This window comes from Phalacrocorax aristotelis, chromosome 7 (assembly GCF_949628215.1).
Source record: "Phalacrocorax aristotelis chromosome 7, bGulAri2.1, whole genome shotgun sequence".
Classification (NCBI taxonomy): domain Eukaryota; kingdom Metazoa; phylum Chordata; class Aves; order Suliformes; family Phalacrocoracidae; genus Phalacrocorax; species Phalacrocorax aristotelis.
The window spans coordinates 54,748,650-55,032,696 of record NC_134282.1 but is presented as its reverse complement, the minus strand read 5'-3'; the positions used below and the strand labels follow the sequence as shown (position 1 = coordinate 55,032,696).

Below are 284,047 nucleotides of genomic sequence, written 5' to 3'. Positions count from 1 at the left end.
ACAGGAACTGTAGTTGCATAAATAAAGACGTACTGGTAAATTGTTCCAAATTAGACCTGAAGGGCTGTAATAACCGAAGCAGCAGCCGCAACCGTGCGACCTCTGCTGCCAGCGGTGCGTGGCACATCTGGCCGCTCTGCCCGGACCCTGCCCCGCCGCGGGCAGCCCCAGCCAGGCACCGCTGCTCGCGCTGCCGCAGCGTGGGCTCTCTCCTACTCGTGCTAATTGAGCTTTCGCACTCAGGAAAGTCTGTTACAGACAACAGTCCCGAAAAATGCCAGAGGAAGCCGCAGACGCGTGAACCTTTCTAGCTAGACGAGAACCGCAGAGGGGATGATTCTGCCACCCCCAGCATCACCCTCCTTGTCACCTCCCAAAGCCAGTGTTGCAGGGATTTGCTACAAGCTCTTCTCCCTTTCCCCACCCGTGGCCCAAATTAGCACAAACGTCTGCATAATGCTTTCCTCTGCAATTTTAGCACGGAGAAATCACAACAAAGGACAAATCAGACGCCCCCCCTCCCCAAGTCCAGTGGAAGACAGTGAAAGTGTAAAACTGCATCAGCATTACAGGGGGAAATGCTTTCTCTTTGATCTCCCTAACTTGAATTAAACATATTCTAAATTAATCATTATGAGTCTGTCTTTCAGGAAATTATCCGAACTGTCTTTACAAATGACAACTTGAAAGAGCTGTCTATTGCATAATACCAGCTTAAATATTCGATGTTTTGATCTTCATACGTTCTTATAAAGTAAAACTTTTATCTGTCTGAAGGTTTGCAAGTTTTTTGAGGTCAGCCTTTCAGGGTACAGCAGTCTAACAGAGAGACTTTTGCCAGCTGCACCACTAGCAATGCCAGCTCGCACACGCCGGGGCCGCCGCTCGCTCAGCTGATCGGCGCCATGCAGAGTTATCTGCCGCCGAATACCAACAGTTGCTCGTGACTTTTTTTCTGCCTTAAACTTCTGTTACATTTAAAAACTTGAGGGACTGCAGCTAAGTGCAGCCTCCTGTCCCAGACCCACCGGGATGCTGTAGCGCGGTGCGTTACTGCTGCCGCTTTCGACTGCGCGATCGAGCAGGACGATAAGGAGCGATCCCGGCGGAGGCTGGCGTGCAGAGGCAGAGCAGCGGCTGTGCCAGCAGCACGGGTTGCTAGTCACTCGTGACATACCACGCTGAATTGTTCTGATTCATAGCAGTCCCTAATTTTGCCTAGTCTTGTGTTAAATGAGAGGTGCCCCTGCTGGCACAAGGCTGCACTAGGGCATCGGTAGGCAGAAAATCTACAGACCTGGATTTTTTCCGTGCTGGTCCCTGCAGCCACGCCACGCGTCGCCCTGAAGCACGAGCGAAACCCGAATGGTTGCAGTGCTGCAGGGCAGCGCGGGGTGATGCTGCTGGGGGCCCCGAACCCCCTCAGCTCAGACCCGCACCCTCCCTCGTGCCTGATCTTGGCTGTGGGTGCTGGGGCCAGATCTCACAGCACTCCCCATTTCTCCGGAGCTCCGAGCACGTCCCAGTACCCCGACACACAGCCCCATGGGTTCTCTGCAGACCGGCCGAGCGCGTTAGGGCAGCGGGTGGGTTCTGGGGACAGACTCTGGGACAAGACCGATTTGGGGCTGGAAGGGCTCAGAGGGGCGTGCGCAGCTTTGGTCAGCCCGGCTCGCTGCCCTGCACCCCCCAGCCCCCCTGCGCCCGTGGGTGGCACGCGGGGAGCCCCCCAGGGACACGCCGTGGCCACCCAGCCCCACACACGCGTTGCCATTCATCTGTAGCTGCCGGCGCGGGCTGTGCTCGGCTCTGCTCCACCGGCCCCGCTCGCTGCCGGCCATGCCGCAGCGGCTGCCTACGTGCGCTCCCCTCCTGCCGCCCCGGCCAAAGCGGGGGGCTCCTTCCCGCGGAGGAGTGGAGCTGGCCGAGGGACAAACCCTGCGGAGGGGGCTGCTGCCACAGGAGAGAGGAGAGGTCCTGGCTCCAGGAGTCCATCGCTACCTGCGCCGCTCCTCTACAAAGCACTTCAGAGCCGTCCAGCCCCGCAGCATCTTTACGAGGTACCTGAGGAGCATTAACATGTCAGCAACAGCTTCAAACAGATTTATTGCTCTGTGCTCGGGGAGGAGATGGGTGGGCCTGTCAGTAGCCTTGTGAACAAGCCCTTCCAGGAAGTTTTACGACCCCTTTTTACAGGGTGACAGAAAGACGGCGCTGTGCCGACGGCAGGGAGATCCTGCCGGGATTTTCCAGTGGCGAACGCACCCTCCCACAGCTCGGCGACAGGAACCTCCCTGTGCCGAGGACTGCAGGGTCTGCTGCCCCACGGAGCTCAGCAAGCCCCAGCCGGGACCCATCTGGCCCTAGACCAGCAGCACGGCAGCAAGGATGCTGCCAGCCCAGCACCAGCTCCCCTTCCCGGCGCGGTGCAGAGGAGCCCCCGAGCGCCTTGCCGTGCTGAGCACCAGCATCGGTAAAGCTTCTGAAGATGAGAAGTGCAGAATGCTGAAACCTGCCACCCATCACTGCAAGAAGAATTTTGCATGATGTACAGCAAAACAGAAACAAGGTTTTTACAGGGAGATAAACGCCTCCAGCACTATCAAACAGAAGCATCCCAGATGATTTTTAAACTTTAAGAAGATTTATCTAACCTTGCATTCTTAGCTTTTCTAAGCTCCTCAGCCAAAATTAGGGTCATCCACAACTAAAGAAAAAATAGAGATATTTAAAAATAGCAGCTCAGCTGAAAAAGAATGGCGTGCCTCACGTCAGGCAGGAGTGTTCCCCATCCCACCGAGCACGACGGCTCCCCAGCAGCGCGTCCGCGTGCTCCAGCCATGCCGCAGAGGCGTGAACTTGTGGCTAGGGACAGGTTTGCATTGCAGGATGAGACACAGGTCTGTCCTAAAGTCTTGCTTGTTGAGGCAAATGGCACAGCCATTTTTTTAAACCATTTATCACATGCCGTGATGGTTTTGTTTCACTCCAGCTTCTTAATTGGGCATCACGTGGCACCAAACCCAAAGCCACATGAAGCTTCCTACATCAGCCCAAGCACCACTGCCACCCAAACCTGGCACCTCGCGGACCAGCGCCACCAGCAAGGCCGGTTTGCACGACGAGGCTGTGCACAACCAGCCCCTTCACCAGCGCCGACCAGCCGGTCCCTTCCTGCAGCCTGCCGACAGCCAGCCGGGTCCCGCCGATGGCCCTGCGCCACGGGGATGGCGCAACAGAGCGAGCAGATACGCCTGCTGGAAAGCCTCCATCATCCAACCTTACATGTGGCTCTTGCAAGGGGACGGCGAGGGTCGGGTACCGCATACTCACTCGAGCATCGCTACGCCCAGCGGTCTCGCGGCACGGGACATCCCAGAAATCCCCCAGCAGACAGGTTCTTCCCATCTCCTCAGTGAGCTCATGCTGCAAAACTCTGCTCCGAGATAAGAAAGAGCTTCTGACCCCGTGCCAAACCAGACCGGCTCACACGTTGTGGGCTCCTCGCGAAGGTCCTGCTCCAGCCAGGAGCCCAGAGCTGGCGGAGGGGCTGGTCCCAGGGAGGGCACGATGGCGGGGACGATGCAGAGAGCCGCTGATCCGCCCAGCTGCCGTGCTTGCTTCACAGCCAAGGCTTTGCAAGGCAGACGAGCACTAGCTGCGATCACGGGGAGACGCTAGAAGTGTACTCGCTCCAGATCAAAAGAAAAAGCAGAGGACACTTTGTATTATTCAAGCAGGCATGATGCATGCCTTGCGTGGTGAGGAAGCTCCTGGGGACCAATTCCTGTGGCCAGGGTCTGCAAGGGGGCCGGGAGCAAAACAAGGGGGCTGAGGACCTTCTACCTCCTGCCAGGGGAAAAAGGAAAATACATCAGCAGAAGCTGCAAGGCATCCTGCATCTCCCCGTGCACAGGGGGAGAGGAGCAGGTCAGATGCCCAGAGGCGCAGACGAGTTCAAAGCTGCTCGGTGCAAGCTGGGAGAAGCTGGGGAGTGGTGGTGATGGCTCTGCTGCACCTCGGCCCAATCAACCACCCCAGAGTCATCTGCGATGGCTCCAGACTGCGTAATAACAGATTCCCTCTTCCCTCCTGTGTAATAATTTTGAATTTCCTTCCACACAAACTGGCGGGCAGCTCTCCTCCGCCGCAGCCAGCTCCATGGCTCCGGCAGCGCCAGGTGGCTGCACTGAGCCAGGGCTCCAGCGGCTCAGGGCAAAAAGGGGGTTCAGAGCCCCAGGGAGCCCGTCCGACCGCACTCACAGCCCCAGTGCCTGGGGAGTCACAGATCTGCTCCATGGATGTGGCCGAAAAGGACTGGAGAGGAGCACCAGGGCTTTGCAACCTGCCGGGGTGAGCTCCCACATCAGCCGGCTCCGGTTCGGCCGTTCGCAGAGTGCCAGCCGCGTCCCAGCTCTCCTGCCAGGGCACAGCCGGCACCCCGGCGAGCTGCAGCACCCCGAGCCTGCGGGACAAGGGACCCCGACCGGCCCCCGGGGCTGCAGGAAAGCACTGCTCACCCCGAGCAGCACCAGCCACCGCCAGCCCCTGCCGGACCCCCAGCCCCACCGCAACGTTTGTGCTTCTGGAGCTGAAACGACAAATTACCCCACAGCCCTCTGTGGATTAAGCACAGGATTTACAGAAGAAATAGCAGCAGCTGAAAGCACCTCCTTTCTGCACTATTTGATTTGGAAATCTCATTGTGGGGCTGGCCATTCCTCCCTGCTTCCTGAGCTTAGAGTAAGATTATTTTTTAAAGCAAACTGTCAAAAAAGTCTATTTTACAAAGTGAAGTTTAAGCTTAAGTCTCTTTGGCAGCAACATCTGAGCTGGGAGAGATCAAAGACCCACCAGCTCCACTGCAAACATGAAGAGATTTTCACTAGCCATTTGATTGCAATATCGTGGTTTAAATGCTTCATTTTCAAAATTTCGCATTGTACTGTACGAGCCTGGGATTTACTATCCCTCGGACAAAGTTAATGTTCGCTTTGCAGGCAGGGTAAAGTCCTCCTAATGACAGCTCCCTCAGCCCTCAAAGTTAAGTCGGTGTCTCATCTGAGCTGTGGTACAAGGAGGAAATGGCCAAAAATATGCCCGAGAATATTTGTTTCCAGAGAGGGAACAGGCAGCTCAGAAATCTGTGACTACGCCCGGAGCAGAGCACTGCAACCTGCTCTACCTGCAGGGACCCCTCTCTCCCCACAGCCCCCCGAGAAGGGGCTGCATTGAGGGTCCCCCATCAACGTGGCCGGCTCGGGTGTCCCCGAGGGGGATGGCACGCTCCCCGCCAGGGCAGGAGGGCACGGCGCCGTGCAGCTCTCGCACCACCCGCTGCTCCCAGGCAGGTGCCGAGTCCTTCCTCCTGCAACTCCTGCAGTCCTGCCCTGTCCCCACAGTCCCCCTCACTGCCCCCTGCTCCATCGCCACAGAAAGAAGCGTTATTATTATTGTTGTTATTCTCCACTAATTTATCGGCTATTTTGCTGCTATTGCACCAGCTGACGCACTTGCTCTGTGTAAGCGGGGCACCGGGCGCCCGGCCGGGACGTGTTTGGCTGGTGCCAGACCCTGCCGCGGCGAGGAGGGAGCGGGACCACCCTTCTTGCCCGCGACACCTCCGGCCGAACCACACGGAGAACCCGGCCGGCAGCGAGAGCTCAGCAGAAGGTACTCGAGTGCCGTCCTCGAGCGTGCTCTGGCCACAGCTTAGACCCTATTCCAGACATGATTCAGTGTCATAAAAAGCCCCTGAGAAGATGCCCTCGGAGCCTCCGGTGAAGCTAGGACTTCAGGAGAGTGCCGAGGGACCACTCCCAGGAACGGTCCCTTGGTTTCTGAGAAGACCCAGGGGGGCCGAGCCCGAGCAGGCGCAGCAGGAAGGAGCGGGGCGAGCGCAGGCGCGTCTCCAGCCGGTGCCCAGCTGCCGCAGCGACGCCGACCCCACTGCACCGAGCGGGACGGGATGGAAGGGCGAGGGTGAAAGGGGAATGATTTTTCTTGGGGGGACGCCATGGATGGCTTCCACCAGCAGCCCCAGCATGGGGGAAAATGAGGATAAAAGGCCATGGAGAACCACGTGTCTGGGGAGGACCTGGAACGGGGGGATGCGGACCCCGAGGAGCACTGGCCCCCGACAGCAAGATGCCGGGGATATGCCGCTGACCCGAGCAACCCCACCCTGCCCTGGGCTACCAGGCGCTTTCACGTGTGCCAAACAGGTCTCCACAAAACGCACACAAAAAGCCCTTTCAGCAAAGGCGGTAACAGAAGCAGTGTCGCCCGACGAGCAAAGGGCAGCTGCGAGCAAGGAGTGAAGTGGGAAACGCAGAATAGTGCCCCGATAGCCCCGACTCCCACCTGCTCCGCCGCAGCCCACCGGGGATGTGCTGCCGAGCCCGCCGCTACCTTGCCCACCAGAAGAGGCTCAGAGTAAGGAAAAGGAGTTTTACATAACACTCAAATGTAATCCTGTTATATTTATAGTATATGCATTTCAGTATTAATTCCCTGTTATCTGTAATCCTTCTTCCTAGCTGAGACAGTAATTTCTGTCTTCAAGACTTAACGGGGAAGTTTGCTCCAGAAGTTTATAAAGCTTCTGAGAATGGAAGTTCCTAATGAAGTGACACTTGGAGCCTTAAACTCCAGATTATCGATTCCTTGTTTTAATCCACAAGCAGGTTTTTAAAACCCCTGACATGCTGGCGTATGTGAAAGGTCCTCCACGGCTCTCCACCACTGAATTTCAGCCACTGATGTTTCTGCTTATGTCCCCATTTAGGAAAAAGTCCGCTGTGGGACAGCAGCTTCGCACATTTTAAAATCCTTTAATAATCAGGGACTTACCCCGCCTAAAACACGCCAGCCTCCCAGCACGCAAACCGACGTGGCTGGAACCCCCTCCGTTCCTCACTGCTGCATCTGGTGAGGTTTTATCTCCTTGTTTGATGAGGAAGTTTTCCCGACAGCTCCGCACTCCCAAGGGCTTTGGAAAACTTACTCCGTACTTTCCTTACAAAGCCCGGTACTGACGCCTGCACCGCAGCTCTCCAGGCGCGGTCCCGACAGCCCCAGCATTTTCTCCGCAAGGAGCGGAGAATCAGAGCAGAGAACAGCAAAGCAACGCCGTCCTCCCCCAGGCTGCGTCCCTGGCCGGGGCGGCTCGTCCTCCCACCCGCTGCACCGCGGAGGCGCCCGCGGAGCCCAGCGGGACCGATGCTGCACGGCTGGCCCCCGTGCACCCCGGCGCTACCCGGCGGGCCGGGACAGAGCCCAGCCGGGCGAAAGGCACCTCTCTGCCAAGCCACATCTCTCCCAGGACGTCAGCCCCCTTTGTGCCTGCACACTCTACCTCCTCGAAGAAGCACGAACAGAGGCACCAGAGTGGGCTTTCAGCGCACACAAGACCCCGAGCAGGGGAACAGGGCTGCTAGCGACCACCGGCTACTGCATTTTACACCAAGCGGAATAAAGCTGAGCAGTTCCATCGGACACGCCTCCTGTTCAGGCTCCAATCCTGCTGCCCAGTGCCGGCAACAGGACCATCTGTTTGCTATTCTCGCAGCAAAAGATTCTTCAGTGAGTCACAGTTAGAGCAAGCACGACACAAGTTTCTGCCAGAATGGTGAGTTTCACACCATTCAAATATTTATCATGGATTAAGTACAGGGGATTTTAAAAAATTAAAGGGAAAAAAATTATAATTTTTAACAGTAATCCTACCAAGTGATGCCGTCACCCGCAGCTTCCAGGCGGGCCGTGGTACAGCAGGCAAGGTGAGCAGCACGGTGCCAGCAAGGCTGCATGAGGAAAGGACCGGCCAGCAGAGGGGACCCCCCGCATCGGGACCCCCGCATCGCCTCTCCCGACAATCCCACAACAAGGGGCTGTATTTCTGGCTGGGCCCTATTTCACAGCCAGTTTTAAAGACCAATGTCAAGAGGTAGTGGTGAATTTTTCAGAAGAAATCCAAGCTGTGCTTCAGATCTCGAGCAGCTTCATTTCTGCAAAGGAAACCTAGAGCCGGGAAAGGTTGTCTTTGCCAAAGCCCCAAGCTGGTAATATATGCAAGGGAAGTTAATACCAAGTAACGGCAATCTGTGTCCCCCGCGACATCTCTGAGTCTTGGAGCTGTATTTAATTTCTAAATGAAAACTCCGTTGCTGCTTTTACTTATTTTTAGCACAATCTGGACGCGTTCCATCAAAAGGATGGAGGATTCAGCCGGCTCACCCCAAAGCCTCCTTTGGGGTGCTGCTCCCTGGGCTCGGGGCTGCGGGAGCCGCCGCGCCCGATGCCTGCACGGTGCTTCTGCTGGAGATGGGGTGAGTAAGCGCTTCCCGCGCCTCCACGGCTCCCACCCGGCTCTGTTGGGTTTCGCAGCCGAAGGCGGCACAGGCAGCAAACTGCAGCGGTGCCCAACGAAAGCACCGGCTCCTCCGCAGCATCCCTGGGGCAGCCACACAGGACTCGAGTGGGTCCGTGTGTGAAGCCGTTACCGGCACCCACCGGGAAGCCCGATACACCGACACGGCCCGTCCGGGCTCGCCAGGAAGTGCTGGGTCAGAACCGAACCAAACTTCGGGCCCTCAGGTCCCTGCGAGCCGAAGCGGGAGCAGCTCCAGACTTCGCAGCCACTCGTCAGCTCATTGGGAAAGCAGGGAACAGCCCACTGGGAAGTCTTCGGTTTTGCCTGTGCACCTTCCTAAAGCCAGCTTTGGGTGCACCCCTTCCCCCACCTGGGGAGAAGGACACTATCTAATATAGAAAATTAAAGAATGAGGACAGGTTACTCACAGCTGGAGTGTGAAGGAGGCTCGACCCCAGGCCAGCGGCGAGGTTCAGCCCTCATCCCGGACGACACAGCCACCACCGGGCAGGGAGACCCATGGAGACGCGCGCCGTCCTCCTCCTCCCCAGGTCACAGAGGGGCTGGCGGGCAGGGAAAGCCTTGGCCAGGGCAGTGCCCACATGAACAAACCCTTCCATCCCCTTCCAGCACAGCAGGAGGCCTGAGCAGGGTAAAAGCTGGACACTAATGCGCTGGTTGGTCCGCCTGCCTCACTGGAGGGACTGTTTTGCATCAAAATACCGCAAAAATGGCAGTGGAGGAGTTCAGACTGTAATAGAAAATGCTCAGCCCATGGGACATCCTCACGGAGCTGTTTTGGCTTTCTGCTGGTCCACAGGCTCACTGGGGATTTAATCCAGGGACCCTGGAGCCACAGCCGCCTCTCATGGAAAGCTGTCACCAAAGCCAGGTGGAGTCGGGGCTCCCCCGCGCCCGCGGCCAGCACAGAGCCCGGTGACGCTGCCGCCGCGCTCCTCTGCAAGTGCTCCATCGCATCACGGCGTCAACGTGGCAGTGGGAAACCTGAACGGGCGGGTTTGGGGATGAGGAAAAAAGACACTGCTCTGCAAAGCCTGAGGTACCGGTATTTCATTTTGTGAAGAATCTACTACCCTGACTCATTTAAGGCAAGAAATATTTCCTTCTGTGTTTCCCCTGAATGCCCAGGGGTTACCTAGAGCTTTGAGTTCATGATTTCTTTCATCACCAGAAACACCACATCCTCCATCCACCCCGGTGTCAGGCGGCACATGGCAGGACGTCCCCATCTGCTGACCCTGGCCTGGAGTGACGAGACCCTCGCTGGCGGCAGCAGGGGCCCTGCCGCAGCGCCTCGGAGAGGATCGCAGAGCGTTCTTCAGCCCTGGGCACGGCTCTCGAGCAATCCGATCCGTACGTTAAGTGCCAGCGACTGATGACACGTCACCTTAATTTTGCTACTTAGTGTTACCGTATCGCTTCTATGAATTAAGTTTAGAATTTCTAGGTCTCTAATTCAGAGGTGCTGAAAACCCCTCTCCGTAAAACAAAACTGGTTTTTCCTATAACTCAAAGAAACTTTTTTCATTCATGCAAGCTTGGAGTGACTCCATGTGTGCTCGTTTAAACTGGCGCTCTTCTTCCATTAGCACGCAAAAGATTCTTGGTGCAACTAATTCCGGTACATACTATTTAGAGGCTAATAAACATGCTCATAGCAATCATCTGGTGATGAATATCGCCTTGTCAGAAAGTAAGCCCTAGTTGCTGCATACAAGACAGATGTTTTTCATGCAAGTCATGCTGCTTGTAGCACATAGGAACTAAAAACGCTTCAGCGACAGCTTCACTTGCAATGGCTGCACGACCCAGCAAACGGCAGAGGTGCCTTGTTTTGCTTCTGCAACCGGGACCGCTACACTTCCAAACTCAAACGAGGAGCAACCGAGGTCTCCGCGGCCGCCTGCAGGCTTCCTCTGACCTGCAAAGCAGTACTAGATGCCACAAGCTTGGTGTCAGGTAATGCTGGACCTCAACTCCTGGATTGGCACCTGGGAGTTACACGGGCTGCGGGGCAGCTCTGGCACCAGTGCGAACTGGTAACCGCTCCTCGGGCCTGCGCCCTGTATTCCCACGGGATCCCAGAGCTGCCAGCTCTGGCTCAGCATCCTCCGACTTCAAAGCTGGGTCAGACCCTGTGAAACCGAGAAGCCGCTCGCAGAAGCAAGGACAGCGATCGCATCGGCTGCACTAAGCAGCACCCTCTCACACCACTGCAACCTTCAGAGAGGCGCAGAGGTGCCGTGGGAGCCCCTCGGGGCGCTGGGCATAAGGCAGCCCCGAGCCGAGGGCAGAGCCAGGGCCCTGCCCGGCGGAGGGACCAGGATTTGCAAGGTTCCGTGGGGAATCTCCTTTCTGAAGCAGCATCCTCTTCCAGACACTGTGGGAACGAGCTCTGCGCTTTGTGGTCAATGCTATTGCACACACAGCTGATGAAAAATAAAACACACACCGCAAATAGAAGTCTGCGTGCACTACTCTGAGAACCAGGCACCTTCAGTTTTCTTGGCAACGCTCCACCGAGAAGCTGCCTTCTCCTCCAGCAACTGAATGCAGCAAAAAGCTCATGGGAGAAAAGAAAGAAAAGTATAAATGGTTCATAAAAAATTTACTTTTCATGAAAGCGAAGTGAGGTGCTGGAAAAACACAGGGGCGAGAGCTGCAATAACGCCTAGCGAAGCCACAGACCAGCCGAGCTCTTTCCTCTCCTTCCACCCCACCGTCCCGGCAGCGGCGGGACGCGGCAGGAGCTCCCTGAGCACACAGCCCCACGCCGGCCGCCCGAGGGTCTCTGTGCCGGACCAACCGCTCAAGCGCCGCATCCCGGGGACGGAGCTGCGGGCGAGCCCGAGCATTGCAGCGTGCCCAGGAAGATGGAACCAGCTGCATAATTTGCGCATTACAAACAAGTGTCAAGTGCCCCCAAACCCTTGCTATCGTGCTTTATAAGCCACTGGAATAATTTGGTGTGAGAATTTTGACTAACGTCCCGGGCCGGCAGCATCTCTCAGACCTTTGAGCAAGCAGCAGGAGCCAGACGTGAGCCCTCCTGTACCTCAGTCCTCCGCTGACACCAATGCCAAGGTTTACAGTTTCCCCCAGATTATTTCCCAGAGAAGAGGGTCATCTGCACAGTCTCCTGGGTGGAGGGGAGGGGGCAGAGCTCATGCTCGCAGAGGCTTAAAAACAGAACCAAAACAAAGCAACAGAAAATACGGGCAAATCCCAAATCCAAACACAAGGCAGAGGTTCAAAACCCCGATTCCGAATCAAAACTAAGAGCAGGCTCAAAAGCAATTTTTTTAGATCTCCCTGAATTGTAGCTCAATAATAAAGACCGTCAGGCAAGGAAGCGAGGAGTGCAAGCCTTGTGATTAAGGCAAAACAGATCTTATTTGTGCTACAGAAATGACCATATGTGGAATCCTTTTGGGAGACTGTAATCAGCCAGATTAACATGATAATGAACTCTGATTTACCCAGCGATGGGAAGATCTTTGTCCTCTGAGACATCGCATTGCTCACTGAATATTAACAAAGATGACTTTTTTTTTATAACCATGGATATCACTTGACTGCGAGATTGTTCACCCGCCCAAAAGGCGATTTCCTAGGGAGAGGGAGGAGAGCCATTTTAAGGTGTAGACGATCCATGCTAATAGAGGGACAGGCAGCAGAAACTTCCCAATAAATCTGATACTGCCTTCAGCAGAAAATGAGATATAAACACAAGCGCTGCGTGATGCAGATCTCCACAACGACAACGTTATTTTTCCAGTGACACCGTGGAGTAAACCTTAAATAACAGGCTGGGGACTGCACAACGAGTACCTGCAACCTCTTTTGGAGGGTCCATCCTTGGCGAGAGCAGCCTCCCATGGGACTGGAAGAGCATAAACTGGGGGACAACGCTGCTTGAGCCCTCTTCCCAAAAAGGGAGCCCAGGGACGGCTGTGCCAGCATCGGTCTGCCCTGGGACAGCCCCTCGCTGAGCGGGGATGCCACGGGCACTGGGGAAGCAGCACCAGGAGCTGCTCTCCTGCAGTAAGAGCCGTGCTACTGCCTGCTCCCCTCTCCCCTCCCCTGAGCGAGCTTTGCTCAGCGAGCACGATCTGGGGGGATTTGGATAGGCAGAAGCAAACATGCTCAGCCTGCGCCCCGCTGCCAGCATCCTCACCGCCACCACCAAGGATGGTTTGGCCGAGGGCAGCCAGGGGAGCTCACGCAGGCACTTGGGATAGAAAGAAGACCAAGCAGAGAGACCTGTGGAAGGGGAATCCACCCGCAGCATCACCTCTGTGGGACTGAGGCTGCGTCCCCGTCCCAGCAGGGACACGGCAGAGCAGCCTTGGTGGCACGTGGTGAGGCTGTGCGGCGCTGCCCGGCAGCACGAACAAAGCAAGACCTCTCCAAGGGAAGGGGCACCGGCACCATTTCCCTGAAGCCAGGGCTGAGAGAAGCAGGCAGGGGCTCCAGTGCAGGCAGCGGCGCAGGCAGCAGCGCAGGCAGCGCAGCATCCCCTCTGCCAGGCAGGGAGACGAGTCCTGCCAGCTGTCGGCCCCGCGCCGGGAAGCGCGCAAGCCGAGACAGCAGGCACGTTTGATCACAGATCTGCGCCTCGACTAAACGCTTTACAAGCTTGTCGAGCAGCTGGGTGTCGACTTCAGAGCGCAGCAAAGAGCCCTTGTTTTATTCATCAGAATTCAGAGAAACACACGTTCGGATGAGAACCTGTAACGGCGGCAGAGCCCCACAACTGTTCATTTTATGGTGCCCGTTCCCGTGAAGACCCGCTCTGGTTTGCGCAGGACCACTGCCCACGGCCTCTCCTTGCAAAGCCCAGCCAGCGGCCCCAGCAGCCCTTTGCCGTGCCGCCGTGGCGGACGCAGCCGGCGAACGCTGCAGCTCCTGCAGGGAGCAACACCACGGCGGCGGGTCAGCTCTCACCTCCCCGGCGCTCGCAGCGCTGCCTGACACCGCTCCAGCGCCGACCGGGGATCAGAAGCACCGGCTCGGTGCTGGAGATGCCGGCAGGGCTCTGCTGCCAGCAGCACGCGGCGTCAGGCCGAGGGCCGACGCTGCGCGAGCCCCGACAAGCAGCCGTCCTGGCCGTACCCCACGCACCCCAGCGCCGCTCGCCCCGCTGCGGGGTGCAAGGGCTGGGGCCCTGGGCTCAGCACCCAGCCTGCCCGCAGACAGGGCTTCGGGCTGCACCGAGGACTTAAAAAAACCCAACCAACAAAACGAAACAAACCCCCTGTCAAACCGACGGGCAAACAAAAAATAGCCCCACTTTTTTTTCCTGGGTCACCCAGAGCCAGCTGTTTGTTCCCCTCCCTCCCCCAGGCAAATTCTTCTCTGCTTATTAAGATTTTAGGATGAAAGAGAAGCTGACCTGTCAGTGCAGAACGGCTCCAAGATCATTCTCTGCACATCACAGGCAGACCCTGCAAATCCACCGACCCTTTTCAATTATCATTTAAAGTTTCGGTAGCTCACATTCACATAAAGTATTTACAGTAGGCTGTAGTATTCAGAAAAGAAAAGGAAGAAAAACTGCTTTAGCTGGCGTGGTTTTATTTCTAAAGGCTGGCTGGCATAATATCAGGAAAAAGCAGAAGCGATATATTTGTAGTCTCAGCAAGGCCTTTATTTTGCCTGGGGGTTTAATGTCTCAAAATACATATTCATTTAAATGCAAATTTATGTTTTCACCTGGGACCCGACAAAAGCTTTTGCCAAAATGAGTGCTGACCTTTCACATTTACTCTCCATCTCTCTTTATTTCTTCTGTAAATCAAAGCCTTTGAAGATGACCTGGACTTTCAGACCCCGCTTGGAAGAAAGCTGCGCTCCTCCTCGGTGAGCCGCAGCCATTCACTGCCGACCCCCCTCGCCGGCCCAGCGCAAGGCAGCCTCCTGGTGATGCGCACAGGAGAAAGGAGCTCCGGGATAAAGGCTTCTGCAGGCAAACGCTCCCAGGAAAACGCGCCTCGGCGGGTCAGAGCTGGCTCACGCTGGTGCCGCAGCACCGCGGTGCACAAACCACCGCAGGCTCTTAGAATCACAGAATCATTAAGGCTGGAAAAGACCTCTAGGATCATCAAGTCCAACCCTCTTGGAGGCCTAGGGCACAAACCCCACGGAGCTGCCAAGCACCAGCTCTCCAGCGGGCAGAGGATGCTGCAGTCCCCTCCCCAGGAGGGCTCGGGGACGCCCAGGCAGTCCCACAGCATCGCTTGGGCCACCCGTCAGGTACAGAGGAGCCGCCGGGGGGGTCTGCAGGGACGGCACAGCCCCTGCCACGCTCCTTCTGCTCCCCATCCCCGTGCTGGGGGGGCTGGTGGCTCTGCCCTGGGGACGCACTATAGGCACGGGGGTGTGCAAGACACCGTCCTGCTGAACGTGCTTGTTCCCCGCAACGCCCCGGGCCAGCGCGGCCGGCACCCTGCTAGAGCCCACAGATGGGCTCGGCACAAGGCTCTCGTGGTGCCGGTGGGACATTTCCAGCTGCAAGGGAACAGGGCTTCACTCAGCTGCTGCTGTTTCTAAAGAAGAGCCCCCAAAATGCCTCCATCCTCCCAGTCACGTGCCAGTGTCACACGCGACCTTTTCAGATTAACCCGAGAGGGCAAAAAACATTTTTTTGGTAACGTGATTTGGGGAATGGTTATGTGGGTTGACATCTCCCCCTGAAAACACCCACGGGACACAGCGCGTTGGTATTTTGCAGAAAACATGTCAGGGAACTTGAGGTCCTGCCGAGCTCAGAGCAGGCGCCTGGCAGGCGATGCTGCACCCGATGCCAGGCCCCCCCCCTTCACCAGCCCCCTCCTCCAGGGTCTCCCCCACCTCCCCTCCGCAGCCGGGATCGCGTGGGGGAGCTGGAGGGTACTCGAGCATCAAGAGGCCATCGCTGCAGGCAGCAAAACGCAGCCCGGCTTAAACCCCAGCTGGGGAACAAAATAATCAGTCCTCCACAGACTGCACACACAGATAAGGAGTTTGCTTGATATTTAAGGCTATGGATTTAGGCGGGATCTGCAGTTAACATCTGCAGGAAGGATGTGCCATCCTTCATGGAAAACTCTTGGGGCAGCAGAAAGAAAACTGTTGTTCCATCCCTTTCCCAAGTTCTCCGGCAGGATCCAATCATCCACGGTGAGCCATAAGCAGAATTACATTCTTTTTTTTTTTTTTTTTTAAACAGAAACAAGTAACCTTATTTCTCTGCTCTGTCCTGATCACTGCGGTATTTTACCCCCTCGGTCCCATCACATTCCCTAGCAGGGGAAAGCTGCGGAGAGCTGGGGGCTATTTCCCCCGCTGCCAGGCAGGAGGGCTACTCATGCTCCTGTACAAAGATGTTGTTCTAAGCCCAGATGGCTGGGTAAGCTCTACCGCAGCCGAGGTCAGGGGATGAGAATTGCACGACCTAATGGCTTGTCCCGCCAGCCCACCAAGCCGTGCAGGAGGTGCTCAGCAGCCCTGTGGGGCTGAGTCCGTCCACTGCCCACCAGGGCTTCTGAATGCCTGTCCAAGGCCCTTCCACCCACGCAATGAAACACCCCTGTAACTGCACAGGGAAAGGTATGGGGAAGTCTGGTAAAAAAAAAAAAAGAAAAAAAAAAAAGAGAGAGCCTCGTTGCAAATCTCCCAACCCCTTACTAGTAGGCAAATGGGGGGAGCAGGGGCTTGGGGTCATGCACGAGGAAGCACACAAAACCAGCCCGGATTTCTACAAGCAAAAGCATTTCCCATATTATATTCTGTAAAATAAGTGTTCTAACGCATGCTAACGCCATCGCAGGCAGCGCATCGCTTTCATCGCTCTTTGCAGCGATCTAATCCCCCACGTGCAGCAGCACCACGCACGCAGCACCCCCGAACGCCCAACACGTGCGCGGCTTCAGAGGACGGCAGAGGAGGAACCGCGGTCCAGCCTTGCTGCATACTAAAACCCAAACGCCCTTAGAAAGATGCCTTCGTGTTAACTTGTGTACTTTCCATATCAAAAAAGACAGAATAAAGGATTCTTGTCTCCACTCAACAAAAAAAATGTTTGACGAAGCATCACATCTAGAGATGCGAAGCAGTCAGACCTGGGGGCTGAGGCGTTACAGAATTGTTATTGCTGCATTTGCACAGGAGAAGAAACAGCAGCATCCCCAAGGGAGGGGGAACCGACCAGCCCCCCGAGAACCGCGTGCCCCAAACCCCCCCATTGCTAATGAGTAACTGCCCTTAAGGTGTAAGGCACGCGCCAAGCCCTCCTCGCTGAGCCCCTCCACACACGGCGCAGGCGGTGGGCGAGCAGCTCCCGGGGCAGTGGGGCAGCCTGGGTTCAGCTTCCCAATACCTGGGGACGCATCAGCTTTCTGTAAAATCATGAAACAAGCGACAAGGTCTCCAAACCCCGCGGCTGCTCGTGTGCGGAGGTACCCATCCGAGCCACCCCACAGGGTTGGGTCCCCTCACAGAGCCCCCCGGGCTCTTGGCCCCGCAGAGAAGTCAGCTCCAGCATCTCCCATCACACCCCAAAACCCAAGCGCCCAAACCCAGCAGGTGGTTGGAGAACTGCAGCGTGGAATGACTCTGCCAAGGTCGCGAACAGGCGCAGCCTCAGAAATGCCAGGTCCCAGGCTCCTGCCTGCCGCAGGCAGGGGCAGGCGCGCGGGGACCAGGACCCGCCAGCCGCGGCTCTGACATTTCCACATAACCTTTAGTCACTGAAATTACAGAAGTTCATATAATCCCCTCATTTTGTACCGTGCCAATGAGCAATATGCAAAATCCTGTCTCAGAAGCCACACAGGAGCCCCGTCCCACCACGCGTGCACCTGGAGCCACCCGGGGGTGCACCACCCTTCCCGTGGGCCCAAGGGGGTTCTGGCAGCGCAGGGCTCCCGTGCCGTTCCCTGCCCACCGAGGGGGAGGCTCCGGCAAGGACTGTTCCCCGCACAGCGTGGTCGGGCGGCTGCCTATCAATTTATATGCAAATTAAAGATGTCATCTTTGCACCACGGAGCCTGCAGGCTGGGCCCATCCCACAGGTGCCATATCCGTACTCATACAAACACATCCGAACCCACCCGCCACCAGGCACAGCTCGACCTCCGAAAAACCACCCCTCCTGCAGGCAGGGGGGCCTGGGGAGAGCCGGGGAAGGATGCTGGCAGCAGGCATGGACGGAGGGGTGAACAAAAGTGTTCTAAGTCACCGAGTTTTTAATTTTAAATTGAAATCCAAAGGCGTTCCCACACCCTGAATCCTTGCCGAATGGCAGGGGCAATCCCTGGGAGCACTCAAGAGAGGGGAGCCAAGCCCTGGAGAAACCAGGCAAAGCCCCTGGCCAACATGTGGGGGGATGTCAGTAAAACCAATGACACTGGTTTTAAATAATATTTAGAGAGAATTTCATATTTAGAGCACAGGCACTTGGAAAGTCCCCATGGTGCCAGGCAGGTGCTCTGCAAACGGGGCCGGTGGGAAACTGCAGTGCAGACACGTAGGGGCAGTAGGACCGGTGCCCGTCCAGCTCCCACCCCCCCCTTCACGGGGGGAAGCCGAGAGGCCCCCGGGCACGCAGGGGGGCTGCCCAGAGGATGGTACCCTGAGCTGAGTCATTAGACTAAGTAGGGTAAGGTCATGATTCTTAACTACTGCCATGCTTTATTGCCTGGCTAAAAACAAGACAGCAGATGACCACAGTGTCATTTGAACCTTCACTGCATAAGTTGGGGTGACTCTCGTGACACAAACCACAGGGCTGCAGCGTGGAGCCCATCTGCTGCCTGAGAGGACCAGTGTGAGCCAATTCTGGGGGGAAATAAGTGGGAAATAAGGCCCTGCCAGCATGAGGGAGGGCAGCATGAACCTGGCAGAGCATCACCCCTGCCTGCACCCAGGGCTCAGGGCAGCCACCACTCTCACAACCCTGCACACCCATCTTTGCTATTTTAAATAATGAAGCGGATTTTTAAAACCACCAATTAAATGTACCACCAAGACAAGCACGGCCAGGGGTCCCACGGCAAGCAGGTGGGCGCATCCCTGCTCCCTGGGCACGACTCACCATCCCCTCACAGAGAGACCGCAGCTCTGCGAGTCACCTGCCAATGAGTTACTGCCCAGGAGCGTTTGGAGATGGGCTTCATGCAGTCCCACCGGCAGGCTGAGGTCTCACAGGGACCCCTCCCCCAGCACTGAAATGCAGCCCCCCATGGGCAGGGGGTGCAGAGCTGCTCCGGAGCAGCCGGGGTGTTTCTGCTCACTGAAGGAGTGTGGGACTTGCAGGCGGGCAGAGAACGATCATCCCCTTCGGGCTTGGCCCGTTCCTCCCACAGACTCCAAATTCTAACAAATTACTTTATCGCTTTTAAAAATCAACTCTTGACGATACTAAAAATCATAGACACTAAAAGAAACTGTCTGAATTCTCTTGCCAGAAGCCACATTTTCCACGTTCATGTCGGTGTTCTGGGCAGCCACTACAGCCAGGGCAATGACACTGGTTTTAAATGCTGTGTAGAGAGAATTTCATATTTAGAGATAACAATAATCCACAGAAAGAACCCGCGGCTGTCCACAGGCTCAGAAGCAGCTGAGTTTGTACACAGCCTGAATTTTAGGGCAGACCTCCACGGAGAGCAGCAGTTTACAGGAGGGGCTGGCCCTGCTGCACCCTCTTTGGGCACAGGGGTCCCAGGGATACCCACCCTGAGCGCCTCCACCACACGGGGACCTCAGCACCCACTGCACGCGTGGCTCAGCACCTCCTGGTGCAGGGCAAGGCTCTCGCCACGGACCCTCGGCACCACAGACCCCCACACTCGGGCACGGGGCGCTTGCCCTTCGCAGCAGCAGCGGCTTTGGGAACCCAAACCCCACCTGCGGCCCGGTGCATTTACAACGCATTCAGACAAAATACTGATTAAATGATGTCAGGCAGGAGGATTACTCATGTTGACGTAGAAAGTCATTGTTTTAAGCCCAGATGTCTGTGTAAGCTTTACCACAGCCCAGATCAGCAGATGAAAATTGCACGGCTTAATGGAAGGAGACTTCCGATCCAGTGCCTGATTGAAGCTAATGCAAGCTGAATATCCAAACATGAAACATTAGATTACTCTGCTCGCAACAGCTCAACTAAATACAGAATTTTTCTTTTTTTTGTTCTGTGCCATGCAGAGCCGCTCTCCCTCTGTATTACACGGGCACACATTTACAGGAGCCAGTTTGGATGTCCACGAAATGACACCTCCTTCGGAAAGCCTTCGGCGTGAGGATGGGGGGCCCGGCAAGGGCAGGCGAGCCTCGGTGGTGGGTGAGCACGCGGAGAACCGGGACACGCACGAGCGGCAAGCGCAGCTGGAGAAGGCTGTGCGATGGGGTGGAAGCAGGCGGGAGCTTGCCAGTAGGTTTTATCTCATCAAGTGAAACCAGGAATAGGTCACAAGCCTAAGAGGTCCTACCTATGAGCACTGTCCATCCTTTCAAGGTCATGATGGAGTCCCAGCATCTGGTGGAACACTTGCCATCCCTCAGACCAAAGCCCGAGTTTAAAATCCTTGGTATAACCTTGTGTGGCAATACCTGAGCCCACTCCAATAATCTGGGAGGGGGGGGTGGGGGGGGAAGGCAAGCAAAGCTGGGTAAATGTGGCACTGAGGAACAGCCGAACATTCGGTCCCTTAAGTAAAATGAAGTAAAGGACATGAAGATGTAACTCAGTGCATTGGCTCCTGAGTTTATTTTAAAACACAGGCCTGCAGAAGAAATAAAAATTACAGAAATGAAGTCATTGTGCCTGCACTATCACATCCAATTATCTCAAGTTTGACAAAAGATTGGGCCCCGAGGAGAGCCTCCCTTTACGCAGCCAAGCCAGGAGTGCTGCCAGGACAGCCCCAGCATCGCCAGGGTTGGTACAGCTCCCCGCTGGCTTTGTTTGAAACACTCTTTTCCCTCCTCCGTGGCAAGCTGATGTAGCGCATCCCTGCCTATCGCCGTGGGCAGGGGCTCTGCTCAGCCGTGGGTGCTGGACCACTCTGCTCCCCATGCCACGATCTTCTCCCAGCACGGGTCTCCTGCCCCGCACGCTGCAGAATTGTGCTTTTTCCAGCCTCCCTGCTACTGCTGCCGGCTGATGCTTTATCTCAGCTGTCACCAGGTTCAAAAGCCCCGGCGTTATCTCCGAAAGGCACTTTGTAGGCTGCACCAGGACTCATTTAGGCCCAGGTCTCCTGTGACAGCATGGGGCAGTGCCTCCGCCCCCCCAGCCAGGCGTGTTTCCCCCTTCATCTGCTTTGCCAGAAATAAGGCAAAGCAAGACAGCGCACCCAACACCTCAGCAAGGCTGTGCCTCGGTTATTAGAGAGGAAAAATCCTTCCATCACAGGCTTCAACCACCCTTAACGTGTTCCATAAGATGGAACGACTCATGGGAAAGTTCGGTGTTGTCAGAGTTTCTCCAGAGCCAGGGGAGATGTGAAGGAGAGAAACCAGTAAATGGTGACTCAGCTCTGACAAAGTAGCTCCACAGTGACTATTTAAGAGAGACAAGAAAAAGTGAGAACAGAGGAATCCTAGCAAAGAGAGAAGACAAAAGAAAACCCTCTCCTTTAAGCACAGGCAAGCGCAAGCATTTCAGGAGCCTCCCAGCAGCTTCCCAGCATGGCTGTATTCTAGATGCCTCCACAAATGAGACATCTGATCTGTCCCAGAGGATGTTTTTCTGAATTAAACCCTCTCCTGGCTGGGATCTGCCGAGCAGAGGGCAACAGATGTACCAACAGTTGATAATGGATTTTCACCGAGCCGGAGCAGTCAATCTGGGGGCAGCAGGCAGCCGAAGCCGCTGCCAGCTTTCAAAGCACCATCCCCAACAGCTCCTTCTGGCGGGTACCAAGGCCCCAGTCCCTGAACGCTGCTCCCCGCCAGCCCCGCAGCACCCTCAGCCCCACGGCAGGGACACTCCAGGCCCACAGCCATGTGCTCATCTCCTTCCCCCGTTTGACATTCATACGGTGCCAGACACCACAGCCCTGAGAAACCTCCTCGAAGTAACAACCACAGCTCAATTGTTTCATTCTGAGCATCCCAGGGCATCCTCATTCCCCGGCTCTCGGGCACCGCCGAAACAGGGAGCTCGTGCCATACCCTCGTCCCCATGCTGCAGCCCAGCTGGGCGCAGAGGGGAGGGCGCAGGCTCTGAGGCGCTCCATCACGCCAAGGTCTGCACCGCTGCCAAGTCCCACCCTCGCCTCTGAACGTGGGGTCAGATCCCCTTGGAAAGGGCTGAGGCTTATTTCAGCGATTAACCCTTCAGCTCTAAAAAGCCTCTGTAATGGGCAGGTCGGAGAGACATCCAGCCACAAATTGCATCCTAGAGTTCTCATCGGCGCAGAGCAAAGGCATTGCAGTGATCAGATACCGCAGTGCGCGGAGAGCAGCGGTGAGCTCGCTGTCCCTCGGGGGCTGGAGGCAAGAACCACAAAATCCCAGGACGCCGGAGCAGTCGCAGGTCAGACCTGTGGGCGTCCTCTGCCTAAGGGCAAACCCCGGCACAGCAGTGCCACTGGGGCACGCTCACCCAGCTGCACAAGGAAACCCCCCTCCCCAATTATCAGCCCACATCAGGTTCCGCAGCGGGCTTGCACGTGACACTATGTGCCTGTGCAGGGCTGTCTGTCTGTCCAGCAGCAGCGTCGCGGATACGCTCAGCTCAGGGGGAGCCCCGCCGTACAGCTCTCCCAGCCACCAGCCAGGGCACGCCGTCACTGGGCACAGTCCCTGTTTAAACAGGAATAATTTTCCCAAAGGGGAACGGTGAGAGGATTCCCAAGTGCAAGGTTTGCCTTCACAGATGAAGCCTGCGGTGGTCTCGTACTAAAGTTTCAGCTGACCAGAGTCACCCGCTTCTTGCCCTTGTATATGCACGCAGCTGTACATCGAGAGAAATAGCGATGATCCTCAAGGAAGCAATAGCTGGTGGAAGCAGAGGTACATTATCTGTCAGCAGCCTTCAATCTTCCAAATTTTTAGCACGCTGTTATTGTTTGGGAACGCAGATTTTGCAACTGGTTTATTTAGGGAAAAAAAAAAAGTCAGCCTCCGTGAAAGCCCGCCAAACAGCGAGATTACACCAGAATTAAGTTCACTCTGCCTTCGCTGCGGTTCCTTATGGACAGACTGGGATCCTCGTTACCCTGGCGGTGAGCCCAAGGCCTGGGATTTTAGGATAAGGTTTGCAATATTTGAGGGTTCCCTATAGATTTCACCTTTATACCATGAAATAAAACCATGTACTTGAAGTATTACCCGAATATAAATTAACCTTATTTTCTCTACAACAAAAAAAACCCGCATGAATAACGAACACCAAAATATATTCCCGAAGCCATGCAATTATGAGCAAACCCGCAATTACACACTACTGCTCGCATGCAGAGCATCAAGTCAAACCCATTCATTTGAGGGGAAGTCTCCTAATGAAACGGGCTGCGGAGAGGTCTATACTGCAGCACAACATATCTGGATGCAGCGACCAATTGCCATTTCAGGTACAAAAAAAAAGAAAACGTGATGAAACTAATCTTCACAGTGGATATGACTGGAAGTACATTAGGTAGAGCTGATCTTATTTAAGCCTTCTCCGTATAACTGCTGCACAATACCAGTTTCCATTTCCTCTGGCAGTGCACTGCTCCTCACCTGCAGCCATTTGCCAAGGACAGCTTCAGGCAGCAAAAAGCTCCATCAGTGACAACGGGAACAACCGAAGCTGGCAGAGAGGGAGAAATAACAACAGGGAGAAATGACGCCGTGGCGAACCCCCAGCCGGGACTGCGTCGCCCCTGCCCTGAGCGCTGCCCCAGGCGCTGCATCACGGGCCATCACAGCATCACAGCATGGTTTGGGTGGGGAGGGACCTTCAGAGCCCATCCAGTCCCACCCCCCTGCAGTGAGCAGGGACATCTTCAACCAGATCAGGTTGCTTCTTCCCATCTGCAGAAGCGTTATCCAACAACAAGAAGGATTTCAGGAGCTATGTCGTGAGAAATGACCTACCAACACACTCCAGTGGATTGAGGGCTGGTTTCCCCTTTCTTTCCTCCCACTGTGGGTGCGGACATGGGACACAGAACCACATGGACTAAAACTCCAGAGGTTAGAAGAGAACAATACAGGGGAATTCACTAAAAAAATCCGGTTCCGACTCAGCCACTCGGACACCTCCGCGTTCCTCAGCTGGGACGAAGCAGCAGCGAGCAGGGCTGGGACGCGGCGCCAGACGAGCAGGGCAGCTCTCGGGCGCGTTTGCCAAAGCAGGGTTTGGAGGACAAGAGCAAAGCGCAGCTCAAGCTGCAAAACCTCCCCAGCCCCGCAGCTCTGCGCCTCCCGCCGAGCCGGCTCCAGCCTCGGCTGCAGCAAAGGCACTCGTCTGCGCTGCTGCTCCCGTCTCCAGCAACGCATTCCTGAGAAACAGCTCCCGGACTCAGCTCCCCTGCTTGATAAGAGAAACACATCTCCAGCAGAACCTCATTGATCATTTTAAAACATCACCAGATCCCGGGTGCAAAAACCCATTTCCCTGCCAAGCCGCCCTGCCCCATCGCGGGAGAGGCAGCAATAACGCCCAGGAGCTCCTTTACCTCTCCTGTTGCATCTTGTATTACTGACTGCATTTCAAATTATTCATGTTAAAAAGGCCCCTCAACTCACATCAGCAATATTTACTTCCCTTAATTAAAGATGGCAGTAATAAAAATGAAATACAGACAAAAAATATTTTAATAAATACTGCCTCGGGGAGCTTAGAGTCGAGCGGGAAATGCTTTACAATGCAACATCTGATATTATGAAATTAAAATAATATATTGCCGCATAAAAGTGATATTAAAAATAACTACCACAGATTAGGCTCGGGCAGGCTGGAACCCCCCGCCGGGAGGGAAAGCACCTTCCCACGGTTTTCCCAGGAAGACACGCGCCCGCCTGCAGCCCCGGCTCCGCTCCTACCACAGGACCGTCCGACGGGAGAACCAAACATCTGTCTGTCCTTCCAGGAGCCGTGGCCATAAACCCTTCCCCCGCCCCCCACAATCCCAGTCACGGATTTCAAGGTGACCAAACCCAAAATAATTAGTCAATGCCTAATTAGCTTTCCCCTGCCCTGCGGGGCCCGTGGGGCAAGGACCCAGCTCACGGCTTGCATTCGACGGCAGAATTCAAATATTTGCATTCAGAAAGAGAAAACTCTTGGAAGGCTCTGGGTTTAAGCACTTAAATTGCCATTTCTTTGGGATAGGGACTGTCGGTCACTTCAGGGTTTTGCAGATTCCCTTACAAGGGATTCACCTCATTTTATACCTCTGCATGAGAAAGCTCCAAAATTCTGGAGGAAGAGAGCATTCTGCCAGTAAATAGAAAGGATGGGTGTCAGCGTGGGCAAACGCCATCCCTCCAGCCCGACCCTGATCGTGGGAAAAATAAAGGAACCGCCAGTACAAGCCACGGAGAGCGGATGCCAAACACGGCTTGTGAAATGTGAACCCTGTCAAATCTATCTGATTTTTTGATTAGTTTAATAATCGGTTAATAAAGGCAAGGGCGTTGATTTAATATATTTAGATTTCCGTAAGACACTTAACCTGGTATTGCGTGACATTTTGATTAAAAATTGGGATGACACAACACTAACACGACACGTACTGAACAGATTAAAAGCTGTCTGCAACGCAGTTGGGAGGCTGAAACTGCTGGGTGTGTGTTTAACAGGGATCCTCGAGAAAACAGGTCCAGTTCCCAAGATTTTAACCAAAAATCTACAAGAAAACACAGCATCGCTGTGAAGTTGGCAGACAACACCGAGCAGCACGCAAGAAGATGCTAGACCACCAGTACAGAGGAGTCGGAATTGCTTGGTGAACTAAACACAAATTTAAAATCCACATTTTTCTGCCTCCCTCTGAAAAATGGCCATTTCTGCCTCTCTCCCGCTGTACCACAGTCACTAACTGCCCCCAACAGCCCTTCCATCCCCCCGGACAGCTTTAGCGAAAGCTCTTGCTGACAGCGAGGAAACCACAACGGGATCCAAATTAAAAATCACAGCTGGATTCAGGAGATGCTTCCCAGACTGTGGGAATTCCAGCCAAGGTGGCTCTGCAGCACATCACCAGGGAGGTGGGACACGCCAGCTCCTCGGCTGTCAAAACAGTGATTGAATTAAAGGCAAGGCGGATGGTGACGGCGAGGGTGGTAACTCGGGCGGTGTTTGGTGGAGCAGAGGCTGTGTGGACTGGGGAAGGAGGGATGCTGCGAGGGGACGTGCCCCTGCTCCTGCCCACTACAGAGAGGGAGGAAAAACGTTAAGAGCCTGCTTCTACAGACGGAGTTTCTCAAGTACGTCCCTATCAACTCCAGGGTTTAAATGTTTTTAAATCCACATCTGAGTTCTAATGCTCTCCAAGGAGTTGCCAACAGCTTTGGACTTCCAGGATATTTACATCCAAGTTCAACAACAAAACTGAAACGTATCATAGTTTATTTTGACTAAAAAGTATTTACTATGGCTTCTGGACCACAGTTTGAGAAGATTATTACAAATTATTCCTCTGGTCAGAGTCAAAGCAAAGATTTCAGCATCAGTAGAGGAAAAAGCACAGCCAAAGAAACCAGAGACCGAAGGCCTGCCGTTGTGCCTCGGCACCGTGCTGGCCAGGGCTCTGCAGATGCCCCGCGGGCAGGGGGCCCGCCCAGCCCGGGGACCAGGAGAGCCTTGCCCAGCTCCAGGGCACCTGCCGGCACCTGCTCGGCTTCTCCCGCCGCCTCTCGCGGGGCTGAAGCCATCCATCTTCCTCGCCAAGGGGGGCGGGAGCGGCGAGGGAACCCAAAGGCATGGGTGGAGGGGGAGCCCTGCTCGGAGCCCGCAGGGAAGCGGCGCTGCTGGCCACGAGAGCTATTTATAATCATACAGAAACCCAGACACTTGTGACTCGGCATCAGACACTGTCCTGCAGACAGAAAACCACTTGGTACAAGGTTTTGGAGTAGCTACTAGCAGCTCATGTACTTTATCTTCATTACAAAAAAAAACCCACCAAAGGGCATCGGTAGCAACAACCGCTGCAGCCAATGATGCTGGAGGACCGCAGGAGTGGGGGCTGAGGCACATCTGCATCCAGACCCCTCTGGATGCAACACCAGCCCAAATCCCTGCAGCCAGCCGGGTCCTAGTCAGGACCAGACATCCCCTTCCTTCCACCCAGGACCATTGCTTGTTTTTTAACTGGGGTGAAGAAAAACACCCCTCTGAGGTGCAAAATGGAACTTACCATGATTTGCAGCTGCTGCCTTTTTCTGGCTTTGTGTATTTTCCCCCTATAAGGTCCAGAAAACACACCAGCCCAGGGTTCTGGTTTGGTGCCTTTTCCCCAGCCTGCAGGTCATAGTTTATACCCAGGGCTGCTCCTCCCACTGTCTGCCCCAGGCTTCTCAGGAGAAGGCGTTGATTTTGTGCCATCTCTCAGAAATACGTTAACGCAGCACCTGCACCCCCAGGGGCTTCTTGGGGCTTCCCCACAGTACTGAGCAAAGCACCTGAGCTCCCAGATGAGTGAGACAAGGACTCTGGACAAACACCCTGCCCCTGCAGTAACAAGTGCTGTTCTTTTTTCCTGCCACTTCAGCCTCTGAAAGCTCAGCTCTTTTGCAAAACCTTTGCACTAGCCACAGCCTCACCCTGCCCAGGGAGCCCAGGGCATCTCCCACAGCAGCTCCCAGCACACAGCCCCCGCCCCAGAGGCAAGTGTGGAGGGTCAAAAACACCCTCCAATCTCCTGCAGAGCCAAAGAGCGCCCCCACCCCACTAAGCTCAGCACAACCAGAGCACTTTGAGCATGGCTTTGTACTCACCATACGAGCATCCTGGAAGAGCGCACAGCTCTCTGCTACCAGCAGCCCCCAAGGGCTCCTTGCCCCACAGCTGCTCCCTATAAATAAAGGCTGGTCGCACCGCAGGGGGGTGGAGCCCAGGCGGGTGCACTTGGGACTCATTAACACCAGGGAGGAGCCCCTGCCCAGCCCTTGCCAGGATCCCCAGGCAGAGAACGGGGCTGGGTGTCTGCTGCAGGGCAGGGAGGCACCCCCTGTGGGGACAGGCTGCCGGGACAGACCGCCAGCTTGTCCTGGGCAGGGATGCCCCTTTCCCAGGGTGCGCAGCACCGTGCCCAACGCCCTGCAGGCTCCAATCTTTCCCCTTGGTTTCAGGCACAGCATCATTTCTCCGTGACACTCATAGAAGGAAGAACCATCTCACCACATACAAGCCCCAAAGATATTTTCCCACATTCCCAGGTAACACTGGATTATTTACCACCATCAAAGGGACCTCCCAGCAGACAGCGGCTCTCGTCTCCAGATTTTCCTTCCCTTGCTTTTGCATTTCACCTCCAGTTCTGAACTGCTGCAAGAGCTGCCTTCCCAGGCCTCACCGATGAGCAGTCTGACACCGTAAATGTTCAGCAAAGGTTCATCTGTTCTTTCCACGGGAGTCCAGGGACAGTCACTGAGCTGCGAGGCCGCTTCGCAACTCATCTCGATATATTGTGGTAAGGAAAAGCATGTGCAGACAAGTGGCAGTCTTCTTGGGGGTAAACCAGAATTTTTCAGCACCATTAATGCCAGGAGGGCAAAGCAGCTGATTTTGCAGTTGTGCATCTCCATGTCCTGCATCCTCATGGTGGCATCGAAGTCCCCATCCTTGTCCCCTGCAGCTGCCATCTCGGACTTCACGTGATGTCTTTTCAGGTGTGAACATTTGTGAGCATTTGTCCCAAAGATGAATGGGATATTTTCGTTGCCTGACACTCAGCTGAATAAAACCTCACACCTCAATAACGCCAGTGCCAATGAAGATAGCCGCATGGCACGTGGGGTTCCCCATCCCGAAACCCCAAGCCGGTTAGAGCCACGCAGTTGACATGGAGACAGTGCGTGCCACCCCGAAATCTTCCAAAGAATCTTCACCGTTAAACTGGCAGAAGCACTTCACTGTTCTTACTGCCCAGCTTAAACCAGGCATGAAATGAGTCCGGGAGTCCACGAGTCGGGGATGTCCGGGGCTGCGAGGGGCCCACGACCGCCCCCAAGGTGGGCTGGGAAGGGCTCTCTGCTGTCGGCGCCTGCGCTTAACAGAGCTCCAGTGTCCGTGCCTTTCCCAAGACGGAGCTATGATGCCAGAGGTGCCAAATTGCAGCACTCCAGCAGCTGAGGCAACGGTGTCTGCCCGTTATTTATACACAGAACAACATATGGCCACTGGCCATAACTGCGTATTAAGCAGAACGTTAAAACAGTTCTACTCCATCCTTAGCAAACCTTCACCATCCATCAGCAGCACAGATTATTATTAATCACTTTTTCTGCCCCACCACAGAAGTCATTCAAATGGGAACGCCGCAAAATACTGTTCTGTGATGAACGTGTTTTCTAGTGACTGGTGAGATCCATCATTATTTTAATATCACTGATACTTAATATTGCTGCGTTATACAGAAGCTGAGCCCGCTGTATCTCATGCGTGTGTAGATAAAAAAGCAGGCCTTGACAGGCCTTTTCTGTTGCAGCCTGGCTCAGTGCAGGAGAGCAGCGAGGGTTTGTGCTGGCAGAGCATCCAGTCTGAGCACCAGAAGGTCACATTGCGAAAGCACGTTTGCAGGACCGGCCATGTACGTGTTCTGCTCCTCATCTTCACTTGTATGGGAATATGGAGTGATGTAAGGCTGGACTCGCCCCCCCTTCTGTAGATGAAATTAAAGTGCAAAATGGGGCTGTCACATGGAAATATTACCATTTGCAGGGGCTGATGGCTGCACCTCTGAAGCTGCAGATGCTCAGCTGGAGGCTGAGCCCCGGCAGCAGAGGGGGAAGCGCAGGAGGTACCCGCAGGGGATGGGGCGGCATCACACGGCCCCACTGCAAGGAGCACCGGCCCCGCGCGGATTCGCATGTGTGTTTTGAATAACGAGGAAAGATCCGTCTCCCAGAAGGTATTTTCTCTGACATCATGAGTGACATCATCCACCCCTCTGCAGTTCTAGGGGAAAGAAGACAAGTGCCTCTTTTTCGGCTTGGTTCTGCCGCTGGCGAGGAAGAGGAGCAGCAGGCAGCATCCCCCGGCGCCCGGCACGCGCAGGTTGAACCAACGCGCTGCTGCTGCGCGCCACCGGCACCGAACTCCCGAAATACAGAGTCACAGCTCCGTGAAAAGCATTACCTTGACTGCAGTAAGATGGATTAATTCCATCCTGGCTTTCTTAAAAAAGTCACAGACGACTCAAATTCCACTCAGGCTCACCTATTTTGAAGTCACCAGATAACTCTGACTTTCTAATCTTATCTTTTGAACAAAATAAGCCAAAACCCTCCCACAAAATGACACGCGTGCATTAACAACAGCGTCTGATAAAACTTGGCCCTTGGCTTTTAGGTAACTTGAATTAGACAAAGACAAAATCTCCATCATTTCCCTTGGTAAATTCTTTCCACAAATCAGTACATTTTCTGTTAAAGTAACGCACAATCCTGCCAACGCGACGCTGGTGCCAGCCCCCAGTGACTGGATCTTGTAGAATTTTGGGGACTAACTGGGATGAAAACCACATTTAATGTCTGGTTTCTTCCCCAAGCCCCTCTACCTCCCTCCACCTAGACGAAACATTTTAAATTAAAGTTTCTAGTCTTCAACTTCTGTGTTTTTCTTTTTTGCTCCTTTGTGTAGCAATCGCTTCTGGGCCCGACTGAACAGCCCGGCTCCAACAGATGTCACAGCATCCCACCGGGCACCTTACAATGGAAGTGCAACTTTTAGGTAGAGAAAAAGGTCACATTTTTGCCCTCTGGAGGAAATGTTTTAGCATTTGAGTCCAATACCCTCATTACGCTGACGTTATTGCCATTAAAATCGGCAGAGGTGTCCTTCCTGAGCCATGCAGTATGACCTGCAGCTATCAAACAGGAATCCCAGGGCAGCTTTGCCTAACAATCATCACGGCAATACTTTTTGACTAATTACTGCTATAAAAAGAAAAAAGCTGTCAGAGAGAATTATTCAAATTTTGCAACACCGAAACAGAGACATTTGTGATAGGAAACGGTGCCCCTTCAGACTCTGGTTGTGCCTGCAATAATGAAGTCAACCCTCGCAGCACCTACTAATGACATTTTTTACCACATCCATCTTAAAATGCTCAAAATGCATGGAAAATTTGGCGTAAGGCAGCTCGGGGCAGCAGGAGGGGCGAGGATAGCAGGAAACCCAGACGCAGGGATTTGACTCCAAGACTTTTGCTCTTGCTACTATAATCCAAATCTTACCCATTACATCAGCAGAGAAACCCAAGGGGCTCAAGCCGTGGCTCCGTGGCGCAGTAAATCCCATTTCTGTGCCGGGATGTGCCCCGCCGTGGGACGGGGCGACCCAGCCCTCGACTCAGGTCTGCCCAGAAAAAAGCTGGTGGTGGCGGACGTGGGGGCACGTCACTTCTGCCACGCTTCCCCCCTCTGACTGTAACACAGAGATTCCGACTTGCCAAGTAATAAGCAGCTTTTAAAGTTTTAAACTCAGCATTTCATGCCCGTACGGAGCAAACGAAGCCTGCCTCCTCCTCAGACACCCTGCAGCGAAGCTATTTGTGACGAGTAAGACTTAAACCCCAAACCTCCGGCACCAAAAAAGAGTGCATTTTCTGTCATAATCTCAGAAACAGATTATGTAGCAAACCTCCTCGGCTGATGCCCTCAATACCTCCACGAGCAGCTCCCATGCAGGCATCGAAGCAGGAGAGAAAATGAACATCTCAGCTAAGCCCCAGCGCGGAGGACGACCCTGTCAGGAGGTTGGTGGGGTATTTAAAAATTCCACATTCCAGACCAGAGGGTCTCCTGAAAATGTCATGTGGGGAGGACACCTGGAACTGCCTTTCTACCAGGTGAAATACCCACACCCTTTCCTGTTAAAAACACAGTTTTCTTGCAGCTGCCTCGTAATTTGAGAAGAACGAGCAATTTCAGATTTCAGATTGATTCCAAGCAATAATTACACAAGTGACTAACGGGTTTATCAGCATCACGGTCAGACTTCACAGGTCATTTGTGCTGTCTCCAGGTCCTCTGGTGTGATCCTGTCCATGGAAGCTCCCAGTGTCTGAGCCAGGCCAGACCCGAGCATCCCTAAATCTCAAGCCTCAACCCCAAACCTCCACCCCTGGGGCCTCATTCTCTGTACCCCCGAAAATCGGGGTTTCTGCAGCACTAAAGATTAAAGGCAAGGGTGATCTGGTCTATAGCAGACCACAGCAAAGCACTGGGGACCAACACATCCGGGATGTCGAAGGGTGCTTGCTCTCCCACTGCCCTCGGCCAGGTGACGCTGGACCCCCGTGGAAAAGCTCCAATCCTTGGACGGCCTCCGTTGTCTCAGCGAGAACCAAGGCAGATGCTTGGCCTGACCGGGGGGTTTGCTCTGGAGGCTTCCCAAGCGCACACCAGCCAGGGATGGGACACCACCATGTCCTCTTCGGCTCTTCCAGCCTGCTGACCATGGGAAAACGGGGATTTTCCATTAGCTCTGGCAGCAGCCGAGCAGGAGGAAGAGCTAAACCTGTTTGAGAACCGAAATCCTAGAGAATTTGCTGTTTGGATTTTGTCACGACTCCCAGGCAATGCGTCAAACCCAGCAACATGCAGGTCCGTTTATCACAGCTTCTCTTCCCTGCCGTGGTAGAGGCTGCTGCTTTTCCTGCTGCTCCCGTGATTAAATAAACCCAGAAATCAACCCAGACCCTCGGCCACTGTTTGGGCACGGGGACAGGAGCCGAAGGAGACGACGTGGGGCTACTGCCCCACGTGCTGACCGTCGGGACAGTGGGGTGGTGGCTCGCGAAGACGGAGCTTGGGACAACGGGCAGATGTCCACAGACACCACCAGAGAGAGGCGGAGGTGAGCAGGGAGTAACGGAGGGACAGGAAGGAGACCGGGGAGCCGGAGCGATGGGGAAAGCTGGGGCTCTGCTGGGGGGCTCCTCTGCCATCACAGAGGCAGCGGCTCCACGGGCTGCTCCCCTTGCTCTGCCGCGGGGGAGCTGCAGGGCGCGGGCTGGGGGCTGCCCCACCGCTGCTCTCCAGGCAGCACAGTGTTGAGAGGAGGCAGTTTGTTTTCCGAGGGTTTATTTTTCTTGCTGTGCAAACATGGTGACTCAGAGGCTCCCTTGGGGGAAGGCTGGCTGCCATCCTCGGCCCGACATCCGACGTGCTGAGCAGCTCTGAACGAGAGGATCTTCAAACACCTACCACTGTCATGCTACAACTTATTTTGGTTTGGCTTTGGGGCGGAGCAGTGCATAAGATGAATAAGAGGAGAACAAGCAGAAGTTAAGGCATCTGGGAATGGGCCCATATTATCAGGAACATCTCAGCCGAACAAAGCCGTGCTTCGGTGTCCTGCCCCGTGCAGGTGCCGCAGTGCCCTGAACCCACAACCGCTGCTCCTTCGCCTCTGCAGGGGGAAGACAGGGAGGGGAGGGCAGAGCGGAGGAGGGCGTTTCTAAACGCTACCTTCAGGTATCGCCCTAAAAGTTCATTTATTACAAGTCAAGTCATCTAGAAACAGCAGCAGCTTCGTTCCCCGCATATTGTCTCAGTCAGAAAAGCCTATCCTTCAGCAGCAAACTTATTTAAAATATTTCCCTGTAACTCTAAATATTGCCACCTGCTCTTTCTGCAAGTACCACTCCCTGCGTGCAATTAATCCTTGTCTCTCCATCCTTTCTGCCAAGCACAAGCTATAAATCGTCCCGTCCCCTTCCTCCATGCCCCGGCAGCGACGAGCTCCTGCACCATCCGCTGCACCATCCACCGCCCTGCCCGAGCCCGGCCACCAGCCCCGCACCCCTCCGCTCCCCTTCTCACTGCGCTGCCTCCTCCTCCTCCTCCTCCTCATTTACACCAGGGCAGCCGAGTCCCTGCCTCATGAATTAGCAACGTGCCTTGGCACAAAACGTCCCCATGCTGCAACGCTTATGGAGTGACCCTTGTAATAGCCTGGCGTCTGGATGAGCCTTCAAGATTATTTCAGTGCCTTACGCTGAAGTGCTGATGTCCTTTGTCACATAAGGTGCCCTTACAAAGGATTCCCGAGGCCCATATATATATACTCTTTGTGTGTGTGTGTGATACACACACATCCCCAGGCAGCGCAGTCCCACCCGGGCGTGCAGCAGGAGGGGCAGGGAGGCCAGGGTGCCCACGGGGAGAGCTCAGACAAGTCTTTAGAGGAAGACCGGGATTTGGAAGAGGCATCTCTGCTAAGAGAGACCGTAGCCATCCCACGACACGTGGCCACATCACAGCTCTGCTTCCCCACAGCGAAGGGGCACACGTGCTGTCCGGCATTGAATTCCTTCTCTGGCACCGCAGAGCAGGAGGCCACGTCTCCCCAAGGCACACAGAGCTCTGCTCGCCACAGGCCAGCCCCGAAGGGCTTGTTTGCAAACGCAAATGTTGGGGAGAGAAGAAAAGGGACAAAAAGGGCATTTGCACCACCTTGACAACTCACCCACCTTGACACTCCTCTCCTCGCGCATAGCTACCACGGGTGCTGCCACCCCAGTGCCCACCACAAGCAAGCGACAATCATTTTGTTCCCCAAACCGTCGGACGTCCTTCCCATCGCAACCAAGCCGTGGCTGCAACTGCCCGCTACCTCCCTGCTAATGACTGACAAAGATCAGATCTGGCAGCGTTAGAGCCTCTTTTGGCTACCTCGCGCTCCTGGGGGAGGCGGGCTCGGGAGGAATAAAATTATTAACTGCACACGACAATATGGAAATTCGCTGCCGTGGGCACCACGGACGCAGATGCCCCAGATTCGGCTGCTGCCGGCGGCAGCTGTACGAAGATCTCAGCGGACAGCCACGAGTATTTTCGTATGAGTGTGACATCACGTGCAAAAAGTGTCACATCGTTTTATGTCACGCAGGCACCCACGAACAAGCCCGCACGCCTGCCGAGGGAAGCAGCAACCTGCTCTGCAGCCCGACCAGAAGGCAGTATCATAAAGAAGCCCACGCAGCTGCAAAGACCCCCCTGGAGCTGAGGGGCAGATTTTTTTTCCATAAATCTCTGTGCCCCTCTCTTTTCCAGCAGATGCCCTGGGGTCTGGGGACCCTCTGGGTGAGGCAGACACTGGCCTGTGCTGTGCCCTGAGAGCTCTGCACCGGGCCTGCAGCTGCTCTGCTCCCTCCATCCTCCTCCTCACCCGGCGCGGGAACAGCCCAGAGCTGCCAAGGCAGCCCCTCATTAAAATCAAAACCTCAGAACCAGTTCCAGACCCTCATTAAAATCAGAGCCACCCGGGCCGAGCAACCCAGAAAGCCCCTCAAGAATATAGTAACTAACCTTCCATTAATTGTCTTGGGGGAAAAAAAAATGCAACTAGCTCATTTTTGGCTGAGCGCTATTTCTAACCACGCAATTTCTTGTGTGTCATGGGCCTTTTCTTCCTGTTCCACTGAGTTTGTTTTCCAATTTGTTTGCTCTAAAGTCTCTCTTTGTGTTTTCATTGAAATTTTCACCTTCACTGCTTTCCCGAGCAAAAAGGTGTCGGATGAGAAAGGAGCTGAGAAATCCTGCCCAGGCACACGGGGACGCGGCCGCCGTGCCCACAGCTGGATTAAGCAGCTACCATCAAAGTGCTGCTCGCAGCTCTGAAATCAGATTCCTGACTGGAGGAGCATCCCCGTGTCCAGGGCATCCCCGCGTCCGGGGCATCCCCTTCCCCGCAGCCAGCTCTGGATGCAACGAAGGGCAGCGTCCCTGCCCCAAAGCTCGCTCCCCAGCAAAGGCAGGACGGTGGCCTCCGCAGCGGGATGGGCTGATGGTGGGCGTGCAGGGGCTCATTCCTGGCACGGGGGATGCCCAGAGCCCTGGCCCGCCGGCACCTAAACCGCTGCGCAGGCAGGCGCAGCTTCGAACACCAGAAATGGCTGGGTTTCCTATGCACTTGTTCAAGGCTCGATGATCTAAAATGTGTGCCAGGCACACTCCGGATTCTGAAAAATAATGTGATTTGTGCAAACAGCGCCGGAGGGCTTGCCAAGAAGCTGCGGTCCTTTCCACGTGATTTCCCTGGCGCTGGGGCTGTGCGCCGTACAATCCCCAGGGACGGCGACCTCTTGGGCCACCAAGACGTCCGGTCTTAGCCGACACCAGAGCAGAGCCCCCCGCCAGCACGCCAGCGCTCCCGAGCAGGCAGAGCTGTGCGGTGCGGTGCGCTGTGCGGTGCGCTCACCGGCAGAGCTTCGGCAGGACGGCGTGTCATCAGCTCCCGGCTCGCAGACGTGAGCCGCCCGAGCATCCCCTGCCTGCCTCGCTGGGAGCCATCCCCGCTCCCGTCCCCTCCGCCGCGAAAACACCCACAGTAACAACGATGCTTCTAACCTTTGCTGTTTTCACTTCTCATCTATTCAATTTAGCCCGTCTATATTTTTTCCTTCGTGGTTTGGAAGTAAATTATAGGCGTACTTTGCTGAAGGAACCAGTTATACGAGCTTCTGTCTGTTCTCCAGCACAGAAAAAATATTGCCACAAGATTCTGTTTTATGCTGAGCTCTTCTGTTCAGCCAAATGAAGTGGGCTGGTTTCAAGGATCGAGGCAGGCTGGAGGCAGGCTCCCCCAGACTGCAGGGGATGTTGGCACCAAACAACAGGATTCAGACAGGCAGGAATTTGTATAAACGGGCATTAATGCAAAATGGCAGCAGATCCATAGGAAGATGCTGTCAAACTTGGTAATTGGAAAAACACAAACCCCGGTGCGTAGGATGTACGGAAATATATCCTTCTGACTACAGTTTTCCTTTTGAGCAAGATCTTTCGTTACCAAAATACAGCAGATTTTTATTATTTACCCATTATCGGCGCAAGACTGTCTGCCTCTGACCCACAAGACCTTCTGAGGACGGTAAGCACAGTCCTGCTGGCAGGGCACAGCTTCACCCAGGGAAAACAGCCTGGCTGCCCCTGCACCTCCGCAGCCAGGGCTGGCGGGGCGGGCAGAGCCAACACCGTACCCCACGGCAGGGAAAGGCACAGGAGCCTGACGCACAGGAGCACTTCACCCTTTGTGTGAAAAATAAGAAAAAAGAGGTGGAGGAAAATGCAAATTATGAAGTGCAAAAGACGGTGGAGCTCACCCCCACGAGTCAGCGGGTTTGGCACCGGCAGCGCCGCGCAGACGCCGGCAGGCCAAGAGGGGAAGGGAGGGTGATGGCAGCCAGGAGCGGGCAGGGGGTGGAAGGGGCTGCTCCCTCGGGGGGTGCTGCAGGCAGGGGAAGGGGAGCTGGGGAGCAAAACGTTGCAGAGGGGCTGGGCAGGGAAGGTCGGAGTGAGCGCAGTGCCAGGACCAGAGGAGGGTCACACTGCTGCGCCCCTGCCTCCCTTCAGCAGCGTCATACGCTGTGTTCGCTCCTGCGCAGGGGCTTCCTGCTGTGTGCCACGTCCCCCAGCAGGGGCAAGGCCAGTGCCCTGCTGAACTCGGATGGGATCTGCCGGCAGTCGTTCTGATGCCACCTCTGTGCTGGCGTCAGCTTTGGGTACCAGGTTCCCACAGGGGTCCTGACTTTGCAAAATCAGGACACGCACAGGCGACGGGACCAACACGTGCTGTTTGTCAAACAGCGTAACTTCGCTTCTCTGAAACCCCAAGTACACGCCTGTCTGCGAGGCAGTCATCATCGTTACAGGCTGCTTGTGAAATCTGAGCGTTGCTGCTCACAAGTTTGCTCTCGAGGAGGTCTAGAAGGGCCCGCATGTGCCTCCCAGCGATGCCACCAGCACGGCCCCAGCAGCTGGGACCAGAGGTCCCCCAGTCCCTCCCCGGTGTCTGGCAGGGGCTGCTGGGGATGGACGCAGGAGCGGATGGGACCTGCTGTGCTGCATGCCTACACAAGTGGTTTCTATAAAAGAAAAGACAATTACATAAAGGGTGCAACAAGTCGGCAGCCCCGGTGCTACCTGGCTGCGTTCGCAGAGCTGGGAGGGGAGTGGGAGCGGGGACACGGCACGGTGAGGGGAGCCGCCCGGGCCCGGGCACCACGCAGCAGCACGGTAGCTGGAGGTGTGAACAGGGGGCTTGAAGTCAGCTCTGGGGAGAGGCTTTTGCCTCTGCAGAGCCTTCCTGGGCAGGATGCTGGAAGGCTCTGCCCGGCCTTGGTAGCTGCAGTGCAAAGGGGGAGGTGAAAATACTGGGGAGGTTGCAAAAAGAGACAGAAATTGTTTGGAAGCCTGAGAAGCCGCCTTGCAGTGGGCGTGCTGAAGAGCTCAGCCTCTCTAATATATCAAAACGAAGAGTGAGAGGTGACATGATTATCATTGGTAAGTGCCTTCACAGAGAGAAAATACCACCTACTAAAGGGCTCTTCAATCAAGTGAAGAAAAGCAGCACAAGGACCAGCCTCTGCGAGCTGGAAGCAGATGAATTTGGATTAGAAACAAGACGCAGTTTTTAAAAATAAGGGGGATTAAGTAGACGAATAAACTGCCCCGGGAGGTGGGGGATCCTGCAGCTCGTGGCGCTCCAAAATCAAGACTAGCGCTGCTCTGAAGGCAGGCTCCAGAAAACATCCCTGGCTGCCCGCTGCCTCCGCTTGCACCCGCAGCCCCCAGCGAGGCGGCACAGGTCTGGGCACGCAGCCTCCGGCAGGCGAGGCGGGGGGACGCACGCCACCGGGACGCTCCACCGACCCCTCCCCCCAGGTCATCCATGGTTTTAAATAATCTGATTTGCACCGTGTCTCTATAAGAACTTCCAGCGTGACCACGGCCGGCACGGGGCACGCTTGACTTCTGTGCAAAGGAAACACGAGGCGGGTGTGGAGGAAGGAATCGGTGGGACGGGGGCACCTGCCAGACCCCGCGACCGGTGCCAGAGCCACCCTCGCCCCTGCCGCAGTGGCCGGTGAAGAGGTGGCCTTCTGGTACCCAACCCATTCTCTGCCATCAACTTCCACGTACACAGATTTTTTAAACAAAGGCAAACGATGCAATTCCCTGTAAATTTTCCCTTTGGGGACAGCCCTCCTTGCCCGGCGGGGCGGTGGCACGCGACGCCCGCAAGCCTTGCCTTGAGGAAGGGTACTCTGCTCACATTGACCACAGTATTTGGGAAAGGAGGCAGGGATACATGGGAACACTTTGCAAAATGGATGTGAATCCAGCAGCTAGTGCGAAGGCATTCCTGACGGGTTAAAATGCAAATACCCCAGCCCGAGAGGCTACAGATCTGAGAAAGCGTTAGCTCCGAGGCAGCAGCTGGGAGCATCACTGGAGGATGCCGTAGCCATGGCAACGGGAGGGAACACGCTACCACACAAATCAAGGACACAATTTTATTGTCCAAGCGCCGAGTTTTTTAGACCAGTTTCTAGGGACCATGTGTTAATAATGGTTGCATCCTATTTATCATGGGCCTTTATTGTCTCTGTAATGAGCTCTCCAGGAAAACCTGGAGAGCGTTTCCTCAGAGGCTGAACGCCAGAAACGCAACTCCAAGCTAAGTGGTTCGCTTCGCTGGCAATTCCCTCCCATGCCCACACGCTTTGAAATACAGAGCAGACTGATTAACTATTAATAACAGGACAGTTACATGCAACACATTATGCCCCATTTTGTGCCACTTTGCTCCGAACGCACCCGGAGCTTTCCCTTCCGCAGGAGGGCGAGCAGTGGCAGCGAGGCTCCTCGCCCCGCGGTGGGCCAGAGGGACGGGGATTCCCCCACGTTCAGCTGCGCCCTGTCGTGCACTCCCGGCCGTGGCACGTCCAGAGGTTTGCAAACTCTGTGGCCATCGCACTTCGGCTGGTTCCCAGAGCCGCCTCCGGTGTTTGCCGATTGAGCCGTGCTGGAGCAGCCCAGGGGTGGCACCGCCTGATGCCCGGGAGCTGCACACGCCAGCAGTTTGGGCAAGAATCAGCTCAGGTGGGTAATGATGATGATGATGATGATGAACAACGGGATTTGGCTGTGCAAACAAATCTACCCAGCGCACCTCAAGGATAACGCCATAACCACGAGTAAAGCCTGGAATTACTTTCCTACTTCCAAATACAGCAACAACTATTGCTGTGCTGTTAAATTATTTCCTGTATAGAAGGAAATCTTGGCTGGCTCCAGTAAGGACTGCCTCCAATGAACAAAACCCCCTATCCCTTCTGCATCCAGTGTATCACTGCATACCACAGAAGCCTGCCTTGGGACCAGGGACCTCCAACGTGACCATCTCCTGCGAGCCCTGACACAATCCCACGCAGGGCAAAGACACATATTCACCAGCACTTAGGAGCACCACACAAAAGAAACATTCATGCTACCGTTGAACATGATTTATTTCAGCACACTGATTCTAGGAGTAATTTTGTTGGTTGAACATCACCAGACCATTGGCTTTTTAGTCTTTGAGCAGGAGTACAAATGTCACCCTGAAGCACTGAACGTTGCCCAGGTGGGGCTGGAGGAGGGAAGCCAGTGGCTGCCGGGGTTACCAGTTTCCCCCCCAGACCCACCGCTCCCGGGAGCTCGGGCGGGAGGGAGGGTGAGATGAACACAGCTGTGCTGCTGCTGAGCTGGAGGGGCTTTTGCCCCATGCTGTTAGTTTAAATCCCAGCAGTCATTGCAGCGCTGAGGAAGAGGGATCAGCTGAGCAAACCTGCTGGCAGCAGGCACTGCCAAGCCCAGCTTTGCAGCAGATTTACCTCCGTGCAGCCTGGCTGCTCCCAAAGACCCGGGATTTACCACCTCTGCCCGCGGCAGAGCCGCCCTGTCCAAGCCCATGCCAACAGCCCAGGAGCTGCCAGCACGGAAATCCCCATCATACCACGCCAGAGACCCAGGCCGCAGCCACGGGCAGGTGCCAAAGGTTTGTCCCGCAGCCTCGGCCAGCTCAGGCATCCCCTGAGCGCCCCGTGCTGGCCCCTGCCTGGTGCTCCGCAGCCAGTGGCCAGCTCGGAGCGGAGCTCGGCAGAGCCCCGGCACTGTGTGCTGTCACTGAGAGCAGCCACCGGGCTGAGAAGAGCTGCAGGCTTACCAAGGCGCAGCTCAGAGGGCAGGCTCAGCTTAAACTTGCTCACCTCGCCCTGCTGCGGCAGGAGGTGGCTGCTGTGGAGCCTGAAACCATCACCCTCGGGAAGGCTCTGGAGAAATAGCACCTAAAGACATCTTTAAGAGGTATTTAATCTCAGGTGCATACTCGGATTCTGCGCAGCTCTTCATCCCCGCAGTCGCCACGTTTCTGCGCAGCTCTCGCCAGCCACGGGAACCGGGCACCAGGTTTGGTCGTGCATTCAGCATCTGCCATGAGCTGTCATCCCTCCGCAGTGCTGCCAGCTTTCCGCTCCGTGACTAGCCCCAGCCAGCCGTGGTAAACAACTCGGCTGTTCAAACGCACGGAGAAGTTTTCTTTTCTTTTTTAACCAGCAATCGCAGTCACTAAACCCCCCTTTCTGCTTAATGCAGTTTTGCATCAAAACACCTACAAGGCAATTCATTTATACCAGGCAAACTTCTAAGGCTTGAATTTTCCCCGATGGCACTGCTGGAAGGCTACAATACCCCAGCAGGTCCACAAGTTGAAAGCAGTATTTCATCTGGCAATTTATTCAAATAAATCTTTCAAAAACATGAAATACACCATAAAGATGGAGACTGTCAAATCGACTGCACTAGCTGAGCTCCTGAGCAGAACGACCAAGCACAGAAAGCAGCAGCATCAACCTGCAGGGCATCAAACGCCACGGCCCAGCTGCCCACGCTTCTCCGGTAAGCTCGGCGGGGGCAGGAGGATCAACCAGCCGACGTGTGCGGAGCGCTCAGCGAGGTAAAAGCAATAGGTTGAAAGATGAAAAAGTGTTTTCATTAATTACTATCATTATTGACATCGTAGCACTGATGTTGTTCCTCCTATTAACACCCAATGCCATGGTCAGAAAAATGCAAAGCTGAGTCCTTCGCCTTGGGAAGATCTTCCATCATCTGTCCCTCGACGGCCCTTTGGGGTGGTGGCCCCTGCCCGCCGATGCTGCGCCTCCCCTTCCCAGCTGCTTCGCGCGTACCCGCCACCGTCCCGCAACACGTTAGTGTAATTTGCACCGTGTGTTGCCCTAAAATGATACCCTTGCTGTATTTTTCACGTGGGTGAGATCGGACAGACCTGTGGGGTCTAGATCAGGGTGGGTTGGGGACCTCCCGCGGGGTTTTGGGGGTCAGGATGGAGCCCCGCTCCCACCTCCAGGCACAGTTCATGTAATGGGGCAAACCCATGGGTTTTCTTTCTGTTTGCCCAGGACAGAAAGGGGCACGAGCTGACCATGCCACCACCTGCAATGCATGCTTGGGGCTGAGCCCCTGGGGTCTTGGGGAGTGGCGCTGGGGGCTGCGAGGCGATGCATGGGACGAGGACTCGCTCTGCCCCGGCTCACGCCGCGGGGACGGGCACCACCTGGATGCCCAAATGACAAACTGACCAACTTGTGCGGAAAGTCACCAACCACCACCAGCTGCCCCTTGGCATGGCAGGGGTTTAAGGAGGCTACAAAGCCCCCAGGTCTGAGCTGAGCCAAGACCGTGCAGCCCCTGGCCTGGGAGACAATGAGAGCAACCCAGGGGAACTCCAGCGCAAATAAAGGTTTTCCTGCCATTGTTTGTGGGGGGAAAGAGGAGCTGGAGCAAGTGGCCGTGTGTGCTTTGGGTGAAGAAAAGCCCCTTTGTGCCGCGTACATCGTGGGCATTGTTCGCTGGCCGCTCGCCCTCGCACCAGGGCTGCCCTGCTCGGCTGCCAAGGTTAGCGGGAGCCTGAGTCATCGGTCACGTAAGAGCTGCCTCCTTTTGTGTCATGTACTTCTCTTTTCTAACATTCTGCAATTAGGCTCCGCTCCCTGCCTAATTCCTCCTTCCTCTTCACTATCTTACTTTGAGGAATAGAAGAAATGATGGAGACTTACTAATAGTGGCCATCAAATCATTAGTACTTATGTTGGATCCATCGTGTCCTCCAAAAATCTCAGCCTCATCCAGATATGGCAGATGGAAACAGTTTTGCTAAAACCAGCAAAGGCTGACCCAGACTGGGCTCCTGCTTAATCAGAAACCCTGAGATGTGGAAGAAAAGAGAGCCGGTAGTTGTATGTTTCTGCTTGCGATGCCTCTCCGCCCGAGCACAAGTAACTACACCAAAAGGCGAATGAATGCTCGGGGCCCTCCCTGGTCACAGGAGCTCCATGGCCCACAGTGCCACAGAGCAAATGGGCTGCTCAGAGAAGACCCAAAACCAAAGGTTAATCTGATGCACTGACGGCTGTTGTGAAGATTAAAGACCTGGCAGGGTCTGTGGTCTTTGCTCTTCCTTCATGGATCCCATAAAATTAAAAGCTGTTTAGAAAATCCTAGATTTATTGTGCCTTAACCCTGGATCTCCGTGTGCACCTGACGGCACCGACCCATTTCTGCAGTACCTGGTTCAGCCCCACTCTCCAGTCTGAAAAGGAGCTTTAGGACCTGCCTCCCAGTTCCCCCCAGTAGGGAGATGGGGTCTCTCCTCCATCGCCCATCACAGGGCGGGAATCAGCCCCTGCCTGCCCGTGGAGGGTCCCTGCCACGCCACCCCTAGTCCTGCTCCCCCCACTGCTCCTGTGGCACGGCACGGCACGGCTTCACCGCGCTGGGCCAGCCGCTCTGGTGATGCCCGTTAGCTCTAATGGGAAGCTACACTGCCATTACTTCCCATTAGGGCTAAATGGGCGCAGCGCAGATAACGCGGTTACCTCTGCAGACACAGCAACTTCCCCCTCAGCTAAACAGACCATCAGGGTCACGAGCCACGACTTAATTCTCTTTGATACAGGAACCAAATTAGTCCGTGCTGTGGACTGGCAAAGAAGTTCATTAAAGCAGGACAATGCCAGATGAGTGCTGAGCATCGCCCTTCGTCCCGCAGCCGCCCACCGCCCTGAAGCAGAGACACGTCCCGAGCCAAAGCAGGGAGAGGCCTGGGGCAGCCCAGCAAAAGCCTCATGCCCGTCACTCCAGCACGGGAGGACGCTGCAGGGTTCAACACCTCTGGGCTTGGAAGAACCCTCTGGTCAGCTAGAGGGAGGGGTGCAGGTGGGGGCAGACACGTAGGGAGCGCTCCTCCAGCTCCAGCATCCTGCTCCGCTGGACCAGCTACTCCCCGCTGTCCAGGCAGAAGATACGAGGAGTCCTTGTTCATTTATTTCACACATTATTCACCTTCACTTCAAGTTAATTCAGCATGCCTACTGGGTCACGAAAGGATTTCCACATTTATCTCCCCTTACAAACTCAGGATAAGCCACAACTTTCTGTGAGGCTGCAGGGGGAGGGAGCTGCTCTTCGCCCGGCCCGGCCCCAGCCCAACCTGCTCTCTGGAGCAGTTTGCAAGGCTGAACTCTTGATCCTCCCAAACACCTTGGGTCCTGAACAGAAACTTGACTGTTTCTGGGTGTATTTTGATGTCATGTTTTCATAATGAAGCCATTTGCAGCATGAGAATTAGGATTGTGTAATGATTTATACTGGAGACAACGGCTTTGCAGGAGCTGCTAGCTGAGAGCGCCGGCACTCAGTGGAACTCGCAACAGAGGATCCCACCCAGGAGAATTATTTTTCTTCTAAGTGTTGGTATTTACTAAAAAAGATTTTCATTTCTAATTCCAGAAAAATAAAGTAGAAGAGATTTGCCGGTCTGATTTGGGATTGCAACAGCACGACATGGCCCCGAGGCTGGCACTGCTGCTTGGCAGGCTGATTCAGCAGTCTGCTCACATCCAGCATCTCGTGGGCGATGGGAAACCATCCAGCATGCAAATCCAGGGAATGTTTAATTCCTCCCCTCCACAAACTTACTACCGTCATCCCCAGGAATGGCATACACAGAAACAGGCCCATGCAGAAGATAAGGCTCCCGACTGTCTGGGGACGTGTCGGGCACTCACCGGCTGTCTCCAGCACTGACATCTTATTGCGATAGTGCTGGAAACCCCCGCCCGGTGCTGCTGAGGACAGGGCAGGCGAGGAAGAACGCCCAGGTGAGACCCACCTCGGCACAGCACAGCCGCTCCAGCTCCTCTGCCATCGCTAACGAAGTATTTTCACAACAGGTTGGTGGGGAAAGCGATGCGTGTGCCCGTCCCGCTGCTGCCTGCCTGCCGCTCCTCGGGTGTCACCGTGTGCTCAGCTGCTCGGAGCAGCCGGCCCAGGTGCTGCAGCAGCTGCTGCCTGAAAACCAACAGCACGCACTGGAAAGCCGTGCCCGCGCTCTCGCTCATGCCCGTGAGCCCCGCACAGCCCAGCCCCGCGGGCTCTCTGTGCGAGCCGGGTCAAGGCACCGCTCCGAGCACCCACCGCCTCCTCTGAGCAAAGGCAGAGGGGAACCAAACCCCCAAAGCCACGGCACTGGCGACCCGAGATGCAGCCAAGGGCACGGCCGTGCCAGCGTGGCTGCAACTCCTCCTGCTCCTCACCTTCCCCCCCAACCTGGGGAGCCCCAGCATGGAAACCAGTGCTGCTCCGCCACTGGGATATTTCAATAAGCCGGGAGGAGAAGCCTCTTCTCCTCCTGATCAATAGGGATCAGGCTGATCGCTGCCAGCTCTGCCTGGGCCAGGGGAGGCGGCGGTGTCGGCGTGTGATGTGAGTGGGAAACAAAGAGCAGAGGCGCATCACATCCAGCACGCATCACGGCCCCAAAATGCATCTCTGACACTGGGGGTTTGCAGCTTGCTTTAACAGAAAACATAATATTAAGAGGCTTGGGCACCTACGCAATAGCAGCGCCTCAAAGTCACCGTGCTGATGGCAGATGCAAGAGCTCGCTGCTGGTCTGCAACAGCTTATTAACCTCAGGGTGGCTTCAGAGGCAGCTCCTGCATTGAGGAGTGCCTTGGTCTTCCCCGGAGCACCCAACAGCCACCACCCCCAGCAGGGATATTTAGCTAAAACCATGCAGTACAGACAGGGAGGGACCTCACGAAAGGGCAGCACGAGGAACTTCAGCTCGACCCCTGCAAAGGCGGCAGCCCCCACGGCCCTGGTGCCGGAGAGGGGCTCGGGGTGACACGGCTGAGACAGGGCAGGGCTGTGTCTGCGTGAGGACACGTGCGTGCACCAGCGCTCCTGCCATCCTGCCGGGGCACGCGAGGGCCAACCAAACCTACCTCGGAAACCACGCTGAGACTCTGGCTGGATGAAACTCATAATCATGAATAAAAATAGGCCTGGAGTTTCTGGGTTGCATAACGAGAAACCGTGACAGAACAAGCCTGGGGGACCGAGCCTGGGGGATGCTCGGGTTCGTTCAAACCACTCTTACAGCTCCAGCGTGGTTAGCGCTTTGTTTTGCTGCAGGAGCTGCGACCGCAGCTGGGCTGGCAGTTGAACCCAAAAAAAAAAGAGGACAAAAAAGCTGCCACAGTCCAGAAAGTTGCAGATGGCCTGGAGCAGAGAGATGCTGGAGCGATGAGCTTATCTCTGCTCAAGGTCAGCTGCAGAGAGCGCACGGCTGATTAGCCCCGCTCCGAGCCGGGAGCTCGTCCCACCGCGGGGGCCGGGGCACAGGCGGGAGCCCCTGGGAGGGTGGCACAAACCTGCATTTAAGGCACAGCAGAAAGGGATGCTTATGCAGGAGTCAGGAAAGAGAATAAAAAGGAGCTTTGCAAGCAAGGGCAGGACAGTAAAATAATATGGGGAAGGGACACTGGGGTCCTGGTTTGCTTCTGAAACGGGCAGGGTGGAAGAAAAGGGGTGGGTTGTGCAGCCAGCGGCACTGGCTCTGCCCGCGCTGGAGAGGAGTGTAGCTCAGCTTTTATCTGATAATAAATATTATTTATTTTATCTGGGGAGGAATTAGCCCGAATTGTGGCTGCCAGCCAGAAGCATCAGAAACCCTCATTGCTGCAGCAGGAAGGATGATCCTGACACAGCCGCCCCCGAGGGGCTCCAAGGCAGAGGGGGCTCAGTAGAGGAGCAGGACTTGACCCTGGGGAACGGCCTCGTGTCCTTGTTCCTGCAGAGGAGCAGCCTGGCTCCCGCGGGCGAGCTCTGCCCAGGAGTCACGGCTGGGAGAGCCCCGGGAGCCCCTGGCCCCCTGGAGGGCACGTGCCCCTCCGGGGACGTCTGCCTGCAGGCAGCGCTGCCCTCTTTTTTGTTGGAGCAGAATAAACTCTGCATTCGTTTAACATCGCACCAGCGGTGCGACGCCGCGGCACGCACGCTCACAGCACGCAACGCACAATTAAATATTGAAGCGCCTTGTTAAACATTCAAATTGAGGGTGACCCAATGACGTCACCAGCATCTGTCAGGGCAAGAAAACAATGAATGTCAGCAACAAAATTTCAGCTATAAAACCTGCATGCGAAATTGTCCTCGGTTTCAGTGCCAGGTGATCAGAGGTTACCCAACACCCACCGGGCTGGAGGACGGAGCGCCGCAGCCGGAGCCCGGCGCACCCAGACTCGGGTCCGCTCCGTGCTGGCGCTGCCACCCTCACGTGAGCTGCCCGGTGCCGATTCCCTGCAAGGGGCAGAGGCGGCGCGTGAGCGCTGGGGCTCACCGTGACCAACGGCACCAGTTTGCTCCCCCCATGTGTTTGCCCATCCATCGCCCTCCACGTCCCCTGACTCCTCCGCGAAGGGCAGCCCTTGCCCGTGGTCCGGGGCTCGCCGCGTCTCGGAGGCAGCAGCAGCGTCTCGGAGGCAGCCGCAGCGCCGGCAGGTTGGGCAGGCGAGTGCAGGTGTGGTGGCTTTTCCTCGAAAGCCGCTCGCCAGGCGCCCACGGAGAGGGACCGAGGCCAAGGGCAGGGCTGGGGCTGGCGCCGGCACCCTGCACAGCCCGGGACCGTGTCCCTGGCCGCTCTGCCAGCCAGCTTCCAGACTGCTCTGCCTGCCAGCGTGCCCTTCCCTGCCCTTGCTGAGCTCTCCTTCAGCCCCTTTTCCCCACAATCCCCCTGCTTCCTCCCACTCCCTGCCATCGCGCTTTACTCCCAGACCGCAATGCTCACCGCACGGGGTCCTGAGCACCCGAGGTTTTAACCTTCCTGGGGCTCCGGCCGTGCCTTTCCCTGTGCTTGTATTATGGCAGTACACGAACTCCGTCTGACTGCAGCAAGGCAGAGGACCACTGTGCAAATACCACGAGCTGTTTGTACACCAGAGTCCTCCTCAAATACAGTTAAATCTCCGGTGTTCTCTGGGACTTTTCTGTGTACATTTTAAAGCATCCCCTGGTTGTTCCTGTGCTGGGAAGCAAACCATTTACAGCCCCATCACGACCATGATCAGAAGAATCCCCCTGTCCCATTTTAACCCCGCTAACAAGCTGCAGCACCCTCCCCAGTCGGGGCTGCGCCGATAGCAGCTTTCGCCATGACAGGTTTCCCACCAGGTGCTCCGTGAGCTGCAGCTTAGCACAAGAAATATCATCCTGCCATTCCCAAATCAGTGCATTTGTAACGGTACCGCAGTAAATACCCCGCGGCTGTGCCGAGCCCCGCGCTCTGGCAGAGCCGTTACCTGGCGCTGCTGAATCAGCGCTAACATTTTGTGCTTGGTTTATACCCTGTCGATTCGCAAGGCAACAGGAAAAATAAGATAGGGGCTCTCAATGTAATTTCAGCTTTTAATTCCCTTCACTGCTTATCAGCAGGGATGCAGACACCTGAACAAGAGCCGACTCCCATTCAAACCACAGCGTCTGCCACAGGCCCTTCAGAAAAGCAATAAATCCCCTCCGTGGGCAGCCACCGGCTGGCTGCCGCGGCCCACGCACACGCGTGCCCGGACACCGTGCCACGAGGGCAGCCGGTGGACACGCACCACCGTTTCCAACCGCAGCCCCGCCATTAAACTGGAGGCACAAAATGGGGAGCTTATTGCGATGATCAGACCTAAGGAGCCACCAAACCCCAAACCGAAGCCGATGTGCAGCTGCAATACCGGGGGGTCTTCCCTGGCGCCCGGCTCTCCTTAGCCAAGGGACACAGGAGGAAGACCTGCAGCGCACCCAGCTGCAAATATTCTTAGGCCTGTCTAATGTTTACTTTTTACCCCACCTTTCTGTGCAGTCATCGCACTGAATCATCCCTCTTTGAGTAATGCCTAATTCATTTTAAGAAGTCCACGCGCTCTAAAGACACATTAACTGGAAATGCCTGTCTGCATGGGGGAGGGTTACTGGTCTGCCATTCGTTTGCAAAGACAAATGCCTTGGTTTTAATTGGGACAAGAAAAATGATTAATTGGAATTTTATCTTTTCTGCACACACCTAACCCATCCCAGCAGAGCTGCAGGTACGTCACCCCCACAGAACATCATCTTTGTCCCGTGTGAACCGGGTGTCGAGAGGCTGCCTTGCAATAAACTGGAGAATTTTTTTCAAGAACTTAACAACTTAGAGCTTTTCAAGGGGTGTTTATCCACTCCAAAGGAAACTAAATATTTATCTCTCAATCTTTAAGCCCAGCTTGGTACTGAAAGTAGATGCAGTAACTTATGACCCAAAGGCACTCCCAAGCCAAGCAGGGACTCTCCTGTGCTCAGATGGTTGGCACGATATTGGAGAAAGTAGTCCAGCTCCACAATAGCACCAAAAAATCTCTTGTGAATTCTGGATCCAATTAAAATTATTTCAGGCTTAATGATTTGAGGTGCTGCTGGTGATGGAGCGCTCCAAAGCTTATTGCAGTGCGTAACTCCTAATTTTATGCTGTCCCTCAGAAGCACACCAGGAAGGGAAGGCTCCCTGCAGCAACTCTGGGTCTCCTGGACCCTGGGCAAAAGCTTCAAACATGCCTGTGGCAGTAAGAGACCCCGAGCCAGGGGACCCTCGTGTCCATCCCAGGGGCGTGGGAAGGTGCCCAGCCAGTCCCACGCCTTTCAGTGGGGTGCAGGTTACCAGCTCCCCACCTACAGCATGGATTACTAAAATGGGGAAAATGCGATGCTTTTCCTCAGTAAAACATAAGAAAAGCAAATTCTTACTCTTGGCACCTGGGTCTGGGCCCTCATTTTCAGTGCATGCCACGGAATGGGTGAGAAGAGCCGCCCCGCAGAGCGGAAGGCAGCACAGACGCACGGGGCCTTGCTGTGTGCGAGCCTTCCCGCACCCCTAACATATCGCCAGACCCCGGAGCACTTCTCCAACGGAGGAGGACAGTATTTAACGCATGAGCATGCCAGGAGCTCCTCCGACCCACAGCAAAACGCTCCCGCCCCTGGCGAGGCAGCCGTGACTTCAGCCGGGTACAGGGAGAGCAGCAGCACCTCCGGGGGCAAGGGGAGACCCTGCCCCGAGCGCTTGACTGCTGGGTGCATCCCGGGTGAACCGCTCTTCGTCAGCCTCCCCGGCGCAGCCCAGCATCTCCCCGCTGGCCGCTGGTCTTCCCAGCAACCCTGTGGAGGTGGGAAGCAGGGGGGAGAACAGCCGCCAACCCGCCGGACCACGAGTTGCTCCGACATTTCACTGCGCTCGGATGCCTCGGGACATGGGGAGGGTTTTCTTTGTTTGAGCTCAATCAGATCTGAACGCACGGCTCTCGGGCACTGTCCCGAGGGCTCCAGAAATTGCAGCAGTCTTCTCCTCTCACTTGGTCTTCCTTCACATTCTTGCTTCTCCTTCCCCTCTTTGCTGTTCTAATATTTATCCAGGCTGACAGCCTTTTACCCTCTAGGAGCTCCTGCAAACACTTTGCCCAGAGCTCTTAAACCTTAAAGATACCACCGAGCCTGCAGGAGCAAGCGTTAAACCACGACCCGCAGCCTTCCCCTCCCAGTATCAGCTCCACCAGGACCTCAAAGGATAATTGCAGACCAAACATCAGCGGTGAAGATAACTTGGTTGGGTTTGCTGCCGTTGTTTTCATCAGTCAAGGTTTTGTTCCCAGTAAAGCTGCCACTACAGGTTTGTCGGCAAAGCCAGGACCGTGCGTCCTCAGCGGCGCCGCCGGCTCTGCTGGCTCACCCGCAGCAAAGGGGGCCAAGGGACGCCGAGCTGGGAGCCCTGACGGCTGGGGCAAAGGTCCAGCGCCTGAAATGAGCTGCGTTTGTCTTCGCTGTGAATTCCCCAAGTGAAAAAATACATGAAATTCCAAGTCAAATGTTGTTTTATTTCACCTTTGTTTGGAAGGAGAGCGGGGCAAAGCTACCTTCTCTTGCACAGACTGACGGGAATAGCTCTCCGGGTAGGCACTGAGCCGGGAAGGATCACTGCTCCCACTTCCCCCAGGCTTTGCCCCGGGCTTGGCAGTGCTGGGGACCCCACACGGGGGGCCCTGCAGCCTGACCACCCTCCCACCCCATGTGGGTCTGCCCACGGGAGGGATGGGGCGGACACGGCCGTGGGGACGCGGAGCTGAGCGAGGCAGTGCCCCGTCCCGCCAGGATGGCAGCGATGCCGCAAGGGGTCCCCTCCTGCCCCCTGAGCCCCGCTGAAGCCCACCGGTCCTGGGCACCCCCGTGGCACCCCCCTGCCCAACATCCAGCTTCCCCACGTCTCTAACCTATGCCTCCCCCATTGCATCTCTAGCCTGCAGCGTCCCACCCTGCCCACCGGCACACACCGAGTGCGGCCCACCTCCCCCTCCTCAGCAGCAATGCCACCGCAGCTGCCAGCGACCGAGGGCAGAAGCCCCCTTTGCTTTGCTCCCGCTCATCTTTTCCCCGACGCTTGCACGGAGCAACACCTCTGCGGCCCATCTCAGGGGCTGTTTTCTGCCCTTGCTCACCCCGGCTCTCTACCGCGGGTGTATGTTCTGTCTTAAAGGTCGCAACAAACCCCTCTTCGTTATTCTTACCCCAAGCTAAAGCACGCGGGTGATTCAGGAAGGGAGAGCACGGACACAGCGACTGCTCAGCTGCCCTGCCCAGCCTTCCCCGCTCCGCAAAGTCCGGCCGCAGCCCCACGGGGACCCCCCGAGATGTGTCAGCACTACGACAGGTCAACTCCTGGACTTAACTGCCCTGGACACGCCCTGAAAAAGAGCCACCCAAATGATCTGCGCTTCAAGCAGAGAGTGATCAGATGGGAACCGAAACCCACACTGGACAAAGGGGTGAATTTTGGTCTTGTGGCCGCAGCAAAGCAAAACGAGGGAAGCTCTCCCAGCAGTTCAACCTCATCGTTTTCAGAAGGCGACTGAGCTGTGCTCTTTCAGAAGCGCAGCCGCGTATCCTGCGAGCGCGTAAAGCCACGGTATCGTGGCTGCAGATAACACTCATCCAGCACAGTGGGTGCAGAAGGCTCTGCGCCTCAAGTTTAATGTAAAAAACGTTCTGCCTGTCTGTTTCAGTTACTCACATCAGAGCAGGTTTCACATAGGGTTAGAGAGTGCCTCTGCTAAAGGGAAGCAGTGTTTTGTGAAACCTGCGGGAAGAAAAATGAAAATACACCTAAGCAACACTCGCATGGGTCAGAGAAATCAATGCCAGTTGCACTAATTTGATAAAGAATAAACATTCCGATTACACTTTCCATCTCTGATGTATTATTTGTGCTACAAGAACCACTGAAGGGTCTCAGAGCAGGGTGCATTTACATGCACGCACACATAAGGGACAGAGAAATAAAGGTAAGAAGGTTCCTCATCCCTGAGTTCAGAGAGGGGCCGTGCAATGCGCCCGCACCCCACGGGCCATCCCAGTCCCACGGCAGCACTCGGAAAAACAGCCTTTGGTCCCGCCAGCTCCTGGCGTGGGGGTGTCCATCCCGTTACGAGCCCACCGCGGTCACGGAGGAGCTCATCCTGCGTGCACTGCCCTGCCTGCCCGAGGATGCTGCTGAAGGTGGCACCTTCCCTCCTTCAGCCCCTGACCTGAGCCCAAGGCCCGTGCGAGGGGTGGCCCCCCCCTCCCCATCCCACTGCTACAGGCACACCACGCAGACGGTGGGTTTGGTGGGTTTTTTTTTTGGAAACGCCAATATTAGAAAATTCCTGGGAGCTGTGGTTCTTCAAAATGAGGTGGTATTGCTGACAACAGAAGTGAAAAAATGCAGCCAACTGCTGCTATGTGTGGTCCTACAGAGAACAAGATGCATTGCAGCATGGATGCACTTCCCACCCACTGAAACTCTACAAGTAGAATTTGGGCTTAAATAGCTGGGAGAGGGGGAGTTGAGAGGGCCCTTTCACCGCAGGGAGTGGAGGCAAAGGCGGTGTGCCCAAATTCCCCCACTGCAGAGTGGGGACCTCGATTCGGGAAATAGCTGGTCAAGCAATTCCTCCAACTCAAACTGAGTTACCCTGGAGCGATGAGAGAAGAATTAAAGTCACAAGGACACAGGGGTCCCTAATTCATTAGCAGGAGGAAAGACATCGTGCAGAGAGCACCGGCACCCCGACTCTGCTGCCTGTCTGCATAAAACTGACCTTACCCTTCAGCGGGGAGACCCAGCTCAGTTCCCGCGCACACCTTCTCCTGTGAGAGTCACAAACGCCGCTTTACTACAGCATATTCTGCAAACCCTGGCCTTGCAGGCAGCTGCCGCCTCGTGCACACACAGCGCTGCTGAATCCCACCCACCCAAATTCAGACCTGCCCCCCCCACCTCCTCAGCAGCTCTGGGCGCGGGGGCCTCGCTCGGGAATCCCGCACAGAGCTCCCAGGAAGATCCCCAGCAGAGCTCGGCAGGCGAGGATGGCCGGCGGCTGCCCCGCATCCGTCTGTCCGTCCCGCACAGTCGTCGCTGCACGCCGGTGCCGGGGGCTGCTGCCGTCGCTGCTGCCACCGCACCCTGCGGGCACGGCCTTGCCGCTGCCATTCTCATCAATATCGTTCTCTAAGTCACAAAGACGCGTGAAGCGGCCAGCCCAAGACACGGGAGTCTGCCTTAAAGCTGCTCTGCCGCGACAGTGAAGTAACGGTGGCAACGGAGCAGCAAATGACCTGCCAGAAGTCCTGGGCAGGGCTGCGTCCACAGCATCCCCAACGCCGCTTAAAACTGGAGAGCATGTTTAGGAAGGCTGAGTCAAGCCTACTTATGCGACGGGTGCTCAAGTATCTAAATCTGGGCAGTTTCTGCCCCGGCAGTGACGAGCCCTCGTGCTGATGCTGCTCCGGAGGGGGAGGCAGGTGGGCTCCATCCGGCACCATTCCTGCCCCGCTGCCAGCCGCCGTCCCCTGCCCGCAGCCCTTCCTCCAGCACCGCTCCGGGCGCCTGCAGAGGGGTTTTGCTGTATTAAGGGGAAACAGGGACGAGACCTTCCCAGCTGCAGCCTGGCCTGGTGCCAGAGCTCGGTATTCGTGTGTGCGCAAAATACAGCTGCTGCTGCTGCGGCACATCATCGCCAGCCCAGCGTGGACGTGGGAAGTGCCGGCCTCTCCCTCACCTGGCAGCTGCTCATTTCAATGGCCCAGAATCACTGCGAGGTGCTCGGTGGGGCATATTGCAGATCCCGTCTGCCCAGATTCTCCTCGTAACCTCACGGAGCAGCGACACCAGCCTTCAGGATACAGATCCGTTCTCAGCTGTTGCTTTTCATGGAGAAACAGGAAAGGTAAAAAGCAGAAACGAAGCAAACCATCTTGCGGCTTCAGCAAAGGCCGGCTTAGCACGAGACTCACGCTGGGCTGGTTACGTATTGCACATTATTGACCTTTGAAAACCCTCAAGGACTTTTCAAATTGTGCCAGTCACTTGCCTGATTAGACAACACAATCATATTTCACTTAGCTACGCAGGGGGGGTTCTGTTTGGAGATTTCGCTTTTCTGGGTGCAGGAGCTGATGTTTGCACAGCAAAAACCAAACCACGTTACAAGTGGGACCGCTCCCTCTGGGTCAGCACTCAGGGAAAGCAGGTTTCCAATGGTTTGCTAAGGACTGGGCTTTGCTCATGTCTGGAAGCGGGTGCCGGCTTCGCTCAGCATCTCCCCAGGGCCTGAGAGGCCACGTGAGGTCCGAGGCACCAGCGCCGAGCTGGGATCCCACCGAGGAGCCACTCTGACCCAGCGAGCTCCCGGATCCCATCTCCCCTTTCCGAGGGAACAGGGATATTTGCACCGGGGACTTTTCCTGGGCTTGCATGGATGTGCCAGGGACTGATCCTGCAATCCATGGGGCCAAAGCAGACCTCCTCCAGGACCCCGTCCCCACGGTACAACCAGTGTGCAGTAACCCCCGCGGCGGGCACTGGGGACCCCTGGGGACCAGGTCCACAGCGAGACGTGTGACCCACGCTCGCCCCGAGCAAGGACCGGGGGCCATCCATCAGTGACCGAGCGCCCTGCGTGGGCACACCGCAAATGGCTCAGGATAAACAGCTTTCCCCAAAATATAAAGTGCTGCACAATGGCTTTCCAGAGCCATCAGCTCATACATTATTCGCTCAATTAGGCCCTTACTCTGCAGAAATAGATGGGTAAATAGACAGAGGAGTACAATCCCGTCATTCTGAGCTACTAAAAAATTAAGGCAGCTGCATGGTCAGTGCTGATCGCGTGTCAGAAATACACAGGGGGGAGAGAGAGAGAAAGGCGAGCTTTGCCTGGCAGTTACCAGAACTGTGATTTCCCCTCGCAGTCAAGGCAGCGCCCTCCCCCACGCGCAAGTCTTCGTATCAGGCCTGAATCAGAAACGCAATTTCAATCCACTCGCTATCTCTAAGATCCGCTGCTCCCTGTCTATCACTCAAAGTTCCTGGAGTTTAGCAAAGGAAATAGAGGCCCTGGGCCATCGAGGTTTAATTCAAAGCCCCTGTGAAGATGCACATATCTAAACCACCTTCAGAAACACGCCCAGATTTTAGCAGGGTGCCAAGGCAGACCCTTTCGGCGCACCCAGGGCCACCTTTGCTCAGCCAGTTGTGGACAAAAACACGTCCTTCGCAGCATCCTTCGGTGAACACGGAGATTGTAAATGCAAACAAAAGGTGGCAGAGGACAGGGGGAACCCACCAAGGGAAGAAGCGGTCGCCTGTCCCTCCCAGCGCTCCCAGCTTCGCACGGGGCGGAGGGCAGACTGGGAGCAGCCAGACCGTGCCCAGCAGGGCATTGCCCACGCAACCTGGGGACGTTTGAGGGGGGAGGCACCGGAGAGGGGGAGCAGCCTGGAAGCGGCAGCGCTCCAGAGGGAAGCTGATCGTGGCACGTGGAGGAAGAGCGAGTGTCTTTGCAACAAACATAAATATTCTCACCACCTCCTCCCAACCCAGTCCAAATCACAAACCCATTGGTCAAGAGCTGCCAAAGGGTGACCTTCTGCCAGCAGGGTACCCGGCCAGCATCAGGAGCCCTTAACTTGGCCCTCGAAGCTTGGATGATAACATGCACCTCCATTCTCAGCTGCTTTTCAGGATTCAGCCTGGTTTTGCAACACCACATAAATCCCATTTGAATCACCACCGGTATGGAACTGCGATCGCCTGACCACCTCCGGTAGCTCTGCTGCTCCACTTCACAAACCTCATGCTACCAGAAGCATTTTGCACTCAAGCAGCCTAATAACGCCGCAGCATCTGCCCCGGCAGCACAGAGCCTGTGCCCAGCACAGGCGCACGGCACATCCCAGAGGGGCTGCTTCCCTGCGCGGATGGAGCGGAGCATCACCTCGAGGCAAGGCTGCGAGGCACGGCGGACCTCGAGGGCTGTCATTCCTGGGGAGCACCTGCGGCATGGCAGGGTCCGGGAGCCAGCCCAGCATCGGGGCACGGCACCCACAGCCCCTGGGGACCTCTCTGGTCCCAACAGTGCTCAGCAGCCAAATACTCAGAGCAAGATGCCTGGGGCTCGGTGTCAAGCAAGCCAGCAGAAAGCCACTTTAGATAAGGTGGGAAGGAAAAAAGCAATCTCCTTTGTTGAGCAGCCCCTGGTTGTAATTTCCTAAGCTGGCAGCAGGTCCTGCCCTCCCCAGGACGCACAGGGGCTCTCGGCCAGCGCAGACAGCCCAAGCGAGCTCCTGCAGTATATACAGCAGTAGTAAGGGAAGAAAAGTACACAGGATGAAGGGCATCCCTCAGCATCCTCCAACAGACATGTTCATTAGTATTAATTACTGTGAATGTCCTGCACCAGCCAAGGTGATGAAACACAGCATTAACCAATTAAAAGATAAAGATTTCATGCCTTGGCCTGTAACCCCATGCTTCGAAACACGTATACGTCACTGCCACGTCCTTTTAACAGCGAGGACAGTGATTATTGTTAACATAAAGCTTTGCTTATGTTGCTATCATGCTGTAGTCGTTATCTGCGAGCAACAGATCACCCTGGTTTTATTAAAGCGACGATATTTATAATGCAAAGGAGTTGCTCTAATTGCACGAAGGCATCGCGGCCTCCTCTCACAGCCACAGCAATTCATACCCCGCACAGTGCCTTCCCTTGAGGGGCTGCAGCAGCTCCGGGAGGGCGCCTCGCGCCCCCGCCCCGCGGCAGCAGACCCCCGCGCCGGGGGGGCAGGCCCGGGGGCACCCGCACACCGAGCCGGGCAAAGGCATCCAGGCACGTCCCAGCCTCCTGCCAGGAGGATCTCATTAAACACCGCCCATCACCGCTGTTCTGCCTGTCAGCACCGGCTGTCAGTCCGTCCTAGAGCGCCCGTCACTCTGCTGAGTGCATCGGGAGCCGCTTCGGAGGGCGGCGGGGGAAGAGCTGGGGTCCTTCCCCCCTCCGCGGGGATTGCATAAGCAGCCGGCTTTTGTCCTCGGAGCCGCGCAGCCGGCAAAGGCACGTCAAGCAAACCGCGCTCGATCCTCTCCGACAGCTTCTTCCCGAAGAGCAGCGGTCACGACGAGGCGATTCAGCCTGGTTTCTAATACGGGCCTTGATTTTAAGAAGGGTCGTGCAAAATAATACGCAGTGCTGACGGGCCAGGACTTCAAAACCCCATCGCTCGCATTAGCCCTGGGCGGAAACACGAGCGGAGCACGAGATGCCGTGTGAAGGAGCGCGTTCCCAAATCGCCCTCCTGTTCAGATTCTCTGATGTCTGATAGAAAGCTTTAACCCGCAGCCACCGACCTCACTGATGCCAGCAGGAGGGGGTGGGTTTATACGAGCACTTTATTGGCTATCGCCATGCTTGGAAAAAACAGAAATATGAGGAAATTCTGTCTCCATAAAACACAAGTTATGGCTTTACAAGATTTTCCCCTTGTAGCAACGCGCTCACACACCCGGGGCGGCTGCAGAAACCCGAAGCTGGAGAGGTTATATCCCAGCATCGCCGCACGGGAATGAAACTGCAGACAGATAAATCTGGCTGTAATTGTGGAAATACATTGGAGACTGCGATAAAGAAAAGGCGCAGGACTGGGAAGCGCATTGTACTGTAAGATCAGCACCTCTGCCTTACAAAAGGAAAATTGATTCAGACAAAAACGCTTTAAGTGGTTTATAGTCTTAATATGTTACCTAATTAGTTACAAAGATGTAACGGTGGTAGATGTAATTTACCTATTTCATGCAAGCACCAGATACTCTACAACACGGTAAATTGATTTACAAAGCTGGGAGGCAAAGCAGTACTACAAGAGATTATTTACTGACCCAGGGACGGCAAACCATCAGCAGGGGAAAGGTGGGTCCACCCATTCCCTGCCCAGGGCAGCCTCGAGAGCCGATGGTGGAGAGAGGCTTCGGAGGATGTACAGGGGGAGCAGTGGCTTTTAGGGTAACATCCTGTAGGGCAAAGCTCGATAGAGTGGGTGGCATGCCATGCTTTCTCAGTCTATATCAGAATTCCTGTTAAGATAACCCTAGCTACAGAAAAGCATTTTTAAATACTGGTTTGAAGAAATTAAATACATTAAAACATTCTTTTACAGGTGGGAAGCTGATTCCTGCCATCTCCCCAGACGACATTCACCCTTCACGTACTCTGGATAACAAGCCCGGCAACAATGCTACTGCTTATTCGGGGAGTTCCTTAGCAGCGGCGCAGGCTAGGGCGATGTGTGATGGAGGCCGCCCTTCCCCAGCGCTCGTGGAGAAATCAGGGAGGGACCCATGTGCCACCACTGCCTGCCTATCTCCACCTCTGCCCTTCAGTGTGAGCGCAGAATCCATTAGGCTTCTTGAAAACCCTCTCTGTGTCAGCCAAACACACCCTATCTTCAGCTCTTCCCCACCAAAAGGTAATTACCTTAAGAGCTCATTACGACTACAGGATGTGCAATTACTGCCTGGAAATAATGCATTATTTTTAGCACATCAGAGTAGAAAGTGGCAGATTGACAAGAATTATCCCTCAAGCAGTAAGGCAACTGCCTTGTTAAAACTGACTCTTTTTTTGGCTAGAAAACAAGTCCTTGTCCCTTCAGAGGAGTGGGGCACCTCCAGCAGACCAGGTGCAGGGTCCACCGCTGCCGACTGTCCCCTCATGCACCCTGCCCCAGCTCCCCGGCTGGTGGACACGCCTGGGCCGGGGATCTACTGCTCTGCCCCTGGCTCTTCTGCCAAGTCTTCACGCGTGGGTAGGTCACAGCAACCCCTTCGTGGTCCCAGGGCCGCCCCGGCCGGGCGTCACACCCCCCTCCCAGAGCTGGCTGGAGCCACGTGTCCCGTCTGCAGTGACCCAGAGTCACCTGTGCTGTTGGAGCAACCCTGCCTCCTGCAGGGATCCATGCAGAGATCGTGGGTGTCCTCAAGACCTGGGGAGGGAAACGGTCCAGTCTTGCCTTCCTGGCAGCCACCAAAACGCAAAGACCAACGGCCACGTGTCCGAGGAGGCGAGGACAGAGGATGACCCCAGGAACAGAGTCTGGTGCCCAAGAAAAGGAAGATGCTCGACTGGACACTCAAAATGACAATACCCTAAAGATGCCGCTCAGGTCTCTGGAACTGCCCCCTGTGTCTGAAGAGGCCCTTTTGAACATCCTGCTGCTCCCACTGCCTGTTATGGACGTCGTCCCGATGACAAGCGCCAGGGTATCATCCTGCACCAGCCCGGGGACATGCACATGAGCTGAACACGCTGGCAGCCGTGGTGGCCGCCCCACCGCAGACCCCGATGCAGCAGATGAGGCTGCCCGGGGTTTGCCGTGGCCCAGGAAGGGGCCACGGGGATGGCCTTCCCAAAAGAGAAAAAAACCCTCCTGCCCCATTCCCACGGAGACTGTCACGAGCACAAAAAACCTCTTGTGCTCCTCAACCTCGGCGCACAACAGCCCGTGGTCACCACGGACAACTGCAGGCAGGCAGAAATATTTCTGGGTCAAGAAAAAGCCCAGGAGGTGAAACGCTTGGAGATTTCAGCCGCCAAGAGAGAAAAAGGTAAAAGAAAAGGCCAATGCACATGCAAATAACTGTGTCCCTGGCTGGAAGCAGCCAACCTCCCCAGTCCCTGCCGAGAATTCCCCATTCCCATCGCCAGGCCATGGGAACAGGTAATGGTCTCACAGCACCTTCCCTCCTGTGGCTCCAAGCAGAGGAGCACGCCCACGGCACACGCATGTCCCCGCAGCCCTGCGGAGGTCCGGGGCCGTTGCCGCACCGGCACAGCCCGGAACGGTGGCACTCCTGCTCCCAGGCCTCGGTTTTCAGCAGGGAGATGGCACCACGTAACATGCTCCATGGAGGTGAACCTACGCTATGGACACAACAGAACGGCCTCCCAGCACATTGTCCCGGGATGTGAGATACCCAGCAGCCACCAGCCACCCCGGGCACCGCCGCCACCCAGCCCACGTCTGCCTCTCCTCCAGCAGGTCCTCAAGCCTTGCAGGAGCTTCCTAAAAACAACGAACACCCAGCGAGGAGAGCACTGCGCCCACACCCACGGACTCGATAGGGACCGAGCTGCAGCTCTGCCACGTCCACCGGCCACCCTGTCCCTCCCGTCGCTGCTCCCACCGGCTGAAGTGGCTTCAGGAGAGGCTCCATCCCCTGCAGCCGCCCAGCCCTGCCCTTCCCCTCCACCCCAGATGCGCTCAGCACGTGAATCCCAAGACCAAAGCTATTCAGCAGGCAGCAGCTTCAGGCATGATGGAAGGGGCAGAAGTGAGGAGCGCGGTGGAGGAGATAGTGTGCGGAGGAAAGGGGAAGATGCTTGAGCACATCTGATGGAACCCGAGATAAGAGGGTTTTTTCTGGGCTATCCTTTAAAAAAAATTGCTTTACAATAAGAGAAAAAAAACCCAGACAGTTTTTTAATTAAAAAATGCACCCCTGTGCCATGGCAGAGAAGAAGGAGGCATTAACATCTCCAGTTCTGATGATTTTTTAAACCTCCTGCGCAACAATCTTAGCCCAATTTCCAAGGAAGCAGCACTCAGCGGGGCCTCACGGACCAACTGCAGGTGCTGGTGCCGTCCCCCACCACGCACCGGCGCTGCCCCGGGGGAACCCGCAGCCCAGCGCCTGCAGGATGCCCAGCCTGCCCCATCACACCAGCACCGCGTGTCCCGGCCCTCGGCAGCATTTCCCCACCATGGGAGGAGGCGGCGGCTGCTCTCTTGGCCGCGCAGGACGTGACTGAAAACCAGCAAGGGAGGATGGAAGGATAGAGGGAGGAAGGATAGAGGGAGGAAGGCGGGAGGGAGGAGGGAGGATGGAGGGCTGCCTTGCAGCCGTGCAGAAAAATCACCCAGCTGAAGAGACGATCCGTCCCCTTTGGTTGGGTTTTGATAGCTGCAAAGGAACCCAAAGCCCTCGCAGCTGTGCCGAGAGCTGCACAGCTTCCCCAAACCCAGCTGCTGCGATGTGGCCGCCGCGAGGCCCCGCTGCTCGTCCTCCAGCACCCCTGGGCAGGGGATGGTGCTTCGGGAACGCAGCAACCGATGGGGTGACTTTGAGTCACCGAAGAAACATCTGAGACATCTTCTCCTCCTCCTCAGGCTGCTTCGCTTCCCCGCGGGCGACAGAGAGCCAGGGGCAGCGCGTGGGGCGGCTGGGCGTGCAGGGCGGGGACGAGCCCCACAGCCAAAACCCCCCCTCGCCCCACCGGCATGTATCCTGCATCCCAATCCCATCCACCGCACGAGCAGTCAGTCACCATTGCGAGGGCCGTGCAAAGCCTCTCCCTGCACTACAAGGAGCTCTCTAGGAACAGACTTTATGAGTCCTTTCTAAATCTCAGCTATAAAAACACACATGCAATGCATGGCTATCTGCAGCTCCCTCCTACCAGCCGTGCAGTGATGCTCTCTGGAGTCTCTCCATAAGCAACGACAGATACAAGAGCGGTGTAGGATGATGCCAAATATGCTTAAAATGTGTATGGATTACAACACCATAAATATTTTAAGGGCTTGAGTGAATCTGTTGCTAACCTTGTACCAAGCTCCACTGGCCCTCTCAGCCCTTCCCTTGGCAGTGGATGCAATCTAGGCAAAAGCATCGTATTTTTACCCTGGTGCTATCACTGTGCCTAACTGGCACTCTAAATAGAGGCCAGAATAATTGCAGCACTTACAGAATAATCAAGTGTATTCAGAACAGTCTCTTTTGGCTTCTGTAGTTTATCAAATGATTTTATTTTTCCAAACACACCTAAAAGACAGCACGCCATAAGCACTCACCCTCTTCGTGCTCGCTCTGCCCAAGTGTTTCTTCATGCCGGCTTGCTCCCTTGGAAGAATACAACAGCAAAATGGCACCATATTTCCTTTGCCCAACCACAGAGAAAATACCAGGAAAGGGAACTGCCCAGCGCCTTCACCAACATCGGCGTGCCAGCGCCGCCACCACGCAGCACGGCGTGCACCAGCGCAAGCTTGCCCAGGAAGCTGTCACAGATCTTTACTAACCCTGTCATCTGCAGACAAGCTGTTATGGTCATCAGGGACAATTTGGGTCAAGTCTGGCCAACGTTGAAGAGAAACTCATCCCTTTGGAGGGGCACAGTGGAGCATCTAACAGGCACAGGACTTGCAAATCCGCACTCGGACAAGCACAGAGCATCAGTCCCTTGCTCAGGTTCCACAGAGGTGGGGAGTTTGGTCCCAGCCTGCTGCCAGGTGAAGGAATATATGTCCACCCACCCCTGCCCTGCAGCTTTCACCCAGGTACGATCAGAGGGACACCTCGTTTTGCCAAAACAACCTTTGCCACGCGGTACGGCACGTCGCGGCCCGTCCTGCTGCGGTCTGTGCACGCGAGAGACTGGCCAAAGAGACCTGGACCTTCCACAACCGTTGTAGGATGCCAAAAGAAATAAAGATCGTAGCCACAGGTATGAAAACCAGCCAACAACACCAGCCCCAAGAACGCCACCAGCCAGCAGAGCCAGCGCTTGGAAAACCATGAACAGAAATAAGACAGCCTTTTAAATCATCAGCTTTCATATGCTGCGCGTGCAGCTGCCTCCCCACAACATATGGCAGCATCACTAGTATCTACGTAGCCAGAAAAAGGCCTCTCGTGCCTGCCTCCAAGCAAAGATCAACCTTACCTTGGCTGGCACCGAGGTACCTGCTCAGGCATGCGGGGAACCGGCAGGGAGGCGGTAAGGAAGATGCAATCGTTATGCGCAGCGCTGCAGAACAAGGGAACGTTGCAAACACTGCTGCTCCCCTTCAGCCCTTGGATGCACCAGTGCGATCATGAACTTCCCTCCCCGCTCCCTAATTTAACAAATCCAAGAGAATCCTTCAAGTATGCGTTTTATTTATTATTTTTGCAGCACAAAAAACTATCCAAGTGTGGATACTGTTATAAAAGCATAAAGAAAAGGAAGGAACAGCACCGGCAGATGCTTGCAGAGCCCCACCATACAGCACCGAGTAGGGGAGCGTTTCAGCAAGGCAAGCATGAAAAGATTTACAAAAACGACTAACACTAACTGACAGGTGGCCGTAACTCAAAACGGGCTGCAAGGGCCCTGCAGAAACGTCACACGCTGCAGTCCACGGGCCAGATCTGATGTGCCCTCCTGCCTACGGCCTCGGCGCCTACCGCCAGCAAGTTCAAACTCAGGGAGACCGCGGAGCAAAGCGTGCGTCGCATCGCGAAGCTCTCCCAGCACCACGGCGGTGACCAGTTTAGAGCTGCATGGTGAGTTATTCCGAAAGTAAGCGCAAAGGGGCTTCTTATTTCCATGTTTACTTTAGCCTGCCTCATTTGTTATTGCAACACAAGCTGGATCCTTCCCCGCTTGACTTAAGGATGCTGCCGATCAGCTGCGTTTCTGAAGGCAGCCTTTGCGGGGACACTGGGACGCTCACCCTGCGCACCCCCAGCAGAAGCAGTCCTGCTGCTCGCCGAGACACGTCCTGCAAGGGACTAAGGTCAAACACACCCAGACGTGCCCCCCCATGGCGCTGGACTCCCGTCGAGCCGTGAGCCTCTGCCTTGCGGAGACCAGACCCACGTGCCCTGGCACAGCACCGGGGCAGGCAGTGCAGCCTTCAGCGCCGCAGAGGTTTGCAGTCCCAAAGCAGAATTGCTTCCGCTGGTCTGCTGACGGTGTTTTAAAAACCCAACCATGCCAGGACAGTGAAGTTTCAAGTAGCAACTAATTTAAGGAGAGGTTTATCTGCAGCACTGGTTAATCTGACTGCATCAATGAAAGAAGTGCTATTTCAGCACAACTGATTTGCGTAAATGGTGCTTTAAACCCAGGCAACCTTCTCAAGATGCTCCCAAGGCAAGGTTCATCAGACTCCGCGTCTAACTTCAGTGCTTCCCCACTTCAGCCGGCACCACAACTATCAGCCTGCAGGAGCAGAGCTCTCAGCCGCCCCCCAGGAACCCCCTCCCCCAGGCAGGGACACTTCCCACGCGCAGGCGGCAGCTCCACACTTCAGTCTCCGTGATCTAAGTGCCCCACAAACTGCAGGTTTTGCAGATGAAATGAATAAGGAACAAAGCAGAGAGACAAGAGCCCATCCATCAGCGGTCCTAATCCCCTGCACTAGGAGTGGGCACCCCAGGGCATCGCCCAGGGTGAGGTCCATGGAGGAGCTCAGCCCCCTTCTCCCCGCATCGCCGGTGCTGAGGACCTGACCGATGCCGGGGGCCACGCTGGCACAGACCCAGGGAGCCCCGTGGAGGAGCCCCGGCAGCCCAGCGGCTGGACAAGGCTGGGTCTGGACTAACACCAGTGTTACGGCACCTCATTGTCACTTCCAGGGGCAGGGCATGAATTCCAGCATGTTGTCCCCGAAGCAGCAGTGGGGCACCAGGACAAGGGCATCTCCGGGCGATGGTGGTGTCCCCTGCTCACCATCATCCCCGTTCCTCCGTTCCCATGGCAATCCCTGGCCCCGCCAGCTGCACGGCGACATTGACTTTTCCCCTCTCTCCACAGAGATCCGTGGAACAAAGCAAAATAAAACAATTAGGCAGTGTCTGCGGGGGTCAACGTGCAGTCACTCCTTTCAGGCTGATTTACCGTTTCCCAAGTCCCATGCAGAAGCCAACGTGGGAGCCATTCTTGGCTGCTTTTTACTCTTATCCCCGTCTCATGGAAACTTCACACAGTGTAAAACTGCGGCTCCACTCACCCCCTAATACTCGCATTTATCCTACAGGCACCACGACCATCGAGCCACGGCCGACACCTCTGCCAAGACCCCGGGGCCGGCCCCGAGGCCATGCCTGCTGAAGGTGGCACTCCTCCGCAGGGGTGAGGAATAAGCAGACAAACAAATAGAAGGAAAGGGAAAACTTGTGTTAACAGGACTGGTGAAAACAACAGCCCATCATTCCAGTCAAGGTCCAGCACTGGTGCTGGCTCAGTGGGGCAACACCAGCACCCTTGCACTTGGGGAAGCTTTTCGGATGCTGCACCTGAGCTCTGGGAAGAGCAGCCCATTTTCTAGACCTGGGGTACACCATTCACGCCCAGCCTGGGGAATTCGAATTTTGACTCGGAATTTAAGTCAAGGAGAGCTCGGTTAGCTGTAACAGAAAAAAGTCACGGAAGGAAGACGGTGGCCTGGCAGAGGGTACCTGGCTGCCTCCCCAGCCCAGGCAGGCTGAGGCACCCAGAATCTCTCCTGGTCTCAGGGAACGATTTAACCTGCCAGCGACAACCTCACGAAGGACACCAAAAAGGGCTGCAGAAGGCCAGGGCCACCAGCTGCCACCCAGCAGCCTGCTGGCTTCCCAGCAGGCCCTCCCGGCCCCCCACAGAAGACCCCGCTCAGGGCTAAGCCCTGCTGCCAGCTCACAGCATCGGCTTGCCCTGGGCCTGGGATGGGTACCGGGTCTGCGGGATGCAGGAGCCCCAGCCACTGCGGGCAGCTGGCCCCAGGCGCCCGTCCCTGCTCGAGCCGCGGTGCCTTCCCGCACCCAAGGGCCACACAGGCTCGTTAGGAAACAATAACGCAGCACGTGAGTCTCAGAAATTACATCTTCTCCCTGATCACTTCCAGGGGGCGAACAGAGAGCCAGAGGGATCTGGCAATTTCTGTCTTGAGCGCATGAGGTTTAATTGCTTACGTTCCCCGTTACTAACGCTCCCCCATGGCAAAACCCGCGCCCGCCCCCTCTTCGCCCGGCAACGCGGGAACCATAACGGAGTTGCAGCCTGGCCGTGACAAGCTCTCCCACGGCGAGGCTCCCCGGGGACGAGCCCTGCCCCAGGCGGGAGCTGCCCCTCCGCCAGCCCCTGCGCTGTCACCGATGCCAGCGGTGCTTTGGCACTGCTGTCCCCATTGCGGTTATCCCTGACGGGGGACCTGCTCGCCGCTGGGACCCCATCGTTGCTGGGTTTTGTGCTGCTTTGTACCCGAGAATGGATCACCTCCTCCTCAAAAATACTGCAGTTACATTTCAGGCTCAGAAGCGTATTTCTTGGGGGGTTGCAGGTCTCAGGCTGGTTCTGGAGGAGGAGCTGTGACCACAGCACTGTGCTTGCTGCTCAACCCTCAGCTGCTGGAGTTGCCCCTCCCGGGGTCCCGAACCCTGCAAAGGGCCGTGGGGCAGGGGGTGGGCACGGCAGGAGCCGGGGGCTTCAGCCTCCTCACTGGGGCGAGACACAAAGGGTCGGATGTACCCTGTGCTGGGACAAGCAAAAAGCTCGGCTGCAGCTTTTCCTTCACTTGCAACCCTGCACTGCAAAGCAACGTCAGCGCTGTAGAGTGAGATCCAGGCAAGTCCAGGAGCCCGAGCACCATGCCAGGCAAACGCCGCGTCCCTCGTCACGTACCCCCTGCGCCCAGTCTCCCACCAATGTGTCCTCAGAGGAACGCTGATGGAACAAGGACGGGCTACTAGCCCAGTTCTGCAGCGGAGGGAGGCCGCCATCGGGGAGGAGCGCGGAGGATCCCGGGTGGCACCCGCAGAGCACCCAGAGCGGCGCCCTGCCAAAGCCGGGGCGCAGGGGCTCTGCTGCCACTGCCCCAGCACGTCTCCCCTCCCCCGGCAGCCCCGGGACACCGGCATGACATGGCACGGCTCATCAGCATCAGCTCGCGGATACAGAGATTAACCGCGTCCAAAAAACATGTCTCCGGAAAAGCCCAGCAGAGCTGACTGAGAATTACACACCGCCCGCAGAAGTTTAAAACCACATCAGCCTCACATGTTGCTCCCTGTTACACCCAATGACATCCTCGTAACAAAACGCCACGTGTTAGTTAAAAGCCCTATAGAAATAGGAACGCTCTCCGCTCGGTGGTACGGGGGGTTACTGAGGAAAGCATCAACCTTATTTCTTTCCTCTGAGCCCTGTTAGTTGCGTTCTTATTTAATTCTGGGGGTCTTTGCCAAGGGGCCAATGTGTTAACGCTGGCAGTGGGAAGCACCCCATAAGGGCAGAGAGAAATCACTGTCGTTATTTAAGGCGTGCTACGTTGCGATTAATTTTGTGCTAGCGCCTTATTTACGTCTATAGAAGAAACCCCAGACGTTAAGCTGGGGGACACGGTACCCCACCAACACCAAAGCACTGCGCAGGAGACAGGCACGCTCCCACTCACGCCTGGGGAAGCAAGGCACGGCAGGCTGCCAGCCGCCGCTGATCCCCGCGTGCAGCACCTGCCCCGAGGGCCCTCGGCTTTATTCCAAAACCCCAGGTGAAGAATTCGGGCATCGGAAAGCAGAAGTCACAACCGCTTAAAGCTGTGTTGGTGGGCTTAAGGAGTTGCTTGCAAGAAGCCATGACAGGCTGGGGAATCGTTCCCTGCAGGTTTTTGGGTTTTTACATCGACGTGCAAACGAGAATGAGGCAAAACTGCAAACACGTGGGTAATGAATGCAGGTGGAAGAAAGGAAGGGCGGTAGTAACACGGACCCGGACCAGAGGACGGAAAACAGCATTTGGGACGGGGAGAAGAACTTTATTGTTGAGGAACAGCCCGGGAACACCCAGCCGTAGGCAGGAGTGCGGTCCAGGAGAGCTACCTCCAGAGGGAGGCCGGGCAGCACCACGGCAAGGGCAGGAGCCGAGGCATGGCTCGGGCAGCAGCCCCGACGGCGTGGCGCTCACGGGGGTCCCCGTACAGGTGGCGGAGGACGGCCTGGCACGGCCGGGGACGCTCCCAACATCTCTCGCAGCCCTGTCGCCCTGATCCTGCCTCACCGTCATCACCAGCCCCAGCCCTCTCCTCTGCAGCCGTGTTTTCTGTTGCCCTCCCACCTTCCCTTCCTCACATCCATCAGCCCCAGGGGCTCCTGGATTTCGGATCCCAAAGACATTCTGTTCTCATTACACATTTCCTTTGGAAAGCTATTGTTGTTTGCAAGCCAGAAATATTAGTCAGCATGCTATATAGCGCAATGCTAATGAGAATTAAATCGATTAACGAAAAGTACCTGCTCAGCATGTTCATTATCTATTTTTCAAGCATAACTATATTGGACTCCAGCTTTTTTCTTCAGTCCCAATATACTGTCCATTCTATGAGTTCAGTATATAGATAACCTACAGTTACAATCGCTACAAACTACCTAATCTATATATTCCTAAAGTCTCTCTCTGGCTCCAGAATGGCTTCATCAATTCTTGAAATTTTTTTATTAAAGAAAAATTTCCTATTGGCAGCTAGATGGATATTTCCTTTGGGATCCAGCTTGCGTGCCAAGCTAAAAGACAATACGATCTGAAACAGCCCTGCTATAAACCCCTGAAAAATAGAAAAACCTCACCGATATGACAGATATGCCACTATAATTAAGGTCTTTGGTAACAGACATTATGCAGCCAAAATATTCTATTTCCAGCTGCAGCATTGATCAAATTTTGACATCCAACATTATCTAGCTGAGGTCTCTCAACGCACAACGCCAAAAAGCTTTTGTTAACTATCATTTATAAAAACGGCTCATCTATCTGGCGAGACGCCGGTACCCGGCACGTACCGACCCACCTCGTTTCACTCCTTCCCGCAGCATCCTGAACCAGACTAAGATTCTTCTCCATCCTCAGGAGTCCAGTGCTTATATTCTCTACTGCCAGATATGAAAGATCAAAATACTTGCCAACCTTGCCCTTCCAACGAGATGTCAATGCAAAATCTGGCTCTCCCAGGGAAAGGAAATGGGTCTCGGCATACGCTCAGCTCCGGCGGGACCATGACCCAGCTGGGAGCAGAGGGAGGCTCCCGGCTCCTAATTCTAAAGAAAATATGTTAAAGTTATTGTGTTAAAATTATTAGGGTGCAGCTGGCCCACAGCTCTGAGCTCGCGCCCCTTCAGGAGGGATTTCCCAACCTTTGCACTTGCTCAGCACGAAGCACATCCTACAAACCCAGACAGGTTTTTCAGTCTGTTCCCTTGGCTGCAGAAGAGCAGTTTCCATTTACATCAACTTTCCTGGTCAGGACCAAAGAACGAACAATTCTAGAGAACAGACCGCCTGGTTTCCGTACAGAGAACTGGGATCACCCACTAACGGAGGGACAAAGTTGATCCTCGGAGCAGCTAAAAGATCCCATGGCTTAAGACACGGCTCCGCTCTACAAACGGATTATGTAAAAATGGCACCATCTTGCTCAGCAGCACAGCTCCTGATGCGTATCTGGAGAGACAGCTGCTGACTTTATTGAGTAAAATAAGATTTTACTGTATTTTAGCCCTGCTGTCCCCTGCAGATAACAAGCCAGAGGAAGCACGACGGCATCTTGCATTTTCTGTGTGCGTAGAATAAACTACATTCCTCGTGAAATTTCAGCTGCCGAGTCGCTTTTGCAAATGAAGACAATGGTTAGCAGTGAAGGTAATCGCCGAAGTGTAATTAAGGGCAAAGTATGGTCTGCATCTTTATAAGGACGATGCAGGAGGAACAAAGCACCCAGCTGCTCCCCACGACCACGCCAATTTGGTCCAAAGGCAGTTACAAAAATCCTATTTTTGCTTAGAAAAAAGAGCCGTTCTCCACAGGCAGCCTGAAGCGCAGTTCACACAACTTCCCTCTGCGCTGGCCTTTTTCAGAAAAAAACAAAATCAGACTCTAAGGACCAGGCATTTCTTGCAGATACTCAGTTCAGCCTCGGCCATAATTACACACCAGACGTGACAACCTCTGCGCCGTGCGCAGGAAAACCGCCCGGCCAGCCCCAAATCCCACAGGTCACTTTACAGACAACCGTATCCTGGTACATCTCACCCGGTAAATTCCTGGAAAATCAGCTCGTCGCGAAATCCGTGCCACAGAGCAGCAGGACAGGAAGATTGCACGCGACTGTCACGCATCCCCCGCCGACCGCGGACCCGGGGGACAAGGCTGCAGCGACTTCAGACCTCACCGCTCTTCCTCTCATTTCCAAACGCTACTGAATGCAAGAGGCAGCAGTTACGCTTCTGTCTAGAAATGAAAACAGTAATGGATGTTTAATAGCTACCTTCTATTGCAAGAACTCCTTGTGTCAGTGTCCCACGATACACAAAACAAAAGACAGACTTGTTTGAATAGGAGGCGGGTGGTGGCAGCGGGGGGAGACACATAGAATTTGAATGGGAAGCTTAAAAATATGTTTTCATTTAAGACAGTCAAGTCGGCACATGCCCGCCAGCCCGGGGATGGTTTACGGGCAGCAATTTCACACACGCACAAACCCCCGAACGACAATGTCCCGTGGAGACAGTGGAGAAGACCCATCTCCCAACCAGCTGGGGCGACCGGTGCCCCGACCCCGCTGCCGGCACAGACGGGCGCAGAAACGCGGAAAGAAAGGCGCTTCCGAACGCTTCCTTTTCTGGAGACGAAGGAGCTCGTCTCTGGGATTTGTGCAGAAGAGCCGGTGCATCTCCTGTCCCGCTCCTGCCTCCGCCCGCTCCACCACGCTTCTGCCCCACCACCCCTGAACACAAACGGGCAAATACGCCTCTGGGGTGACCTATTCCATGACATTTCACTTCTGTTTTATATGTATATTTTTTTTACACGTGTAATATTGTAAACATAGATAAAACTGTCCAACACCCACATTTTCGTTGTCTGGGCACGGCCCAGCCTGCAGGAACACAGTCACATCGACCCGCAAGCTTTGGAGCTGGTTTGACAGACCATCACCTCCTGGCTGGGTCTGCGACTGGTCAGCCAGTTCCCTAAGGAGCATAATAAAACCCGGCTGCACCAGTTAACAGCAACCCATGCAAAATCAGCGTTGGTTAAGACACTGCCATGCTTAGGTGGAAGCTCTGACAAACGCTCAAAGCATTCATTCCTTTCTGTCGTGACCAAAGGCGGCGGGTTTGCCTTCCTCCTGGGCTCCGCCGACACGGTGAGGGGGCACGAGCAAAAACATCTGCCAGGGTGATGAAGGTGCCACATAAATTTGAGTCGATTTTAGAAAGTCACCAAGAGCCCCGCCAGCTGTAACTCCGTTGGGAATACATGGGGGGAATCCACAAGAGGGGTCCGATGAAGAAAGGAATTAGGATATATTCTCCTGAGTTCTGCAGCTTCTAAGAGGCCAACAGGAACAACGACCAAAAATAACTAACTGCAAATCCTGCCACAAGAGGGGATTTAGCCCCATCCTCTCAAATCATCCCCCAGCCCTGGCAGGACAAACCCAGGCCCACGCACACGCGCACGTTAGCTGCGGTGTCGCCGCACCGTCAGAACCTGCTCCCCACCCTCCTCTAGCCACGCAGGAGTCGCAGCCGCTGCGGATCCATCGGCCTTGCAGGCAATTCCAGGTCATCGATATGAAATTGCTCTCATACCGCTGTGATAATTTACTCTGGAAAACTTTCAAAGAAAAGAATTTAACCTGAAACCTTCTTATTTGCAGAAGCAACTCCAAAGCTTTCTGTAACCAAATGATAATTGGGTTTTTTTGACCACAAACAAGTTGCTGATGACAGAAGCACCATTCAGCTCTCTCTGCAACAGCACCGACGTCTGACCCCTGCCCTAATGAGGTATTGTCTGGTCTTGACAAAATTGATAGCAAATAAAACACAGCACTTCTCGCATGGCAACTCCCTGCCTGTTCCCCAGCCTTCTGCGGTAACGCGCTGTCACTCCTAACAAGCGACAGCAGGGCCACGCTTCCTCTGCCCTTTGGAAACCAGGAGCGCGGCGATTTCGGAGGGTTTGCTCTACGATGGCACCCCTACTCAGAGGCACAGGCACCCCGCAGACGGCACAGCGGCCGCTCCTGCTTCGGCAGGAGCACACGCATGCTCCGCTCTGCGCGTCGGGGCGGGATTCCCACCGCTCCTGCGCAAGCTGTGCTCGCCGCGGGGTACGTGGAAGTGTTGAGGGTACCATAGGGTTTGGTTTTTCCCACTGGCAAACTCCCACCTCGCATAGCGTGAGATGAAGATAAGCAGACATCATCCTTGAACATGTAGGACCAAGTGCCTATCGCAGAATCATAGAACCATTAAGGTCGGAAAGCACCTCTAGGGTCATCAAGTCCAACCGCCAACCCAACACCCCCAGGCCTCCTAAACCACATCCCCAAGTGCCACATCTGCACGTTTTGTGAACCCCCCCAGGGACGGTGACTCCCCCACCTCCCTGGGCAGTTCCAGTGCCTGACCTCTCTTGCAGTGAAGACATTTTTCCTACTATCCAATCTAAACCTCCCCTGACGCGGCCTGAGGCCATCGAGTAGCTGCCCCCCAAGCCAACAAGGACTCCATTTCCCACTGACACCCAGATCCACCCGCTGCTGCGCAGGCAGAGCCATTCCCAGCACCCCGGCCTGTGCGTAGGAACCCACGATGCCGCGCACCCCAGAGAGGACACCCACCCCGACACGAGCTGCTGAGGAGCTTCTGCGGGGTGATGGCATCCCCGTGAGGACCTTGCCCACTACCACTGACGGCATCTTGGTGAGGTCTTGCTCGCTGCATCGTCTCGCTCATCTTCATACACGGCTTCCAACCTGCAAGGCTTCAGCTGGAAAACAGACCTGTACCAGCAGAGAGGGACCACAGGCACTTTCGGCGCCTCTAGTCTTGCACGGGGCAAACCAAAGCATTGTGCGAGTCTCAGCTTTGCTGCAGTGTGGCCACAGACGCTGTTCCCATACACGCGACCCCTTTGAGCTCCTGAAGAGTGAGTCAAAAATTAAAAATAAGTGGGCTGCTCAAGGCACTTTTAGCATTCCCCAGAGACCTTAAAAAAAGCCTCCTACTGTGCATTACCTAATTTTTACATGACAGAAGCAGAAAATTTCTTCTTTTGTGATGTGACTGTAGGTATATTTCTCCAATGGTATTACTCTGTGTGTGCTTGTGTGTGTGCATATAGTGTGTATGTCTGTATTTGTCTTCAACGTCTTATATGGGAAAGTGATAAGCAAAGTAGTTCTTTCAGGAAACTGGCTCTGAAGAGGGGGATAACTGGCAGTTTCACAGCAGGTAACATTGTAAAACAGGTATGAAAAGTTAACAGAAAATAGACATTTCAGCTGGTGAAGAAATAGCAGCGCTAGAAACATTTTCAATGGGTCTCCATAACAACTTGCGTTTCTGCCTCCCATTGAAATGAGAGTAAATATGTCACAAGTTTTTCAGTGGACATTTAGTGGATGCTTTCCTCAGCTGCCTTTTGTATCCTTTGTGTTTAAAATTATACAGTTGGAAATAAATTTGAAAGGAAAAAGGAGATGAAACCCAAGAAACTCTCAGCTTTGATTGTTAGTTTGTCTTCAATCTTATTGTGCCTTTCAGGCAGTTTTTTCTTCCGAGCCCACAAACCATATGTGTGTAAATGGAGGAGGGAACGAAGAATGCTGCCCTGCCAGCGCGCAGCTCTACCCAGATACAGCTGGGCAACAATGATAGGTTTCTGTTGCAAATATACTTTCAATGCTGTAAATGAAAACATTTCTTGGGATGGAGCCAACAGCAAACCAGCCAGAGAAGCCTGCCGGTACCGCTGGCCCATCCCTGGGACCTGCAGGCGGGGAGGGGAACGATCCTGCACCCGCTGCCGCCCGGAGGCTTTGCTGAGAGGCCTCTCCTCGCTGCCACAGTGTGCCAGTGGTGCTGAGGTGGCTTTGCTGGAGCCTCGCCGGTGCCAGACCGTGAGACCGGATGATGCTCGGGGAGCCCAACCCGCAGCCTTGGACCCAAAGTCCGTCTTACTCCAGTTTCTGACTACAGCCTGGGCATCAGTCCCTCTTGCTGCACCCAGGGCGCAGGCTGCGGGGGAGAAGGGAAGGCTCTGGGAGCAGGCGAAAACTTCTCGGCACGCAGCCTCACGGTTTCTGGCGCTCTCGGCAGCAGGGAGCAACCGCCGGTGCGGAACACATCACCTGCGCTCAGGACTTCAGACGAGAGACCCCACTGCGTAAGCAGCGGTCTGCTAACCTATTTCCCGGCAAAAGCAATTGGAAAGTCTCAGAAGATAAAAAGATAATGAACAAATAACCTTCACAGTAGCCAGCGCTGCAAAAACCCAAGGTTCCCCTTTGTGTTGACTGCCTGTTATTAATGATCCTGTCAGGTCTCCTAATGAACTTTGTGCCTCATGTGGAAAACGCGGGGTTTGTCCAGGAGCATAGTCGAGAGCTCGTTTTCATTTATTTCCAGTCTTACGCAAGGAAGTTCTTACATCCTGAATCGAAGGAACCGCATTTTTATATTTATTTTCTCACGTCTCCATGTTCTTGTAGTACTACTGAGGTTTGAAACAAAACACCACTGTCTTTTCAGGAAAATGCTTGATGCATCGAGCAATGGCAAATCATTAATTATTTCAAGCCTTTTATACCACCACTGACACCACAGTGAAGAATCTAAAACATTTCCTCAAACAAGCAGCTCACTCACGGCAAAACCGCAGCACAAGAGCCTCACTTCATTTTTTCAAAGCTGGCTTTATTCTAACAAGGGCGGCAAGGCTGCCTCGCCGGCAGACTGCTTCGTGTTTGTGCTCGGGGACACGGAGCACAAGGTGGTAAATATAAATTAAATACACTGCTAGACCAGACCCTTGCCATGGAGATGAACGAAAAGCCTTCGGGAACGGCCGCCCCTCTCCGCCAGCCATGCTGCTCCCTGGGGACGCGTCTCGGGGTAGCGATGCCTGCGGGGTCCCCAGCACCCGTGGCCAGCACCACGCCAAGGGACGGAGCATTAATGGGCGTTGCACCTGATGGTCCCCGCGCTGCAAACCACCGCCCTTATTGCTTCAAAAGGTGCCTCTGTGGTGTGTAATGTTATTAAAATATCAGCTTTTCTGAGCCAAGAAAGCCCAGCACCTTCATCAGGCAGCTGCTGGGAGCCCCCAGGTCCCAGCAAGTGGCTGAGACCCGCAGCCCTGCTCGCCAGCACATGGACCATCCCCCGGAACCCAGCGGAGACAGGTGCTGGGACAATGTCCTCCCCGAAACGGCAGACTACTGGAATAGACACAAAATCTCCAAAACCAAAACTGCTTATAGAGGGGTGACCCAGCGCCCCAACCCACCACACATAATCCCTCTGCCTGCAGCAGCTCTGTCATCCCAACACCGTCCCTGAGCCCGCCCAGGCCAGGGACCCGGGAACGAGCTCTCCGGGCTCCTCTGCCTGCTCGGATGGGCTGTTTGGGAGTGAAAATTAGGGTAAGAGAGAGGAAGGATTCATCCAAGCTCCGACAACGAGCCGTTCGTTCAACATGGGAATATTACAAAGTAAACTCTGGATAATCAAATAAAAAGGGCTTTCTTTAGAAACAGACTATCCAGGTATTATCTAGCAGCACCGAACCCCTCCTCACGCGCCTTTAACAAGCACAGCCAGAGGTTAATTTTGTCGGCAGGTTTAACCGGTGCCATTAGCTCGAACGTAAATAAGACCTCTCACAGTCAGCCCTGCCGCCAGGTGCTTCATTCCCGTCCCCAGCAATGGAGAAGCCAGGTGACACGTCAGAGGGGCCACACGTCAGGGAGGGAGCAAAGCCCGTCCACGTCACCCCCCCACCCCCCGCTGCCAGGGTGCGCGGCACAAACACACGGGTACAGCAGCAAAAATACACGTTACAAACTTCCAGCGAGCAGCTTCGCTCCCCAGACGCGCGCCGCGATTAGCAGCACCGCGTACAAAAATGATGACTTGTGCTTTGGACGGTTTCTCCATGTTTAAGTAAAAATAGAAATACATAAATTAGAAACAACAGGCGTGGAAACAGCCTGGGTGAGGAAACACTACGGATCTCGGCAAGACGCGAAATATCTGCGCTCGCGGGGGAATGACCTTCAAAACTCATTCACCGCGCGCAGCCTGTACGGCGACGGGTTCTCACTTGCGAGACATTATACATTCTTACTATGTACGCTTTAATTTTGCACGGACTATAAATACTCGGCTTTAGGCAGCATGAAAGCAATAGAAAACAAATATTTAACTGGGGTAACCTTCATTGTGAGGGTAATACCAGCTAATTCTTTATACCTTAGGTCATGCATGCTAAATACCAGGATTCACTATTTACTATGCTAAACATAAAATAAGCCACTGAAATATGTGATCGAGTAGTATTTTGTCTTAAAAAAAGAGACATGTAAAATGACAACACCTTGTTAAATTATCTTAAGGACAGAAAATCCAGATTTTTCTAAACTGCATTGCCTACACTTTCTCTCCCCAACGACAATTTTCCATTTAACTTGTATTAAAAACAACCTCTGAGAGATGAATTAGTTTAGCTTATGCAAAACACACCGGGTTGCCATTTCAGCTGTTTACTGGGTCACACTTTACAGTCCAGGTGGGGGAGGCGAGGGAGGACCGCGCGGCGTTAGCATAGCTCCGCCGTTATTTGCACAAAACACCGTATTTATCTATTTTAGACTGTTTAAGCTAAAATGACGGTGCCCCCCGGAGCCCGCAGCACCCCTCGGTAACCATGCCGTAGCCCTCTCATTTAAGGCACGCTTCCACCTGCAGACGCAGGGCTGCTCGCTCCTCCTCGGAGTCGCGGGACAGGGAGAACCGGGGCGACCCCGCGAAGGCTGCGAGGTGGGAGCTTCGCTATTGAGTCACCCCTACTCAAAACTCGGCCCCGGATTTTCCGCTGCCGACGGACTGGGCACCGGCCAGCCGACACCGGCAGAACGGTGGCGAGTGCCACAGCGCACGGTTTTTCGCCGTGCCAGCGGCCGCCGGCGAGCTCCCTCGCGGAGATGGTGATGATGGTCAGTGTAGGGAGGAAGAGTACGAGCAGCCGGAGCCGGGGACGCTCCTCTCGGCCCCCCAGTAACAAGGTCCCGTTACCTAACTCGTGAGCGGAGCCCGTGAGCGCGTTTTGCTAGTTTTTAGAAATACGACATCCCACGGTCTCCGCGCGCCGAGCGGTGGCCCCGCGCAGCCCCCGGCGGCGGCTCCGGGCGGGGGGCGATGGCTCCGGCTCCGGGGCCTGATTCTGCTCCGGGTCCGGGTCCGGGTCCTGCCCGGCCCGCGGGGCGCAGCAGACGCGCACCCGGCTCCCAACTATGGCAGAAGCAAAGCCCTCCTTAGGCAGAGCTGGGCGCTGATGGGGGGGGTGGGGGGTGGGGCAGACCGGGGCACCCTGGGGTGCGGCGGGGGGGCCCATCTCAGAGCACCCCCAGTACTTCGCTCGGCACCGAGGCAGTGGTGCCAGCCACCCACCGGAGCCCCGCAGCCGGCCGAGGAGGGCGAGCAGCGCCTGGCTCCGGGGAGGGGGGGGGGCACGGCCGAGGCTCCCCCCGGCCCCGGGCTGCCCCGCTCCGGCTGCGCCCGGAGGGCTGCGGGCACCCCCGCACGGCGGGGGGCGGCGGAGGGGGGTGGGGGTCTCCGAGAGCCGGGGGGAGCGGAGCGGGGTGGGGAGCGCCTTTGTTCGCTCCGCTCCTTTTGTCCGCCGGTGCGGGCGGCAGCGCGTGCCCCGGGGGGGCTGTCCCGGCCCCGCCGCCCCCCGCCCGCGGCGGGCTGACCTGGATGGTGCAGGTGTACTCGCTGTCGTCCAGCAGCCGCACGGTGCAGTTGTACTCGCGGTCCAGGTTCCTGCTGCTGCCGCTCATCCACCTGCTCAGCATCTTCCCGAGCCGGGCGCTGCGGGGCGCGGAGCAGGCGCGGAGCGGCGGGGCGCTGCCGGCGGAGCCTCCGCTCACATCCCCGGCGCGGGGCGGTGCGGGGCGGCGCGGGGCGGCGCCGCGTGCGGGGCGGTGCGGGGCGGCGGGCGCGCCCCCGGCCCGGCCCTGCCGCCGCTGCGGGCGGAGGGGAGCGGAGCGGAGCGCGGTGCCCGTCCCCGGGGCCGCGGCGCTCGGCGGGCGGGGTGGAGGCAGGCCCGGGGGGCGGAGGGGGGGGGGCTCCCGGCGCCGGCTGCGGGGGCCAATCTCGGCGCCGCCGCGGTGATGGGCTCCGCCGCAAACCAATGCGGCAGGGGCGGCGCGGCCCCGCCGCCTCCGCGGGGGGGGGGGGGGGGGGCTGTGCGGGGAGGGGGGGCCGTGCTGGGGGGGGGCTGTGCGGGGGCGGGGGGCTGCACGGCCCGGCAGGGTGGGGGGCGGGTTGTGGGGCTCCCCTGGGGACATCGGGGCACGCTGCGGGTTGCGGGGGCTCCGCTGCAGGTGTCCGCACCTCCCACCTGCAACTTCTGGCCCCGCAGCCTGATGCCCACGGAGGGGTTCCCCCGCACCCCTCGCGGGGTGGGGGGCGGCCCCCGTTTTGCGGCTGTTTGCGTTTGCACCGCTGTTGCGGTGAGCCGAGCGTGTCGCCGGCGATGGTGAGCAGGCTCGGGTGCCTGCGGCTGGGCGCAGACCACCTGAGCGGAGAGGTGGGGGGCTGCTGTCCCCCCATCCCGTGAAAGGCAAGGCTGCGCCCCTGGGGACCCTCAGGCCCGCGAATCACTGCTGAAGCACCGGCCTGAGCCCGGCTCTCTACCCGGAGACAGATTCGGTTGGTATTCCCTCGGAGGGGTCAGCTATCGCGGCCCTCCGAGCAGAGCCGTACGCCAGCCCGAAGGCTGAGGTGGTTCCCAGGGCATGAGCTTCTCTCTTTGCGTTCGTTCGCTAACAAAGGAAACTTTCCAATCCCTGGTTATTGGAAAAAATGGACTCTCAAAGTGACCACTGTTTGCCCAGATGCAGTTGGTGCTACTCGGGGGAAGTGAAACACCTGCCGCACAGGGGCAGGAGCCCAGCTGGCAGCGCTGCAGATCGCTTCCTCCGGCCCTGGCCATTCCCCAGCTGGGTGTCACAGTCCATCCACAGCCATCCCTGCACAGAGGAAGGCCCCATCGAGGGGTTCAGCATCGCTCCCACCACTGCCCCCGGTCCCAGACATGCTGACAAAAGCCTGAACCAAACAGGCCACTGCAGGAGTCCGGGTTAAGCTGCCTCTGGTCTACCCCACTGCCCTGTCCCCGCTGCGCCTTCCTAGCTCAGCTTGTCTTTGCCTGGAGACTCGTGTTCACCCCCTCCAGCTGCATCCACAGGCTGCAGTGCAGCTCCCGTCCTCCCTCCACGATCCCCCACCTTAGGCTCCAGCTGTGCAGCTGTCTAACTGGCCCCCATATTATCTCTGCTCCAACTTTGCTCATTCCCTGCCTTCCCAGCCAGAAGGATGGTTTACAGAACCACGTTCCTCACCTTTCCCCAGGCAGCGCAGGCTCCCTGCCCACCAACGCTTCCAGACTTCTCCCAGCTGCCGGGCAGCACCCCTTCCTGCCCCGCGCCGCCCAGCCAAGCTCTTCCCAGCTCCGCTAGAAAGGAGAACTGCTCCAAGGTGCCGGCGGCTCTCCAGGCTCTTGTATCCCTGGCACACCGTCCTCGCTGGGGGAAGCCCACACTCCGGCGTGTGGGGCTGGGCCCCAGCACTTTCCTTTGGGGCCGCACGGCTCAGGAGTTGTCCCCGTGATGAGTAACGAGAGAGGAGCCTTTCCCAGCCTGCCTCCCCATCCCCAGGCAGGCCGGCTGCACGGGGCCTGCCGTCAGGCTGCACGCAGCCCTGCGATGGGTGCGCTCGTGGAGGGACCGCAGGGGAGGACCAGGCTTGGTTGTCTCAATATCCAATGGGCAATTAATCTAAATGTCCGATTAATGTAAATGACAGCGGGAAGGAGATGTCGCAGGCAGTGGTGCTGCAGCAGCGAGGCATGGGCAGTGGGCAAGGTCTTGAAGATTACATTATTCTGCTGGAAAAAATGATGGCAAAACCCAGACACTTGGCCTGTGCGGGATGTCTATCGCGAGACTGGATTCTGCAGCTCCCCAGGAAGATGGGTTGTGCCCGGCGCGTTGTTGGGAGGCGTGATGCAGAGCTCAGAACAACAACGGCGCTTTTCACAAAGAATGGCACTCGCTCCTGAACCATCTGGGCACTTTTACAAAGATGCTTGTATTCACTAAAGTAGCTGCTACTTTGTCATGTATCCCACTCTGCATAAATTGTTCATCTGCCTCAGAGCTCCCCTTCTGAACCAGCTGAACTGTTAATGAAGAATGGGATCCTCAGCATTAGCAGGTGCTGCTTTCATCAAGAACAGAAGCTTCTGAGCCAGCTGAGCAGCTTAATGAGGAGAGCATTCATGCCACAGCAGCCGTGGCTTTGTCAGAGAGCCTCTCGCCCATGCCACGGCTCGGATATTAACTTTGTTCCTCGACCAAGGGAACGGTTTTGCTGAGGTTCCTGTTTTCGACAGAGAAACTGCATGTTTTTATGAGGACCCTCGCTGAGGCAATGCAGGAGCCCCTTGACCGAGTTCATCCCCCTCCGCTGCCTCAGACTCATCCTCAGAACAGGGAACGTTGCCGGAGCCGGACATCTGAGGGCAGCTCTACACTCCTCTCTCCAACTACCTGAAAAGGTTTCCACTGAGCCTGTCAAAGGCTGGGAGATGCCTTTATAAAAATACTCTCTGTTCCCCAGCTTTGAGCGACAGAATGCAGTAAATCCTACAAATTCTCCATATTTGGATTCTCTGTTACTTGCAGTTTTGAGCTCAAAAATCCAAAATGCAGCTCTCCATATGTATATTTAAAGTGATATCTTAGATGCACTTTTTTTCCAGCAGGTTAAGTTTCACTATGAGATTGTGTCTTAAAACCCCAGGGGGACAGAGCGGGGTGGCCTCTGCTGCTCAGGGGAGCAGAACGCTCCCCACCGGGCTGTGTGAACCCCCGCCCTGAGGACGGCACTTGCATTACCAACCACTGCAAAGCATCCAGCACAGAGCAGGAGAGGCGTTTGCAGAGCCGCGCGTGGGGAACTGTGCCTCAGAGGCGCGTTTTGCCTCTGCTGCAGGGCAGGAACTGAGCTCCGGCGGTTTCATGCTAAGGACCAAGGCTGCACCAGCAGCCCCGTCCTGTCGCCAGCCCTGCTGCAGCTCCCAGGTTTGGGAGGCTGCCTCAGGCTCTGGGTCAAACATGCCTGTTGAACCGGCATGGTCAGGCCTAAGTACCTCTGCTGTATTTCACAGGATGAAGGGCCGATGGCGAGTATTACTTTGCATTTATTTGGTGCAGTAATACGTGGTGCAGTGACAAAGTTGATGCCAACCCAGCCTAGTGTGTTCGGGTGATATTTGAAGAGTACTCAGCTGTCTGAACAGTTAACGTTAACAGAAGCAAAGGTGCAATAACTGCCTTGAATTCAAAAGCAATACATTTCCCTTCACCTGTCTTAAGCATTTCAATAGAAAATGTCACGCATTATCTATTTATCATCCACTAACCCTCTATTCATCGTCCATTACAATTTCTCATCCACAACTTGTACCGCTGAGAGCGGGTGCGCTTGTGCACAGGGTGTGGAGAGCAAAGCCGGGGTGTTTCCAAAGGGAAGGCTGGCAGCAGATACCTGCCTGCTGGGGATGCCCGGGCGCCGGGGGTTCGGCTGGAGGCCTCTGCTGAACCAGCAGCCCCACTCTGACTAGGCTCAGCGTTAAAGGGTGACTGTTGACCCTTAAGTTATGCTAATGTTTGTAAGTAACGACTACTCCTTGTGCACAAGATGACCAAAATACGGACCTCTGCTTTAACTGGCATTTCTTGTTTAACTGCAGCCTGTTCTGTTTAGATACTTTCTGCATTTTCTTCATCTGGAGCCGGGAAACGAGGCTGTCAGCTTTGCTTTGCATTTCAGCAGGCACCTGAATCTGAAATTACAGAAAAAACAACCATTCTTATCATCTGAGCTCCAACACGAGCCCAGCGCCATCCAGATGAGATGTCAAAACGTGGCCCAGCTCACGGGGTTTGCCCATAATTTAAGTGGCCAGCAGTACTGTCAGCGCTATCATTATACTTCCAAATCAGCTGATTTCACAGCCCCTGGGCTGCTCTCCCAGGCTATGTGCAGCGTGAAGCACACATCGATTCACCAGCTCACACTTGCTCTCAGTTTTCTGTAGACAGAGAAGAGACAGAAACTCTCTGTTATCCCTTAATTACTTTTTGTTGATGAGAAGTTTTGGCAAAGACTTAACCTCTTCTAGAAAGAGGCTCACCTAGCTATTGTGACCAGCCCACTGAGTGTCTGAGTTCCCTTACATTTACCTGGTCTAAATCTGGAATAAATGCTGATGTGTTCTTCATACAGTATTTTTCTACGCTAATGAATAATTATAAACACTCTGGTAAACAACGAGGGACCCATCACTGGCTTTAGGCCAGTATTTTAGGACTGCGTGCTGACTACAGACAGGAGATTTTTCCAGGGGATGCAGACGAGGGAGTGTTCTGCCACCAATTAATCTTTGTGAAGTGTGGAAGCCCTTTAGCTAGCGTTTGTACACGCTTCATCCTCAGCTGAGCGCTCATGGCCACAGGAAACATTTGGACCAGCAACTGAATTATCTCCTCCAGCAAAATTAGGCCTGTAAGTTCTAGTTTTTTAGGCTTAGCTGGTGTCCCTCAGACACGTCTCCTGCAGCGGTGGTAGTGGGGCTGGCTGCGGAAGAGACATGCTGTACCAACAAGAAACCCTCCGAGTCTTATTTCTCCCATGATTTCTCCCAGCACAGGGGGAAGGAGGATGACGTGCACCATACGTATTTGTATTTGTGTCTTTGGTCCCATTATTATTTCTCTATATCGAATATTATTTCTAGCAGCACCATCTGATAGGAAGGGGCTGTTCTTCCCAGAGGTGGCTTCGTGTGCCACAAGAGATGCTCACCTCCCACCGTGCTCCTGGTGGGTGTTCCATGCTGAGCTGAAGAGAAAAGGAGGAGGCAAAGAATGGTGAGGAAAGGAGGAGACTCAGAATGAGAAAGGGAAGAAAAGGGGAAGAGGGAGGAGAAAAGGGTGGTGAGGAGGAAAGTCAGCTGTAAGAGGGCCAGGAGTGAAAGAAGGGGCTGGAACTGCCCCAGCAACCGCCCCGCATTTACCCATGGGGTACCAGGCTGTAGCATCCAGCTTCCTGACTCCCAGGCATTTAAAATTTTAACCATAATTTGCAATTATAACCAGAGGATAAAATTTCAGCCTGTTAGGAGGAGGTGGGAACCTGCAGGGTGATGCACATTAATTACTGCTGACATAGAGGGACAGGCTCATTAGATAGAGGTCTCCTTCAGTTCTAGCAGTTTTTGTCTCGAGGCAGGCATTTCAGGGAGTAATTATAGAGCCTGTGCTGCTAGGGAGGTCACAGCAGTCAGCCACATAGACCTTTCCGCTCCTCATTGAGCTGCAGGGATGCAGGAGCAGCTCTTGGGGTGGGGAAGGTGCTGGGAAGAGCCTGGCGAGGAGCAGCGGCAGAGCTTCGGCCTCCTCTCTGCAGCCCATGGACGGTGGGCTCGGTGCAGGTCGTCAGTGTGGGTCTCCGGTGGCAATGATGATGGAGAAAGAAGGGGAAAGGGGGTCCTGTGCTCAGAGACCACTGTCCTGTGGACAGTCCAGGGAAAACCTTGCTCGGTCTCAGCTCTGAGCAGCACGATTTGTTACCAAGCAGCCCCTGCTCGGCAGGACCAGCAGCGAGCTCCATAATCAACCCGGGTTACAGCAAGGTAATTTCCACGCTAGCAATGCTTGCAAGTCTCTGTCTGATGTCACACCCTATAACATGCTGCTTCTCCGGCACAATCTGTCACCCAGGGAGGGAGCATCTCTCCAGAGGGTGTTTGCTGCCACACGCCCCAGCGAGCAACGGGACAAGGCAGAACCCCTTCCAGGGGCATTCCTCCCAGCTGCAGGATGCCTGCCGGGGCTGGAGCCCTCCTGCAGCAGACGCGGTCCGTCCTGCTGCGTCGCTCCGGAGTTCGTGTTCATTCTCCTCTGTCAGCGTTGCTGCGGGCCGGCGCCTCGCCGCGGGAGCCCCCCACCAAGCCCTCCTGCGATGCCTTAAGCCATGGGCAGTGTCAGACATGTCTCCCCACCTTCACTTCTGGTTGCATCCAGCGGGGCTTGGGTCTTCTGGGAGAACGGTTTCCTCCCTTCATGAGGCAGAGCCTGTACCTTTAGGAGGTTCCCTGTGGGCTCAAAGTTGCCAGCCTTTTTTTGGTCCTAAAGATCCTTTTTAGGGTCTTCACCACTGGATTTCTTCGTTTTCCTTAGGGAGCTCTTTCTGGCCGAGCTCCTCGTGGTGGGGAGCTCACTCCCTGCTCCCAGCATCGTGTGACGGCACCACCTCGTCTCCTGTTGCAGAGGAAGGCACTTGTGAAGGAGAGAGACAGCACCAAGTGTGACTATTCATGTCGGCAGTTCACAGCAAACAATTGCTTTGACTTTTCCCCTGCTTGCAAGGAAAAGCTGATCATAAGCATGTCAGTAAAAGCTTTGTTCCGTGCGCTTGTGGCAGAGACTCCAGATTGGAGGCATTGCACTTGTGCCTGGCTAGATGGGGCAGGCAGAATTTTATCCTCTTTCTGAGTCACTGGTTTGGCAGACATTTACATCACCAGTCATTAAAAGTGCAAATACAACTTTCAGTCTCCTTGGGTACTCACGGAGGTAACACTGAGAAACGCTCTCGGCAGTTTTTTGCTAGCAAGATACGCTCTGGTTTATATTTAGGGAATACAAATAAGGAATAGTTCTGAATCCAGCCCAGAAATCCATCTAAAATATTCCTGTAATTCTATTTACAGACAGCTTCTGCAAATGTTGTAACAGGCAGAGAGAACGGTCTGCAGACTGGGGACTCTGTACTGTGAACTGGGGGGGCCGTACAAACGCTTTACTGGGGTCCCGTGTCCCCACCAGCACCCCAGCGTTGTGCATCACAGCCAGCACTTGTGACTTCTTTTATGATTCTTGTGATATTTAGCCGTGGTTTTCTGAAAGTCCCACTTCTTGCCCTCCATGACAAAGAAGTAATTACAGTTTCTGTCAAAAAAACCCACAAAACTATCCCTCCTGATTGCAAAAGCAGGCTCGAGAATGTGAGGCATATGGATGCGAGGGTGCTCCGCGGGGGTCAGGAATAAGCAGGAAAAGCAGCCCTGGGGTTTTTTGCTTTCCATCTCAGACTTTGCACCCCTGGCTCCTGACTTTCAGGCTTGAGGTCATGGTTTTGCTAATGCTGCCCCTGATATGCAAGCAAGAATTTAAGTGTGAGTAAACACTTACTTTTCAAGGGTGCTTGGTGGACTCGGGCACATAATCCTACAAGGTTTGGGCACCATAACTCTGTTCAGCTCTGCTGAAGCCCTGTCCTTTAAGGACTGGGATCCCCGGGCGTGAGCAGGCACCGAGAGGCAGCAGAAAAGCCCTCACAACACTAGAGCCAGCGTTTAAACAGCCAAAACGAGTGGGAGGGTACCCAGTATGGGAGGACCCAGGCACTGCAGGAATCTGGGTGGCATTTCATTGCAGGGGAAGATGGTGATAACTTAGAGCAGCTGCCAAGGGCAGGCATGTGGGGACCGTCCAGCGCTGGTTTTGGGAGCTGCGGGTCTGGGTCCGGAGCAAAGATGAGCAGAAGCCGAGCATGCGGTTCCGGGTCCTGCTGCACGTGGTGTGACGGGTGGGATGTCAGCAAGTGAGGATGGCACCAGGGAATGGGGGCAGGGTTCGGGGGGGCAGGTATCGGGTATGACTCCTCTCACCTTAACCAGACAGGCCACCCTATGGCGAGACACTTGATGAGCCCTTGCAAAAAAAAAACCCAAACCACAATTGCCTGAACTACGTGTTTTTCCAAAGCGCAGAAGAGCAGCCGCTGCTGCCGCTGTGGACCCCATCTGCCTGCGGGCTGCCAGCCATGTCTGAGCTGACCCAGGCTCCGAGCTGTGCACAGAGTGCAGCCAAGCTGGCGTTATTTCCCACAGAAAAAAACACAGCTCATCCTCCGGTGTTAATTCAAGCTTGCTCCCCAGCCTCTGCGAGGTAATGGCAGGACACAAGCCTTAGGAAACCCTCCTAAAATATCACTTTCCTGGAGGAAGGCAGGGAGGTGTGCTGCCCCGAGGTAGAGCGGGTCTGCTCAGCAGCAGCCTGACCCTATTAATAGCAAATAGCCAAGCACTCTGCTCCAGCCACTCCTCGTAATAGCACAAGGTTTGACAAGCTTTGGATTTAATTTGGATTTAATCTAAACTACTCGTGGCATTTCTGCTTTGAACTCTGCCTCGTTCTGCCAGCAGCAGGCGGAGGGGCTGTCACCTCGGCTCTCGTACAGCCTCCCCGTGCGGGCAAAACACCCTCCGAGCTTCTCGCACACGAGCTGCCCCGCGGGCAGGGCAGGACAGACGCAGAGCCTGCGGCAGGTAGAGCAGGAGCCCGTCGAGAGGACAGGGCTGTCCGGCCGACGTTGCCACACCACCTTGGCCGCAGGAGTCTTTCTATGGCTCTTGCACGAAAAACAGCTGTGAGTCCTCCTTTCTGTGCGTAAAATGTCCTCATAGCCTCGGTGGGAGGAGGGCGTCTGCTCCTGCGGCCCCCGCGCGCTGCTGGAGGTGATGGCTCCGCAGATAAACGCGGAATGACAACTCCCTGCCCTGGCGCGCTCCCAGCCTGGGGGTCTCACCCTGCGTCCTTGGCCAGGCCGAGACGTGCCCCGATGCCGCGGCGCGACGCCGACGGGCTGTCTGCAGGGGACGGCACTATCCCAACGACGTGCAGGAGAATCAAATGCTCAGTTAGTATTTCTCCAAAGGAAGGAGGAACCGGCGAAGCTCCCTAATTGAAACACACATTGTGCAGATCCGAGAGACTGTGAAACCATGTTTGCCAGGGGAAGAGAGGGGAGGAAGCTCGCCAGCCTCAGACATCTTGCTAAAATGACCAGTGCTTGGGCACCGTGTGAAGAGAGCGCATTGACGAGTGTTTCAGGCAATGGGCATTGCTTTTCCTAACTGGCTTTTATTTTTCTCTTAAAAATGTTTAAAATTACTTCCTTCAAAATATTTCTAGTAGAACCCTGTTGTCTGAAGAAAATGGACCCCTGGGGTGCTTCTACATCTAAAAATTCAACAGCCTGGGTTGAATATTTACTGCTTATTATCTCCATTTTATATACGGATTTTTTGGCAACTGTAGCTGCAAGAGAACTGCAAAGACAATTTGTGCGTTTGCAGACACGCCATTAGGCTGTCAGCAGGGAGCGGATAATCCCGTGCATTTCAGAGGCTCGTGCATTTACTGCGCATTCCAGGTAGAAAGAGATCAAGAGATTTGCGATAGCTGCTCAGGGCCCACCTGGAAAGGCAGCGAATGCACTCCCTGAGACGCTGCTGCCCCTATAAACTGTCTCCAAAAATTGTGGCGTTTGGATGGCACAAACGTACCGGACCATTTCAGAGGGCGCAGCGAGCCAGGATAAGGAGCCTCGGGCTGGGCGGGCTGGGCGAGCGGGCGGAGGCTGTGGGCGATGCATCCAGCCAGCTCTGCCAGCATTCTGATTTTCTTCATTCTGCCCTTCTGGAAACACCCTGTCGGGGGAGCTGCCTTTCGTTAGAGCCCCGCGAGGGGAATCCGGTGTGTTACCCCACAGCCTCCAGTCTGCCCGAGTTACTTAATGCTGCTTCTATTGATAAGACCCTGGAAAAATCAATGCAGCGATGATGCCCACTTGTTATTCAGTAAATAGCCTCTTCTCCACAAAACAGATCCTTTTTACGGGTTAATGAATTATAAAGAAAAAGATGCATTTCAAAGTATTTTACTCACAGGAGAGGACGGGGGGAGGTTGAAAGCTCTGGCAGCCTCATGGCGCTGCAGCAGGGCTGTTCTCTGGGCACTACAGCAGTGGCGCTGGGTAGCAAATTAAACCTTCCTTTCCACTTTAGGAAACCCTGGGGGTTTTTGCTTCTGCTTTGCTTGGATTGTTTTTTCTATGTGTAAAGTTACCCTTTTATTTAGAGTCAATATGAAATCCTCTCGTCCATGCCGGTTTCTGAACGCCGCCTGGGAGCCAGAGATCGTGTCGAGCTGCGGAAAAGAAATTAAAAAGTAGGTATTGTACATAGGAACCGTAAGTAGTTCCCGTAAGAAAAAATGCCCTAGTGGAAGCACCTTTAGGAAAGCAACTGGAATCTGTATTAACTGGTCTCCAAAATGCAAGAAGCCCATTTATCTGGGCTGGTATCACAGCATTGCCCCCGCGTTTAGGTTCCCCATACAGAGAGCTTTCCCCCTCCCCTCTGGCCTGCTTCGTTACTGCCTCGTCCTAACCCAGCCAGGAAGGGCCGCGTCCCGGCTCCAGCAGCTCGGTGCTGGCCGAGGGGGGTTGACCCCAAAGGCTTCAGCTCTTTTCTGGACTTTATTAGGAGGAACAGAGAGGCACAGGGGAAGCGCGCCGCTGCCCGGGGAGCAGCGGCCACCACGACTGCATTTCACCTGCGCAGACGAGGACGGTCCAGCCCAGAACGTATATATGGATGTGTCGACAGAGCTACCTAATGCTTTGAAGAAGTTACTTTATGTGTAATTGTAATAAGAATGTCCCTCTGTACTAAGCCAAACCTTTAAAAAAATGGAAGCGTGTTACATTTACACAGTTGTATTTAATATGGTACTAAATACACCTAAATAAACACATTTATTAAACGAGCACGTGCATTAGCTGTGGTAATACTTTTATATACTTGATGCTTTTAACGAGTTGAATTAGGAACAAAGAGGTTGAGAAGAAAGCAGAGAGAGAAAAATATGACTGAGAGCTAGCACTCGTTGAGGGGAGCTCACCAGGCAGTCGATAACCGCCACTCTGCAACCAAGAGCAAAGTATTTCTGAGAAAAAATGTGTCCTTGTTGTGAATCTGAGCTTAGAAATTAGAACCCGATACCTGGCAAATGAGAAACAGGGAAGCAGACCTGAGCTGGTCAATTAAAACTCATAAAATGTACAAAACTGATGAAGAGGAAAAAGCCGTTGGACGGGAAGGATCAGAGACAGCCAGAAGACCTGTGTGTTTATGGGGAGCAATCAGATAATGCCGTGTCGGACCACAGCTCCCCCAAAGCAGTGGGGCAGCTGATTTTTGTGCACCAAAAGCAGACGGGGCGGTGAGCGTTGTCTTCTGCACGGGGCAAAAAGCAGAGGGCAGTGCCTGAACCACAACAGAACAACAAGCACGCTTCCAGTCTACTGGCAACCAGGGAAGACAATAAAATAGCCACAACCAGGAACACCTGGATCTGAAAAGAGACGGCTGACCCAACACTGTTGATTTTGAATACACTTTTGGACACCGGGGAAAATCCAAAAGAAAGCAAAGTGCTGGTGCTCTACTGATACTCGAGCAGACTCGCAGGAAAGCTAATGGAAAATTTGAGACAGAATTAAGGGACAAAAATATGATTATGGGCAATACAGCTTTATAGACAGTGGATTCTGTCAAATAAACGTGTTTCTGTTCCTTGGTAAGATTCCAGTTAAGCGAAGTTGTGCAGATGTGCTGCAACATGGGGTTTGTAAAGATGAGCATCACCTCGAGGGCCAGGCTGAGGCGGCGCTGGCCGGCTGGCAGGTCTGTGCCGCGACCGCGGTGCAGCACCGTCGCTGCACGGCACTGCTTCCAGGGGGGCTCGCAAGCGACTGGTGGTAATTCTTTTCCATCAGCAAATTGTTAGCAAATGCAGGATCGCTGCTGATAAAACATATGGATGATTAACAGCCTGGCAGGACAGTCACTAACGAGGAAGTGCAGCTGAGGCACACAGTGCTCTGAAACGCTCCGCTCATCCAAACGGAGAGTGTTTTAATATGTCTGAGAATAAGATTGGACATGTGAGTGCAAGACCCGCTGGCCGTGCCCAGGTGGTGGGGCACGGTGAGGATGCTGGAGGTTGCTCCTGGAAAGCCCTGGGAGTGCCCAGGGTGCTCCGCAGCGAGCAAAGCCAACTGCACCAAGGGCAGGGCAGTGGATTTTCCCATGGAAAATTCAGTTACCTGCTGTTTAGACCAACACTGGCAATCAGCATTCAGGTTTGGTGTTTTGGTTCTTAACAGAGAGGAGCAGACAGCACAGAGAGAATGAATAAAATCACTGAGAGGCTGGCAAAAATACCCTACGAGCTCCATCTGTCTAACTTATAAAGAATACTGAGAGTTGACTTTATTAGAGTATATAAATATCTTTATGGTAAGGAAAACACCTCATGGTTAAAGGTTCTTCTATTTAACACAGAAAGGCAGAGGTGGCACTGATGGCTGGGGGTCAAAGCAGAGAAGCTGAGACGAGAGATGAAGCACCTGGGGTTCTCCGTGGGGCCAGGCCACCCCTGGGAGCTGGGCTCAATGACTCCCCACACCCTTGAAACCCGTTTCTACAAAATCTGTCTTACTGGAACGCAGGTTCCTGCACATGGGACACATGGGACCACCGCAGCCCTGAGATGGGTCTCCTCCATTTATTCTCACTGGTCCTGAACCTGCGACTGGTTTGGACCCTGAAAAACAGATTTCTAAATGCTGCTCTTCAAAAAGCAGACAGGGAAGATGAAAGAGAGAGGAGTTATAAAACGAGATGAAGACTTTGAAAGCAAATGGCAATTAACCTTTCTGTTCTGAAAATCTGGCTTCCCAGAGCTCAGCCACACCACACCAGGGAGGGAGGGCTGTGTGCCTCTGCTGCGGCACAGCCCGGCTGGGGATGCGGCGCCGGCTGAGCACCGCGGCTGGCACAGCTTGGCCTTTGCACTGGCTCTGCAGTGACCGTGGGCGCTGCGGCGTGCGTAGCGGGAGCAGGGAGGGACATCACCTCCATGCCCAGGTGGCACTGAGTGCAAGGCACAGGGGTCGCGGCCCAGCTCCGTGAAGCTGGGGCAAAGGAGGGGACTCGGCGCTGGCCCGGCTGCTGCCACGGCCATGGGCGGCCAGGGGTTTTAATGGCCATATGCATTTCTCAGCAGAACAGGAAGGCTGCGTTGTGCCATGCTGCATTTTATTAGCCAGCTGAAACGACCATATTACACCTAATAAATCCATTGCTGTGCCACTGAAGAAGCCCTACACAACACGAAGCATCAGATACACTTCAGCAGGGAACACCATGGCAGAGCAGAAATCGCCCGTGTCTGCAGCCACAACTACTGGCCAGATCCAAGAGTGAAGACCCGTGGCCATAGGGTCAGAAGGAGCCCAGGGCGCGGGACGGTGACAGCAGGGACTCGGCACGGCCAGCCTGGCACAGGGCAGGCATGTCCACGAGGACCAGGGCATGCAGCCTCGCGGAGCTCTTCCCTTTGGCACCAGGGGCAATGACCGAGGCGGTCTCTGGATCTCAGCTCCAACACGGCAGCTGACAAGCTGTGATTGTATTTTTGCACCTGCCAAGCATTTAGCAAAAGAACGCCCCACTAGAGAGTCATGATGCAGGGCCTGGCGCAGCCAGGGGCACCTTGCTGGTGCACAGCACCTCTGATCCGGGGCTGAGGTGGCACGGCTTGACCATTGGAAAGGCGTCGTGCAAAACAAAGTGAGACAAACAGAAAAAGGTGAAGACTCCCCAGCACGTGTCGTGAGCGAGGGCAGCTTGCAGGGCAGGGCTCTGGGCAGCAGGCTGGGCATGGCGTCAGCTGGAAGCAGCGGGGTGCGAGCGCTATCTCAGCGCATCCGCGGTGGGACCCTGATCTTAGCGTCACTTCTCAGGCTGGCACCTCAGCACGGCGCGTCCCCGGCTCCCACCGTCCACGACCTGCGTGCTGGGTGCAGGCAGACCCGCAGGCAGGCTCCCGCTGCCCAGCAGAAACAGAGGTACAGGCTGCACGCCCCCAGCCCGAGAAATCAGCAATATCTGGAGGAGCTGTCAGCATCCTTCAGGAGAGGAAATACTCATAAATATGGAGTGAAAAATAGTTCAGTCAATAGGAGCAGCAGCTCCGAAGAGTGGCACAGCTTCTCGCAGAGCCCATTGCCATGGTACCTGTCAGCAGTTCGCAGCATTGTTTCACACGTCCCACTGCTCTGAAAGGATCTTTTTAAAGAAGCAGCATTTTAAAATTGAGCAATGAAGATAACTATCTTGCCACCCCTCCTTGGCACCCATAAACCCAGTGACCTCAGGGTGCATTTGGTGAACTACATGAACTCAACGTATTCCAGAATATAAACCCCTCAAAGTACTGACCGGCTGAACCTCACCAAGTCTGTTACTGATACTTAATCACATTACAGATGACTTCAGTAGCAAATGGATCCTCCTAACCTGGTTGCAGGCAAGCTGGGAGATCTGTAACAATAGCAAAATCAGGTTTTTCCTCTAAGAACGTGAGTTTCGTCATCAGAAAGGAAATCCGCCGCGGTGCTTACATATCCATCACTCTTCCCTCTGTTCTGGGAAGATCCTGTACTCTCCCATGAGGTCACTGGGAACTGTGAAGAGAGTTCCCAGTCAGGCCCATGACTGTATTCTCTTAGCTCCTGACCCCTGCTCCCAGTTACGCCTTTTGCTGAGGCTGCCCCTGCAAACCCAGAGCCGCTGGGCTCGGCCCCGCTCAGGGCGGCTGGGGGAGCAGGACACCGGCAAGGGCTGGAGCTGCCACATCCAGCCCTCTCTGCCGAGCCGGGAGCCAGGAACAGCCGCACACGCTTCCAGAAAGACCACAGCCCCTCCAGTCCCAGCATCTTTGAATGCGACAGAGTGCCAATGGAAAAGACAGGGTTCCCATGGGAACGGAACGTGCTGACACTTCTAAACTAAAAAAGGAAAGAATCAGCAAAGTAGGTGCTCAGCGGGACTTCGTGGACACGGACGTGTGGGTATATTGCCTTTTTCCCTCTTCTGCACTTGAAGGTAAGATGCTTTTAAAATAATTCCCATCAGGGCACTGGCACAGTTCATAGCCACGATGCAAGCAAAGTTTCTGTTTAGCTGGTTTGGGTGTTTTAATTCAGGCCAATTGCCTGCAAGATTAATTTTTATGCAGGGATGTATTGTGCAGCCTCTACCTGTAACCACATTAAAGGAGACGGAGCATCCACACGAAATCGTGCTGAGGCATTTATCTCTCTCATGGAAAATGATTGAGATAAATAAGGCAAATTAAACTGCCATATTGTTGCAGCTAAATTATTTGTAATGGCAATATAAAATGTACTTGCAGCATGGAAATTAAGTGTCCTAGAGTTTCAGATGGGAAGATCTTTAGCTCAGAGAGATGTTTCTCCTCCTGTCAGATCAAAGTGACATTAGAAGTGGATGGTGATCCACTGGCGATGGACACCCATTTCCCCAGCAAACGGGCACGGTGCTGCCCCAGAGATGCAGCTGGCCCCTCACGGGCTGGAAGAGCTGCTGCAACCCTGGCTCTCCTCTACAGCACAAACAGCTTCACCGTTTAAAAACCAACAACGATTTTTGCAAAGCGAAGAAGAGAAGCTGATGAAGTTCGTTGTTAGCTTCTGCTCACTCTAATCCATAACCACGGAAAGGATAAACTCCTTTATCCTTCCTGGAGGGCAGAGAGGATGCATCCAGCCAAGGAAAAGAGGGGGCTGAAAGTCCCTGGAAAGCAGCCTGAAGAAGGGAAGAGAAACAAAAAGGAATCACCAAATGTTTCTGACAGAGTGAATAAAAATAGCAAATGATTAATGTCATCATTTAGGAATCTCAAAAAGTGCCAGTTCGTGTGATCAGGGACCGATTTTGGAGGGAAGGTTGTGCTGCTGCCAGCTGGAAGGGTTACCTGCAGGACCCAAAGGCCTCCACAGCGAACACCCAGTTTCCCCATTTGAAAATCCGTACATTGGAAAAAGCCGCACTAAATTCCCCGGTGACCAGAGGGGGATCTCCCAGCAAAAGGCAAAGAAAAAATTGACTAAACTGACTAATTATTTTTCTTTAGGACTCACAGCACGGTTAAAGCAAAGACACTGCCTCCTCTCTGGAGACAGAGAGCCAAGAGCATCCTCAAGCTCATATGGATAAAAGAATGGATAAAATCACAGGTTTGCTGGAACATAAACCCCCAAACCCTCCAAGCAAGCTGTAGCTACTGCCCGCAGAGCACAAGGGCTACCGGTACATGCAGACAGGTGCAGCCCGGTACAGCTCCCCAGTGCCAGCCCAGCAGGCTCGGCCGTCCCCTGAAGGGCAGCACCGGGGCAGATTCAGTCCCGTGCACACCCAGGGACTCTCCACCTCCCCCTGGCCCCAAGCCTGGTGCTGTGGGCCAGGGGGAGCAGCCCCTCCATCCCCACCCCTGCAGCCCCTCCAGGATGGGATCCCGCTGCAGGGGCCTGGGGAGGAGAGCGGCCGGCAGTGCTCAGCGAAGCTTCGCTGGAGCGTGCGGACGGCCAGACTCCCACCCACCATCCAAATGCTAAACCGCTTCATGACAAGCTCCTTTCGAACGCTACTGTCTCTCCTGTTGGCAGCAAGAAGAAACGCATCACTCTGGGAGCAGCTCCTAAGGGAAGTCCAGATGAATCACACACAGACCATCTCACCATGTCCATTGAGAGAGGCGTCTAAACTTTCTACATGCTTATTAAGAGGAAATCATGAATTTTTAAGGAAGTGCTTGAATTTCTCTCCTGGTAGAGCGGGTTTCTCTAATCACGAGCAGAGTCGCACAGGCTGCCCAGCTCTGCTACAGCAGGAGAGAGCCTTTCATGGGGAGATACAAGTCCAACATCCTGCTGCCAAAGGAGACGCTCCGGCAGGCTGCACGCGTGCTCCCGCCCCAGCGCTGCAGAAGAGGGCAGCTCTCCTCGCCCCGCTCCGCTGCACACACATCGGAGCCAGGGAGTCCCCCGTGTCCCCAGCCTTTCCACATCCCCCCAGCACATGGCACTGACCTCTCTTCACCTTAGCCAGAGACCTGTCCTCACAAATATATTGGTTAAAATCTCCCTGCTATAAACGTGCCTGAGAGATCCTTATGGGAGCAGAGGGAAGGTGAGGGGCAGAGCCTGGCTGAGCCCTTCCAGTGCTCCTCCTGGTCCCCGGCAAACCCCTGGCCCTGGGAGGTCAGTGGAATTTTGTCACTTATTTCTGTGGGGCCAAAATTTCATCTCCCAAGCGCAGGAGGCTACAGCCTGGAGCACATCTCCACACAATTACAAGTCCGTTTCTCTGATGCTGCATGTGAAAACACAAATATTTTGAAGTACTCGTTCTCACAAACCATTCAGGAATATTTCCATCCCTCTTCCATGCTTTTTCTTACACCTGTGCTGGTTTTTCCCCCCCTAAAGATGCCCCATCACAATATTGCCTTTTTGGAAGGCAGAACCATTGGAGCGAGCAGGCGGATGCAGAGGGAGAGGTTTCCCAAGCAACAGTAACCCGGTGAGAGCAGTGCCCGGCCCCCTTGGCCCCCTCGGCGGTGGGGCGCAGACGGAGGCTGGGCGGCCAGGACCCTCTACAGCTGCCAGCGCCCCCACTGAAGCGGGAGAGAGGGTGGGGGTGCTCATTACTCATCTCTCTCACCAGCCCGTGGGTGGCATTTGACAACTTGCTGCTGTCACGCAGGTCAGTACACCTCTAATTATAACAGGGCCACTTACAATAGCTGTGCATTATTCAGCTCAAAGGAGAGACAGGCAGCTTCGTGCATGCACACTCCTAAATGCTGCGGAGCCTGTTTTCTAAATCAGCTCATGCCTTGCTCCCACCCTCCTCCCAGAGCCTGCTTTCCCCAGTCTGTCTCACTTCGTGACTGCTAAATGATGGCAGCAAGTTATCGATGCTGTGCAAAGCTGCTCCTAAAGCAAGCATCGGAGACGGGTGTGGGCATCCCCTGCCTCCCGTGGCCACACTCCCCACGAGGCAGGAGGGCCCTCGGTGGGTGCAGAGGCATCCCTGCTCCCGATGGCAGCGATGAACCCCAGGACCGGCCTGGGGGCTCTGCAGATCCCAGCAGACCAAGATCCTTACGACCACCCCCTTCAGCAACCTCCTCCCCAGGAGGGACCGAAAAGGAAAGACTTCCCAGCCGCGGAGCACCAGCTGGACACCTGGTTTCCCTGCAGCATTTGCATCGACGCAGCACCAAGAGAGGCACGGTGAGTCATGGACTGGGCAGCATCCCTCAGTTGGAGAGACTGACTCATCACAGAGTACCACGCATTCCTGTCCATCCACCAGAGACAGCTGGCCTGCCTCTGCCTAATGAAGGGAGCAAGCAGGGCAGGAAACGTTGTACTTCCAGTATTTCAGGGTTTTCAGAATAATAAAGAGTAAGGGTAAAGCCTCTCCTGTCCATTGCAAGTACTTTGCTGATAGCACTTAATGAATCCCAGAGCCAGGAGCTACAGAACTGCCCTGTACATTTTGAGATAATATCTGCTCAGCTGGCCATGACTAAGAGGCTCCGTGCAGAACCACCGGGCATTTGTACAGGCAGAGGCACTGAGCAGCATCCCCGCCTCCCCGGATCCTCACAGCGACCACTGACCAGCCCACCCACAGCAAAGCAATTTGTTGCTGCCTTCAGGAAGAATTAGTGACAGTCCTGACACGAGATACCATCAGGTGAGGTAGCTTACATCCCACTCCTACACGTTTCAGAGATGGGAGGACATGAGACATCCTGCAGTTCCTGCAGGGCCTCCCTAATTGCCCACAGTGCTGCTGAGCTTGCTTTGGGTGCAGCCAGGGCAGGCAGCTGCCTGGAGCACCACATCTCCAGGCTGGCCAAAGGAAATGGTTGTCGTGGACTTGCTGTTTATTTTGCTTGTGCTGGAGGAGACTGGATGAGTTCTTTTGTCTTCATCCTTCGGATGCCAACATTGATCCTGGCCTGTGCTGCTGAGGAGCAGCGGCTCCTGCCTGCACCTGGCAGCGAGTGATGGATGCCCTGCAGAGACCGTTCCTGGAGGGAGAGTCCCCTGGCTGCTTCACTGGGCCACTCTCGTTAAACTACAAAGTGGTCTTATTTGTTTGGCTGGCTTAGGCTATAATCCTCTTTTATTTCCAGAATAATACAGGGAGCTGTTTTCTGCCGTTGCTTTCATGGCTCAGGGGCAGAGTTTCCAATGTGGAGTTAGAGAAGCAAATCCAGTCCTCCTTCGGGACGTGGATGTGTTGAAGGAAGACAATCTGTTCTTACCAAGGATGGCTTTCCAACGACAGGACTGTGAAGACGTGCTGACAGACTCTGCTTGTCACTGATGGTGTTTGCTCTGCGACTGCTTGTTCGGGGAGTGAAGACGCAGGAATCTGTAGTAGGGGACAGTAGTGTCGTAACAGCTTTTTGTTTTGGCCCGAATTCTGATCTGGGCTGTCCTGGGACAACCCTGGTGGAGCCTCACAGCAGTCTGTGGGGATAGCTCAGGGTTACTCCATCCTAACGTGGGTGTGAACTCAGCTTGAAATCTTGATTTGTCCCATTTCAAATCGCTTTTGCAGAGAGTGAGAGCGCGCCCGTCAGTGTCACCTCCCGAGGTAGCAGGGGAAGGAAGGAGGCAGCTCGCCTGGATTCATGAGGCTACATCAGTAGCCGCATGAAGCTTAAAATGGCAGTGCCAGCCCTCAGAAAAACAATATGCTCTCACATATGGTCTCACACTCATAATGTGCTGCGGCAATAACATGAACACAGTGAAAATGAGAGGAGTCCTTTCAGCTGAGAGGTCAGTTTGCTGCAGCAGATACAACTAAAGGGGAGGGAGAAAATGAGGATCCAGGCTAAGGATCAGAGCAATCTTCCTGCACAGGAATTGGGTATGGGACAAAGCAAGGCAAACCCGTTCAGTAGCACACGAGCATGCGAGGCAGAGAACAGTTCTACCCTAGTGGAGGTCTCTTCCACCGCTCCTTTCTTCCCAAACTCAAGCCACCATTAGACTGATTCCTTTCCTTGGGAGCCACCTTTTGTCTCAAGGTACCTGTCTCAGCCTGTTTCCACCTCAGTAGCTGCTAAAACAGATTTAAAGACTTGGCGTTGTCTCTGTACAGGGTAGGAAGTGACAGAAACCTTGTCAAAAGGGAATAAGCACTCATGAAACAGCAGCTATTGTATGGAGGTTTTTATAACTCCAGAATACCCCAGTGGAAATTCTGGAGTTACACAAATCTCCGTACCACCTCTCCTTGAAGTGTCATGCCTGGCAATATACTCAGCTGAAGTTTCTGATGGCAAAGATGAGGCGACTTGGGCAGCCTCTGAGCCCGCATTTCTGCCACTCCTCCTGCAGGAGATCGCGCTGACGGCAGCTGATGCACCCACCGGGGTCTGAAAACAGAACGAAACATCTCATTTGTAGCAGGAGGGGTTTGCTCTTGGCCAAACTTTTTTTGAACATAAAAGGGAGCTGTTAGAGTAAGTCATATCTGTAACAGCTCATCTTCCCACTCGGACCGAACTGCATCAACAAGCAATAAAGTGACAAACGGAGCCTGCCCGAGCACACGGCATTCTGCTGGAGACTTACTGTTCAAGCAGTTGCTTCTGCTTAATGGTCAGAGCCACGTGCTTACATGAAGGACACCAGACAACCATGGCTGTTAGCATATATACCAGACGCACCTTTCCTGCTGTCCGAAGGGTAGTTGACACTCTAAAGTCAATGATTATGACCATCAGCATGGCTGGGATTGGTATAGCCACACTTTTCACTCATTCTGATGCACATCTCCCGGTGGGGCTCCCCACAGATCTGTGATAATACGCAGGGGGCTGAAAGCAACTCTGTTAAAATACTAATTTAAAATAAAAAATCCCAGGAGAATGGGTTTGTCATCTCAACAGTCTTTTTTTTTTGGAACTTGTAGAATTCAAAATGGCTGAAAAAAGGAAAAAAGTTTAGGTTCCAGTGCAGTCTAACTGCTTTGGTATCTTAGAAAATGTTTGTTAAGATATGTCTTATGATGATTTCTATGGTGTACCCATTTGTCCACATGTGTAATTCTGTGACAGACCACAAAAGCATTTTCAGCATCAATATGGTCTCCTAGGGAAGGAAGTTTCCCTCTTTTTTAAATTGCCTAATCCCACCCGTGAGGGGGCCGCCCGAGCATGGTGAGGCTGCACGCACACGTCGGTGGCAGACGCTCAGAGACCCAACAGCAACGTAAGGCTATCCCGCTCGCTGGTGGCCAAACTCGAGTGGGGTGGTCACGTAGGGATCGCAAATGGGGTCTGGCCCTCTGCCTACGTACTGGGAAAGAGAGGAGTACAGGAATGTGGACAGGGCATGGTCATATGTCATGTCAGTCGCAGAAGCAGGCTCAGAAGTCCTGGCTTCAGTTCCCTTGAACTACAGCATAAATATTTTATAACAAGGCAAAAAAAGGCCTGCAAAACTACCTGCGTTTCAAATTGCTCCACATAAATTGGGCCACGAAGCTCAAAGGGGGTTATAGAAGCAATCCCACCCTTAATTCCAAACATTCTGCTCGTCAGAGTTTAAATCTAATGAATTGTGCTATTTTAATGCACTTTTAAAGTATGTCATCTGTACGCTAACCACTGACCTTCTCCCAGTGCCCTTCAGGCAGCCAACAAATAGGTTACATCTGTTACACTGAAAGCAAGACAAGATGTGGAGGCCAACATCTCCTGGGGTTTTGAGCAAAGCAACCTTATGTTTGTGCTTTAACATAACCTGGCATGTGTGAATGTGAGCACCCAGGCTCCAGAGTCTGTAAGGACTCAAAAAGGGGTCCACGTAGCATGCCAGGCCGGGCCCCTTCCAGGACGTTTTCAAGATCATTTTACCCTGAGCAACCCACCACAAAGCACCAAGTTATATTTTTGCCTATTTTTATTATTTGTAATCTTCAGGGTTCAACTGTCTTTCATTCTCTAGCATCACCTTCTACTCACAAAGTGAAATATTCGAGGTGACGACAGCTGCCGTGAATAACCACCCAAGTGACCTGCTAGGTGTGACGACGTCTGCAGCGTACAGCAGAGGCAGAAGCTTTTCATCCAAATGGGATCTACCCACGCGCACTCTGCTGAGAGCCAGCAGCCTGCAAAGCCAACTCACGCCTCTGTCAGCTTCTTCTCATTGCACTGCTGTGCACTAGCACTGCCCCACCACTGAAGAGGTCCGTATCTGCTCCGGAGCAGACGCAATTCACGCGTTCACTAAAATGCTGGACAAGATCATCTTCTGCCCAGTGCAGAAACAGGCTGTGCTGCAACAGCTCAGGGGTACAGAGGTAGATGGGCTCTCTCACAGCCTGCCAGGCTGACTGTGTCACGCCATGCCCTCGGTAAATCCACCTCTAGCCACCACACTAATTCCTCCCTGAGCCACAGAGAAAACCCTTACATCAAGTAAGATGTTCTGCTATCTATAACGAGATCCCGCCATGCCCAACAAAAGGTGACCCTCTGTTGGTAGCAGGGCCCTAGAGGTGGTCATAACGCATTGTCACCACCAGCTATGGCCTTTACCTCGCGCTGCGCGTGCTGGGGATGAGATCTGATGAGGTGGGAACCCATGTGATGACCCACAAGAGGGCTTGAGGAATTCCCACTGAAAACAGTTTCCCAAGACTCCACAAGCTGCTGTATTTAACTTCAACAAGGAGAAAAACCTTTCTTAATCCAGTTTTATGATTAAAAGCCCCTTAAAGGCTGCCTCCTATGACATGAGATGTAACTAAACTCCGACGTGTCACTGTTCATCACTCACCATATGCTTTGATGGCTGGAAGTGCGCATGGCCAGGAAAAAACCTCAGATGCCCCCTTTCTCTTGCACGGCTTTTTTTTAAATGAGAAAGCTCTTTGTAAAGGGTTATAATTATTTTTCCCCACTTTAAGAGAGTTAGCAGAGTTAGAGTTAGAGAGTTAGAGTTGACATACAGCAGAGCAATAAAGCACTCCTGATGTCTTCTCATGGACTAACTTGCTGTTGCAGAAGATGGCTTGCGCCGCTGAGCGTCATCCTGCCCAGAGGGACTGACGCCGGAGGAGGATGCATGGGACACCGCAGCACCCTCCCCCACGGCTCAGGACAGCGCCGTAGCCTTAGAGCGCATCCACAGAGAACTCAGGCATCAAACCACTAACAATAATCTAACAGAAGCAGTCAATGAGGGACGCCTGGTGCCCATCATCTGAAAGAATGAAAGCATTTACCAGACCTGGTTTAATTCATGCCTGTTTTTTTTCTAACATAATTTGCCAGCATTAAAAGGCCATGAAAAAATGTCAAATAGTTGCAAAGTGGGAAGTATTTTTGTTCTCATTTTTCACTGGAGGTTGGACAACCTAGCTGCCTTCCCATTGGAGAGCTAATGGTAGAGCAGACAATTCTGCTTTTGCAATAGGTCTGTGTGGACAAGTAACTTCACAGCCAATGTTTAGATCCCCACCAGCGGCCCCAGATCCCATGGGAGTGGGTCTCTGGAACGGGTAAAGTCCATCTGACCAGACCTGAACCTCCCTGGGCGTGGGGATGGTGAAGCACAGGGAAGCTCCTGCGGGCCACCCAGAGCTGAAGGTGATGCTACTCTACCAGCAGCAGCTCTCTGCTGGATCTTGCTGAAGCCCAGGAGGAGTTTTGTATTTCTGTGGACTTCCAAGTGGCTGGCTGAGGAGATGCTGGCTGCTAAATACCCTTGTCTGTGTGTCTGGGAGCCTTCAAATGCCTTGACTCTGTTTCCATAACTAAGCCATCAGAATAAAACTCAGGCTCAGTGTTTAAGCCCTGGCTTTGTCTCATCACCACCCAGAGTTGTTTACTGTGGTCCTGAAATATGAAAGTACCCAAAGCCCAAGAGGCTGGCACAAACCAGGTCTGCAGGTCAGAGATGGGTGCACGGCTGTACCATCACGCACACAAAACCCACACGTCATGCAATACCCCCAAATTTCATAAATGTACCGTGACACAATGGTTACATCTGGAAGCTATTTCTGTAAAAAGCACGCAGATGACGCGACCCTGTCTACTCGAGAAACACACTGGTTTGATGCATACAGCATTCCACAGTCCACCCTGAGATATAATCTTTAAAAAGCAGCCAGGATTTCAACTTAAATGTTACCATATCTGTAGGTTTCCTATTTAGGCACGGGAAGGGCTTCTGGCTCTGGTTATAGATGGGGGTAGGTGAGGCACTGAGACGTTCAGTTCATCAACTTTGGCAGTGGTCCAGTGCGCGAGGCAGACCCAGGACCCAGGGAAAAAGAGAATCTACGTATGCAGGTAAAGAAGCCAACGGGTCAATCACATACCGGGTAGGAGTTGGTCTTAGTTACTCTGATAGATTTGATTTACCCTTGTGTGTTTCGTGCAGCGTAGGCTTGTTCCTGCAAGGCATGGCGAATTCTGACCCAAATCAGCCAACTACTGAATAAGGTGCTTAACTCTGAGCACGCTGTTAAGCACTTTTCTAGATCTCAGCTGAAGAGCTCAGCACTTGAAGGACAGGTCTCTAAGAATCCAACCCTTAATAAATACAATGCAATGAGATGCTGGAGGCACGTCTTTCTGAACCAGCAGTTTCTAGCATGTCCTCTACCAGGCAAAGAATTTAACTCTTCTGATTCTGTGCTCAGTGAGGTGTAGAAGGAAAATGAGCGGATCGACTTCCAGTAGATTCACTAGGGGCTAGATATAAAACTGCTTTCAGAATATTTACATAAACTATGTATGAGACAAGATGGCCTGGAAGAAAGGCAGGAGTTGTTCTTTATAACACTGCATGCGAGTGTAAACAATCTTAATGCTTCTCTTTGTCTCCACGGCTGCTTCTCCAGGGCAAGGGTATTATGCTCCCAGGCTGCGGCCACAAAACCCTGGGCATAAAAAAGGCACTGAAAAGGACATGAAATAGTCTAGACAGAGGGAAGCATTTCAATACTGCTGGAAGGAAACGCGGACTGTGGCTCAGAGCCATGGCTTAAATGGCATTTGAAGTTCTTGCTGCCTGGCAATCCAGGCTTGCAGCAGAGTCTCAAGCCAAGGAACGCTTTCAACTTCTCTGCATTTTGACCCTCTTCAGTGGCGGCATGGTGGATGGACAGAGCCCTCTCCAAGTGCCTCCCTTCACCTTAGTCTGAACCAGGACAAAATGGCCAAGGCGGCAAAAAGCCCAGTCCCACGGATCCCTGCGGGCCATGGTCAGGTATCCTCACAAATCTTTGCACTTAGTAATTACAAAGCTTTAGCTATCCCGTGGGTGGAAAGTGAAGGTGACGATCAGCCGTTAGATGAAGATAACTATATTGTGACTACAACAAAATGTACATAAAAGTCCCCACTGAGAAATCATAACATTTTCCAGTATAATCTCATATGCTTGTTACCACTGTGTGGGTATCTCAGGAGCCTACTCCTATTTTGTCCTATTCCAGCAGTCTTTGGGGTAAATATTTTAAAAAGTAAATTTCAATAGTTAACTTTTGAAAAATATTGAATTATACCAAAAGCAAGTAGACTTGTAAAAGGCAAAAAACCCACTACATGTCAAAGCATTTTCCAATCATGCAGATGCTGGATCTTGGGTTAATGTGACAGGGTAGGACTTGGTGGGGGTGGGAAGCGTCTTCTTTCTTCTCCACAGCAAACTGATGAACAAGAAGTTGATTGTCTGATGCTAAAAATGAATCTTTTTGTACTTCTGGATAAACAGTCCTATCAAGCACTGCGGAACAATTGACCTTTGCTTTGAAATCATGCATAAATCTAAAGTATACAGAAAGATTAGTTGGTGCATCTCAGAACTTCTACTAATAGTTTGAATGCCTGGCCCAAATCAAAGAGGGCCCAAGATCAAACTTGGCAGAAATACACTGAAAATTAACACAGTGGAGTGCTCAGAATAAAAACCTTGCAGGGGTGAGGGAAGTAAAACTGTCAGCAGTGTCTCACCCAGCGGATAAACAGCCAGCTCTGCAAGCACAGGGCGCCGTGACACCCTGGAAGCTCATTTTCAGCATACACAGCAAGATTAGGGCCACCGCAATCTGTACTCAAGGGCTCTCTGCAATTTAATCCAGCCTTAAAAATAAATTAATTAAAGAACCTGCTTGTGAAGAGAAAGGGATTCACACCGCTCTCCACTTGGCAGGGCAAAGCACGGCAGAGCCCGGCCACGGTGCAACTGCGGGCGCGCAGGGCATGGCCAGGACGGAGCTGCGGCTCCCCAGCGTGGAGAGTGCCCCTTGCCTGATCCTGGCTCACAGCGTGGCCGGCCCAGCAGGGTGGGTTGTGCAGAAACGGAGAGGAAGGATGGAGGGTCAGAAAGGGCTGAAGGAGAGGTATGTTACACGTACAGTCCTTCTTACATGCAAAACTATCTCTAAGTAAGCGGCTGAGAGTGTCTAGACCCTTACCTATTCTTTGGGGAGAAAGAACAGTAATTCAGCGAACAGCAGAACTAAAGACACCGATTCCCGAAGCGTCTGTGTTCTGCCCCTACATACACCTCCTGATGGGTCTCCAGTCCTTCCCTCACCCTTCAGCTCAATGGGAAGGTTACCTTGTGACCCTCTGACAACAGTTATCAATTTTCTCGGCACGCTGAGGAACGCGAGGGTTTGCAGACCTGCCACGAGCCGGCAAGAGGCACAAAAGCTGTCGGAGGGGGGCTTGCAGACAGATGGTGTGACTCTAAAGCTTCATTTCTTGGAAAAACTGGGCTAAAAATGTAGATCACTGTAACAGAAACAGTCTTGAGGAACAGGCTTAAGAGGTTGTACTAAAACCATCTGAGGATGACCTTTTTGGACGAGGTCCCCAGGAATAATTACTCCTCTCCAGCCGCCTGCTGTTTCCTCCTCCCTTTATCCACAGCAGGATCTGCCCTCGGCGCCTGTTCTTTGGCTGAAGACACCTTCAGCACTGCCCAGGACCACATGGGGCACGGCTCATCGTGGCAGCCCTGTGCATTCAGCTTTGCCTACGCGTAGCCTGCCGCACGTCCTCATGCATCCCAAGCACTATGATGCTATTAAACCGAGGGCGTTTATTGTTAAATCCCAGTCACGCTGAAGTAACTGAATTATCCAAGTTTTAGTTGAACCAATTAACTGATATAATACATGACTCTTGCTTTCTTAAATGAAGGGAAGCATCTTGCTTTCTGCTTATGTCTCACTGTGAAAGTGATTTTTTTAAGCACTTTAATCTAATTAACTTCTTGAGGCTGAGTGTCTGATGAAGGAGCTCAGGTGATGAGCGTGGATGCCGCTGTACGTGGTGTGAACCAAGGAGAAGAATCCCGAGGGTCGTGAGGGTGAGGGGGGGCTTAGAAAACAATGTTCTTCTTAGGATACACTAGTTTAAAGCCAGGGAGGTCTTGCTGGCTGACCTACTGTTCTTCTAAAATATGGCAGCAATCAGGAAGCAGCACTTTCAGAACGCACTGGCTACGGCCCTCCTCCGGAGAGTAAAGCTAAATAAAAGGGTGCATGTGACTGAGTCCACAGAAAACCAGCTGCAACAGGGAAGTCGCATCCACGTGAGCAGACCGACCCCGGCACTTCCCGGGCCCAAGCGCTTCATCACGGAAATACAGCCTTCCCTCAGCCTGCTAAACAGTCCCTTCTGCAGTTTCCCCGTTTTCTCCTGATGCAGCACAAAAGGAGCGTCCTGACCATCAGCTGTTTTGCACAGGCAGATATTTCGAACTGAAATTGGAACGTGCCCAGCGTGGAGCTTGATGCTGCAGAGCTCTGCGAGAGCAGGTAGTAGAGTCCCCGGGAGTCTAACGTGAATCATCCCCATAGCAATGACCTTGCAAGCATTTGCTACAGGAAATTACAGGAGTGCAGACCCTGAGGAGTTCACTGTCAATTAAACAGCCATTGCAGCGTCCCTTATGTGGACCCGAAGGTAGCACTAGGTTACAAAGGGAAAGTAATTGTGCTGGCCCATACAGGCACGGTGACAGGGAACACAGGTCACAGTGTGGTGTGTAGTAAATAAAAAACGTATTTAATGTAAATTATCTCCCAGTGTTTCTATACAGAAATCAACGGTGATCAGAGGGAAGGATCATGGAGGAATTCTGATTGGCCCTTGCAATGTTATTATACAATAAAGGATGAGATATTCTAAACGGTACTCTAAATGAAAGAAATAAAAAAAGGAAGCAGATTAAAGAACACATTCGTTACTAATGTTTACAAACATGATACTGAATCTCACAACCTACACTCTTTAGCTCATTTTAAATTAGGACAAAAATAAAGGTTTTCTTCTTTTTCGTATCACGGCATTTGAGCTCCCGCGGTTGCACCCCAGGGCACCCGCTGATGCTGGCCAAACCCGACAGCCCAGGATCTCCTCCGCTGCCCACCTCAGCCCACAGTGGCTGGGGTTGTATGGGTGTCAGGCTGGGATAAGGGCACAGGAGTCCTGATGGCACCGGTCCCCATCTGCCCCAGCGTGGCCAGTACACCTCCGTCAGCCCCGACACCGGGCACCGCTAGCCAGTCCGTTGCTCCTCTCTGCTGTGGCTTTAAGTAGGAAACGGGCAAGTGCAGCCTCATGCTGGGGCGGCCTCTGTACCGCATGTGGGCACCCCACAAACCAGCACCTCCACTGGCTAAGAACAAGGGCAATAAGGGGCCAGGGCCGCTCTCCACAAGCAGCAGCATGGAAGCAGGGCACCCGGCAGGCTGCAGAAGGCAAGAGGAGCAGGAGGTCCGCAGCATCCTTTCTTCCACAGGACAGCCGGCCCTTCTGCCGAACCCACGGCCACGCAGAAGCCTGGCTGACGTGGCTCCTGCTGGTGAGGACAAGGAGCCATCAGCAGAGGCCAGCCCAGGCGCGGGGCTTTGGAGGACACGAGGTATGTGTGATTCCCTCGGCCATCCGAGGCAGTGGTCCCGACAGTCTGAAGTGACACCGAGGCTGAGGGCACTCCACTTGCTAAGCCCACAAGCTTCCACCCCAGCTGGGTCCTCAGGTAGGGCTTCATTCCCCCCTCAAGCCTGTCCCACCCAATGACTTGTGGTAGAGAAGAGGAAATGAGAGGCTTGAGGGGTGGCCCCCCCCCTAAATGCAGATGGAATCTGTGCTCCCCTGCTACGTTGAGACTCTAGCGAGATACAGGGATGGGATGAGGGCATTGAGGTCATCTTAGTTTCTCAGCTGCTGCATAAGCAGATTACGTGCGGCTGATCCATGGAGAAATGGATCAGCATGAGTCCCTGACAAAGACAGATTCCTCCCCGACTCACATTCTGCTTGCTCACAGTAAACAAACACACTGGGTGATGTTATTTACATGACCTATCTTCTCTTCTCTGACTGGCAGCACTTTACCACTCAACCTCCAACCTGGGTCGCAGCCATGCCGTTAAATTAGGCCCGTTGCTGAAGCAGCCCTGACAGTCATTTTTCTTCTTGATCTCTCTGTTCTCCCCAGGAATGCTCCTGACACCAACTGCAGCCCACTGGAAAAAGGATTTAGAAGGCAGAAAAGTAAACCAGTTGCCGCGAAAAGCTCCAGCGCTTTTCCTGTCCCTTCCGGTCAGCAAGTGCTGCGATGGGCTGCTCTGCTCCTTGGGAAACTCACGTGTGTGCGACAGGCACTGTGAAGGAAGGTAGGAGGACACAGATGAAGGCATCTGCCGGAGACGGAAGCAGCTGTGGCTGCTCAGGATGCTTCCCTACGTCCACTTGCCCTCTCCTTTCCTCTCCCACCCAGAGCCTGACTCTGGCTCTTTCACAGCAGCACTCACAAGGACACTGCTGGTAATGAGGCAGCCTGGCTGTCTCCCACGGCATTTTCCTCTTCTCATTCCTGTAACAGCTTCCCGTGAGAAGCTCCTCGTGGTGATGGCTTGTCTTCAGTGCCCTTCTGATGCTCTGAGTGGTTTGAGTCAGCTCACCCTGAACTGCCAGTCCAGAGCGACTCTGCTGAAGCTAATGGAAATTTACTGCAGTGTATTCAGCAGAGTTACTCCAGGCTCGCACCATGGAAGTGGGAGCACAATTGACCCTCTTGTTCTGCACCTCTTTGCTCAGAGGGCTTAATTAAACTGAACATGCAAAAAAAAAAAAAAATTGAGTGATGAGAGGGAAGCTATTTGGCACTCAAAGAGCAGGAAAAAATTTGAAGCGGGTATGTGGCGGAGGACAAGGAGCAAAGGCAAGAATAGGAAGAAGCATATTCACAGTGATAAGGAAATACACATTTTCTCTGGAAGCGTTATTTAAATAATTTGTAACCTAATTTAGCACATCAAAGACTGTTCAGTTTTTCAGTGCCCTGGATGGACATGGTACTTCAGGCCAGCCCTGACTTCCAAGGACGCAAGCACTTCCCTGGGCTTAACGGAACCATTTGCTCTTGAAAATGTATTGCATTTCTGAGCTATGTCAGCTTTTCCTTAACCTGGCTCGATATTCCTTTGGCCTTTGGGGGAGCATCTACAAAATGTCTGCTTCCATTGCCTTTAAGATTAAAGACCAGGATTTTACTACTTGGGAAGTCACCCAGTCTACCTTAAAGTCTGTATCCTGCATGCTGCCCTGCTAAGGAAGGACTCCAGCACCTCCAGATTTTGAGGCTTCTGTAAACTAAAGCATACCTGCCTGATCCGTACCCAGGCACATCAGTGAGCTGCGAGGTTGCTGTAAGGAGTTTCCTCTTTTCCCCTTCTTTTCCTCTCCTGCGCAGGCTGTCTGTGCTATTCACCACTCTCCAGAAGATCCCCAACCGGAGAAGTCCCTGGGAAGATGAACCCTGTATTATGTGATGAGCATAGTGGGAGTATGGCTGAGTGCAGCTCTGTGCTGGAGAGGCAGTAAATGTCAACTTTGCAATGGCTGCTATTTTATTGACACATAAATTAAATTAGAAATGCACATATTTCATGTAATTGAAAATATGTTAATGCACAACGCACACAGACAGCTCTTCTAGTCCCCAGCGCGATAAACTGTTGCTTTTCCTACACTGAAAATATAGAGCAATAAAGAAAATCTGCCAAAATTCTGATCAGTACTTTATCAGTAAAATCCTGATTTTTCTACGGCAGAGGAAGAAATAAATACATGAGATTCTCAAGTATGATAAGAAGTGCTTTCCAATCCATCCGTTTTAATAATGATCTGTTTTCTTTTTTGTTCATGACACAGGAAGGTGCTCCTAAAATCTGCTTGTGAATACAAAAGCCTGTTTCAAGTTCAGGTCATGGTTTGACACACAGAGCGACAATCTCTCAGGGTCAGTTTGTGGCTTTCTTAGCCTCCAAGAAAAAACCCGAACCACCTAAACCAGGAATCATAACCGTAAACTAAACAGGGTGCACAAACAGCACGAGGAATTGGCCTGCGGAGACAGCGGTATTCCTGTGCTCAGACACTCGCATTGTAACCACCTGCTTGCGACAAATTACTCTGCGGTTTAGAGCCCTTCCCTCGGAACTGCCATTTCCAATTGTCTTCCAGAGCATGAGCGGTAAACAGCACCAGCCCTTTGTGTGTAAGCTGGGAAAGCGAAGGAATCAGTCAGGCTCCAGTACTACTCCTTACGGCCCAGTGAGCTCTCATTGAATCTCTTAAATCCTTAATAAGCATTTGCCCTTAATTGCTGATTTTATCTTAACCCAGTACTTATGCCATAATTGATGAACATTGCTCACAGCAGAGTTTTATAGCTCTTCAATACAGATGGAAAGTCTTGCTTCAGTGCTCAGGCAACTGGATATTCTATTCATCGCGCGGCGGTGCCTGGCACCATCTAGTGCTGGGATGCCGGGCTGTGGCACGACCGAGCAGGCGCTGCAGACTACCAGGTCATATCATCTTCCGAAGATGTAACCGCTCCTTGTCAGACCAGCTCTCTTCAGCTGGAGTAAACAACAACAAAATCCTTTCAAAACTTACGGTCAGACTGCCTTGGGTGCAACAGAGAGCCCCTCTGTAGGACAGGCGCCTGGGGAGGGGGCTGGACAGATTTCAACTTGGGCCGGACAAGCGAGTGGTTTAGTCTGTGAAACACAGAATATGCTCGGCTCCTATAGGCTTCCCAGCAGCTTCGCAGCGCTCCTTATCGGACTGGCTCCAGAGACAGTGAAGGGAGATTTGGTTATGTGAACCTTTACACATTATAGCAAAACTGTTGGGATTTTTGACGTATAGAGCAGAAGATTCCCCGGTGAAGCTGGGGATACTTAAACGCCTTAAAATCTTGGCCTCAAGCTGTTATTAAATTTAGTACAGGCAACAACAAACATAAACCTGCCACCATCCCAACTGCTTCATAAATCAATTATTTTAGCAGCACTCACATTATCAAATTAATGTTTTAAAAAAGATGTTTCATGACAGTCTGCTTGAAACCAACACCCATTTATCAGAAAGTATCTCAATATAATACAATGTACCAGACAGAAGGGTTTTTGGAATAGGACATGCTTATATAATGGAGAATTGCCTGCTGTCTTTTTGAACCTCATATGAAATAGAGTTAAATCAAGTCTACTGCAACCAGCATAACTTTGCAAATGGAGGCTTTATTAGAAGGCAATTTCAGCAACCGTAGTTGAGAAAGGGCTTAACTGTCCTGGGGAGCCCTTGGAATATATGAATGTACATATGGTGACCGTAATCGTCGGGGAAAGCAAGGTAATACACACATTTGGATACATTTTCTTGAAACTTTAAGGGCATGGTCTGAGACTTGCACCGTCCTGGACTCTAATTCCCACAAATAAATCCAGCAACAATTAGCACCACACGGATACACTTGTGTATGTCTTCCAGAACAATCATATACACTCCTGGAGGCAATGGCTGTTATTTGCATTGCCTCAAAATTTTTTATAAAAATGCTTACAATTTTTTTTTTCCGGATGCTCCAAGGATTTTATTGGCTGGAGTAGGGCCTTTGAAATCTGGCACAGCAATACCCCCTCAAGCTAGAGAAGTCTTTTCTTTGTCCCATGAAATCTCATTTATATTTAGCAGAGTTAAATTTAAATTATTATTTTCCTTCTCTGCTTGTGTTCCCCAGCAACAAAACAAAAGGGTAATTGAATATGAATGCTTTGCGAAACCACAACCACGCTCTAAGCCAGAAGAACCACACCACCGCTAGATTAAAATACTTGTCTTCACTCTTGCCGAGCCGCAGCTGCTTCCTCACACTGCACGTAACCTTGTCCCTCCAGAAGCAGGGAACCCCCGAAGGCTTTCCGCACCTACTCGGGGGCCGCAGCTACACCCACCTCCAAGGATATTTTTGTTTCTCCTCTGGGCTGCCTGCAGGACTTACAACCAGCTCCCCTCCTCCTGCCCTGGGCGTTCCCTGCCGAAAGGCTCCCAGGCACACGAGGGAACACTCACAAGCGCTGTTTTGAGGCGCAGCGCATACTTCGCTCCGCTCGGCACATCGGAACCTCACCCCCGGCGCCTGCCCCAGCTGGGCACTGCGCGGCACCCCACGCTGCTTTCCGCAACTGCGGCCGCCCGGACCCAGCTGCAGCTCTGCCCCTTTAGAGTTCACCTCTTTCCAGGGGAATCTGCAGCAATGCTTTCCCCTCTCTGCAACCACTCCTGCTCCGGGGGAAAAGGGGCGGTTTTGTCCCTCGCACCTGCTCTGTGCCTGCCCCGCTTGGTTTGCAGCCCCCAGTTCCTCTGGGAGCCACTGAACAGAGCAGCCGTCCTTGGCTGCCCAAGGGTCAGCTCCTCTCTGATGCTCGGGTGCAAAGCCATTTCCAGCCCACCCTTCGCTCTTCTTTTCCCACACAGACAGTTCTTGGGCATTATATTGCACTCAGGGAGTCTAAATCAACGCTTTGCCTTTGCAATAATTATTCACTGCGACGGGAGTTCCTGCCAGCATTTGTGGGTTTTAGCCTTGCTGCAAGTATCATTTGTTACAAAAGGAATTTCACAGGCCCCCCAGAGCCGCGTACATGGCTGCAGCTGCTTCTATTAAAAAAGAAAACAAACTTACTTAGATGGAAATGCTATTTAGAGAAAACACCTTTTTTCAAAATGCCAGACTCTGGACTGGGTCTCCCCAGCTGCTTCTCCCCAGCAGACGTGCTTCCTGCTCCCGACCTGGATGGGAGCTTCAAGCCGAACGCTCTTCCCTGGGTACAGGGGTACTCTTTGGACTAGTTTTTCTTCAGAAAGTGCTGCCATTTGATGAGTCAATCCCAGACGACCCTTGGCTTGTTTTCCTAATGCAACATGTTACAAGCGACTGATTCTGATACCTCATTCCAAATTACTTATTCTCAGAGAGACTTCCAAACCTCAGATGCCCATCAACTTAACACCATTCCAGCTATAAAAAAGTACTGACTCTATTGCGCCAACTTTTCAAGCTGTTCCAAGTGCCATCCTTATCCTTAAGAGATAAAAGCAATCATTCTCCTTAGAAGTCAACGTGCCTTAGCTGTCTTCTGCAGCCACAGTTACATTTTAGTTCAGAGATGGGAGAGATGTAGCTGAGACACTTAGGAATCAAAATCAGAACGCAGAAAGCGGTTCTGTGCCTCCCGGTCCCCCCTGCCTGTATTCCTTGCCTTGACCCAGGTTTCACAATCCATTTAGTCTTTCTTCCCCCAGCCTTCTGTTTTCTTTCCAGCTTTTCCACCCACTTCTTTTCCCCATAGGTATTTGATTGGGTTTGCATAGCTTTAATTCCGACAGCATCTTGCCCTCCATCCCTACAAAGTGATACCTCGCTGAGCACATCTACCCAAGGATATGCTAAAAAGAGAGGCTTGAACTGATGGGCTGCCTGGCTGACCTCATACTTGGTAGTTCCCTTTCTTGTTGCTACTCCAAGGATAAAAGACGCTTTTGATGCACGATAGGAGTGTCTATACAGTTGTTCAAATACAGCAAACTAACTAAAAATAAGGCGTAAGATGCAGGAGCACAGAGTTTGACTAGGTAGCATGCATTGTTTTCTTACAGTCTGCACTGGTAACATTCACATATCTGCGCGGGTACACGTGTGTGCACGGATGTCAAGATCTAAGCTTCTGTAGCTTTCTTCCCTTCTTTTTACGCACTCCCTCACAGTAACAGTCTGCTCCTCCCTGCTTTCGCTGGAACAGCACCAGGGAAGCAGCACCTGAGCTTTCTGAAAGTGGGGGAAGAATGGGAGCCGTCTGTGATTTTGACAAGACAGATCATTTTACCCTTACAAGCATGAAGTCTCTTCCAAGACAGATGTCGTTAATAAACCTCGAAGCATTGTTTAATCTGCCTTCTTGTAATGAGCTCATGAAATGAAGAAATGAGGAAAGAGTTGTCAGGAAAGTATACAATAACGCCAATACAGCATCGGATGGCAAGGTGTACAAGCAAACTGAGGTAAACAGGAGCATGCCCATGATACATTATTATATGCCACTATTTCTTCATCTTTACGCTTTGCTCTTGTGCTTTAGGAGGAGGAAATGTCTTGCCTTTTTGCTGTGAGCTGTGTAAGTGTACAGTGCAAAATACACCCATTTAAATATCTATTTACAGAGTTCATTTTGAGATAGACTGCTGCTCAGTTTATTTAAAATACGCAGTTCACCTGTGCCCCAACTTAACCAAGTTTTATGTGAACAAATCGTAGAAGTTCTTGCTTTCAATCCTGGAGACAAACCAATCAGACAACGGTGGTCACAGTATCAGTAGCTGCTCAACCCAGAAACAGTAAACAACGGGTTTCAAAGAATCCCATTTCTGTGGTACACGTCCTTCTCACGCTGGCAGAAATCCAGCCTGTGACCGTGTGGCAGGGCAACCCACCCCCGAAAAGATCTCAGAAGTATGCTCCGAAATAACCACTTACAGGTACTCATTAAATCTGCTGAAATTGAAATAAACTATTTTTACTAACTCCTGTTCCTGCAAATGAGCAACCAAAACACTTAATAGATACAGCTCTCAGAGAAGTAGGTGGTAGCCACTTCGCAAGACAACTGTCCTCCCAGCATCTATCTCGTCCACTAGCTGAAACAATCGTATCGAAAAACCCGCAACACCACTCCCCTGCTAGAGTGCCCTTTTGGTATTAATAGGTGCTACTTTAACAGCAGTCTTACAAATCTACATGGAAATGTTAGTGGGCTCTGCTGCTCACTTCGACAGTTGCTCAGCTTACCAACAGATGGAGTATGTTAATCAGTTTTTAAAGTATATGCTAAAAGTCTGGGCTAATTTAAGTTCTGTATTCAGAATGTTTGCAAAAAATACAAACTTGTAAAACATGCAAAAAAAAAAAGCTTCATTCTGCTGCAGTTGGAAGGAAACAGTTCTTAGAATATTTAATTACATACTTTTAAAATAACTAGTTTTCTTTAATGCTGAGTAGCTTATAGCTTATTAAATTGGCATGTTCTCACTATTCTACATCTAACTATATACAAAAATTTTATCTCTACAGTGGTATTTCCACTATTTAAAATGAGGAAAAAAGTCCAGGTGAGTCAGAGCAACACAAAATGAAGTCCCAGAGGGCAATTAAGCCCAGGAATATTTTCTTAAGGCTCATCTTATTAACACAAGAATAATTCAAGCAACCAAATACAGCTCTACACCTTCGGCCATGGCTCGACCTGATGTACCGCAGTCAGAGCTGATGCAAACAAACGCCAGCCTCGCCAAGGCAGCCCGAGGGGAGGAGGGTCTTAAATACCACCCCAGCACCCCCCGCCTCCTCCTGCCGCCCCACTTTCTGGAAACCCCGCTGCCCGTGTCGGCCGGTGGGTGGGTGATCATCTCCTCCCCAGGCTCAGAATCCCAAATCTCACGCTCCCACTGAAATTACTTTCACCAAAATCCTTCCGATCTTCCTGGCCAAACCAGTTCCGTGTTCTCCACGCTGGCCTGCTCAGCCCTGCCCGGGACCCCGCATCCTCCCCCGTGGCTTGGGAGCTCCACTGAGGCCATGTCAGGTGAGGCCTGGGTATTCTCTATCTGCTTGGTCTATGCCGCACGCACACCTCGGATCCTGTCTCTAGCTCTGCACCTAACCATGCCGAAAGAGCGTTCCGGCTCTCCTGCATCACCTCGCCTCGCCTGCCGCTGCTGGAGGAGCCACTGCAGCTCCTGCTCCGCCCAGGCGCTGCGGGGCTGCGCCTCGCTGCCCAGGGTTGCTCTCGACTCAGCCTCCCTTTCGCTGCTCCCTGACACCCTTCCCCTAACCATGGTCATCCTCAGATGCAATTGGTTTTGGGTGCTGACAACTTACTGATTTTTTCCTCTGTCAGCACCTGTTTTCTTCTGCCTGAACTCAAATCCAAGCCTATCTTTCTGATGGTTCTTCCTGAACGTCCAACTGCTGTCTTTTATAGTGCCTTTTCTCTTAGCTTTGAGTTAAATGATGCACAAAAAGTAAACAAATATATCCAAACTTAACTTTCATTTAAAAGCTTGCTTCAGATTCTGAAGGGATCAAAATACTGGACTAAAACAACGATTCAGACTTTTTTGTTGGTTTAAACGATAAAAATGTCATGGCAGTCACAATACAGAACACTAGTTCTAAAGATACCGCACGTGGGGCTCTTAAAACTTCCAACAGCAAAAGAGAGAGGGGAAAAAAAGAAATAAATAATCAGCAATCCCTTTGCAAAGTAAAATGTCTGAAGGGAAAAAGAAAATCAAACGTATATTATGCATTTCATCAGCAAAACCACCCTACTTAGTGAAACCAACCAAAGCGAAGGTCCGTGACTTGCCTGCAAACGCCACGCAGGAATCGGACGCCTGCGCGGCTTTGGAGGAGCTCTTTGCATGCGATGCAGAAGGCTGTGCCAGGCGACAGCCCGGGGAGCTTCAGGTACTTGTAAGGCAGCATGCATACTCTTGAAGGTCAGTAAGCCTTCCAGGAGCTTCACTGCGGATCCGGTCATCGCCACACATGCCCCAGATCCACACAAGGAACCACTGACGTGTTTTCCCCCTCAACCTGTCTTGGAGCACCCAGAAGCACCTCATTTCTCGGTTACCCTTTTACCACCCTATGCATTTTTCCAGTCCACAATCGTTTTCTAGCACAGTGTGCCCTCAGCTGAGAGCGACTCCTACATCCAAAAGATTTGTAAATGTTTTCTGCTCCTGCAGTACTGATTAAAAGACCAGGAGAGAGGATGTGCTTTTCAGGCTATTAGCATTCAGGCCTTGATTATGAAATGCAGGGCACGAAATGCGTTGTTCTAGGCAGTAACACTACCCAGATCAAACCAGCGGTTTCTCAGCTGATGAGGTTACTCTGAATGATTTCTTCGTTTATAAGGGCTCACACGCTGCAGCTCCTCCGCAGTTACCACTCAGTTCTAACCATTCTTCCTCGGAAAATGTTAACACCTTCCAGAACAACTATAATTTTCTATTATTGAATCTCCCCACGTTTATATAACATCCTAGTAATGCTAACAGAAAATTAATTAAATTAAATCAATTCATTTTTCTTCTCTGTGACTTACAAGGGAAAAATCTATAAATACGGGCTGCATTACCTTTTCTCAATTATCTTAATGAACATGCTGCAAGAGTTTGCTATTCAATTACTGTTCTTTTGTTAAATAACACTTGTATATATTATCAGCAGCCATTGATCTACAGGAGCTCAGCAAATGGCAACCCTTGACTGAAGAGAGACTCCAGGGTAAGCTCTGAATCTTAAGCGAACACACCTTCCCTCTGCAGCTCCCCTCTCCCCTCCAGGCTTCACGGCCTGGCAAGGAAAAGGTGTTCCAAACAGGTACTTTCTGATTGCTGCGGCATTTATCAAGAGCCACGCTTGCCATCGCAGGAGCACCGTGGAGGACAGTGCGCTTCAGCGCCACGTTGCACGATCTGCCAGTTGCCGCCGATGTTCCTTACGCTTCCCTAGAGCACCTCGTTTATCCCCAAGAGGACCGTGTCCCAGGGGCAATTTCCACAGCTTTATGCCCTGGCTCTCAGTGTCCAAAATACGTTCCTATAGGAAAGGCTCATGGACGGCCCACGCGCTCCCGGAGCAGCGAGGAGCAAAGGCACGGGAGCAGAAGCACATGGTGACCCTTTGCCTCGTGTACCCTTGAAGTGGCTCGGGTTAGGAACACTGTTTGAATCCCAACCCTGTGTTTAGCAGTCCTTGAGGAACTGCTCCTCTACCGACCTACGGAACACCTTTTTAAATTAATTCGTATTTTTGACCTCCACAACACAGCGGTGGTGATGCACAAGTAAATTGTGCAGGGTGGGGAAAAACATGTCCTTCTCTTTAATCCAGCTGCCCAGTAATTTCACCCAGTGCCAGTTAGTTGTACTGGCAAAAGAAACACTAAATAATCTTTCCTATTCATCTTCTCCACACCAGTTATCATTTTAAATATCATTATGACAGTCCTCCTCCCTGTCCTCCTTTCCAAACCCCCTTGCTATTCAACACCTTCCATCACCCCACACCTCTGCCCACCCCCCATTCTGTAACCTCTTTATAACCTTGTGATTGGAACCACTGTGTTGATGATGCAGAAGAGCTGTGAAAATTCATACACTGACAGTATTTTCCATTTTACTCTTAATTTATATCTTGCCAATTCCTAGCTCTTCCTTCCTTTCCCCGACTCCTTTTTTTAGCACCCATGAGGATAAAGGAGATGTTACCAGAGAGAGCCAAGAGCCCACTGTGTATGTGGCGTTGCGATCGTTTTCTTTCTCGTGTGCGCATTACTTGACATTTATCAAAATTGAATTCCTCTGCTGTTCTATTTACTCAGTTACCCAGTGTCATGAAATTCAGTAAACCCTTCCAGGCAGCTTCACTTTTGATTATCATGAAAGATGACATAACTCCCACAAATTACATCACCTTGCTATTACCGTTTTTAACTCAGATCACTTATGAATATGTGGAAAAAGGCAGGTCATAAACCGTCACTAGTAAGCAAGCGACTCACTCCTTTCTTCTTAGCTCTTATCTAATTGCTAATCCCTGAGCAAACTTTTCCTCTTACTTTATAGCTTAATAGTTCAAGAACCTTTGGCAACGGATCTCAAGAAAACTTTCATAAAAATTCAAATGCATTGCGATGATCAAACCAACCACAAGCATTTGCTTTTTGACTCCCTCAGAAATTTCTGGAAGATCTGGAGAACTGATCTTCCTCCAAAAGAGCTGTGCTGACTCCCTCCAAATATACCATGTGCACTGGCGATCGACTCTCCCTATTGCCTGTAGCTCGGACTAACCCACCTGGTCAGGCTTCTCTTTTGTAGTTCTCCAGGTCCCTCCTGGAGACCAGTTAAACCAGTGCCCTGGCCGCCTGGCTGGAACCACTGCTAGTAGCTAAGTAATGTCATGTCCGAGTTCCTTTAAAATCTGCTGTTCTGGTCCCGAACATCTCGTCGGTCACTTCAAAGGTTTAACCCAACTGACATTTCCAGTTCCTCCGACACACACCCATCCCAAGAAAAGGCTCTGCTCTGAGGAGAATCTTCTGCCGAGACTAGAAATGCAGCGTCTTTTCTGCTACAGCCTTATTCCTCGTCGATCACTTCTTTTTACACTTCTGCCGAAGCTGGTAAGATGGCAGATGATCAGATACTAATTCTAATGAACGTGAACGCTTTTGTGGGCCCTCAGCAATTTTCTCTTTGAGATCGTTCTCGTTGCCACAAGGCGGTTCTACATTTAACTCGACAGATGGCCTTCTCTATTTTCTCTGTTCGGACACAACTTCTGTTTCCTAGGAAGGTGGCTTTTAACAGTAAATAGCCTCTCCAGCTCTGCTACAGCACTCTGATATTTCTGAGATCTTCTGGAGGGTCTTGGTAAGCCACATGCTCCTGGGCTGAGTTTCTAACACTCTGTCTTGAAGCAATCTCCGCATCACAACCCCTTAAACACTCTTCTTTTGACAAACCTCCTTGTTTTGCATAGCTCCCCTTTCCAAATTGAAACATTACCAGCACACATTTTGACTTTTTTTATTTCTACAAGGATGCTAAATTTGCATACCTTATGGCTATTCTTACAGAGCAGCTCTTCACTAGAAAGATCTGGAAGCACGTAAGCTTTTGATACAATCCTGAACAAATCTTTGCATCCTTCAGTTTCTCCAAAATAGGTACCATGTTTAAAATTTGGTTCTTGTGCTTTCATTGTGTTTGACGACAACAACCATGCAGCACGCACCAGGCAATGGCTCACACTGACGAGGTCAAGAGCCAAAGAAGCCAAGAGAACCCGTGCTGAAGGACAAGCCAAGATCCTGGTCAGAGGTTGAGCTGAAGATGCCAAGAGGCACGTTATTCCAACACACAATTTAAGGTTCCAGTCAAGTTCAGGAAGAGAAAGCAGGAACTCAGCCTTTCCAACCAGGAAAAGAATAGACTAGCTCTGGATTGCAGGGCCTGGAACATGGCTGAAATTAAATGGCAAATTAATCAGAAAAAGACTGCTTGGTATTGCCTTGCCTGCCGGCTATGCAAAGGCAACCACAAGAAACGTGCAGGGGCCAGTCCTCACCCAGCTCCCTGCTGCGAGGGAGACCGTTTGCTGCCAGCTATGGAGCTGGGAGCTTGCACGAAGTCTGACAGAGACGGCTTGAACAGGATGGGGGAAATATCAGCGAGTGCTTCGTGGGGAGAGATTTCCGGGCAAATTTCTACAGGTTGGCAAGAAATCAAGGTGTGTGAAAAATCCAGGTATAGTTCTGAGCTCAAACTTGTTTACATTGTACTTATATTATTTAGACAAACATTTTCTGTCTCACAGCATTCAGGTTTGCAGAGAATAAGCGTATCCAGAAAGAACAAGCTTGAACAGAGCGGACTTAAAAACCTTTAACTATCTAGCTTCACAGTAAAGTGAGATTTGCAACACCGCATTTAGAACGTGAATCTACACCGCCATCTGCAGCAAGCAGATCGGCGAATTAATTGGCTACCGGTATAGCAGCAATGAAAAGTGCCAAAATGCAAATACTGGGATGCAAGTACAGTCTAGAGTCAGGTGAAAAGAGAAAGGGGTATATATGCCATGACACCATTATCACAGCTGACAGGTTCTGCACCGTGTATGCTGTATGTCAGGAAAGGAATGCATTTTACACTTCATGCCTTCAATGCCATTTTTCTTCCTCCTTTTAGGTGGAAAGCTGATCCCTTTCTGTTTCTCCCACATCCTCTCAACGTTGTTTTGCAGCTTTGAGGTCTAGTGGTTGTATCACACACACACACACTGTGCCACAGCAGCTCACTTTCTCCTGTCTGAGGTGCCCGGCCACAGGACCGCAGCAGCATTATTACTGAAATCCTATCACAGGGAGAGAAAAAGCCTCTGAGGCAGTAAAAACTTGCACGCTTCATTTTGTTATGATGTGCCCCCCTCACAGGTGAGACAGCGGCCGTGACCCACCCGCGCCTCAGGGCAGCTCCGTCTCCCCTTCCCTGTGAGGCGTTATGTGCCCTAGTGGCACATCAATGGTCTGCGAGGCGATCTGATTAAGAACAAATGTTTTATCTGAGTATTTATTGCAAGACAAAGAACTAATTTCCTCACATAATTTCGAAGACGCGCTGTGTTTCCTCAGGAAACACCTTTCAGAAGCACGGAACGGCCCTCTCTGCTTCCCCCTACCCCGCCCGCTATCTTGCCGCAGCGGCCCGGCCCGGCCCAGCCCGCCCCTCCGGGGTCCCGGTGCTGCCGAGGAGGGGCGGGTTTAGCAGCGCCGGTGACACACGGACGGCCGCCCTTCCCGCTCCCCGCGTCCCTCCCGCAGAAGATGGCGGCCGCCGCGCGACGGCGGGAGGCCGCGCTCCCGCGAGAGGCGGGCGGCGGAAGGGGCGCGGCGGGGCGGCGGAAGGGGCGCGGCGGCCGCCCGCTGCCGGCCGGTGAGGTGGGCGGTGCGCGCCGCTGCGGCCTGTCCCGTCCCGTCCCGTCCCTCCCCGCGGGGCGGGAGCGGCGCCTGCCCGGCCACGGCAGCGCGGGCACAGCCCTGCCCTCGGCCCGGCTTATTCCCCTCGCCCCGCTGCCCTCGGCCGCCCGCTCCCCCGGGCCCGCCGCCCGCTTCAGGGCCCGCCGCCGGGGATGCGCTCGGCCCCCCGGGGCAGCGTCTCCGCCCGCCGCCCGCCTCCCTGAGCGGCCCCTGCTTCTCCCCTCTAAGGTGCGGGCGGAGGCGGTGAGCGGGTGAAGCTCCCGCCCGGCGGCCTCCCCCATGGTGGGCTTCGGGGCCAACCGGAGGGGCGGCCGCCTGCCTTCCCTCGTCTTCGTGGCGCTGCTGGTGGTGATCGCCATCCTCGCCTTCAACTGCTGGAACGCCTCGTCCCGCCAGGCCCTGCTGCAGGAGGAGGTGGCGGAGCTGCAGAGCCAGGCCAAGCGCACCGAGGTGGCCCGGGGGCGCCTGGAGAAGAGAAATTCGGACCTCATGGGCAAGGTCGACTCCCACAAGAAGCAGCTGGAGCAGAAGGAGGCCGACTACAGCCACCTGAGCAGCCAGCTGCAGGCCAGGGACGGCCAGGTGAAGAAGTGCGAGGACAACAAGGTAAAGCGGAGGGGGCGGCGGGGGGTCCGGGCCCGGCCCGGGGGGCACTGGGGGGGCCTCTCCCGGCGGTGTCCGGTGCCCCCGCAGCGCCTGCGGCCGGGGGGCGAAGGGAGCCCCGCAGGCACCGCTCTCTGGAGCCGGTGCGGTGGCTTCGGCCGCTGTTGGGGCGCTCGGGTCGCAGCCCTGGGAAGGGCTGGAAACGTCCGGCCAAGGCGGTGTCCGTGCCAGCAGGGAAAGCTCTGAGGGCTCACTGATCTCCAGACGGCTGCTTTCTATTTTTTTTTTAAGCTTTTCTCCTCTGCTGAGATTATTTGATCTTTTACGATCAGTCAAAAAGCTTTAAAACTACAGTTTGGCGTCAAGGAAAACGAGACAAGCGTAGTGTTCAGGTGCAGCACCCTGAGCTTGCCCCTCCAAAACGCCTGGCACGGCAGGCTCTGGTCCTCGGGCAGCCACCATATACTTGAGGAAAAAAAAAATATCCTTGCTGCTGGCATAATGTGTCATCTTCATTAGCCACAAAGAGAGAAGCCAATGCAAAATTCAGCTTGCTCTTTTATGTGGAGGTGGCCTGCGGACTTCTTTTGTTGTGGAAGGGGAAAATGAGCGAATGCATCAACTTTCACTGTTCCGCTTTCATAATCATCACAGGCAACTCTGTAGAGAGGAGTTAAGCAGACAAGGTCTTATGCTCAGTCGTGTTCTCTCTTTGTATGCAGCTCGTAATTCTGCTAATTGGATGCCGTTTACCACAGTAGGATTTATGGAAATCTCCCACTCGGTCTCATTGCTGGCTGAGTTTGCTTTTCTGGCCCTTTCATGTCACGCGGTTGATGAGCGGTATAAGAAAATGCATTTAGTTGTCACAGAAATATCTGAATACATACGTGTCTCATTACAGGATTAGACTCCTTTGGTCCGATTAAGTTTCTATTAAAGTTATGTTTTCTCTCCTGAATCATTAAAAAGAAGTAATTGCTGTGTTCAGCAAACGTATTTTTTAAATTTTTAATTTTTTTTTGAGATTGGAATAAAAAAAACCCTGATTAGATCTGTAATGGTGGTTACTGGTGCTCTCCATTTGGAAGTAAATACAGCTAGCATCATTGTGATAATAAATGTTGTGATACCATAAAATCTAGTTTAACTTATAAATAAATATATAACTATTTTGACAGGTGTACAGATATACAGGTATCGAAATAGTTAAGTTTGATGAGTAAGAGAAGCTGAACTCAAAGCAGTCAGTTAGCTTTTAACAAAGATGCTTCCCCTGGTAAAAGACAGAAAACTAGTAGTTTTCTAAACTGTTGAGGTTTTTGGTTGGGGTTTTTTGGGTCTCTTTTAAACTTTTAAATTACATGCAAATAGAGGGCAAGTAGGTTTAGTTGTTCATTACCCTCCACAATCAAAGCAAGCATCCACGGGTGGTGGTAGCCTGAAGACACAGGAGGTGGTCAGTGGGGCGCCGAGCTGAAACACCCTTTCGCAGGCTGCTGAGGGTAAGAATATAACGTGAGTTCATGGCTAGACTGGTATGGCTGTTCTTTACGTAGGTGAAGCTGATTTTGTGTTCCCTTGGTTTAGCCTCTGTCTGTAGGGCAACAAACTTGCTTCGTGCGTGATTGTAACAGACTGAAGGGTGTAAACTCTGCTGGTGGCATTCAAGTAAGCTATCGGTTATTGGGCTGTATGGCAAGGCTTGCTTTTAATACAAGAAATGTGTATTTTCTTGAAATCTGTAACGTTTTACTGAAGGACACCAAGAGACAAAATGCAAGTGCTAAGGCGGGGTGTCTAGCAAGGGTTACTGGAAGCCAGAGCCTGCTTTGATGCACATGATGATACAAGCTGAGGTGCTGTCGAGCTGCACCTGCCTGCTGACCGCTTTGTTGTTCTCCATAAATCTGGCTGGTCTTTGAACGCTCTCGGAGTCTGGCATCTCACAGGGCAGAGCAGGAGCGGAGCGAGAGAAATGCAGCTGGTAAACCTCACAAATTAATTTTGTTGTTAAGGGTATGCATGCTGCAGTATATGCCCTGTATCTTCATTCTTTGTTCCAGAAGCTGCCATTTAAGGCCATGTGAGCTGGTAGCTCTTGAATATCCTCTCTTTTTGTGCTCAAAATATCCAGCGTGCCTTAATAGGTTAAAATAGCAGTACGTTTTCTCAATAGCCAGTCCCTGTCCCTTTCTCTTTTCTTCCCATGTCAGCTACTGTTATGTTCTCAGTGGCAACAACCCTATTTTTTCTAAAATAAAAAAACAAAAAACACACCACCCATAACCCCCCCCCCCCAACCTTTAAGTGACTGTACCTTAGAGAGTAAAGCTCTGTTTTAGACAAAAAAGATCCGTTACAAAAAAAATGAGTAATAGGCATGAAGTGTCTGACCAAAGAAGGCCTGACTGATAATTTTTTTTTCTCTCAGAATAGAATTTGGCAAGGGTGTTCTTTGAACAGACTGCTTTTTACCAATGATCTTAGTCCAAAACGCAGGAGCTGTAATAAAACACCAGCACTGGTAATTCCCAGAGTGTCAAGCAAGCACAACAGATCCAAGCTTATTTCATAGAAAACTCATTTGAAAGATGCTACTCTGCTGCTCATTGTAGTGTCAGTGCTGCTTTGTGCTCCTTTGTCTGCATAAGAGATTCTTTGCCTTGTGGTTGTGTAAATCCAGTGTGCATTTCCCAGTGCTGAGGCAACTGGAATTTCTGCAGGCAGCTTCCTCCTAGCTCAGTGAAATCTGTCGTCAAGCCCAAACCCTTGTCTCTCTCCTCCCTCCCCCTGTGTGCGTTAACAAGCCAGTCACACTGCTGCAGAACGTTGTTTGCTCGTATCAGCAAATGTAGTAGCGTGACCTGGTGTCTTGCGTTAAAAAGAAAAGAAAAAGCCTGAGTTCCTGGGAATTCTATCACCCTGTGCTCATCCTGATGGTCTCCTGATGGTCTGCTGGACCTCAGAACAAACCAGAGGAGTTCTCTTTTGGAGCTCCTCTTGGAGGCCACCGGGGATAGTGGCTGCCCCGCTGTTAGGAGAGGTGATTCATGTAGAGTTAGCATTAATTTCCTTAGTATTTCATGCTTTTTTGCAGCATACTGTGAGGATACTTTCTTTTTTCATAGCTTTACACATCCCTTTGCAGTAAGCTCAATAAAATGATTGAATGGCAGAAATTTGTGGTGGAGAGCTTCCAAATGGCAACCATCCAGTACGTAGGGGTTCGTAGCCCTGTGTTTGCTGTTGCAGCTCTCAGGAGCGTGCCTTTCTCATTCCACAGCTATTGCTGGCAATGCCAGGTGCGTAATACAGCCTTGCCCCTTAGCTGGTGCGTAGGAATGGTGCTTCACAGGGAGAAGCTGTTTAGTAAAACATCTTTGGGAGCAGCTGGTTATGTTCTTTGCTGCCAAAACTGCTTGATAGCTCCTCAGTTTGCAAAGCTGTAGCTTTACAGCGGTGGTGTTGAGTGCATCTTCCAATCTTACTTCGTGTTCCCGATGATCACAACATCATCTCTGGCGCTGTACTAATTGCTTGATAGTAGTGCTGCCTGTTCTGAGAAGGGCAGTTGACGACAGTAGAAGGATCACGGAATTGTGGCATGTAGACCCTTGTGCGCGCAGACTTTTAAGCAGCTCTCCTGTGCTGCTCCAGCTCGTGCCCTGGCAGTGCGCGGGGAGTGCCCGGGCTGGCGAAGCTGCCCGGAGGAGTGCAGATGCCTGCTCACGCTGCTTCGGCAGGCAATTCGAAGGGTGTTCTTGCTAAGTAAAGAAAAGACTCATGGGGAAGTATGGGTGGATGTTTACAGCTTGCCACTTCATCAGGAAGCAATACCACCTGCATTCCGTCCTGCCATACACAGCGATAAGCTCCAGTGTGTTGATAACTTTTTTCCTTACATCACCTTTCAGTACCTGACAAGACTGCTAACAACTGAGACAGCACTGGGAGGTTGCCTTGTGTTTACATAGCTCTGGCATGCACAGGGGTTTTAATGTTTTTTTCCTGTTCAGGGCTCACTGGGCTACAGAGAATTTCTTTTATACATCCCAACTGCTTTGGAAAGGATCTGAGAAGCCACTGAGAAATACGAACAGTGCAAATAGGTCTAGACTCGAGGAGGACGCAGCTTGGAAAGAACTGGACTGTCGCCATGGTTTGTGGAGTGTGGTTTTTTTGCATGTGTGGGTGGAACAGATCCCATGAATCATAAAACAGCTTCTTCCCTTTCTGTCCTTCAGATGAGGGACATTTGCTGTCAGCAAATGTATATGTATATAAATTCTGTCACTTTTCTCTGAAAGTCAAAATCGCCAGAATGAAAGATTGTGTGATAAAACTGATGCTATCTTCAAATTAAGCTCCTGTTAACAGACAGGCAGCCTTCCCCCAGTCCTTTGCAAGTCAAATGTTTTATGGGATGAGCAGAAGCAAGCCAGTGGGAAGGCTTTCTGTGTTCTGAATTCTGATAGATAAAGCTTTGAAAACAGAACCCACTACTTCCCAGGATCTCCTTCGTAGTTTTATTGGGTTCTGGGAAAGAACTGCACTGGAGTGGAAGGCAGGAGAAAATTTGGTTGTTATTGCTAGTGGCTTTGCAAAAGAGGGAAAGATACTTTTTCACTAATGCTCCACAGATCACTCTTTTTGTATCCATTTCCCTGACCTGGTATCTGTTCGATGGTGAGCTGGCAAGACAGGCGCCTGTTGGAACAGAAAGGCTTGCCGTTACGCTTGCGGTGTGCTCTGGGTGAAGTCCCCACTGCTGGGGTTATTCCGCTTTTGGAATAAAGCACAGGAAGCTTTATTTAACTGAGCATTGTTCTTTGTGCATCCTGTAACTAGAGCGCCTTAAATGTCTTGGTGGGCAGAGCACGTGTCTAACTGATTCTCCAGTGCAGGGCTCCAATATGCTGAGAAGGCTCCTTAAGGGTCCCTTTTTTGGGTGGTTTTATTTTGTGTCCTGTTTCATAGCAATATGGCGGGGGTTCTCAGCTTACTGAAGGATTGCATCATCTGCCAGTCTGTCTTATTTTGGGAAAAGCCTTGTGAAGTGGCTGGGCCTTCGAGCCATCGCCGCTGTGCCTCTCCACGCTCCAGAAACCCTCTTGGCTTTTGTCTGCTGCCGTGGGGCAGGGTTTGCTGCCAGCGCTGCCTGCGTGTGCATTGCTGCTAGGGATGAGCCAGGAGACTGCAGTCTGGCACCAACAGCGCTCTCGATGGAGTGCTCTGCTTCATAAGGAGCCTCTATTATGTGACTGAAGCTGCTGGATGCGTGCCTCCGTGTACACTGTGTTCTGTGGAAAATCACAGTTTCAGCAGTTCTTGCATGGCCGTAGTTCCTAAAGTTATAAATGCCTGCCTCAGCCCATATGGGACAAATGGAATCAGACAGCCTGGAGATCGAGTGGCTCTTTTGAAAACAAAAGCATTATGTGAAATGTTTTTAAAGAAATAAATGATTTGATAAAAAGGAAGGCAGAGGTGGGTGGAGGAAGTCTTAAAGTAAGGGCATGCCTCCTTTTTGTTTGTTTTGACAGGAAATGTAGGTAACTGACTCAGACATTGAGCTTCAAAATCTGTGTGGGCATTGAAACAGCCCGTTTGTGTGTCTGTGTTCCCCGCCCTGCGGCAGCGTAGGGGTACTTGTACTGCGTGTTGGTGTCCTGAGAGGTAGTTCTGACCTTGTAACCCCAGACAGACAGACCTCTGTCCACACCCCTTCTAGAGTTACGGTTTATACCGATGGTAAAGCTGCAAGACAATAATTACAGCATCAGTGTTGCCTGATGTCTTTATGTAAGAACAAGACAATGCGTCTTGAATGACTTAGTGTGCACGCATTTCTTATTTATTGTAACTGCTATTTTTTCCTTACTAAAAATACCAAATTAAAAGCTGTTGTGGGAGTCTACTGGTGTCAGATTCTCTCCTAAAAATAAAATGTGTGTTATGAACACTAGGTAGCATCCCATAAAAAATTTACTTTAAGTATACATTAGGTAAAAATTGGTTTTGCTAATGATGCTGTGTGTTTATTTTTATACGCTTGTGCTCTGACATTGGAAAAACACCGTTGTCTTCTGCAGTATCAGAATGCAGCGTGTTTATTTTAGTCCCGACAGAATCTACTTTTTGAGACAAATATGTTCTGGAAATAAATGTAAGTCCTTGTTAGCAAAGCCTAAACACAGCATTTAGGTTGGTGATGCCACCTACAGAGAACTAAATGTATGTTGCTTATATTTACAAGAACTTTGCCATTCTGAAAATCCTTTACATACGTTGTCTTTACAATGAACACACACGTGCCTGAGCTGTCGCAGCCTAAACCCTCCCTGACCTGCTGAGTGTCTATATTCACATAACCATTTCTTCCTTGCAGATTAAGCTGCAGAACAACATATCCTATCAAATGGCAGACATACATCGCTTAAAGGGTAAGGAATTCACGGCCACATGGTGATTCGGCAGACTGAAGCTCTGTGTTTTTTAACTGCCTAGGCACTGCAGAAAGTGCATTTTAAGTGAAAGACCAAGCGATGCTGGAACATGGCATAATGTGAAACGTCACTATGTTCATTACCTGCTCTGCGTAAGCGCAGGGTTGGCGCTCACTTACTTTGCTCTACCGTCTGCAAAAAGAATAAGTATTCGGGACGCTGCTTACATCCAGGATATTGGAACCATTTTTATGACCCAATACACAGTTTAGTATGGTTTGGATCGGCAACGTTGTGGTAATTGCACTAGGCTAGAAAAGGTCCAGAAAACATCTCTTTGGGCTGTTAGATACAGACATGATTACAGTGTCTGTAATCTTACTGCATGGGTTTGAGTGACCTGGAACAGCTAATGCCAAAACTGGTACATGCCTGCAGACACTGTACTTTGCGTTTCTGCCTGTATCTGTGTAGCTCCAACTTGAAATAGTAGGAAGCTTAACAATCATTTGTAGCCTGAGGAGCAGGAAGAGCTTCTAGAGCAGTTGTGAAGACAGGAAACATGTATTGGTTTTGTGGCGAGTGTGAAGGAACCAACCTCCTTTTGTACGCTTACAGCAGAAAAAGAATATTTGACCATTGTGCCTGAAGTAACCTAGTCGTACTTCTGCGTTACTCAGAATAACAGGATCTTTCAGGAAACTAATCAGACTTCCAAGAGATAGGTGAATTAGCATTGTGTAAGTCTTCTGAATGAAAAGGTAAAGAAAGATTCAGGGGTTTTGGCATACTGTCAGAAGAATTGTATAATTCCTACTGACACCTGGCATACAGGAGTAAATTGGCATGTTTTTCAGGTCAGTTTAAGGATCTTTAAAGTATGTCTAGAAGAAGTAACATAAAACTTGAGGAAATTTTTAACTTGTATAGCAATATCAAAAGTTGTACCTGCCATGGGACATTTTTGCTTATATTTCTATACTCATGTTGATTTTTGCTTTTTGTTCTAGAACAACTAGCAGAATTACGTCAGGAATTCATTCGCCAGGAAGATCAGCTTCACGAATACAGGAAGAACAACACTTACCTTACAAAGAGATTGGAATATGATAGGTACGTCTTCAAGAATGTTAGAAACTGTAGGGTTGTGTGTGTGTAATGGAAGTCTGTATTTCTTAAAAAGAGCAAATTAATCCTATTTCTGCTAATCTTCAAACTTGAGTGTGCTCACTTGGTGACGTAGCTTTGACTTAGCCAGTTGTTTCATTTTGAAGTTCTGTTTTTTGTGTTGTTCTCCTCTTCCCCGCAAAGTGAGAAATGATCTAAGAAAAATCTGGCTTACTGGAATTGTTCAGCGTTGGGGCGATTTTAAGTCAGTGCATTTTCTTTTTTTTTTTACAACAGGGAGATCGTGATTAAACTCTTCCAAGTATTTGTTAACTGACACAGTTCTGTAAGCCGCCAGGGTTGTTAACTGCAGTCTTTCTAAAAGTGTAATTTGATTTTTTTTCACCTGAAGTTGAAAGAATTGTGTAGACTGACGTTTTAAGTTGACCTCAGCCTTTAACGTTTACGATGGAGAAGCAGGGAGAACAGCTACTACTTCCAAAGCTTTGAGGAATGAGGGAGACTAATACTTGAGAAGATGTTTGAAACTTTCATGCACACAAAAACATTCTTTACTCGATGTGCTCTGAGTATTTGTGGGTTTGTGGGAGACGGGAGTTCCGCTGAATGAGGTTGATCTCTGTGGCTTGTTAGAGAGGTTGGGACACTTGGCTGTGTCGTTCAGATCTCGTTATTTGAGTTGGTAGCGGTAACTGATAGTAGTAGTAGTTGTGCATGTTCTGTGCTGACAGCCATGGGTGATAGATCGCTTTCCTAGCGGAATTAATAGATGCTGATGACAGACGAACTGTGAAGCTTGACTTCTCGATTGCTTTCCAGGTTTTGGAGGAAATATGTTCAAGGCCATTCTGTTTATTTTACTCTTTTTCTGCTCTGTCCCTATTTTTTCCAGTTCTGCTTTCTTACTGCATTCAGTCCATTTCCACTCCATACACATTCCAGGACAAGGCTTTTTGGACAGACTATCTAGTTATACCTCAGGTTTGGCCTTTTGTGCCACTTCATATTGTTTCCCTCTATTTGATTTACGGGAGAGCAGATACAACAAATGAAATATAACTAATAATGTGTTTCTAATCAAGTCTGCAGTGTGGGCAGCAGATCAAGGAAATGAGACTGCAGCATGAAGAAAACATGAAGAAATTAATGGACCGAGTTGTACGGGAACAAAAGGTAATGCACAGCTAAGTTTTTGTTGAATTAGAAGAGCCCGAAGTTGTGCTGTTTGTTTGACTCAGCATTTCAGATATACGGAGGCCTTGGGCATTTCTCCCCTAACTTTTTGTTAAATACTGTCCTGAGCAGCCCTAAATGGGTATTAGCGTAAGAACAACTGCCTGTTTTGCTCAGTCAGTGAACTGAGCTTTGAAGATTGGGCTTAATTCTTTGCTCTGCTCCGTGACATCATTGCTAAGGATTTTGGTTTCTTCTCTGTAAAACGGATATTCCTTTATAGCTCTCCAGGGTAGGATCTGTGTTCTTACAACCTTACGTAGGTTATTGCAAAGGGGAACCCGATCTCTGCTGAGGCGTCGAGGTGCTAATGTGATGCGAGTAACAATGGTCTTTGAATGGTGTCAAGGGTGTAATGATCTGGTGCAAGCTGCCAGTAGAATGTGGGCCTCTCTCCTACAAACAGATGAAATAACCTGCTTTTCTTAAAACTTCATATCCTTACTTCATCTCCGTTTACAGGCATTTCAGACAATAAGGCAGACCTGAAGTAGATTTCAGTCACTTCTTAAAATCTAGAATTGTTTCAGAGCCTGTGACCTGAGGCTTAAGGCCTCAACCTGCTTGCATTATACTTGAGCTACATATGCCAAACGAAATGTTACCCAGCCACACTGTATTTTACATCTTGTGTTCAGCCGTGTGTCCATACTCTCATCTGCTACCCTCAGGATTCAGGTTTGCATATAGAGGCCTTCTGCAGGTGTTTGCTTTGATCATCTAATTCATAAATGTGATTTTGCTGACCCAAAGTAATCTTGAATTTGAGGGGTTTAGTTTTGTAATTTCCAGGGATGTGCTTAATCTTGGTTCCCTGTGAATTCGTTCTAACAGGCCACACAAAAAATTCAGTCCAGTAAAGACACTGAAGTAAGTCCCAGTAATGATGAGCAGGCAATACCTAAGACTGTTCCAGGGGCAGAAGATAAAAACATAGCGAAGAATGAGCAGCCTTCAGATCACGTTGTAAATGGCAAAGGTATTTCCTTTTCTAGTCATTTCTGATAGATTACGGGCCAGTTGTGTGTTACCCTTTGCTATCGTACAGAATCGTGCATTTCTCTGAAGTAGGACGATGAATTGTTTGGCTCGGATGACTGGGTTAGCTGCATGTGATTGTACTAAGTTAGAGTTTATAGGTATCCAGAGATTGGCACGTCCTTTCTCTGGATCCTTTTGTGAAAGTAGTTTCTTGCAGAGTTTTCTGTTCGCTGTTGGTTCATTTGGTATTTCCCTCCTCATGTGGCTGGTTGCGAACTGGGGATTGCCCCTCCGCTCCCTGTGAGCTGTGCCTTGTTGGGGGGAGCTAGGGAAGGGGCATGCTGTTGGAAAGCTGGAATCTGCACAGTGAAGGCGGCTGGAGGCGAGGAGCCCTGAAAGCGCTGCGGGAGGTCGCTGGCTGGGTAGGCCAGCAGGAGCCCGGGGGACCTTTGCCTCTCAGGGGCTGTACAGGAGGGCCCAGGGAGTAACTGTTTCCTCCCTGTAAGCGTCTCTGAAAGGCAGATGGGTTCTCTTTGTTTCTGCTTCTTGAGCTGCTGAATTAGCACCTCTTTGTATCAGTTCAGTGTCTGTTCTGGCCAGCTTCTTGCAGCAGGCGTTTCTTACTCTGCTACCAAGAGCAGTCCATCTGTTTCCCATCCTTTTCTGAAGATCGTGCTGACTTTGGGAGCGCTGCTCCGAAGCAGTCTGCAGTCACTTTGACAGTACAATATAAGGAATGTTGTAGCTGTGTTAGCAATATGGGATGTGTCCTGTGGGTAAAGGACTTTTCTTCTGGTCTTGGAGCCTTCCACGAGAGGGAAATTCACTGTGCAGACTTAAAGGTTAATAAGGCAGAATATCCTATTCTTGTCTTACAGAGAAAATTAAACCAGGAGGAGATGCAGGCATGCCTGAAATAGAAGATAATGACCCTGCTAAAGCTGAAGATACTCCCACTGGTTAGGAGAAATATTCTAATACTTCCACATTTGGGTTCTTGGTGGCGTATATATTCTGTTTGAATACCACATCTTTCATAGTGAATGCGAAGTTTTAATATCTGTCTACGGTAATAAAATTCAAGTGGGGTGTAAAATCTGGTAATTATTACTGAGCTTTAGAGGCTTGAATTCTCAAAACTGAATGCTTCTGATAATATCCCACACCCTCTGGAAATCTTGTATTTATGTTTTAATTTATGGTTTAAAAACCAGAAAACAACAACAAAAGTTCATGGGATTGTTAGAAGATGGCCTGGTATATAGTGTCTGTTTGTTTCATGTTAATGCTTTTGTCTGTGTGTTTTATTTTAGCTTTAAAGAAGCCGCTTATTTCAGCTCCTAAAAGTGAAGGTCATCAAGCTGTTATAAATCTTCCCACTGAGCAGCCCCATGCTCCAAATCTGGCACCAGGTAAAATTCTTATTAGCAGGTGGCAACTCAACATTTTGTAGGAAACTTAGCATTTACTGTCTGCTCCCATATCATGAAGGTTAGATGTACCTGGCCAGCCCCTTTTTCATGTTTGATGTGGTTACAAGAAGAAAAACAACGATTGATTTCTGCAGGATACGAGACTGAGTGTATTCTGAGTCTGGCCTCCTGAGGCACTGAGGTTGCTGGTTGTACGATCTCTGTGTGTGTCTGTGTGTGTGTCCCACCTAGTAATTGCTGAACCTTTTGACCAACTTAGCCAAATTTGAGAGGTAAAAGTTTCACAGGTAAGTGCTTCAAGATTCCTCCACTGGACAGAGGAGAGTAATTGAAATTAGTCCTGCTCCTTAGGGGTACTAATTAGGGCCAGCATACCATCAGGAGTTGATTGTTGATCTGTTGGTAGCCAGTTACACTCGGGGATTAACGAGCAGTATGATCAGTGTCTTCCTGTTTCTGCAGACAGCTCGCTTGAGGGTGATGTGGGGGCGGTCTGGGACATGAGAGAACTAAAAGTACTGCAGTGAAAGGGTTTAGGAGAGTTGCGGTTAGAAAGGACACAAATCCATAGAAAATAAATTTAACACTTGTGGATCAAGTCACTTTGCTTTAATGTCAAAGAGAATGTTAGGAGGTTCTGTCTGTGCTGCAAGTGGCATGTTCAAATACTGTCCTGCTAAAAAACATTAAATACAACGTACTCGTTATATATTTGTGACGCGACCAAACGGCCTGAGCTGTTTTGTTAGGCCCATTATTGGTCCTTCTGAAAAAAGGCAGCAGAAGTATTTCTTAATTTCTTTCCCTCCGCAGTGGATGCGTAAGCAGATTAGAATATCAGAACCACATGTACACATCTGAAGTGTATGTCAGATCTTTGAAATAGTTCATTTTTTGTTGTTCTGAGGTCGTCCTTCATTTTGTCTTTTATTAATGAGAAAATGTGAAAGATAGCAAGTGAAAAGCTTGTTTTGCTGAATTTAGAGTTTATCAACAGAAGGTTGGTGTGAATTTCAAGGGGACCGGGGGTTTCTGTATTCCTTGGTTATGGAGTCCTGTGATTCTGCTTATTATTTTTAGCATAACTTCTGTGACCTATTGCCACCTTCTCCTCAGATCATAGCTCTTGAAACAATAAATGAGGCTTAGTAGATTTGAAAAGCAGAATCAGCAGGATAAAAAAAATACATAAAAGTATTATTGTTTTAGGCTTCGTCAAGCATTTAAGTACATATAGAAAATCAGCTGACAAGGTAACAACTTAGGATTGATTATGTATTAAAATGTGATCGATTAAATTTTGCAATAACGTTGTAGCCTTCTTTTTGGAACCATATGAAAACCGAACACGCCTCCTCATTCTATAGGTTTGCACAGTGACAATGATGGAAATGCTGATATTGCGAAGCAGATCCCTCCAAATTCTCTCCAGCACTTGAATTTTGAAGAAAACATGGAAAATCAGAAAGAACACAAAATCGAAACGGACCATATAAAGATTCCAAAGAGCAGAGTTAGTGACTTGCAGAAGATGAAGCAAAGTAAGTTGGCCAATATCATATACTTCAATATATTAAGAAAATCACTTCATTTTCTATCTGTAATTGTGTCTGTCTGGAAGGTAGGAACCATTACAGCGGGTGGCCTTCTGGAGAGTAAGCCTGAAAAGAAATGCAATAGGTTACTGCATGAAAGATATGCCTGTGTCATCTTTCAGATACATATTCACTCATTAAAAAAAAATATTTGCTTACAGGAATTTCAAATGTCTTTGGAAGTTACTACACATTCAAATAGATTACGTGAAGACTTTTGATACACGCATGATACCAAGTTACTTACATTCACGCTGTATTACTTGACTGAAATACGGTGTTCTGGACAGTATCATAAGAATTCAGCCCTTGCGCAGCGGGTCTGTATGGTGGCATAGGTATATTGGCCAGAAGTTTGTTCGCCTGAGAGAGGAGGTTTCCCAGAGCCCTTCTCTTCCACATCTGCTCAAGAAAGGAGCCTTCAGACAGAGCAGATGATGCATTTGTTTGTCGTGTGTGGTGGCGGTGTATTACCTGCTGAGGCTCAGGGTCAGAACGTGGAATGCACCTACGGCTGTGGTGAACTGACGTCTGAGACGCGTCTCTACGTTGCAGCCGCTAGCGTAGCGCTGGGAGAGCGTTCTGCCTACAGCATTTCATCGAGCACCTTCCCATAGGAACGCTACCCTGAAACGAGTGTCTTGCGGTGTCAGTGGAGATAGTGTGCTCCCAAGTATAGCACGGAGTGTGCTGGCTAGGTACGCCGTAACCTTAAAAAAGCTTAAAAGAGCTACTTCCAGTTGTTCAGTGTTTGTGTGGGGAAGGGCCATCTGGAAGAGAAAACAGTCCTGAACCATCTTGTTTCTCAGCCAAGTACGAGTTTTCTTTATCATATAGCTATTATGAAATCAACTTCACCTTCCTTTGTTCTCACAGCTAAGTAGCTTTCAGTCAGGCTTTGGTTTCTGTGGTTAAAATCTGTCTGTACTGCAAGTTGACAAGTTACTACATCAGAACAGCCATTTTCACAGTCACGCAAATTGGGAGGAAAAAAGGATTCTGTTGCCTCCTGCCAGAAACCTGTGTTAATTCTCTGGATTGGACAAACTGTACAGAAGCAGCAATTTTGTTGAAATAAAGTAATGAATTGGTTTCAGTGATCGGTGAAAAGGATTCTGAAAGCTAGGGTCACCCTCAGGAACCTGAAACTGAATTCATTTTTGCCATAAAAGGTTTAGTTTGGGAAGTTCCCTTTGTTAGAGTTAAGTTGTTGCAATTTCTTTTATGGCCTGGAACTGGAGTGGCGCTTCTGTAGCTGGGAGAAATTGCAGGAAAAAGATGTTAACTTCTGGCAATCTCTTAAATATTCCTTGAATAAGAGAGAAATAGGTTTAATACACCGCTTATTCTTGTAAAATGTTTCAGCTGCTGTTCTGGAGCAGAGGTTAAATGAAAACGGGGCCTGTGGGAATCCAGTCAGGTGTGCTAGCAGAGAGCTGGAGGGGGGGTATTGGCATAGGGGGTGCACAGGGAGGTGGGAGTTCAGTGTCCTCCCTCCTCCCCCAGCTCCTTGCAGCCCCCCGAGGGGCCAGAAGCTGATGCCTGTGGAGGTGCCAGCCCTTACCCAAGAGGTCTGCGAAGCCATCCAAAACGATTTCTTTACCACAAGCAACTCTGCGAGAGGTACCGTCGTACCGCAAGCAGGCACGTCTTTAAAAAGTGGTCTGAGGAGCTGTGGAGACCAGCAGCCTGGCTTTGATACCTGGAAGGGTAACTGAACCAATTCTCAATCAGTTTGACTTTAGTATGACAAGTGGTTAATGTGGCGTTTTCAAGAACAGATTGTGTCAGTGATGTGATCTGAAAAGTACATATTCAGAGGAACGCAAGCAGTAAAACCAGGAATGAGGCTGTTGTAGGCGAATTAATGGAGACCTGGTCAGGAATAGCTCACCGTTCGGTGGGCGCACAGCTTTAAGGAGAGACTGTTCCAGGCATGTGTATCGCTAAGGGCTTTATTTGAAAAGCTTCTGTGAAGCTCGCAAAGATGCATCCTTTGCTTGGCACTGCTTGGTGTTTTGAGCGCTGGGTGATAAACAATGCACGAGATGTGGTTTCAGCAACGTAAAAGTTTGCAGACACAAAGTAGTCTGCAATTCAGAACAGAGAATTACGTGCAGAGAGTGAGCGACAAACCGCAAGTGAGCGGTTCAGTCAGAAACGATGTGGCCAACAGTGGATATCGGTCACTAACGAATGTTTGAAGTGAGGTTTTTCTTCTGGGATGTGTTAACAGGAATGTCAAATGATAAGGTGGAGCAGCTAACTCTGTCTTACCTGGTTCTCGTGAGGCCATCCTCTGGCTTTAAATATTGAAGAAAGACGATGGGAAGCTGGAAGGAGTTCAGGGCACAGAATAAAAAATAAATAGGCTTTAGTATGAGTGGGGAAAAAAAAATCTCTGAAAAGACCAGGGTTGAAGAGGGAGGGAATGGACATCAATTTACTGTTTGGTTTTGGTTTTTTTTTTTTTGAAGCAGATCTTTTAGGGAAAGCTTCAGTTATTTTTGTATCATTTGGGTCCTTCTGATGAAGTGAGGATAGGTGTGTTCAAAACTGGCATGCAACCTGTGCAAGCTTTTGTTCCACTCCCTGTATCCTGAGATGCACAAGACTGTTGAATTTATCAAAGGACCTTCCTGAAGGTGCTGCGCTTGTCTGGCTGAGCGACTGCAGCTGAAGTGACAGCTCTGTATTTCAGTTGGTGGGGTTTTTAAATGGATTGGCTGTCTTCCATGGAACCGTGTAGGGGCTAGCTTTGTAGGCAGGAGCAGTGGGTGAAACATCTCCCTCATAGGCTGTGGAAGGGCACCTAGGAGTCAGCAATCATCACCAGTTAGTCTTTCCTTTTCTCTTTGCTCCTTCATGTTTGGAATAACTTACATTGTCCCCTGGAATGATGCAATGAGGGAGAGAATTTGTGTCTCACGTATGGAAACAGCTATCCCAGGTTTGTAGAAGATTGATTTCCTGATCGATCAGCAGTGGGAGCTCTGAAAGTTCCCATTGGTGATAAATTCATCCCTCTGGCGTAGAGGAGCCCAGCTCTGGCACACAGCGTGCTCTGCAGGCAGTGCCCTGGCTGGGGTTCTGGTTACTGAGCTCTTCAGAACTTGCTGTGTGTCAGCCCACGGGATGAGACGAGTAACCGACACTGGTCAGGGTGTCTGCCCGGTTTCAGAACCGGAGAACTTCTTTCCAAAAGATGTTTTCCTTTTATATTGCTAGCCTAGATTTAAAAAGCGGCTTTGGTACAAGGTACAGAGATGGGCACATCGCGGCTGTTGGGCTTCAGAAGAAGCAGAACCTGAAAGTGATGGCAGCGGTGTCGCTGGTTCTGCTCTTACCTTCCACCCTGGGAAGAAACCGCAGTGCAGCAAGCCTGCAGTCCGTGCTGCTGTTGAAAGTTGTCATGTAAGTAGGTCCGTAGTGCTGAGCCAGTGGACAGCTGCTCTGAGTAGGACCCGAGGGAACGGCAGGAAGATGTGCTGGGGAGGCTTAGGTTGGGGATTAGGAAAAGGTTCTTCCCCCAGAGGGTGGTGGAGCCCTGGAACAGGCTCCCCAGGGAGGCATCACGGCACCAGCCTGGCGATGTTCAAGAAGAACTTGGACAAGGCCTTCAGAGACACGGTGTGAATTTGGGGCGTGCTGTGCAGGGACAGGAGCTGGACTCGATGGTCCTTGTGGGTCCCTTCCAGCTCAGGGCATTCTGTGATTCTATAGCATGTTTGTGAGGATCCAGCTTTGAGTAATACCCCATAGGTCTATTCAGAATTCATTTCGGGAAATGTTACCTGCAGGTTTTACATCAGTGACACCCTCATGGGGCATCCTGTGCTGTCGCTAACCTCTTGTGCTCCATGATGACACCTTCCGTTGTGCCTCAGACAGTCCATGTAACGGCTGCATTACGGGCACTGCCTTGTGTTCGGAGTGATGTGAAAGATGCCCAGTGCCATCAGGAGCCCAGGTCGTCTCTGTTCCAGAAAGCTATCTGTGCGCTGTTGGCTCCGGTTAGCAGCAACTCCTGTTCTGGTGTTTGCCTGAAGCCTTGTATTGCAAGACCATTATCCGTGCCTTGTGTTAGAGAACTGACGCTCTCCTGGTGTTGTGTGGGAGGTCACCTACTGCCTGAAGCTTTCGTACCCCTGACTCTGCATTCACAGGCACTGGAGTTGCTGTCAAGACCTAAGCCTAGCCCAGAACGACAGCTGGCAAGGTTTGTGTGTGCTCAGGGTCTCAGCCTTTGACGTAGTTTGAGCTAAAATACCAAATGCTTAACGCAGAACAAAGCACCCGTAGCGGAGGAGTAGCCGCGTCCTGGGGCTGTGCGGGAGCCCGAGCTTGCCCGGCCGTCCTGAGCGCTGGGCTGCTCCCGCGAGCCCCAGCTCGCCAGCCTGTGCGGGCTTGCTGTGCTTCCTAGGATCTCCTTTGAATATTGGAACCTTTCCTTCAGTCAGCTTAAATTTACTCAGTGCTTGTTGGTCACAGTGTTTCTGGCATATCTACAGGCCCGTTTTTTCTGTAAGTTAAGTGCATTCATTTGTCTTTCCATAGTTTGTTTTATATTTAACATGTGCAAATTGTACAGTTCTGTCTGCTTTTTATATATAATGCAGTGTCCAAAAACACAAACAATAATAGTGAGGATTACTCAATTAGCAATGAATAGAGAGTGAATAATGTATTAAACTTCTGATTTCTAAATGGATCATAATTTCTTGCTTGTTTTATGAAAATAACAAACTTCTGTTTCTGTACGTTTGAGCCGCACTAGATGTGATTCTTCTGCTCTTCTTCCCCACCCAGATAAGCGCTATGTTACTGTTTCTGTCCTGACTTTTATAATGCCACGCATGATAGTTTTCATTGTTCTAAGAAAAAAATTTCATTTTTACATCTGTTCATTGTAACCCGAACCTCTTTTTTAATCCTAACGCTAAAATCACATTCTTCAGTTCGACTTCTCTGTTTAATTGCTTCCGCTGTGAATCACTTAACATCTGCCTCGGCAGACTTTTCTCAGTCCGTTTCCAGCCTGTAAAGATTGTATCGCACTTTAATCCTATTTTTTTCATTTACACATAATCCCTCCAGGCTTGTATCCTCTGCAGACTCACTCAGTGTTGCATTCTTTAAGCAATGGGCAAGCAGGCTGAACTGCACTGGGCTTGCACAGGTCTCCCTGGATCCCATTAAACACCAGCTCTGAACTCGCCATTACACCGTTGATCTTTCCTGGGTGACTCTCCAGTCGTTTTGTAGTTCCAGCTAATTCTCATTTTTCTTGTGCGTTGTCTCAGTATCTGGAACTATTCCTAATTCTTTTCTGGGAGACAAAAAAACCTGGATTTGGAACGTTTTGAAAACTGTTAAAACTTAATAGGAAACCAGAGCGTAAAGCCGTTGAATTAGGTAGTTAAAAGATCCATTCAGAGATGCAAGATCTCTGCTGGATTTTCACCCTTGCCAGTGTGCCACACGCTCTGCAGGCAGTACCATATACGAAGGCGGCAAAATACGGCTTCGTTGTGTGTAGAAAAATGCCAGTCCCCCTCAGGGAAAAGCCTAGCTGCAAAAGCTTCTGCTGCATGCCCTTCAGCGTTTTAAGAAAACTTTTGTCAGTGTCTGTAGGTGGTCAGAGATGGAGCTTTTTGTTTGGGTGCTTACTCGGGCTCTTTCCTCCAAAGAGTGAAGCTTGTAACAACCAGATTTCGCAAGGTCCAAATGCCGAACGACCGAGGACGTCCTTTTTGCCCGGAGGCATTCCACAAGCCTGTTGTTCTCCCCCTGCCCGAGCCCTCTCCCTTCTAACCCCTTTCTCCGCCAGCTGAGGCTCCCACAGCCACCCGACTGTCTAACCTGTGGTCTGCTTTCAGTTAGGACCTTCCCATTTCCTTCCTCTCTGCTTCTGACTTAATCCTTTGCCTACTTCACAGGCCGATTCTTTGATGAGAATGAGTCCCCTGTTGATCCGCAGCAGGGTTCTAAACTGGCGGATTATAATGGGGATGATGGTAACGTGGGTGAGTATGAGGCAGACAAACAGGCTGAGCTGGCTTACAATGAGGAAGAGGATGGTGATGGTGGAGAAGAAGACGTCCAAGGTGAGCTTGGGCCTTATCTCCATCCCATTGTAATAAAACCCACACTGAGTTTACTTGTTGAATTTGTGTAAAGCCTCGCTATTTTTAGCTAATCAAAAATTTCTAATAGAGGATAAACAAGCTGTAGGCAATCTTTAAAATTCGGTCCCACTGTGTTTGAAAGCGACATCCCAGCAGTTTTCCGTGAGAGGATGCTGGTGCCTTATTTCAGCCATGTGTACAGTCTCTGCTCGGAAGAATCGAGGCACTTCAAATTTCGGAAATGGTTTTGTCTAAAACCCCAAATCTGGTATCTGGCTAGCGGGGATGGAGGCTTCGACATGACTAAAGCAGATGTCAAATACAGAAGCGTAGGTTTTCTTGCCTACCGCTCCTGTCGCGCCTGCCTCGAGGCGGTATGCCGTGAGGGCTCAGCGAGCGACTCTAAGCGCGATTTTCGTGCGTTGTACACAGATTCAACAGGCTCCTGGTTTCCCGTGCTAACCAAACGTCAGCCGTGGTGCTGCCTAATCCCTGTGTGTGCATGCGCGCCGCCTCCCGCTCTGCATGCGTCCCAGCGCAGCGCCTCTCCGTTGCTCGTCTGCCATCTGTCTGCCGCCTCAGCTGCCATTCTCCATCTAGTTGTTTGGTGGTATTTTGTGAAAGCCTTGCATGTCTATAGGGTGAGAATGTTTGTGTAACCATACATAGTATTTCCAATTAAGGGAAGTGCAAAATAAAGAGGTGGGGGGAGGAGGAACCCAATTGGAGTTCTACAGACACCCTGATTTTAATCCTTGCGATGCAAGTGTTCTAGCTGGTAGTTTTTCTGACATGTATTTAATTGGTATCCAAGCATAATTAATGGGAAAAGCTGATAAAAAGCAACTGATTTCTGTGGGCACGCATCTAACTGTGCAGTGTAAGCATTTTTTGGCTGGGCTGGTAGTTTGAAAGTCGTGAACAAGCAAAAGAAAAAGCACAGATCAGAACCCTGGGCAATTAATTAGCTCTGATAAAAATGAAAACTCTGTTGCTGCTGCAGAAGACGTGGCCTGTTTTGCCAGGCTTTCGCTCAAACCTAGCAGCGGATTTCGGTCACCCCGGATTGCTGACGTCTGTTCCTCTGATGGGCTGTCATGGGGTTGTAACTCACTCGTGCAAGCTGGCTTCCAAAAGATGGTACAGGAGATGTAGAGCTGCTTAGGCCGAGGCTGTGGGAGCAGGAGACTGGCGTCTCATGATGGTGATCTTGTAATGAAAAGGAAAGGAGGGAACGTCGTGCATGTTCGTGTGTCTGAGCTCTGCTCTGCAAATCGAAGCAGTGAGTGGGTTGGGTTTCTGTGTTCTTGAGCTCAGTTCCCTCAGTAAGCCGCGGGTGACGCCTGACTCCTCACCACAACAGTTGCTGGACTGGACTCCAGAACACGGCTCGTGCAGCTCTAACCAAGGCCACGGAGCTGTTGCTGAATGCGTGCGGGCTTCCACCGTTGGCCTCCCGCAGGCATCCTCGGAGCTCCGCGCTGCGTTGCCGGCCAGCACGAGTGCATGGCCGTGCTGGCCTCTGCAGGGAGACGAGTGGCTTTGGGTAGCAAGAGTTAGAGATCACGTAGGCTGTGAAGTATTGCCGGTAATGTGAACAGTGTTCCTGTATGCCATTTAGGAAAGGGTGGGTATGGCAGGGTAGTAAGAGGTGAAGATCGCTAAAAACTGCAGAGGTTGTGCTTATGTAGCTTGCTAGGCAAGGGTTACTTGGAGGAATAAGAGTTCTTGCTGACAGTGGCCTCAGAAAGCTGTTTCCCGCTGAGACGTGGTACCTCCTCTCACTCCACTGCTCTGGGGGCTTTCAGTTTGGACTCGGTGAAAATCTTTTTTCCGATCAACCCCTCTGAATATCTGTACAGACAAAATGGATTTAGTACCTGGTAGTAAAGATTAAAGAGTGACTTCTGGAAGCCTCTTCATGAAGAACAGCCCGAGCAGTGTATGTTACCACCTCAGACTTAATTTTCCAAGCCCTTTGTTATGTTGTTTCTTAATAACTTGTTGACTCGATTTGAGATGTAAGTCAGACAGCGTGGCAGGCCGCGTTCCAGAAGCAGCGTTTTAGAAAAAGCGTCTGATTTACTCTCGACGTGACTTTGTTTGCAGGGTAGGAGAGGGGTAGCATTGTGGGGGTTTGGAAGGAGGGACGCTATGATTGTTTAGGGAGGAAAAAACCCTGAATTTCTGTCTAAAAAGTATTAGGAAAACATCACATGGTTTTGCATCAGGCTGGAACAAAGCATGTGGCATGTGCAAACAAAGCAACTTAATTAAACATGTTTTTCTCTTGCCACTAGAAATGTGTGGGCCTTAGATTGTGAAATTATCAGAGGAAAATACACAGATTTGGGAGCCAGGCTCATGCGAATGCCAGCACCCAATCTGGCGTTCCTCCTTTCGGTGCACCTGGTCGGAATGCAAGGTGATACTTAGAAGTCGTTGGCTTCTGCTGTCGTAAATCTGTGTTTGTGGTGGCTGGATGGTGGGGGGTTGTACAAAAGCGATGCCCACGTGCTGCATTTGTAGTTTCTTGCCAGCCAAAGGCGTGTGTCCTGCGGATCAGCTCCAGCGGCTGCCGTCGGGCACCCACCACCTGCAGGCTGGCGCGTCCCGACGTAAGGAAGGGCCGGGGGGCTTCAGGCAGCCGATGGTCTAGTAGAAGGCTTAGTCAGCTCAAGCTTTGTTTCCCATTCCTGTGAACGAGCATCCTCCCTGAGCGTAGAGGAGCACAGCTCTGAAATGCAGCAAAAGCTTATTAATTGAAACAAGTGGAAGTTTTAGGGCTTTCTCATTTACTGAGGGAAGGAGGCTGGGGACCTGCACAGGGGAGAGCTGAGTTATGGCAGGTAGAATGCAGAACGTGATATCTGAAAACATCACTTGAAAGAAATACTGAAGGTGCGTTTTCCTGATGGATTTTTTTGTGTGCGCTACAGTAAATGGTTATACTGAGGATGCACGAGGGTGTTTTTTTATTTTATGATTTTTTACAAGGCTCAAAAACCAGAGGCCAAAGAGAAGTCAAGAAGTAGGACGGAGCACAGAGGTGGAGACAGACAGTCATTCTGGGTCTGAAAGATGAGATGAAACATCTTCATTCTTCCAGTCAAGGACAAAGCTGTAAACCCACTGTTAAAGACAGACCAAACGCAGCTGGGAAAGACGCGCTGCGCCTGGAGTGGCTGCTTAGCGTCGGCTGCAGGGCCGCGTACGGCCGGTGGCCCTGCCCTGCTCCCGGCCCCGGCTGCGTACGCGGCCGTTCTGCAGCGCAAGAGCAGATGGCTTCACCAAGGGGCCGAGTGTTCGTCACGCAGGAGCCTGGCCTAGATGGGTTTGTTTCAGCTGTGAAAAATGTATGGTTGATTCTTCAGTAGGGCTGAGAGAGAGAATGGGGATTCCCGTTGGTGAGAGGTTTGAAAAGGCTGAGAGCTGCCTTTTACCTTTTCTAAAAGGCTGTCTCCAGATTTTACCCTCAAGCCTGAGATACGAGAAAGCACTATGTAAGAACACTGACGGTGAGGTCAGCTCCAGCGGTAGCGGAAATCCCATCACTGAAAAATGTGCCGTGCCATGTTTGTGTGGAAGGGATCATTTTTCAAACCTGCGGAGTAGGTGGAAAAAGCATTACCTTAGTCTGGGGGGGGGGGGGGTCACGCTGGCTGCTCTGTGCTCCTCCTGTGAGGTACCCGACCTCCGCAAAATCTCAGCGTGCGTTAGCTCTAGAATGGGTTAGAAAAGGGCAGTGTAAGTGGCTGCAGTAGCCGTCTCTGTAGCTGGGTTTTAGTGGGAGAGTTCGAAACCTTTAAAGGAGGATTCTCAAATTATGGTAGTAAAGTTTAACTAGTTCCACAATCTCTGAAACACGGTTGCAGTAAAGCCAAAGATACTAAATAGTGTGAAGCCCCCGTTCTTCAGGAGGGACGACTCCCCGAGTGCTGGCAGCTGGACTGGTGATCGCAGGCCCAGGTGCCTTCACTCCCGCAGCCAGCCGGGGCCAGCGCAGCGCGGGTGTGTGCGTTAGCAGCGCTGCTGGGAAAGATGCTGAATGGTTTTTCAGAGGTATCACATCGGGTTTGATCGGAGTGTTTTAATTGCAGATGATGAAGAGAGAGATCTACAGAATGACCTCGTTGATTACGGCAAGCCACGCTTCAGCGATGGTGTTCTTTAAGGCTGGAATTAAGCAGGAACTGTGGATGAGAAGAGATCGCCACGGAGGAACTTGAAGTGCTGCAGAACTGAACCGTTTTTACTCCAGAGTTTCTTACTTTAAAGGAAGCTGATAATTAAAAGTGATGAGTACGCTCAAAGTCAGCCAAGTGACAGAAGGAACGAGTTCTGTACATATGTACATAGTTGTACTATTGCAAATTGTATCAAAACTACATTTTTGTTGTTACATTGAGCCAATTACTTAGACTGTACCTTATCTGTAATAATCTTTACATTTAAAACCGACATTATAAATACGGGCCGAATTGTTTCTGCAATTTAGAAAACTTTGTAAACTGGAGAACTTGTACAGTTTGTATCTCATGTAACAAATACACTGTGGAAACCATGTACAGCCAAAGGACTCCTCCTTTTCTACAGTAATACCTGTACGAGCAAAAATACTCCGGCTTTTCTCATGAGCGCTGTGTTTTTGTATTTTGCAGGTGAGCTATCACTGGAGAGTGAAAACTGAATGTTTAAGCAGTTGCTCCTTCCTTAATGTAACTGAGGAAAGGCTGTGACAGGCTTCGGAAGCAAGTCCCACTTTAATTCTCACGTACAATGACCAAATCTTGTAGCTAGAGCTGGAAAGCGGCGATACTAGAATTTTAATAATTGGATACAGCCTGAAAAAGTTGTGTAACTAATAGCTTATTTTAAAGGGTGATATAAATAATCCAGCACCGCTTGTAGGACATCTGCGTGTATGCGTTAGAGCAAGCGTGTTAGGAACAGGCAAGGCAACGTCGGCTTCGCAGGAACCTCAGCGGAAGGCACGACCCTACCCGCGGCACACGGGGCGTGCGCACCGTTGCGCTGGCTCCGGCGCGCCCACCCGGGGCCGCGGCCCCCGAGCCAGGTCACGATTGACTTCCTTGGCACGGATCTCTCAACATCTGCCACGTTCCACGCTTCGATTTTCTATGTCGGCAGGTTTGTAAGTTAGATACTTTTTGTATTCTGTGTTTCAGCACTTTCTGAATTTTATGGAAACAATTCTGTTGATCTGCAGTAGTGAAAATCCAGGTGATTAACCCAGCCTGCTTCTCCAAAAGGGCTACTGTGAAAAGAAATTCTGGGGCCTATGACGTGGGTGATTGTACTTTATCTGCACTCAGGTTCCAAGCTGAAGCAACAGTTGAGGTTTGCTCGACGCCAGTTCAGCAAACCTTTTAAATCAATTTCAGTGCTCTCATGATTTTTTTATTTGTTGTTTTTGGCTACAGGGATCTTCCACCAATACAGTCTTAAATACACAAGAAATAAAAATTTTGGATTCCGGTGATGCATCTCATGGGCATTTGTTCGTTTGTTTGTTTTGGGGTTTGGTTTTTTTTGTTCCAGGCTCGAGCTCTTCATTCCGTACTTCTGGGAGGTAGATGGGGAATAGCCCTTTGCATGGTGTGATGTACTTTCAGTTGAAAATAAAATGCTGAACCTGCTCAGAATTAGATACCCTACTAATACCACACGATAAGCATAAACCTGTACCGGGACTCTAAGAATAGCAGTCTTCAGTAAATACTGTATTTAAGCACTACGGTTTTTCGTTTGTCTTAAATTGTAATTTCACCCTGAATTAGGTGTTGATTCTTCTAATGAAAACAGCATTTATGGGTTCTAATAAATTAAGTTGTTTAAAGTATGTGAGGCTTGTGGCTTCTTTTGGCTTTTAAAAATTGGATTAACCAGGGGCTTCAGAGAGGTCGAGGTGCTTTGACACAGGAGCGGTTACGGCTGTTCAGTGAAGGGCAGCTCTGGGGGCAGCGGCGGGGACGAGGAGCTCGCGCCGTGCCCGGCGGCTTCTTTCCAGCACGTGCTCCTGAAAGCCAGCTCCGACCCCAGTCCCTGCGCACGCAGCGGGACCGTGCTCAGCAACGCAGGGAATGCGGCCCGAGCTGCTTCCACGGGTATGTGAGAGTAACTTGGCGCCATCGTGGAAGTTGTCCGTATACAGCTGGTGTCGTAGAACCTCTGGCACTGTGAAAGCTGCTTTGGCCAGTGCAGCGCGGGGCACCACTCCTGTGCCACGCGTGCTAGCCCTGTGATAGATGCCTCCTCGCCCGCTCCCGCACCTGCTCCTACTCCCGCTCCTGCCCTGCTCCCGCTCCCACTCCTGCACAGAGGTCAGTAACTGTTGGGTGTGATGAAATAAATGGGCCTGGTTTCAGGAAGGACGCGCATGAAGAGGCGGGTGCTGATGTTCGCACCCAGCTCGGTTTCCCATAGATGATGTGACCCTGCCCTGACTCAGGCCGGCGCTGCCTTTCTGCCCCTGTAACGAGGTGGGGAGACACACAATCAAACTTGGGTTTAGGCTCTTGTCTTGTAGAACGTGAAACCCTTTCGTGTTATTTCTTTGAATCTCTGCAAGGGTGGTGCTTCTGAAAACAACACCCCAAAAAAACCCCTTTTGTATCAAAAGCAGTTTTGCTTTGTTAGTGCTCTGGGGCAGCACTGGTTTTAGCTGGGATAGAGTTAAATCTTTTCCCTGCAGCTGGCCCAGTGCTGCGCTTCGGACTTAGTATGAAAACAATGTTGATAACACACATGTTTTGGTTGTGGCTGGGTAGGGCTCACACTAGTCAAGGACATTTCCAGCTTCCCAGGCTCTGCCGGGGGCACAAGGAGCTGGGAGGGGACGGGGCACAGCCAAGAGAGCTGATCGAACTGGCCAAAGGGATATTCCATATCATGTAACGTCATGCCCAGTGTGTTACCTGGGGGAGCTGGCGGGGGGGAGGCAATCGCGGCTCGGGGAGGGGCAGCACTGGTTGGTGGGTGGTGAGTGGTTGTATCGTTTGTTTGGGGTTTTTTCCCTTTTTCCCTTTTCCTTATTATTATAATAATGGTAACATAATAAAAATAATTATTATTTTAGTTATTAAACTGTTCTTATCTCAACCCACAAGTTTTTTTCTTTTGCTTCTGCTCTCCCGATTCTCTCCCATCCCAGAGGGGTGGGGGGCAAGCGAGCAGCTGAGCAGGTCTTTAGCTGCCGCCTGGGGCTGAACCATGACAAGTTACCATCTTGAGGGAGATGGTGAATGACATGAAGGGTTCCTCACTGGGTTTCTGCTCATTCTGGGTTTCCCTGTAACCGGGTTATGTCTGTGTCTGATACAGAATCTGGCATTTCCAGACAAAATCAACAGATAACGGCTGTTGGGAACCAGGTGACTTGTATAGTTACAGCCTTGCTATAGCTATTATGCACGGTAGCGTTGGGCTGACGGTTGGACTTGATGATCCTGGACGTCTTTTCCAGCCTTAACGATTCTATGATTCTGTGCATGATCAGTTTTTTATTAAGTACAACTTTTCTCGATGTTTTCTTGTACGCCACAGGCTAGCGCTTCCTTTATATTTAGAACATTCCCACGTGAAGATTCTTTTGGTCTAACGACAATAAAGATCGAAACAACATCCAGCCCAGCTCTCATTGCCTCGCTAAACCATCACCCTTCCGCTGCCGTGCTGGTGCCTCACGTCTGCCACGAATGGGCCTGGAAGGGACCGCAGTAAGCTCGTGCTACGCACTCGCCATCCGCGCTGGGTTGAGCGAGGCTTGGCTAGGTCAGAGCTGGCACCAACTGTACGTCTGCAACGGCTTCCTTGGCTCATGACCGCCGCGGTGACAGGAAGGTGACCAAGTACTCTGCCTCGCCCTTCCCGGGAAACATCCCTAAGTGCGCCCGCCTCACTTGCAGGTTGAAGTGGGTTGGGAAAGGTGAGAAAGATTAATGCTTCTCACACTATTTGAAGATGATAAAATGGCAAGATATCAGCCCAGGTGGCCGTTTGGTCTCAAGCACTACGCTTACTTCTTGTGTTTTTCTGTTCTATTCCTTATGAAACCGACACTCACAGTTTTATGGCTTATTTCATAATCAGCCTAGGAAGGGGGAAATGCAGGGCTACAACAGAGAGACACGAGCGTCCTTTCGGAGGAAAATTTCATCCCCGCTTTGGTTGGCATCTCTTGGCTGAACGAGCAGCGCCGCTGCGGACGCACCCGCAGCACTCAGCAAAGGTTTGACAACAGGCAAATGCTACTGGGTCCCTTCTGCTGCCGGAAAGTGCGAGGAGACTCGGCCAGCAAACGGCACGTGTCAGCTGTGGGCTTGTTCCGCCTCTGTATTTTGGGAAAATACTTTGGCTGAAGTATGGCCCATGTAGAAACGCAGTTTGATCCTGGTGGGTATCCTTTTAAGGAATCTAATTTAGGTCACTAAGCACTTTACCCTTCACTATTTAGTGATCCAATATTTAAAGTATTTTACTTCTAGGGGGAATTGTTCTGTCAAACAAATTACACTTTAGTGGAGGGAAATTAAAAAAAAAAGTATGTTCTTTTGGGAAGCTGCCCATGTTTTTCGAGCAATGCTCATTGCTTTTGTTTGTTTGTAGGTGGCTTCACTAGACCCGATTCCGAGCCCTCTCCCCTCATGTGCACATGGCTCCTGCTGCTTCCTCCACCCCACCGCGCAGTCCCATCCCACCTTCTCGTCCCCGTTTCTCCCTGCCGTCTCGCTTCCTTGCCCTCCTCCTCCTCCTCACACATGCCAGCAGTCTCTTCTGGCCGGCGCCCGCGCCGGGTCCTTCCCCACACCCCTGCCTCGTGGCAGAAGCCCGCAGCTCGCTGCGGCGGTGCCTCCTCCTGCCTCTTCCCTGAGCCGGGCCGCCCCCGGTGCCGCAGACCCGCGGCGCCTCCTCTCCCGCCCCGCGCCTCGCTTCCAGCAGCCCCTCGCCAGCTGGGAGCCGCCGCTCTGCAGGGCACGGCACGTTCGGTTCGCGCTGGAAAATAAATTCAAATGTCCGAAGAGCGCAGCTGGAGATGCAAAAGTCTTCATTTTTCAGGAATTCCAGGACCTAATTGTCCTCAGCTTCGTGTGAGATTTGTTCTTTGTACAATATCCTGGGAAGCAACAAGTCTGCCAGTTTAGTGCTCTTTTCTAATGCTGTAGCAACGCCGAACGTTGGCTGTATGTTGGCTATTCCCACAGCAAGGGTCCCCAGAGGCAAACCAAGGAGCCCCCCAAAAAATGGGGCTTGCTTCATTTTTACGTGCTGCTAAAGATTACAGACTCACAAATTATTGGTGTTTCATGAGCGACTTTTTTTTTTTTTTTTAAAAAAAAGCATAGCCTGCCAACCAGCTGAAAGCTGTAGTTCTCGCCCACCACCTATTTCACCTCTTCTGAGGAAGGAGGCCTGAAGAAGTGGTAAACTGGGACTGCCCTCAGGGGCGCAGAAGAGCACGTGCTGAACATGCAGTAAACGCAGGCTTTTCTGGTGAAGTTCTCTCACGCACGAGCCCACTTGTTAAAAACATTAATTTAAACTATTGATCGCCGATCTGCCGCCTCACATCGCTATACCTAACATATTCAAAAGACAGGTTCTGCTCGGCACCACTGTCAGTGTTTATGAGTAGAAATGACTAACCCATCTCGATTGTGTTGTTCAAAATGTAATTTTGAAATCCCCGTGCAATTTCTGCTGAGCCAATACCTGTTTCCATGGAAATAGCAGCACACAGAACATTGACACATCGCAGAGCAAGCTACTTAAACACCTGCCTCCCCGAAACCACCAGCCAGACTTTAAAATAAAACCGGCTCTCACGTTTGGTGGAACTGGTTTACAGAGAGGGGAAAAAAAAAAAAAAACAAAAATCAAACAAAGCATCTTTAAATGTCGGCCCAGCCCAGATCTTTTTAAACACTACATGCAGGCAGCGAGAGCCGCTTGCAGCTCACCGAGTTCTTGTTTTTAAGGCTCAGGTTATAAATAACTTCTAATCTACATGGCAGCGCGTTTAAGGAGTACTCTCTTGAAAAAAAAATAAAAGCAGCTAATAGGGCCAACAGACCTTTTTGTGCCTTGAAGAGCTTCACGTCCCCTGACGGTTCTGCATTGCCAAGTGCTGCCGAGCTCCTGCTTCTCACCGAAAGCCAGCGCCTCGCCTCACTGCGGGGCACGGCCGGCATTTAAACCAGATTCCTGACCAGATTCCCTTATCGGCGACCGCTGCAGCCAGCCAGGCACGCTGCCCCGCCAGCAGCCGTGTGAGCTGAATTTTAATACAATTGTTTAAACTGGAAGGAAAAAAGAAGGGGGGGGGGGGAAGGCAAAAAAAAAAAGTTAGCTGATAAGCGGGGTAGAGCACGCTTTGACTGTACTGGAAAACTAAAATTATTTCAGTTATTCCATTTTTTTTTCCTAGAATGATTTCTGAGTAGTTCACTCTTCCCTGCGCTTACTTCCCCACCCACACATAACCCTGCAGACGCTCACACCCGGGTTAGTTACAGGTATTGGAAACGGGCTTCCTGCGGGCTTGAGATCGCAGGGAAAAAGAGAAAGCACTACGCAAAGGCAACATGAAAAAATCTCTTCACTTTATGTTTTCCCCCAATCTACATCTGAGCAGCCTGGATTAACGTGTGAGACAGCGGCGGCCAAGAGCTTCATTCTTTCTTAGAGACATCATGTATTTTGAAGAGTGAAAAACATTTAGCTTTTACAAGGTTCAAGGTTGAAGGAAACGGTACATCTGCAGCAAAAAGGGCCTTTGCTGGTAAACCTGGGTTCCTCCCCCCGGCTCCAGCTCCCCACCCCCCCAGGTTAGCCTTCCCCTGCTAGAGGGCAGCCCGGCCGAAGGACAGGACGCTCGGCCCTCGCCCTAACGCAGCTCCTGGGAGCACAATTAGCGGCTGCCCTTTGTGTGCTCATCAAATACAGGCGCCTTCAACCAGGACAGAAACCTGAGGGATGAAAATGAAAATAGCTTTTTAAAAAAGTAAAGCTTGGAAACCTCATCTGGAAAAAGGCACAGAAATCGGTGGGTTATGAAAACACTTAACAGCACACGACTCAACATTTTTGACCCAATTTAAGTGTCACGAACCATGACTGCTGCCGTTCTAACAGAAAGGTCATACACTCCTCGCGTTGTCAGCCACGCATCCTCACCTCTCCCGGGCGCGCCATCTAGATACGCAGCGCTGCGTGCGGAGGGAGCACGAGGAATCTCATCTGCTGATAACCTCCACACAAAACATAGGAAATCGGGCAAGAGAGAACACGTTATCTTGGGCTGTGTCTAAGACATTTTTTCAAATACTAAACAAACTCCCACTCCACTGTCACTGAGCACACAGGAAGGACACTTGCATCGAGAGACTCACTTTCCAAGTATTTAAAAATAAAATACTTTTAAAACACAAGGAGCACCCTAACGTGATAAATTTTCCTTTTGTATTTACACTTTGGACGTAACTGCACCGACCCGTGGAGCGCTGTCGGGGCTAGCAGTGACTACACGTGCCGCTCGACTTATCCAAATCATTTTGCAATTCACCGTAATATTGCAAAAGTGTTATTAAGGGGTGACCCGAAGATTTTGTTCCCAGTTTCATTCCCTACTTTGTTTTCCAATCTACTAATTAAAATCACACAGAAAGTTGTAATAGAACGGAAACCTCGTTATTTGAACAGCGGACAGACACACGTACAGTCACTGGCAGCAGCACTAAGCTCAGCTCAGGTACAAGGCTTTGATCCAGGCTCCTCCACGCTGGGCGCTTGGCAAGGGTAATTTGCGAAGCTCTAATTGTTCTGGGTTTCTTATTACAGTTCACCGCAAGGAAGCGGCTCCCCCAAACAGAGATTCAACCCTCCTGTTTTCCAGGGCACACAGGAGCGAGGGGCTCCCGCGGCAGACGTCCCGGCCGAGGAGGGGCAGGACGGGCTGGCGAAGCGAGGCACCCAACCCGTTCACCCCAGCGAGGCACCCAGGACACCAGGCTCCGTCAAAGCAACGTACAGATCCTGCAAATCGAGAGGAACGACAAGTGTTTATGCTCCAAACACGTACACGTATTTGGAAGTTTTCCGTGTAATCCAGCACTCGCCTACTCCCCTCTCGTGCCACTTCAAAAGGCTAAGGAGGAGAGCCGGCCTTGGAGTCTGCCTTCTGCAGGGACAGGAGGCACAGCCGCCTTCGGGCATCCCATAGAATAACGGGGTAATTAAAACTACAACACAGACCACGCTGCAGGGTTACTGGATGAATTGCTTTGAATTAGCTGCATCCATTTAAATGGGGCAATCTCTAGCAATTTTTACATTAAAAAGTAACACTTTATGGCTTCAAAGCACAGAGATAAACTAATTAACATATAACAACTGTGTGAGGAAGTTCAGGAAAATGCTGAATTCCTCCACTGCCAGAGCTGATACCATATCAAAGACCAAGAAAATTCCTGCAATTGTCCCATTTCCTAAAGATTTCAAATGCAAAGTTACAAGAGAACAAAACACCTATACACTCTGCATAAATAACCGAACTTTAAAAGCCCCAATTATAAAAGGCCACAGTGTAAAAGCACTCACAAGTCCATGTAAATGAATGCTGTGGTGCCAAAAATATTTTGCCCAAGGTTAAACTGAGAAAATACATATTCCTAAGTCATTTTTGATCAGCAAGTGATTGCAGTACTTTGTTTTTGTGCCCAGCCCTGAAGAGAAATCTGACTTGAAGAGACATTAGCATACAGATGGGATATGAACTTTCAAAGCTTATGCAACTGTTACTCCATTAGACAGCTCAAATCAATTAGGTTGTTAAAAATCAGAGAATAAATCCTTGCTTCAGCTTAAAACACAAGTACTGCCTTATACTTCAGAGACATACATGAAATGTGAAGCTGGTAAGAATTTAGCTTGTTGAGGAGGGGGAAAAACCCAAACCAGAGTTCACTTTATGTTCTCTCTGCCACTGGTATTCTCCTCCCTTCCCTCCCCTCCTCCTTGCTTCAACGTTGCTCCTTTCTCTCTCTTCCCCCCCAAAAAGGCTGAAGAGGAAGACTAAATTTTCCTCTTAAGATGATTTGATTCAGCCTTCAAACCTAGTTAGGTGTGAAATTAGAGGGGTGTTTATCCTGCTTAGTGGGAAAAACCTCAGCATAGCCACGACTACACAAATTCCAAGTACCTCTGTAGAGAACACAAGGAAAACAACTAGCAGTAAGCTGAAGGCTTTGCGCCAAGACTGAAGGATGACTCCGACAAGTCGGAGAAATGCAGGCACCTACAATGAACAGCCAAAGAAATAGCTCGATTAATTCTAGTTAGTCCCAACTGTCCAATTTTGTGTGTTTTCAGTAAACAGGCTTTGCTAAAGCTTTCTCAAACTCACACGGATCCCACAAAAGGCAAGACTGAAGAACCTGTTTCAGTTTAAACATTAGGAAAACTGAACAACTGGTGGGTAGCATCTCAGCAAAAGGTAAAACACGGCTCTACTTGAAACAAATTAAAAATAACCACATTTTTCAGAATGTTAATAGCTGCCAAGAGCATTCTGCTTGAAACACTGTGAATACTGAAGTGACAAGATGAAAACAGATACTAAATAAATAATGGTGTATGTATTTTATTAAATGTTATCATTTTACATTTTCATATAGGCAAAAGTTTAAACAGTGAAAAATCCAAAGCCCGCAGAACAAAAGGTCTCCTGTAAGCAAGTATTTTGCAATAGAACATTACATGTTTTCGGTGAATCACAGCATGATTCGCCTGGAAAATACACAAGGTTGACTAGACTTCACAGACACCATCGCGCACTTCTGCTTTAGTTTAACATTCATACACGCAGGAGACCCTCTGCCTAAATGAGTACATGACCTGCCAGGGGCCAAACCAATACCAAAAGGGGAAGAGGAGCCAGTCTTTATCTGCTGCTTTATGGTACACCCACTGCTTAGCCCTTTTCTGTGCACACAACCATTTGCTGCTGACTTCCACCTCCCGTGGATTTGCCTGAACAAATACACGAGTGGTGCGTAGGGGTGGTGTGCGGAGAACTCGCCTCCGCCCCAAAAGTTCGCTCCTTCCCGAGTACCTTATGGCAACTGAGGAATTTCCGTACTTGCACATACCCCAACAAAGCATGAAAAAAAACCAACGTCATTTCTTCAACTTCCATATGCCACAAGAAAAGTCCAAATTTTCTTTGAACTCATGACATTTTATGAACCTAAAACTGTGTTTCTCAGGTAGGAACAACAATATTGTCAGTACAAGCAGTCCATCATTAACCCTGCTCAAAACACGGCGTGCATTGTCAACGTTGGTTGCGTATCCTCAAAAAGGTGAATCAACAGAACGGATTGACAGCCATCAGAATGTTCTTACGTCTTCCCAAGGCAAAGAAATACGTGTAATGGAGCGTATAAAACGTCATCTTCTATACAAATATATTTAATACCACTATTTTGTTTGCATATTGGAGAAAAGGTAGATTGAAATGTTGCTATTTTACTTGAAGCAAGGTTTCCGAGGTCCCGAGTTCTTCACAGAATCCATTTCGCTGTTCAGTACCAGCCTCTGCAAAAAATCTGTATTGGACAACTTATCGCTCTATCCATATTACGGAGAATTTCAGCATGCCATAAATCTAGCTGTCCTTATTGCAATCCTTATTCCAGGATATATACGGAACTTTAAGTAAGCTGGGATCATTCTGTGAGGAGAAAACCCAAAATATTTAATAGTATCAAAAATCCTGCAGCAATAAACTAGAAAATGTGAGGTTGGGTGATTTATATCACTGTGGAGAAACAGCACAGTGTTCAGCTAAAGCTTTCTAGCTGACTCCAGGACTAAGGAGACTGTATTTCTCTAGTACAGCAGTGGTTTAAATAAAATACAAAAAAAAGAGAGAACAAAAACAATGGGGGGCATATATGTCTATTCAGGAGAATGCAGTGGAAATTTCAAGCCAGCCAGAAACAGGGTAATGATATTTATGCAAGAACTTCATGCCAATAGAAACCCTAATTGCTCGACCTATACAGAACTCCCCACGTAGCCACCACGGGATCACTAGTATGGACACTCTCCAGTTTAACTTCCTAAAACCAGAGTTCACCACTTGTGGGTGGGTGTTTCTATCCCCGGAGGACTCGTTTGTGACTGTAGGTGGTTCAATGGTGCACTGTGCTACATCAAACATACATAAAAAAGTTCAATTAAATTTGTGCTCGCCTCTGTTTGTGAGGGGGATCCAGTCCCGTATGAATTCTGACTGCTGTCAGCTGGCGTGTCAGCAGTGAGAACAGCAAGTCTATAGCTGTTCCTGGACAGACAGATTGGATCACAGACTGGCACAGCCTGGAGGCTGCTTCTCGTTTAACTCAAATGCGCGGTTCTGTTTTACCTGTTAAACAAAACTTATTCCCTTCAGATAAGCAAAAGAAACAATAATTACTGGAAATAGGCAATTTAAAAATATAAACCCAAACAAGAATTGCTTTGTTTATACAACAACTATCTCTCAATCGTGTCACAGTTGTTTTAACTTTGGCAAAATAAACTGCATTGAACTGCTGTGCTCGGAGTACCAAGTGGTACGTGCAAGAAGGGTGCTGAATACCGGAGAGAACTTAAAGGGAGACACCCTCCCCCCCCCCGCTTCAAATTATCAAAGGGAATTAAACCCTTTCCCCCTGAAAAAGCAAAGCCCACAAGGCAAGATTTAGGATTTTAGCTTATGAGACAGCATTCTGAGGGATGACCTGATCCCTACACGTGGGTCCTGACACATGAAAGAGGAACTCCAGCAGCGCACGACTTCCGAATCTTGCTGAGAAGCGTTAGATGGAATAGCTGGAACTTAAACTCAGACCTGAAACGAAATGCAACCCCTAACTGCGGACACTCGAAACAGCTTACCAAGAGAAACCGGTGGACTCATCAATACTTAATCTCTACAACAAATAGGGAAGTCACTCTAAAGCATGGCATTTTAAATGAGCATATAAAGACAAAGGTAATGCATCAGCAAGACTTAGAAAAAAAAAGACCTGGGAAGAAATCATAAAATATGAAGGACAGCCTTTCAAATGAACATGCAGGGTGTAACATTTCAAGAATGTGCAATATTCTGGCAACCATACATTTTTTTTTTCCTTCGGTTTCTCTGAAAAGTAAAGAAAACATGCACCTAGAGTCTGACAGAGTGCCTGGAACCCACCGTCAGGGAGAGACCCGCCACTGCCAATACTCGAGCCTTTTCTTTGAACCGAATACACGTTCAAAGCTTTTAAAGCTTCACCTGTACGCAGGCGGACACGGCATTGTTTTGTGTTTGCATGTTTATACACACACATGCAGAGCAAATGCTCTTTTCATGGTACTCATTATAACGCGGGGAACAGGTTACAGCAGGGGGACCTTTGAACTTTTGCCTTCACAGAGGCGTCAGTCAGCAACGTGATTTTTACGTATTCCCACCTGACATGTGGCAAAGCTCACAAGCCTGCCGGTCCACCACCCTCTCCCTGCCACGGCTCAGAAACCGGTAACTCGAGGACAGCACAAGATCACTGTGGAAGACACATTTTAATACTCTGTAACACAGAAAAGTAGTTCTCATTCCCATAAAGATTAGTTTGAACCCTGACTCATGTGCTTTAATCTCTCTCCTAAATGTTTTTTTGGCTTTCGTTATAAAGGCACCAGACCATTTTGGTATTCATACAAATACCTGCTTGCTTTGAATCTTGCTGAATGATTTCCTCTGGCAGCTAGTTTCATTCTAATTACATGGTTTGAAAAAGTATTTCCACCTACCATTTTTCAAAACTCCCACTTTCTAAGTATCAGTGAATGTCCTTTTGGGCTCGTACTATGAGACATCGCAAAGTTATCTTGCCATACTAGTTCCTCTCGATGGACTGACAGACAATTAAGTTTTAGCAAGTCTGAGCTAACCTTTTTCACAGCTGATAATACAAAAAATATTCAAGTACTACGGTTAATGAGTGTGTTTAGAAATACTTTAATGCTCTAAAGGAATATGGCTACCTGTTCTGGGTTAGGGCTATGCTGTTTCCACTGCCTTTTTATGACCTCTCTTCTTAAGAAATCATGGTAAAGTTAGCTTTACAATGCCTTCTGCTAAAAAGTAGTACAGTCCTGTGATGGAATTCTAAAACAAATGTTGGCTTCACAGCAGCAGATGTGGTTCAGTTTAACAAGCCAATAAATATTTTAAGCGACTAGAGAGCCGGGACTTCTATAACATAATCCAGGTTTAAAAGCTAAGAAGGGAGTCAGCAGGTACTAGAAAACAAAAGCGCAGAATACCTGCGTGGGTTTCTGCCTCCTGCTCAATTAGAGAACGAGGATACAAGCCACTTCTGTAAAAAACATTCCGTTTTAAGCAATACCTTGAAAAGTTATCCTAACGTCGTAATGCATATTGACCTGAGAACTGAAGATTGCTGTTTAAAGAGCCTGGTGGGTAAAAGTTGATTACAAATAGAAAGAAAAATTCGATATGCAAGTTCAGTCGGTGTTGCAAGTCTAACCTCGCTAGAGCCTCTTATACCTTGAGACAGCCAAGCTGTTTCATTAATCATGCAAATACTAAAACACACAGCATCCTCGACATTTCATACTGAAAGCAGCTGCCTAAAAAACAACAAAAACCACACCAAAAAAGAGAAACTGGAAATAAAACTTCACACTAGACTCCACAGGCGTCTTGAAACACAAACTCGCACCACACAACCGGCACTGCCCTAACGCTTTAGGAAGGAAGGCAGAGCTACCTGAGCCCTGCAACCCCAGGCAGGCGGGCGGGGAGGGCAGAACCACCCCCGCCGCCAGGCCAGGCCAGGCCGAGCAGCCCCGAGCAGCGCTTGAGGCCTGCCGGGAGGGACGCCGGCGCCACCGAGCCCCGGGGCAGGGCCGGTCCGGGGCGGCTGGAGCGGCGACCGGGGACCGCGGCCCCACCGCCGCCCGCCCCTCCGGCTGCAGCCGCGGCCTCACACCGCGGCCTGCGCGCCTCTTCCTCCCCGGGGAGCGCGGGGGAACGCCGCTACCGCCCGCAACCGCGCCGCCGCTTCGCCCCCCGCTCCCTTCCTCCTCCCCGGCCGGCCGCAGCGGCCTCCCCGGCGGGAGAGCTCTTCCCCGCCGCGCCCGCCTCCTCCGGGGACAGAACCGGGCCGGGCCGCGCTCCCGCAGCCGCGCACCCCTCGATGGGGGCCGCCAGCCGCGGGTCCCCCGCCTCACCTCTCCTCACCTCAGGTGCGCGGCGGGATCTCGGCCGCCCCCCCACCCCGCCGGGCTCGGCAGGCCCCACCCCGCACCGCGCTTCTCCTCACGGCTCGCCCCTCGCCTCACCTCCGGGCGCGGCGGTGGGCTCGGCCCGGCGCCCAGGGAGCGAGGCGGCCGCTGCCTCCTCCGCCTCGGGCACTCTCGGCTCCGGCGACGGCCTCAAGCGCAACCTCCCACCCCCGGCGGCGGCTCCCGGTCCGGGGAGGAGGCCGGGCTCCTCTCCCGCACCCCGCCGCTCCGCCCGCCCGCCGGCCCCGCCACCCCGGGGCGCCGCTCCCCGCGCCAGGCCCCGGCTTCCCTCCTTCCCGGCCTGCCCCGCCGCCTCCGCCGTCGCCGGGCCCCCCTCCCCCGGCCGGGCTGCGCCTGCGCGGCGGCCCCTCTCCCCATCCGGGTCCCTCCGTGTGGTGTAGCAGGTCGGTAGGCGGGAAATGGCGACTGGCTGCTGAGCGGCTGCGGAGCGCCGAGCCCCGGTGAGCGGTGTAAACACAGCGGCGCCCGCCCGGCCCGGCGCGGCCCGCCCCGGCCCGGCGCGGCCCGGCCGCCGGGGACCCGGACAGCGGGGGCCCGCCTCCCCGGCACCCCGCACCCGCAGGTAACTGAGGCGGCGGCTCAGCCAGCGCGGGGTCCCAGCCCGGGATCAGGTGGGAAGGCGAGGGGTGGCCGCTCCGGAGTGACCGGCGGGAGCCTCTCCTCAGGGCCTGCCCCGCGGCGGGGCCCCCTGCACCCCGCGTCCCCGCCCGCCCGCCCGCCGGGCTCCGCGCCCCGCTTGCCCTGCGGAGACACCCCGTCCCCGCTCACCTCCCCTCGCCGGCCGCGGAGGCCGGCCAGCCCCGGCCGCGCCGGAGCGGGGGCGCAGCCCTCCCCGGCCGGCCCCCTGCCCCCGGAGGAGCGGGCGGCGCGGCTGTCACCCCCGCCCTGACACCCCCCGCCTCCCCCTCTAGGCCGAGGCCTGCGGTGAGCCGCCGCCGCCGCCGCCCCCCGTCCCGTCCGGTCCCGTCCCGTCCGGCGCCCCGGGCGGCGGTGGGCGCCGCGGGGGCTGCGCCGTGCGGGGCGGCGGGGGCGCGTCCCGGGCCGGCTGAGGGGGCGTAGCTCCGCGGGCTCCATCCCAGCCCCCTGCCGCCGCCGGGCGGGCCGCGGCTCCCGCCGAGCGCCGCGCAGCAGGCGCCTGTTGCTGGCCGCCGTTGCGGCCGCGCCGGGGGCGGCGGCGCTGGACGTGCCTGTCACCGGCTCCGGGGGTGGCTGGGGACGGCGGCGGGGGGCAGCCGCCCCGGGGGACGCCGGGCACCGGAGCCGCGCCGCAGGCTGCCCGGGCAAGGATCCCGGGCGGCGAAAGGCTGCTGCGGAGGATGTCAGCGCGGTTGGGCAGAGGGGAGTAACACCAACTTCGTCTGCTGTCACTTGAGAGGGCGGGGGGGGAAGGCGGCCGTGATGTACCGGCCGGGAGCGCGCCGGACCGCCGCCCCAACCCGTTATTGGCGTGCCCCGTCGGTACTGGGATCGCGGCGTGAGGTGCTAGCGTTGTTGCTTGGCGCATTGATTATCTGCTCGCTTCTGTGCTACTGAGGAGTACCGTGCAAGCCTGTTGCTCAATTTTATGGTGCTTAGGAGCACACTAGAGGACAGGGCTTGCTGTTTCTTTGTGGCCGTTTTGGTGATCTCCGGCCTCGTTCTGCCTAGGGTATTTCTTGTTCTGCGATGCTGATAACGCTTGTCCTGATCCCAAGCCTGTTGTTTCTGGTTGGAGGTTCTTTGTAGTCTTCTAGTGGCTTACGGTACACTTTCAAAAGTAATTTTGAGGTTGTATTTATTGACTTTACCTTCCTTGATAAGTTTCCACTGTTACAGTACAGCAGTCCATGAAGAGGATCTCTAAGTATAACCATTACTCTGTTGCCTTGGGCAAGTCACAACCTCTTTTGCCATTTCTCCATCAGTAAAATGGGGATAATAATACCTCGGAGAGTTGTTACAAGAAGTAGTTAATGTTTGTAGAGGGCTTAAAGGACCTAAGTGTTATTAATTAAGCCCCATGACACATTAAGGTAAGAGTTAGCGAACCAGGTTTACACATGGATGAACTGAGGCAGGAAGAGATTATGATTTAGCTAGAGTAACATATTGGATCTGTGACAATAGCAGAAAACAAGTTGTAACTACTTCATGCTGTAGGGAAAAGTGAACAGTTCTGTGTAACAGATAGGTTTTCAAGATTGTTTGCCCCTCCCTCACCCCCCCCTTCCAATTTCGAGCTTTTCTACTTCAGGAGGTTTTGCCTGTGTGACTTCCAGTTGACTGGATAGCTCCAAGGACACTTGCGGCTTGCCCACTTAAAAGTGTTTCAGCAGTTTTCATAACAAGATATATGTTCTAGGATGCGAGCCAAATCCAGACTTAAATTCCATAAAACATTCTCCACTTTTCCCCTGAAAACATTGTGCGGAACTTAGTTAAGACTTGATCCTGTTCCAGTCAGCAGAGTATGCACTAAAGCTGACATTCCTGTTTCATCTGAGAAAGTTCTTTCATTAAAGAAAAAATTCTCTTGTCAGTCTGTCCCAGAGATTTAATGGTACAGTTAGATCATGTCTCTAAAGATGTAAACATTCCACATATGCTGGAGCTGTACATGCATTTTCATAACTTAAAGGTAATTTTCCATCTTCAGACTTCCACCACAAGTGTTGATAACTTCCTTCCACGGTGTTGATTCCCCAGCACGCTGACGTGACACTATTGCAGGCTGACTAGCATTAAGCCGTTGTTTAAAAAAAAAAAGTCTTCCGAATTCAAAAGGAAACTTAGTCTTCATCTTACAAAGTTTTTCCATACACTATTGGCTTTTATTTTCTTTGATCACTTGTAACGCTGCTGAGGTTGACACCAACAAAAATAGTGTTTGCAGAAGACTCTAAGGACCACCTCTTCTCTTCTGACAGCTTTCTGTGCAAATATTTCATTCCCTGTGGAAGAAAGTTTTTCATAGGTGTAAGTGGAGTAATAACTTGGAGTACTTGCGTGTTTTGGTAAGAACCAATACTGAACTACTCTGGCAAGAGCTTGCAAGAAAAGCTTGAGCCAGGGGGCTTGGACAAGATGACCTCCAGAGCTCCCTTCCAACCCCAGCCGTTCCGTGAGTCTATAAAAGCAGGATGTATCAAGTAGGACTGGAATTTGGCAGAAATCTAAAATTAATGTGCTTGAGACTTCTTGCCCTTCCGAAGGAATAACTGGAAGTTCCAGAACATCATCATGATAATTTCAAAATCACAGCTGAAACCAGTGTAACTGTATAACTCTAAAATTGCCTCTTCCAGTTCATGGGTTTGGAGCTTTTCCCTTTTCAAACCCTGTACAAGTTCTTCCCCACCCATGTGTTTTCAGCCTGGGCTCCCTGGGGGACCCAGTTCCCGCGTGGCATGGGTTTTGAACTTTTTGATAATCTCAGCATAGGACTATTAGAATCATCCCAGATTTAAAGGCTGTCCTGTCCCCCCATCCTCCTGTGATGGCATCTTTATTTCGTGCTTTCTCAGGAGCGTTCCTCTCGGACAAGTGTCTTTCTGATTCATGACTGTGAGTAGATCAGGTATGATGGTTCTTACTCTTATTAGCCCAGCAAGTAAAGGACTAAGTCTGAATGAAATTCTTTCATTTGCTGGCAGCTTATGTTACTACTAAAGCGTTGGCACCAATCTCTTGTAAGTTTTAAAATGGAAGATTGTTTTTCATTTATTGTATTTGAAAAGTTCATTTGATGTTTATACATCCCAGTTAAGTCTTCAAAAAATGCAAAAATGCATGGTAAGTGCACAGTTCATTAATCAAATTCATAACGGATTACAATTTTTAGGGGGCAGAATATTTAAATTGAATCATGCCGCCCTGATCCTGTAAGGGAGCCGTAAGCTCTTTACAAGCTTGTTTAAAAAGAGTAGCTATCTCAGGCGGGGATTTTGACAGCGTCAGGCCCTGCACGGTACTTTAAACAGGTTAATTTGCTGAAGTGCAGCGTTAGTTGCAGTGCAGCATGTCTCTTCTGATTGCTTGGAGGAGAAATCACATACACTGAGATACTTGAGAGCCAATATAACATGTTGTTTACATGTTGAGTTGCCTAGATGGCCATTATTTAGTATTTTAGAAAAATAAATATTTTACATTCACAGGTGAAGACATTTTCAATAGCACTTGAAAAATTAAGTGTGAAATCATCCACATCTAAAGCAATCAGTTTCAGGGGTTGGATGGTAGCTTCCCAGTTGGCAGTCTTAACTTTTTCTAAATAGATTACTTCCCAATCAGATCAGTTTCAGTAATTACTTTGATTAAGGTCCTCTTAACTGTGGAAAATAAGGAGTTCTTTCATCGTACCTCGTGATCCTAGGAGAACACTTGTCAGGACAGCCTGGTATAAGAAAATAATGAGTTGAGTATCAGCCTGAAGCGTATTTTCACCTTTGCCAACACAGATGCGTGATCTGACTTACGTCCTTTGTTGCCTCAGTTTCCCTATCTGATGGGTTAGTATTTATGGTAATACTGAGACCTGTGGACAAGCCAAGGGGAAGGCAACGTGCAGCCGCTGGTGGACGGGATTAACCTAGCAGCCGCATTGATCTCTGCCGCATTGTGGCATAAAAAATACAGCTCCCCATGGGGAAAGCTTTCTGGGAGTCCAGCCCCGTCAATCAGATATCTATGCATCTAGCTAAAAATAACGCTGAAGCCAGCATTTAGGAAGTTGCCTATCTGTTGCGTTAGATCTAATGAGGATCCTCTGCCCACGAGGTGATGTGGATGCCAGAGCTGCTTCTAAAAGAGGCGATGGAGGTTGAAGTTGCCCCTAACAGTCTGAACTCCTGCCTGAATTCACAGTCTTTTTGTTGGGTGAGGAATCTCATTACAAGGCATAAAACGCTTCTAGTTTTGAATTCATAGTATTTATTGCAGCAGTGTAACTTTAAGTGTAACATTATCATGAAAATAAGTTTAACTAAAAGGAGCTGTTAACTCCACAGCATCTGGAAAATAAGCTATGTGTACTTACTTAAAGTAGCACAGCACTAAAAAATATATCCCGCTATTCATTGCCAATACGCCAAGCGTAAGTAGGAGAAAAAAAAGAAATCTACGACTGTAAAACATTTGGATTAGAATTTACTTATAAATAAATAACTTTATTTCATATATATAAATGCACGGAGTGGCAACACAGCAGCAGAGTCATTAGCAGCAGAGTGAGGCTGGGAAGGTGTAGGGCATGTTGGCATCCTTGAAGCCTCATATGAAAGAAAAGGAACCTGTCCTTAGTTAGGCTATGTTTTGGAAGAGCTAATTTAAGTTAGTAAATTAACAGGAACTCAGATCAAATCAGAGAAGTTGTTCTAAGCAATTTAGCTTTAGCTGCACTGATTCAGCCTAAATCATAACTCAGTTTACTTTAGGCCATTCTAAAACATGATTGCTTTGATTCACCTTGTATTTTAGGAGGTGCTAATTAGAGGAAGGTAGGTAATTCAATCTAAGGATTAGACTATACCACAAGGACTTTACTGGCACAGCACTACCAGCCTAGTTAGCGGTAAAACCCCTGCACAAAGGGGTTCCTTTTGCCAGCACGAGCTGTATTTGCACTCACTAGGAGGCTGGTTACCCTAGCTGTATTTGACTAGGGAAAAAGAGTGTCTCCCCCTTCCTTCCTATTTCTAAGAGGTGGTATCATACAGGCAAAGCTTCTGGTTCAGACACAGTCTATTGTGGATTTCCTTAGTCTAGATAGAACTGCAAGGGTACTCAGTACCTTCTGCTTAGGGTACGGGGGCTGAAGGTGCTGGAACAGAGTGTCTAATACAGGTGTATTTATTTCTTACCCCCTGTAGTGGGATTTGCTTCAACCGTTGTAGTTTCCTCTAGGCTTGCTCTTCTGTAGTTTACATCTCATAGCTGGTGGTTTTGAAGTATTCAGTATTTCAGGAAGGAGTGGGCTGACTCGAGGTAACAGTTCTATAGTCTCCTTTGTCCTTGCCTCATTTTCCAATAACCTTTTCATATGAGATAACACTACCTGAGTTGCTTCGCTTTTCTCCCTTTCCCAGGAACTTCTCTCATTTTGCTATCCTAGGGGAGCTCATTTAGGTGCAGCAGGCTTCCTTTTATATGAAATAATGCCTTTGGGCTGCTGTGTGATGCCTGGTCACCTGATCCAGATCCACCACCTGGGAGGGAGATAAAGCCTATAGGTGAGGGCTGAGTTCATTCTCTTTTGAAAATGTGGCTAACTGTGACATGCTGCTCGTGCTGGAGTTACGTGTCTGTGTCCGTGTGTCTGGGAAATGAGGACGAAGAATGTCTGTCAGAAGTTAAGAAATAAATAAAGAGGATAAGAGAAATCTAGTTATTAGTAGCTGCACATGTGACAGTTGCGTTGCTTCTGTGTTTGCCAAAGAAAAGCATAGTTTGAACTGAAGTTTTAGGGTTTGTTTCCAGAGGTGGGGCAGGGTATATGAGAAGTAAAGGAGGTAATTTGTAAATAGCAGAAATATCTACACAAACATTAAAGGTACTTATGAGCTTTGTGTATACCAGACTTAAATATAGTATATTTGATTGAATTACCTAGCTCAATTTATTTGACACCTTACACTCTTGTCAAGACCAAGCAGTTGTAATTAAATTAATTTAAATACGCTTGGAAAAGCTTGTTTATTTTGCTGATCAATACAGTACTGATGAATATTAAAGAAGAAAACAAGAAAGTTAGTGTAATCTTGACACTTTTAATTTATGTTCTTAAAAATACAGATTTGGAAGAAACTTTTGAAGACTTGAATGTAGCTAAAGTGATTTTCTTAAACAACTGTAATTACTGGATTCAGAGTTTTGTGTTGCGTAGGGACTAGAAAGCTGACTAGCGCTCAAGTCTCTGAGAGCTCAGTGGGAAGATGGCTGTATGGATACAGTTTCAGGTGAAGAGGTGTTATGCTTAATTACCCAGTGGACTTATTTGAAGATAATTCTGTTTTGACAGGAGATTGGTTTATTATATACCTGGAAAACGTTTGAATAATGTTCAGTCTCAAAGATAAATAGTTAATATAAAAATGGCCTGAGTCAGTTGACATAATAGGGTTCCGAACCATGAAAGAGTTTAAGATTAGAAAATAAACATGCGTCATCAGTGGTCCATGCTTTCAAAATTAAAAAGTTATTTCAAGAAGATTGCTTCGTCTCCTCTTCGTGTATTTTCTGTTCCCTTTCAGTTTAGGTCAGAGGAGTACGCATAGCTGGTAATGTGCCATTTACTGTGCTGCTGGGAATTTGAAAGGCTCTGTGTCTGCATTTGCAGATAGCAGATATTTTGTCAGAATTACTAGGGTAAAGGGCTTTCACTTTTTGTTTGATGGTTTAGTTCTATTTTTAAACTAAAGTAACTATGCTGATAAACCCACTACTCTTACATCAGCTTACTCGAGGGTTGTCGGTCCTGCGCTGCATTGTCAAACCGCGTGGTGCAATAGGAGCAGACCTGCAGAACGAGTCCGTTGGTGTGGGGACTCCATGTCCCTGTTGTTGGCATTTCTGGAGGTTTTAGCTCGGTCTGGTCCCGTGCCCTTTGGTGGCTGAAGCGTATCTTCCAGTTCAGTTTCCGTCAGAGGACTCCAGTCGGTACGCTCCGAGACTGCTCTGCTGTGTGAGCCCAAGCACTGTGAACGGGACGGTGAGAGGTCTGTTTCCAAAGCTCGCAGCAGATCCAAACTAAAAAAACTGGTGCAGCTTTATGTGAAGCAATGTCTTGCCTTATGAGAGGGCAGAAGATGCCTTGCCACTTCTAAAGTTTGTGTTAAGCTCCGTGTGAGAGGAGTGAGAAGCACGTGGCAGTTGTTAGAAGAAGGGACAAATCTGATGTGAAAAGGCTATAAAAGAAGGCCTAAGCCTTCAGTCTGCTGTCAGAGGGTAGAAGGGATGCTTCTCCACCTGCTACTTGAGTTCCGTAGCTGAGCTCTGCTCTTTTCCCTGTGGCTGGCTGGGCGCTCCTCATCTGCCTCTGCACAACCTCTGCTGAATTAGCTCGGTTTGCAATAGGTGCTTGTTTAAACTAATCTGGGGGGACTTTGTTTATCCTCTGTGCTCAAAGAGAGTTAAAAAAACTAAGTTCTGTTTCACAACATATATGATACTGAAAGGATGAGGAGAGAATGAAGAGAATGATTCCCCCGCCCCACTTTAATGTGTAGGTTTTTGAATATTACTCTAGGAGTTTTGATCCACTCTAGTGCTCAGGGACAAAAGATGTTAAGCATTTACATGAATGGTATGCTTAGCATTTTTCTCCAAAGTCTGAGTTATTTTATTGTCCCATTGTAAGTGTCATAAATGAGGATTCTTCTTAACGAGATAACCGCAAGTACAAGCTAAAATAACCCAGTCAGTTATATGTTGTTTCTTGAACAGCAGAATTTAAAAGGTCTGTTCTCCCACAGGCTCATATTCCTTCATGCCTTCCAGCCCTCTCGTCTCCTGTAATGCCTCCAGGCTCTCTATCCACAGTATTTCATGTATGCCCACCTCCAGTCAGAGTACGGGCTGTTTGTTCTCCCTCCTGGTGCCTGAAGTGCCTGCGCTGGGCTCGCTGCTGCCTGAGCCGGAGGCAGAGCGCGCGGCTGCTCGTTCGCTGCCCTGTCCCTGCGGAGGAGTGACCCTTGTTTCAGAGGTGGGCGAGGAGGGGAGACGAGGTGGAGAGTGTCTGTGTGTCGCCAGAGTGGATGTGGGGTGAGGACTGGGCTGTGGCTGTCTTTTGCATACTGGGGACGTTAAAAGGGTCTGTCTTACCTACGTAGCTTGTGATTTTTAGAAAACTTGTAGGAACTTCCTATGTATGAAATTCCTCTCCCTGTGTGAAATTGGGTTGATATTGGTCAGTGTGTTCTGCATTTGCCAGGGGAAGACTGACAGACACACAGACAGTTATGGACGGTGCCATTGTATAAGCCTTATTTTCTCTAGAAACCAGGCTGTAAAAAAAATCAACTGTAATAGGAAAAGCTTATCAAAGCTTGTGCTAAAGAATACAGCCCTTCAAAGAGTACAGTAAGCAAGTGAAACGCATGACATAAAATACTGTTGCTTTAAAAATTTGTGACTGGATGGTCTTTGTTGAAATAACGTGCCAGGAAACGAAAGGAAAATTTTAAACCTGAATAGTTTCAGTGACCACATCAACAGAAAACCCCAGCCTCGCGGCTGATACTGGAGCAGCTGAGCACAGTTTACTGCTACAGTCCCACTGACCAGGCAGTGAAATGGGCTGGGATGTGTTCCTTGACCTTGAGAGCAGGCGGTGTGGGACAGGTTGCATCCTCCCAGCTAAGCTCTCTTCCTCCAAAACAGGGTGATCTCCCTGGCCCTGCCTGCAGGGAACAGCCCTCTCCCATGTATTGCTTTGAGCTGTTCCTGAGCACCGTCCAGGAGAACGCTGTGCCATTGATACCCTCCGTGACTGTGCCAGAGAGCTTGCTGGCAGCTAAACGGTTGCGTTAAGTTATGTAGTTATACGCGGATGATAGTGGTACGGTGCTTTAACCCCGTGCCCTGGGTGTGCTGGTTTACTACTGTAGTTGTTCTTTCTCCTGCCAGGAGTTGTATGTTTTTATTCCATGCCTTGTTCCTCTGATTCTGTGTTGAAACATTTCAGTTTACTAAGCTGGCCTAAAAATATGGCTCAATGGAGGGTTAGCCGAGTGCCAAAGCTGCCTCAGGGAGGGTGCAGGAGTATGACAGCAATTAAGACTGGCTTAGGCTGTCATGCAGCCGCAGCCTGTCAGAGCAGCAAACTCTATCATGCGGGTGAGAGTGAGCTGTGCCGGAGAAGGGGAGGCTGGAACTCCCTGTGCCAGCTGCTCTGCAAAAACTAACGTCTTGCAACTACGTGCTGAAAGGCAGCAAACGGCACAGTCAGTGGAGGAATGAATAGCTCCTTAAATTGACTTTACTGTCGGAGAAAACAACTGAACTATAGCCTGCCTTTTCTTGCCCTCTCCTCCCACATCCCCCGCCCTTGGTCACAATGTGCAGTGAAAAGGTACCTACTGAGCTGGGAGGGGTGCAGAGGAAGGAGGTATGGGAATATATGAGATTTAAGTTCAAAATGTCTTAACGTTATGTTTTTAAGGTTATATGTAAAAATGTAATACCACTCACAAATTAGTAAAGCTGTTAGAACTTTAGCACTTATTTTCATTTCAGTTTTAACGTAGGTACATGCACAAATTAGGAAATTTCTATAAATAAATAATTTCTTATCTCAATTCTGTGGGATTCCTGATGGAGAGGCTAGGTTTGCTCCTAATACTGGGGGATGATTGGGAAAAAAAAATCCACTAACCGTTTAAGCTCACAGGTGATACCAGCACTTTTTGTTCTTGCAGATTTCTCTGTTTTAATTATATAGGTACGGATTTATGGGATGAGTGTGGGGATTAGTGGACTTTAGCCACCTCTATTCCATTCCATTACTAGTGAAGCGCATGGATCCGTGACCTGTGATACAGATGCACAACCTCCCTTCTCTCCGACTCAAAAGGTCTTCCGGTTGCCGGGCTCGCTAAAAGGCTGGCTGATTTTGCATGTTTTTTCCTAAGAATGCAAACCTGTACCACACGGCAGCAGTAGTGGTTGTAGCAATGGTTCTGTAGCTCCTACCTTTTCCTCAGACAGAAGCTCCCCAAAGTAAGGCACTGGACAAACACTGTCTTCTCCCTCAACAGAGCAATTCCCGGCTTGTTTACAGAGCCCTATCTCCTACCTTACAGCCATAAATTTATTATTTCATTACATCGCGCACGTTTCAAAGCGGCAGAGAGATGTTAGACCAAACGGGAGGCAATTAGCTTCTGAAATAAGTGAAATTCAGGGTGGAATCAAAGAAGAATGGAAACACGATAGCGCGCGCGCAGACCAGCATTGCTTACAGAACTTCTGTTGCTGTTGGTAATTTGTGCTTATTATACTTTGTATTATTGGAACATTGACCAGAAACTTCCTATAACTTTCCAGTGAGTAGCCAGTGAGGTTTGTTTTTTCTTGCGGATTTTTCACCCAAAATAAAATAGGAAGAAAAATCAAGGAAATAAAATAAAATGTGTAACGTAGCCTCGCTGTGATGGGGCAGGCAGGTCCCTGAAACTCATCGCAGTTAGGTTTTTGAAACTGAATGAGATTCAAGTTCAAAATGTCTTAACATTATGTTTTTAAGGTTATATGTAAAAACGTAATACCACTCACAGATTGGTAAACCTGTTAAAACTTTAGCACTTATTTTCATTTCAGCTTTAACTTAGGTACAGGCACAAATTAGCAAATTAGTCTCAGAGAATCTCTGAAATGTACAAGAATGAAGTTTTCCATGCAAAAAATAGGCCAGAATGGGCTAGGAAAAAGTCAGGTTTAAATCAGCATGTATATATAATGGAATATGATTAGTTTAAAATTTGTATGGACAGTGAGTGATAAAAATCTTGACGGTGATGGTATTTTCCCCATTTTTAACCACAGAGTTGGTTGATTTCTTATCTTTTATTTTTAAATCAGGAAAGCCAGTTGTGAGAAGAGCAGAGGAGCAGCCCCTTCCGTGGTAGAGAGCACAGTTTAAACTATTTTTAAAGGTTTTGAAGCTATATGGTGCACCTAGGAAAAATGTTTTCCAAAGCAGTAAGAATCATATCATTATAGAGGTTTTTGTCCTACAGTAAAAATAGTCTGCTATTTTTAAGGCCAAAGGAGCAGCCAAAAATGTTATCTGGCTTTTTAAAAGACAGCAACCTGACAATGTCCTGTGGAATATGTGATTGTGGTTCTGATCCCACGGGGAGATTAAGGTAAAGTAGAGCAAGGTTAGGTTTTCTGGTGAAGTTGTGCAAAATGCAGCTCTCTTGTCTGTGTAGACCTTGCAGAAACACTGGCTCCTCACAACAAACACAGGAGTTACCCCATGGCTTGCATAGTCCGATGCAGGCTTACTTGGGCTTAATAATCTTCTTGATTTCTTTGGTTGTTTTTTGTTGATTTTTTTTTTTTTAAATTAAAAAGATAACTCTTATGGAAGAGATGAACAATTAAAAAAAGTAACTCATTAGGATTTTTCTGTGGTCCGACAACATCCTGGAAGGTCTGTTCAGGAAGCGTTTAGCAACCTGTCTGTACCAGGGGTTGTAACAAGAGGGAGATGACTTCCAAAAATAGGCTCCCTGTGTGCCTAGCAGCATGGATTAAATGTCCGGAGTGCCTAATATGTCTAAAGACAGCTGGTCCATTCCAGAATCTCAACAGGAACAGTGCTGGTTCTAGTGGAATTTGTTATCCGCTCGTCTAAAACTCGAGCACTGTAAACTTGTATTTCAAACTGTCTCAGCTATTGGTGAGCTCCGCAAGATCCAGAGATGACTAATGTAAAATCCTTGCCTTGGCAACGTCAGAGGTTGTAAATAGTGTCTTGCTTCGGCAACATTTTGGGGCTCTCTTCTGAGATTAACTCTTCTATGATTAACCCAGCTCTCCATTTTCCTTTGTTGGTTAGTCGTGTGACCCAAAGTGAAAAGACTGAATTAATTATGAGCGTGTACCCTCAGTCGCAAAGAGAAGAATGTCTTGGCCTGGAGGGAATAAACTTTCAGTTCCAAATGCATATAGTATAATCAAAACAAAGCCTTACTAGCAAAGCAATGGCAAAACAATGGTGCCTAGAAATATGAATGCTAGAGCGAAAAATAAAGTCACAGAAAATCTATTTTCTGTTAAGGCCAATTATAAAAAGCCGCCTTCATTTTTTGGCGGAATCTTCCTAAGAAAATGTTTCTTTTAGGGGAGATGCTTAAGCTTTGGGAGCGTAGAATTCCGTGTGTGAGCCCAAGGCAGGCGTGCCGAGGGATCGCGGTTAAAACAAGGGGGCTGAAGCCCAGGGATTTTGAGCATGGTTTTATTTCAGATTGAAAGCATTTGGTAACCTGAAAGATAGGGAGGAGAACAAAATGTGCTTTCAATGAAACAAGGAGAATATAGAGGTGCCATTTGCATTGTGCCATTGAGAGTTATAATCGCTAGCTATTGTTTTGATGAAACTGGTGGTTTCTTTATACATTTACCCAGATTTCATAACCAAGCACCAACATTTGAATAGTACATATTGCGTGTTTTGCTGATTTTATAAATCATTGTCTTTTTATTTTGGTTTACCTACACTGTACTAGCACTACTTCCAGACTTTGAATCGTGGTTTCCTGGTTAATAGTTGTCTCTCTAGGAGGTGGTTGCAGAAAAGCACACTGGAAGATTTGAGAAGAGTGACAAGCTATGCAGTATGTTGCAAAATACGAAACACATCAGCTGGAATAACATGAAATTGCAGTAATTTACTAGAGAAGGAAAATAAGTTGGTTAAAGAAAGGGCAAGAGTCTTTGAGGGGGAAAAGTCTCAACATCTTTGAACTAACAAAAAGCATTTCCTTGAAGTTTGTAAAGTGCTTTGGGGCCTGTCTCAATGAAAGACTCTAAGTCATTTTCCTTGACTTTGTTGTGAGTCCAGACAGGTGTATCATTACGCTAGGGTTGTCATTCGTCCCGTATTTCTCTCTCCCCACCAGGCATGGGCTTATCAGCTTTTTGTCCGTTTCCCGTGGTGACTCAGCCTTCTTTGTACGCTCACGTAAGATCTTGGGTTCTTGAAAGCATCGCTAGTACCACGTGAATGGACTTCAGGCAGCTCAACGAACGTGTCTTCTCGTTGGGAGGTTTCTTCGTACTTAAAATCTGGGTCATGTCGCAGTAATGAAATGTGCTGCCAAAATACGACTGGTATTATTTGTTTAAAAGGAAATTGAAGAAAACATTTGTTCTCTGTTCCTCTTTCCGTGGATCTGCCCACTGTGATTCAGTTTGTATGTCCAGAGGTATTTGAACAAAGTGACCGCATTTTCTCAGCAGCGAGGTCTGTGTTGTCTGAGCTGGTTGATGGTGGGACACGGAACCCGCCCCTGGGAGCTCACAGATTCAGACCCAGGCATCAGTTGTCACAGCTATTAGATTTGGTGACAGTTCACAGCTTTGCGTGTGTGGGTCAAGTACCCATCTGTACCTGCAACATACACAGCATGCATTGACACTCTTCCTCAAAATCTAAAAAAGAAAAAAGTTTAAAAAAAATGTTGCTACCTTCTTGGCTTCGTGTAAAAAATGTTTCAAGAAATGCTGTGGAAGTAATGCAGGAAGAATATTGTGGCTGTTAAAATCAGATATATTCCACGCAATTTTTCAGTGTGCTTTGTTTTGTAGAGTGGATTTTTCATGCTCCCTGGCCATCAGCTCCATGATGGCAAAATCTAACGTACAGGCACAGTTACTCAGAGACGGGAGCGTTTTTGGCTTGCTGCTGTCACTTGGAGGGGAGGTGTGCTGTGGCACCGCAGCAGGAGCTCAGTATCATCTATAGCAGCAAGCTCTGTTGTATAAAAATGTTGAGGATCCCCACACGGCTGACACAAGTTTCACCCTTCCCTCGTCCCTTACTATCTCACCTCTTAGAGGAAGCTCTTGGTCTCCCTTCCAGCGCTGGGGAGGGCGGCCAGGCTGGCTCGCGAGCTCTCTCCAGCTCTGTACATCCCCTCCCGCGGTGCTGGGGAGAGCTCGGTGCTCTGAGACCCAGTGAGGGTTCGTGGCGTCTGTCTGATCTGCCTGGGAAACACCTGGGCATTACATTTGAATGCAGGAGAAATTGCTGAGCTAGAAAAAAACCTAAAGGAAAAAAAAAAGCACCTACTGTGCTCCTGTCGCTCACCAAGTTACACTCCTGAAGTGTGTTCGTTGTCTTAATCCTCTGGGGCTCATGCGGTGCTCAGGCTTGGAATATATAGTTTTCAGTAGTGGCAATTCAGTGTTATTACTGAGTGCCAAATTAAATGTAGAAATCGTTCAACGCTGTAATTTTAAATTTTCTTGTCAGTTATCTCTTCCTATTGTTCATCACTATTGTTCTTTTACCATCTTAAACGTTTTCCTGTATCAAAAAGCCTTAAACCCTGTAATTATATGTGCCTCACCTAATTTTTCTTTTAATAGTTTGGGGAAAAATAGATAAAACAGTAGTACCGTATGTGGTGGGAAAATAAATCATCCCTAACTGAAAATTTCATGGAGGTATGCTCTTATTTAGAAATATGAGTCATTCACAGGAATTTCTTTCCTGTAGGTACCTGTGCCGTGGGGTAGCAGCTGTATTTGCAAGGGCAGTGAGCCTGACGGCTGAGTGCGGGGCATGCGGGGAAGCGGGGGATTTATTGTGGCTCTAGCTCGTTCAGCTGCTGCTTCTTAATAGCACCTTCGTTTCTTATTTTCCTGTTGCACAAATTGTTTAACGAGAATTCCCTTTAGTTCCTCTCCGTCATGTATATCTCTTCTGCAGAACATTCTTCTTTTTCTTTTTTCCCTTTTTTCCCCACTTTCTGGTTTTATTATAGATGTAGAAGGAATTCAAGAAAGAAGGGGTTTTTAAAAGTTTAAAATATGACATGTATACAGTGCAGAAACATAGCTTGAGTCTTTAAATGTTAAGTATATTTGTATTTATACTGGATTTATACTGTATAATAATGTATTTAATTGACTTTGGGTTCATGATGTTGCCGTAATACTTTAGCACCAACTTCTCACGATGTGAAGCAATTCCACTGTTGGACAGAGAGAGGATTTTGAGCTGCAAACTTCTGAAAGAGAATCTACTGAAAAAGAGAATTAAAGTACAAGAATTGCTTAGGGTTGTTTAGTGTAATCCCACATAGAGCCGACTGTACGACTGTTGGACCTCGGTCTTAGCGCTCCTCCCGGGCACAGCCGAGGTCTTGGCTGAGTGTGGCTAAGTGAGGTACTCGGTTACGCCGTCATCTAGGCAGGCTCTTTGCCGACCGGCACGCCGCGGTGAAATCCGAATTGCACGTGTTTGAGGAAGGAAGTTCACCTGCATGTTTAGGCTTGATTATTTTGACTGAGAGAGGGTGTTAAGTAGTCTGGTTTATGCTTGTGTCGGAAGAGAAACGCAAATATAATTCAAGTAAAAACTGTCCACTGCCAAATGTATCAAGCATTAGGAAAGCAAACTTCTGTAACTGAGAGGATTGTAGGTAACTGTTGCTAAGTCCATTAGAGATATTTATAACTCCAGGCGTGATACCCAGGATGTGAAATGAGCCAAAGAACGCTCTGGCAATAGCGTACAGAGGAGTTGAATGGGTCCTTGCTGAATAAATACCTGCGCACCACTGACAAACATTAAATTGGTTCATCTTTTGTCTGCCTAATATTTGTTTCAGTTCTAGAAAAATCAGGAAACTCATAGTATAGCAAATTTTAAGTAATATTTTCATTCTCAAAATGGAATTTCACTCATGTCAGTCTTCTTTCATTGTTTTACAGTTTTGTCTAATTCCGTTTTACACGCGTATTTTTTTTTTTAGTATAGTCTTGTTTAATTCCTACCCAGGAAATGGCTGTCATCTTAGATTTCTCACCAGAATATTTTAAAAGGCTGCTGTTTTATAAAGTCACATTGCAGGATCTTTTGCAGTTCTTCAAAGTGTATAAGTAACATTTCAAAGAATGGGGTTTACATCTTTGAATATACTAAATCCCATTACATTTTAGTGGTCATTTACTTGATTTCTAATTTCCTATGGTAAATAGTTACCCACTGTCAATCAAAAACTTTAATTACTTTGGTGTAACTTCTTACCTTTCAGAGTTTTTTGAATGAGGTAATTGAAAATTAAGGATCTTACTTGTGTATATGTTTATCTGCTCAACATCTATCTTTTAGGGAGTCCTGACCATTTCAGTTCTGTGCAATACACCCTTCCCAGAGAGTGCATAGCACTGGTGATTGGAAGTTAGTTTCTGTAATTGGGTTAACTTGAGACCACAGTTGTGAGTGGCACAAAAGTGTGATGGTGTAGAAAAGGCTTAAGAACAGCAATGCTCAGGCCCAAGCTTTGGTGTTTAGGTTAGGGTGTCCTCTTCTTGTGTTCTGCAGAGGGACCTGGGCAGGCTGGATCAATGGGCTGAGGCCAGTTGTATGAGGTTTAATAAGGCCAAGTGCCAGGTCCAGCCCTTGGGTCACACCAACCCCAGGCAGCGCCCCAGGCCTGGGGCAGAGGGGCTGGGAAGTGCCCGGCGGAGAAGGCCCTGGGGGTGCTGGCTGACAGCCGGCTGGGCATGAGCCAGCAGTGCCCGGGTGGCCAAGGAGGCCACCAGCCCCCGGGCTTGTGTCAGCCCTGGTGTGGCCAGCAGGAGCCGGGCAGGGATGGGGCCCCTGTGCTCGGCCCTGGGGAGGCCCCACCTCGAATGCTGGGCTCAGGTTTGGGCCCCTCGGGACAAGAAGGGCCTGGAGGGGCTGGAGCGTGTCCAGAGAAGGGCAGCGGGGCTGGGGCAGGGTCTGGAGCACAAGTGTGCTGGGGGGCGGCTGAGGGGGCTGGGGGGGTTTAGCCTGGAGAAGAGGGGGCTGAGGGGAGCCCTTCTCGCTCTCTGCAGCTGCCTGAGAGGGGCTGGAGTGAGGGGGGGGCTGGTCTCTGCTCCCAAGTAACAAGCGATAGGACGAGAGGAAATGGCCTCAATAGAATCACAGAGTCACAGAATCATTAAGGTCGAAAGGAGCTGCAGGATCATGGAGTCCAACCATCAACCCAATGCCCCCAGGCCTCCTAAACCATGCCCTGAAGTGCCGTGTCTACATGTTTTTTTAACACCTCCAGGGGTGGTGACTCAAGTTGCATCAGAGGAGGTTTAGATTGGATATTAGGAAAAATTTCTTCATCAAAAGGGTTGTCAGCCATTGGACCAGGCTGCCCGGGGCAGTTGGTTGAGTCACCATCCCTGGAGGTATTTAAAAGATGTGTAGATGTGGCACTGAAGGACATGGTTTAGTGGTCGACTTGGCAGTGCTGGGTTAGTGGTTGGACTCAGTGATCTGAAGGGTCTTTTCCAGCCTAAATGATTCTGTGATGGCATTGGCAGATGTCACTGAGATCAGGGCACTCTTGGGCTGCAGTTGGGGGGACTGATGGTGCTCCGTCCCACTTGCCTGGTGCTTGGCTACAAGCACACACTGCCTGCCTGTTTGCTCCAAGAGATCAGGGCCACTTTGAACCCCGTGCTCTATCACAGCGAGTGCTCTGGGGATGGAGCCTCCAGTAACTCCCAGCTTCCCTCCATCCACCTGTGGACCGCTGTCCTGTTCAGCTCTCCAACATACACCAGCTCAGCAGGCTGCGTGAAGCCTGGCCAAGTCACGTGCGAGGTGTGCTGTGGCGTTCTCCAGCGCCTGCTCTGTTGCATTACTCAGATGCCCATTGATTCCCTTCATAAGCTGATTTAACTTCATAAAAATGAAGAAATTTCTTTTTCCCATAGGCTCAGTGAGCTAGGCTGGTCTCTGAGGAGACAAACCCTGAAATGAGTGTGGGAAAGGAATGAGGAGGGAGCAGGAGCAAGGCACTAGGTTTCCTTGTGTCATCCTACCATATCTTAAAGTACCCTTGAGAAGTTTGCTCTGATGCTTACATATTCTTCTACCTTTTTTCCCTTATCTTTCTGATTTTATTCCCCTCTTACACTTCTCACCTTCTCAGCATAAACGTGTTTCCTGTACCCAAGGGACCACCATGGGTATAAGCTACCTTGACTCTCTGTTCCTGTGCCTGGCTTCCAGGGCTTCCTGGCAAGAAGGATTGCAAACAAAAATCCCTTTGACCTGTGGAATACAAAAAAAGACTGGTTAGTCATGCTGGCTGCCTGGGTGGGCTGGCATGTCAGAGATGGGACAGAGCATTGCGTGCCACGGCTGTTGATACCCATTTGAAACCCATTGAAGCTGGGGTGGTTGAAGTGTTTATGACTCTGCTGTCTGCACTCCTCCGCTCACTTCCCTGTCCTAGAGGTTGCTGTCTGTGATCTGATATGTGTCTCCTTGCAATATGCAGATTGAGGAATTTCAGTGTGTTCTAATTCAGCCAAATTAATTCCTAAGCATGTTGATAATACTGCTGGTAAAGTCCCCTTTTCAAAGCATGGAAGGACTAGAGCTTCTTGGAGAGTTTTAAGAATATTTTTACATGGCAAAACAGTGTTCTTTTTCTCTAACTTCATTCCAACAAATTGCTAACTATTTAACTTGAAACATTGATACATTTAAACTATTTGGTTTGAAAGTTTAATGGCCATTTTCTGTCTCAGGCTGTGTTTCCTGCTAGGCTGGTGAATTAGTTCTCCCACATACAAGAACACTGAGAAACCTTAAATGTAATTGTTCTTTTTTCAGCCACCTAGAATAATGGGATTTTGGTAAGTCATACTAACTTAAAATACGTGATTTGATCCACACAACACTGGTAAAATATAATGCGTTCCTCAGTATTTCTGAAGTGAATATACATTATATGCTTTAAGGTATCTTTGGACCATCCTGTCCGTCGACGTTTGATAATTTCTTCAATATTATAATCAGATCCTCCTGATCTGTACAGAAGTACAATAGGAGCATAAGTCTATTGTTGTGGTTCCTTCCCGCCATAAATCATACCCTAAAAATGAATCTGGCAGCAGTTTGTAAGAAAGAAAAGTCGAGATGTAAGTTCTGATAACGGGCATATTTATTTTACATCTTTGTATAAGAATTTTATTTTTATCTTTTTGCTTTTCTAGTGGCAAGGAGTGGGAACAGAAAATTGGATTAAAATCTTTGGGGATTTTTCCCATTATTTCTCTGCATTACTTTTTTCCACATACAGTAGATTCTTTTAAATGAAATGCAAATTTTATCACAAGTATTAACAACCAAAGGATACTGTCATGGACTCAGTTTTAATGCTTCTGTTACTAGAGGGCGCAAGATTATAAGGAACCAGTTTTTATACATTTAGACTATGGTTGCCGTCATCTTTCCTTAAACCTGATGTATCAGTCCACTTTTGCAGTAGTTACTTCAGCCATTTAAGTATCTTGACTTGTCCTTGTCCCGTCTTTAAACAGTTGTTGTATTAACTACTGCTGGAAAATGCCGGACATGTACGTACAAGAAATGAAATCCCATGTTTGCTGGCAGTTAAATATTACATGTAACTAAAATATTTCACTCTCGCCAATACCGAGTATTTTTCTTGCTAAGTGTCCGAAAAATAGTGTCAGTAGTTATGTTATTCTTCATTAGCTGGAACACCTTTCGTTTGAGGTTGAGATTTACCTGGCTGCAAACAAATGCAACTGTGTACAGTTTTTGGACTGTTTTTGAAAAATATTGTCGCAGTGTTTCTGTCTGTGAATGGTAACAGTGCCACCCTTGCCTTTTCCTAAACACTAAACCAGATGGCTGTTGTGACATTACTTATGTTTTAAATGGTATAGATTTTTTTTTCTGCCTAGTCAGCAATAAGATACATGCTGAATGAGCTTCAGAAAAGCAGGTCGTGATTCCTGTCGTGATAAGCATATGCTTTTCTTCCATAAGAGAATGCTTTTTGTGACGACTTCAGCTAGGAAATGCTTATTACTTTCTTACCAGTATATCTGTGCATTACAACTCGGATTTCTTGCTACTTCTTTCTTCTGCTCCTGACCCAGTATATGCATAATTTTAAGCATGAGTAGGCCCATTCGAATCAACCCAAGTAGGAGCTTCAGTCAGCTGAAGACGGCATAGTCCTCAGTCCGCAAAAGCGGTTACATTTATGCACAGATTTGACTATACCAGCAGCCCAATGGAAGGTTGGAGATAAATGGGACACATTCCCTGGAATGGCCTCTTACTCTGCTTTGGTAAATCTTGCCCTTGCATTGAGTCTTCCTGTGGTCTGATCTTATTCCCAAATACAGTTGTGTTGAAGATCAATCCCAGATTCCTTTGCTGAGCTGCTATATCCTCACCCATATTGAATGCCTAGTCTCACTTATGATTTCTTCTTCTGTGAACACTTGACACAAATTTAGATTTATGCCTCATCTCAAATTTAATGCAGAGACTTAAAATGAAGTATTGTGAGGAACACAGGGCTGGAAAGGACAGCCTAGGTCATTGAGCCTAGTCATTTGATGCTGAAGACACCAGGCACCGTACAATCCTTTTCATCTTAAAAGCAGGTAGATTTTTTGTTTCTTCTACTCAGATTGGAGGGTTCTGCAAAAACCTCATTGATCTAATGGTTCGATGTATCCGTGGCGGGATTGTATTCATTTGTTCTTTTGCCAGTGTTACGCTTTAACTTAAGTAGCTCTTCTCTTTGATTTAAATTAAGCCATGTATATGGATGTAAAAGCTCAGTGCATCAGAACACTGTCAGTGTTATATAACTTTGAATTCATGAGCTGAAGCTTAATACATTTCTTCAATGACTAAGTATTCTTGTTTTTTCCTTTTATAGCTTTACATGTGGTACACATGAAAATGAGGCTGAGAACGCGGAAAGCTTCTCAGCAGTCGAATCAAATTCACACACAACGTGCTTTGAGGGCAAAGAGGAAACATTCGGAGGTGGAAGAGAGCTTACCTGTTGGCGGAGGAAGACCACAGAAAAATGAAACTGGCTTGTTGTCTTCAATCAAAAAGTTTATTAAAGGAAGCACACCCAAGGTACACCATCTGCGGGCTGCTTCTTTTGGTTTTCAGTTGGGTCGTATTCAGTTAAATTTGATTTAAAGCCATTTCTATTAAGAGTAAATAAACATGTCATGTGGTAGAAGTAAAACATTTTTGTAAAGAATTGGAAGGCAAGAAGTACCTGTGGTAGTTGTGACAGGTGACAGATACTTTAAAAAAAGAAAAAGGCAGACTTGCAAACCCTACAGGATTCAGCTGAGGACAACCCACTAAATCACAAGATTTATTGCCAAAGTATTCCTTTATGAAAATGTTGACTAATAAATTAAGTAGAATTTTGATTTCTCTTTTAAGGATTCCTTGAATTTGGGAATTATCAGTACTGGCAACTAAGAAAAGCAAGTCTGTAAGCATAAATTTGCTGAAGATTTTTAGCAGTTTTATTCAAAATTGTTTAGGAGTCCATCAGTCAATAAAGGTCAAACCTCACAAATTCAACTATCAGGAAACTGGTATGACTGCGCAGCGTATTATTACAGTGAGCGCTGCCCCCGCTTAGTGGATCAAATTCAAACATTTTCAGGGCTAAACTGCTAAATCTCATCTGTCTTGATGCAGACAGAAACCTGAACTTTACTAATCTTCACATGTTAAAACCTGTTGCATGTACGTTTTGAGGGTGAATTTTTATATATATATATATATGTATATATGTTACTTTGCTAGGCTGAATGTAACCTTGCAATTGCTTCAGAAACCTGTGGGTTTTTTCAGTAAAGGGAGACCGGTTAAAAAAACCAAACAACTCCATTCAGTCCCAGCAGTCCATAACTTTGATTAAAGTAACAGTATATTCTTAAAATGTCAAAAATATAGTGAAATTTAATATTTTATGGCATGTGTTAATTACCTGCCATGGAAACACTGAAGTACCGACAAAGAAATGTTTCAGAAAAAATAAATGGTTAAATCTGCTTACATTTTGGTTTTCATTAAACCAGGACAATTAATCTATTTTACATTCAGCATCTATACTGTAGCTCAGTTGTGCAACATTTTGGCTGCACAACCACTGCAACAAAACGCTGACATCTAAGCAAAACATTTTACATTGGAATTTTAAGATAAGGGAAATATGTCTGGGTTTCCTCTCCTTTGTCTCTTCAAGGTTTTGTTACCTTTCTCCCCCTCTTCTCTTCCTCCCTCAAATCTTTGCATTATGTTTTGTTCTTTTTTTTTTTTTCTTAACAGGTTTTTTAATAGAAAATGTCCACATTTTTCTCCTGTTTCCCTTCATGTCCTTTCCCGAGCCTGTAGCAGGACTTGGAGTGGTTCCAGTGGCATTAGCATGGCATGATATTGATACTGCCGGGCTATCTTCCAAAGCGCTAATGACTTAACAAAGTAGTCTTGTGGCTGCCATGGAAACGTTATAACTCTTTGAGATAGCGTATGTGTGCAACTTGCGTGGTAGTTCGTTTATGGGTATGCTAAAATTTAAATCACCGCTGAGGTTATAGGGATTTACGGCAATAAATGTCTTTGTGACAAGTATGTCTCGACAATTTTGACCATAGTTGTAGGTCATTTATCTGGTGTTGTAAAGATGTCTTACTAGAAATGCTCTTAAACAAACAAAACCTGAAAAAGCCATATAGCTGTTCAGTTAGAGAAACCAGAGACTAAAATGTGGCTCTTTGAACGTGGATGGTGATAGGTCTGATCTTGCGGTCCTTTGCGAACTCGCGGCCCCATGCAAGTCAGCAAGAGGATGGAGCACGCGATAGGATCTGTCCGTTACAAGTGACAAATCCGACATACCAGAAGAACTGACGCACGTGTGCGTACAGGGAGGACTGTTCACAGTTTTAAATGTTAGCATTGGAAATACTGTAGAACTTGCTGTTGCAAGCTCCTCTAAACTTGTTCGGTTTTGGGGGTTCTAGCAGCGTCAGAAGCTGCGTTGGCTTCGAACGTGTTGCCATCACCTCTAGTCTCAGTTTAGGCCGTTCCTTAATACATACATGGTTTCCGAAAAAACTTAATAATAGAATTCAAATAGATTGTTGTATAAATCAGTATAATACGCGTATTTAATTCTCTGTCTGTGCAATAACATTTTCAGTGTATAAACCAAGTAGCACAGTAGCAACATCATATCTAACTTCACCCTTGAATTCTGCTAACTAGCACAGTGTGGCATGGCAGGGTGGGCGTTCCCACTACACCAGGATAGCTCCTCTTTGGAGCAGGAGCAGGATCTCCTGATTTAGTGAATTCTTTATGCCCCTGCTGACACCAACAGCCAGCTTTCCTGTTTCCACTGTAGTTCCCTGAGATGTTTCTACGCTTGTTTTCCATAAAGCAGAGTGAGAACACAGCTCGGTTTGTGATGGCCAATAGATAGCTTTTAGAAGTTAATTCGTCTCGTTTTTTCCCTGGTGTTGAACATTTGCACAAATTCCCTAGAAAATGAGATGCCTTACCATTCTTTTATCAGATCAGTGAGCCATCCATTTTCTCCCGTTATGTGGATTTATGGTATATACAGTATTACTAATTCTAGGTGGCAGTAGTTAGATTGTTCTCACCGAGGTTGTTGGCCAAGGATATTGCCAGTAGGAAGCTCTTGGCATCGGTGGTGTTCACTTGTCTCCTGATACGGATGTCAATACATTTCCATGTTTGTTAGCCTTTCTTTTAGCTACTGTACTATTAGCATGGGCTTTAGAGTAATTTTTCTAAAAGATATATTTACTTTTTTTTTTGGAGCACGCAAACCGTTTTTTCTTTTTAAAGATGTGAAACTGCTGCTCCAGAAAGGTAATACTGTAATTCTAGAACTGAAACGTTAATTAACTTTGATATGGTCTGGGGCCTTGTTATTTATTGCGGTTTTTGATCCAATTTATTTTGCATTGTCTCACACCTTACGTTTCAGTGTACTCTACGTGATAGTCATGCTTCAGATTTCAGATTGCCCTTTTATTAAGTTGTAGTAGGTGCCTTGGGGAAAAAGGGGAAGAAACCTGTCTTAAACGTGTGCCTACACATATACTCATGCACAGAAAATCTGCAAAAATGGTTGGTTCTGTATCATTCGTGTAAGCGCCACAGGGAACAATAGTCATTTACCTCAGGGCAAGAAGAGTCATTGGGTCATGACTCTTGCTGACAACATTTTTAACAGCGAAGTGTTGCCGTGCACTGTCTGATAGGGACTGAAGAGCAGCAAGTTACGTACTTGTGTGCAATTTCGCAAGCGTCTTTGTGGAGGGAGCGTGGTGGGGAGTTCCGTGTTGGATGTTGTTGTGCAGGTTGCTTCCTGTGCATTTGACAGGCAGGTTCACACAAATTTTAGCTGCCTTGTCTCTGCGCTTCCCCAGCTCCATAGGACTTAAATATTTATAAATTGGCTGTCCAGTGCAATAGTACTTAAAGAGAGGTTTTCTACTACAGAAATTCCAAGTGCAGTTTCCTTTCCTGATACTTTGCTATTTACCTTGAGTTGCGTCAGTTTAAATGAGTTCAGAATCCCAGCTGGCCAGACACGTGTTGCATATGCTGCATCTGGAAGTGGAACAGTAAATGGATCTTTTGTGAAACTTTCCCTAACAGCTAACATTTTCTGGTAGCATTCAGTGGGGAAAAGAGGCACTATTCAGCATGTTTCTTTTTCCCCCTTTTCTATTTTAAGGAAGAAAGAGAAAATCCTGCAAAAAGAAGTAGAATTGAACGGGATATAGATAACAACTTGATTACATCCACACCTCAAACAGGAGAAAAGCCTAATAAACAGATCTCTCGAGTACGACGGAAAAGTCAAATGAATGGAGGTTTGTACATATCCGCGCCGTATGTCACTGCAGGTGCACGGTGATTCGGTAGCCTTACCGCTGGTCACGAGTGGAGGACGTTGCTGCAGCGGTGGAGGTTGTTAAGGCGTTTGTGACTGACTTCAGCGAGAGCAAGGCTGAGCTGGCAGTAGCAAAATAAGGTTTCTAAGACTGGAAGCAACAGTTACCTTGCCTCTCAGACACATCCATTGCCTCTTTGTAAGAACAATTTGGATATGTGATCACGACCAGCTATTTTCGAATTAATTTTTAAAATGATTATTCTAAAAAGCCAATGATAATGATTTGGTTTAGCTCTTCTCACATTTTCTCACAAAAAAGTGAAGTATGACTTCACAACTCTCGACCTCTGCGGAAGCAACCAGGTGTCCTTAGATATTGCAGGCACTTGTCAAACACGTAGATAGGTTTCTGTCACAGATTCATAAGAAAACATAGATCAGAAGGGACCTCTAAAGGTCATCTGGGCCAGTCCCCCTGCTCCCCTCACAGCAGTGGTGACCCAGCTTGAAGTGAGATCTGGCTTTGGAGTTAGGTCAGGCTGCTCAGAGCCTTGTCCAGTCAAGTTCTGAATATCTCTAAGGATGGAGATTCTACAACCATGTTCCCTGTGAAAATTGTTTCTTTTTGAAAGTGTCCAATAATGACATGATAAAATGGTCAATGCCATTTAAAGTATCAGCTGTGGTTCCAAAGCTGACTTGAAAAAAAACATTTTTTTAGACATCTTTTCTAAGAAACAAGACTTAATGTGATCGTGCTGCCTGTCAGTGTTTCTGCATTCTCCATTCCCCCAAGAACTTGGGAGTCCATTGTCTGGTTTCTGCCAAGTTTGTCAGCAAGGCAGAAGTCCTGAAGATTTCATAGCCCGTCAGGGTTTGCAGAATTGGTACCTAAGCAGAGGGTAGAGCTCCAGATGAGTGACTGGAGCGATGGAAAGGTTACAATGTGAGAGAATTTCCCATTTGGTTGTTGTCAGATGTCTGTGTAACACAGCTTTAGAGGAAACCCCCTTTTCCAGTATTTGCTACTGTTAATTAAGGGTTTTTGCCTCCTGGAGAGACAAGGGATATGCACCAACTCGTCGTGCGATGCATGCAGACAGTGCTCGAAGAGGAAGCTACTGACTTAAATCAAGCGTGTAGAGCAGGTAGAGCACACTGAGCCCGTGTTACCGTTACAGCGATAGGAAGTTCATAGTTAAAATATTCTGTATTAGTGAAGGCACCGAGCTGCAGCTGCACACCCCGTGTTTTATATAGGCACGGTAGGGAGCGTGAAGTGCTAGTGCAGCTCCATCAGGCTCAGCTGACAAACAGGTTCTCGGCTCATGTGCACAAAATACATTTGCTTACTTCCATATGGACAGACGGCTCAGAGACTTGTTACTGTGAAGTCAGTAACGTTCATTTCAGTCTCAGAACCGTGCCTTGGATCTCAGCCACGAGATGGCAATTTTTAGTTCTAGGATGTACTTTACTGTACGTGCACATTTATAGAAAACCTTAATTGTTACATGTTACGTTTTGGAATGTGGAGATTTATTTAATTCTATGTCCTTTGTTATCAACTAGCTACTGGTTGAGTAGTGGTATCAGCTAACCAAGTTTAGTTGATAACAACTAAAAATTATTTTACTTCATAACTGCATTTATGCATATACGTGTGTGCGTGTATGTATGTGGAGAATAATAAATGATGGGCTTGATCTTGTGAGGTTGGGAGGTTCAGCCATTGGAGCGCCGCTGATGCCTTCTCTTGTATCCGTCTAGCGGAGCCCCACCGATACCAACATGTTTGTTGTGAACGGTGCGCACCGTCTGAAAGTCCGCCTTCCATCATCAAGCCCATTCTAGGGATTTAAACTTCTAGTATTTGTTAATCTATAGCATACTTCATGTAAACAATGAGTGCTTCCTCATTTGTAGGGTTAAACTTAAAGGAGGTGTTAATAATCGGCATTTTGTTTTTATGCTGACACTAAATTGCGAGCTGCTCTTTTTTTTTTTTTTTAAATTAAATACTTAGGCTAACTTTGTTGTTGACCCAGTTGAACCATGAGCAAGAGGGACCTTTCCTATAGCGAAAATAATGACAACAGAAGAGAGGATGTAACTGTGAAAAGCAAAAGCATGGTATTATCTTCATACCTTTTCTTTTACAGAAGCTGGAAGTTACGAAATGACAAACCAACATGTAAAGCAAAATGGAAAATTAGAAGATAATCCCACCACTGGCAGCCCCCCACGAACTACACTACTGGGAACCATATTTTCTCCCGTTTTCAATTTTTTTTCACCAGCAAATAAAAATGGTGAGTATTATTTAAAAAGCCAATAGTGTTAAAGCTGAGAATGGTAGATTTTTTTAAGAAACGGCTCTTTTGAGCGGCAGTACACATTTCGTTCTGATTTGCAGAGCAAGATAAAGGGTTCCTTAATTCTTGGAGGGGTTGATCTTTAATAAAAGAAGCAGTAAGTTTACATGCATTAGAACATTTCTTTCCCAGGTGTAAGTATCTAGCGGTGTACCTTTTATTTAAAAAAAAAAAAGAAAAAAAAAAGAATTAAAAATTGGTGTTAAGTTCCTTGTTCCAAACATAAAAAGTGTTTGTCATGGTCTTCATTTAGGTTCTTATTTTTGTGATGTGAATCAAATGCAGCTATCTTCAGGTGTTCCGGAACTTGTTTTTGTGTGGCTCACAATGACTGTGAGTGTTTCGATAGTAGCTCAGCTTAAAGAGAGTGACTATGAGTGTACTGACATCTTAATTCAGGAACGTCAGGATCAGATTCACCAGGACAAGCTGTCGAAGCTGAAGAAATAGTCAAACAGCTTGATATGGAACAGGTAGATGAGATTACTACAAGTACTGCAACATCAACCAACGGAGCAGCTTACACTAGCCAAGCAGTGCAGGTCAGGTCTACGGTCAACAATGGTTTAGAAGAAGTGGAGGAAACAACCGATCGTGACCTGCCACCACTTACAGGTAAGAAATGTGTGTGTGCCTTGGACTCAATTATTGAAGCTGTGTGGAGTTTGTACTCTTAGAGAAGCCCTGACACCTGCATTTTGCGGACATTAATATTTCACATTTCCTTAGGGTGTGCAAACAGTATTGATATTGATTTTTATGTTTAATAGACAAATCTCTTTCATGCACTAAAGGCACAGTTTTGGCAATTCCCGGTAAAACTCAGTTGACCTCTTAACATTTCTTCAAATGAAAACAAAGATTCCAGAAGAAAGGCATTTTTATTAATATTGAACCCTCCCCACTCCCCCCACTAAAAATGCACACCCTCGACTTGCTGACCGCGGAAGAGAAATGTGCAGCATTTTGATACCTTATATTAGAACAACATGGTGAGGTGAATGAGAAGCCTGCAGATCCTACATTAGTATTCTCATCATTCATCTTTTTTGACAAAAATTGTATCCATAAAATTCAGCTTCTCTTCTTTGCGGATGGCCAGCATCAAATTCGTAAGTTATCTGAATCCTCCCTAGACCCTCCGAACAGTGGTAGTTAGGTAGTGCTGAGGCTTTTGAGGACTCCTTTCGGGGAAGTAAATTTAACCTTAATTTAATCTCTAAAAAGTAGGGGGGCTGCTGTGTGATCCACAGGCCCAGTCCAGACCTCCTGCTCTGGTGGTTGCCTTGTTTCGGAAGGGCCCCTGGGACGTGAGGGGAGAGCGAGCTGCAGACCGCTGCGTTGCGCCAGCGTCTCTGGCTGGGACGCGCGTCCCGGTGGTTCACATCATCTGAGGTCCTGTGGATGCCTCACTGTGTCACACGGGCACGGACAGGTCGCGGAGCTCTGTGGCGTGAGGAGCCGCGCAGCTATTTTTATTTCAGAGGAAACATGGGGACTGAGGGCGGGGGGGGCCGAAGGGACACTTGTTTCGCTCTTGTTCGAGGCACTCGAGTATCAAGTGCAAATTTTCACTTTTAAAAACTGCACTAATAAGACTAGCTCTTGTGGTTTTTTGTTTTATTTTTTGTTTTGGTCATTTTCGTTGAATTTTAGCACCAGTATCTCCAGACAGTGGCTACTCATCAGCTCATGCAGAAGCCACCTATGAAGAAGACTGGGAAGTCTTTGATCCGTAAGTGCTAATGTTTGTCCTGAAAATATTGAATTGATCATTTTGGGTATTGGATTCAGACAGGGGTTTGTTTTAGCTGGACCATTTTTATGTTATGGTAATGAGTTCCAAAAGCTCTTAACTTAGTAAGTGGATATTGATGTGGGGTTTTTTTTCAATTTAAAATACTTACATCTTGTGCAGCCTTAAATATTTGAAATATTAAGTTGGGCTACGGCATTACCAGTTAAATAATGTATATACATTTCTACAGCAAAATCTGTGTTCTTTTCAGATATTATTTCATCAAACATGTTCCACCACTAACAGAAGAACAACTTAACAGGAAGCCAGCTCTTCCACTGAAAACGAGAAGCACACCAGAATTCTCATTAGTTCTAGACTTGGTAAATATCTTTATAAACACATACCGAAAGCAGGGGCTGTGTAGCATTTCTTTGTTTTGTTTGTCGGTGAAATTAGTGATGTTTGTTTTAAACAAAAAGGCCTTGTTGAACGTTACACAATTTTTAGTATTTTTAGTTATAGTCTGCATTAAAAAAAATTAATAGTGGCAAGAACAGAATGTTTCCTCTAGCTGTTGAATACTCAACATCCTGGGTAAAAAAAAAAAAGCATTACAATTTTTGTCTTCTCAAACAAAGAGTTATCTGTCCCCATAAAGCTTTCCTGAATCCAATGTGGGAAAAAATGAGATGTAATAAGTAGGAAACTTCAGCTGTCGGAATGTATGTCTGGTGTCAAGATTGATCAAGACTGAACCTTTTAATTCTTAGACCATTCTTACTCTTAGAGGGCACAAATACACTTTTAAAAAAATATTCATAGAAAATATATTTGCCTTTATAATAATATCTTCTAGTCTCTCTGGTTTGGAAGTTGCTTCAGACCCTGTTAATGATGTCAGGAAGATAATTTTATCATGGACAGTATCAGTTGGCACGTCCTCTAGTGGTCATATGAATGGATAGATTATTCAAACTGTCAGAACCAGCTTTGAACTGAGCGATAGGATAGCCTACAAAATTAACTATCTCTGTACAGTTATGCCCCTGCACACAATTCCAAGTGATTTTTTTTTCAAAAACTGCAAGAATAATGCAATGTATAATTCATTCTAAGAATTCTTCTTCAATCTTGACAGCGGTTGCACAAAAATAAATCTTCCTGACTGAATAAACCTACCTTAAAATGAGCATAAAAATCTAGAAAACTACTTCTATTTTCAGCATTATTTTCACAACCTTTTCTTTCTTCTGTACCATCTTTTTTTTTAATAGGATGAAACATTAGTGCACTGTAGTCTAAATGAACTAGAAGATGCTGCACTCACTTTCCCAGTTCTCTTTCAAGATGTCATTTACCAGGTAATCAGCGTGCATAGAAAAATATATACCTTTTGATGTTGTTTAACGTATGAATTCTTGCTGTATCTGTTTATTACCATTGTTTAAAGAGAGAGAAGTAACTGTCTGGCATTTAACAACTGTCTGGGTTATAAACTGCAGGTGTCAGGCTTTGCAAGGTGGATTATCCTGTACTAGAAATACTGTGGAGCACTGATTGTTGCCGCCACAGCGCGGTATTGTCGGTCACTGATTCCAGTGGTAAACAGGCATTGCTAAGAGCGCGCCAGCGATCTTGAGGCAGCAGTCTTCAGCAGCAGCGCTTCTGCTTGCCAGCAGGTGGAGGCAGGAACACTGAAAGGTTAGCCAGAATCGTTTCCCAGGTACAGCTTCTCACCGACGGTTAACTTCCTTCCCTTGGTAGGGAGCACCACTCCACGCTGCTTGATCGTTTCTTTCTGTACAGAAGACATCTTCAGAGCCTGACGTTACCTGGCTTCTGCCTCGGTCGTTAGGCTTGCTGGAGGCTCTGCTAGTGCCAGTTCTGCTCTTCACTCCCAGAGAGAGTCTGCTGGGTACTAAGAGTGATTTTTGACTGTCTTGTGGAGACTGTTAGATCGAGGTTTTTGCCCTGCTTTGGGAGGTATTGTTAGCTGTGTGTGGTTTACATTGACGGAGAGGAACAGGCACGGGAAGGAGGAACTCTCTTCCAGCAGTTACCAAAGATGCTGCACTGACCCAGGCTGTTGTTCTCAGGTCCTTTTGTGTGATGTACCTGGGAGTAGCAACAGCTTCCCCACCATGTAGTTCGCACGATATTGGACCCCACTGTAGTATCTTTGGAGAGTGAGCCAGTCATCAGGCGCCTTAAGGGGACACTTGTCCAGGTATTTTTCCTCATTTAAAATTGTTTTTCTTCACTGTTACATATTAAACCCCTTGGAATCTGAAAAGCTGAAATAGTTTTTAAACATGGGTTTATCTTACCTCTTATTTGGTGACGGCCGTGCACGGTTTCCTCCAGGCTGAACTTAGGGAATGAGCCTTAGAATTAGTTCTTCGGAGGTTCTTGACACTGCGAACAGAATCAGGAAGACTAAAGCTTCATTTTTTTTTCCTTCCTTCTCTTAAGAGATCTCAGTTTGATTGGAGTGTTTTCTGTCGATTCCTGTAGTCCTTCTAGTGATGGCACATTTTTTGCTGAGATCCAGCTGGGATTTTGCCCTTAGGAAATTGAAGTCAAGGGAGAGAGTGACTTACTATATTTCTGAAGCTTTAATTAACGGCATTGTGCACGAGGCTGTAGAGCCCTTGATACACTACAGTCACTACGTGGGTCTGGGACAAGTTTTCTCTTAGCTCTCTCTAACGTCTAGCCCGGATTTGCCAAGGACCAATAGCTTCTTGCAGCCTTCAGAAAGGCGGGCTCACTCGCCTGATCGCTGTGTTGTTTTGCCGCTTTCGCATCACACTAGACACCGGCAAAACAGTCAGCTCTTACTAAGTAACAGGTAATAAGCAAGACAACTATTTTAAGGATACAATTAAGTTCATGTTTAACTAGGGTATAATATGCAAAAAGACAAATAAATCTTCTCCTGAGATAAAAGTTGGAAAGAAGTTTGTTGATATTTCATACCTTTCTTGGTGTTTCTAGTCAATGATTATCTGTTTATCAGCATTTAAAACATTTGGGTTTTTTTTTTTTGCTTATCAGTTTGGCCATCACCTCTGGTATAGTCCTGTATTGATTTCACATCTCCATATTTCAGTTTGAAAGTCATTTCAGCTGGCAACAGAGAAGCAGACACTAAGCTGTCTGAGCAAAGCAGAAGTCAGCAAGTTACTATATATAAAGTGTTGCGTAATGTAACTCACTGAAAACAATGCTAGGTGTGAAAGAGACATTTCTGAAGATGTTTTCCATTAGTATCAAAATGCGTACCCCTTCCATGTAGGCTTTCCAGAAATATTAGACAATTTTCTATTGAATATTTCTTAAGAAAGAGAAGAACCTAGCTCAGTGCTCTTTTTCCTACTGCATACCTCATCTTTCTCACATTAAGTCTAACACTGCAAATGTGAGCCTGAGTTCGTAGCATTTAGTTTTCTTACCCACCTGGCGGCATCAGGGCAGGGCTCTTGCAGCAACAGTGCGATGATAAACCGGGCGCTTCTCAAAAAGATGCTCCGGAACTGGCTGTTGTGGGGTACTACAACAGCAAGACTTAGATCAACTGGGGTTCTGGAAAGTCTGCTATAAAATACACCTAAATGCCATTGGCCTGTGAGTCAAGCACACGTTTCACGTCCAGGAACTCAGCCCTGTCGTCACTTGTTTCGGTGATTGTAAGTGATGGTCTGGTTTTGAAGAAAGGTTTCTAAAAATACGGGCTTGCTTTCTTGTAAGTTATTTCTCACAACTCACCCAGAGCCGTGCAGAAGAGAAGCTCTATTTCATGTCTGAGTATAGAGCAGTGTTCTGCAAACTTAAAAATCACTGTGCAATTCCAGCACTGACATAGAGGGTTTTTTTAAACCTTTGGATGAGTCGCTTACTGACTTCTCTTTAAAAATAAAGAAATAATCTGTGAAATGGGTACGGTCGGGCTTACTTACGTCAAGCCACATTGTGTTTTCTTAGTTGAAAAAAATCTCTGAATTATGCCAGTGTTTAAGTTTTTGACTTAGTAAAAATATGGTCTTTGCAAAACTGAAGTTTTCTTAAATACTGTATCTGTTAAGCACTATCTTACATCTGACTGGAAAACAAAAATAAGTGTTCAGCTCTTCAGCTGTAGACTTTAGACTTTGTACTCTTTGTATTACTTTACATAGTAAGACAAGTAGCTTATCTTATGAAGAAATTTATCTCTTTTTTTTTTTTCTTGGTAAAGAAGTTTTGTTTCTGCTGCTGGCTTCAAGTCCCAGACATGAGATCATCTCGCCCTCTGTTCCACTCAAAGGGTACCTTCTGTGCATTAGCAGGCCGTAGCCAAAAGGCAGATGTTTTCACTCAGTTCTTCTGTTGAAATGCATCTTTACTGATCTATCACAGAATAATTCCCTGTAATCTTCGTGATGCTTGAAAGATGTTCTGGAACTCCACAGGTCAGTTGTAGGTTACCGAATATAGAGTTACATGTATTCCATCTTCCTGTCGCCAACGGTGACTTAGATGCTTTGCTTCGTTACGGCGGCGGAGTGAGGCAAACAACGCTTGTGAATTCTGGCTCTGTCTTCTAATGAACTCCACTCTGTCTGTCCTCAGAAATAACAGAAGAGCCATCAAGCTTTGGCTCTGAATGCCAGGAAGCTTTAGTGTATCTTGGGCAGCATCCACAAAGAAATGTGGTCGTAGGTTGGGAAGACTTAATTTTAGTTCAGTAGAACCTCTAGAACTGCACTTGTGCCCCTTCGAAGAGCCATGGCCGGCGACGCTTCAGGCAGTTCCGTCTGGTTAGGAGATGGTCTTCGTCTTGAGTCACTTAAGACACGGTCCAGTCGGAAATGAGTCGGGCTTGTTTACCTGGTGAGTCCAGCCTGAGCAAGACCCAGCTCCGAGCACCGCGTGCGTCCTGTGCAGTCTGACCGAAGGCTGGCTGCTCGCGCCAGCTGTGCTGGCAGCAGACTGTGTCAAGGCTGTTTTGGGGAAGACTAGGAGCAGTCACAGCCTGGAGTCGGTGTCCGGCCTGTCCCAAGGTCGGGTGGGCGCGTGGACGCAGTTGGGCCGGACACGGGGTTTGCCACGCTGCAGAGTGCTCATCTGGGATGGGCAGTGGGGAAGCGCAGCTTCACGTGGGTGAGTTAACTAACCTGTCTCTGGTTTACACCTTGTAAAATGGTGGTAAAATCATCACGTATAGAGATAACGTTACAGGTATATTGGAATTCGTTACTGCAGTTTCAGAGGTTTTGACACCTAGTGGAACACAGGGCTTTTGTTGGGGCTTTTTAATGCATGAAAATAATAATATTTCCTTCCAGTTCCTCCTTCGAAGAATTGAAGTCCTGGGTGTTTTGAACAAGGAAGACATGGAATGACAATGTTGATTTTGCACACTTAGATGTTGTTGCCATTGAAATCACAGGATGTGATGATCATTTTTGGGGGAGAAAAAGACAACAAATTAAAAAAAACCCACCAAAACACTTTGAGGGGCTTTTCATAGATGTTATGCGTTCAGGAGTATAAGTCGCTTCGAAGTAGATTATGTCACCTAACTCTGGTGCCAAACCTTCAGTCATTAAAAATGGTGAAAATTATTATTAGACTCCTATCTATATTTTTAAAAATTATCTTTCACATTGGATCTACTCATCGGAGTGATGGATGCCTTTTGTTCTACTTTGGTTACTTAATTCTGCTTTGTTTACCCGGAGCTCTGTGCCAGCTCCTCGTAGCTGGGTGTGGTGATGTGGCTGCCTTACGCTGTGCCGGGGTGTCACAAAGCCGTGAGAACAGACCACTGAATCTGCCCCTGATGCCACTGTTACATTCTCTCTGTGTGTATAAGCTGTGATTAGCAATACCTGTTCCTCAAAGAATTAGTTTCCCTGGATTTCTTGTTTGCATTCACATGTGAACTTCTCAGAGAGAGATGGATGGTAAGACAGCTAGTACGATGGATGCACACGTGAAGCTGCGTGGCAATAACCCAACATAGAACACAGGCTGAATAAACGAAAAAATAAACCAGAGAGTGTGGAACCCCAGCAGCCACAACCGCTCCCTGATCTAATCGAATGATTTTTGGAATTCCTTTAACTGGCCATTGTGACCAGTATAATTCAATCCTGATTTAAAAGGAACAATAAATTATATAGAAAATGTTTTTATTTGTATCAGCGGCAGTTGAAATATCAACAGATCCTTTAGCTTGCTGCTTTGGTTGCCAGGGGAGTTCGTAGAAAAGATATCGAAGAGACTGTTTCTGAAACGACATCTGTGTTCCTTCCATAACAGAGAATAGGCTTGTTAATTTGACCTAAGCTCTTGAAGAAACCTTAGAACCAAATATCATCCTTTTTACCTACTGTTATTAGCAAGCGTTACCTCGTGTGCAGTGAAAACATTAATATCCTTTCTGTGACTTACTTTTTAGTTTTGAAGAGAAAGATTTAGGTCGCAAGAAAGTACATACTCAGGAAGAATGACAGGGACAGAACAATCCTTTTGGCACTTGCGAAGAAAAACTTAGGCACAACACTTGCCTTAAGCTCCGGGTTCAGCGGGGGAGGTTGCTGGCTGCATTATATACTCGCTAGGTACCGAGCAAACGTTCGGAGCGAACAATTTGCACTGATTTTAGTCACAGACAACTTGGACGTTATTTAGCGCCAGGTCACCGGGAGACTCTCAGCTAGTTCATTACATTGGCTCGTGTGGTAAGGTAAAGATGCTGTCTGGTCTTTGAGCAAAACCTCACTACCTCATGGCAAGATGAGGCGTCGTTTTCACAGAGATTTTAGTGCCGTCAGAAGACGTAGCGTGAAGACACGCTTGTCGACTCTCTATTTAGGCAGTTGGCTTTTCAGTAGTAATCTTGGCTGAACGCGGCCCAGAAACCTGTCAAGCGCAGGCTGCGGTCTCTCCAAACTGTTCCTGATAAGCGATTTGAGGGATACTTTTCTCCTGCCTCCAAATGTGAGTTTGCCAGAAGGAGAAGGGAAGTCGACATTGTCTGCGTGGCCAACGAATGTATCTTCGCAGGCCAGAAGCAGAGGTCCTGTTACCAGGCGTGATAAGATTTGACTGCTTTTGATGATTGCTCCTAGCGCAGAAGAATGAAAACTTAAGTGTTACCGTAGTAACTGCAAGCTTAAGTCAGAACTTTAAGAAAGAAGCATATAAAAGCCTTACCAAATTTTAAGCTAAAAAATGAAATTCACAATGGCTTAGGAATATGTGCTTCCCTTAAAGGACTAAGATCTAACGCAGCATGTGCTAACAATATGGAATTTTGTGTTCACTTAAACTATTCCCCTTTTCTTCCCCTCTGGTCACTTGGTGTGTCCACATGTAAACTTGATACAATTCCGTTCAAGTAATACAAATCCACTGTGAAGATTTACTCTGGTTTGAAGGTAAATTTCTGCCTACTCCTAACTGGCTGTTAAAAAATGGCTAAAGCTGAAATTACCTTGGTTGAAATTAAAAGACGTTCGGTACGCTCCCTTCTCTTTCTGGATATCTTAGTAACTCTTTCCTCAAAACTGTAATTCTCTGTGTGGGCAATCTCTGAACCAAAAAGAAAGGTAAGCAGAGCTTAAGGCTGCCATTTTCACCCCTTAGCATGTGTCGTCACTGTTGGTTTAGGTTTAGGTCAAGTCCAGATCTGTGCCAAACGCCACACCAGGCCATTGTTCAAACAGAAATTTGAAGGTTGTACCACAGGAGGAGAGTAGTGCTTGATGCGTGCCCTCACATCTGCCGTGGTGGTGAGCCGTTGCCCTGAGGCTACAGACTTGTGTGGATGCCTCCATGGGAGCCCACGTCTTGTATTTTGGGTTAAATCACAGGGCGATGCATGAATCTCCTGACCTGGAATCTCTTCTCGCGAGTCCATGGTTTTTACAGGGAATAATTTATGTATGTGTGCAGTTCTGTGCCGGTGGAATTTGAATTTATGGAAATTTGGGAACAGCTGAAGCCTTTTTTTCTTCTTTTTAAAATCACTTTTGACACCCCCATAGTCAATGTGTAATTCTTAGTGGAAGAAGGTTATTAAGAAGATTATTTAGTTTATGTGCTGGCACAGGTTATCTGGTAATTGAGCTGATGCTGCCCAGCTGGTAAAAGCTGATTCTAAATGTTTAGTCAAAGCAACCAGTCTCATTTTTTCTTTAGAGATAGTCCAATGTTTATATTTTAATTGAAATTATTTCTAATTCCATCAAATTTTGCAGTAAAATTGTTAAGCCTAATTTTGTCATCTTACGCTTTCACTTATAGCTGCTTAGGCTGCCAGCTAATCGAATGTTGTTTTAACGGAGTCGTTATTCTGTAGGAAGTTAATATTTGCTGTTGGCTGTGTTCGTCATGCTCCTTTTGACCTCATCCTTACAGACTGATACTTGGCGGTGCAGGTGATAGCTGAGGTGTTTTCAATCTTTAATAAAGTCCGTCTCTGCTTCAGGTTTATGTCCGGTTAAGGCCATTCTTCCGAGAATTCCTGGAACGTATGTCTCAGATTTATGAGGTAAAAACAATTAGACATTACCTTTGAATTTCATTTTTAAATTATGTTACTTCTATCGAAAATAATTACTTTTTCCCCTTTAATCCATAGATCATTCTTTTTACTGCTTCTAAGAAGGTGTATGCAGACAAGTTGTTGAACATACTAGACCCTAAAAAGCAGCTGGTCAGGTAAAAATAAAAAATTGTGAACGTACCTGTTGTAAGCAAACTAACGACTGCTCCCTAACAAATGGGGTGAAGAAAGTGGTGATGACGTGGTTGGTACTGCAGCGTGCCCCGCTAAACTGACTCTTTGTGGCTTGGTCTGGTCTAACAGAGAGAGAAAAATGAAATGAAGGGATTGAATTATTGCCTTGGTGAGGAGTTAAAACCGGGCAGCTTTACAGTGCCCTCCGTGGCCAAAGAACGTACCCGTTGGTTCTCTGTAGCACGTGGGGATGCTCACGGGAAGCGGCCTCGCGGGCATCAAAAATAAAGGAAATGAATATTACATTACTTTTAAACGGTTCAAACTCAATGTTTTATTTATAAACTAAAATGGTATAGTTACTTTTCCAATCGGTGTCTTTTTGCTTCCTATTCAATCAGAAAACAATTTGTTTGTGGGTTTTTTATTAGAGTTGTTTTGGGGTTTCATTTCGCTTCTTAATACTGGGCTTTGTTTGGAAGCGGTTGGCACTTCTCAAGAGCAGTTCCTTAGGGCGTAAAGAAATCCTGCCGGATGAGATTCGTTCTGTTATTCCCACCTGAAGGGGGACCGTTAGGTGGGAAGGCTGAAACCAAAGAGGGGTCTGCCCGGGGATTCACCCTGTGGAGGGAAGTAAACAGCCCTACCTGATCATAGTCAGGGCTCAGTAAATTCTGTACCTGGGATGTCATTGGCAAAGCACTTCCCTGCGTCGTTTTATTGTAATATTCTTTGGTGAAAACTTCATTTTGTTTACACGCATAACAAAATTGCCGTCTGGCCTGAGACGGTGGTTGCATCCGTTGTTTTCACTTGGTGGCTTAGGCACAGCGTAACTCGTTTTCCTTAAGAGCATGAAGAGAAACTGTTCTCTAGTTCCATCTGGGAACGGTCGCCCCATCGCTTGTTTTTACGTGGCACGCACAACAGCGTCCTGGTCTGGTTTAGGTAAACATAGTTGCCGCTGCGTTCTGAATGGGCAAACAAAACTAGACCTGCAGAGACGTCCCATCGTTGGGATGGCTGAGCCCCGCTGAATCGCACAGCCAAATGGGATGCATCGGCAGGAAGGTGTTTGCAGGGGCAGAAGATGAGGCTAAGCGTCCGTAGCGATAAACATCTTTCTCCGAGAACCTGATAGGTATGATTCAGGACTGCAGTTTTAACTGCCTTAGGAAGAGGAAAAAGGTAATAAAATACACAGCCAAAGAGCATTCTAAGAACCTGCAGGAGGATTCATGTGATGCATGAATTTAGTTGTGATTCATGTGCCACTGGAAAGCTGACATCAAGGCATGATTAGTTTTGACATTAGCCTAAGGTAGGCTTGGCCGGCACTCCCCACGTGTGACTCAGAATCCGTGCATAAACGCATCCGCCATAGCAACGTCAGGGACTCGGCCTCTTTATGAAATGAAGCACACTACATGGCAGCTTCTGAAAAACTTCATTTGGAAATACGAGCAGCCTTAAAGAAACTGCAGTGTAATACGCCTGTGTAAACTCCACACCTGTCTCGTTCACCATTTATTTTTAAATTATAATGACGTTGATATTCCATGAAATTTCCATTTTATTCCTGGCTTTTTTTTAATCTGAGTCCTTGCAGTCTATCCATCCATTTACTACATATTTCTTCTGTAATAAATTAAAAGGGAGTAGACTAATTGGACAGGAAGAAGTTGATGGAATGTTTTGGCCTCGAGGCTTTTTTTCAAGCTCTAATAACTGAAACAGGTTAATTGCAAACAGAGGTAACACGAAAAAAGGAAACGTTTCTTCTGGTACTTCGTGTTCTAGCATGCAGTGGCACCGGGAGGCAGGGTGCCACAGCGTTTGCACAAAATAAAGGGAAAATAAAGCCCAAAAAATTGGTTCCTGTGCGGAACTAATCTCTGATCGTGGGGCCTTGCAAAGCGGCTTGAGAATTTGGGTCCCTTTGTCAATCCATCTGCAAAAACAGTTAGGAAGCAAGGCCCTCTTGACAAATACTCGGTACTTCCGAGCGGAGCTTTTCTGTTTAAACACAAACAGCCGCCTGCAGAACTAGGTTAAGATAAAATCGCCTTAACTAGTAATTTTAGGGGTAAAAAGCTCAAGAGCGGATGGGAAAAAGGGGAGCAATTCTTTATAAGGAGCTAAGTAGATCAGAGGAGGAAAAAACCAGGTAACATTTGGCGAAGTTCACTCTTCCCCCGTGCAAAGGAGATGATGTGATTTGCCTCATTAATTTGTGTTTTACTTCAATCGCAGGCATCGACTTTTCCGTGAGCATTGTGTTTGTGTACAAGGAAATTACATAAAGGATTTAAACATTCTCGGTAGAGATCTTTCCAAAACGATCATAATTGACAATTCACCACAAGCCTTTGCGTACCAGGTAAGGGTGGTCCTGTGGGCACGCTCGTCAGGTGCGGCAGAAAGCTCTCCGAGGGGGGCAGCGGAACGCCGCGTTTTGATTCCACTGCTTAAGTTTTGTGCTTAGGTTTGTGTTCAGGTTTACAAACGAAACTGAACAAATCCCTCAGGTTTCTTGCTTTTCTCTGATTTTGTGAAGAGCTGATCAAGCTCCAACTAAGAGGCTTCTTACGGGAAGAGGCGACGTAACCAGTCAGTTTTATTTCTCATGCAGCTTTTCTGAAGAAACCACCGCTCTGCTAAGCCTGTTGCGTGGACTCTGTTGTGGATTTAGTTCTTTAATGCTACTGAAATGGTTAAGAACAAACCGCTGGCTGAAATGGCACGCAGCTGCGAAAATTGCGTCTCCTTAAATGTTATAAAGTTCTGCCCTGTGATTTAGCTTTTCCCAAGGGTACGGCACGTAACTCTCCAGTCAGTCCGATCACGTAGGTAAAGGGCAGAGCGCGGTCTCTAATGTCATTAAAGGGGCAAAAAACCCCCAGGCTGTGGGGCTTCGCCCCGTTTGCACAGCCTGCGTGCAGCCAGTGCCCAGCTTCAGGTGCGCTTCAACGCAGCGTTTCCTCAAAATGGCCGCGCTTTTCAGCTCAGCCGAGCTTCTGGAGCCGGCTCTGCTCCTGCTTTGAGGTGGAGATTTCTGAGGTGGTGTGTGCAAAGGAAGGAGGTATTTTGGAAGTCAATTTTAATACAACCTTTAGAGGAAAAATACATATTAATAAATTCTAGCTCTCGAGCTTGGAAACATTTTTCCCCAAAATGCTATTTCGCAAGTCATGTTTTTAGATAAATTAAGTATAACTCATGTGTTGATGGTGGCTTGGTTTGGTTTTTTTTTTTACTTTAGCTTTCAAATGGAATTCCTATAGAAAGCTGGTTCATGGACAAAAATGACAACGAACTCCTAAAATTGATTCCATTTCTGGAGAAACTTGTAGAGCTGGTAAGTGTTTCCTGTATTTGGCTCTTCCTCACCCCCCACCCAAATATGTTCATTCGCTCTTCTAAGTATTTTCAGGTATTTTAAGATTTTTTTGAGTCACTGAGATTTAGACCACTAACAGTCATGTATGCCACTCTCTGCAAAGGATGCTCTGGGCAGTATTTCCAGGCGCTTGCCTAGCAAAAGACAGGAATGTCGTTATTTCGAACTGTGCTTTTAAGCAAGAAATGGAGGATCGTAACAACAGCGATACTGAAATAGAGAATCTGTAGGCACGTCGATTAAATGATGCCTGTTGTTGGCCGTGATGCGTGCCGTTAGTCTTAGGATGCAAAGAAATGGCTCCGAAGTTGTTGTGAATGCTATGCAGTTATTTCTGGAGGTCGCGTATCTCCATGGCTTATATTTTGTTACACTAAAATACGGCTGTTGGAAAACTGACCCTGTTAAAACCTGTTCCTTAGGCGTGTTCGTTCTCCTAAAACTGGCACCTTTTTCTTCCCCCCGCAGAACGAAGATGTCCGACCTCACATCAGAGACAGATTTCGCTTGCATGACTTGCTACCCCCAGATTAAAGCCTTTCGTCCCAGTACTGAAGGGGGAGAAAATGCAGGACCCTTTTGGACTAAAACAAAACATTGCCATTACTGTTGAAATTTTGCATTTTTGTACCCCGTCTTGCTTTTCTTATCTTTGGTGCCCAACAATAATCAAGGGTTACAGAAAGAGACTTTCTACACCTGAGATCGAATCCATTCAGTACAATACAGTACACCGCGGTAGGTAGGCTAGAACAGAAGAGTCTTTAGAACTAGTGCAACTCCGATGAAATTTTTTTATGTACAGGACATCTGCAGTTTATAAAGAATTCTGTTTCTGCCACCAGCAGTTTGACCTGTAGAAACACAGGATTTTATGATATAACAGAGATTGAAAATGGACTCTTGTTTTCTCTCTGTTCGGTGCTCTAAGTGGGTTTGTAGCCACTTTTCTGTTACTTTTAAGATTCTCATTTCAACAGGAATGGCCAGTAAAAGTTGTTTTATTTTTCCTGTTAAGGTTTATAACCTTTTTACATTTTTGACCTGTATTAGATTAGAGTTTCATTATGCATTCCTTTTAGTTGAGGCGCTTCATAGCTTTTCTGGAAATAGCCAAATTTTCTTAGTTTTTTATTAAACAGTTGGATGGCCGTTTTCCTGCTTCGTCTGCCTGCATACTGTATATTTGTTTAAAAATATTCTCTAGTTTTAGCCCACGTAAGTTTCATTTAGAAAGAAAACCCCTGCATTTATATTTTCTTTCTGTAATATTCTACTGTAGTTGAAATCTTTTCAAAAATCAAGAGACTGGCTAGATAAGAAGAATATAAGAATTACTAATATTCAGAATATTTTAAACCATTGTGATGGCATGTACTCGGACAGACGATATCTTGCAGTGGCACAACCAACTGACGGACAAGGAATACCTCAGACTGTGCTGTGCGTGCAGGTCTTGAAAGGAGAACTAGTCTGGTCACCTGTTAGGTTCGATGCAATTCAATTACCGCTGCCTTCTGTTCCCTCCAAGACGGAAGCGTTCTTTCTGCACAGTGGCTCAGTGTTTTCAGATGTTTTGCATGGGCTGGTGGTCCCTCTGTGGCACTCGGCGTTACAATCAGTTCTAAGCTCCGCGTGACAGCGCAGGCCCCTGGCAGTAACTATGCACAATCCTGTGGTACAGTACACTCCGCGCCACCGACGCAGCCAGCCTGCTATCATAGTGGTTTTCTATGCTATATGGAAATAGTCTTTCAGCCTTGGCTCTCTAATGCAGCTACTACAAGAGGCTGATATTTTTATAATGGTGTGTAATCTCCTTTTCAGGAGGCTTTTTATGGAAGGTATAATTTGTAAAAGTTAGGATGCTTTGCCTCTCGACTGCATTAACACGCCACAGGCTCAGACTGTTTTTGTGTAAAAGATGTCACAGAACGGCACTTTTTCTAAAGAGAAGTTTGATATTTTGTATGCTTGTTAAGAAAGTACAGTATTGGAAATTAAAGGTGGACAACTGATAATTGAGAAGTATGTCAATTAATTTTTTATGTATATTACCTGTTTACTTGTACAATTTTATTGTACAAATTACATGCAGCTTCATTTTCAAATGAGTCCTTAAAATAAGGAAAATCTTTTTAGGAAAACATTTAATTTTTGTATTTTTGATTTTAAAAGGCATGAGTTATGTCAACTTTTTCCAGTGTATTAATGAAGATTTTAACTTTTCATCAGGTTGAGTGTTTTCTTACTATATTATCTGTTGTGTATGTAGCTAGCACATTGTGTCACTGAACTGTTTAAAGAAATTAGCATGTAGAGCAAGCCTGTTTTGTGGAAAATCCTTATTCATTAAAAAAAAAAAAAAAGAAAAAAAATCATCATGGCAGATTTTCTGCAAAAAAGTGAAAACATTTGCAATTCAGAATACTGATTTTTTTTGTATTTAAAGAAAGGTATTTTGCTTGCAGGAAAGAAATACTACAGATTCATTTTAATGAGAATCTTTTAAATGTATTTATCTTTAGGGCATCTGGGCATCTTTACGCTGTTTGTCTTATGTCTTTATTGAAATAAAATGTACATAACATTACCTTTATATATGCTTTTGCGCAGACGTGTGAACCCTGTAACCATCCCCGTTCCTTCCTGTTTTTATGTCGATGAGACAGTTCTGGAAATATTTATAGATTTTGAAAATGGTCAGCTTGTATTTGAACTGCTACATGGTTTGCCAGCTATTTTTTAGCTGTTCGTTAAAATGTAAACCTAAATCTGAGATTTTTAATGAGCTTAACGGTGAATCCTTGTTTAAGGCGGAATTCTTGCAAATTTCTCCAAGTAATCGGCGTAATAGAACTGCTTTAAAATTCACTAGTCTACCAGAACGCAACGATTTTTGTTAAGTAGTTCATCGCTTTTCTCTGACTGTAAAAAGAGGTGATCATCTGTTCGAGTAGTGTCCTTAAACACGGGGTCCTATCTTTGGCTAAAACCATTCTAAAAGTGCTTTCTTTAGTTAAGGAAACCAAAGCATACATTGCACTTTACAGCTGTATCTGTGTTGTCATGATCAGATCAGTGAGGGAAATCAAAATGTAAATTGAGGGGTTTAGTTCTACGTAGATGCACACAAAAGTAACAGAGACTGCTTAGTAAACATATTAAATATTAATATTTTAATGCGCTGCAAGTCTGGTATTTATCATTCTGAACTTTCTTTGCAGAATGAGCCTACCTTCTTCAAAATATAAGTTCCTATTCTGGCATAAACGGTCTTTGCATGAAGCAAAGTTACAATCCATCAGGATCTATTTTTGTCTTACTGGTCTCGAGGGTGAGACGTAACGGTTTCTCTGACGTGAGCCGGGATCAAGCCGAGCGCACCAAACCTGACGCTGATAACGGGGGGGGGGGGGGTCTCAACTACGTGCATTCCTCGAGGCTTGAATGTAGGATTGCGCAATGTTAAGCAGTTAATCCTGTAGCTGTATCGTTTGTTCTAATTTGCTGTATTGTTAGAAAACACAGCGTCCTGGTTCCAAAAGGTCTGAATGATTTCATTTGCGGTCTTTTGCGTGATCGTGGTAATGGTGTTAGTTTTACGTGTCCACGTGTATTCCGTTCTAGGTTTGAGCGTTCTTGGTTCTGACAGCAAAATAATGTCTTTCATACATATTTTGGCAGTATGTATCCAATTTTTTTTTTTCCTGAAGTTGCTATATAGCTAGAATCGCATTCACCCTGGTATTACTGGCTTCTTTTCCACCTTTGATTCATTTCACCTTCCACCTCTGTAGGAAAACATCTTTTCATTACTTTTGAAATGTATCAGAAAGCCTGAATGTTTCAAGACTTGATTAAAAATCTCCCAAAGCAAGAGGGGTACCAACCAAAGGCACGCTAAGGAGACATATCTTCTTTAAAGAAAGCACCTAAATGTGTTATTGGAAGGAATGAGGTGTGGAAGTGCTGTGCTGGGGGAGAACCGAACGCAGCGCGGGCGGGGCGGGGCGGCTCAGGCTGCCACGGGCGAGCAGGACTGAGAAGCAAGTGTCCTTTCACAGCGCGTCGTCCCCCCTCCCCAAACGCAGCCCCGTCTGAGTCCGAGGGCGTCGTACCGACGGTTGGGTTGGCGCAGCTGAGAGAGCATCGAGCCCCGACATGGAGAGGGACCAGGAGGGAGTGGATGAGGAGAAGGTGGAGCGGGTGGAAATCTCATCAGCCCGACTGCTGCCAGCAGAACAGCAACGTGGGCCCACAGTCCGAAACAGCCTCTGAGAGCAGGGCGTGTCGGTTGGTTGGGTAAGGAAAGCTCTCCAGAAACACAAAAATATTGTGACTCTGCCGAGTAAATACCCATATTCCTTTATCTTTCCTCCTCGTTCCGGCTTCCTTATAGCATCGCATTGCAAACAGTACCCTTTGTTCTTGTTTCTCTAAAGCGACTTGATTCAACCACCTATCGTTAGTAGATTAAAAGTAGATGATGAGATTTATAACTACACAGTTTATACAAAAACTGAGGCGAGCCCCTGCCTGCAATGAGATGCCGGTATCGCAGGGGACTGTGGCTACGGACCCAGTCGTGCCCCTTGCCGTTGTTCCTCTTGCTCCTGAGGGAGGACTGGAGCAGCACCGAGTACGCCTAAGTGCGGGGAATTCGAAAAGTTACGTGTGCCTTCCTCTGTCCCCTCGCTCTGCTGTGCTCCCGTGAGGTTCCGCGCGAAGGACGTGGAGAGCACGCCCTGCGAAGCTACGATTTCAGTGTAGAACTGATGCTTGTGTAATTGAATCTAGTACAGGTAGCTAAACTAGAGCTTCATAGACTTCAAGAAGTCAAGGCCAGAAAGTCAACGTCCACAGCCTGTTGCCAGTCGACATTTAGCTTGACAATACCTACTGGTGTGATGCCAGCTCGGTTGGACACATTTGCTCCAGCAGGTGCCAAGAGAAACTAATCGCTATGCTATTAAAATAATGTCTTCCACTGCAAGTAGAGTGCTAAGTTAGAGGCAGTATTTTTCTGGTGAAAGGACTTCTGTGGATCCGTGTGGCAAAGACGACAGATGGTTCCTCCGGTCTGCAGTCACGCCAGTGCCATGTTTCGTGCCATTAAACTTCTTTAAACTCATTAGCAAAGACTGATACAAGAAGAAATAAAGCAATCGCGGTCACACAGGCGACGTGGTGAGCATCAGACCGCGATGCACAGCTAATTGTTCTTGGCCCTCGCCTCCTGGGAGTGAGGTACATGTCTTCGTTTTTAGAAGGCAGATGCCTCTTTCTGTGAGAAGTCATCTGTCCCGGGTGTTTCGTCGGTATCTTCGGGCAAAAAGATTGTTTTGAGGATTGGAGTTAAAGGGGACTTCAGCATCCGTTCTGTGAACAGTATGGAGTTGGAGCGTGAAGGCTGACAGAAAACCCAGAATCGCAGCGGAGCTGCCCCGCGGTCCGGGCTGGCGGGATGCTGCGAGGCTTTCTCTCCTTCTGCTCCTTCCCTCCACAGCTGCTTCCTTCTGCCAGCGCTGGTGCACGCACAGCCACGTGGTGAGCCTGCGCCGGGAGCTGATCCAGCCAGAAACTAACAAGGATGGAGCCAAGGAAGAGGAGAAAGGGGGACTGTGGCAATGAGGGCTCCAGGGCTCGGATCAGGTAAAGCTGCTGGGGAGTGGAAGCTAAGCGAAGGTTCACGGGAAGACAGTTTTTCTGGAAAAATAACCGTCGCATCGAATGCAGCTGGAGAACAGCGCCACTGTGATCTTGAAGACCTGAAGGACTGCTCTCAAAGATTTGATTACACCAAACCCACATCATTTCACATTTGCATCCTAGGTTCTTGATACTTAAATCCTAAACAAGTTGATAAGTGGCTGAAGAGAAGTAGCATAGGTGCATCGTTGTCTTAGCTAGTAGTCATAATTTTGTAAAAAAAAAAAATTTAAAAATTTAAAAAAACAAACCCAAAGCACTGGCAGCAAGCGTTTTTGTTTGGAAGCAAGCAAGGATGGTCTGCTAGGGATTGACTTGTACAGATTTTGTGAAGCACATCACTCTTCTGGTTGTCTTGACCGTGTAATGTAATACTGTTTGGCTTTATTTTTTTTTATACTTGCAAAAATGTCATTGTACTGATGAGCTGAATCTTGTAAAATACAGTTGGAAGAGAACTCGTGTTCTACAAATCTGTGTTTCTTCTGCAATCATTTCTAGTATATAGAATCATACAGATTTATATTAAATATTTATGCTCTGGCTGCTGTTTCCATGATTTTTAGCTGATGTTATCCTTCACTGAAGACTCTGTTTTCTGTAAAGCAAGGCATTTCTCATGGCAGTTTTCAGCCTTTAAAGCGGAGGGAAAAAAACTGCTGTGTATGTGATTTCAAAGCTAAGGATACTGGAGGTCAAAGAAGGAAAAAAAATAGATGTGGTTTATTCTTCTAAGATGGTCTTGCTTGAGTCTGATTTGCAATATGTGACACAGACTCCAGTGGGCGTCTTTTGTAGAATGACCACAAGGCTCCATCTCTCTCATTTTGATTTCTTTCTCCTCCTAAGCAGAAACCTTTAGACTTCCCCAAAACGAGAACTGTTTGGTTCCCTAGAAGGCCGCGGTTCCTCTGGCTCAGAGCTGTGCTGAGTGGGGTTTTTTCCTTTGTGCCACCATTTCCTCATCTATACAATGGGAATAATACTTTACTGTTTTAATCCAAATGTTTAAATTACTTTAAATGTGCTGTTTAAATACGTAGTATTTCTATATTTACCATGTTCCCCATCATCGCACAGCTCTTGGCACTGTCACGCTCGCCCTCCCGGCACACTGAGCTTGTGAAACTCTGGGTAGACTCTGTGAGGATCTAACTTAGGGCCTTATTTGGTCTATAGTTACGTCTCTGTCATTATTTATATTGTCTGGTAAGTGGGTAACAACAAAAAAAAGGATAAATTTGGACGGAATGTTTTTTTCTAGCTAACATATAGCATCGTGTATCATTCCGCTTGTTATTTGAAAGACACAGGTTTTTGTAAATTTATTCAGGCAAAATACATCCTTTTCCACTTAAATCATTCAGATTCTCACAGAAATCACAGCGCTGGGAGGTGGCAGTGACGTAAACCGGATGAAGTGAACCTTTCCAGCTTTTATGTATTTGGTGTTATTTGACAAGGTGGAAGGAAACAAGCCACCGAGGAGGCCAGCGAGGGCCTGGTCTGTAGAGCCCAGGCGCATGATGGCTTTGACGTTTAATCCCGAGGCAAAGGTGTTCTCCGCCCCTAACCCGCTCCACCAGGAGCACCCAGACGGCACGGAGCATCAACCACCACCAGGTTTTTGGCAGAGGTCTGCTCACCTCTTACCGAATCCGAGTGCTGGAGCCACCGAGCTCTCCCCCTTGCTCCTGTGGGCAGAGCAAGGGACCGGATGGGCCTGAGCGTTTCAATAAAACATTCCCTGGGGTCGGTGGGGACGAGGTTGGAGAAGAGCAATGACTTGCGGTTGGGGTTGTGTCCTGGGGCTGGCCAACGGCTCAGGCGACAGCATTTCCGTCCCTCATGTCTGTCTGCCGTCTGAGGACCGAGTGCTGCGTTGGTGGGCACTGAATTCTTGTAGCTGATCTTTACGCTTCTGCTCCGTTTGGTTAAGCTCAGCTACTGCGTTCCAGGTTTTTAGTAAAGGACTCGCCAATACTGCTCTGATGGTCACAAGGCCACGACCCCTCGGGGATCTGAGCTAAAAATCACACCCTAAGGAGCACCACGTGGATAAACTGTGAACGTGCCCTCTGGCTGCTAGGCTACAGGTGGTAGCCCTACCGCAACCATTTGCCCATGTTTTGTCCTGGCTGGTCACAAACCTAAAAGCTAGGAAATGGCTACGTCACAGCCTACCTTTACTATAAGCTTATCCTGTTACTTAGGGGATTAGGAGACACCTGACTGCAACATTCAGGCATCAGGCTTCAACTATTTCTTGTCTTCTCTCTCCCACTCAGCCATGTATGCAATCATCCCACAAACTCCTTGCGTTTCCAGCAGGACTGTGGAAGGCGGCCGAGCGCAGCCAGCCCAGAAGCCTCCCCCACACTGCGGGTGGGTTACGGCAGCGGAGCTGTGTCCCCGACTGGGACTCCGACCAACTCCATCCACCGCTTTCGCTGGAGCCCCGGAGAAGCGTTCCGTCACATCGCGATACACCTCTTTACTCAACAAGACATTGATCATCAGGTCGTGCATCGTCTCACCTAGCTTTATGAGGCTGCGCCGGCTTCCAACAGTAACATGTATTATTACAATTTGATTTAGATTATTTGCTGACAAGTGTGAAAGATGTTCAGATATCAGTATTGGAGGATGAATTTTTCCTCACCCTGTTCCCAAAGTCGTCTGAAGTGAAAGCAGCCGAAGGCAGAGCAGTGTTCAGCCCTTGCTAGTTGGGATGTCTGGATTTGTGCCTCTTGCTTCTTGCCTGGTTTCCAGTGTGTCTATCGATTAGAAATTATTTCAGTGTTGTGACAGAAGCATGATGCTTCCAGAAGATGACATCCAAGATGGCACAACAGGCTACTAAGGTCACGCATGGGAGTCCCTCAGCAAGCTAAGAGGGGTGCTGGCAGGGTACCTTAATGGGACGATGCTGATCTTGACGTTGTTGCTGTTAAACATTAACAACGCAGGTCCCAGAATACTTTAAAACAGCCACATTCATAGAACTCAGCAGTTCTGGACTGACTGAAAAGCAACAAGTGTTTAACGCATCAGTACCACTTTTTACAAAAGGAAAAGAAGAATCTGAGTCAGCTGAAGGAAAGTTGGGTGTTTAGTGGTCAACAGTTGGGGTGTTTTCCCGGCCTTTGCCTTTTGCTCTGTTTGAATTGTTCATTAATACTTTGAATGGGTAAAGGATCTTTAAAAGGGTGTGCTTCTCACTTTTTCTTCCCTAAGGAAAAAAGGAGACCTGGCAGGAAAGATGAGGGAATAAATTCAGATCACGCATCAGGTTAACTCCTAAATGAATTCCCCGATTAATACTTTAACATAATTTTCTCTGTTTTTAAAGAAACCTTAAGCTATTTCTCCCTTTTTCTAGCCCTTTGTATTCCATTTTTTGTGTCCATTTCTTACCTATTTTCAAGAATTGATACTTAAGAAACCGAGTTACTGAGTGGGACCTAGTGTTTCTTTCACTGTCGTAGAGCAGCCTGTCTGCAGCCTCAGATGAAGCCTGAGCACACAAGAACAGAAGGGGGGAACAGCCGCTGGAGCATCAGCTGGCAAAGCTCGCCCTGTCTGAGGCTAGTTTCTGGAAGCTGATGCTAGTTTTTGTGGTGTTGCGCCTATTTATGTTAAAGCTCTGGCATCTGCAGAGGGTGTGAGGAATGAGCCCAGTCTGCCCCAGGTTTTGCCTTTATTTGGAAGGATAGCTTTCAGGTTTGGGGCTGGATCCCCAGGCTCTTTGTACAGTAACGGTGGGGAAAGTGCTTGAAAATCACCGGCTGCCTTGTACGGAGGAGTTATGCAGGTGTGAAATGTCACTGCTTTAACCTCACCCGTGATAGGAGGTAGCAGCACGTGCTGAGTTTAGGCATGGTTATAGTCACGTAAAAAGTCTTATGGTAACACAGCTTCTTTCCTCTGCTTTAGAGGGCGATGTACCAGGGCACCTCCTGTAATAGCTGCGGTTCAAAACACTGCCCTCTTTATTCCCCTTGCGTGGATACACTCGAACGTGAGAAAGCAGAGGGAGCGCTCAGAGGGCGGCCGTCCCACCCGCCGGGCCCCGGGGCGAGGCGAGGCTCCCCTCACGCCCCAGGTGCCGCTCCGCGATAGCGCCGCCGGGTAAGGGGCCTCCCCCCGGCTGAGCACCGCGCCCAGAGGGCCTGAGGGAACCCGAGCCACCGGCGGGGAGATGACGGCCGGGGGCGATCCCGCTACCCGCCCTCCCGCCTCCATCCCTCAGCCCTCCCGTCATGGCGGCCGCCCTCCCTCAGCCCTCCCGTCATGGCGGCCGCCGCCCCGCCCCGGGCGTGGCCCCGGCGGTCCGCCACCGTCCCGGCGTGCCCCGCGCGTGCGGCGCTGTCTGGGGCCGCTCTAGCGCGGCTGCCTCACCGTGCCTGCTGCGAGCGGCGGCGGCCCTGCGGGGAAGATGGCGGCGGCGGAGGCGGCCGATTCGTGGGGTAGGTGTCGGCCGCCGCGCCCCGCCGCGCCCCCCGCCCGCCCGCCCGTTCGCTCGCTCGTTCGCTCGCTCTCACCCGCTCTCCTCTCCCCCACAGACGCCGACAGCTTCGAGGTGGTGGAGCCGGTGGCGAAGCGGCTGGTGCCGGGAGTGGCCGGAGACCGCTGGGCCGGCGAGGATGAGGAGGACGACGTGAAGGTGCGGCCGGGCGGGCCCTGGCCGGGCCGTGGCGGCGCGGCGCGGCGTGCGGCGGCCACGGGGGTGGCCGCGGCCCGGGGGCCGGCGGGGGAGCGGGGGGCGGCGGGGGAGCGGGCCGGGCCCGCGGCGGGCCGCCGCCATATGGTGCCGGCTGCGCGGGGGAGGCGGCCCCGGGCCGGGCCGCGCCGGGCGGCGGGTGAGGAAACCTCCCGCCGGGTGGGTCGGACTCGTCAGGCCGGCTGGATTCACGCCTCTCCGGTGGCGGGAGGCGCCGGCCCGGGGCGCGGGGGATCCCTCGGGGCGGCGGTGAGGGACCCGGGGGGCCGGCGGCGGGAGGCCCTCGGAGGCTGGCGGCCCCGCCTGGGTAGGCTCCCCTCGGGGGTGTTGGGCAGCGGTGGGTTGCGGGTGACAGCTTCGCCCCGCGCCCCTTAATCCCCGCTCAGCGCCGGCGTTTCTGCCTGCCGTTCGTTCCGGCCGTGTGGGGTCCGCCGGAGGAGAAAAAACCAGATGGACGGACGGACGGACAGACGCTTTCCGTGCCTGAGGAGACACCTCCTGTGCTCTGGGGGATCCACCTGCTGCTTCCCAGAAGCTCGCCAGGCTCCTGAGCGCTGTTCTGTGGCTGGCTGGTTTCCCCTTGCTTTCTGGAGCCTTTCAGATTCGTGGCTGTGAGCGTGATGCGCCGGGTGAGGCGTTAGGGTGGGAGCTAACGAAAGCGCTGCCGTCTTCGTGCTTCTGCTGTTGCCCAGGAACTTCTGTCTTGCAGCAGCACGCCTTTTCTGCCCGTTTCCTACTTCTTCACGCCCCCCAGGCCCCACCGCCACAGCTGGGAAGCGCAGCAGCCTGACTGTGCAGCGGCAGGTTTGGTAGTGCCCTGACCGCTTAAAATATGTTTACTTCAGGCACTATTTGGAACAGATTTTTGCCATGTTCAGAGTGGTGTCTGTATGGAATAGGCATTAAAATGTGCAGATGTTAGCTTTTGGTGCTTACGAAAGCAGACCTGCCTTAAAAGCTGGTTTTCTTCTCCTTAGTCCCAGCTGTCCCTTAGCAAGCCCGGGTGACTGAATGGTAGCGCCACAGGCGCCTCAGTTTGCTGCGTGTTCATGTGGACGGACAGTAGCTAAACGTTGCCAGGGATCATATAAGGAACATGCGTGATGAATGTCAGGAATGGAAATAGGTCAGCTGAAAAAGACCTTTTTGTTTCAAATTGAGCTGCTGAAATATCGTAATAGACGATCTCATGGTGACTTGGTCGCTATAGTGTGGCCACAGGGATGAAGCTTTCTGAAGCAGAGTATTGCTCCTTGCTGGGTGAGGACTCGCCGGGTTTGTTATTTAGGCTGCTGATTGTGTTAACAGAATCTCTGAAAAACGCCAACACAGCTGTCCTTGGAGCTTTGGGTAGCATTCTTTTTATAAATAGTATGGGAAAAATAGCTCATCTGCTCTTAAAAAAAAAAAAAAAAGGCTAATAAGTTTTTGTGAGTTAAAGGCTGGCTGTTTGCCTTCTTAAATTTAATAACACCCACACCCTAAGTTATAGGTGTCACAGCGGGCAAAATAAGTAAAGGTATCTCTGTATCCAGTAGCTACAGTCATTTGTGAAGAGTGTGGTTAGAATGTAACACCATCTGTATATATCTATATAATTCATATATGTGTATATATACACATATATGTCTTGGACTCGCCCTCTCTGTGAGGCTTGCTTTTCCTCCTTCCTTTGAAAGTGAGAAACTTTCCAGCTGCGATAGAATGTGTCCGAGGGAACTGGGCCCTGAAGTGTTGCTCTCCCTGGGACACCTGTGCTTCCTGGGGCTGTTCTGACAAAGGAACAAAGTTTTCCCACGTGAGGTGAGAACGCAGCCACTTAACTCTTTCCAAGGGATTATGGTTTTAGCACTGGAGCTGCATCTAGAGAGAAGGACCGGTCCGGCAAAGCAAGCTGTTTTACTTTCCTTTGATTTGCTCCTCCTGCATGAACACCGAAGATCACAGAGCCAAGCTTGGGAGGCGCTTGCTTTGGCTGTAGGTCCCGTCTTCGCAGGGTCTGCCTTGGGGACGCACCGCACCAGAAAAATGGCATGGGCTCAATTAGAAGCACAAAGTGCTTTGCTGACCATGAGTTTGTCTTCGGGTTGGTATTTCACACTTTTTGGAATGTGTTTCATATATTCAGATGCTGTAGTTTATTTTGGAAGGTTTTTTAGTAATGAACTTAAAATAACTGTTAAGTTCAGGAAACTTTGACTTCCCTGGGTTTAAAATTAGCCTCTTCATCAGTAACACAACTACTCTCTAGTGTTACCCCGAACATGAGCTTCCCAGAAGATGGGCCTCCTGCCAAGGAATTTTCGTCTATTTACGCTTGGGCAATTCCATGCTTAGCAAAGCCAGAAGTGGGAAATATATATGTCATCAGCCAGGCAACAGCCTTGGAGGTGCTGTGGTTGTTTCCCCTTGAAGGAGAGCTTTCAGGTTTAGCTGGGGATCTGAATGCTGGAGTACCTGTCACTGTCCAGTCGTGTCCTCTGCGTTTTGGGGGGGAATAATGTGCCTTATTGTAGGTTTAAGGTACATCTGACGGAGCATATGAAATCATAAGAGAGCTGAGCTCATCAAGGGTTTATTTCCATGAAATGGAAGTTGTTTTCAATAGCCTTATTTTAGGTAAGTACGTGTAAATGAGTGTTTTTGAAATACTTCAAAGTTTTAAGCTACTTCAGTGGATATATTTTGCGATAAAGATGTCCTCTTTGAATTACTTAGTATCAGCGCAAAGACAGCGCACTCTTGGAGGAAAGGAAAATTGCTTCGGTGCTGTATCCCGATGCCCTGATGAGGTTGGGCCAGGCGGCCTGCGGTCCCACTGCCCACTGAACCTTTATCATCTCGGCTTTGCAAGCTAAAACTGCCGCCGTGTGCGGCCCCGGGCAGGCGGGGCTAGTGGGAATGCAGTCTGCTGGGGGGAAGGAGTGCGTCCGTCACGTGTGGAAGTCCTTGCCTCTCTTATGTCTCCCAGCCCTAATAATGATGCGCAGTAGTTTCCTTCAATCCCATGAGTGCCTTTACGTGATGGACGGGGTGCCCTTCCTCGGGGGTCCTGCACCGTAAAATAATTCATTTTAAAATGTCTGAAGGACAGGCCAAGGGACAGGGCAGCGAGCCACATACAGCAGTGGTGGAGAGAGCTATTTAAGAAGTGGGTGTAACAAACTCTTAATTAGATATGAGCTAAAATAATGCTGCTCCAAATTCAAGTCAGCTTCTTGGAATGTGGAAGGGAAGCTGAATCCCTTACAAGTGCCAATTAGCTTGAGTGAGCTGGTAGATGAACATGGGTGTCTTCCTTGCTTGGATCAGCACATCGCAGTGAAATACCGAGTTCTTCCACCAATGTCTTATATTCTGCCACGCCAGTAGCAACCCTTAGAAGTTAATAAATGGCTTGCATGACTGCTCCGTTACTGTTGTGAGGTGGAAATCACAAAATTCAGGATTTATGGGGTTTAAGCTTACCTGTAACGGTGTACTGACAGTACATGTGATTTTTGTGTAAACTAGGTCTTGTCAAATGTAATCTCTTAAGCTTGCAAGTTGAGTTGAAGCAGGTGACTAAAATTAGATTCCTGTGAGGTTTCTTGGCTTTAACTCCTGCCGAGTGCCACATGATGTAACTTCAGATCAATTTTAGAGCATTGATTGCCACGCGGAGGCCATCCGCTTGAATTTGCAGTGGCGTTAGGACAGGAATATGTATTCCCAGAACCCTTACCCAGGTAACTGTCGGGAAGAAACTGCAGAATTACTGCTGGCAAAGTCCGCAGGTGACATCAGAAGGTCAGTTCTGTAGAACACGGTGCTTCCTCAGTATTTGGTTGAACCGTATGCGGTGTTTTGAAGCAAGGCTCATCCGCCTGGGAACAGGGCAGTGGTCATGTGGAGTGGGAGCCGGTGGCGCTGGAAGGAAGGAGGGCTGGGACTAGTGGCTGAGAAGCACCGTGAAGCCTGAACACGCTGCAAGTGAAAACTGGAGGCAGCTCCTGCAAACACCGCAGCTGAGACTGTTTGAGAACGCACTGGAGAGCGCGATGGCTGTTGGAGAACACTTAAGCGACTTATTCATGGGGAGAGTCTTTTGATACCTCCTTTGCTTATTAAAAAAGCAGTAGTTGTTGGTCAGAAACCGGTCTAAAACGTGGTCTTGTCACTGTTAGAAGTTGCCATTCCTGCCTAAAGCTGGGCCCCCTGCATTCTCCTCTGCTGCTGCTGCTTCCTCTGCTCTCAGCGGCGTTGGTGGCAGGTCTGGGTTAGCTTCACCCCTGCGTTGCGGTTCCACGTGCAGCCGCTCGAATGCTTTTCCTGGCGCAGGGGAGAGGGGCAGCCTGGCGTCGGCCAGCTACGGGGAGGGGTCTTGTGGTGGTGGCGACAGCGTGTCCTGGCTGAAAACGGTTCCAGCCGAGTTGTCTGTTTCTGGCGGTGGCTGTACTACAAGCGTGCATCCGATGGCGTTCCCATGTCGTGTGACACAAGGAATTAAAATAAACTCGTGTTTTACTGTGGGCGTTGATTTGACTGTTCGTGATCTTGCCTTCGCAACTCCTTTGACGTGAGCCTTCTGATCCTCTGAGTAAAAGCTGCCTCTTTCATGGTAAGAACTGCTCCTGAAACATCTTGGTCAGCTCCCAAAGGCAGCGCCCTTGTACAGCACTCATGACTTCCTCCCTCCAGTACGCCTCCTCGCTCCAGTACGTAAGAATAATGGCTGGCTGAGCGTTTACAGAGGTTATATGTAAGCTACTGTTCTTGGTATTTGTTGCCTGAACAAGGTAGAAAGTATCTGTAAAAGAATATTAATTAAAACTTATTTTGTAGGATAACTGGGACGATGAAGAGGAAGAGGAGGAAGTAAAGGAGACAGAGATAAAACAAGGTAAGACTTCAAAGGAAGACACGGCTCTGTGTGCAGCATCAGACCAGACGGCGGTTTTGTTCTGAGTGTACCCGAAGAATCAAACCCGCTTTCCGTGGGGTCGGTTTTGTTTTTGACAAAGCGCGTCTTTTAACTCTGTGTTCAGATCCCAGTAACTGAACTCTGTGGCCTTCGCTCTGACAGGCGTTTCTGTGGGCGCTGAAAAAAGAAGTCGGTAGACCTCTTGAGAGCTGTGTTTTTCAATGTTTTACAGAACCAAAAGTTTCAGAAAAAAAGAAAATAGCAGAAAAAATAAAAGAAAAAGAAAAGCTACAGAAGAAGAAGCAAGAGGAGCTTAAAAAAAGGGTAACTGTTCTGGGCCTCATAAACTTCAGAGGGCAGGCTTGATTTTTTGGGTGGGTTGGTTTTGTTTTGGTTTTTTTTGAGGTTGAACAAGACCTGTAAAGATCTTGACTATTCTGATAAAACAAACTTAAGTCTTGTACTTAATAACATCTGGGGGACGCTAGCTTTAATTTCTCTGCAGTTTACTTAGCCAGGTTATTGAAATGCTGCTTTTCACCGTTCCGTTTGTATGCACCTCATGATAAAACGTGCAGTTGTGAAGCTTAGAACTAAGGTGTTTCTTCCTACTTCTTGTTTAATAAGTTGTTCATTTTACAAGGTGGCGTCGTTCCGCGGTACTGGGGAGGTTTTCGGGTGTGCACGTGCTTGAGGTGTACTGACTTCAGGCAGAAGCAAGCCAGGCAGGCGGCACTGGGAAGAACGTGCTTTCTTGTACTGCCTCTGCTCAAGGGTGAGAAACGTAACGTTCTCCCTGTGTACATTCTTTAATTCAGTTAGAGGCGCCAGAGGAGCATAAAGAACTTACACCAGAAGAACAGTTAGCAGACAAACTACGACTAAAGAAATTACAAGAGGAGTCAGACCTTGAGTTAGCAAAAGAAACATTCGGTAAGTGTGCTGTGCCCGAGTCGATGCAACCGTGGCGTCACGAAAGCTCTAAATAAAACTGTTACGTGTGGGTACCCTGCAGAAACACCCGAGCAGGGATTCACTGCTGGAGCACGGGTGGGTTGTGTTGCTGAGAATGAAGAGGGGTTTGAATTCAAACGACTGGAGGCGTGCCCTGGTACCAAGGGCTAATTGCAAGAACCTCAAAAGCATCTTTAGAGTAGAAGGTCCTTTTTCTCAACATGTCGTGCTAGGAGGTCACAGGAAAAAGATGGCTGACTAGATTTTCCAACGTGTCGGTATTTCTGGTAAAAAGATGAGTGTGTAAAAAGGAGTCAAAAAAAAAAAGTGCTGTCTCCTAATGTTCTGTGGCGCTTTACAACAGGGATTTAATGAGGCTTTGGACGAGCGTGGCACAGCGTAACTCACGCACGCTTTACTCCAGGCGATCTGTGTAATAAGCTGGGTGTTGAGAAAGGCGGTTAAGTTAGTGGAATGAGCTTGTTCCTTGGCGTAGATGAAGTAGACTTAAAGCAGATCGTTCTGGTTTTGTGCTTTGACAGAACTAGCAAAGATACTGATTCATAGCAGCATTCTTCAAACATGAAAGCGCGTTTCCTTGATTATAGTGAGTTACACAGCTTATTACTCAGTGGGAATTCTGCTCTGCGAGTCTTCTGAAAGAGCGCAGTGCCTTGGGGGGGTGCGCTGAGTACAGCCGCCAAGAACCAACTACGTTTTGTGCTGAAGAGCTTGAGACAGGAATTCTTTAAGGGGAAAGGGGCTTCGCGTAGCGCACGTTGCTCCCGAGGACAGGAATAGCTGGTTCACGTTACTAAGCTCTGCAGCAAAACCTCTTTCCGTACAGGCTGGTAGCTCAGGCTGTTAGCTTTTGTCTGGCAGAGGCCAGAGGGAGGCGAGTGAGCAAACCTCGGCTTTGGCTTTGTAAAGCTTCGGTGGAGGGAGGAACTGAATGAGAGCCAGGTTACTTGTTTCCTCTGGTGTCACCTCTTGGGGATCACAGCCGATGTTCTCTGTAATACCTCTGTCTTCCCCTGCAGGTGTAAATAACACTTGTGGAATAGATGCCATGAATCCCTCTTCAAAAGATGACTTCACGGAATTTGGCAAACTACTAAAAGAGAAAATTACACAGTATGAAAAATCGTTACATTACGCCAGTTTTTTGGAAGCATTAGTTCGAGACGTATGTATTTCATGTAAGTGAAGTGAAAGACATCCTACGACACGCTGCTACCAAACTGCAACGGAGTTGATATTGAAAACGTGCTGTTATAGTGACCCTTAAATCCAGATTGATCCGTGCAGTTTGTACTAAACAAAGTGTCGATCTGTTTCACGGACGAGTGTCCGATCCCATTCCCACAAGCTTCAGGACAACTCGTGCGCTTGTACGAGAGTTGCTCTTTCTGTGTGTCCGTTAAAGGCAGTTGTTTGAAAAAGTGTGAGATTTTATACTGATGTAAATCTTGTGTGTTTTTCTTGAAGCCACTTCTAAAATACTAATACTACCAAAACTGTTCTCTGAGCCAGGTAACTTGAGAAGCTCATTTGGAAGGAAACTATTATAAAATTGAGTTCACGTAATTGTGGGACTCTGGAATTATTCTGGAATTCAACGTGTAACTATACAGAGATAAAACTACCTTAAACTCCTCCCCTGCTCTGGTAGGCTGAAGGCCTTGGGGAACCCATTGCTCGCCCTCTTTCCCTGTCCCGTACACGTGTTGCCTGTCAGGGAAGCAGTAACGTGATACTGTCAGCGCTGTGCCGATACCACGAGCACGGCCGATGAGCCCAGAACATGGATTCCAGATCTTCTAAAGTGAAGGGCTCGCAACCTCTCAGACCATTTATTGTTCATAATTTGTTAATCCACTGCTCCTTTTGATATGTTTCACTGTATTTGACTGTATCCGTATTTTACTGTTCAAATGCCGCCTCATTAAGACTTTTGTGTTCACTAATCCTTAATTTGCAAGTTTTACCTTCTAGAACATTCAGGCTGCTCACTAGGGACTGCCTGAGATAGTGATTGTAAGGACCAGAATTCCCCAGCCTGTATTTTGCTCATTTAAAGCGAGTAATTGCCGTAGTCACCGCTAGTGCCTGTTTCTAGTTTTTAGAGAATGTTGACATTAGATGGTTTAACTGCCTTCCAAGAACAACACTGATGAGGAATCTTTTTTTTTCCCCCCCCGATGTAGTGGAAGTTGATGATTTGAAAAAGATCACAAATACTTTGACAGTACTATGCAGTGAAAAACAAAAACAAGAAAAGGTAAGACACTGTTTGTGCCGCAGTAACGATACCCGCTAACGGCGCCGATCTGGAAAACGGGAGTAGTCTCACACTGACGCGAACTGCTGGTTTGTCGGGGGTAGTAGCAGGAGATTAAACGATAACCTTGGATACTGGCTTAGTGTTAAATCCTCTTCACTCTGTGAGGTAATCGGGCGTTGACAGAATCTAGAGATCACAGGGAAAACCTTGATAACTGACAGAAACGTTACCTGCGCGCTAACCGTGTTACCTTTTGTGCTGTCTTGGAGTTACAAGGGTTTATGCCCGTATCCTGAAGACAGAAGCCAGCCTCACTGAGAGGTAAATGGTGGTATAATGCCTTCTCTGTACATAAGCACGAACGTAAATCTTTGCCAAAGTTTGGGATTTTGAACAGCAGGTGACTGGGGTTTTTAGACTGTTGTGCAAATAAAGGAGCAGTAACTGCACAGGCAAGGAAGAGTAAGTTTTAAAAAGCGATGGAGTAGTTTAACTGATGCTTACATGATGTAAAACATTGCGTTTCGTAGCATGTGTGTTAAAGGTTGGAGCTCAGTGATTGTTAGGTAGCAACAAATCCCACTACAGTCATATGTTTGGTGTGTTTTAAATCAAACTGGAGGTTTGGTAGGAAGCAAATGGCAGAGCGTTGTCAAAGTCAGTCCTAACTTGGACACGTAACACGGGGATCCTCTCGGACACAGGCTGTCGCCGTGGCAGGTGCTGCCGGTGGTAACTCCCGGCTCTGAGTGAAGCACCTTAACGCAGAACAGGCTGTATGGGCAGGGTTAGCACGTTACGGCTGGAGTTTGGCAACGTGATATGCTTTCGCCAACGTGAACTGCACTTTGGAGAGGAGCCTGTGACTTGCTGAGCCAAACAAGTTTTGAAAGAAAAAGTGTGTGTGCTTCCTGTTTTTATACTCTTTCTCTCCTGGCTTTTCATGTAAATTAGCTTGCTCAGCCCCTGAGGGCTGCGAGTACACCGGGCCGGTGAGGAGGAGCCTTACTGTGAAATGCTCTGTAAAGGTTGTTTAGGACTCCCATTTTTTGGCAAGGAAGACATTCGGCCACTATGGTGATAAAAGCCACACCACGCTCCTTAACTAAATCGTTAATTTCACAAAACTAAACACCAGGCTCTGCATTTACTTATTCTGCTTGTTTAGAGTCTAGGTACAGTAGGGTGAAAGGCAAAGGCACGGGCAAGCAAGCCCGTGAGGCGGGGAGTGGTGGGGCGCCTGCGACCGTCACAGCTTCCCCGTGGTAGGTCGCACCAGGGATGAAATGCAGCGGTAGGAATCGTTGCCAACAGCGCGCCCACGGCGTGGGTGTGCGAGTACTCGTACCCGCAGGCATGCCGTGGTGCTCTAATCGGAGTGGCGACACTCCTGTGGGTTGTAAAGTAACCGTGCTCTTCCTCTTTAAGCAGAATAAAGCCAAAAAGAAGAAAAAAGGTGTTGTGCCTGGAGGTGGTTTGAAGGCTACTATGAAAGATGACCTGGCTGATTATGGAGGATACGATGGAGAATACGTACAAGACTTTGAAGACTTCATGTGACATTTATCTCCCCTTCTGTTGTCTTTCTGTTGCCCATAATCCCTTAAACATGTAGCACAACTTCTTTTCCTTTAAATTCTGCCAAATGCTACAATCAGAGTTGCAGTATGTCCGTGCTGGTGGTTTCGCTCGTGCCGGGTCCGTGCTAAAGCACTGGGCGACCCGTGCTGCGTCGGGGGTTAGAATGAAGACATTTAAAAGCTACAAAGATGGCAGTGAAACACCCCAAAATTCTGATAATGGTAACCGTTGCTATTTGATTTTATAGTAACAGCCACTCAATTGGCAATGAATTTCGACGAGGCGAAGTATCTTTACCAGCACAGTTCAGTGACATGGCCTTAACTGTACCTCTCGAGTGACTTGTTTGACGAACAAAAAGCAGTTTGCAGCAAGGGCATGGTGTGCACTTAGTATTACAGTTGCTTTGTCTTAAGTTAGAGCTTGAGGTTTTCAGTATATTGCGAAGGGGGAACGCGCTAACTTCGGCCCGAGGACGCCGCACCTGGCACCGCACCACTTGGGATAGCCGCCAAGTCAAAGCTTGGCATGGGAGCAGCGTACTTGGTGGGGCGGGATGAGGAAAGAGTTGCTTATTTGGGAGGAAAAAAACACTTGTGTCTTGAGTATGAAATTTAGTTTCCAGTCAGCTAAATTCCTACTAATGCAGCTGTATGGGGTGGGTAATCTTTAACAGTTAATTGCCTGGTTTAAGTGTTAAAAAAAAAAACAAAACACCACCCCCCCCCCCCCAAAAACACAAGACTTCCTTTTGGCCTCTCGTGGGGTGTGGTAGGTCTTTCACAACTCAGCCATTTTCTTTCATTTAAAAACAAAACTTGCTTAGCAAACTGCAACAGTTACTACAGTTGGGCAAATTGTTATGTTAACAATTATGACATCTGCAATGTTTTATAAAGCAACTAATTTAATAAAAATCACTATTGAGGACTTCACTACGGCTGCCTTCGGACCAATTCTTTTAGTGTCTTAGAATGAAAATACTTGGGGTGGTGGAGCTGCAGAACAGGCGTGTGCTGGGCAGGTGGTGCTAGGCCTAGCCTTTGGCCTGACTTCCAGCTTAGCTGGCCTCGGAGGGGCACGGCTGCGTCCTTGTGAAGCGGCTGCTTCTCGGTAAGCCCTTGCAGGTGCTGCCGGCAACAGACCACTTTTTGGACTGCCATAATCCAAGCGCCGCCATGACGCACTTTAGCTTTTCTGCCCCCAGAACGGCTGCGCCCGTGCCTCGTACCTACCTCAGGAATATTTTAGGGTGGCCCTTATCAGTGCAAGCAGCTATTTTATGCCAACTGGCAGCTGCCATTATCACAAGCACCCTGCAGTTGCAACTTGCGGGTCGCTCCCATGCTGGCTGGGGTATGTGTGTGCTTCCAAAGGCAGGCGTTCTGCCAGAGCCTCCCCGGTGCTGGTGGTCCCAAAGCTTTAAAGGCTCGGGGAGCGCGAGGCTCAGGAGAGCTCAAGGGTCTCCTTTCCTGCCAGGAACTTTAAAGTTCAAGTGAAAAGCTCGCTAGCCATTATTTAACTTAGCCTAAGCGCAGCTGGCTCAGACTTAATTTGTTCTTATGAGGCTGACCAGAACTGGCATTTTAAATCGGGGTCTGCTCAGGAATAATCCGCCCGACATAAAACGTTTTACTTATCAGCGGAGCTGGGACTTGTGCTGTGTGTAACTGTGTCCAACTTCTAGCACTGCCAGACCAGCTTTGCGCTAAATACTGTGCAAGTCAATGCTTGTCATGTGCAGTGGTCACTAGCATGAAAATGGTCAGCCACCAAAAAGAGACTAAGCTATGAATCCAAGCTAGCAGCTCTTTGCTAATTAACCGGGTTGCTATGGCAATTGTATTCTTGCTAGGCTAACGTTTAGAGCTAGTACAGTAGTGCTCCTTAATTTTCCTTAAAAAGCTGGCTGGCTGTCACCGTCAGCTGCCAGCCAGCCCCGCTTCGGGCAGGAGGTGACTTTGGGTTAGCTGGAAGCTCCACAGGCTGCATTTATTTTGGGGAGCAAACAGAATCCAAGCTGGAACTGGGTGTCTGCCTGAAGCGCTGGCCAAGTCTCAGCCCCCTCCCCAGTTAAATGAGACCCAATCTTGCAAACTTGCCAGCACATCTAAGTGGCAGAATGCTCTGGCCGCCGGCTCCTGACGGGGTGGCGAGGCCAGCTGCCTGCCCAGCAGGGCTGCCTACGCCTGGAAACAAGTTAAAATTTAATAACCATAAGAATACATTTGTATGTGATTCCTCCTTATACTCCAGGACAGCAGCAAATTAAGTATGTGCTGTTCAGAGATGTACGAGACTTTCACCTTATCCCTAGGCTTGAAAACAAAACCAGGCTCATCAGACTGGAACCAGGGAACGGATTATCCTAGAATCTGTCTAAAGCTTCCTCCTGCTTATTTCACTGTCAATGACATGGATGTTCTGCACATTCGGTTTCAGCCCCTTGTTGCGTTAGATGCGATTCCTGGGGTGAGCTGTCATCCAACACCCCTAATTTAAAGAGTTGCTGGATCTCTGTGGTTCGTCACCAGCTGCGCCAGGCTGCGTCTGCTGGTTAGTGAAGGATTTTCTAAACAGTAGGATTTATTATACAAAACACACTTTTAGGTTTAACACAGTCTCAAGATTTTAAATATTTACAACGCCCACCAGTTTTCTGGAGCAACTTTCACGCAGCAGCATATCCTTGTAAGCAGGTAATTGATAAAAATATCCACTAAAGAATCCGCACTAACCCTGCAGGAGGCTGCAGCCGTGGTACCCGTCAGGGCCAGCCTCTGCCTCGTGGAGGTTCGAGTCTAGTTCGATAACATATCGTTAAGGCAGCAGCCAGTCTGTGCATCCTTCAGAAGCGTATTTACCACGTCGTAGAACTTGTTATCGTAAGCCAGTCTGTAGTACGTGTAGATATCTTCGCAGTAAGTGAGCAGCTTCTTCAGATTTTTCAGCGCAGCATCGGTAGGTGGGTGTTGCTTAACTCTGAAAATAATTGTACATATAATTGAGCTGGAAAGGCTTCACAGACAACGGTTATAAGACTATCTTGCTACAGAACTGTAGGAACTCTATTTCCTACAAAGAGGTTGTGCTCAGCATGTACTTTGGATTCTCTTGGTTCTTTATTTTGCTCCAGTTCATTCTAAAATAAGATGTGATCTGACCGGCCCTAAGGCACCCTATTTATCCAGCTCAATAAAAATGATAGATCCAGCGCTACCTCCACAATACGCTTAAGAAACTGAACACAGATCTCTAGTCCCTACGTACTACACTTCTCCAGATAAAGGTTTAAACAGTACTAAGACCTGCATGCTGCTCAACACACAGTTGCTCCTCTAAAGGAGCCAGTGGAAAAGAAAGTTCCGGTTTGACCACAGAACTACTTACTTCTTAGCGACTGCCTCAAACATGCCAGGCTTCAGCGGCCTTTGTTGTTTAAATTCTTCCAAGTAAGCGAAGTCTCCCTTGGTGATCACTTGTTGATACAGAACTTCAGCCCAGTCTGGAACAAACTCGTAAGCCTCAGCCACAATCGCCGCCTGCAAAGAGAACAGACACTGGAATTACTGAGCAGGAAGAGTTTATTCTTGCACAGAAACACTCCTATGCTTAGAATTCCTTAGTATTCCTTAGTATTCTAAGGAATTCTAGGTATTCTAAGGAATTCTAGGTATTCTAAGGAATTCTAGGTATTCTGCTTGGCCCATCTCTTGATGCTGTTCTTGAGAGCAGCTGTATTATAGAGAACTGCGAGGGTAACAAAATGCTGCAAATAATTCTCCTGAACAAGATGTCATGGGGGGTTGGTTGTTCTCTTTAAAAAGCCTTTTTCTTTCTGATTTCCAAGGTCACAAAACGACGGATGCCAGCGTAAGTGAGATTTCAGGGCTCTAGCGTAGATTCAGAGCAGCCTGCGGGCCGCTGGATAGCCAAGGTCCTGGCCGTACAATGCAGCACCAGCAAGGACTGCTAAAGCTTCGGTCCCCAGCGGGGCTGCGCGTGCATTTCCACGCTTGGTCCCATCTGCAGCAATATTACGAGATAACACTCACGGCACTTGGTGGCCACGTGGAAGAGCTGAGCATTATGCTCAGAGAAGCAGAGTGCTTCAGTACTTGCTGTTTAAATCAATCATTTTCAGAAAAAAAAAAAACCACAGATAAGCCAAGCCCACCTGATAGAATCTAGGCAAGGACATGATGGAGTCCATCAGGTTCTGTCTGTTCAGGTTGATCAGCATGGTGCTCTGGCCAGCATTGAGGAAATGCAGCTGGAGGGTTATGAGCTTCGTTAGCCGACTGCAGCGCAAGGACTGGCGGACGCAGGAGTCCTATTTAATAAATCGAAGACAAAAGCAAGCTTTGGACACACCTTTCTAGAGGAAAGCCATAAATATTCCTGAGAGCAACAAGGAGTTCAGAGATGTCTAGCATTTACTCATTTTCATCATGGCAGATTTATCATTGATCATATTCCATTAGTTTTCAATGAAGCTTCACTCAGCACAAATACTACTTTCACCATAATCACGCCAGTTTTCACATACCCTTTGTATTGTTCTACTCTTGCCCGTCAAGCTCATAGTCACCCTCTGAAACTGGGGAACCTAATGGTAACCCTAGAGCCTGGCCAGGGAGCAGCGTGCGGCTCCTCGGTACGAGAGTGCGGAGACTGCTGGGAGACGGCTGAGCTGGCAGAGTATGAGATTCCTTCGCTTCTACCGGGACAGGATTCTGCACACCCGCCCTAGAGCAGCTCCATTAGTTCTCCCAGTTCAGCTCACTCCTTACGTGCCCTGATGCTCTACAGAAGTCACACAAATCCACCTCATTTTACCTTAGAATAACTTTCTGCCGCATCGATAAAGAGAGTCAGGGCTTTCATCAGCAGCTTCTTTAAATTTGCAACATCCCGAAGAGATTCCTCTGAAATGGGAGGAGGGGGGAAGAAATGAGTAAGCTATTATTTACAAAGGTGACAAAGTAGGTTACAAAACGACCTCCTGGTACCAAGCCTGTCCCTAGTGGTGTTTCAGAAAGCAACAGCGGACGTTCCGCCTCCCATGCCTGGCACCGCAGGACCCTCACGTTACAGTAAGAGCCAAAAACCTCAACTCTCTGAAAAATACCAGAGCTGCCAGAGAAACTGTTACATACCAGAGCGCCCCAAGGCTGGCAAACAGGGCCCTCCCTCCAGACAGCGGGGTTCAGCGGATGTCACCCGGACAACACAGGCAATCGGAACTACATTTACCCATCACGCCTCCCTTCTTCAACTAACTTGCTCGTCTGTCGTGGCTTTGCAGTTTCCACTCACCCCACGGCTGAGATTCAATCAGTTTAAGCTGTATGCAAGCAGCAGCCTCATGGTTCTCTCCAATTTCTCGACACATACTGAAGCAAAGGGCTATCATGTTGTGCTTTTCACTGTCCCCGGGGCGACAGCGCTTGATGTAATCCAGCAGCGCTGTCTTCAACATCCCGCTCTGGCCAAGGAAGGAATATCAGGTGAAGATTTGGAAAGCCTTTTTTTTCATTATTCACATTTTGGTACCCACAAGCAAAACTGTTCTGGTGCAATTTTCCAAGAAGTGATCACCACAGTCTGAGGTTTCTCCGAACTAATTTAAAACGTAATGGCAATATTATACTTGGGCTTAACTCCATCACGCCCGGTAAGAAAATCCAGCACCTACGCTTTATTGGTTTACACACAAATGTCGGAAGTGACATTTGTTTATGCCTTTTTGTTACAAGAAAGCTATAAATATTTATGATTGTTACAAACCCCTGAAACATTAACTGGAAGTAAAACCAAAGCAGGAGGTGAAAACTCTAAGTGATATTCCCAAGCTTGAAGTTTCAGTGCTGCTCTCATTGCAGCACTGAAATAATCAGAACAAACTTCTTAAACTAAAACCAGAATAAAACCCAGAATTCATTTATTACAATAAGCTGGAATAACACTTCCTACATGTCAGTAATTAAAGTCCCCAGAAAATTCCACCATGTTGTGTAAGTAGCATTTCTGATGCGGCCACAGAGTCCTCTGAAAGCTTTCTCCCCTTTATCCCCCTCCACCTACTGGGTCTAACTTCTTCCTCATGAGCACTTCAAAGTAGTGCTTCTCATGCAGCAGTTCAAATATGTAGGTCATTTCATTGTATCTGCCAATTCCGGTGAGGAGACGAACCTGTGGAAGTAATGGTGTAAGTATGAAGCCCAGTGCTGGGCCGGCAGACGTTCCCTTACACCTGCGGAGCTTTTGTCCTTAAACCAACCTACTGCACCTTTTTTTTAGCGTGAGGTGAAAGGACGTAATTCTAGCAAATAAAAATATGCAGCGAACCTTCTAGCTATGGCACCGTTATACTGGGCACGCCTCAGACTCTGGGAGTCCTTTCGGGGCAGGACTTAAAAGATGCGTGACAGCCCGGTAACACAAACCATCGCATTTCACCAGGAGCTGAATTACTTTGACTTTCCCATTCCAATTTACTGCACTGTTGCCACCTCAGCGTTCCACCATCTCCACCTCTGTTTTTCCAGACAAGTCTTTTGTGCCATAAAAATCATCACCTGCGCGCATCAGACCGAACACCCGCTTGTAGCTTCTAGGGAGAGGCAGGACAAGGGCAGTCACGCAGAGGTGAAAGGCTGTGCTCCGTGCCAGCACCCACCCGCGCCCCCCGCACTGCTCAGGGGCAAAGCTGCTTGCTAACGCGCACAGGGAAGCCTTCACACGGCGTCTGGCTCCACGCACACGGCACCCAAGACACGTACCACAAGTCCGTACTCTTCGTTAGGTGCCAAATGCTCGTCTGTGAGGAGCCGTGCTGCCTGGAGGACTCTGGTGATTCCTTCCATGTGGCAAGTCAGACTAAAGCAATTGTGGGCCAAAATCAGCAGTTCTGTAACTGAAGAATAGAAGAACTCAGGTATTTCAGTCAATAAGCTGAGGAAGTTACTTATTCTGCCCCTCTCCAGAAGTGACATCATCTCTGGGGAGGATGCGCCACCTTTCCAGTCACAAACCGCAGAACTGCATTCGAAAGTTGAGCTATTATCGTTCTGTCCTAAGCAATTTTAAGCAGCAACAGTTGCTATAACAGTATGCGTTCAGTCTGGATCCTCAATCTGTGGGGAAGTCTGGCTTTTTTGGATTATTTTCTGAAACATTATTTTATTCCGCACACAAAACTTCCAATCTCCTCCACCAAAAGCTGAAAAACGATTCATTTAATTGCATATGCTAAATAAATGAGTGAAAACAAGACATCTTAGCATACCCCGTTGTCCACGGAAGGCCTGATCCAATACTAATACTACCAATCCTAAAAGGGATTGGGAGAGCGCGGAGTCCCAGACCTCACTCTCGGCACCACGCAATTCACTTCAGAAAGGTAGTATGTTACACACCCTGGTACAATCGTCTTTAAAAACGCAGATTTTGAGAACACAGTTAATGTCATAAACCTATACAACATATTTTGAAACAAACCAATTATACCTCTACCTGTAAAAAAGTGCTGTCGCAGGGACTCCATTCAAAGAGAGGGGGAGTCCTCCAGCACAACTGGGTAATTCCCAACGTTGTTTTCTCAGAGCCCTTTCCTTACTTTACTCATCCATACACAAAAAAATACTAATATTCACCCTTGTATTACTTAACCAGACAAAAAAAGGGGTAAGTTAAGATCTGACAACAGGACAAACGTGTTAGGGACATGAAGATTACATGGAATGTGGTATTTTTAATTACTGATTTTCCCACAAAGGTTTCCCAAATTTCCAGTATTATAGCTGGATTCTAATGGAAGAGCTTCAACACTAACCTCAGCCATGCTTTTGCTTCTGCAGAACATGTCCTGCAAGATGCTCCTTCCTCACCACTCTGGACCAAACAGCACTGAAGTTCTGCCCATGCTAATACTCACGAGACAACTCACACTAAACCTTATCTCATTCGTTTTCCTCAGAGATGAACTGCCCATAATAAATCTTTTTTAAGAACAGCCTACAGCAGCAGTTTGCCACTGGTCAGCAGCGGCAAAACAGTGCCAAAGTACCTTGGCTACGGTTTATAAACTCCGTGACATCATCTCCGTGGTATATAGAGCTGCAAAGTGTAAAATGGACTTCAGTAACAAAAGATCTAGGAAGTCAGTTTAACAAATGGATAAAGAAAGCAATTTCTAATTGTGATTAATATGAAGAAACTACAACAGCCTCCTTCTGTACCATGTAACTACAGAAGTTCAGGTAACTCACTGACTGCATTTCCCGGCTGCCGGCAGAAAAAAATCTGTACTTTGTTTGGAAAGTGAACTGAAGCAACACCTTTATTTGCTGTGCACTTACTCAGATCTATTAACATCAAATTTGACATCAGTAATAGATGCTTCCACCAGCATTGCTTTTATTCTTTGTGATGTGACTTTAAACCAGGTAACGCCACGCTTAGTAACGCACTAGTTGCATCAAGTGTTCTTTGCCATTTACTTACTGCATGACAGCTCCCCACGTGGTACGGAGGAAATTTTATCCAGTAACTTCATGCCAACCAACGTATGATCCTGGCACAGCTTAGCAAGCTGCAGGAATGCCTGACTCTCAGCTGCAGGGTTCAAAACATGTTTCTGACCTGTGTCCACACAGAGGGAGAGTTACGTCACACGTGCTGATTGCTCAGGAGAGATTAGTTCCGTTAACAGAAGAAAACCGTAACAAACCAATACAACTTCACCCAGACTGACCTAGGACTTGGAGCTACGACTCTAAAGACACTTTTAACCTCACTGCTTGAATTTAAGAATCAGATACTACTTCTTTGCCAGTTCGATCCAGTGAAATCCTACCGAACTGTATTGCTACTGTATTGACACCTATGATCTCACAGATCCAGTAGGCTGCTGCCGCTCCCCTTCCTTACACAACACAGCTCTAGCCCGTCCCCTGCAGCGGCTCCAATTCATGCTCTTCCATGAACCAGTTCAACTCATGAACTCAGCAGAAAACTCTTCTTTTCTGGATTTGTTTTCTGCAGGGTTAGTAAGCTGACTCTTCTGAAGGAGGTGTGTCAAATCATCTGAGCTAACGGGAACTGGTACGAGGGGAGCAGCACGCGAGGGGCAGCACGAGCTGAGGAGAGCACACCGGGACTCGAGAGTCTCCATCCGACGCCTCTTTGTTTCTCATGGAACTTTGTCGTTAATGTTGTGCCAAAGTAGAAGTTACTCAAACGGAAAAGCCCCCCAGACAAATTCCTGCTGTTTTGAGGAACATCCCTCATTTCACAAAGTGGAGGAAAAAAAAAAGGGAAAATCTTTTGGCCACGCTTTTCACAGGGAAATTAACATGAGTCTTTCCAAGTCAGGTGACGTGGGGCTGCAACGATCATGAGTAAAAAACCCAAACAACCCTTTTTTTAAAAACTGTTAAATCTATATCCATAAAAAAAATAAAACCTTAATTACTGCAACACCACACTGGACACAAAATTAACTAAAAATAGACATTTGTATAAAAACTTACACAAGACGTAGGAGGTTTACAAGCCTCACCGAAGAGCTGCCCAAACATTACTGACTGTGATTAGCACTGAAATAGCTGGAGAGCAAGGACTGTTTTTGCGATACACAAATACCGCACTTACAAACCCAAAATGCTAAAATACAAGATCAAGCCTCTTTACTACCTTTCCTTTCTGAAGACGCCGACAATTCCTGCATGATTTCTTCAGCCACTAGCTCTGCCACAGTTTCAGGCTGGAGGCGCTGCGTGGCGATGAACGCCTGAGCTCTCCTGCACCTGTCCGGCTGGCGGGACGACAGAATTGCTCGAAGCACTTTTTCAGGGTCGTGGGCTGACATTTCACTGTAGGAGCAGTTCAATTCCTAAGAAACACACACGTACTTAGATTGTCCACAGCAAAAACTCCAGCCCAGAACACGTACTGACCAGCAGCACATCTTCACCATGAGCTGACACAAGAGGGGATGCCGGAGAAGCAGACAAAACTCAGTTTCAAAAAATGCAAACATAATCTGTCTGTATATCAGTCAACAGTGCCTTCATCTGTATATCTTCAGTATTAATGTTCTCTGGATCAGGATGGCAGCTAAGTACTTTGCATTTGAAGTTCAATAGTCACAGAGCTGTCGCCATGGACAGAGATGCTTTCCAGGACCAAATATAAACCTTAAGACTTAAAATACCTAGAAGACAGACAGGAATATTTCCTCCCAAATGAAGAATTGTGTTTTACTGCATAGATTTTACTTATGAGGTTCCTTTTCCTCTTCTTTACATACCACAAACTCTCAGTGAAAAAGATATACTAGTTTTCACATTTGCTACATTTGGAAGAGTCGTCGGTGAGGCTCTGTAAATACGCTGTGTAACTTATTCCAACTTTACAAATCTACCAACTGATGCAAAAATGTACATCATAAACACAGTGATCGACTCCTAATTCGAAAGTACGTACATCCCGCTTCAGGCAAGGATTATACAGACGGTAGAAAAGGGAACAAGCCAGTCGTAGGACTACTACTTAGCTGCTCAAACCTGAAGCACTCACGCCAAATATTCGAGGCATGAAAAATTCTGGAGGAAAGTCTAAGAACCTCTGTGACAAAGATGATACTAATATTTTCAGCACACACGTTGCTGTTTTTATTCAGAAAAGACTAATGTTACGTTCCAACAACAGGGAGCAGGCACCATGGAAAGGGGTCCTGAACCCTGAAAGCAGCGTTCAGCAGCACCCTCTGGAGACGCAGCAGAGGTGGGCTGCCTGGCAGTCACGGAGGTCAAGGAGCAGAGAGGCAGCAAACAACAATCTGCTAATTCTCCCATCACTGGCTGGGTCAAACCGCTTGGAACTTACTAGCCACTCCTCTGAGCAGCCTCCGGGTAAAGAGCTGCCCCTGTGAGGAGCCTGCAGAGCACTTCCACGCTAAAACTTGTACGGCAGCTGCTATCTCTCTGCCTGCTTCTGGGTCGGGGTTGATTATGAAGGCATCCCACAACAAAGGCCTAAAGCAAAGTGCCAGATGAACAACATATGCTTGAAAGGTTATTTAAAAAGGCACATCAAAGAGACACAGGCTGAAATCTGGTTTAGTGGAGTCAGAGGTAGGTGCCTGGGGAGTCTGGGAGTCGAGTGCATTTCAGCACTTCATGCTAGGAAGCATCTGGCCATTTTTCCACACAAAGGCTTGGTAACTTCACCCTCCGAAGGTTGTTTCAGGCACCTGATGAATACTTTCATCACTCTATCCTTTCCTCCACAAACTTCCACAGCACAGCTTGATACAAACCACTTGTTTCTTCAATAACATTACTAGACACATACCTTAGAAAGCTCATATAAACAGAGAACCTGTCTGCAGTAGTTTCTTCCATGGATACATTCATCTGTCAGAGCCTTCAGACTGGTAACAACCTCATCATCTGGAGATGAAGCCACAATGTGAGTCCAGTCTTCCAAGCTTGATGCTGGAAACAAAAGCACTGTAACTTCGTTTCTCATAAAGACAGAAAACACCAACCAGCCCTATAGCTGGAGCAAGACTCCAGAAATGTGTAGCAAATACCTTCTCAGTCTTTGAAAACTGAACTACTGACACCTATGATTATTTTTTTTAAAGTTTTAGGGTACAAACAATATGACAGAACACAAATGAGCCAGAACACCCACAATATCATCTCAGATGTAAAATTCCTAAGCATAAAAGAGAATAAGGGCTCAGCAGCCTTCCTCTGTGGCTTAGGCTGCATTATTCTCTTCTATTCCTATTAAGTTTTATACGTGTTGGTATTAGAAAGTAATGTTCCAGCGGACAGCTTTCTCATTCAGACTTCATAAATACGCAGAGTACTTTATACATAAACATTATCAGCCTCACTTATTAATAAGAAACACTAAACCCTTTATTATGTACAAAGAATCCAGAAAAAAGAATAATTAAAGCATTTCCACGTTTCAGCTCCAGAAACACACTCAAGATTTACTAGAGTGTGTATTCCAAAAGCAGGAGCACAGACGCAGTTCAGTGCTACTTTACTGGAACAGAACCTTGAACTATAAAAAATGAACAGTTAAGAGACTACAGAAACTGTATACAGAAACACCCTGTCTGAAGCACGTACAAGCCAACGCATATTACAAGGCTTCAAATTCCTTTCACTAGAAGATTTCTGAACCAAGGACATAACCCGCTGTCAGGAAGACCTTATTTCCTGCAGAAATTTTGGGGGAAATTAGCGCTGTAACAAAAGAGGAAGAATCCAGTGGAACCCCAGCAATGGCACTACCTGTCAAGCGGGTGTTACTTACCATTTGGGACCCTGCTCTGCTGAGATGCACTGCTTTCAGATGTCTTCTGTCTTGCTACAAGGAGAGCCTGAATATCTGTGTGTAACTTGTCTAGATCGGTCTCCCCCGAGGCCAGAGCTCTGCAATGCAACACCACCGAAACGTCTCTGTTGTAGAAACGGAAATACTGACAAACACGGCTGGCTTCATGCACGCTTCCTTCATCAAGAAGGCGTCCGATCAGAAACTTGAGTGATGCCTCTTCATCCTTAGTCAAGGTCTGTTGCGACTCTCCAAATGCAAGAGCCTCTAGTTTTAAGTACTTTGGTGTGTTCAGAGCAGGTAGCTTTGAAAAAGAGAACTCCCTAGCTAAGTCATCAAAGGTAAGATCCCTGTTCACCACAACATGGGAGGAAAATCTCGGCTTGCCTGACCCTTCATCTGTGGATAAAGTTTGTCGTGTGATGCGACAAATCCAGATCTGCTTCTCTAGTTCTTCTAATTTGTGCAGTGACACCGAGTCATTCTTGGCTAGCCAATGGCCAGCTAGGGTAAGCAACAAATGCCTCTCCATAATGCTGCTGATCTTCTCCTGAGCTGAAGATTCAAATACTGTGTTTGCCTGGTTAAAAAAAAAATCCGACGCAGCTTTGCTGGAGATGGAGTTTTTCACAAAGTTGACGTTACATTTTTTCCAGAATTCAATTCTTGTCTGGTTTTTATGCCACTGCCCCACGTCTCTTAAACGATGTAGATCTCTTAGAACCTGCAAAATTTGCAAAGAAAATTCAAAAAAGAAAAATCATGCTGCATGGCTAGAATACTGAACAACTGGATTTAGATTAAGTGTCTCAATATGCAACAAATCACCAAGGAAAACTGGTTGTAGAGCAAGTAAAAATAGTAAGAGAATAAGGAAAGCTACACTGTCCTTTTCAGCTCAGCACTTCTAGTCAACTTGTGTGGTCTACTTGCATTTAAAATAAAAAGTGATTTGAAGAAAAAATTTGTGTGTCAGGAAGACTAAGTAGTAACATTCTCAGTGCTGCCAGTAATCGGAGCATTAAGAGGCAAATACCACCATTTAACTATACTGTACCTCTTGGGTGACTACATTGTCCACAGGCAATTCAGCTATTGCTGCTACCTCCCGAGCCAGGGAGAACATTCCCTTCTCTTGTAGCTGCTCCAGAATTGACCTGCACTCGCTCTGAAATGTCTCCATGCTGTAGCTGGTTAGGATGGAGCGATTAATTGATACGGAGGAATCCTTCAGGGTCTCACTGAGTGCACAGAGTTTCTTCACATAAGGGCCTGTTTTAAAAGAGCATAAACAATTAAAGGTAGTGTGTTTTTAAACCTGAAGGAAATTCTGCTGCTTATTTCAGCATGCAACCCTGCCAGAGAAGGAGCACAGATTTTGCACTCTAAAGCTTTCATGGGACTGAAAATAAGCTCTAAATCCATAACTAAAGCACTTCTGTAGAGAATCTGTGCGCCCCTCACCAACAGTCGCACATAGTCGTTCTTACACACACAATAACATTTTCACCACTGCAGTTCACCACAAGGACCAGCTCTGGTAATATAAATTCTTATACAAAAATAGAACAGTATGAATACACTTAAATGCTTTCAGTCACTGCAAAAACATTGCACGTGGCCCTGAGATTAAAGCTCTAACATCATCTAGCAGAGGAAGCTGTCTTTACCATCGAGCAGATGATTATCGGCGGCAGCAAACAGCTGTAAGAGCTTTCCTAATTCATATTCCGTTCTACATTGCTGCATCATCAATTCAAGAAGAACCAATGCTTGTGACTCCAACCACTGCACAGGTAATTCTGAAGCTGCTGGTTCATCTTCAGTTTTAAGCTGTGTAGATAAAGATTTTTTTAAGTGTTGGGTTGTGGGTTTTTTTGCAAATATATTCTGCATTTTGGTGGGAATCGCACTGGAAATGGAAGGCGTACCAGATCTACCTCCTCCTCTAAGCCAAGAACTGCCATCCCCAAGGGGGCACTGAACCATCACCGATGTATGCTTGACTTTGATACAAAAGTAGTGAATTTTATGATGGGGTGGCTGCCAATTACTCTTGATAATCATGGAAGAAATAAAAGATGCAAGAAGGATCAGAAGCGGATAGATGAAAGCAATTGCTAGATTAATAGCTCTCGTCGTGCAGCTGTATACTTTATAAGCATACCTACTATGTGAGTGGCGCATAGGAAAGGAGGCTGATCTAGCCTTAGCTTGAATTGCAGGGAGGAAAACCACTCATGACATGGAGTGTTAGTGACCAAGATATTCAGGGAACTAGAAAATTGCGATGGAAAGGAAAGAACCGAAACACTTTGTGAAAACATCTGTATGAGACAAACAAGCAGTGCATGAAAACACTCTGGGCCTCTTAAAACCGACTGCGAAATCAGTGTTTTACTCAAAGTGTGTAAAATTCAGTTCACTGAGTCATTTTCAAAGAAAAGTCTACACAACTACTAAAACTAAAGCAGCATCACAGACTTCTTCCAAAGCTTCGAAACATATTCAGAAGAGTTGTCTGTCTTAAATAATATTTCCTGTAAGTCACTGGTTTATCAGCTCAGTAGTGACTTACCCTGGTCAAATCAGAATAGAAAATATCCCGCGCTTACCACAAATAATTCAATTTACCAACTGTGGGCCTACTTGAGTCAACGCCAAGCTTCAAATGGTAAACTGCACACACAAGGGGGGGTGACACTCTATTTCAATCTGCCCGTATCAACTTAAAATGATTTAGAAAAATGCACTGCTGGTTTTGAACTGTCAAAACCACTTTTCCATCAACTGCCAGCAATAAAAAGAATCTGCTGAAACCTCCTGCTTCACAAATCAGCTCCTAGCTGGTTCTAAGCATACCCTTTTTCATTATTTTCATATATGACATTAGGTGCCTATCACATTCTAAAAAGGGAAGATGTAGGCAAAGACAACTAGAGGAAATGAAGTTGCTTACTTTTGTGAGACTTTCCTGAAACTTGTCCAGTTTGGTTTTAGCTTCATTGTATTTCTTACTGTTCATACATAGCTCATACATCTCCAGTATATACAGTAAAGGGGAATCCTTTAAGACACAAAAATAGGTTATAGTTCTCTCCTAAAAGTCCCTCAACAAATGTAGAATTTGCCTTCCTCGATACCAGCACAATATAGTTCTCGTTTATTAAAGCTGCATGCAAGGTCGGTATATGATCTGCAAATGTGTAATAATTGGAAGAACTTCCATGCAAGGATTTTCTTAGTTGACTGGAATTTTCAGTGGATTACACTCAGGTTATCTAGGCCACAGAGAACAAGACAGAGGGGGAATTTATAGGCCATCTCCTCTCCGAGATGATTTGAGATACACTCAAGAATACCACTAAAAAGACATTACCCTACCTTTAAAAAGAGCTGGAATCCATTTAGAAGCGTTTTACTTTTTTGCTTTCTTAAAAAGACTTTCCAGATAACTGACAGGTCATGAAGATCCCATTTGTGATTTTCTGCTGAGCTTTGAATATGGTTTGTTGCTTCAGCTCTGGTAGTATCATCCACAGTAGTAATTATCCAAACACAGAGACAATGAATAATGTTTGCATTCTGCCAGATGACAAAAAGGACGGTTTTATAATAACTAGAGACAAACATCACCTCGCTATAGATCACTTGGCCAAACGTGTCAAAGAATTCATAATTACTACAAAAACTGAGGAAAAAAACTCAATTAATGCAACCTAGATATCTACCATTTAACATAATTATGCACAACCACAACTTTTTTATTACTTACGCCTCTAAAAGATAAATAACTTCATCAATACTCACTTGGAAACATGCTGCTAACACACTCAGAATGGGAGTGTGCTCTCTCAATCCTTCAGTCAAAAGGTAACGTGAAGGGTTGGGGTTCCCCTGACACTGGAAAAGGATTTGAAAGAGACTATCTGCATTTTTGCCCTTGGCCACACTGGCAGCACTGTTGTCAGGGCTCCCTGCATCAGGACACAGAAATGGTAACTTCTCCAATGCCAACGTCAAGTGATCCCGTAAAATGGGAGTGAAATCTTGAAGGATAGAAATGACCTAAGAAAACAGAACCAAAAGGGTCTGTACAGAGTGAGATACGAAGTGGACGAGGGGGAAGAAGGTCCGAAGCATTAAACACATCGAAAAGACAAATAAAACATTCTAATATTGCTAATAGTTTATTAATTTATTAATACTTTATTAATTTAAAAGTTACGTTCGAAACCAAAAACGGAAGACTTGGATTCTCAAAAGCTTAAGTATCTTTACACAGAAATTGATGTAAGTTTTGAAAGGAAAGATGAGTGGCTTTATTAAAACTTACATTGAACACGGTAACTCACCAATAAAAAAACAGTAACTACATTATTTTAAATTAAACTTACAAGCAGTACGAGTATGTCATAATTTTAACTAAATTTAAAATGAAAATTAAGTCCCTTCTTGGCAAATAGTTTTGTGCCCGATTCACTTCAAAGAGGCACCCAAATCACTCCTCTCTGAAAATTGTTTTCTCCACTACCAATTAATAATGTCACATAAAATTTCTCAAACAGGGAATTGTTTTCCTAATCTTCTCCTTTAACAGTTAGCTTTCATGCCCTTAGAAGCATATTATATATGTGCTGAACAGTCAGCTCCCTCTGGACTCAATTTCCTTTGCCTTGCGTTAGCTTTACACGTACCAAGAGGGAGAGAAAAGTAGAAAAGTTGGGAAATCGGGCTGTAAGAGAAGGGCTCCCATAATCAGGGGACATCAGGCATCCTGAGACAACTTCTGACTGCCTGGAAACTGAGGAGGCTTCGATGCTATGTCTTCTCCACAATGTGATATTCTCCTGTTAAAATAATCTATTTTTTCCTTCCTTTTTTTTTCTTTTTTTTTTTTTTTTTAACATCACAGACAAAGAACATTCTTGATAAACTCTATCTTCATTTAAAATCATACACAGATTGATAGCTTACCTCATCTGGCTGGTAGCTGTACAGCTGGGCTTGGATGATGAACTGCAGCCAGTCGTTGGATTTGGCACATTCCTTTAGGTAAGATGTACTCAGCCTGATATTATGGAGTTTACAGAACTGCATCACCAAAGACCACTGCCTTCTGGAGTCACTAGATGTCCTGCATGGAATTTAAAGAGCTTCAGCTGAAATAAACTGGTATTTATCCCAGTATTTATTTCTTATCCCTGGTATTTATACGTTAATAACGTATAAACTCGTCGTGTGGCCTGAGATCCTTTGCCTGCAAACGGCAACACCAGCACTCCGCTGACCTCACCACAGATTGGGTCACACTCCACTGCGGGAGCTCCCGTACTACACCCTGTGGACATCCCACCCAGCAAGGCAGGTACATTGTCCCATCTTGACAACGTAGGCTTTGAAAAGAAGTCAACAACCTTCGCCCCCAAGCGCGCTGCAAGAGCTTTGTGCAACAGTGAGTCCAACATTCTGGCTGCACCTCCTTATTCTCGCCAATACACACCTATTACCTTCGCTGTCAGAAATACCACGACTATATTCTAAATTCAAGTATTGTTGTTTAGTTCACTGCAATAAAGCACACAGGGATCTCTTTAACATTGTCTGAATACACAAATGGTAAAATTCAGTGCTCAATCTCAATTTGCCAGCATAATCCTTTAAATCATGTTTTACTCACCTTTTTATTCCTTGATGCTCAACTGCATCCCAAAAGGCTTCTTCTAAGGAGATAAGAACTTCTGCTGCTGCTGCTTGTTCACTATCAGCCAATTTTAACTTTTCAACTGTTTAAAAGAACGGAATACTATTTCTGAGATGCCGTTTGGCATTAGAGTAAGGGTAATATTTTCAAAAGTACCAGAATCAACAAGCAGAATGAATGCTATTAATGTAAATGTTTCACTAACTATGCCAAGTCTGGCACCAAAGTGGCTACGTGATACTTCAAAAAGAATTTCAACTTTCAAAACACATAACCTTTCTTTTTTTTTTTTAAATAAACTCTACCTATAGTTTTAAGTAACATATATGTTTTCAGAGTGATCAGGAAAATACAAATAAATGCCAGTAGTTTCCTAGTTGGGACAAAAGACATCTGTGGACCTTTAGTTAGAAATTCAACTTCTGAAGTTATTCCTAGGATAAATTTAATTTCCTTACAGCTTTGAACATCTGATTTCACTGCAGCTGTAAGACAGCTTTCAAGTACGAAAGAGAAAAGAGATTTAGTAATGTCCCTTTGTTTAATCCTCTAGTTATAGTATTACAACATTAGGCTGACCCTTACTAAATATTACACCGAGCCTTAGGCAGCTGTTCGACAGCGTCTATTAGATACTCCTGCAGTTCTGGCTGCAGGCCATATCACAGTCTTCCTGCCTTATTTGGTATGCCAGGTTCAAAATGCACCTTCAGAATTAGTAAGAAGCAGGAATAAAAGAAGAGCAAAAGTCTTAGCACTTCAAAGGACAGGATGCTTTTACTGCATTCCTGAGAGGTCAGGCACCATCTTTCAATCCATCTCTGCTTCTCTTCCCAATACCTAGTACCCTGTTCTAAAGCAAACAGAAGACACCCTTACCCAGAGAGTCTCTTATTTGATTGTGCTGAGATTCTTCATTTCTAGTTCTGTAACTGAAAATTATGTTTGCAACTTTAATATCGACCCTGAGTTTGAGGCTGTCGAGGCCGAGCAATTCCAGAAAACACACGCAGGCTGCTACTACTGAAGGTACACTGAAGAAGGAAAGAGCTAAAATATAGGCTTCATTTCCAGCTTGCTGAATCCTGAAACAAAAATAACACCAGTTAACACATATGATTTTTAACCAATTTTCAAACACAAATATTCCCCGTGTAAACAAGTACCTACAAGGTTTACTGAACTCACAAACTTCATTAGCATGAAAGACATTCACAAACCAAAAGTTCCATATTTATAAAAAAAAATATATGAGGATACATACATATAAAAAAAAGTATGAGAATAAAGCCTCACACATGGTAAGCACGGAGCTTGCAATTTAACAGACTGTAACAACAGCTGAAGCCAATGCAGTTGATATTATAATTAACGAAAACCGCCTGCCAGCAGTTTTAGCGCAGCAAGTCCCGCTGCAGAGTTTACAATCCAAGCACAGCAGCATCAAGAACCTGAAACTGATCTGCAGGTTATGCTAAGCAAAAAGGCACCCTGAAGGCTTCTGCCGTGGCTGGGTCACTGGTTATCTGAAACTCTTCCAGAGCAGTAACTGAAAAAAATCAACGCATGTGTGACTGTCTTTTAAACTATTAAGTACTTCAGTCTAGGTTAAGGGATGTTCTCCTTTCTGCCCAAATCTTGGCTGCTTACACAGGAGAAACTGATCCGTATAGAAATGATGAAAAGAAACAAATAGTGACTAACACACAAACAAGACATTCTAGAAACAACGTGATTTGTTCTGATGTAGCTCCTTCTAATTTTGAATATACTTAATAGCAAAATCAATATAGCCAAGCGAGATGTGTAATCTGACTGCATCCTTTTGAACACGATTTTGAAGCTTCAGCCAGAAGATTTAATTCCTTCAATCTCCAGTACATTACTTGTCTTATTAATTTAACTGAAGAAGTGTCACCCTTAGGAAATGGCAAAGAAAAGGGGCATCTGTTTTCGACAAAGTGATCTAGCGGCTCAGGTCCTTAGAAGAAAAGCCTACATGTGGTTGATTGGAACATTCTTCATTCCTTGCTTTCATTGTGCAGATTTTATTATTTAGGCAATTCAAAATAAAGCTCACCACCTCTTACGCGATATTTGATTCCTAACCTACTCGATGCTGGGCTGAACAGACTCCTAGGGCACCTAAAATTCCAAGTGATGCAATGCACACCACTTGTTTGCTGTTGGGGAGGATTAGGGTTGCTCCATGTGCTAGATTATAACTTCAGAAGAACTATCAGACTGTCATTTTTGAGAAGACTTACAACTGTTTGGGGGATTTGCTCTTTACTAACTGCTGGACCAAAAAGGTACCAAAAGCAAAGGATGGACGTCCATGGTGCAAATAGTACAAAAAATCCAGTCGTTCCATTATAGCATATTTGTTCACCAGTTCAGGGGATGAAAAATGAGGAAAGTCACTTGATGCATCTAGAAAGAGTATCATCATTATTATGAGCTGATAAACAGTTGAATTAAACATAGAAAATGGCTTTCAGCTACAAAACATGAGATGACAATCAAATACCTCTCCTCTTGTTCTAACTCAAATCTCAGTATACCCAAACCCCACTGAAACGCCAACTCTCCTTGTAAAACCAGAACTCTCGATCACTTCTTAGGCCCTCATCTTGCTTTTAAAAGAAAATACTGCTTTTCTAGCTCATAATACATTTAGGAAAGAAAATCTGTCTGTGAAGAGCTTAATGGAAAATGGTAACCTAGCTAGGATTTAATTTCAGAACAGAGTTTTAATAAATTACACTATTTTTTTTGTAGAGGAAATGGCCTTTTGAACAAGTTTCTCTGCCAGATCATCCCACTGGAAGGTACTTTATCCTAGGTGCTCAGGCTAGAAAAGCACATCAAACTTGAAAAGTAACATACCTGATAGAGCAAGAGTATTTGTTGACTGCCAGCCAAATAATTTTGTGGGATCAAAGGGCGCTAATGACTGAAAGATTAAAAACAAAACACACTGAGACAGCTTAAGATTTTCACATCAGACCAGACTACAGAATATTTAGGGAGCTATGGTAGCAGACAGCCAGGAATGGCCTGCACTGCCGCCAAGCAGTGATGTGTCTTGTGCAGCTCCCTCTCACAGCTACATACTGGTCTAGTCCGTAGGATCAGAGCACAAACCAGCGCAAGGAAAGGCTTAGACTTTGGTCTAAGGAAATAGGGAAAGAACATGATTAAGTATTTTGCGAAACTGCGATCTTAGGAAAGGTAACACTTTCCTAATAATGAGTAATTCGTAGCATTTCTTCCAACTTCCAGTTTATCTCATACCACAGATCTGAAGTAAAAGGAGTTTGCCCAGAAACATGTCACGACATTCCATGAGACACTATCCTTTAATTCTAAACTTCATTTGCCCTTAGACAATTAAAAATATTTGAATTTTTGTAATACTAAACAACGTGACCACTGAACTGCAACTCTGACACTCTGGGACTGCTGAAATTAAACACCGCAGATACCGACACATGCAGGGGGGGCGAGGGGAAGCCAGGCTCACAGTATTTAGATACCACTCTAAGAAACAGTTCAGAATGAAGCTAGAAACTTTAGATCCAAATTACGGATTCCATCACATGGTCCCCACCCTCCAGGCTTTAGCTGAGAAGAAGCTTTTCCTTGTTTCCTTTTGTTCTGCCAAAAAGCACTACCAAGAAGCGTTCTGCGTACCTGGATAAGATGGTAAAGAGAGATGTCAGGTGGCAGAATTCCATGAGAAGTACACGGGGGAAAGAGAGCGGCTTTGAGTTTGGGGTAAGGAGTCAGCGCCATTTTTAAGAGCTGTGGATCAACTTTCTTTAGAGGTTTTTCCACATCTTCATTCTGGAGAACCTACATTGCAAGGAAGCAAAAGTATTTCATTAGGAAGAAGAAATTGCATTAAGACAATAATAAAACAATCTCGGAACGCGCCAAACAAACTACCTCACGGGAATTTGACATGTGGTGACAACACAGAAAGTGTCATTTTTCTCCTGGAAAATCATTTTAGGTTATATTAGACACATCTTCAACATGACCTGATGGCTTAGGCTACTGTGCTTTGCACCAAAAAGCTACCTTTATTAATAAATTCTGTTCCAACATGAGGCTCACCAAGCATTCTTCTCTTAAAAGTGTAACAGTTTATAATGTGCTTTTTGATTTCTGTAGCACAATGCAACTGGTTAACACAATGCAACCAGTAAGCTGAAGTTCTTGACATGTGCCCATATTTTTGGCCTTTAAAAATAAAAATATGGAAGCTGAGTAACACCTAGCAGAGACGCTGCCCCGTTACCCACTGCTTCACTTACCTGAAAACTACAAATGACTACAAGAGGGGACAGGTGTCTCACACAGGCACACCGTTTTATAAGCTGATTGAAAATATTTTTGCAGACTAAAACTATGTGAGGAACACAAGCGTCTGTGACCACTGTCAGCTGTAACTGGTACGAAGGAGTTGGAGACTCCAACTCCCAGCCACTGTGACTTGCTATTTCTAACCCACGTAACCTTGAACCGCTCTACTCGCTTCATCTGGGAACACCGAAACCAGACTTTTGTATGAGAAGAAATGAGATGACAGAATCAGTACGTTTATTTGTATTAATGTATTCCTTCGAGTTTTCAACACCACGTGAGAACTCCTCCACAAGCTTATCGATAACCTGTTGTGTGCAGTACCTGATCAACTCCTCCAGGTGCATACATTGTAGTAGCAAGCGCTAACAGCGTACGTCCCTCCAGCAGCATGCTGCTCACGCTGGCTTGGTTACTAGGAATCAAGATCTGAGCATTTGCTAGACTAGCCTGAAAAATCATCTTCGGATCTTAAAAGAAAAAAAAAGAGATTTAATTTCATGCAAAACCAATATTAAATGATTAAATCATGCATTCAAACTGTCCTGCCTCTGTGAAAAAAGCTGAATTTTCTATGTTTTGTTGTTAATAGCAACTTCTTCTCAATTTATTTAAAAATACAGATAAGCTGTTCTAAATTTGACCAAGCTTTCCCCCATTTCAAACCACAGTTTTACCCACACGGACTGATTTGGATTGAGTCCCACAGTTTAGCATTGTACTGGTTCAATTCCTAGACTGATCACACATTCTGAAAAAGCTTCACTTGGGCTTATTTTTATAATAAAATTATAACTATAAATTTTTATAATTTATGAATTAATAAAATATATCGTATCTAAAAATAAATTATAATAAAATTTAAACATTGTATGTAAAATATATTTATCTAGAAATGAAATAAGTATATAAAATAAAAATATTATTTAAAATAATAAAATTTAAAATAATACAACCATAATTTGTATATTTGTTAACGTATGACTCTACGAAAGATGAAATGTTTTTTAAAAAGTAAAATGACGTAAGGGCACAAATTCTACTGAATTACAATGATGGTATCTAAAAAAAAAAGCAAAGACATAATCCAAGGGGCAGAGAAGTCAAAATGCATTTTGACTAGAGAACTAGAAAACTCTAGTTTCTCTAGGAACTAGAGAAAGCTTTAATTTTATCAGAATATGCATTTTTTATGAAGTCTCTTTCTGTTCAACTTGTTTGGAATATAATCAAATTGGAGGTAATGATGGTCATACACAAAATAATTCTGACGTATCTACACCCTCCAAATCTTTACGCAGGGATTATAACCCACATTACAGCGGTGAAGAACTGATGCACCTGCAACTGATTCGCCATGGTCAAAAACAAGTTTGCAGCAGAGCAGAGAGTTAAACCCAGCTCTGCCAAATACTCAGCTGGCAGCACGAACGTGGGACCACCTCTGGAGCGAGGCGACTCCTACCTCGTGGATTACTGGCAACCCCTCGACACTGCACAAGGAATTCGAACCAGGGATGCGCTTCGTGCAGCTCCTTGTTATCCAAAATAGGGCAGTTTGAAGGAGTTAAACTGGAAATAAGACAAGTAGCAGCATGGTGACAACACAGCATTTGTAACCATCCTCTGCCGCAATATAACACTGCACTAAAAGCGACGAGCATCTGACTCAGTGTTACAGTGACTCACTTCATCCATTCTCGTGAAGGAGTCAAATCTCATCACCCTTCCCTACAAGAGGTACAGCTTTAGCTGCTGTGGCATCTCTGGCAGCTCCCTTCTTTAAGATCACGTTGCTGTGCTTGCTTGCTTCCATAAATCAAAGTAACAGTTTCCAGACCTGACAACCCCAAACACTTTCCAAAGAGGGGACTTGACTCACAGGTACCACTCTGTGTAGTCTAAATATTTTATGCAATCTAAAATTGGTTATACAAACAAACAAAAACAAACCCCAAAAAATATTTGTTGGCTTTATTCTGGTCCACTTTTACCTTCTTAATAATTACACTGTTAGATTGGAGTTACCGCTAAGAAATTTTAATTGCGAAGCACGCATTAAGTGCAAAGTACTCATGTAGTTCCACTACCTAATACTGCTTTCTCCTTCAAACCCCAACTAACCCTTAGATGGAAACCAGCAACTTCTTTATTTGTGAATGTATCACGAATGAACTCATACTTGTGCTTAAGTGAGGGAGTTTCTGAAGAACAAGTTGTCTTGGCTCCCTGAAGACTGTACTGCTTATAACATTATGCTAATGACAACCACAGTGGTTTCGATGACTGACACAAAACCTACTGTGGACAAGACAACCCAAATAAAGCTCCAAAACCCAGCACGAACCCTAACATGCTGCCCCACAGTTTTCCATTGAATAACATTGCTGTGACCCAAGTAGCCTTCCTCGCCAAACAGTAGAAAAGACTTACTGCCAACTACTAAAATTGTGCTTCATTATTTACATCTGAGTGAGATTTGAGGGGTGAAAAGCATTCATACCTGTAATAGTCTAAGTAAGTGTATAACGGATACTGCAAATTGTGTTCCAAACAGTGAAGGACAAAGCGAGCATGGAAGTCCAAACCGCTTGCAGCCCTGTATTTCGGCACAGGGTGAGGATTTTGCAGTACTCCCCCAAGGTGGGACAGTCTTTGGAGCAGAAGTTCAAAATCTTCCAACTCAGAAGAGACGAAAATTCCATTTCTATCAGAAAAGAGAAAAAGCATATGCACTGATTAGACAGGGGTCTCTTCAGCGAGTCCTGCAGGGTGTTTTAGCTCAAAATTATGAAGCAGACCTTTCCTTCTAGGGGATTACTTCATTTCTGAGGCAAACACAACATGCCAAAATACGTCTGACAGTGCTCAAACAGTATCGTAGCTACCACAGCTTGCTGCAGAGAATGAGGCGTGCGGAGCGAAATGCTATGTGTTCGGAATTACAACGGGCATCAGAAATATAATCACTATGAAAGATCGAAGGTCTGATATGGGCTTTCTATTGCTCTCCTGTTCCTTGCTGTTTTCAGAGAAAAGAAAGTGCAAGTACGAGACTAAAATTAAATTTATTAATGGATTTGTGCTGTTTTGAAAAAGGCCGCTACATACAATATAAAAATTAATCCGTATCAAAGATGTTATTAACATCTACTTCTATAACTATCTGATTTTGGCTTCACATACGACAGAAAATTAGTATAATGCATTAAGGGCACGTACCTAGCCAGCTTGTTTAATATATCATTTCTCATATAGCTACTGCATAACATGTTCCGGTCAATAATGTCTGGAGTAAGAGGGGGCCAGTTAGCTTGTCCACACAAAGTCTGGTTGGGCTCAGATTCTTCAAGCCACGAACAAATATTAAGCCAATCATGCTGGGCTGTCAAGTGCATCCAAAGAACCTCAGGATTACATGTCTTGAGTTCTGCGTTTCAAAAAGGCAAACTGATGAAACCAGCGAACACTGCACAGGGAAATAGTGACATTTCTTTACTCATGTTCGTATTTTTAATGAACGGCTGCAAATACAATGCGAGATGAAGTGTATTGTTACAGCTTGTTAGAGCTTTCTGTTGGAAAAGCTAAATATAATGCCAAAGTGTAATAACCTTTACAGAGCGTAGCAGAGTATTTACGATACGTGACGATATGTTAGAGAAGTCCCTTTCAGCTAGCCCCAAATTTTTCGCTGCAGGAGAAACACAGATCCCTGCCAGAACGCAACAGGGTGACAACACATTGTCTACCCACGCTCACTGACAAGTAGTAAGTGACGCGCTGCGGTAGCACACAACTTCAGTCGTATCGACGCCACTCCTACACAGCTGCAATATGCTACGTCACAGACAGATTTTTAATTCACAGTTTCTTTGAAGTCCTTAGTACCAGAATACTTGCCTTGGTGTGTTTTTTTTGGGAGAAGAATCATTTCCTGAGTAAGCTCATCCCACCACTGAGCCCAGTTAAACATCACTCTGACTCTCCTGCTCTGGACCCTATGTCTACCACAATCCAATGCCGAGTCTAGAACAGCCATATGTCTGGAAAAGTCTTCTTCCTTTCTCCAGTTCTTGAAACTGCAACAAAGTATTGCATTAGGACATTTTCCAGTACTCTTTTAAAAAACAGTCCACAATCTTAACAAGCAGAAGATGACTAAAGGGTCAACAGATTTTGCTACTCCATTTTGAAGAGAGTTCTGGAAGTGGTAGAGGGACTAAGTTTCAGAGCACGTATGAGAGCAATGAGCAAAGAATTACCTTATTTTTCCAAAACAGACATAGCAAATTATACGTATCGGAACATTTCTACAATTCTCTAACTGTAAAATGATTTTTTCAGGTTACTTCAGTTTGCTATATTATGGATATCATATATCAAAAATACAGCAAACGTTCCATCTGAACATGTTCCATTTGATTAATGATTCTAATAATATCATTTGTTATTAAAAATACTTCGTTTGTGGTGATGACGACACGAACAGAAGACCTCTGTTACACTGCCGATAGTACGTCATCACTTAGCCTGGAAAGAACATGACAGCAACTGTTACATTAATGAGAAAAGTAATCAGTTCCCACCCTGACTCATTTCTGCAAATGAAGACCGTTGTGAAATTAATGAGATTACAGAAGTAGTGCAGTAAATTGTACGGAATGTAGGATTTAAAATATGCTGGCTTCTATGAACGTTATTAATTAATAATTAAAACTGATAACCCCCATTACCTGGAAAGAGGTTGAATCTCTTTATTTTCTTGGAAGGATTCCGAGTAAAAGCTTTCAACCTGATGCACGAAGTCTATCATTTTCTTCTCTTTTTCAGAAAAATAATTTTCTTCTTGTAAAACTTTCACCTTTAATTCAAATGAAAGTATTACCTCCAATTACAATTTTTATCTAGTTATAACATATTAAAGCTGTAAATGATCCTGCAAGGGTAAAGACTTAAACAACTGTGGGAAAAAATGCTGGATACACTTAAATTACAGAAGGCCCAGGACTTCATACTGCATGCAAGCAGATGAGAGCTAGATCAGAGCCACACAAAGAAATGACATTTTAACCATTTTTTACTTTAACTGCAAATACAGAAGAGCATAGGCACGTCAATGACATGTTGCAGCAACTACACTGCAAGGATGCAGGGTCAAAACCTGCTTGTTCCCATTCTGAAAGCGTGTTCAACATGATGCTTTCTCTCAGCATTAATACACATCAGACTTCGGACCTGAGAAGGCCAAAAAAATCAGCTAGGCCAAAAAAAAAAGCCTTTTCTACACTTACCAACAAATCTCGTACACGTTTATCAACTGTGTAGAAACATATCTTATGCAATTCCTCCTTCACATCAAAGCCCTAACAAAAAAGAAGATACTCATTGTATGCAAACAGTACAAACGCAGCTGTACATTGAGAGAATAAACGCACCTGTTTCCTTGCCAAAGCACACAACCTTTCACAAGCATGCTTCAGCAGTTACTAAAGACCCCATAATAACCCAGCGACCTGCATGATGTCTCCAGCATGCCTGGATAGGAAATGTCTACCCTTTAACACCTGCCTCGCCAGAATCACCTCCACACTTTGCTGATTGTGACATCAGTAATACACAGTCATAAATAGGCTCGAAGGCATTAGTGATCAAAGCAGTGCTTTAAAACAAGTTAATTTTCACTGTAATACGTGTCTGTGGTAGAAACAACACATCCGTAAGACACCCAAATGCTCCCCACACTCTTAGCATTCATTTATTCTGTTAGTCACAAAGAAGTGTTAAGAGCTCCCCAGCATGCTTACTGAACACCTCTCACCATATTTCTTAAAAGTTCTGAGGCCTCTCTGGCATTGTCCTTCAGAAGACGGTCATAGACCAGATTCAAACCTGTCTGAATAAATTCTTGGAGACTTTGAGCAGGATGCTGATGCATTCGGAAGAAGACCTGGGCCTCTGGCATTTTGTTGTTTAAGATGGCCTCAGCAATGACTTCCTACAAAGGGAAAAAAAGTGGAACATGCCAATCTCATTAATCTTCAGTGTTACTATCTTTACAATCCCTACATTGATTTTTTTCCCCCAGTAGTTTAAGGACATTTCCACGCCAATAATTTCCTTAGATAGATTTAATACGAACAGTAAAAAATGGATTACTCATTTTTACCTCTGGTGTCAGTTTTTCCCACGTGTGGCTTTCTTCTAATGCAGGAAGGTCTTCATCAAGATTACTTCGTGTGTGTACCATATTTATTTCTGGTCGAGGATACTTTCTCAGAAATTTTCTAAGTTTAATAATGTAATCAGTTAAAATATTTGCACCCTTCTGCAGGAATTCATCAGGTTCTGTCAAGAGCATCCAAGATATCAGTTAAACAGAAATGAACAATACAGCCTTTGCAGTGCTTAGCAATGTTGAATGCCTTCTCCTGGCTAACGAACAGAACACACCTCAGAGAAAGAGCTCATCAGCTCGTACTGCAGCGGGACCTGTGCAGGTACTGATGGTGTCCACCACTATCAGCATACTGTCAGGATGCAGTCACAGTCCTACCAGTGCTCCAGAGGTGCCCCTGTCCTCAGTGATTTGTTGTCCCCTTCAGGGGCAAGTAAATAAGAACTGAAATTTTTTATTAATCCAACTATTATTAGTCAGATAAGCCCCATTTAAAGTGCAGGGACTTTGAAACATAACATTCATGTAGTAAGAAGCAAAGACTACTAAAAACCATGTAGAAAAAAATCGATTAAGAATAACAGTTAATGGTCTGCACCTTTTACTGTCAGAAGAACTCTGTTCTGCTGCAACATGTACAGCCTGTCAGTCCACAGACTAAAAAGCATCACTGAGACAGCAACTCAGACCCAAGCAGCAGGACAGCACACTGTACGTCAGGACACATCACCCCGCTCTCCGAAGTTTTCTCTAGCAGAACAAAACTGTCCTCTGGAATTCTGACATTTTAATACTTCACGAGTACACCAGCTGTTACTCTATTCTTGTACCTTTTCGGCTGTAGTTCAAAGAGCAACCTCTCAGCAACTGTGCCAGCATAAGCAGTCGCGCGCTCCCACGTCCAGTCTGCGACCCCCAGCAGACATGGCCTCCTGCCTCTGTGCCACCCCTCGGGTTATACGGGATGTGCGACTGTGCTGCCACACAGTGAGTCGGACTGGGAAGTGCTCCAGATAAACATACCCTGGCAGGCTATTTCTTCAGCTCTATCAGTTTCTTAAACCACTCTGTTCCATTCTACAGACACATAAATATTTGTGGCAGAATATTTCAAGTGGCGGCACTGAGGAAAGAAGGAGCAGCTGAGGGCTAAACTCACGCCGTTCTACTGCAATAGCCTGACAGTCCCATTCTGCCACTCCTGTGCATCCCAGAATGATCCCTCTTGCGGTATTCTGTCCGACCTGAGAGCCTGGCCATAGCTGCTTGGGCTAACAGATACTGTATTCAGATTAATTTCTCATGTTTCCCCTTAAATAACATCTTCCATTCACTTAACTCTGGCACATTTTTGTTAATTCTGGGCAAATTTAGTCTTTTAATTAAAAAAATTAGTTGTTCTTACTTACCTAAATAATGACACATTACATTACTAAATACGATTCAAAATGAGTGATCTTACCCTCTGTGTGGACAAAAATCTCTTCAAGCTGCTTGCTAAGGAAAGTCAGCGTGAGTTTTAGCAGCTGCTCAGAAAAGTGTTTACTGTGAGGCTCCATATCATTTTCTTTGATTGCCGAGCAAAGCAAGTTTAAAGCTGGCCTCAGCTCTTCCAAATCTGCAATATTTACATAAGAAGTTAAAACATCTGCATTCTACCATATGCCTGGTCACATAAATTTAAAGTTTAAGTTAAAAGTCATAAAGGTATGCTACAAAAGCTTCTTAAATGTGTCAAACAATATATGTAACGTGCTCTGCCTTCACATCAAGATGCCTGTAATACATATGCCAATATCAGAGCACAACAAAAAACGCCACACATGCACCTTTTTGCTCTTATTTTCCAGAAGCAGAGGAGCTGCAATATAGCATCACCCAAACATACAAGAGCACAGGCAATTCACTCTGTTTTCACAAACACATAGCCATAAACAGAAAGGCAATTCAATTTAAAACTCTGCGTAGCTGAAAGAACCACTTACTTTTCAGGTATGACTGGGATGCACTACCAGCAGGCTGTTCAGGTCCAGAGCAGGGTGCGGACAGACTGAAAAGACTTTCTTTGCTTTTTAAAAATAAGTCTACTGTGTCTAGCTGACGATTTTCCAAACCTGTCTAGACAAACATGCAGTAGAACAATTATGCATGTATTCTAAAAATAGATATTATACATTTGCTGCTGGTATTTTTACCTCATACTCAGTGACAAAGTATACATGCAGAAAAAAAGAAGAAATTTACACTACGTGTGCAACTCCTGTAGCCTGAAATACCAGGGGGACCCATTCAGTACCCGCCATGCTCCTTTCACAGGCTTTGCAGAAACCCTGCCCTGTTTCTTCGGAGACAAAATGTTAACTCAGCAATTTATTAGAGAGCTTAATTTGGGATATAACATAAGTACTGTGAGGATCAGGACTTTGAATAAGCTTAGAGCATCCGGCAACTGCTGTGACACGCCCCCCACCAATTCCCTGTCACGCCCTTCAAACAAAACCAGAAGAACCCTACCGAATGTCCTCACCGAAGCTCCCCCCTCCCTCCACACAGAACTGACACCAGACCGACGCTGTACTGAGCGATGGTGTGGACAGACTGTTACAGAGTTCCAGACTTCTGGAACAACACAGACAAGGATCTCTGTCACCCGGAAGCAGAACTAGAGCACTGGAAAACTGCAGAGACACAAGATCTGTTTTGTCGTCTGGCACATTAAAAATATTTTATCACCTATTGTTTAGGGATACCAAGCAACATCTGGTGGCTTTAAGTTCTCCTCTTGCCTTTACAAAAGCAGTGTGATAAAAACAAAAATCTAGATCCAAGGGTTTATTCTAGTATTTGACATTTTCTAAGAGGACAAAAACTGCTGCAGAAATTGGCAAAAAATGCTTTTGGGTCCAATTAAGAGGGATTTTTGAGCGCTGCTTAGTTTATATTTTTTTTTAATGTGCGCTAACTTTGTTGCTGCATTTCTTCTTTTGCGTTACTCATCTGGGTTACTCAGGTTTTTCATTGTTTATTTAATAACTAAAACACTACTTTTTGCCCCTAGGTTCTTAAGGCATACTTTTAATTGTGTCCAAAACCACCATTAACAATGCTAAACTGCGTTCATTACTTTAAAGAAGTATTTTTGTTATCTGTAAGACAGGAAGCAGATTTCTTTACCTCTAGCGCATGTATCGGAATTGAACATCGTTCCCATCCGTTGAGATGACAAACAGAATCTACGACTCCAGCGCTGCCGTAGATCATCAATCTATTCAAAAACTCGTCTTGAGTTAAACCAAACAGAACTAAGGAGAGACCGTCCTCTAAATATGAGAATGAAACCATAATTAAAAATACAGAAGCAAGTTCCTACACACCAACATTTCTATCTACTGCCTCTCTTCTAAAATAGCGACGCAAAGCTGCGGCGACTCCGTTTGGATTTCACCTCAGCAAGGATGCATTAGAAATTGGACAACAGCAGCCCGGCAGACAGGAGAGAGCACTAAAAAAGGAAAAACAAGCCAAAACAAACCAGCTTTTATCAGAACAAACATAAAAACCCCCTCACCTGTCAGAAGTAGACATAATGGCACCTCTTCACTGCAATCCACATACATGCTGTTTTTGCCAAAGTGGTAATCGGTCACATCCTGCGACTCAAAATCCCAGAGAGCAAGAGTCACTCCTTTGTCACTTGTTGATACTACAAACAGGGCTTTAGCTCCAGTTACCAATTTACACTCCAGTTTCACCACTTCTTGTGCTGCTTCTGCGGGGATTCGTTTCCATCGCTGCCTCGCGTCGCCGAGGTTTGTACCATCGCTTTGTAGTGGTTTGGAAGGGGCCCACGTAACAGCCCGTGGAACAAAAGCCACCATCTTCTCAGAGTTTTCATAGATTTCAGGATCATGATCTTCAAGATGGGTGAAAAACTGATACCAAGGTAAATTCAAGTCATTCACCGTATCTGGAGAACCTGGCCGCCTTCTTCTTACTGTATCACACAGTGAGGCTAAGTGTGCCTTCCAGGACCTGCGGTGAAGAAAGAAGTTACCTGTGATACCAGGTGGTACTCCAAGAACAGAGTAATAAATACATTTTTCAAGTTTCCTCAGTTAAATAATAGCATTTTAAGCTTATAGATTCCATCCAGCATCTTGCATTTTCAGCTTAACATGTCCTGTTTATTTCTATTTAAATACTGTTTGCAGCCAAGTTGAATGATCACAGCTGCACGAGCTGACAATGTCTGTGAAGCCGAGCATTTTTAGTAAAATTTTTGTTTTCCTCAAAGAAAATGGCACCATCAATTAAAAAAGAAGTAGAATGAAATACTCACTTCTGGAATTAAATTCTTACATTTACATCAAGTTATAATTAACATATTTTATTAGTATTAACACCTCTAACACTAAGGGTAACAACACAGTCAACATGTTTTACATGAACACAAAATATCTTGAAGTCCACCTGCACCCATCTGTGCTAAACACACAACTACGCTGCCGTAGATCATCAATCTATTCAAAAACTCGTCTTGAGTTAAACCAAACAGAACTAAGGAGAGACCGTCCTCTAAATAAGGGAATGAAACCATAATTAAAAATACAGAAGCAAGTTCCTACACACCAACATTTCTATAAACATTTCTAAAGTACCTGCAATACAAAAATCTTTCAATACAGGTTCAAAGGCAAGGTAACACCCTAAACAGTAATTAATTGGGAAGGTGTTCACCAACGTATGTAAAGTTGTCTCGGCCCATTCCCTAACATCATCCCAACATTCAAAAGATATAGAGCAGAATGAGCTGATTTTACTTGCCACAACTACAATTTTTTAAAAAATGGGCAGTTTATTAATAGACGACCTAAAGGAGGCAAAACCCAGCCTGTTTTACAAAGTATTTTCATTGTGTACCTGTCTGTGCGGAAAGGCAATGACAGAAGCTCCATGCTATAGTCAGAACTGGCGAGGTCATCCTCATCAAGTCCTTCAGGAGGCGTCACCGGGAGATTTTCAGAATCTCTCTTACAGAGCAAATGCCCAGGGAACTGCCTGTAAAGAAATAATAGATTTAACCTCCCTCAGATGATTTAAGGCGTTCTTTTCCTTCATGTTTAACTCCTCCAGGAGCTCTCAGCGAAGCAGTTTTCTCTCAGATTAACAGCAATCACAAACATGTATCCAGGTAAGCCATCAAAACCCGATGCTATTTCATTTGAGGTGGACAACACCTCTAGATTACAACCTAGTCCTAATTTATTAAGCAAAATCAGTACAGCTGTATCAGAATAGCTTAACAATCCCATACCCTACTGTATTTCTAAAAGGTGCTACCAGCCACCACTGGCACTAATTGCCAGCACGTATCCTAACCTTCCCAGAAAAAACAAGAAGTCCAATACAAAGTTTTCCTATTTGTTAAAGTGACAGAGCATAAATTGGAGAAAATAATAATGGGCAATCTTCAAATATGAAATTTCTGCTCTACCACAGAGCCAGACTCAAAATAAAAAGCTGACAGCAGCTCAACTATTATAGGACCAAGGTTAGGCACCTTTTAATGTTAGCTGTACTCAAACCTTTCATGTAGGAATTCTGCTGCCAACATACCTGAAGTACGCGTTTAGATCCACAGAGATGGCGCAGTTGGACGAACTGATGATCACAGCGACAGCAAGATCATGCGACACTTTCACCGCAGCAAGAGGCGATGTGAGGGCTGGACTCTTGCCCTCACCCGGCACATCTCCCTGCCAGAGCGCTATGTTGACATTCGCTAGATTTGCACCATCAAAAGAGTCAAATATGTCTTTACAGAGTGTCAAAGAAAACACCAGGCCTCGGGTTGTCCAACAAACGAGACATTACATAGAAGGGGAAGACGGTGAATTTCTGCCAGCTTTGTGGTCCAGGCCAATCTCTGCACAACAGAACGTTTAGAACTGTTTTACAGGAGCAGTCTAAGCTCAGCTAGGATCAGACGTGAATCGTGCTTGGTGCTGTACAAACACACAACTTGTACCGTCTCAAAAGACTCACCTTATACTTAGAAGTGAACTGGGGCAAATGTATATTGGCAGTTATACAAGTAGGAGGGAAAAATAACCTGACTTTACTGCATTGTTTTACACAGGTGTCAGAAAAAATTGACAACGAATAGGTTAGTCGAGCACCTTGTGGAACAGCCTGCCAGGTGTGAGCTCACGCTCATTAGAACACAGAAGACAGCTGTCTGGTTTCCAAGCTGTGTTTCCCTGTATATCTGTACATAATTTCTAAGGGATGTAATTAAGAAAGGCTAGGGACAGTAGATATAAGCCCGTTATACACAGATCCACATATCAAAAGTGCTGAAAACCATTACTCCAGTGTGAAACAGATTTCCAGTGGCATGCCGAGAAACTACATTTGATACATGGCATTTTTTACGGTGTTAACTAGCACTTCACTACACAGCCCCTTTATTGAAAGCATCTTCAAAACAGACACTGGAACGTCTTTCAAGAAATTTCTGCTTAACCCCAACTGAAAAGAAAACCGACTTTGTTCTTCCAGATCATTTACACCGAGAGCTAGTCTCTACTGCAAAGGATACAAATCCAGCCAGAACTATCTAACAAGAACAGGATCCCCCTGCCGAAGTGTGCGTCCGTTATCCTTTCTAAAACTTGCGGAGGCAGATCAAGGGTAAAGCAGTCACGTGTCTCTAAGGGTGAGTCTTTTCCAGGAAAGGCGAGATGCACAACAATAAACTTATTGAGCAGAAGTATGCATCTGCTGTTTTTAAAAGACAGTATCTTCAAAGAGAAAATTGAAGGCAGACCTGTAAATTTAAAGATATTTTAGGATTACAACAATCTGCTACTTTCCATTTGTAAAGATATCTCAAGAAAATTACAGCTGAAATCATTGCCTTTGCTACCACCTTAATAAAAGCTGGGACTGGGGAGGGGGGCAAGGGCTTGTTTTGTTTTAAATGCCACTTTCTGTTAGGAGAACTAATTTTAGAACAGTTTCCTAAAATAGTGCAGGCTTTTTAAGCAAGCGATACTATGAAGAACACAAAAAATCATCACGAACTATTATTTCAGTCAGCACTGAAGATAAAAACTACAATCTTGGGAAATAAAAGTACTTCAGCAATGGAGACTGTTTAAGAACATGTAAAACATCAGAGGTCTAGGTCCTGGAAAGACTGTGCATTCTAACTGTACACTGCATTTGTACATGATATGATTGTGAACTAATCATAGAACGCAAGGCGAAACACATAATTAGTTTTTGCAGGATTAGCGAGGAGCCCTACCTCTGCATTTTCTTCCCATCAGTGCCAATATTAAAGGGAAAGTTTGAAATAGCAGGGTTGCGTCAATACATTTTATTAAAGTTTATTTTTAACTTTGTATCATCCAAACACCTCACCCTACAACAATTTAATTCCCTCTAATGATGTCAGCTCTGACTACAGAAAGGTCACTATTATTCTTCAAGTTCATTAATACCGCTGCTGATCAGTTTAAATCAGTGTGAGAGTATGTGATGCTTCCCTAGTGTTCAATCCTACTGCCTCGGTTTGTTTCACTACGTGAAGCGGAATTAGACCCATAATAATTTGAAATACGGAATACACATTGAAATTTACTCACTAATGTTTTTAACTTCAAGGAGCTTTTTAAGTGTATCTTCCTTACAACTGTGCAGGGAAACCGGGTTGTATTTTCCATCTTCTATAGTGAATTCATAGACAAACAGTTCGTGACTTTTACTAAGAGCCAGTATTTTTGTCTTGTCTGCTTGCAGATCATCATCTTCTGTATTCTCCCACATGAAGCTGAAGATACAACATTCAGTATGTTTATTGACCTTGTTCTCTTTCCACATTTCATAAACTGAACAGTTCTGGAAGCGTGCTAACGATGGATAGCATAATTTTAATCTTTTGCAGTAGAGATTCTGCCGCCGCCCCCTCCCGATACCAAAGGCTATTTCATCCCTAGCAGAGACTGCAATGCAAGAAGCGCCTGGGGAATCCCTCCTTCTCTTCCTTTCAAGAATACAGGGTTTTCCTATCCTTGTGTGTTTCTCTCCTTCAGCCATCCACAGCATGTGCCACGCAAGCGATGCTCCGCTTCAGGACTTCTTTTAGGAGGAGGAACACCGGCACTGCCAGCTAGGGAGACACAGAGCATATTGCCCATTTCCCCATTGCCTGGGCTGAGAAGCTCTTCAGGTGTCTGTCTCCGCACCTGCTCTCGTACAGAGAGGGGAGCAGACAGAGAGGAAACGGCTAAAAGGCCACTTAGGATGGCACAGCGTGAAAGACGTGACTAGAGCAACGTAACAGTGTCGGTACTGCTTGACACTGCGGATGTTTAGAAACACAATGTGACTGTGGTTTTGACTCAGCATTAGAAGCTACTAAAGCCGATTAAAAACATCTTGTGATTGCCGAGTGTCACGCACAAGAGCCTGCCCCTGACCAGCAGTCAAGAAACTCAAGTGATCAGGGCACTATGAAATTTTAAACCAGCAACTCAACAAAACCAGACGAATTTTCTTCTCCTGGTGTTTTTTTTTTTTTGATCTACTGAAATGAATACACCCACAACTAGACAAATAAGTAGATACAAACCAACGTCCCCTCCAGCAACGGGATTTTAAGAGGAAAGCATCCCATTTCAAGGTAGGGTTTCTGAGTCCCCCTCGGACTCCTGCAGCTTTCAGGGCCTGCCCTCCCCAGGGTGGCTCTGCTCCCTTTCGGGGGGCGCCCTCAGCCCCTGGGGTCACCCGGCGCCTCTCACCGCAGCACAGCGACGCCGGAGGACACCCCCCCCCCCCGGCCCCCGCTTCTCCTGTCACCCCCTGCCACTTACTCAGCCCACGCTCCCGGGAGGACGCTGCCCCGGGCCCGGCCGCCGCCGCTCGGCACCAGGGACTCCAAGTAGATCCCACCAGGGACCAGGAGACTGCCCAGAGCGTCCTGGCCCCTGCTCAGCCGGGCCTGGGCCACGTCCCGCAGGGAGCCCCGCGCCCCCAACAAGAGGGGCGCCAGCAGCACACGCAACTCCCGCTTCGCCCCCTCCATCTTCCTCAGGTAGAGACTAGCACCCGACCGCCGCCATCTTGGACAAGGTGACCTTCCCTTCCGGGCAGCTGACAGCGCTGACCAATGCCGTGGCGCGACTACAACTCCCAGCAGGCATCGCGGTCCAGCGCCGGAGGGCGGAGGGGGCAACGCCCGCTGGGAGCTGTAGTCTCCTTAAGTGCCGGCTGCGGCGGGAGCGGACCGGCCTGCCACCACCTTCGCTCCCCGCGGGCGGTGAGATCAAGGTAGGCGAATGTCCTCCGGGGGCCTTTATATTCACCACAACGCCTGGGGGAGACCCGCGGGGACAACCAGCAGTAAAATCCCGCCAACGCTGAGGGACCGGCTAGTCACACCCCCTCCCCGCCCCCTGGGCGGAGCATGCACAGCATGACCCCGCCTACAGGGCATCAACAACCTATCTCCGCCTCTATGCGGGGTCGAGGTTGCCGAGGTCCCGCCCTCAGGCTTGGCCCCGCCCGACGAGGAACTTCCCGGTGGCGGCGGCGGCGACGGTGGCCGTGAGGGCCCGGTGCGCGCTCTCCCATGGCGGAGCGGGAGGATGTCGCTGGTGCTGGGGCTCCTGTCGCACACGCTGAGCAGGGTGCTGTGGTACTCCGGGCTGCGTAGGGGCTGCCATGCCCCCCGGAACAAGGCCATGGAGCAGGACAAGGCGCTCGAGGTTTACGGTGACTGTCGTGGGGCTGTTGGGGGTTCAGGGGTCGTCCCTCTGCGAGGCGTGGGGCCGCGGGGGCCGAGGGTCCATGAGGAGCTGTGGGGTGGGGGCCCGTGAGGAGTGGGGGATATGTGAGGAGCCGTGGGAGTCCGTGAGGGGATGTGGGGCAGGGGTTTGTGAGGGGCCGTGGAAGGTCTGTGAGGAGCCATGGATCCATAAGGGGCCCTGGGGGCCGTTGGTGCTGCGCCCTTGGGGGGGTGCGAGCTGGGGGAAGCCAGGCCCTGCCCGGCCCTTTCGGGGGGCCGAGAGCCGCGTCCCGGGGCTGAGTGTGCGGGAGCCCTCTGTGGGGGTCCCTGAGGGGCTGGAGCGAAGGCGGCTGTTCTGGCTGGGGGGCAGGAAGGAGAGGAAGGAGGTGTATTTGGCTTACTTGGGAGTTGGAATCATTGCCAGGGATGTGGGGCGGGGAGGGGTTACCCTTGGGGTGCTGGCAGCGTTAAGGGAAGGGTGAGGGCCTGCCTTGGGTGCCTGCTGGCTTTCCCCAGCCACACCGCCAGCCCCAGGCTGCGTCTGGAGGTGGGGTGGATTTTGTGACCTTGGGATGGAGCATCTGCCGTGGTCGCTGTTGGAATCCTGAGCAAAACAGTGCGCTGAGAGAACTGTCTAAATGCACCGCCTGGCTGGCGGGTGATGCTGCCGCTGCTTCCCCGCTCCCGAGGCTGTGGGAAGGGGCTGGACTGCTGCTGGGCTTGCTCAGTCCCTGCCTTGGGGGGAGTCACCCTGGTGTTTCATCCCCTTAGACAGAAAAGGAGCTGGACACACTTGGAAAGGCAAGTAATTCCAGAAAGGTCAGCAAATAGTCCAGTGAAATGGAGATTTCTGTCACTGAATGACTGAGTTTTTTTGTAAAATATGGAGAGATTTCACCTATGGAAATGCTGCGTGTAGGATCTCGGAGGATTCCAAAAGCATTGTCAAGCTTCAAGGTACTGGTTTTTTGTAGGCAGTTAGGAGCTGTGTGAGGATTTTATGCAGCACTGTACACACTTTCATCTAGGAAGAACAGAAGAGGAAACAATGTAAAGCAAACTCAATTTTAAAACTTGAGTGATGTTTAAATATAGTTACTTTAAAGCATCAGTGGTTCTAAGTAATAACTTAGCTTATGAACCTTATGCATGTAAGTAGCCCTGTTGATTTTGGTTCGTCCGTAGGGTTGTGCTTGTGCATGATCTTTGCGGAACTAAAGCATCTGTCTGTGTAAAATTTCAAAGACCAGAGACATCCATGAAGTACCACTGAACTAAATCAACTTCAGTGTTCCTCATGCTGCTTGGTGAAGTAATTGATTTCTTCTTTAAGTGGGGCTTTTCACATAGAAAGAGGGTAAAATTTAAAAATAGAGGAAGAAGTGTGTCAGAAATTACAAGGAAATGTGTATGTGAAGATAATTCCGATGTACGTATATATGAAGTAATTTTGGTTGGAGTGGATGATCATTGTAGGTCCCTTCCAACTGAACTATTCTATTCTTACAGATAAAGTGTCAGTGAGAGTTCCCCTGCTTAAAATCAAATGGGGTTAGATGTTGCAAGATCAATCCCATCTTTAAGTCGTCTTTCTGTTTTTGTTGAGGTGGTTTGTTTGGGCAGACTTCTGTAGTTTGAGGCTTTAAGCAAAAAGTTATAGAAGAGACCAAACAATGGAAAAAAGGTGAAAGTACTTTTTAGTGGTTTGACAAATGAGACTATTAATCTGTTTGCTGGAACACGTTCTAATAAATCTAGACAGTTTGTTTGCCTGTTACCATCACAATCCTTAATGTAATTGAGGGGAGAGTTATCAATTCTTTGGGAACACAGAACAAATAGCCTTGTGGCATCTGCTGTGTCTCCTAGCTTTGCAGTTCAGCAGCGTCGCATCCTTGCGGTGTAGACAGAGAGGCTAGGCGCTTCAGAGCGGTTCGAGCAGTTGTCTGCTTCCCTGGAGGTTAGGGAATGGGGCTAAGTTCTCTCATTCATCCCAAATTCTGTTTTATGGTACGAGCGATGACAGCTTACTTGGGACAGCAAGTGTTTCCCAGCCCTGCTGAAAGGATTACCTCGGCTTTGAGAGCAATTTGAGTAGCCCTTGCAGGAGGGTGAGAGGCTCTGGGAAGGCGAGGTGAGTACCAGGAGTGAAAGCTTATACAACTGTACAAAAACAAGTCTTTTCCTCCCTCGCAGGTCAGAGGCTTTAGGGTATGCCTGCGCAGATGGAGTCCAGACAGACACGAGCTGCCATTCCTGCCCGCTGGCTGCCTGCTTCCTGCCTGCCTGGAAATAATATAGCAATATTAGTGCCATGCTGTACTCTGCCTGTGGTGCCTGCTGAGAGGCTGGGCCTATCAGCTTAACGGCGGGAAGGCACTGAACGCAGCTTTGCAGCTCTCGAGTTAGGAGCTGGGTGGGTCTGTCTGTACCTGAAGATAGGCTGGAGTAATTTGCCGTAGTGAAGCCTGGTGTCACGCTTGCTTTCACAATACCGTTAGAGCTATTGCAGCAGAGCTATCGGTAGGCCTGCGCTAAAAAGAAAATCACAACTGCTAACTAAAAATACCTCCCCCTTCTTTTTTTTAAACCTGTTTTTTTTAAAATGAGCTTAACCTGTATCCCTTTAGATACCTTATTTATACCAGAAATGCTTGTGCTTGCATTTCTAGGGGCAAACAACTGCATACAAGGCGGAAGCAAGTGAGATGTGACAGCTGGGCACTTGTTAGGTTTGGCCTTCACTGTCAAAATTAGTGTCTCTTCAAGTTACGCTGTGTACGTGGCACAGATGTGCATAGGCTAGAGATCTCGTTGCCTTTCCTTCCGTGCTGCATTACTCAGCAAATACATTGAAGTGCAGGACTTATTTTTTTCAGGCCCAGGAAATTTACTGAATTCACGTACTCTCTTGTGCATTACTTCTCAGCGCCCTATAATCAAATATTGTAGCTTTTGAATATTACTTTAAAACCTTTTGTTCTATGGAGAAAGCAACAATAGATGTAATTCCATTTCATTGTATGATGAAATCTCCTTAAGCTAATCCAGAATGCGTTGTTCCTATAGAAGGCAATGCTGCTTATCATTTTCTATACAGGAATATGAAAACTAGTTGATCTCCACGTTTTACAAGCTAAGGAAGTGACTGTTGATATAGATAAATACGGATTAGTGCATTGTTTTTGTATTGGCTTCCCTTAAGGTGGCTTCAAAATCTTACCTCTGAGGCCCAGGCTGGGAAGTGGAGACAAGAGGATGAGAAGGAAATCTGTCTTGTCTTGTTAATAAGTTAGATTTTGCAAAACCTGAAAGGCAAGCAAACCTACCTGAAATACTACCTCTGTGTGTATTTTTTGGATAAGCTAATATTAAATGACCTGTAGCTCCGCAGGTAATACATATCCTTTAAAAGGCATGTTTTGATTTCTATTTATTGTAATGGGATTGTAAAAATAATAGCAAGTTTAGAACTGGAATGTGAAAAGTATGTGCACAGTGAACAGCAAATGCCTCAATTTGCCCAGTTCTGAAGCAATTTGTGAGATAATATATCACTGCTATTTACTGCTCTGCCTTTTTGGAAGAGGAGCAAAATAAACAGTGCTGGGAAGACAGTTTCTAATAAAAGTACCTTTTATTAAATTCAGGAAAGCTACTTTATTATTGGTTGCTTGTCTTCTGCTTTAGATATAATCCGTACTATCCGGGACCCGGAGAAACCTAATACTTTAGAAGAACTGGAAGTGGTAACGGAAAGCTGTGTTGAAGTGCACGAGATAGGTGAAGACGAGTATCTGGTTATCATCAGGTTTACACCAACAGTACCTCATTGCTCTTTGGCTACTCTCATTGGTAAGATTTCTGTTCTGTTAAATCTGTAACAATGAGCCTAAAGTGAATTTGACGTTGTCTGAATAACATCAGTCTTAGTTAAAATTCAGTATTGCTTTGCCAGCAGTTTGCCCAGGAATTTAATCTTGAGAACAACACAAACAAACAAAAAACAGAAGAAATGTGGGGAAGTCCGTCTGTTTTTGTCAAGTTAGGGAAACACTTCAAAGAGAAGCTCTCAAAAATCTACTGGGGAGTGGTACAGAATTCCATCTTTAGATTTTCCAAATTATTTTAGTAGTGTTAAATTAAACATAATGTCAGCTCTTAAATTTAAAAAAATGTTAAAACTTTACAATTGTTTCCCTTACTTTCCCTTACCCTATGGACGGCTCTATTCTCACACATGTACAAAAAACCCCACATGCAATCCAAGAACACAAAAAAAATTCCAGACCCTTAGGAGTTTGAAAGCAATTAAGTTGAATGAGAATCTATGCTGGCTTATTTGGCCTTTTTTCTTCCTTATTGTGGTGGGATCACATCTGAAAAGTCATGTCTGAGATCTCTGAAATGATTTCTTTAAATGTACCAAGGTTAGCAACTCTTACCGTTACATACCAATACTAGGATTTCTCAGTCTATTTTAAAGATTTAAGGGAAAGTAAGTCTTTAATGAAGAAGTATGTGTATTTATGCCTAAATAAACCTTTGCAGCTTAGCCTAGGAAGTAAAGTGTAGATAGTAAAGCAGCAGCGTGCCAAACTGTGCTAATTTATTCATAGTTTGACCCCGTTAGGAATGTCAGTGGCTTAAGGCTTAGACCTGAGGATCAACAGTGTGTATGTCAAATCTTAAACTTTGTGCTAATCACGTTCTCGGCACTTAAATGTCAGCCAGGTCTTTGATGTCTGTCTGATTGTGCGGTCGCTATCGCTATTGTGTGACCTCTGAAGTGCAGTTCCTCAAGCTGTTACGGGAAGGGGTTGTCGTAGCTGTTTTGAATAGTTGGGTGGTATATGTAAGAATGTGAGCAGTAAACAGGGGTTTTCTTCCAAACTTCCTTATCTGTAGAGAGTACTCCAAGCTGGTAGTTCTTCCGGGGAGTGTTTTCTATTGCTGTTACCACTGGCTCAGCCTGAAGACAAAGTGGGGCTGTGGTATGGCTTTGTCCATGTGCAGCTCATCGCAAAGCCAGGCTTTGTGGGTAAACTGCAGTGGGCTGGTGGTAGGAGTGTCCCCAGGCTTGGATATCGCTCCCAAAGATGAACCACACCACCCCTCTGCTCAGTTAGACACTAGATAGTGAAGTTATGAGTGCAAATTGCTCCCAAGTCATTGCAGGCTTGTGTTCTTCAAACAATTTATGTTGGATTTTTTTTAACAAATGTTAGAAAAAACAAGCATTCTTCTCAGTACAGATGCAGCCACAGTGACAGCCAGGAAGCTCTATCAGAAAAAAAGAAAGCTGGAAATGGGGGAATCTGTCTGTATTTAGTGTTTCTAGGAGGTGTTTAGAGACCAGAGACCTCCTAAGCTTGCAAGGCGGGTATGAGCTTAGCTGAGAAACTAAGTCCAAAGGGTCAAGCAGCAGATTAGTTAGTTTCCTCTGTGGCTTGTGCTGCTCAGAATGCTAAAGGAGGAGGTTGTCAATTATACTGGTGGTTTTCATTGTTAAATATGGATTCTCTGAAAATGCACCTCAAACCTTGAATTTTACAAGAAAATCTCTTATCTGTTTTGTTTAAACAGGCCTTTGTTTAAGAATAAAACTTCAGAGATGTTTGCCTTTTAGACATAAGGTAAAGTATCTGTTCTGGAACTTGCTTTAAACTACAAGAATGTACGCCGAGCTCTCTAAAAGAGTCTGTGCTGTAGGGCTGAGTAACTTGCAAGCTGGGATTAAGGATGGGGTCTTCTTAAGGCTTGTCGTTTGCCTGTGGAGAGCATGAATGTTGCAGTACCCTGTAGCACCTGAAGGGATTTGTAAATAACCATGGTGCTTCCTTTCCTTTACAAAAGACCATTTATTGCTGCACTTCTGAAACACGCGGTGTTTCAAGGGACTTCCTCACCAGCCGTCATTCGGGTTCTTGCTTGGTGGAAAAGAGGGAGTTTTCAAATCCAGTGGTATGAAGAATGGAAGTCATACTCTTGCCTTGTGGAAAAGGAATTTGGCCTTCTGCAGTATTTCAGTATGTCTGAGCATCATAAATATAAAATATTAATAGTTAGTGACTCTGCTGTACCATGTGGAATATCTGAGAGTTGTCTCCAGTGGACCAGCCCTCTGTGAGCGAGCCCTGAAAGCAAGAGAACTACTCTGTTGGCAGTTAGAGACCGGTTACGGGGAGCTCCACTGCTTCATGTAGGCATCGTCTAGGAAGTAAAAACTTCAGAACAGGTTCATTAGAGTTCAGAAGAACTGCAGAATTCGAAACTGGAACTGCATTGAGGGATCTCTTTATGACCTGAGTCTTGGGAACTGCTGTATAGGTGGCATACGGACCTGACCCTGGTCAGTATAGTGTCCCTAACGGGGGCCAGGCCTGGCTGTGCTGCTGGGGTGTCAGAAACTATACAGGCAATGGGGTTAGTACATCTGTAAAGAAAGCTGTTTGGGTCTTAGCAGGAACTAAGAGTAGACCTGTAATGGCAAACATAGACTTTTACAGACCTTCAGAAGCTTGCTCGAAATAATTTTGAGTATAAATTCATTAGCTTAGGATTTCTGGTGTTGATTTTTTTGTTGTTGTTTTGTTTTTATAGTTGCATCTTCCCAGTTAAACAGTGTAAAGTGAGACTTGCATTTCTAGAAAATTAGGTAGACAGCGATTTGTTACGCTGGACACAGGGTAACAAATAGGCTTAGCTTCAGTGAGGTAAGAGGAGAGGCATAGGACTTGTTTACTTGGTTTTCTGTTGGTACATCAGTTATAGGTGATCTTGCTGCTCAACTTGTGTGGGGTTTTTTTGTTGTTTTTTTTTTTTTTTTCCAGGCCTGTTAAATACTTGAAGGTGATTTAGGTCTGTTTAGAGTCTAGTCTTATAATCTGTTCTCACACAGGAAATGGATACTGCATTACACTACCGTTTTCAAATAGGATATCTGTGATTCTCATCGCTGAGCAAAGCTCATTGGGAATATCTTACTAGGAACCTCTTCCTAAGGACGTCTTTTCCAGAATGCTTAGCTCGTGAAAGTGACACTTGCGTTTCTGGTGGCTTTTAAACGAATCATTCCTGAATTGTGACCTGGAGAGAACTTGCTGGAAAAGTAGTGCCAGTTCTCCACTCCGTTTGCAGCAGCCAAACGGCAATTACTTTTTCACAAGAGCAGTCGACGTTGGTGAGGAATGACTGCCTCCGCAATTTTGAAGAAAGATTATCGGGGCCTCTCTGAAATGGGGGAAGAGATTGTCTTGTGATTGTGTTGCAGCGAAGTCTAAGATCAGCCTTTCATTGTCTGTGAACATGTTTTAAAGTATGAATTGCATGTCTAGTGCGTGTATTATACAATATTTTTTTCCAGTAATGAATATATTCGACTGTTGATACATGCATCTAACATTAATGATCTCTCCTCTAGCTGGAAATCTACATATCTGAAGGTACACATTCCACAGAAGAAGACAGTAAGTAGAGCTAATGGATGTGTGTTTGTGTTCTTTTGGGAAGTCCTTTTCTCCCCCTACCTTGCTATCCTTTTCAGAAATGAATATACTGTTAAAGCTTTAAAATGAAACATATAGGTGAGGCTGTTTCCAAAGGTGACTTGGTGCTGTGAACATACGCTTCTGCTTGGTGGTGGTTTGGGTGTTTTAAACAAAAAACCCCTGCCGTTCTTGCAGATGTTGAGTTGTGTTTATGACAAAAGCTGCTGTGCTGCTGAATAATTAACATGAAGAACTTCTGGACTGGTTGATCTTGCTATCTTAACATCATCATAACAAAAATACGTGTTTCTCAGTCAGTGTTAAAGTAAAGCTTGCAGGACATCAGAATTCTTTTGAAGCTATAGCTGGTCACTGGCTTAAACAGCTGTTAGAGCCTTTCCCCGGGCGTTTTTGTCCTTAAGCAGTTGACATCTTCGTGTGGGAAAAATTGGTTCTTCTGGTTGAATGATTAGAAACTGAAGCTGGGGAACACTAATTTGTCACCAATGTCACGCTTGATTTCAAGACCTGTCATTGGTACATCTTACATTCTTTTCCTAAATTGGAAAAGTAAAAAACGTTTGGTTTTTGATGGTTGGCTTTTAGGTGACTGAGCTTCCATTTGCTTTGTTCCCAATTTCCTATTGATACCCTGTCCTTAGACTGCTGGCTGGTGAGCACCCTCTTACTCTTCTGGCCTTGTCCTTCTATGGTGTCTGGCACCACCTCCTCATTCCAGGCCACGCAACTGAAATGCCTGCCCATACAGTGCTTTGCCACCTATTGTACAAACTTAAATTTTGCATGTTATGCAACTAATGTCTTCCACCTAAAAATAAAGTTGACACAACATACCATTGCTGTACAGCAGCATTTTCTCGGTCTTTGAGCTGGCCGTTCCCTGGGTTTGAAAAGTCCTCGCAGCAGTGTGGTATCTAGCATTTGTCACGTCACCGATGCAGTATGTGTAACGTGCCACCGAAAGCTGCTTCTGACTACCTTTCCTGTGATGTTTTGCAGTCAACAAGCAAATCAATGACAAGGAGAGAGTAGCAGCTGCGATGGAGAATCCAAACTTGCGTGAAATTGTGGAGCAGTGTGTTACAGAGCCTGACTAGTAGCTATAATACCCACAGAGTTATCATTTTGATACATTTCTTAAAATATCTTTGCTTAAAAGAAAATAATAATAAAGGCCTTGAGTTTAATACTTGAGTTCTTTTTATCTTCCACATCTTTTTTAAAAGAAATCATTTATAAGATAGATTTAAATCATGATGAATTAGTCTCTAAAAGTGTTGCGTATAGTGTTCAGAGTTTGTAATTTCTGGTGTCCAGAGGAATATTTTATGATTAAAAACAGAACACCACCTATGTATTGCCTTCGGATAGACCTTGTGATTATAAAGTCAGTTTTGCAAGTTAAATTTCTACATTGTTTCAATCACTGCACTGTAAAAATAAAACAGATTCTTGTACTGAAATGCTGCATTCTGAGTTTAGACTTTTTTTTTTTTCTTTAAGCTTAGGTTTAGATTTCTGTTAGAGAAGGAGGCATTTCATTCAACTTCTTTGTTGTTGATAAACATGTTAAAGCTGAACTAAATTCAGAAAAAGAATTTGGAGCCAAGGGACTGGAGTAGGACAAGGTAGATCTTTACTGGGACACTATTCCTGCTAAACATTTGCTTTTTTTCCTCTTCAAGTATGTGCTGATGATTCTGCAGGCTTTGCTTTATAATTGTCCGCAGGAAAACTTTACCCCGGGATAAGATCCTGCCGGTTTGGTCCTGCTGTTTTCATACGACCACCTGCAGTGTGGAAGAAGAGAGAATCACACAGCCCTCAGGAGCAAATCCCCGTGGTTCCACTGACCTGCTTCTTTTTGCTGGTCCCTCACTGATCGCTCTGGGCCATCCGTAGCGTTGCCAGCCGTCACGTGCTTTCTCACTGGGGAAGTTCCCTACGGTTAGTTTCAGTTGCAGCTGTGGTTTTGACCATGGATTTACCTTTCCCTGAAGAATTAGGCAGGTATTTCTCACTCGGCTGCCCTTCTCCCTGTGATGTTCCGTATGTGCCATGCAGCCTCAGCAGGGCCTCAGAGCTAAACCTATGCGCGGGGAGGAAGGCTGGTGCCACCCGTCGTGTCCTGTGGCACCCAACAAGCTAGTCGGGTGTCCCAGGGGTGCGTTACCTGGTCAGTGCGTGATGTTAACCCCTGCACTGGTTCATGAGATTTGGGGAACCATTCCTCCGCGAGACGGTGATTACTCCAGTGGGCATGTGTTGGTTAAACGGTGAGAAATCCTTGGAGTTCACTGCAAACATCTGTTGAGATTTCAGGGATTTGTAACCATTTTAATAATAAGCCACATGAAGCTTTCCTGAAGGCATGAAATGATGGAATGGACTCCAGCTAGGCTATGCATTATAAACAGCGGGGGAATTTTTTTTTCCCTTTGTAAAACAGTGTGCTGACGCGTCACAGCTGTACCAACACCGGCTCGTAACCTCCCTGCTTTCAGTGCCCAAGTTATAAGGGGGAAAAAAAAGGGGGGTGGGTGTAGGAGACCAACTGGAAGAGCAAGTGATTGGACACAAAGGCCACCTTGTAACCCCCGGAACAAAGAACTGTTTGCTTTGCAGAACAGAATCTGGACAGAGGAGGGAGCTGAGGGGTAAGGAAGTGTGTCTTTTAGGAACCGAGAGGCTGGTAAAGGGAACATGGTGTCCCAGAAGATGCAGAAAGCTGGGTGGTAAAATGTGGAAAACTGGGGTAACTAGGGGAAAGGTAAAGGCGGCAGGGGGAGATCCTGACCACCGACTCGATGCAGGAGAGAAGACTTGCCCCCCTGCTCCTGTAAGGAGCATGCCTGCTAATCTACATAGCTAGCGAGGCTAGTCAACACAGCTAGCCAGTCAGCAGGAGAGGGAGCTCGGTAAGGGGACACGGGGAGAAGATCCCTGAGGCTTCCCACGGAATGGCTCAAACACTGGCAGGACGCAGAAGCCCTGACCAGAGGGGCAGACCCTAGCGACCGGCGGGCTCGGAAAGGGAAGGCAGGTGCCACTGGGGCCACTCCGGGGCACGCGCTCCTACAGACCAGACACCCCCAGCGCCGGAACCCAGACCGGTGATCGATCTCTTTCTCTTCTTCCCTCTTTTTTTTTTTTCATTCTTTCACCCTTTCTCAATAAGCACTACAAGGCTTGGGACAACTCAGTAATGCAAGGCCTGAACTAATTGAATAACGCAAGACTTAAGCTAAGAAGTAAATCCTACAATATTGTGGGGCTCCTGTTGGTGCAATTACAATTATACATGTTAAAAGTAATGTTTGCCTATGGACCTTGAGGGTCGTTTCACCTTGATGCACACTGAGGGGATCGGCGAATCCGAGTCGTCTCTCCTCCCTCCTGGCGGGGCGTGACGGGGGAGCAATCCCCGTTACCTGTGGGTTACTGCACGTCTGCAGACCTGTCGGTTCTAGCCTTTGTATGGCAAATTACTTCAGTTACTCAGCTTCAATTAAATTTTACTTAAATTTCAAAAGCCTTTGTGCCCTCATTGCTCACCTTAAATGTAGCTTGAGGGAAGCGTGTATGTCATTAAGCAGCTCTTTCTACAGACGCTCCTGTAGGGTGTAGTTAGGTGTAAGGCTCAGCGTGGGACACTGCTACGCCCGCTGCCCCAGGTATTCGGCAGAATGCAAAGGGAATGAGCTACCTGATGCTTGCATGGGGATCTAAAAACTTGGTGCTGTTTCCAAAATAAATAACGAACCCATGGACCGATATTTTTTAAAATCCTACTTTGGGCAAAACCTAAAATCTGTGTATTTAGACTCCTGCTGGAATGGTCTGTCGTGAAGTATTCGAAAAGGTGCATTTTGCAAGGTTTTTTGTGGTTTTTTTTTTTGTTTGTTTCATTGGTTGTTGGGTTTTCTTTCAGCTGGGAAGACTCGTTAAATGGTAACTACTTCTGTAAACTAATTTCTATGAAAAGCAGGTGGAGACGTTTTCCTACGATAAGGTTCCCAGCCTTGCTGTGCCATGCCACTGGAACAGAAGTATAGAAGAAGAGCAATGTTTTTCTTCCCCACTGTTTAATAAACTAGTTAGAAGGTAACCATTGCAAACTGCCGTTCCAGTAACTGCCATTAGCAGTTCAGTTCAGTGCAAGGATTTATTCTCTGTGGTCCCTTATCATCAGCCCAGCACGTCTAATACAATTCTTCTTCCCAAATTTTTTTAATTGCTAAACCACGGTGCGCTGACACGCTTGTACTGTGCTTGCAACCCCTGGTTTTGTTTGTTGCTCCGTAAGGCTTGCTGTCGTGCATCGTATCCAAAATGGCTCCGAGGCAATGCCTGCAAGTCTGCCCAAAGTCAGGTCAAAAGAGAAAAATACTGCATGTGGAAGAGTCTCACCTCCATTTTAAAATTAAATCCAAACTGACTTTGTTGCTAATAAGTTGAAGCAATCTGTCTTTTTTTTTTTTTTCCTCCTTTTCAAAAGAAGAAAAGCAAAAGCAAAGCATTTTTTAGCTATTAATGATTTCTGGAGAGAAGGAAATGGGCAGAGCTAGACACGTTTTGGAAGCGTTCTCCCGCGAGGGGGAGCATTGAGAAAAGATCGGGGAATCACAGAATGGTTTAAGTTGGAAGGGACCTTCGAAGATCTACCCCCTGCCAGGGCAACTTCCACTAGACCAGGTTGCTCAAAGCCCCGTCCAGCCTAGCCTTGAACGCTTCCAGGGATGGGGCGTCCACAGCTTCTCTGGGCAGCCTGTGCCAGCGCCTCATCGCCCTCGTAGTAAAGAATTACTTCCTCATAGCTAGTCTAAATCGACCCTCTTTTAGCTTAAAACTGTTACCCCATGTTGTATCACTTCAGGCCCTGGTAAAAAAAAAGCCTCTCTCTGTCTCTCTTCATCATCATGCCCCCTAAGTACTGAACGGTCTCCCCAGAGCCTTCTCTCCTCCAGGCTGAACAACCCAGCTCTCCCAGCCTCTCTCCAAGGGAGAGGTGTTCCAGCCCTCGGATCGTTTTCATGGCCCTCCTCTGGACCCGCTCGCTGCATTTGGGAGCTTCCAAAAAAGCCTGTGCTCACGTTCCTTTTTATTTCCCCTTTTTTTTTGTCCCTTAAAATCGATTCTTTCTGCCGGGAAGGGACGCCCAGCGCAACCCCCCACAGCCAAACCTGGGCTGCGTCCCAGGTCCTGGCGCACTGCCGGTGCCGCGGGTGGCTGGGAGCACCCGGGCTCCTGGGAAGGGCGAGGGTGACGCAGCTCCGAGGCCGCTACTATTTGCTGTTTGTCTTTGCTTTTTGTGGGCTGTTTAATAATGGCCCCAAGTGTAAATATATGGGGGCCAAGATAATTTTCTTTATCAGAGTTCCAGGCTCCGCTGGCTTAAAGCTGCCGTTGGAGAGGGGGGAGTTGTCCCTCAGAGCTGCCTCTTTATCTTCTAATTCCACATTTTACATGTTTTGCCTTTAAGCAGAAGCTGTCTCAGAAAACTTTCATCCCTTGTGAAAACGTATTTGTTACTGCCAGACATCCCAAAATAGCTCTTTGTGCCTTCTTCCTCTTCGTCTTCTGCCATACCAAAACTCCCGGGTTTGATCTTTCACACCAGCACTCTGGGAACAAGATGGAAAAGCTCCGTTTTCAGGTGCGAGACTCAAGCAAAGAAGAAAAACCCTAAACCCTCTTACACGGTTGTAGTAAGAGATGTACTTGGGAACTCTACGTCTGAAGACAGGCCTGGATTTGCACCACCCAAATTTTAGAGCGGTTCTGCCTGCGGTTCCGCGTGCTGCGGCGGTAACTTGTGCTCCAGAAGCACAATTTAAGTGTAAAAGTGAGACGCCTCTGATGCTGGGAGTCGTTTGGAGGTGAGGGTCTCCTACCACGGCTCTTTGGGTGGGTCTGATGAAATCTCTGTGGCAAAGCTACTTGCACCAAAGTGCTGGTGATTGACAAGAGAAACTTTGATTACTTGCTCTAACCAAGACTTTTTTAATCTTTCTGATATTTTAAAGCATTATTTTTAAATGTTATAAGGACAAGAAATGTAAACGTGACTGTTTGCTTCGGTTGGTATTTATTAGATGAGACTATTTCTTGTCCTGGGTGGATTTTCATGAGAACGCTTCCTTACGCATTGTAGCAGGATGCCATTTAAAATTGACCGAATAATCAAATCACAGAATCTCAGGTTGGAAGGGACCTTAGGGATCATCTAGTCCAACCTTTCTATATAATAGAATATATTCCTGCTGTATATATGTCCTGCTGTAGCGGGCCTATAAACTGAATGGCTTTTCTTTTCCACTTGATGGCAATTTTTTTTAAAGCAAGAAAGTTAATATTTTTGTAGCACAATACAGCATCTTCATGATGCTTCCACGAGCTGCTGAAGCGTCTTTCTGATGGATCTCCTCCCACATAGAAAGCGTCGAGAAAAATAGGAGAGTCTTGTTGTGATTAAATGTTCCTTACGTCAGGGGAGCGTGTCCTCATGCCGTTGCTGTGTAAGCAGAGATGCTGCCTGTCAAGAGTCACGAAAGGAAGGAAACGGGCAACAGTTTGAGCCGCTTTAAACTGAAATGAACACGGAGCTTTAACCGCAATGCATTGGGGCCACCTGCGTGCAGACGTGGCCCTTGGGGCCATGGTTTAGGAGGCCTGGGGGTGTTGGGTTGACGGTTGGACTTGATGATCCTGGAGATCTTTTCCAACCTGAATGATTCTATGATTCCCCTACTGCCCCAGAATATAGTTACAGGAGGGAATTATCGCTAAAGTAATGGTTTTACATAGCATGGGGGGATGAAGGGTGGTTTCGCGCTTCCCCACTAGCGCCGGATCTTGTGGCACCTACCCCTGCACCACCCGGTGTGCCTGTGTGGCTGGCCAGCGTCCGTCTGTCCGTTCCTCCCCGCTGGGGCTGTGTGCGCCTCGGAATGCGCCATGTGAGCTTATCCTGCGATTGGGAACGAGCCCTGGCACCTCCTCGCAGGGGGCTCAGCGCAGAGCGGCAGAGCAGCGCCGCACACAGCCGTGCACCGGGCTTCAACGGCAGTGGGCGTGGGGGCTGCATCCCCAGTCCCATCCCCAACCCCATCCCCAATTCCGTATTCCCCTATTCCGTATTCAGTCTTGCCACAGTCCAGAGGCAGCTTTTTGATAGATCAGTTTTCATCTGAATGATAGGTCCCGGAGGAAGCTTCTGCTGAAGTAGTTTTCAAGGGATGACGGTCCGTGTGCGGGAGGGAGGGCCCTGCCCGTACCCACACAGTTTGTGTTGCAGAATTACTGGTGTCCGTTGTGTGTTCAAAGCCTATTGACCACGAGCAAAGCCTCCTGCAAAATTCAGCAGGCTTCGGGAGGGCAATTCCTGCTCAAATTACAGGAGCTCTGTTCCAATTTCAGTGTAAGTGCATCCCTCAAAACGCCAAAATACTCTGGGAGAAGGAAAAGGCTTTTCTGGGGGAGGGAAATGGCAACGATTCACCTCATTTCTCTATACATTTAGTCCCAAGAGGGTTATCTTATTCCATTTCCTGATCCAACACAAGAATGCTCCAAGTCGTGCTTTCAGAATCTCAACCCATTTCAAATAAGCTTTAATTTAAATAAGCAGCTTCTGGATGGTAAGGAGATAAGTGACTATGAGATTTGCACACAAAAGGCCGAGGGCAGCAGGTGAGGGCTTGCCCTGGTTCTCTCTGCACACAGGCACTTGGAAACCCCGCAGCCCCCAGCCCCACGCTGCTAACGGTTTCAGGCCAGAGATGGCTAAAATATCTTGAAATGCCAATATGGAACGTCACAGCATTATTTCTCCAGCAGTGCTGCCGGTTTCAGCTGCTTCGGACACCCCCGAAGCTGCCGGCCCCGCGGGCAAAGCCTGCAAAGCCTTATGGCTTCCCTGAGCGATGGGTTTGGTTTCCCAGAGTTTTGCATAAAAGCAGGAACCGGCTCGTGTTTCAGCTGCAGTCGCGAACTCCTGCTTAGGCACCGTCAGTGACGGAGCTTGTGAGCTGATTTTTTTAAAAAAACAGCTTGACTTGTGCAGGGGGACAAAACCCCTGCCTGGAGGGAGGTCTTCAGCTCTGGAAAGCCAGTGGTTACACACGGGAGTGTGTTGGTGTTAGTTGCACCCAGATAAAGCGAAAAGCGGGGTGTCCGCAGCTTGTTTAGCTTTCTGGGAGGTGCGGGTCTATTTCAAGTTACTAAAATGACTAAAATGGATTTTTCCAGACTATGTTTTCCTTGACAGCTGATCAAAAGATGCAGTTTTCTAGAAATACCATAAAGCTGAGGTCTGACCGGGCCAGCAAATGCAGCTGTGGCAAAACACCATTTCAAAGGTAGGATGTCATTTTCGGTAACGGCTTTGCTGGATGCCCGCGGGGTCTCACCGCTCGCTGGCACAGGGCATGCACGTGCATCAGGCAGCTGCCTGGAGGCACCAGGGACAGGCTGCCTTAAGGTATGTGAGCAAGACCTCCTGGTGCTGGCAGAAGATGAAGCAATGAGTTATTCTAACCAAGGCCTTAAGAAACATTTCCTTCAGTAATGAATTTGCGGTGGACCAAAAGCGAGAAAATCCCATATAGAGAGAATTGGAGAGGAGGCAGGCACGATTGCCCCTGTGCCCATCGGACCTGGAAAACTTCCAGAGAAGGGCTTTATCACAAAGGAACCATATCTGTTGGTTGGGGGAAAAAAAAAGCCAGTTCAGGAAAAGCAAACTTGTTTTTCTAACTTAGAACTAGATTTAAGGCACCTCCTTCCATTTCTCTCTCTCGCAGGAGGAAAAAGCATCCCTGCACAGAGCGTATTTTACTGCCCAGGCAGCTCGTCTGACTTTCTGAAACATGAGGGGAGGAACAAGTGCGCATCACGGTGTTGGCACAGCAGGGGCACGTGGCCTGTCTGATTTGGAGAGGGCACTATAGGCAGATAAATACCCTTCAGGGATGTGTTAAATGAACCTGCGAGAGTCAGCTGTTTCCCTGGAACTTGCTTTTTTCTTTGCTTTCCAACGACAGGTATTTTCTTTCTTTTCTTTTCGGAATGCAGGTATCTGCTGGGAGCCATGAGGTTTGTGAAAATCTGTGACCATGAGATACTCTTCGCAGCTGAGCCGCCTGGTACCTTGCTGGGTGCCTGCGTACAGCCTCAGGTTGCACCATCGAAAGGTTTTCAGGATTCGGGGGGTTCAGCTGTTCTTCTGAGAGGTCTGCTTAAAACCCCCAAACCCTGAAGACAGCTTCTATTCTAGATTGGGTTTTTTGTTAAGAATAAATACAGAAAACAAGCCTCTTCGCAAAATAAAATGAAGTTCATGGTTCTTTGATGAAATAGCCTGATTCTTCCTTCTACATCTCCTTTGTCCAGCCTCACTGGGAGCAACGAGCTGAGTTATGTTGCAGCAAATGGCCCTTCTGCAAAACACCCAGAGGAAGGTGTTCCCACCATGACAAAGGCTTTGCCCCTGGTGGGCAGGGAACGGGAGGATGCTTTGGTGACCATGAGAGGACTTTCCCTGGTTCTGCAGTGTGCTGAGATCATTACCGCTGAGGGCTTTGCGCTGGGGCAGGAGTCTTATGTTCCCCTTCAGAGTGGCAATTCAGTAAAATGGACCTGACCTCAAAAGCAGGTCTCTGAAACCAGAAATAGTCCCAGTTCCTCAGGGAATAGCTCACTGCTGGGGGGAACAGGGAGGTGGCTCCCCAGGGCTGGCTCCACCAGCTCAGGAGGCAGCTCCAGAGCCGCTGCACTTCCCAGCAATTCCCTATTAAATTGGGGTTGGGAACCTTGTTTATCCCCGTTGCTGCTGCCCTGCAGAGCAGGATGGGCAAAGGCTTTGCTGTGCTCCCACCACAGCCCCAGGGCTTCGGGGTCACATCCCACGTGGTGGCAGAGAAACAGCCAGCGAGCAGGTCACGCCAGCTGCGTGCGAGGGGAGGAACAAGTCAAGGAGGGTCTTAACGGGCTGGATTTTAGGTGCCTGAGGACCACATGCTGTTTCTCCAACCTGGAAATACAGGCACATGTCGCCTGTCCTCCCTTGCTATCAGCAAGCAATAAAGTTGTCCCTTCGTGTTATTAATATTTTGCATTTACAGTAAGGGGAAACAACTGCAGAGGGCACCAGCAAGCCACAGAGCGATATTACAAACAGTAATTGTCTCCTGGGTGAGGAGCATCACTGCCCTGGGCTCCTGCTGCTCCTCTTGCTCTGCACGCTCTCCCGAGACCCCAGCCGGGCTGCCCCGCTGCCAGGCAGCGACCCAGCACCAGGCTAGTGTCTCGTGTGGCTGGAGAGCAGCCGGGGGCTTGCAGTGGGCAAGCTGGGAAGCAGAGATGCTTCCCAGGGTCTGGTGTGAGCCGCGATGGTTCCTGCCGGGTTCTGGATCTCTGCACCGGTGCCCATCGCAGAGGAGCCACGTTTCACGGTGGGAGCGCGGGGATGCGGGGTTACGCCTCTGCCAGAGGCTCAGAGGGAAACCAGGAATCATCTGCAGGGCTGTAAAAGGAAGGAGGGAGCAGAGCAGCTCCCACCACCACGCGTGGAGCCGCGGGGACCTGAGCCGGGGCGGATGCTAGCACGGCATCCTCACCCTGGTCACATCACCTGCCTGGCAGGAGGGGAGCCAGGCCAATCTCCCACCCCTCGGGTCTGCCCTGCCCAGCGCAGCCTCAAACCACAGCACAAGCACAGAGGCAGGCCAGCCCCCATCTCCAGTTCCTCTAGAAAGAGCCAGAATCATCCTTTTGCCCCTTTGCTAGGCTCCTGTTGCTTGCAAAGGGATTTATAGCAGCTTCTGGTTTTCCAGGCAGGACATAACAGACTTCAAAGCATGTTTCCAGTCGCAGATCACTGGGTTGCAAGCTCTGGCAAGCGAGGTGTAAGCTGGGAGGTGAAGGGACTGGTTGCTTCCTCTCTTACTGCTTACACCTGGGCGGTCTCGCCCCTGCCTTGATGGCAGCAGGGCTGTTTAAATGGGTCACGGGGCTTGTTTGCAAAATCTTTACACGGGGGTGTAATTATTAGTCACTACAGATGGCAACAGAGCAGTTGCATATGGAGATAGAGCTATTTTTAGCCTATAGATATTTCTAAATGTTGACATCCAGTCATGCTGAGCTTGCTTTCGAGCACAACTGCAGGACTGCGGGTCCCAGGGAGGCGAGCGGTGGCTCTATTAGCTCTGATGTGGGCTGTGCCGGCCCTCCCTCTCTTTCTTCCCTCCTTCCACAGGCGTGTGAAACAGCTTCTTTTAATTGCTTGACAAAAGTAACTGCTCTGGGCAAGCAAAGCCTTGGTACCAGCTACGCGCCCAAGCAACGAGGCAGCTTACTCCTCTCCCCTTGCTTTCCTCCTCCTCTTTTCTGCTGCTTTTCTTCCCACCGGGAATGTCCCTCTGCCCGCCTGCTGCCTGCAATGGGCAGCCCCGGACGGCCGCGACCTGCCGGAGCGCTTGCTGGCGGTGCCGGGGTTCGGCACCCTGAAGTGGTCGGACGACGGCTGTTCCTCTGCCCGAGCTCGGCGCCTGGAGCAGCTGACAGCGACTGGCTGCCCTATAAAGGCCAAAAAAAGATAAACCGGCCAAATTCTTCAAACCCTTTTCTTGCTGTCCTGCCTTTGCTTTTCTGACCCTCGAGGCTGTGCTTTTGAAACCTTTTTGTGTGGCACAAAGGCTAGAGGTTTTAGGACCAAGAGAAAATAAAACCATCTCTTATTCTTAGCTGAAGAGGCATGGATGGATGTTGTGAGCTATTCCTGGTCTGTCTGGACCTTGCTGCCTGCTCGGGTCACTGGCAGGACCGCAGCCGCCACCGATCGGCGCAGCTGACGGAGGACTGATGACCCCTCTGCCTCTTTGGGGATTAAAATACTCCAGCTGAGATCATCTGGGCTGGACAGAAGCACTTGGGTAAGAGTTGAGAGCCTGCAAAACACAGGTGCTGTGACAGGGTGACCCAACTGCTTCTTGAGCTGCGGAATCGTTTTAAGTGTTATTGTTAATAAGAGACACAAATAACCTCCTCCATAAAATGCCTGCTGCTTCCCAGTTAATGAGCTCTCAGTTCCTTCCTGTCTCCAGCTCTGGAAATGTCTGGAGGTGACCAGGGGAGGCACAAGGTCTCATTTCTGATCTGAAGCCAAAAGTCTGTGGTTCCTCTCGGAGAGGCTTTCAGGAGATCCTGATAAATAAATAGAAGCAACAGCAAAACATGAGGTAGGGGTTACTGCCCTAACGCCTTCCTCATGCAGGTTCTCCCGTGATGCTGCCATCAGCAGGAGTCTCAAAGTGTTTGTGAGCACTGTCCTGCTGCTGGTTGCTGGGATGCTGCTGCTGGTCGCCCATCTACCGGTCACCCATCTCCCAGTCACCCATCTCCCGGTCACCCACCTCCCAGTCACCCATCTCCCAGTCACCCATCTCTGGGTCACCCAGCCAAGGTGGCTGTCTAAAATACTCCCATTCCCTTCCCACCCACTGGAAAAAGAAGCCCTGCAGGACAGACCTGCCCAGCGCCCGGGCAATCGCAGCCCAGCGGTGGCTCTGGGGCCGGGGAGCGCCCAACACCTCTACCCATCATCGGCGATGCTGACGCCACTGCCGAGCTCCTGCAGCCTCTCCCCGCCACCCATGCTGACGACACCAGGCTTGTCGGTGCCTTCCCAGAGCTTCAGTTTCAGCAGGTCCACGTCTCATTTGGTTCTCCAGGTCACCCCTCGCTTGGGGAAGCCCCCCTGAGCTGGCTGAGCTCAGCACAAGCTTCCACCAACGAACATCTGCGAGCTGCTTCCTTCGCTAAGCTGTGCTGATGGACAAGACTTTGGGCTCAGCTTCTTTTAGAAGGCCTCATTATTTTGGCTGCATCTAATAGTTCTGCTTGGCACTTACCTTTCCAAACCTCCCCCATGCCACCGTCACGACATGGGGACAAGCCTTGCCCAAACAGCCCAAAACACTGGGGCGAGGAATGACGCAGAGTTTGCAGCTGCAGGGCAGGGTGTTTGGTCCGACCACCCTCCTTTTGTCTTTCCCCGGTTTAACATCACCAGCCTCAGTCTCCTTTTATAGTCACAAGCCTTCTTTACAAACTCCCCACTGGATTCTAGCCCAGTTCTTTCCCACATTCTTCATTGCCCTCTGAAAGGGAGCTCTCGCATCTTGCAAAACTTTTTCTTCAATCATGCCTGCCATCTGTCTCCAGAAACCGGGCTGGATCCAGCTCTGCTGATGGATGTGGTGGGGAGATGGCTGATTTAATCCTATCTCCAATAAGAGGGGGGTGAGAAAAGGCTATTAAGAAGGTGCTGGACGGAGGTGGGAGAAGAGGTGTGGACCTGGTGCCTCCCCAGGGCTGAGCATGGCCAGCCTCGACGGTGTCTCGATGTCAATGGCTTGCACGGCTGACCTGTAGCAAAGTCAGATGTTTATAAATAAAAGCACAAAGTGAAAGCCTATGGAGAAACAGAAAATATTTCAGGGAGGTTTTATATTTACAATTGGTCCTTAAAAAAAACAGGCAAAGTCCTTTGGAAGTTCAGTTCCATCAGGCTGGTTTGAACGGGAGCTGCAGGCTGGAAAACAGCAAAATTTGGGTGGAAAGATCTGTTATTCAAGTCAATATTTCTGTAATGAAAACAGCCGACTGACCGGGTTTAAATACTACTCAGAAGGAGCGGGTGGCCTGGCTGAGGGGGTTAGCTCACCCTGTGCTTGCACTAAACTTAAATTGTCTTCTGTTTTCGTATGTGCGTCCCAAGCTGCTCCAACCGCCTCCAGCCACCACGCCACACCTGAGCAGAGCATTTAAAACCTGCACTTGAGGGTTGACTGGCTCCACAATCAAGTTATTTTTTTAAGTTAACTTCGTCAACAGTTTCTCGAGAACGAAGCCTGCGCAGCGTGAGGGTTTTCCCTGGTTCCAAACCCGCCTTCTGTGGCTTCATCATCTGTTAGTCCAAAACACGGCAAGTGCAACCTGTGAGCAACCCTTTCCCTGGTCGGTAATTACCCGATGGAGATTACAACAGATTTCAGGAAACTCAGCTGAAATCCTCTTTTAAAAACATATTGTTTATTCTGTTTCCTCTGTGGAAAATATAGGAAAAAACTACTTAGGAGTGTCTGTCGGAGCTTGGTGCTGGGCGTATGGGGTTGGCAAGATGTCCTGGGGGCACGGGGGGAAGGAGCAGCCCATGGGTGGCTCGGAGGGACCACGCCTGCATTTACTGACTAAAGCATCTCAGCCCGCCTTCCAAGGCAGCTCGGGGGCAGCTTGGGCGTTGCATTGCTTTGGGAACAGGTGGAGTGCATAAATCTAAACTCCAGAAGCCGAGTGCAACCTCGCAGGAAATTTTTGGAACGGCAGTTTCTAGTCATTGTGAAGATTTATTTGCCTTAATTTGTTTTTAACTTTCTATATTTGGGTTGTGTTGGGTTTTATCTTTTTAGACTTTTCCTGATACTCAGAATTTTGTCTTCCCCTTCACCTCAGCCTTTCCCTCCTTCCTGAGCTGCTGAAACACTTGGGTTTTGGTTTTTAAAGTGGCACAGAAGGCGGCTGCCCTGAGATCAATACCCAGCCTGGAGATCCCTGCGGAGGGACGCCCTCAGACCTTCCTCAGGCACTTACAGGGCCATGGACTTCAGGACCCCCTGTAGTACCTGCACCCGAGATTTGCTAATCCCACAGGAACCATTTTAAGACAGAGTTTCACAACTTTGGGCCAAAACCCCATGGCTGCAGGGGGCAGCAGGACCCGTCCGGGTCCCTCCTGCCTCTCCCTTCCGAAGTCCCTGGGGATGAAGCCATTAGGCTGGGAAGGGGCAGTTGTTTCCCACCTCCAGCGCAGCTGAACATTTACCAAAGATTTGGCTCACAGGGAAAGTGCATTTAGAACCTTTTTCCCCGCTCAGCAGTACGGGGGGAGCGAATGCAAGGAGGCGAGGGGCATTCGTGTGCGAAGGCAAAGAGGGAGGTGCACGACAGCAGTAAATTATCTGCCTTCTGTTGCTGGTTGAGCCACCTACTTCCTTGAAAATGCTCTTAAACATAAAAATAAATCCTATGTCTGTCTTTTAGCAAATAAAAGGAATTATTCTTACTGACAAATCAGCTCGATGACTCCCAGGCAGCCTGGGGCTAGAAAGCCCCTGAGCAGGGGACGGACGGCAGCCCTGTGCTGTGGATCGTATTGCACAATGTTGCCTGGAGCAGTTAGTTTCTTCCTCCATCCTCAAGGTCCTGGTGATTTCTGCTCTTTTTCAGCTGCAGCCCCTGGTGCCCCCCTCCAGCGCTGGGGCCCGTGGAGCCCAGGGACCCTCCAGCTGCTCAAGCCACTCCTTATACCGCACGCGTGTTTCCCCAGGTCCCTGTCCCAGCAGCGGTGACAGCAAGGGGTCTTGCTGAATACACCTGTCCATATGTGTATATATGTATCTGCACAGGGGTATGTGCAGAGGTGGGGGCCAGCAGGTCTCAGTCAGCCTGAGCCGCCTGCCGAGGAAGGCACAGTCTATGCCATGCACCAAGAAAGTCTTCAATGGCACAAAATTTTAAGAGCAGCTCATTTGAAAGAGGAGGCAAAACTCCGGTATCAGTTGCTGTTGTAGTTAAGGTTGCCTGGATTTGTAAAAACGTGCATTCCTGCCTTAAAAACCAGCCCACAGCTCCCGTTAGCCCAGTGCAGACGTCCAGCCGGTGCTGGGAGGCGACCAGGCTGCAAGAACAAAATTCCCTGTAGCCTCCGACAGCTTGGCGGAGAAACCAAATGGTTTTCAAATGGGCCAAGTAAAACCAAGCGACCGAAGGTCAGAGGGACTTCGACCCCCCCACTGCTACAGTTCACAATGAGTGGGAATCCCCCCCTTTACTGTGTGCCAAATGAAGCATGTGAGTTCTGCAGCGCTGGTCTTCAATGGGGTCTTTCTGAAGTAATGAACCAAAAGTATCTTAGAATGACAAAGCGAATGCACCCTGGTCGCCACGCATCCTGTATCTCCAGTGAAAAGCGTGATTTAGGGCTTTCCTTCTGTCTGCGCTGGTCACGGCCAGGGCTCTTTGGGAGGCTCGGAGAGGAAGGCTCTGCCAGCGTCTCCGGTCAAACGCACGTGTGTTCTTGGCGTGACCAGTGCGTCACCGGCAGTGGTGGCCTCCCTTCTGCTCTGCCGGGGCCCGGCTGAAGGACAGCGGCCACACCAGCCGCGGAGCTCGGGGACCTCTGCATATTCTTGCTTTTCTCTTTCCTACTCTGCTCTAATTAACCTAGCAAAAAGGATAAACTTGCTTTCCTGGCAAACGATCCTTAGATACCCCAGGGAAAGCATCTTCCTATTTCAAGCGTCTTTTGAGTCATAATTACTTTCCTGCTTTCCTTCCCTCACTGCTGCAGCAGCAGCTATTTCTAAAGTAACATCCTTCTCGTGTCAACACATTAGTAAAAGTGTCTTTAAAAGAAGAAAAAAAAGGCACTTCTAGTTAGTCCCTTGGTTACAAGGAGCAAATGAACACAGCGAAACTAACAAAGCTGAGCAAGTAAATATCCAGATCTGCTCCCGGGAAGGGTCCGGCTCTGCTGCGAGGATGCGAGGAGCTCTGCGCACACGTGCTCCCGCGTCCCCCTGGCTTAACGCAGAGCCTGCTGTCAGACACGCCAGAGCTCGCGTCGGCAGGCCCGGAGAGTCAGAACTGCACCAGTCCTGAGAGTTTTTCTCCTCCAGTTGCAGCCCATTTTCCAAGCTGTAGGTGTCTCATTGAAATAAATGTTGCAGGCATTTAAGCAAGATGTGTGTGGTTATTACTTATAATGTAATTTGTGTGCTTGTAGGAGGCCTGGCTTATTGTGTGGCTAAAAATCAGATGAAATGCCCTTCCAATAGAGATTCCCATTCTGCCATGCAAACTTCTCCAGCCTCAGTGCCCACCAGAAACCTCCGCTGTTTGGGGGCCGTTGGGCTTGGGGGCTGGCCATGCTTTTGGTTTACATTAATCCCTGCTGCTCCCCGTCCGAGCGCTTGGGAACCGGCTCTGCTCAGCCCTTCCCAGGAGGATGCCCGGCCCCACCGCTGTGTTGTGACAGCTGAAAGTCATCGCGGAGCCAAGGCACCCGCCTCTGCTCTGCAAACCCTGAGGCTTCAGATGCGTCGGGGTCGGCCCTTCTTGAAACAGAAAGGTTTCTGCGTTGACACAGAAAGGTTTTCCCTGGCCGCTGCAGGGACCCAACCCGGTCGGGGCTGCGGGGGCACGACGCTGCCGGCGGGCATCGTGCTCTGGCCCTGAATCCCTCCCGTGCCCCAGAAGCTGTGGCTGTGCTGGCTGGGGACCGGCTCCAGCCGAGGGTGCCTGAAACACTGTCGGGCTAACAAGGAAACCTGTTTCTTGTGCAGCACGTGGTGCACAGCGCTCTCACACAAGTTCAGCGCCTTTGATTTAAGGCCTGTTTCATCAACAAACTCCCCAAAGTTTATGTTTGGCCAGGCTGA

General features: G+C 48.7%; 5 protein-coding genes and 3 long non-coding RNA genes across 15 annotated transcripts; 5 read left to right on the top strand and 3 right to left on the bottom strand.

Annotated features, from left to right (window-relative positions):
- The first annotated feature begins 120,758 nt into the window (after nucleotides 1-120,758).
- GOLM2 (golgi membrane protein 2) lies at nucleotides 120,759-146,244 on the top strand. Of its 2 annotated transcripts, XM_075100860.1 has the most exons (10): nucleotides 120,759-121,437; nucleotides 127,826-127,880; nucleotides 128,894-128,996; nucleotides 130,094-130,184; nucleotides 131,079-131,223; nucleotides 132,104-132,184; nucleotides 132,539-132,637; nucleotides 134,026-134,199; nucleotides 140,193-140,360; nucleotides 144,482-146,244. In XM_075100860.1, the coding sequence occupies exons 1-10, from the start codon at nucleotides 121,111-121,113 to the stop codon at nucleotides 144,553-144,555; spliced, it is 1,317 nt and encodes a 438-aa protein (XP_074956961.1). In that variant the 5' UTR covers nucleotides 120,759-121,110; the 3' UTR covers nucleotides 144,556-146,244. The 2 variants fall into 2 exon arrangements, with proteins under 2 accessions (XP_074956961.1, XP_074956963.1); XM_075100862.1 differs by lacking the exon at nucleotides 140,193-140,360 and having other exon boundaries at nucleotides 120,761-121,437.
- Nucleotides 146,245-154,027: 7,783 nt separating this feature from the next.
- LOC142060535 (uncharacterized) lies at nucleotides 154,028-159,036 on the bottom strand. Of its 2 annotated transcripts, XR_012661794.1 has the most exons (3): nucleotides 158,802-159,030; nucleotides 157,761-157,813; nucleotides 154,028-156,997 (listed from the first exon to the last, which is right to left on the bottom strand). It is a non-coding gene; the product is annotated as an uncharacterized LOC142060535 (long non-coding RNA). The 2 variants fall into 2 exon arrangements; XR_012661793.1 differs by having other exon boundaries at nucleotides 154,028-157,813; nucleotides 158,802-159,036.
- Nucleotides 159,037-159,120: 84 nt separating this feature from the next.
- Nucleotides 159,121-203,062, top strand: CTDSPL2 (CTD small phosphatase like 2). Of its 3 annotated transcripts, none has more exons than XM_075100859.1 (13): nucleotides 159,121-159,205; nucleotides 180,182-180,390; nucleotides 184,055-184,193; nucleotides 186,379-186,528; nucleotides 186,991-187,206; nucleotides 188,248-188,326; nucleotides 188,601-188,712; nucleotides 189,607-189,693; nucleotides 196,812-196,874; nucleotides 196,965-197,044; nucleotides 199,317-199,443; nucleotides 200,326-200,421; nucleotides 200,932-203,062. In XM_075100859.1, exons 2-13 carry the CDS (start codon nucleotides 180,199-180,201, stop codon nucleotides 200,995-200,997), a joined length of 1,407 nt encoding a protein of 468 aa, XP_074956960.1. In that variant the 5' UTR covers nucleotides 159,121-159,205; nucleotides 180,182-180,198; the 3' UTR covers nucleotides 200,998-203,062. The 3 variants fall into 3 exon arrangements, with proteins under 3 accessions (XP_074956960.1, XP_074956958.1, XP_074956959.1); XM_075100857.1 differs by having other exon boundaries at nucleotides 159,145-159,327; XM_075100858.1 differs by lacking the exon at nucleotides 159,121-159,205 and adding an exon at nucleotides 179,780-179,900.
- A 3,330-nt stretch (nucleotides 203,063-206,392) lies between these two features.
- LOC142060536 (uncharacterized) lies at nucleotides 206,393-210,805 on the bottom strand. The gene is made up of 2 exons (XR_012661795.1): nucleotides 210,720-210,805; nucleotides 206,393-209,425 (listed from the first exon to the last, which is right to left on the bottom strand). It is a non-coding gene; the product is annotated as an uncharacterized LOC142060536 (long non-coding RNA).
- On the top strand, nucleotides 210,484-221,555 carry EIF3J (eukaryotic translation initiation factor 3 subunit J). Of its 2 annotated transcripts, none has more exons than XM_075100864.1 (8): nucleotides 210,484-210,644; nucleotides 210,741-210,841; nucleotides 215,723-215,780; nucleotides 216,034-216,125; nucleotides 216,620-216,734; nucleotides 217,796-217,954; nucleotides 218,963-219,036; nucleotides 220,471-221,555. In XM_075100864.1, exons 1-8 carry the CDS (start codon nucleotides 210,614-210,616, stop codon nucleotides 220,597-220,599), a joined length of 759 nt encoding a protein of 252 aa, XP_074956965.1. In that variant the 5' UTR covers nucleotides 210,484-210,613; the 3' UTR covers nucleotides 220,600-221,555. The 2 variants fall into 2 exon arrangements, with proteins under 2 accessions (XP_074956965.1, XP_074956964.1); XM_075100863.1 differs by having other exon boundaries at nucleotides 220,468-221,555.
- Nucleotides 221,317-258,396, bottom strand: SPG11 (SPG11 vesicle trafficking associated, spatacsin). The gene is made up of 40 exons (XM_075100856.1): nucleotides 258,119-258,396; nucleotides 256,892-257,076; nucleotides 255,841-256,068; nucleotides 254,856-255,054; nucleotides 254,160-254,297; nucleotides 252,808-253,271; nucleotides 252,414-252,559; nucleotides 251,225-251,357; nucleotides 250,702-250,857; nucleotides 249,231-249,409; nucleotides 248,883-249,059; nucleotides 248,356-248,427; nucleotides 247,798-247,925; nucleotides 246,965-247,143; nucleotides 246,284-246,491; nucleotides 245,565-245,768; nucleotides 244,527-244,633; nucleotides 243,386-243,531; nucleotides 242,387-242,548; nucleotides 241,580-241,646; nucleotides 240,958-241,123; nucleotides 239,570-239,775; nucleotides 238,667-238,772; nucleotides 237,964-238,123; nucleotides 236,797-237,054; nucleotides 236,371-236,571; nucleotides 235,946-236,053; nucleotides 234,657-234,819; nucleotides 234,044-234,258; nucleotides 232,966-233,710; nucleotides 231,982-232,124; nucleotides 230,320-230,518; nucleotides 229,129-229,266; nucleotides 227,406-227,539; nucleotides 226,708-226,815; nucleotides 225,940-226,108; nucleotides 225,460-225,548; nucleotides 224,798-224,953; nucleotides 224,011-224,162; nucleotides 221,317-223,602 (listed from the first exon to the last, which is right to left on the bottom strand). Exons 1-40 carry the CDS (start codon nucleotides 258,328-258,330, stop codon nucleotides 223,422-223,424), a joined length of 7,287 nt encoding a protein of 2,428 aa, XP_074956957.1. The 5' UTR covers nucleotides 258,331-258,396; the 3' UTR covers nucleotides 221,317-223,421.
- A 395-nt stretch (nucleotides 258,397-258,791) lies between these two features.
- Nucleotides 258,792-268,006, top strand: CIAO2A (cytosolic iron-sulfur assembly component 2A). Of its 2 annotated transcripts, XM_075100854.1 has the most exons (5): nucleotides 258,794-259,019; nucleotides 262,723-262,887; nucleotides 264,619-264,668; nucleotides 266,456-266,501; nucleotides 267,543-268,006. In XM_075100854.1, exons 1-5 carry the CDS (start codon nucleotides 258,893-258,895, stop codon nucleotides 267,638-267,640), a joined length of 486 nt encoding a protein of 161 aa, XP_074956955.1. In that variant the 5' UTR covers nucleotides 258,794-258,892; the 3' UTR covers nucleotides 267,641-268,006. The 2 variants fall into 2 exon arrangements, with proteins under 2 accessions (XP_074956956.1, XP_074956955.1); XM_075100855.1 differs by lacking the exon at nucleotides 264,619-264,668 and having other exon boundaries at nucleotides 258,792-259,019.
- A 3,741-nt stretch (nucleotides 268,007-271,747) lies between these two features.
- Nucleotides 271,748-275,889, top strand: LOC142060530 (uncharacterized). 2 transcript variants are annotated; one of them, XR_012661792.1, is made up of 3 exons: nucleotides 271,748-272,422; nucleotides 274,794-274,903; nucleotides 275,619-275,889. It is a non-coding gene; the product is annotated as an uncharacterized LOC142060530 (long non-coding RNA). The 2 variants fall into 2 exon arrangements; XR_012661791.1 differs by having other exon boundaries at nucleotides 272,017-272,422; nucleotides 275,348-275,889.
- The last annotated feature ends 8,158 nt before the right edge of the window (nucleotides 275,890-284,047 follow it).

Coding starts and splice junctions, on each gene's coding strand:
- CIAO2A (XM_075100854.1), top strand. CDS start 258,893: ATGTCGCTGGTGCTGGGGCTCCTGTCGCACACGCTGAGCAGGGTGCTG. Junction 259,020..262,722: donor CAAGGCGCTCGAGGTTTACG/GTGACTGTCGTG, acceptor CTTCTGCTTTAG/ATATAATCCGTACTATCCGG. Junction 264,669..266,455: donor GTTTGCCTTTTAGACATAAG/GTAAAGTATCTG, acceptor TCTCTCCTCTAG/CTGGAAATCTACATATCTGA.
- SPG11 (XM_075100856.1), bottom strand. CDS start 258,330: ATGGAGGGGGCGAAGCGGGAGTTGCGTGTGCTGCTGGCGCCCCTCTTG. Junction 247,926..248,355: donor AACGTGTACGAGATTTGTTG/GTAAGTGTAGAA, acceptor TTTGAATTAAAG/GTGAAAGTTTTACAAGAAGA. Junction 237,055..237,963: donor ACAGCTACCAGCCAGATGAG/GTAAGCTATCAA, acceptor CTGTTTTCTTAG/GTCATTTCTATCCTTCAAGA.
- EIF3J (XM_075100863.1), top strand. CDS start 210,614: ATGGCGGCGGCGGAGGCGGCCGATTCGTGGG. Junction 215,781..216,033: donor GGAGACAGAGATAAAACAAG/GTAAGACTTCAA, acceptor AATGTTTTACAG/AACCAAAAGTTTCAGAAAAA. Junction 217,955..218,962: donor TCGAGACGTATGTATTTCAT/GTAAGTGAAGTG, acceptor CCCCCGATGTAG/TGGAAGTTGATGATTTGAAA.
- CTDSPL2 (XM_075100859.1), top strand. CDS start 180,199: ATGAAAATGAGGCTGAGAACGCGGAAAGCTTCTCAGCAGTCGAATCAA. Junction 196,875..196,964: donor GTATGTCTCAGATTTATGAG/GTAAAAACAATT, acceptor TTTAATCCATAG/ATCATTCTTTTTACTGCTTC. Junction 200,422..200,931: donor TGGAGAAACTTGTAGAGCTG/GTAAGTGTTTCC, acceptor TTCCCCCCGCAG/AACGAAGATGTCCGACCTCA.
- GOLM2 (XM_075100860.1), top strand. CDS start 121,111: ATGGTGGGCTTCGGGGCCAACCGGAGGGGCGGCCGCCTGCCTTCCCTC. Junction 127,881..128,893: donor AGACATACATCGCTTAAAGG/GTAAGGAATTCA, acceptor TTTTTGTTCTAG/AACAACTAGCAGAATTACGT. Junction 140,361..144,481: donor TGGAGAAGAAGACGTCCAAG/GTGAGCTTGGGC, acceptor TTTTAATTGCAG/ATGATGAAGAGAGAGATCTA.